This window comes from Ursus arctos, unplaced genomic scaffold (genome assembly GCF_023065955.2).
Source record: "Ursus arctos isolate Adak ecotype North America unplaced genomic scaffold, UrsArc2.0 scaffold_23, whole genome shotgun sequence".
NCBI classification, from domain to species: Eukaryota; Metazoa; Chordata; class Mammalia; order Carnivora; family Ursidae; genus Ursus; species Ursus arctos.
This window is the reverse complement of record NW_026622908.1, coordinates 38,099,421-38,376,164: the sequence shown is the minus strand read 5'-3', so window position 1 is coordinate 38,376,164 and position 276,744 is coordinate 38,099,421. Positions and strand designations below refer to the sequence as shown.

General features: G+C 54.3%; 12 protein-coding genes and 1 long non-coding RNA gene across 18 annotated transcripts in view; 4 read left to right on the top strand and 9 right to left on the bottom strand.

The window, feature by feature from the left end:
- CD5 (CD5 molecule) overlaps window positions 1-44 on the bottom strand; it is a 19,935-nt gene extending 19,891 nt beyond the window's left edge. Inside the window, exon 1 of the mRNA XM_048216422.2 lies at window positions 1-44. This exon is cut by the window's left edge and continues 70 nt beyond it. The gene's annotated coding sequence lies outside the window, so the exon portion shown is untranslated.
- A 63,946-nt stretch (window positions 45-63,990) lies between these two features.
- Window positions 63,991-102,195, bottom strand: CD6 (CD6 molecule). 2 transcript variants are annotated; one of them, XM_057317527.1, is made up of 13 exons: window positions 101,983-102,195; window positions 75,703-75,771; window positions 74,383-74,733; window positions 73,336-73,647; window positions 72,347-72,649; window positions 71,144-71,209; window positions 69,972-70,112; window positions 69,521-69,619; window positions 68,344-68,466; window positions 66,562-66,657; window positions 66,093-66,347; window positions 65,688-65,792; window positions 63,991-65,135 (listed from the first exon to the last, which is right to left on the bottom strand). In XM_057317527.1, the coding sequence occupies exons 1-13, from the start codon at window positions 102,041-102,043 to the stop codon at window positions 65,071-65,073; spliced, it is 2,046 nt and encodes a 681-aa protein (XP_057173510.1). In that variant the 5' UTR covers window positions 102,044-102,195; the 3' UTR covers window positions 63,991-65,070. The 2 variants fall into 2 exon arrangements, with proteins under 2 accessions (XP_057173510.1, XP_057173511.1); XM_057317528.1 differs by having other exon boundaries at window positions 65,688-65,789.
- Window positions 102,196-116,934: 14,739 nt separating this feature from the next.
- Window positions 116,935-129,168, top strand: SLC15A3 (solute carrier family 15 member 3). The gene is made up of 8 exons (XM_026487779.4): window positions 116,935-117,481; window positions 120,231-120,520; window positions 122,659-122,806; window positions 124,443-124,553; window positions 125,251-125,419; window positions 126,864-127,022; window positions 128,298-128,453; window positions 128,856-129,168. Exons 1-8 carry the CDS (start codon window positions 116,942-116,944, stop codon window positions 129,008-129,010), a joined length of 1,728 nt encoding a protein of 575 aa, XP_026343564.1. The 5' UTR covers window positions 116,935-116,941; the 3' UTR covers window positions 129,011-129,168.
- Window positions 129,068-141,369, bottom strand: TMEM132A (transmembrane protein 132A). Of its 2 annotated transcripts, none has more exons than XM_026487777.4 (11): window positions 141,143-141,369; window positions 138,502-138,716; window positions 138,042-138,260; window positions 136,953-137,284; window positions 135,472-135,621; window positions 134,287-134,485; window positions 134,051-134,194; window positions 132,340-132,542; window positions 131,329-131,611; window positions 130,766-130,957; window positions 129,068-130,351 (listed from the first exon to the last, which is right to left on the bottom strand). In XM_026487777.4, the coding sequence occupies exons 1-11, from the start codon at window positions 141,240-141,242 to the stop codon at window positions 129,308-129,310; spliced, it is 3,081 nt and encodes a 1,026-aa protein (XP_026343562.2). In that variant the 5' UTR covers window positions 141,243-141,369; the 3' UTR covers window positions 129,068-129,307. The 2 variants fall into 2 exon arrangements, with proteins under 2 accessions (XP_026343562.2, XP_026343563.2); XM_026487778.4 differs by having other exon boundaries at window positions 134,287-134,482.
- Window positions 141,370-142,458: 1,089 nt separating this feature from the next.
- On the bottom strand, window positions 142,459-150,497 carry TMEM109 (transmembrane protein 109). 2 transcript variants are annotated; one of them, XM_026487812.4, is made up of 4 exons: window positions 150,338-150,497; window positions 145,543-145,787; window positions 144,561-144,663; window positions 142,459-144,100 (listed from the first exon to the last, which is right to left on the bottom strand). In XM_026487812.4, the coding sequence occupies exons 2-4, from the start codon at window positions 145,777-145,779 to the stop codon at window positions 143,709-143,711; spliced, it is 732 nt and encodes a 243-aa protein (XP_026343597.1). In that variant the 5' UTR covers window positions 145,780-145,787; window positions 150,338-150,497; the 3' UTR covers window positions 142,459-143,708. The 2 variants fall into 2 exon arrangements, with proteins under 2 accessions (XP_026343597.1, XP_026343598.1); XM_026487813.4 differs by having other exon boundaries at window positions 150,272-150,463.
- A 4,149-nt stretch (window positions 150,498-154,646) lies between these two features.
- PRPF19 (pre-mRNA processing factor 19) lies at window positions 154,647-165,169 on the top strand. The gene is made up of 16 exons (XM_026487799.4): window positions 154,647-154,883; window positions 156,559-156,708; window positions 156,892-156,968; window positions 157,736-157,877; window positions 157,961-158,034; window positions 158,155-158,217; window positions 159,107-159,148; window positions 159,279-159,353; window positions 159,698-159,773; window positions 159,932-160,041; window positions 161,483-161,638; window positions 161,862-161,931; window positions 162,159-162,244; window positions 162,562-162,732; window positions 162,871-162,976; window positions 164,656-165,169. The coding sequence occupies exons 1-16, from the start codon at window positions 154,865-154,867 to the stop codon at window positions 164,751-164,753; spliced, it is 1,515 nt and encodes a 504-aa protein (XP_026343584.1). The 5' UTR covers window positions 154,647-154,864; the 3' UTR covers window positions 164,754-165,169.
- A 9,805-nt stretch (window positions 165,170-174,974) lies between these two features.
- ZP1 (zona pellucida glycoprotein 1) lies at window positions 174,975-182,499 on the bottom strand. Its single transcript, XM_026487758.4, has 12 exons — window positions 182,172-182,499; window positions 180,820-180,941; window positions 180,251-180,566; window positions 179,955-180,098; window positions 179,028-179,215; window positions 178,852-178,949; window positions 177,262-177,389; window positions 176,987-177,176; window positions 176,749-176,893; window positions 175,579-175,660; window positions 175,337-175,456; window positions 174,975-175,147 (listed from the first exon to the last, which is right to left on the bottom strand). Exons 1-12 carry the CDS (start codon window positions 182,374-182,376, stop codon window positions 174,993-174,995), a joined length of 1,893 nt encoding a protein of 630 aa, XP_026343543.3. The 5' UTR covers window positions 182,377-182,499; the 3' UTR covers window positions 174,975-174,992.
- On the top strand, window positions 179,012-183,232 carry LOC130544659 (uncharacterized). The gene is made up of 2 exons (XR_008961095.1): window positions 179,012-179,257; window positions 180,050-183,232. It is a non-coding gene; the product is annotated as an uncharacterized LOC130544659 (long non-coding RNA).
- A 6,568-nt stretch (window positions 183,233-189,800) lies between these two features.
- On the top strand, window positions 189,801-193,688 carry PTGDR2 (prostaglandin D2 receptor 2). Of its 2 annotated transcripts, none has more exons than XM_048217221.2 (2): window positions 189,801-189,933; window positions 192,047-193,688. In XM_048217221.2, the coding sequence occupies exon 2, from the start codon at window positions 192,055-192,057 to the stop codon at window positions 193,252-193,254; it is 1,200 nt and encodes a 399-aa protein (XP_048073178.2). In that variant the 5' UTR covers window positions 189,801-189,933; window positions 192,047-192,054; the 3' UTR covers window positions 193,255-193,688. The 2 variants fall into 2 exon arrangements, with proteins under 2 accessions (XP_048073178.2, XP_048073179.2); XM_048217222.2 differs by having other exon boundaries at window positions 189,801-190,770.
- Window positions 193,689-194,622: 934 nt separating this feature from the next.
- Window positions 194,623-202,766, bottom strand: CCDC86 (coiled-coil domain containing 86). Its single transcript, XM_026487763.4, has 4 exons — window positions 200,002-202,766; window positions 197,269-197,398; window positions 195,579-195,653; window positions 194,623-195,424 (listed from the first exon to the last, which is right to left on the bottom strand). The coding sequence occupies exons 1-4, from the start codon at window positions 200,757-200,759 to the stop codon at window positions 195,305-195,307; spliced, it is 1,083 nt and encodes a 360-aa protein (XP_026343548.3). The 5' UTR covers window positions 200,760-202,766; the 3' UTR covers window positions 194,623-195,304.
- A 24,728-nt stretch (window positions 202,767-227,494) lies between these two features.
- MS4A10 (membrane spanning 4-domains A10) lies at window positions 227,495-244,011 on the bottom strand. Of its 2 annotated transcripts, none has more exons than XM_026487667.4 (8): window positions 243,895-243,993; window positions 238,865-239,131; window positions 238,364-238,483; window positions 237,232-237,288; window positions 235,827-235,958; window positions 234,648-234,758; window positions 232,339-232,457; window positions 227,495-227,615 (listed from the first exon to the last, which is right to left on the bottom strand). In XM_026487667.4, the coding sequence occupies exons 1-7, from the start codon at window positions 243,928-243,930 to the stop codon at window positions 232,356-232,358; spliced, it is 825 nt and encodes a 274-aa protein (XP_026343452.2). In that variant the 5' UTR covers window positions 243,931-243,993; the 3' UTR covers window positions 227,495-227,615; window positions 232,339-232,355. The 2 variants fall into 2 exon arrangements, with proteins under 2 accessions (XP_026343452.2, XP_026343451.2); XM_026487666.4 differs by lacking the exon at window positions 227,495-227,615 and adding an exon at window positions 229,622-231,688 and having other exon boundaries at window positions 243,895-244,011.
- Window positions 244,012-249,164: 5,153 nt separating this feature from the next.
- On the bottom strand, window positions 249,165-256,869 carry MS4A15 (membrane spanning 4-domains A15). The gene is made up of 6 exons (XM_026487686.3): window positions 256,330-256,869; window positions 253,823-253,945; window positions 252,708-252,764; window positions 250,624-250,716; window positions 250,177-250,290; window positions 249,165-249,281 (listed from the first exon to the last, which is right to left on the bottom strand). Exons 1-6 carry the CDS (start codon window positions 256,615-256,617, stop codon window positions 249,165-249,167), a joined length of 792 nt encoding a protein of 263 aa, XP_026343471.1. The 5' UTR covers window positions 256,618-256,869.
- A 16,540-nt stretch (window positions 256,870-273,409) lies between these two features.
- LOC113246943 (membrane-spanning 4-domains subfamily A member 8-like) overlaps window positions 273,410-276,744 on the bottom strand; it is a 13,374-nt gene continuing 10,039 nt past the window's right edge. Inside the window, 4 exon segments of the mRNA XM_026487703.4 lie at window positions 273,410-273,514; window positions 273,699-273,812; window positions 275,031-275,150; window positions 276,188-276,247. Coding sequence (XP_026343488.2) covers window positions 273,410-273,514; window positions 273,699-273,812; window positions 275,031-275,150; window positions 276,188-276,247 — 399 coding nt within the window.

The window sequence follows — 276,744 nt, the reverse complement described above, 5'->3', positions numbered from 1 at the left end:
CCTCAGTCTTGGCAAGCTCGGCGCCCGTGGGTGAAAGGTGTCTGGTCCCGGGTCTCCCTCTCGGGGAGGAGGGGGTGGGGCGGGCGGGCGCAGGCAGGGGTAGGACAGGGGAGCAGGAGGCAGTGTGGGGCCTGCGTCACCCGTGTTTGAAGTTGAACTGTCAACTTCCTCCCGGTAAAACCATCCGCCCCAGTTCGAATGGCGGCCCTGGCCTCTGCCAGCTTCCTGCCTGAGGTGTCCGGGGCTGGGGCAGTGCCCCCGGCCACACCACACGGGGACGCGGCCACGCGCGGGGCAGCTCTGGGCCTGGCTGCTGGGAGGGAGGAGGCCTGGCCCCACGGAGGGCAGGCCTGGGGGGCGGAGGACAAGCTCCCCAGGCAGGGGTCTCACTGAAATGGCACTGAGCTGTGTCAGGAGGTGACAAGTGGGGGTGGGGTGCCACACCTGTTCTTGCCGAAGGCGCAGTGATGGCAAACCAGAAGGAAACCTCTGTCTCGCCTTCGCGAGGATGAGCTGGGAATTTGAGGTGACTCCCCACAGATGGACAGACGAGGGCTCCTCTATGAATGCTGGGCTTGCGTGTGCGTGCGTGTGTCTGTGTGCGATCTCCACGTCAGTCTGTGTGACTTCTATGCTGGTGTGTGTGATCTCCCTGCAATGTTGCTCCCACAAGGGCTGGAATCGACCTCTGGCCTGTCGAGGAAGAGGCAGGGTGGCTGGCTTTCTGCAAATTCGCTGGGGGAGGGGGGTACCTAGCATGGGGGAAGGGCTGCGGTCCCTGGGCCCGGGCCGGGTTCAGTCCCTCTGCACTCCAGGACGGGGCAGACCCAGACCTGGGCTCCTTGGGGCTTCTTAGAATCTGAGCCACGCCAGGAGGCATGAAATGGTTCAGAGACAGAGTTGACTGTGAACAGCGTGAAGCGTGAAGTGCGTGTGAAGGCCTCCCCGCCACAGCCTTCAGCGGCTCCAGCTCCTAGGCCCCTGGCTCCCCAGCATTCCACACTGCCTCGTCTCCCCTTGGGGGTTCCAGGTGCTGCATCCACCACCAGAGGCAAGAATGGAGGCCGGATCAAAGACGGAGGACCCCCATGACAGCTGTGATTGGGGGCACACTGACCACCTCGTACAGGAGTCAGAAGTGCCTCTTCCCCTCCTCAGAGCTGACGCTGCCCCTGCCCTCACATCCATGCCTCCAGTCCTGGGACTCTGGAAATCCCAGACTTCAAAAAAAAAATTTTTTTTTTTTTTTTTTTGAGAGAGAGAGCACACACACATGTGTGAACAGGGGTGGGTAGGGGCTGAAGGAGGGAGAGGGAGGGAGAGAATCTTGAGCAGGCTCCACGCCCAGCATGGAGCCCAACTCTGAGATCATGACCTGAGCCAAAATCGAGAGTTGGACGCTTAACCGACTGAGCCACCCAGGTGCCCCGAAATCCCAGACTTTTTATCAATTAATTCACTCATTCATTCTTTCAACAGAATTTTGCCCCATGCTAACCACCGGGGCTGCAGAGATGAAGGAGACAGACATGGGCCCCGCTCTGCCTACCCTCGGAGGGCTCCTCTGGATAATTTCTCTCTTAAAGCCTTGGCTTCGAGCAAGCTCGTGTTGGTCACACGAGCCCCGCGCCGTAAGTGGCCCTTCACAGGCCCCGGTGACCCTTGGTTTACAGCGCTGCGCTGTGAAAGGGAGAGGGCATTTTACTGAGTACCTCGGTGAGCCTGGGGTGGGGTCTCTTTTATTTTTCCCAAGCATCACGGGAAGGGGGTGGTTTCCCATTTCACAGACAAGGATATGGAGGCTCAGAAAGCAATGCATTTGGCCTCAGGAGGCCAAAACTAAGATTTGAGCGCAGGTTTCTCCCTCTTCAAAACCCCTGCCACTCCCCCCGCCCCCACAGACCCAAAGCAAAGAAAGCAAACAGAAAACTTGGCTTTTTATGTGATCCCGAGTCTTCCTCACAGACAAAGGCAGGGTTTCTAATCCTTTCTGTTTTTGGAAAACGGAAGGCAGCTCAGGGCCTGGGGGCTCAGTCCCTGCCCCATCCCTCCCTGGGCCTGGTGGGCTCCCTCCTCTTCAGCCCCCCCTCTGGGTGCCCATCTTGCACGAGTTACCCCTCCCACCTCTAGGTTCGCTGTCCTGTCCTCGAGCTCAGACCCCAGATCCCAGGCGGGAGTTTCCTGTTCTCATCACCACACTTTCCATGACACAAGAGGAAGTCAGCTGAGCTGAGGCTGGGTTTTCCAAGCAGCCAGGCAGGCGTGGGGCCAAAGGTGGGGGGCAGGGAGGGGGTGAGCAGCCCCCAGGGCCCCGGGCGTCAGTCCCTCTTCGGCCTCTGCCAGAGAGGCTCCTGCCTGCGCTGCCCTGGGCCCACTCCAGGTAACCCCGGGTGTGCACGCGTCTGTCAGCGGGTCAGTCAGCCCCTCTGCGCTCTGTGACTCCCCAGCGCCCCCAGAATTTGCCTTCTTGCCAGTGCAAAGGGGCCACGGGGACGCAGGGGGAAGGGGAGGAGCCGAGCACGGGGAGGCAGGGAGGAGTGTCGGGAGGAGAAGAAGGAGGCCTAGTAGGAGAGGAGGTGCCTAGTAGGACCTCAGTGTTTGTCGAATGAATGAATGAATGAATCTATGGGATGGCCTGGTGGCTAGAGGAGATGATTCTGCTCTGGGACGGGGGGCGGGGCAAAGAGCTCTGCAAGTATTTGTCAAATGACTCAGTGACCTGAATCCTTGAAAAGCTGTACTTGGCAGCTTGGAGAGGGAGGCCCACTGAGGGGAGCAGGCTTGGCAGAAGCACCCCGCCCCCGCTCCGTGTCAGGAAGTGCGTCCCTTCCCCCAGCTTGGCTCCCGCTCAGTGAGATCACTGGTGGGGGTGCGATGGGGGGAGGAGGGAGAAAGTGGGATGTTAAGATGGGATTCTGGTTCTGGATGGATGCTGAGGGGCATGCAGGTATGGGCCAGGCAGGCACCCGTGCGCGAGTCCAGCCCTGCCCGGTTGTCAGGCAGATGCCCAGGGCCTCGTGACTTGTCTGTAAAATGTGGGGCTGGGTGATCCCGAGGGCAGTTCTCTTATTCTAGGACCCTCTGGGGCTGTACCAGTTAGTTCTCTGTTCTGGGACCCGAAGGGTTTGGCTCTTTCTCTTGTGTGAGAGGGCGTCGAGTACCGGCTTTTGGCGAAGGGCAGAGGCTAGAGGATTGGAGGTTGTGCGGATAGGGGTGTGCTGGCTCTGTGAGGTGATGCGCTGTGTGCATCTCCCCCTGTCCCAGGTAGGTGGGGCTGCCCTCAAGGCCCTGTCCAGCCCGCAGGGACAGGTCAGGGTACCTTCCTCCCAGGCTTTTTTTTTTTTTAAGATTTTATTTATTTATTTGTCACAGAGAGAGAGCACGTGCGTACAAGCAGGGGGAGCAGCGGGCAGAGGGAGAAGCAGATTCCCCGCTGAGCAGGGAGCCCGGTGTGGGACTCGATCCCAGGACCCCCCCCCCCCCCCAGCATAAGGCTTACCTGACGGAGCCACACCGCCCCCCTCAGTCTTTCCCAGCCCCTCCTGGGAGCCAGGTTTTGCTCTCTGCTAATACTGGCCTCACTTCCTGGTGGTGAAACCTTGGGGATATGACTCAAGCAAGTTTCCGAGACTCCTCATGTATAGATCGTGATGTTTTGAAGATGAAGCAGAATAATCCGTGTAAGCAAAACACAGTCCTGGCTCCTAATCAGGGCTCTGGAGCCTTGATTATATTGTGATGAACATTTCAGGGTGGGGAGTAGAGGCTTTGGGGACCTTCCTGGAAGCTGGCTTTCCCTTCTGGCTAGATGGGTGAACTTGGGCAGGCTATTTTCCCTTTTGGAGTAGGGAATGATCCCTGCATTGCAGGGCTTCTGGAAGTTTCTGTCGTAATGACAGCAAGGGTTTGTAAACCTTCGTGTGCTCCCCTGAGTGTGAGGGCCGGTCAGCTGAGGCCTTGGCTACCCTGGCCAGCCCCAGGGCCTCTCCACACTTCCTCACTGGGCCTGTGTGCCTGGCAGCCCGGCAGATGCCCTTGAATGAACTGACCTGCCCTTTCACCCCGACCCCCACCCCGTACCCCCGGACCTGCTGCAGGCCTCCCCACGGGGGGTGTGGAAGAAACACGTTCCTAGCCCAGGGCCCCATGGTGGGTGTGAATCACGTATCTCAAGGACTCAGCGTTCACGGTTTCTCTTCGGTTGCTCCGTAAGTAAGACTGGACTTGTTACACCGTGGGGCACGCGTGCGGATTGAGAAAATTCGGCCACTAGTAGAGAGAGTAGGACAAGTGTTAACCAAGCCCATTTTTCAGATGAAGTAACTGAGGATCAGAGAGGCATGGCGAATTCCCCAAGGCACACAGCCAACTGGCAGCGAGGTTTGACCTGGAGCCCCAGGTCTCCTGGGCTGCGGGCCACCCTTCCCCAGCACAGCCTTCCTGGCATCTTGGGCTGGGACGTCCCCTGCCCTCTGAGGGTCCCACTGTGTTAGAGTGGAGACTGTGGGGGCATGGGGGGCCGGCAGGCCAGCTGTAGGTGTCACTGGCCCACAGCCTCTGCTCTCAGAGCCTCCCTTCTCTGAAGTGTGTGGAGCAGATCCTGCCCAGATGCTAGCCGAGGACTGGCCAAGCGCATTCATGGAAAAGGCACACAGTGGGTGGTTAGCGTAGTAGGCTTTGCCCCAGGGGGCAGCGCTCAGCCTTCTGAAGTCCCTGGCACCTGTCGGAAGCTCTCCTGTCTCTTTTATTCTCCGACCCAAGCCTTCTCTCCCCAGCATCAAGCACCCGGCACAATGCGATTTCTTGAACAGATGAAGGAATGAATGACAGGGAGACTTTCAGCAAGGGCACCTGAGACAGAGTGGCAAGCAACCCCCCAGCCCTGAGCTTCCGGTGTAGAGGGGACACGACCTGACTGGCAGCTGGGACAGAGCAGGGAGCTATATGGGAGGAGGAGATATGTCCACTCCAGCCTCTGGGAAAGTCAAGAAAGGCTTCCTGGAGGGGGTGACATCCAGGCTGACACCCGAAGGGAGAGTAGATGTTTGCCAGTTTGGCCGTAGGATCTGTTTTTCAGGCTGAGGGCAAAGGCTTCTGGGTCATGTTAGCAAAATAACCGTGTAACTACAAGTGGGAAGGGTCGAGAAGTTGGGGGACCTGGGGGTCAGTCCTGACTCAGCCCCTCGCTGGCTCTGTGTCTGGGGTGGAGTGTTTCCCCCAGGCCTCAATTTATGAAATAAAGGGGCTGCACCAGTTGGTCCCCAAGATTTCTTAATCTGTGAGTTAAGACTTGAGATCTTACTTCAAGGATGCCGTTGATCAGAATCGAAAAAATCGATACAGCCTTTTTTTTTTTTTTTTGAAAGCGTAGCAAAAGCCACAACATTAAAAAAAAAAAAAACAAAAAACCCTCATACACAGTGTTATTTTTAGAGAGCTCTTCTATGCTCCCCTGGGTGGAAGACAGTATACATAAGAGTGTTTAGGTCACTTCGGGGTGATGAAAACACGGCAAAGCAGGGCGCAGGGCAAATAAATTCCACCGAGGTCCACTCTGGAATAGGATAGAGCCTTCGAGGAAGGGCACATAGACCACAGGGAACCCACTCGGAGATACGGCCGTTCTGCTCAGTCAAAAGGCTCATTTCAGGACAGTCTGCATGCTGCGATCTTATTTTCATAAAATAAAAATACGAGTGAACTGAATGGCTGGACAAAATGTTCCTACGTTAACAGAAAACGGTTTTACAGGCTATTCATCAAAATAATGATACCAGAGATTAATGGTTGGGGACGGGATTCGGGAGAGATGGGGGAAAGGCTGGGTTGGGCTTTCGTTTTTATTTTATGCACTTCCGTACTGTTGAGATATTTTCCAAAGAATGTATATTATGATTTTATGAGAAATTAAAAAATAATGTAAAGGGATTTGCAGAAAAGTTTTTAAAGAACAAAGTCCCACGTGTGGTCATATATTACATATCACATTTTAATATCATTTTCCATTTCCCTTAAAAATAAAAATAATGCATGTTTATTGACAAAAATCAGCAAGTACAATAGAGTATAAAGAAAAAATAAAACCACCTGTAATTTTACCGTCCAATAGGACCACTGTTAATGTATTAGAGCCTATATTTATATTATTTTTTCTATTTATAATTATAATAATTATACTGTATTTCAGGATTAGTATCATATATGATAAATATTTTACATATATAAAAGATATGTATGTATGTACATATTAAGATACATACACACAAAGATATACATATATAAATATATGTACATACAAAAACACATGTATATGTTCGTAACCTGCTTTTTCTCTTATAGTATATTTTGAGTGTCTTCTCATGTCATATACTTATATAACATGATTTTTTTTTTTTAAAGATTTTATTTATTTATTTGACAGAGAGAGAGACAGCCAGCGAGAGAGGGAACACAAGCAGGGGGAGTGGGAGAGGAAGAAGCAGGCTCACAGCAGAGGAGCCTGATGTGGGGCTAGATCCCAGAACGCCAGGATCACGCCCTGAGCCGAAGGCAGACGCTTAACCGCTGTGCCACCCAGGCGCCCCCTATATAACATGATTTTTTTAAATGGTCTACAATAGCCAATGTATAAAAGTCTTGATGCTTGTTTAACTAATCTCTGTTAACTGGACATTTGTCTTGTTTACTTTTTTTTTTTTTACTATCAAAAATAATTCTGTGATGAATGTTTCTGTACAAGAATCTTTAAGAAATATCCTTATTTCCTTTAAGTAGAATTATTTGAATCAAAGATTATGGCCATTTTATTTTATTTATTTTTTATTTAATTGTTTTTAAATTCAATTAATTAGCATACAGCATATTATTAGTTTCAGAGGCAGAGGTCAGTGATTCATCAGTTGCATACAACACCCAGTGCTCATTACATCAGCTGCCCTTTTTAATGCCCATCGCCCACCCCCTCCCTTCCAGCAACCCTGTTTGTTGCCTAGAGTGAAGAGTCTCTTCTGATTTGTCTTCCTCTCTGATTTCATCTTGTTTTATTTTTCCCCTCCCTTCGATTATGGCCATTTTAAGTACCAAAAGCCTTTTAAAAAAATTAAATTAGTGACGTCCCCCCCTCCAGCTTAACTCTCGTAAATTTGGATGCTCATTGGCTGCATTTACTTAACAAGGGCCACACCCAAATAGGTAGGAGAGCCCTTGCAGGGGCAGGGTTTCCCTACTCTGCGAGCGGGCGCTCTGGGTACCTGCTGACAGTGTGAGGGAGGGGTGCGGACACATCCCAGAGGGTGAACGTCAAATAATATTGGCACATTTTGAATGATTTACTGAGTGTCCAGAGCTCTCCCATGATGACTTCTGTGTGTCTAGTGATCTGGGCCCATTGGTGGCCGGTTCGGAGGAGCTGGCTGTGTTGTAGAGGTGAGGAGAGTGAGCTGAAGGATGAGGGGTCAGGCCCAGGTGCCGTCAGCCTTGGCCTGCAGGAAGAGATAGGTCGATACAGGCCTCTGGGGAGAGACTGGCTCTGGCCTGGCCCGGAGGGTGGGAGGGTACGGCCCAGTGTCCTCCATCCAGTCTGTACCCACATGGAGTCCTTACCTGGATGTGCATCCCAGCAGATCCCAACACTTCAGAATGGGTCTGTGTCCTGAGTTCTTCAAGCTCTGCTGAGGCCAGGGCCATGTTGAGCTGGCCCCATGAGATGGTCTGGAAGCAAGTATTTACTGATTCCGTGCGTGGTGATAATGACGATGGTGATGGTGATGACGATGGTGGCGATGGTGTCAGTAATGCTGCTGCTGCTGCTGCTGATGGTCATGATGCTGGTGATGATGCTGGTGATGCTGGTGATGATGTTGGTCATGATGGTGATGGTGTTAGTAGTGATGGTGATGCTGGTGATGATGTTGGTGATGCTGATGGTGATGATGGTGAAGATGATGGTGATGATGGCGATGGTGTTGGTAATGATGGTGATGGTGTTGGTGTTGTTGGTCATGATGGTGGTGATGATGGTGAAGATGTTGGTGATGATGGCGATGGTGTTGGTAATGATGGTGATGGTGTTGGTGTTGTTGGTCATGATGCTGGTGATGATGTTGGTGATGCTGGTGATGGTGTTAGTGGTGATGGTGATGCTGGTGATGATGGTGATGATGTTGGTGATGCTGATGATGGTGAAGATGATGGTGATGATGGTGATGGTGTTGGTGATGTTGGTCATGATGGTGGTGGTGATGGTGAAGATGTTGGTGAAGATGTTGGTGATGATGGCGATGGTGCTGGTGATGATGGTGATGGTGTTGGTGATGTTGGTCATGATGGTGGTGATGATGGTTACCACTTGCTAAGGGCCCGCACAGTGCTAGGAGCTCTGAGTAACCCATTATCTTGGTTCTTCCCAGTGTGAGTATGCAACCATCACTGATATGGAGGATAAATTGAGGTGACTCACAGATGACCATTTTTACTTAATAGTTGTGTGTTTAACATATATCAACTGAATAAAGTAGGAAGTGGATAGTTAGCATACCAAATCCATGATTTATGAGAGCGATATAAAATTTCATTTTTAGGTTATTTAGCAAACACTGCTGAGTTGATTTAAAGAGAAAATATTAGTACATGGTGCTGGGATAAGGTCAATACGAAGGCGGAACTTAAATAGTCGACATTTGGGACCACTAGAGGCAGAAACCATTATTATCCCTATTTTGCCGAGGTCAGAGTGGAGAGAGTTTAACTGGCTGAAGGTCATGCAATATGCAAATGGTAGAGCTGGGTCTTGGCCCCAGATGCCAAATTTGGAAAATACTTTATTTAAATAAAGGTACACACAGAAAAGCGTGTGTATCATACAGGGATAGCTTCAATGACTGCACAAATTGGACACCCAGAAGCCCCCCTCCGGTGCGTGCCCCCAGCCCCTCACCACCTGCTCCCCAGGTAACCAACACCCGGACCTCCAGCATCACAGATTGCTTATGTCTGCCCTTGAACTTTATCTAACCGGTATCACACGGTTTGTACTTTTTTGTGTCTGGCATTATTTTAGCCAACACTATGCTCGGAAGTGTCATCCGTGCTATGACGTGGCAGCAGCTGGGTCTTCTTCCTCGCCATCTAGTATTCCACAGCGTGCTGCTACCACAGTTTATTTACCCATTCTCCCGCGATGGCCACTGAGGTTGTGCAAAGTCTGAAGATCTGCTGCCCCCCACAGATACCCGCGCGCCGCACGGTAAACAGGACTTTCTCTGAGGGTGTGAAACACACAAACCCACAGTTACAGAACAGGTGCTTTCCTCAGCGCTGAGTGGCCTTGAGGTGGCCGGCGTGGTGAGTGGTTTGGACGATCTCACTGCTTGTCTTGTGGCATTGTACTTTATAAAGCACTTTTCCCAGCAGCACCTCACAGCCCTGTCCGGTGGCGGGTGCCTTGTCCCCCTGCTGTAAATGAGGAAGGGGAGGCCAACAGAAGTGATTCCACCACCACGTGGGGAAAAGGAAACAGAGCCCGGATCTGAGCTCAGATCTCCTGCCACTAGATCCTTGGTTATTTGCACCTCCTCCCAGCTGCCTGGTACATCTTGGGCGGGGTTGGGGGACCTTGCGAGGCCAGGGAGACCCCCGTGGCCAGGGCATTCCAGCTGCTTTCTGAGAGGGACCTAAAGCCAAACCGGGTCCCTGGCTCTTTGGAGTGAGAAGCTGCCTTCCTTCCTTTGAACCCGACTTTATTTCATTTGCAAAACAGGGGGAGGGTCCCTGCCCCCTCCCTGGGGAGGGTTGTGGTCACCAGGACTGACAACGCCTACCTGTGCCCCTTACTGAGCAGAGCGGTGAACTTTCACATTCATTGTTGTAGTGGATCTCACCACCCTGGGAGGAAGGTGGCGCACATCGCGTCTGCCCCTTGTTTCTGAGAGATGAAGTGACTCGCCCATAGGCACAGGGCCCAGTAGGGAGACAACAGGGACCCAGGGCCCAGGGGGATACTCCCTTCTCTGCTATACTGGGCCATGTCCTCTAGGGGAGCCCTGCTTTTAGGACATAGCCCACACTGGGGTCATGGGGCCTGCAACACAGGACGTGGGGGCCCAACGAGGTGGGGAACGCACTATAAGAAGGGTCAGGCCAGCTGAGAGCCCAAGACTCCTGCATCCCACCGCCTGCAGGATGGGGCATGAGCGTCAGCAGAGAACCCCAAGACAGATTGGGTCTAGGGCAGCCTCCTGGTGAGGATAAGGGTTAAACGAGCTTCTAGAGCCCCTTTGTTATTACCTGGAAAGCTCTGCTGGCTGAGTAAGGTCTGTAAGATGAGAATACTACAAGTATTTTCTGGGTGGTCGTGAGGATTAAAGGAGGCAAAGCCCAGACTCGGCTGCGCACGGAGCGCCCCCCATCCATCCTCCCCCACCCCGCCGCTGATGAGGGCAGCTCAGGATGAACATGGCTTTGGGGAAAGGCGAACCAGCACAAACCATCCCCAAGGTTCCAAAAGGGAAGGGGTTTGTGACTGTCATGAACGGATGTACCCAGAGCCTAAACGGTGACCATCAAGTGTCCCTTGATTCTGTGACAAGGCCACTCTGCTAGGTTTCCAAGAGGCTGGAAAGGAAAATGTGCTCTCATGGCATGTAAACCACACCCCGCCTGGGGGTTGGACCAGGGGAGGCCGTGTCAGGGAAGCCCCTCTTCTGGGCTGCCTGTGTCTCTGGGGCCTGGGGCCCGCCCTTGAGGGGGCCACTCTCAAGGCCTGCCCTCTGTGCCCCTGTGAGGTTGGGCTGATCGATGTGCAGGGCTGGCCTAGGCCCTTGATGAGACAGGCACCGGGGAGGAAGGGCCGGGCTCCGCGCTGGGGCAATGCACCCGGGGGTGAGGTCTGGGCGGGGCGTGGGAAGGAGTGTGGGGGGCGGAAGGAAGCTGGAGCTGGGCCTGCCCCCACTTTCCCCTCTGAAAGTCCCCACTTGCAGCCAGGCCTGGGCCCAAGGCTTCACCCCCAGGAAGCCCTCCTTGGTTCCCCCTCTGCAGGGAGGCGTGGCCTGCCTCATCACCCTCCATCTTCTTTTCTCCTCTCAGCTCCCTTCCGACTTCCCTCTCTAATAAAGGGGTTGGAGAGAAGAGCTAAATGTCTAAAATTCTGTGACTGTGCGAGCTCACTTCTTCCCAGGCTCTGCTAAAGGCGCGGCCAGTGTGGCCACAGGACGGACCGCGAAGTTCTGGGTCAACTCCGGATCGTAGTTGGTGGAGAGAATGGCACATTTAAAACACGAATGAGGATTTTTCTCAAGGGCTCCACTGTCAACTGGGTGTCCTCCCGTGCCTGGTGCCTGGGTCTCTGAAGAGGGAGGCTGCGGGCGGGAGGGGTGGGGCCGGGGAGGCACATTAGGGAGCAGAGGGGCTTCCCACCGTGTCGAGGTCCAGAATGGTGCAGGACCCAGAGCTGATACGTCTGGAGGTGGGGTCTTTCAGCCCAAGATTTTGGGGATCCGGTTACCCACTGATTTCTAGCTGTAAGTGGATCTAAAGGGGGGCTTTGGGGGCCAGCTGAGGAACTCCCCTCTTCTGCCCCAGGGTTTGGGGGCCCTGGGAGAGGGGATGAACCAGTGTGGGCGGTCAGGGCCCAGAGGTAGGGTTGAAGCTCTCGGCCCAGGCACATCGCGGACAGCTGCTGGGCCTCCAGCCTGGTGTCTGCCTCCTGAGGGGGGGGGCACCCCAGGCTGGGGAGATTGTCTAGGGTGCCCCTAAGCCCAGGGTGGGCGGGGGTCCTGACCAGGGGGCCCAGGTTTGCGCTTCAAGTTTCTACAAGCCACCCAGTGTCATGGGTGTGCATTCGCACATTTTGTTCTGGGGTAAGGGCCGTACCTTGAGCCTTTGTGCCTCCCTCGCACCTTAAAAGGTCCCAGAGCCTCTGGTCAGGACCAGCCGTGCACCATGGAAGTGTGGTTTCGTGTTCTGTTGGTTTGCTGGCTTTTGCTGCAGACAATGTACCTTCCCCACTTGGCAAACCACTGCTTGGGGACACAGGCTTTGAGCTTTTCGTCTCTACTGCCGCTCTCTGGGTACAATTGTTCCGCCCGAGATGACAGCTCAGCTCTGCGTGCAGTTCTTCACCTCCCTGAGGCCGGCCCCGAGGAGCCTTTGGCAATGGTTCTGGCTGCTGGGGCCTGGAGGTGAAATGAACCCCGCTGCACAGAGAAGGAAACTGAGGCCCCCACGGTCAGGTGGCAGGCACCGATGCACCCAGCCAGTCTGGAATGGCAGCTAGGACTTCCTCTTCTGAGTCCTGGGTCCTGTCATCCCATTATTTCCCAACCTCACTGCCTTCCACGTTGCCATGGCAACAAGAGACCAGGGGCCGAGGGAGTTAATATTTACTAGTACTTTCCACGCATCCGCCGCTCCCCACAAGCCTGCAAGCAGCCCGGGATCTTGTCTCCACTTTGTAGTCACTGCCCGGCCTGGATGGCTTGATGACCAGGGTTCAGTCCTGTTGTCCGGCCCCAGAACCACTGTGAGTCCCACAAAACCGAGCTGCTGCTTTGCACTTTGGTGACCTCCTCTTGCACCAGCACGGGTCGCTCACGCTCCCATTGGCGGCCCACTCGTTTCAAGCAAAATTCTACGTTCAGTGCCTCGGCAGCGTGCGGGCTGAGCAGATCCGACACCAAGCCCAGCACTCCCAGCTCCCGGTTGATAAAAAGCCTTCCCCCACTTTGTCGCAGGCCCTGTGGGATTTTGGGGAGCTGGGGGGTCAGGAGCTGGAATCACACACCAGAACTCTGCCTGGTAGAGATGGAGTGGCCAAACCCTACGTGGGGAGAAGGGGGTCATCCCCGTTCCCATCATGGCCCTTTTGGAAGTTAAAAGGGCTTTTTTCCTTGTTTTGGTTTTTTTTTTTTTTCCTCTTTACGTGTGTGGCCTGCAACCTGTGGGTTTGGCGCTTGGAATGACTGGGCCCAGCTCTTGGGGGGTCACGGGGGGGCAGGGTGGGGATGGCCACTCCCAGGAGCTCAGGGGAAAAACGCTAAGGGAGAGAAACGGGGTAGATCTGTTGTCAGCTACGTAGACCGTGATATAGACATTGCTTTTTCACTCGCTCCTGCAGGGAAAAACCTCACAGATGTCTCGTGGGGAGCTGAGGAGATAAAAAGGGATCCCTTCCAGTCCCCAGTACCTGGCCTCACCACCTGGGTGTGTTTGCACTGTGCTGTGTTCCAGTGTAGACGGGAGGACGGGGTCCAGCCCCCAGCCTCAGGCCCAGCCGTCCCTGTGAACCGTCCTCCCAACACTCAGTCCCACCCCCTCAGTACCTGTCTCTGTCTGACTCAGTTTCCTTCCCTAATCGGGGTCAGGGAGCCTGGTTTTCTTTTTAACTACCTTTTTGTGTGTGTGTGATTAGAAAAATTACGACTTATTCAACAGGCACATGAAATACACAGAAAACAAATTTAAATCACCTCCCAGAATCCCGTCACCCAGAACGCGGCTTAAACCTGACCGCCTGAGCGCAGTCGGTTAAACTTACGTATTTCAGTGTCGGCTTTTTGTTTTTAAAGCATTTTTATTATGTAAAGTTTGCACCCTCACTGAGGAGAATTTGGGAAACGCAGAAAAAGGAGTTTTTTTTTTTTTTTTTTTTTTTGCTTCTTTAGCAAAGAAAGGAAACTCATAATCCCACGGCCCCGACGTGACCACTTTTCACTTAGAATAGATCCTTCTCATCTTCTTGGACGTTTTGTAGAGTGTATGTCCAAAGCGTATGTTTCCGCACTTGCGAGAGTGTTATATAGAGGATTCTGGGTCCTGGTCTGTCCTGCGATAGTGTGAACAACCATTTCCCATGTTAATAAAAATAGTGGCTTGTACGCTCTGTTGTGTGCTGACTTCGCCCAGCACTTTGCAGGCAACAGCTCGCTTAATTTTCTCATGACCTTTTGAGGCGGGGGCTGTTGTTAATTTCGGAGGAGGAAACTAAGGTGACCTTGTCTGAGGCTGGAGAGCTAGCCCTCCTGCCCCGAGGTCTGTGTTCTCAATCACTCCATTATGTCGTCTCTTCTGAATTTTTTTTTTTTAAAGATTTTATTCATTTATTTGACAGAGAGAGACAGCCAGTGAGAGAGGGAACACAGGCAGGGGGAGTGGGAGAGGAAGAAGCAGGTTCATAGCGGAGGAGCCAGATGTGGGGCTCGATCCCAGGACCCTGGGATCAGGCCCTGAGCGGAAGGCAGGTGCTTAACGACTGAGCCACCCAGGCACCCCATCCTCTTCTGAATTTTTAATAATGTTTCTAGTTCCATAGAAAAGCAGCACATGATCATCGTTAACCATTCAGAAATCTCTGAACAGCATAAAAACCCTGCAGAACCCCATTGCACTGTCATGTTCTTCTGACCTCTGAGAGCATTTTGTGCGTATATCATCCCCGTATTTTTATAGTGGATATTATCCTAGCTGGCTAGTTTTGAATGATTTTTTTAAAAAAATCTTATATCTTAGGCATTTCCCAAGTCATCAGACCCTCTCAGAAAAAGCAGATTTTTATTGATGATCGATTGGTTCATCAAGTGGGGGGTCTGTCGTAGGTGTAATCACTTCCTTCTCTTTCTGTATTTATAGAGAGACCAGAGATAACTAACTTTCTGCATGAAACTGTTTCTGTATATCTATTTTTTTTTAGGATATATTCCCAGGAACTGAATTAGCGGGCCGAGGGTTTTAATTGCTCTTAATTTCTATGCCAAATTATTTTGCAGATGGCTGGTAACTCTGGTCTTCAATTAGCAACATCCACTTTACTCCTGGATAGATGAATATAAAATATTACCTTGGTTTAATTTGCATTCCTTTTATTCCTAATGAAGTTGAATTTTTTAATGTGCTTGTATATCTTCTTTTGTGAATTGTCTAAGTGCTTTGCAATCAAAGTTTTAATGAGGATAGAAATGGTCTGTAGCTACAGTGCCCAACAGCTTAACCACCAGCCAAACGTGGCTATTCAGCCCTTGAGATGTGGCTAGCTTGACCGAGAAACTGAATTTTCAATTTAATTGAATCTAAATATAGATTTAATATAGTTTAAGGATTTCATTTAAATCTAAATTAATTTAAATCTAAATTTAAATAACCACTTGTGGCTGTTGGCTCCCATATCGGACAGCACAGGTCTAAGCCTTTCCCCCATTTTATACTGGAGTCTCAGTGGATGATTTGTATTGATTTGTGCGAGCTCTTTATATATTACAGCCATTAATTGTACATTAGAGCTATTAATCTTTCGTTGTATCTGTTGCAGATAATTTCCCCAGGTTGCTACTTGACCTTTACTTTTTTGTTCACGTTGTTTACAGAGTATCAAAATTAGGTAGCCAAATCTCGTGCTCTTTTCTTTTGTGGTTTCTACCATCGCTTTAGGCTTAGAAAGTCCTCCCCTTCACCAAGGTTTGATAAATTCTCTCATCAACTTTATTCGAGTCTTTCTGTGATTTTTTTTCCCCTTTAGCTCTTTAATCCACCCAGAATAATTTTGCCGTGTGTTATGTGGTATGGTATGTCTTAGTCATCTCTGTGCCTGATACAGAATATATAGTTAATACGGTTTATCTCAGATGGGACGCTTGGATGCCTGTGGGTTAGGTTGGGTGGGGGGTAGGTAAGCAGAGTGAAATTAAGTAGTGAATAAAATACCATTACTTAAAGCACGGATATGTTTTAAAATTGTGATGCTTATGAAGGTGTTAATGATATAAGAAAAGGCCTCTGATACAATGTTATTTTCAAGGAAAGATATAAAATCAGACCTATAATGTACTATCAACTCTGTTTTAAAAAGGCAGTGAACATCTTGGAAGAAATATTCCAAACTATTAATAGTAATTACTGGTAGTTGGTATTTCCCCCCTGCTACTTAGCAGTTCTATACCAAGTACTGACTCCAATACTTGAATGATCAGAAATGTTAAATACAGCGCTTGGAGAAGCAGCGGGCCCCACTTGCTCTGACAGCCGCGGTCCGCCAAGACAAAATTGACACGGCCTCGCTGTGGTCCAGGACGGGCGGGCTGTGGTGGGGAAGGGTCCTCCCTGGCTTTCCGTTCAGGCAAGCTGAGACGGAGCTCCTTCTTAGCTTTCACAGCATGTGAGTGTCTCCTGCAAGTGACATAACCCGGGGCTGTTGTCTCATCTCCAAAATAAAAGTAATAGCGATTTTGTGTGGGGGGCTGTGAGGATACACTGTTTCGTTGTTAATTTCTCTCTCTCTCTCGCTCTCTTTCACACACACACACACACACACACACACACACGGTATACATATGTGCAAAGTCACACGTATCACTGCAACATTCAAAGAACCCCAGCATAAGTTTTTTAAAAGCAACATTCTCTCATCTCTCACCTGTCTCATTCTCCACCAAGCCCGCTGCCCACGTGTAACCGGGGCTAAAAGTTTGGTCTGAGTCTTGATTCATTTGTTTATTCTAAAAATGGGATCATAATCTACTTATTACTATAAAATTGCTTTCCCCTTTCCTCCCGGTGAATTGTGCGTGACTTTCCACAGCAGGATATGTGGATTATGTCATTCTTTGTAACACTTCCCCATCATCCACGATATGAATGTGCCCTGATTTCTCTTATCCTTCTCTTCGTCAACACGTATCTGGTCCCCTGTTACAAAGAGAGCACAGCAAACATGTCTTTGAGCAGATGTGTTCAGTTATCTTTAGGATGTATTTCCAGAGGTGGTGTTGCTTCGTACAGGAGTATTTGCAATTTTGAAAGATGATGCCAAATGGTTCTTTTAAGACAGCTGAACAGGTGGACATGACCACTGTCCAGGTAGGAACTCTCCTTGTCCCCGATGTCCTCAATTGTGGGTGCTGTTGGTAATTTTAATTTTTATCACTGTGATAAGTATAAAATATCTTACTGTGTTTTAAATGTTAATTTCTTTATCAGGGAAGGTGAATCCTTTTTCATATGTTTTGTGGACATTTATATTTCTTCATTGGTTACCTCCTTATTCATATTCTTCGCCTGATTTTCTTTGGGGTCGTCTGTCTCTTACTTGTTGATTCATAGACGCTCTTTAATAGAATGGATATGAATTTTTTTTCTATTACGCGTGTTGCGAATATTTTGTTCCAGCCTGCTCTTTTGTTTGCCACAATTTATTTTTATGGTGTCTTTCACTATTCATAGGTTTTAAATTTGTATGTGGTCAGAATTCTTTTTCTTTCTCTTTATGGTGTCTGGTTTTTCTATCATGCTTAGAAAGAGCTTTTCCACACTGAAATTATAAAAATTTTCCTATTTCCTTCCAGTATTTTTGTTGTTTTGTTTTCTTATCAGACATCTTTAACCACCTACATGGTTTTTGAGTATGCTGTGAGATGTGACCCGTTTTAACTATTTAAAATTGTCTTTAAAGATTTTACTTTTTAATTTTTTTCTCCCAAAAGGAGAGCATTTGCTTCAACACGACTGTTTGAGAACTGCACTCCCCCCGCCCCCGATTAGAAACACTACCACGCTATTGAATTTTCTTATAAGTTTGGGCCTTTTAATTTTTTTGGATTCTTTCTTATTTCCCATGAAATGATACATATAGTTTAAGTTCCTATAAATCTGTAGACTTAACTATTCTCTTGATAGGTGGAAGGACATTTTTCTTCTTCTCAAACATTTCTTTATTCTCGCTCATTTTCAAATAAATTTGCCAAATCTCCCACCCCTGAAAGATCCCACTAGGTTTAAATCTCAGTGAATGTGCGGATTGATTTGAAGTAGAATTAGCGTGATTATAATATGGAACCTGCCCAGTCGGGGTTCTGGTGTTAGATTAAATAAGAGTTATGTGCTGGGCCTCAGTTTCCCCATTTGTAGAGAGAAGACTGGATTAGATGGGAAGTGTCCTTCAGGTTCTAGAATTGAAAACAACAGCAATACTAGCATTATAGAGCCGAATGCACCATGCTGGGCACTAGGGCACAGAGATGGAGGGACAAAATCCTGATTCTCCAGGGGCTTTTCATCTAAGGGGAGAAGCAGCACGTGCAAGAAATTATGGCCAGAAGGCCCAATTGATGTGTTCTAGATTCATGGACAAAAGTCAATAAAGGAATAAAAAATAAATACACAGATGGAGGGAGCTGTCCTCGTCCACTGGCCAACAGCATCTTTGGCAATGTTTTGCCCGTGGCACAAATGTTCACTATCTTTAGTGAAATTTCAGGTGAAAACATTAACAATGGTGCCTGTATCTGAATTTCCGGACCACTGCCCACCTTCTGGGGGCACCTTTCTGCTTTTGGTAACCAGCTGGTTTGTGAGTGGTGGTTTTTCTCTGACTTAGTCAGAGTGGGTCCAGGCTTGGCCACTCAGGGCTGCTCAGGGTCAGATGGAACCCCGAGAGCCCAAAATCTTGATCGCATTGAACAGGAAAATGAGTCCCAGAGAGGGAAAGGGACCTGCCCGCGGTCACACAGCGAGTTGGAGCCAGGAGAATTCGGGGTGCAGTTGATCCTCTTTCCCTCGGGGCCCTGGGGCTTGAGGGCACAACCCCCCTCAGTGCAAGGCAGCTGCAGCCCTGCACCCCCACTCCAGGCTGGTAGTCGGAGAAGCCGTGAGCTGATGGCTGTGTGAGCAGGGAGGGGTGCCGAGTGGGGGTTGCTCCCCATGCTACTGACTCAGGCCTCTTGGGAAGCCCTGACTTTTATCTAGAAAACTCCCCAGGGCCTCTGGGGTGCTGGCTTCTGATCCCAGATGGGATTCTGACTTCAAGTCTCTCTGGGGGCGGCAGAATGAGCAGCCAGAGCTGAGGGTTCTGGAAGCCCCACCGCCAGGGCTGTCTCTCTGTGTCCTTTAGCTTCTCCACCACAGGTCGGGTCTGCGGCTCTGGGTATCCCTTCTGCTGCTCTGAGGGCGATCACAGCCCGACTGTGTGTGCTGGGGGATGACGGTGGGCAGCGGACGAAGTAGGTGCCGGTGTGTTGGGGGTGGGGCAGGTTGTGACCGCCTCACGCCCACACTCACAGAGAAGCCATCTTGATGTGCCAAGTGACCCATCTCCCCGTGTGCACCAAGCTCTCTGGAATCTGCTTCTCTGGTTCCCAGCGCAGGGAAAGACCACCTGTGCTCAATCCCTGTCCCCTTCCGCCCCAGGCAAGGGCCCACGGAAAGCTTGAAAGCCCCCACCCCCAAGCCTGGGCAGAAGAGCCCAGAACCTTCATCAGGTGGGTGGACGCCTACAGAGAATGAGGCTTGGGCCTCATTATCCTGAGCCCATGTGGACTGGCCCTCACCCACTAAAGGCAGGAAGCTGAGGCCCAGCTCTGTCATTGTCACCTCCCTCCTCTGGGACTGCCCCAGGTGAGGCCCCACTTCTTCCCAGAAGCTGACTCCCCCTCCCCTTCCACAGGGGGGGGGGGTAGGTGCCGTCCTCTGGCCCCGTTTCTGCAACAGGGCCCCATGACTCCAGGTTTGGGCTCTTAACTTTCCTCTGTCTTTCAAAAGAGCTTTTTTTCCTCAGGACATAGAGGCACTTCCAGCCCTGAGAAGCTCATGAACTGAGATGCTTATTTTCAAAGCAGTGTTGTGGCTCGTCTTTGTGAATGGCTCATTCGGTTCATTCATACCTTCATTGAACACGTGTGCACTAAGCCCCGCATGCACGAAGCCCCGGGCCTGTGTTGGGCACCCGCCTCCAGAGATGGATAGAACACAGTCAAATTCACCAATTCTGATCCCCCTGGGATGAATACCTTTCCCTGGGTGGTGGCCGTAGGGGGTGGGGTCAGTTTCCCCCAGGCTGCTGGGCACAAGCCCAAGCGTTCCTTGGAGTTGGACAGGACCCCACTGGGGGCTCTGATGCAGGAGTGGCTTGGGGGACCCGCGGAGCTTCCATTCTTGTGGCCGTGTGCTCGCTCTGGCTTCAGACCCTATTCCCTACCACAGGACCAGGCTCAGGGTCCCCGCGGGGCCCGCAGGGCTGCTGGGCCCACCTCGCCTGTGACCTGGTCGGCCTGTGGTCGACCCTGGCTTCAGACCCTATTCCCTACCACAGGACCAGGCTCAGGGTCCCCGCGGGGCCCGCAGGGCTGGTGGGCCCACCTCGCCTGTGACCTGGTCGGCCTGTGGTCGACCCTGGCCCCAGCGAGGGCCACGCTGTCCCGTGAGTCACGGTGGCCCCCAGAGTTGGAGTCCCCACTGGCTAAGCGAGCCTCTGGTTTTCACCTAAGGTGGGCAACTCTCCTCCCCCCGGAGCTGCCTTGCTCCCCAGCTCTGCAGGAAGTGGTTCTTTTCTCTCTGCTTCCCCCTCTTCAGTCACACACAGGGGCTTGACGCCACGGGGAGGAGAGGCTGTGCGGGCCAGGGGCTGTGCCTCGATTGCTCTGCAGGGTGGGTGCCGAGGTCTGGCAGCAGAAGTGACCCTGGGCCCTTGGGAAAGCCTTCGGGGTGTTTAGTGTTTTTTCCCTAAAAAAGACACTTCTGTCTTATCTACTACGAACAGTGGTATGTGCTCGTTGTAAATTAGTCATGACATGCAGAAAAGAATTTAAAAAAGAGTAGGTCCCCCCCGGCTCACTAACTACAGACCACCACTGTGGTCTGATACACGTCTTTCTAGACACTTTCCTGTGCCACGTTCATGCCTTTTTTAGAAAACAAGGATGGGCTCACCCAGCACGTGGCTTCATGTCACGGCCGTCTCCCTGAGTTAGGAGATGGTCTCCGGGAAGTCAAGATTTATGGCTCCAGTACCCCTGCTGTGGACCCTTGGACGGTTCCCATTGTTCTGTCTTTCCAGCACTGCTCGGACGGACACCCCTGCCCAGCCCCCGGGCGACAGCCTTGCAGCAAATCTCTAGCTGTGGGATGACAGGCCCACAGAGACGCACAATTAAAAGGCCGGGGTATGGCTCCCGGCGTCTGGACCAGCATCTGCTTTAGGTTGGGGGAAAACCAGTTCCCTGGCATCCTCCAGGCCTGCCTGAGCCCCCTACTCCCTTCTGCATCCCCCTTGCAGGTGCCGGTCTCCTGGCTTCTGGCTGACTCATTCTTCCCCTGTGGCCAGAGCTGGTTTGCCTGTCCTCTGCCCAGCACGGCCTCTGTCCTCCCCGGCTGTCGCCCTGGCTGCTCAGGAGGAAGCAGGGGGCAGACAGGGCAACCAAGGGAGGGCCAACCTGGGTGTCGGGATGAGGGGTCCTCCTACCTTCTCCGATGTGTGTTGTTGGACCTGGGCCTCCTGGCCCGTGCGACAGGGATGCTCGGGGTTTTTGTGTGGGTTCAGCTGACACCATGAGGACGAAGTTCTTTGTAAGTTGCAAAAGGCAGGACAGATGAGAGGGGACAAGGAGGCAAGGGGTATCTTGGAGGTTGAATGAGGGCAGTGGGGAGAGCCATGGGAACTGAGGGGACATGGGAACCTGCTGGAGACGCACTATATACCAGGGCGTGCCCTGAGTATGGGTAGTGAGGGGCCAAGGGGAAGGGAAGGCTTCGCAGCAGAGGCTGTGGCCCCAGAGGGAGGTCGCTGAGCCTGGACTCATTCATTTATCCAACAAATTTTTGAGTGTCCTCTGTGGGCTAGACACTGTTGTTGGGGTTGGGGTTACTGCCATGAACAAATGGAACAAAAGCATCCCTGCCCTCGTGCTTCCAACATTCTCATTTGGGGAGACAGACAACACACAAAATAAATAAAACTTGTGTGTCAGATGGTGATTAATGCAGTGGAGGGGAATTGGGAGGGTGGCAGTTTTAAGTAGGGTTGCCAGGGATGGCCACACCTAAGATGAGAGGGGGAGCCCTGCGGATATCGGGGAGAAGAACTTTTCCAGCCAGAGGGATCGGGCAGTGCAAAGGCCCTGAGACAGGGGTTGTCTTGGATTTGATGGCAGGAAGGCCATGTGGTGGAAACAGTGCGAGCAGGGTAGAGAAGTAGGATTGAGATTGGAGAGGTGATGGGGCCTCGTTATAGGATCACTCGGGATGCCGTGTGGAGCATGCACTGAAGGGGGAAAGGGCAGGAAGTGGGGACCCAGTGAGGAGGTGAGACATGATGGCAGCTCGGACCAGCCTTGTCGCCATGGGGGTGATGAAAGTGGTCAGAGTTTGGCTACTTGTTGAACTTGGAAGTGGCAGGATGTCTGGGTGGCTCGTGTGTGGGAGGTGAGAGGAAGAGGAGCCAGGGATGACACCGTGGTTTTTGGCCAGGGTTCCTGGAAGGCTGGAGGAGCCCTGTCCTGAGACGGGGACTCTTTGGGGTTTGCTTTCTGTCCTATGCCTCTTGAGATGCCATGGGGCCTCCAAACAGCGTTGCTGCGTGGGCAGTGGGAAATGGGGGTATGAGTCTGGGCCCTAAGAGAGGTCCATGCGGTGGACGTACTGGTGTCATTGCTGTGGACGTGGGAGGGGGAAGGGCAGCGGTCATGCGAAGTCATGGCCCGGGCTTTTTCCTGCCCCTCCTTTGCGCCTCGGAGAACAGAGCCCGAAGTTCCACCTGGAGCCTGCCTGGCTTTGCCCATCAGCCACTCCCCACCCACACTTCTTCTTCTGCGGGCACCTGCTGTCTCTGTGTGGGTGGTGGAAGGGTTGCTATTTTGGGCTCCCTCCACCTCCACTGAACAGAGGAAAGAGCTTTGGAGGACATCCAGACCAGACCCAGCTTGCTTCAAAACTAGGTCACTCTGGAGCCCAGGGCCTCCACGCCATGTCTGTCACTGATCCGAGACTCGTGTGGCCCTGCTCCCAGCAGGTGCATCTGGGCCGAACACGGCTCTGGTCACCTGGCTGGAGCTCAGAAAGCAGGTTCCAAGCATCAGCCAGGGAAAGGGGCCTTGTGTTCATTGCATTTCTGCGGCCACGTGGCCAGACTTGCTCCCTGCAGAAGAGCTGTACGTGGCTATCGCCGGGGACACACAAATGGGGTGGCAGAGTCCCTGGTCTCATATTTCACAGGAAGGATCCAGACTCAGCAAAACTGTCTCTGGCTGAGGCTTTTCATCTTTCGATCAAGCATATAGCAGACACAGGGTTAGCTCTGAAACAGAGGGGTCAGCAGACACTGTTAACGATTTTAAAGAAAGCTTACAGTGGGCACCACACAGACACACAACTCACACGCACACGCACCCACGGTGCCACGGCCCCGCTGGGGAGAGAGAGCGTTTCTGACCCTCCTTGGAAGGCTGCTCAGTGCCTCTGGCCCACAGTGGCTCCCTCCCACCAGGAACGCAGCCCTGTCCCGACTTCCGTCACTAACACCGAGTTTTGCTTCCCCTGGAGCTTCGTGGAAATGGAACCAGAGAATGCGGTCTCCTGTCTGGTTTCCTTCCCTCATCATCCCGCCTGTGGAATCCATCCATGGCTTCCAGGGCAGTGGCGGCTGCGCTCGCGCGTGGCTGTGTGGTCGGCCAGTGGACGACACCGGTTTTGTTTAGTGTTAGTGACTGTGCGCTAAGCACCGTGGAGCCCTAGACGCTGTGTCGCTTTCAGCGCTGTGGCCACAGAGCCCGGCACGAGCCCGGCACAAAGTGTGTCCGATAAACGAATGAATCATCCTTCTCCAGTGGACGTTAGCCAGGTCTGGACTCAAGGTGCGTGGTCACCTCCTCTGTGGACGGCCTCACAGCCACGCTGGCTTATCTACCAAGGACCAGGCAGTTGCTCAGGAAAACCTTGGGGGAGGACCCAGTGTCCACAGTCCTTGTCCCTCCCCCCTACTCTGCTGAGGGCATGTCCTCTCGTCCATCAAGGCCATAGCAGACCACCACCTTGTTACAATCCTGGTTCTGGGGTTGTGGGAGCCCCTGAGGTGACCCCTTGGTCCCCGCCTTGGGGACAGGGGTGGGGACATCCCTATATCAAGGGGTGACATGCCCGAGCCAGGGTGTAGAGACTGGCAGCTAGAGCCTTGCTGTGTGACTGGGGCCACACGACTACCCTCTCTGGGCCTTGCTTCCCTCATCCGTACAGGTAGCCTGGTTTTGTCCCATTCCGGGCTTTCTCGGGGCTTCTGTCCCCTGTTGCCACACTTGGCTGTGGGAGCAATCAACGTTTCAGAGTGTTCCTTTTCTGTTGGCTGCTGGGGTCCAAAGCTGCCCTCCCAGAACCCCTCTCCAGGTGGAAAGCTGTTTCTCAGCCGGGCATGCTGCCGATAAGACCGCTCCCCCAGCCCTGCCCTGGCCCTCGTCTTTGATGGTGAAATGTGAAATCAGGAAGCGGCGAGCTCTTGAGTGAAGTTGTATCGAAATGAATCCATCAAGGGAAATGGGATCTTGGTTTTTTTCTGTTCCGTGGTCGCCGTTTCCTGAGTGGAAACATAAAAGATGACAGGGTGCTTTCATTAGAAAACAAAGTGAGATGGATGATGGAGTCAATATTGGGTGGTACGCGAGGACCAGGCTCTCTGGGGAGGAGGGCTCCTCCAGCAGGCCCGGCATCCTCTACCTTCCTGCACGAGCCTGGGGCTGCACATCGGGGGAGCCCGCGTGAAGAGGCTGGATATTCTGAGCACAGGGTAGCAAAAGCACGACCCATGTGCGACCGCTGCAGAAATGGGGGACCTAGGGTCTGGGGACATCAGAGGTGGGAACCTCGAGAAGGGAGAGGAGGAAAGATGGAGGGTTTGGCCCTCTTGCCTCACTTCTTTTGAGCTGGAGCCAGCCAGGGTTCACAAACAGACGAGAACTGACGGCGACAACAACACGACAGCACCACGCGTCTCCGGTCTGTCGTTGCTTTACAGTTTACGAAGGGCTCTCCTGGAGACTTCCAACGCGCTCCTCCCGCCCTGAAAACTGTCACTGTCCTCGTTTTATTTTATTTTAATTTTTTAAAGATTTTATTTATTTATCTGAGCGAGAGCGAGACAGAAAGAGAGCGAGCACAAGCAAGGGGAAGGGCCCAGACAGAGGGAGGAGCAGACTCCCTGCTGAGCAAGGAGCCTGATGCCGGACTCGATCCCAGGACCCCGGGATCATGACCTGATGTTTAATCAACTGAACCACCCAGGCACCCCTCGTTGTCCTCATTTTAAAGGTGAGGAAACAGACACAGAGTTCAGTGATGTACACAGGGCCACACAGCTAAGAATGGCCCAGATGGTCCCGTATGACCCCCACGACCCTCCCACTGCCAAGGCAAATGTCCTCATCCATCCCCCAGGTCTCGAATTCCTTTTCACCTGACCACACTGTCAGCATGTCTGCCTGCTGCCCGGCTGCTGACTGTGTCCTGAATTGAGCTCCTTCATGGCATGTGTAAAATGGAGATATATTTTGGATATCAGCCCTTTATCTGATAAGACATTTGCAAACATAGGAAACAAACTGAGGGTTGCTGGAGGGAGGGGGGATGGGGTGACGGGCATTAAGGAGGGCACTTGTGATGAGAACTGCTTGTTACATGCAACCGATGAATCACTGAACTCTACCCCTGAAACTAATAATACACTATATGTTAATTAATTGGATTTAAGTTAAAAAAAAAAGGAAAAGAAGAGAAAATGGAGGTATCGTCTGTCTTTCTCACTGGCCCCTCTGTGGGGCTCGGCACCATCCCCTCTCCTTGGGGGAAATGGCTTTGGCTTTGGGTCTTCCCCCCCCCCCCCCCGGCCTTCCTGACGTTGCTCCCTTGGTTACACGCTGCTTCACCTTGAGAACAGCAGGCAGGAGAGGTTTGCGGGCTTGGGAGTGAAGTTAGGCCCGGGTTGACCTGGCCTCTGCAGTTGGTTTGCTTTAGCCCCGAGTGGAGTCGCCTTCCTTAATGCTGCAGGGCCTTCGAGTTAACTCCTGAGAGCACCTTCCTTATCTTCCCCTTGACAGCAAGTTATTTTGGTAGGTGCTCTGCGGATCAGGCTTCCATCGGGGAATATATTGCTTTCAAAGTGAGACTTACATCCTGAGCCCCCAGGGAGAAAAGAGAGAAAAGATTCTCTGCAAATCCAATCCCCAGAGAAGTTCAGTAGAGGGGCAGGGCCCCTCTTTACGCCTCTCCCAATCGGGATCCCTCATGGGGTACCAGGCTCCAAATCGGCTGCCCACTCTCCATCACGTGCCCCGTCCTCCCTCTTCCCCACAGCCGCCGAGTGCTTTCTGAGCAAAGAAATCTGGTCAGGCCAGCTTTGCCCTCCCCCCACTTAAAACCCTTTATTCTAGGCATTCGGCCCCTCCCCCAGCTTGCAGGTAATGCCAGGCAGGGGAGACCCCAGGGAGCAGGGAGCACTGCAGTGAACTGGGACAAGGAGGGTGCACCCCGTCTAAGGAGAACCATCCCAGCCCTCTTGCCATAGAAGAATATAGGCTCCAAGTTCTCAGGCCCTGATTTTTCAACACAACCTGGGAAATCTGGATTTTTATATGATCTCCCCCTGGCTTTTTTTTAAAAGTAGGCTCCCTGCCCAGCATGGAGCCCAACCCGGAACTTGAACTCATGACCCTGAGATCAAGACCTAAGCTGAGATCAAAAGTCAGACACCTAACCAACTCAGCCACCGGGCACCCCTGAAGTCTAATTTTCAAATGTTGGTTTATACTTTTTAAAAGGTGCCACATGGGCCACCAACAAAGCATTTCTGTGGGCCAGATATCCACATGTTGTGACCTTTGCCCTATGCCGTATGTTCACAAGATGTTGGCGGCTCTCCCTAAACGCCATGTTCTTTCATCTCTGTGACTTCCCAAGTCCTGCTGGGTATGCTGTCGTGGTAGGTCAACTTGTCCTCTTGTTGTCCGCGTGCCAGCTGGGTGACTTCGGGCCACTTCCTTAACATCTTGGTGCCTCTGTTTCCTCTTCCATAAAGTGAAAGTATCATGGAAGTTATCTCAGAGGTTGACGGGGAAGACTGCATGAGTCAATGAACATGAGGGTGTATCATAGGTGCGAAGCCAGTGTCAGCTAACGTTCTCACTGTCGTTAACCTATGATCCTTCTTCTCTTGGTTGTCACCTCCTCTGAGGCGTCTTCATAGACTCCTTGAGATCAGACATTCCCGCTGCCCTGGATCCTGCAGCACCCATACCCCCCATCCCCGCCCCCATCTCTGCATTGACTGTCTGTTGGCTTGTCCGTCTTCTCCAGACTGTGAGCCCCTTGAGCGGACGAACTGTCTTTCTTTCCAACTCCTGGCAACTCTCGGCCCAGCCGGAAGAGGCCTCGGGAGAGACTGACTGAATGGATGGTCCTGGAATGAGTAGCGGGCTGGACTCCTGAAACCACTTGATATTTCAAGCCTGACTAGGGCTGCGTTTCTTCTAGAGCAGGTGGGCTGGCCCGGCCCCGCCGGGGTGTGACATCCATCCCTCCCAGCAGCTCCTCTCCCTGGTGGGAGGAAGCCAGGAGGCAGGAAGTGAAATTGACAGACACTGACCAACTTGGTTTCACTTTGGTGTGAATGAGAGGAACTGAGCCCCCGGTGGTGGGGGTCAGGGGGTTGGGACGGGGAGTCATGGTGTGTCATCGAGATTCTTTGGATGCGTCTTTCAGTTTCAAGAACGTGAAGCACTCTTACCATGGGTTGAGAACTTGGAGAGCCAGATGACTGTGTCCCAAACAGGACGTTGCTATCTGTGTCTGGTAAAGTACCTGGGAGTTTTCACTGCTCCGTGGGGCCTTACCGTGATGTTATGGTCCCATACAGTGGCGTTCCTGAACCTCTGAGCCCTGACTAATTCTTCTGCCCTTGAGCTGGTTTTTTTTTAAAAAAAAAAACAACAAAAGCCCTCTGTGGTCGCAACCAAGATGTGATGATAGACTTTGAGCCCCGAGAGTCTCGCCCAGCCCACTCTGGCACGTTTCGGGGATGCTGTGAAACTCAGCCGAGCTGCCTGTCATCACGAGAGAAGCAAGCGAGTGGGGGTAAGACATTCAGATCAGCACGAGTTCTGTTTCTCTCTGCTCGAACAAACAGGCACTTGCCGGAAGCTGCCTCAGTGGGAACGAGGTGGAGCTCTGGGAGGGCGCGGTCAAGTCTTTGCTGGGAATGATGGAGGTTTTTCCATTTTCTCATTTTCCGTTACTCTAATACAGTTATGACCTGGGACTTTTTGTGTGTGGGGTCCTGGCTGAATGTTTGTGATAGTCAGGAGTTCTGGGAGGAGTCGGCTGAGGTGTGGACTGGGTGAACCTGAAACTTGCCCCAAATTTGTGTTCCATTCATCACTGCCAATTACCCACATCATGTGGGAAGCGTGTGTTCAACGACGTGTGGCGCGGCTGAAAGAATGTGGGATGCGGAGTCTGGTTTTTCAGGAACAACTTGGTGGGACAAGTTCCTCTCCCTCTCAGAGCCCGAGTCTGTGTCTTTAATAATGCATTTGTGATATAGGACCGGTGGGAAGAAATTCGAGGGCCAACGTGCAGACAGGTCCTGGGGCAGAGACGGTGCCCTTCCGCCCCTCCCCACGCTTCAGATGGGTCATCCTGGAAGCTTGAGGTCAGCCTTAGGGCTGCTCACTTGCCAGGATTCTTCCACGGCCCTTTATCTAATTTTATTTGTGTCCTATTGGATCCTTTTCAAAGAAGACCCCCCCTCAATGCCTCGACTCTATAAGCTACAGGCTCACAAGGCCCAGGTCCATCCCTGATAGTGCATCAAGAATAATGAACTAGATCCGTTGACTGCATGTTAGAGTCTCGGCTTCGTCTGTAGATAAGATCCATCTACTGACGTATTTGTTCATCGTATTTGTTGTCATTGTGAAAAGCATTTACTGAATACCCCAAATGAGAATCAGACCTCTGAGACTAGTCAGCCTGTGTAGATAAGAACTATGGATAGCCCTTGCTGGAAATGAAAGATGGGACGTGATACTCCTTTGAATTAGCTCGGTGGTAGGGAGGGAAGTAAGTGTGAAGGGCTTGGTTCTCCTTGAGGACTTTCTCAGCTGACACGGACTATTAACACGGACGTGGTCCCTGCAAGATCTCACAGGTAGGGTTCCGGTGGGCTGTGAGGTGGGCAGGACAGGGGTCATTATCCCCTTTGAGCAGGTGCACAGACACGAAGGGGTCAAGGAGCTCAGCCAAGGTCACACTGCCCCTGAGAGGCACAGCCGGGATTCAAATTCGTTATGGAAACTCCAAGTTCCGTGCTTTCAACGGCTGCCATGTTGCTTTGGCAAAAGGCTTCACACAGGAATGACCAGGGTGGATTTGCTCTTTGTAGAGAGTGGCCCCACTTTAACTCTACCTACTGTGGGTGGGTGAGGGTGGAAGTGACCGGAGGGGCTGGCGGGCTGAGTTCTGTGCCCAGTGAAGTCATCAAGGCCTCTCCGTCCAGCCACGTGCATGTCACTCTATGGAGTTTTCGAAACAGGAGACCGAAGGTAAAAGATTTCCTCTCCCCACCTCCTGTCCCCAGTTGTCAGGTTCAAGGTTAACCTGAAGAGGTTGGCCGTGGTTTAAGTGGTGGAAAACCAACACGCCCACTTGAGACATGATGACCCTTTGATTTTGTGACTCTACTTTTCCCAGCTGACAGTTGACTTAACCACTTGGTATGGTGTGAAGGGTGATTTTCTTGTGTCTGGATTAATGCTGCACATGACCCCTCTAACAGGTCAATGGTGGACATTCACTGCACCTCCCCTGCCCACAGAGCTTCCACTGGAATATATATCAGTGCTAGAGACCCAGGTGGGGATGGGCCCTAGAGTGTCAGGACTGGAAGGGGCTTCTGGATACATCTAGTCTAGGGGTTGCAAACTCAGATGCCCACCGGGGCTGGGCAGGTGACCATGCCATGTGAACCAGGCCAGGCATAAGCCAACGGGGAGCAGCAGGGCTGTGGCTCTCACATGCAAACATGTCAACACTCTGTGCTGACCAAACAAAACTGTCAGACCGAGCAAACATCGCCCATGTGCCGTCGGTGTGCAACTCGAATGGTCAGGCCTCCTCACTGCACCACAGAGGAACGGAGGTCCTGAGTGGCAGTGATTTCCCAACGCCCAACCACGAATACGTCCACGAGCCTCAGCGTTGTCACTGAAAATTAAAAAACCCAGCACCTTCCTGCACATAAGGTTTTAGAGTTTATGAAGTGTGGTCACACGTGATTTCAGTGGGTCCTTATAATAACCTCACTCTAACTATGAGGAGACGGAGGTCCCATGTCCGTTAAGTCCTGCTTGCCCGGGACAGTCCTGATTTTTACCAACTGTCCCACTGTCGTTATTAATGGCCCCTTTAAGTCCCCAAGGTGCCCTGACTTGGGGGCTAAATCACACATTAGCTAGAAGGTCCCAGAGGGTTCTGGACTCGGCTCTCTTTCCTGACCTTCCGAGGCAGTGTGGCCAGCAGCTGGCCGAGTGGTTCTGCCTCCCGTCTGGAGCTCTCCCCTCCACCGTCTCCTCAGGGGAAGGACAGCCACGTGGGTGCTCGTGTGAACCCCGGGGGAGAGATGGGACCGTGCAGCTGGAAAGAAGGGCACAGGCTCTGGTGTCTATCTGATCCAGGTTCAAATCCAGACTCTGCCACTTACCTGCCCAAGTTTCCGTATCTGTAAAACTCGGCTAATAATAGCAGCGATGTCATAGCCTAGGGTTGAGGATTGATCGTCAGAATGCATGGAAACCGCGCAGCACACGGCTTGCATCGACATCGGTCATGACCACGGGGCTGTCGATGAGTGTTCGAGGCAGTTCACGGCCGATACCATCACTCCCCAGGGGTGATGAGTAACGGGCTGACCCGCTTTCAGGGCCTGAAACCCTGAGTTGACCCGCACGCTTGGGAGTGGGGGTGCCACGTGCCTCGGCCACGTGGGAGCTGGGTGCCGTGGGGGTGGGGAGGGCCCCACTTCAGATCCTTGTGACTCTGTGCCGGTCTCATGAAGGAGGTGGGTTTGGACTTGCGTTGCCAGAGCGGGAGGTGGTGAGTTGACTGGGGCGCGCCCTGGGATCCGGCTATAACGTGTTTTCCCAAGAACTGCTGTGGCTGTCAGGGTACAGACGGGACAGGGGGCAAGGAAGGTTTGAAGCAGGTGAGCTTGCCGGGGCCACAGAAAGCCGTGGGACATGTGGGTTTGAGGGCGTTCTCCAAACAGTCCAGGGAAAAGCACCCAGAACGTGGCTGAGCTGCGAAGGAGCAGGAAATCCAGCCTGGCTTCCTTTAGGGCTCCCTTGGAAATCCCCTGGGGAGCTTAAAAAAATCCCTCTGTCCAGGCTGCACCCCAGACCAGCTAAGTCAGGATTCTTGCGGTGACCAGAGACATCGGGCTCAGTTCTGAGCTCTGAGCTCAGCTCCCATTCTGCAAATTAGGGTCAAACCCATTTGTCACGGGGACTATGAATTCTTAGTGGGAGCAAATGGGGATAATGCTGGAAAAGCACTGTGTAAGCCATCAGGGGCCGTGCGGGCATAACGTCAACCCGTCAGACAGGTGCCGGGACCTTAGGGCAGCACTCTGCTGACAGACGAGTCCCACCGGCACCCTGCCTCCTTATTTACCCTTCAGAGAGCTTGTGCCCCCATGTCTGGTCACACACGGGGGTAATGGAACATTGATGAGATGAGGAAAAGCACTTTTGGGGTCTTCATGATGCTGGTCTGGGGTTTGGGGTTTGCACTGACTCGAGCTTGCAGCCAATGGGGTGATGACTGGCTTCGTGTGGTCCACAGCTCTGGGTTGGCGGGCCAGGTCTGTCAGCCGCCAGCCACGTGACTTCCCCACTCCAGGCCTCAGTTTCCTCCTTTGCGCTTGGGGATCTGTGTGCCTGCCAGCAGAGGGTTGCTGGGAGGAGCTGGGGCAAGGCTTCCGCTCTACGATGCACTTTGCAGCAACTGAGCTGCGCGTTTGAAACCCCAGCATCAGGCTGGGGCTTAGTTTTCACGACCTTGGACACAGAGAACCCGTAAGGATCTGCTGACAGCTGGACGTCGTCATTTCTCTGTTTGCATTTCTATTTGCATTTCTGTTTCCCTGTATTATGTGGGGCTGGTGGTTCTCAGACTTCTTCAGAATTACCTGGGTATACGTTTTAAAATGCGGGTTCCCCATTTCAGCTAGTTGGGGGTGGGGAGGGCCCAGGAACCTGCATGTTCACCCGTATTCTCTGAGTGATTTCTATAGCTCAGTGTAGATGGGGGAGGTGAGCAGAGCCTCCTTCCCTCCTTCCCTTCCTTTCCTAGCTGTCCCCACCCCCTTCACTTGGCCATCTCTTTGGGGCACCTGTACTTGGCCTTCGGTAGAAACAGAGCAGGTTTGACTCCTGCCCTGCTGCATACTATTGCGAGACATAGGACAGGGTGTCCCGTCCCTCTGACCCTCGGTTCTCTTGACTATAAAGCAGGGTGACCACTCAGGCACAGCTTGCACTGGCCAATGTCAATTGCTTTGTGCCTTCCTGGGCTCTGGGCCGCTCAACCTGTGGCTTCTCCCTGGTCTTGGACCAGCGTCTGCCCCCAGCCCCCTCCTAGGGCCCCCTTCCTTCTCCCCAGGGGTCTTTGAGGCTGACCTCCCATGGCCAGTGCTTGGGGAACGGGAAGCATCCCTGTGATGGGCAGAGCCTGGTTCTGGGCTGGTGCGCGGCTGTGAGGAAGCTCAGGATGAACGACCGAGTCTAATCCAAAGTCCGAGGGACTGGACAGACGGCCAGGAGCTGCAGAAGGGACACTGTGGGGAAGGGGACTGTCTCTAGCTCTGTTCTTGGGGGGCTCCTCCGAGCCGCTGGGATAGTGGCAGCTAGGATGAGGTAGCGATGAGAGGTGGGTTACTGAGCACACAGCCATTTGCGAGGCATGTACTAGGCGACTTTCATCTTCACCTCATTTCATCTCTGCATCAGCCCCGTGAAACCGTTCCTCTCCCCGTTCTAGAGATGAAGGAGCGGAGGCCCAGCCCGTGAGCACCAGTGCTGGGTCCCGGTCGGCCTGTGGTTGCACACAGTCTGCTGTGGTCTGGTTAATAATAGGACTGGCATCTCCGGAGCACATTACGCTGTTCAAAACACTTTTGTTCACGGTTTCTGACTCGAATCTTTACCATCGAATGCTATTCTCCAGGTACTTTGTAAAAACAGCTTTATTGACGTGTTATTAACATAGCATAAAATTCACTCGTGTTAATTGCACAATTGAATGATCTTCGGGGAATTTAACAAAGCTGTACCACCATCACCACGATCCACTTTCATGATGTTACCATCACCCCCAAAAGATCCCTTGTGTCCCCCTGTAGCCTCCACTCCTACCTCAGCTCCAGGCCACCACCAGTCCAATCTTGCCAGCAGGTGCTCGGGCTGTTACGGTGACGTTTCACAGCAGAAGGAACGGAGTGCCAAGAGTTGTGACTGTCCCAATCTTACAGCTGAAATCTTGCTGGTTAACCTGCTAGGAAGCGTCAGAGCGGGTCTCGAACCCACCAGCCCAATCCCAAACCCATTCCATGGTCCCCTAAAGCCCCTCCTTTCAGCAGGAGGCCTGGACAGCTTTTTTCCCATTTGATTTTCAAAGTCCTTCCTCCTCTTCCCTTCCCCCTCCCCCCTCCTCCCCTCCTCCTCTCTTCCTGCTCCTCCTCCCCTCCTCCTGCTCCAGCTTTGCCTCAAGGGACGGCATGCATGGCCAGGCCAGCCATTTCCTGAGGTTGCTGAGGCCTGGGAATCAATTTCCATTGCCTAGTGGCTCCCTCCCTCCAGAGAGACAGAGCTCATTTCCTGCGGAGGGAAGGCGGACAGTGATGTGGGGCTGGGGCCTGACCCGGCTTCCCCAGGTAGGAGACTAGAAGTGCATGGAACACTGCAGCTCTTTGGTGTTCGTTTGTAAAGCTCTTAGGTGCCAAGAAACTAAACCCAAAAGCCAGCCATTCTAGGGCATATAGACCGGCATTTTCTGGTCTCTGTTTCCCCTTCCGTGGTGTTGGGGAGATAGTGCTGGCCATGTTGGGGACTGACTGTTCATGCTAGTACCGCACCTGAAACATCTACCTACCCAGCTCTCTGGCCCCCAGGGCAGGACCCCTTTAGGCTGGGGAGATGGGGCAAGACAAGCGTCCCCATCTTTGGGTCCACCACTCAGCCCAGATCCCTGTGGTCATGGGGCACAAAGACTAGACTCACCTTAACCCTCCAGGTTTGGAAGATCTGTTCCAGGGAGGCGGGGCTGGGTGGCAAGAGGGACCTGACTGGAGCCACGCCAGGATGATACATGGTGTGATGCGGGGTTCAGGTTGGCATGTGGGAGTACTGGGTTTTCTGGCCTTGGGTGGGAGGGCCCTGGTCAGGATTGGAAGGGTGATGAGGGTCCCAACCCCTGACCTCCAGGGGCAGGCTGCACTGAGCTCCTGTCTCAGAGCTGCTCTCTTGGGAGGACATGTATCTCGTCATGGGGCAGGGAGGGCACTGGACAGGGACCTGGTCAGACCTGGTGGGATCCTGGCTCTGGCAGTGTCTGTGTGACCCTGGTCTGAGCACTTCCTCTTTCCCAACCTCAGAGTCCACACCTGTAGAATGGACACCAACAGCTGCCCTGCTTCCTGCTGAGCGTGTTTTTCAGACACCCTGCAGCTCAAGCCTGAGAGGTCCCGTGGCTGCCGCGTGGCCTGCTCAGGCCTCTCATTTTGGGGGGCTCCTTCCCAGGCCCTAGGAAAGGTGGGTGCCTGCAGGGCCTGGAGCAGGAGGAAGATAGTTCTGTCTAAGCACTTGGAGTTGAAATGTTTGCTATTTCCTCTAGGGATGACTTGTTCCTTTTAGCTGGTGATTTTAAATCAAAGGCCCAAATGTGCAGAAAGCCACTCTCCTAAAGATTTTAATGAGGCCGAAGGGAGCCTGGGTGGGCAACGGCTTTTTTTAGGGGCTGAAACAAGGGATCTCAGTGATTCTCCTACCCTGGCTGTGTCTTCATGGCATCGAGAGGAACGATGAGTTCTGTCAAAATAAAAGATCTCGTGGAGTGACGATTATGTCGCCGTTAAAAACCATGCGACAGCCCGTAACGATGGGACCCACTGCTGACACAGTGCCAAGTGACACTCTCAAGCTAGGCTTGCGGATTTACGGCGTAAACATGGCTGTGTCATATATTTTAAGTTGTAATTTATAACTGTATTTTGAATTTATAAAGTACTGAGTATATAACATATGCATAGAATTTTAATTTTTAAAATATCGACTACTCATTATTCACTAAAATGAACATTTATACTTAAGTAGTTCCCACCTACTGGGCCCTCCCTGTGTGCCAGGTGCTGTAAAAGTCTTATCTTATAGAATCTTCACAACCTTGTGAGGCAAACCTCCTCTTCTCCCCATTTCACAGATGAGATAAATGAGGTTTAAGAAGGTTGAACGATATCCCAGGTCGCATGGCTAGGAGGTGCAGGAGCCAGGGTGGGACCCGGGTCTTTGTGACTCCAACTCCCCTGATCTTTGCGTTGTTCTGTAGCTATGTGCTGACCCGGAGAGGGGAAAGGCAGGCTAGAAAATCCATGCCCGAGTGGGAGCACTGATTGTCTCAGGGATGGAGAGGTTCCTTATGGGCAAATAATTTTTGTTTTAGATGTTTGTACATTTTCTAAAATGTCAACATATTACTATGTAGGGAGGTAAAAAACAAAAAAACAAAGGCTTTACCCTCTCAAGTGCAGTGCTGGGGGCATGTGAATCAAACTGCTAAAAGAAAGTCTAATGGGAGAAAAAGTTTATTTTGCATGACTATGAGGGCTTCACAGGAAAGAAATGAAAACCCTAAGAAGTTAGACTCGGGAGCTAATACACCATTGTGGCAAAAGGTGATCAATCGTGGAGCAGTAACTAGACCAAGAAAGGGGAGCTGGACTTCTAGGGGAGGTCACTTGTGGGAAGGCAAGTATGCGAGGGAAGCTCACGGAAGTGAAGGGTTATTTGGTAAGGTCTGTGATCTGGGTCAAGTTGGTGCCCTTGCCGTCGATGAGAATCAGCGCCAGGGATTACGAGGTGTCCTCCTCTTCCCTGTCTGGGAGACGGAGACACGTTTACCGATGAGAATTTATGTTACATTTACAACAGGAAATGTGTGCCCTGCTTCCGATGGAAAAGTAGAGGGCACAGAGCGAATGGCTTTCAGTTCAAAACAATCCTTACGCCAAAGGGGCCTACTTTGGGGTGGTGCGCTCCGATTTCCCTTAACTATATATATATTTCAAATTTTTATTTAAATTCTAGTTGGCTAACGTACAATGTTGGCTTCAGGAGTGGAATTCCCTTAACTCTATATTACATTTAAATCAGGATACATGCGGTTACATTTCTTGTCTTAAATGGCCTCACTTTAAGGATTCAATCTAAGGCAGAGAGATCTGTATGTTTAAATGTCCGCTGGGGACTTGCGTGCTGGTTGGGAAACCCATGTGTCACCTCACGCGGGACTAAGGGAAGACCCAAAAAGCTGCTCAAATTGAGTGGCCGTTGAAAGGGACTGGCTGGGGGCATCTGGAGGCTCAGTCCCTGGAGCACCTGACTCTTGGTTTCAGCTCAGGTCATGGTCTCGGGGTCGTGAGATGGAGCCCCGTGTCGGGCTCCATGCTCAGCAGGGAGTCTGCTTGTCCCTCTCCCTCTGCTCCTCCCCCCACTTGTGCTCTTTCTCTTTCTCTCAAATAAATAAATAAATAAATAAATAAGATCTTAAAACAAACGGCTGGCAGGGAGGTGGTAGAGTTGCCCGGGGTGTTTCTGGGATGTGATGGGAGGTGACACAAGGCAGAACCGAGTGAGGCCGTGTGGGGAAACAGAGTCAGGCGGAGGACCAGAGGGGCCAGGCTCAGGGCCCAGCAGCCTGCTGGGGGACCCAGAACTGGCTCCGGATGGCCTCTCTCTGCTTTGGTCTCCCCACCGTGGTCGAACGTGGGGGCACCTCAGTCAGTTCATTTTGAAAAGGACAACAGAGCAAATCCAATCACATGAATGATTTTCCTTCACGGAGTCTCGTTTCGTGACCAAACGAAGAGAAGAGAAAAGCCAAGCATCATCTTCCCCCGGGGCGGGGGGAACCGGTGCGGCAAAGGGGCTGTGACAGCAGCACATGTGGAAAGCAGGTGTCAAGGGCTTTGAAGACTTAGAAGTTGAGGCAAGCCCGAAGCACCAGCAGCTCGGGCGTCCTGGGCGCATACTGTCTGCCGGCCGCTGAGCTGCGGTACCCACAGAGATGGCCGCACTGTCACACTCATTTGATGGTGACGAGGATCGGAACTGTACCGTCGTCCGTGGTGGGCGTGTGCTGTTCGAAGGCCTCTCCCGCCTTAGCTCGCTTAGCATCGCCGTCGCCCCGGGAGACGGGAAAGCCCACAGCCAAGGGCAGTCCACAGCCCGTCAGTCCTGTGGGCTGGGCGCCCTGATCCCCGGCGGTTCAGGGGAAGACGTCAGGAGCCGAAGCCGACCCGAGCTCAAGGTCAGAGGTGCCGGAACAGCAACGTCAGTGGAATGAGTCAATGACCGTGCTGCTGGGTACGCGGGGTGCACACAGGAGCCTTTCTTTAGAAACACTGTTGTGTGATGCTTGGCGGGCTAGTGGGGTCTCCCTTCCTTTGGGCCCCGGGTAGACCCTGGGGGGTGGAGAATTTACCATCTCTCTTTGCCAAGGCCCGGGTCTTCAGGACAGCGTTGAAATTTAGTTACAAAGGAAAGGCTGTAACCAGCCAACCAGGCAGCTTTCTGTGATGTCACTTCAAACCCTGCTGGCATTTTAAGATCCGGCAGTGGCTTGGGTTCCAAATAAGGGATGCCTCCCCCCACCCCCAACCTCCCCGGCCTGGAGGTGGGGGTGGGGAGCAGAGGTGCGAGGGAGGTGAAGTTCTTGCCTGTGTCTCTGCAACAAGCAAGGGAGCTTTAGAGGGTGAAAGGTTTTGTTGCTTCTGCTTTGTGTTTTTAACCTAGACTTTTTCTCAGTCACCTTAGAACCAGGTAGGGCGCTAAGGAGCTCTGGATTCCTGGGCGGGGAGGGGGGAGCGCTATCAAGGGCCATTTTAATTTCCTAACTTTGTTGCTTTACCTGGTGGGCGAGGAGAACAGGTCTGTTTTGATGGTTGACGATGTGGAAAGAGGACGGTGATGTGCTTTGCTCTGAAGTTAGGGACTAGAGGTGACTCAGACCCGCCTGTGACAGATCAAGGTGACTCCTGTTCCTGGGATGTGGGGAAGGGGCTGGAGTCCTCAGTCCCATCTCTGACTTCTGACATTCAGTTACTTCCCTTGTTGTTCCGCCAAGGATATGAGGCAGCAGTGGATAAAAGGGAAGAGGATTAAAAAATGAGAAAAATCTGCATGAGAGGAAAATAAGGATAGAATATAAGAGGAATTTGGTGGGAAGGCTGTCCACGTGATGCATCGTGCCAAAGCGTCTGTCCATTGATACGTGGTGAAACCCTGATTTGTTTCTGAGTTACCTGGTGGCCAAAGCAAAGAGGTAAACCCAGGGGACTGAGAACACTCTCTTCTGTCCTGAGAGACATTCTCGTCGTCAATATGGGCATTCAACAGCAAGTTTCATGGGGCTTTTCTTATGAAATCCCTCAATGCCTAAGTTTGCTTCAAAGCACAATTCAGTGAAAGCAGTTCTTGAGGGACCAAAGTAAATTGATTCCTGTGGAAGAGGACTTAATTATGGTCCCAGCAAAGATTTATATGTTAGATAGAGGATTGGATGTTTCTAAGCCTGGCTTCTACCGTCAGAAACGCTGTGTAAAGCTGGGATTCTTTTTTAATTTAAAGATTTATTTATTTATTTGAGAGGGTGGGCGAAGGGCAGAGGGGGAGGGAGAGAGACTCTCAAGCAGAGCATGGAGCTGAGCATGGAGCCCCGCACGGGATTCAATCTCATGACCCTGAGATCGTGACCTGAGCCAAAATCAAGCGTTGGACGCCCAACCGACTGAGCCACCCTGGCGCTTCTGAAGCTGGGATTCTTGACGAAGGTTTTCCTTAAGTGCCCCAGGAACTGCCCAGGCCTCAGCAATCAAGTGCTGCCTGAGATGTGCTTATAACAGTGTCTAGCATGTAGTAGGTGTTCAGTGGGGTTGCATTGCGGTTCCCGTTGGGTCAGTGTCATCGTGTCCCGTGAAAGGCCACTCTCATGCTGACTACACAGCATGAAAAGCTCTTTGCAAAAGCGAGGCCTGTTTCGGGCGCATCCGCTGTCGCTCGTAGGGGGATCCTTGGGAGATTTGCTGCAGAGCAAACACAGAACTCACAGCATTTTTGAGGCTCAAGGAAAGATGCGGGGAAGAAGGGCGGGACTGAGGGCTCTGTGTCGGTGGCCGGGTGGGCGGCAGGGGACTGCATCACCCCTGCACTGCTCCCAGTGATACTGGCCTGGTTGAAGACAGAGCTGCCTTCCCAAGGGTTTCTGGCCCCAGATGGCACTGGAAGTCCCTTTCCAGCCACTCTCCAGATCAGGAAGCAAGCCTGGCGGGCATCTGGGGCCTTTCACAGTATCATTTGACAGAAGAGCTCTATCTGTAGCTGTGCCATTTACTCTGAATTGCACTGAGCACTTCATGTTCTCGAAAAATCAGCTGCCTCCTCAAGAAATCAGGGATTGCTGCAGCTGGAGGCATCTCAGAGTTCACGTGACACCCTCCACGTCCTCATCTTACAAAGGAGGAGACAGAGGACATGATGGGAGTAGCGAATGAACGGTAGAAATGACAACTAGCTGGGAGGCTGACTCCCGGTCCGGCTCACTTACTGATGACGTTAATCACCGAGTGAAACATTGCAAACAAGCTCAGTGCGCATCAATAGGGGATTAGTTAAATAAATAATGGAAATATGGTAATGCAGACCATTAAAAAAGAGTGAGGTCAATTGACTTTTATTGATATGGAAGGATGTCCATGACGTATTAATGAATGAAGGAAGCCATTTGCAAAGCAGCATTTGTGTGTGTGTGTGTGTGTGTGTGTGTGTGTGTAATATCTGTCTGCCTATCTATCCAGCCATCTGTCCATCTTTTATCTGTCTCGTTATTGTACAACAAGATGTTAGAGGTGAATCTCTCCAGGTGGTAGGATCTTAGATTATTTCAATTTTCTTCTATAAGTTTTGAGCAGCATTTAGCCTTTTTTCTTGCAGAGTATGGATTTGTTATAATGAAAATGTATTAATTTTGAAAACCATTAATGGCTCATTTAAAATAGGTTTTAAGAACCATCAAAGAAATATGTACTCCTAGTAGAGAACTATATATTTTTTTTAATAGAAAAAAGAATCCCGTCCAGCCCAACCACCATTGTTTGTTTGCTGGAGCTTATAAAAAGAGTCACTTCTGAAAACGGCCTCAAATTCTCCCTGATCCACATTCCAGAATTGACTGAATGGTTTTGCTAGCTGCCGGGCACCCATTCCTAGCTTTTCCTTGTGCTGCAGATGCTAACGGACACGCTTGTGCACAGATGTTCATCCATTCTGTTCTTAGCAGGTCCCGAACCTGGGTCTCCTGATCAGAAGCACAGGCATTGCTCGCCTCAGCAAATGTTTTCCAATTGCTTTAAAAAGCAGTCTATCAATTTACATTCCAATACAGCGACTGTCTTTTCAAAATATTTGCCAAATGAATCCATCATCTTGAAGCCCTTCGAGGTGCGTCAGGTGGAAAATCGGGAGGCTGGTGCAGAGCTCTGGGGTGCCATGGGTGTCACCTACCTTGGGCTTCATGACCTCTCACATCCCTTCCAATTCAAGCCAACAGACATCCAAAGGACGTGAAGGGGGGTTGGTACAAAGGCATCCTGACATATCGGATGGAAAGACCAAATATCATAACTTAGAAGTTAAAGGCCATTCTCCCCAAACCCAAATGGTATTGATGTGTGCGTGGTGGGCGGGAGGGTGATTGTAAGTAATTTTCGGGTTCCCCTAAAGGGTAAACTGATGAGAATTACCAGGACGTTTTTGAAAAATGGGAGCGGTAAAAGAAAGCTTGCGTTTCCAGTTATTAAAATTTTAGTGTTTTATGAAAACAGAAGTAGAGGCTAATACAGGCCTGTGTTTATCTGATGGAAGGATGAAGAAAAGACTAAACACCCAATAATGAAAAAAAAATACGAAAGGAAAACGGAAGGAGATTTTAAAGTTCTGCAGGGAAATAAGCATCACAAGAATAAATGTAAGCTATTTGATACCTAAGCACATGCTCACAACATCTAATGGGAATACAGACTGGTGTAGTCCCGATGGCGGACAGCGTGGAGTTCCTCAAAAAATTAACAATAGAAATACCCTATGATCCAGCAATCCCACTTTTGGGTATATATCCGAAGAAAATGAAAACACTATATATATATATATATATAAAAGATACTTGAACCCCCATGTTCATTGCAGGATTATTTGCAGTGGCCAAGATGTGGAAACAATCGAGGTGTCATCAGTGGATGAACAGATAAAGAAATGGTGAGATATATATATATATATATATACACAGACACACACCTGCAGTGGTATATTGTATTATTCAACCGTAAAAGAGTTGAAATCTGGCCATTTGTGATAACATGGATGGACCTTGAGGGCATTACGCTAAACTGAGTCAGATAGAAAAAGACAGATACCATATGATCTCACGCGTTGGTGGAATCTAAAAAAAAAAAGAGAAGAAAAAAGAAAAAAACCCTAAAATTATAAATACAGAGAACAGATTGGCGGTTGCCAGAGGAGGGGGTGGGGCAGGGTGAGGGTGGGGGTGGGGTGAAACAGGCAAGGGGAATCAAAAAAAGAAAAAACAGTAGGAGGAGGCATTCTGTACAACAGTCTTATACTTTCATAGATGAAAAAATTTCAATTAAAATAGGATTTCTCCATACAGTCTCATCCAATCACTATTTAAAAAAATTGACGTAGAACTAATTATGTGTCAGACATTGTGCTAGAAAGAGGGGTGCAATGATAATAAAAAACCGCTATACGCTGTACTGAAGTTAATAGTAAGGACACCTGGGTGGCACTCAGTCGAGTGTCTGACTCTTGGTTTTGGCTTGGGTCATGATCTCACGGTTGTGGGATCGAGCCCCGTATCAGGCTCCACACTCAGCAGGGAGTCTGCCTGAGATTGTCTCCTTCTCCCTCTGCCCCTCCCCCTGCTCTCTCTCAAAATAAATAAATAAATCTTTTAAAAAAGTAATACTGCACCCATGTTTTTCTACTGTTTACAATGTATCCTGGTGATCCAAGAGGCTATTAATGGGGAAAGCGTATGAAGGGCCCACAGGAACTCAATTCTGAAAACTGTCTATCTCTTTCAAAATGAAAAAGGTAATGTCAACAAAGTATATGTTTAAAAAGCATCATGAGCAAAAATGTAAGCCATTTGATAACTAAGAGCACATATTTGCAACATGTAGGAAAAAGGATGAATGTCTCTAGGACTTATTCATTCCCTTAACATTTATTAAGTGCTGTGATGTTTGAGACACAGTTATAAATGCTGGGTATTCACAAATATATTAAATACTTTTATATTTCCATAAGAAAAAGATAAGGATTTTCCTTAATGGAAAAACAGGTGGACATCATAGCAATTTGCAAATGGAAGGATAGGCCTGGCCAATAAGCATATTTTAAAAATCCCACCTCTCTAATAATCATGAACATGCAAGTTAAGTCAACAATGCTGGGGGTGGGGGTCTGGGTGGCTCAGTCAGTTAAGCGTCTACTTTTGGCTCAGGTCATGATCCCAGGGTCCTGGGATCAAGCCCCACATCAGGCTCCCTGCTCAGCTGGGAGCCTGCTTCTCCCTCTCCCTTTGCCTGTCCCCCCTGGCTTGTGCTCTCTCCCTTGCTCACTCTTTCTCAAATAAAGAAATAAAATGTTTACCAAAAAAAGGGTTTTGTCTGAAGTGCTCAACATTTGATTAATGGTTGAATAAATTAAGGTACATTTATACATGGACTACTAAGTAGACATTAAAAACCTTGTTTTCCAAGGAATGTTAATGACATATTACTAGGTGAAAAAAATGTAGGATGTAAAATCCTATGAATTTTTAAATTATATGTGTTTAAAAGCACGTAGTGTCCCTACCCGTGTAAGCATGGAAAGGGCTGAACAGAAGTGGCAAATTTTCGCAAAATGCACAGCAGCTTGTTGACTTTGAGGAAGTCCTCTTATTTCTATTTTAAAACCAATATTCTATTTTTGAATTTTTGCTAGGAGGAAGTAATGCTTTTGTAAATAAGGAGCTATGTTAGGAAGTTAACAAAGTACAATTAGCATCATGAAACACACACAGTCGTCCAGCAGAACACACAGGAAGGATTCCAGCATGTTGACGATTAGAGTTTTGAACCATACTTTTATTCTTTTGTATATTTTCTGAATTTTCTACAAAATAAGGGTAGCTCTCATGGCCAGGAAGTAAACCACAGTCTAAAACGTCCAGTGACCCCCCACCCCGCCAAGTCATTTTTGCACGCTTGGGGTGTTCAAAATCTCAGGAAACAGTATAAGCTTACTGTAAACCAATGTTTACGTTGGTTACATTTCCAATCTGTTTTCTTCAACCTCTAGATACTTTTTCACATGAAAGACCTCTAAATTTGAAGCAATGCATCCAATATTTAATCTGAAAAAAGCGCAATAAATAATTGCCGTTTCACATGCATTTCTAGACTTTCTGGACACTCTGTTGCACTGGAGGATGAAGAAAAACACCGAACATGGTATTTGAAAATTTAACGTGCTGTTTAAAAATGAGTTTAGCGGGTGGAAATATAAACATGGTACAACCACTTTGGAAAATGGTTTGATCGTATCTTGTACAGTTAAACGTGCATCTACCATACAACACGATAATTCCACTTCTAGGTATTTACCCGAGAGAAATGAAAGCATATGTCCGGACACAGCCTATACACGAATGTTCAAGGCAGCAATGCTCATAATAGCTCCACACTGGAAACTTCCCAGATCCCCATCAGCAGGTAGAGGGACAGACTGTGGTATATCCATACACCATCACAACGATAAAAAAGCACAAAGAATAACACAACTGCATGACGGACCTCAGAACAGGGCACTGCGGGAAGAAGCCAGAGCAGGAGGGCATACTGCACAATTCTGGTTTTGTAGAAGTCTGGAAAGGACCAAGTCAGCTATAGTGCCAGAAAGCCCATCTGTGGTTGCCTGGGGCTGGGATGGGAGGAGCGTGACTGGGAGGAGCAGGAGGGAACATTCTGGGGTGATGGGGATGCTCTCTGTCGTGATTGTGGTGGTGGTGACACGGATAGAACGTTTGTGAAAATTTGCTCAACTGGCCACTTAAAATGGATGCACTTTGTTGTATGTAAATTATGCCTTGATGAAGTTGACTTTTTAAAAAAGATTTTATTTATTTATTTTAGAGAGAGAGAGAAAGAGCAGGGAGAGGGAGAGGGGGAAGGAGAGGAAGAAAAAATCCGAAGCAGACTCCACACTGAGCTTGGAGCCCGATGCAGGGCTCGATCCCACAACCATGAGATCATGACCAGAACCAAAACCGAGAGTCGGACACGTAACCGACTGAGCCACCCAGGTACCCCTGATTTTTTTTTAAGCCCCAACACAAGGCTTGAACTCACCACCCTGAGAGCAACACCTGAGCTGAGATTGACAGTTGGACGCTTCACTAACTGAGCCACCCAGGTGCCCCCGTTGACTTTTTTTTAAGTGAGTTTATTCTGTGCAGAGCCAACTACATAATTAAGAATCACGAAGCCGGTGGCAGAGTATTAAAGCACGCACAGCGCCCTTCTGAGTGTGGGGCTCTGCACAGGTCCTGCACCCATGAACTTGACCTTGCTTCTGTTTCCTGACTATTCAGATACCTTCAGATACTCTCGTGTGTGTGTGTGTGTGTGTGTGTGTGTGTGTGTGTGTGTGATACTACTTTACATAAGTGGGATCTCACTACAAAATCCTGTTTTTAAATTCATTTTTTTCCTTCAAAAATATGCTGAGGTCTTCTCTCTAAACCAGTAAATCCAGCTGTACATCATTCTCCAGAGAACATTCCACAGTGGGCTGTGTGCTTTAAATGAGTAAGCAGTCTCCTTTTGATAGCGTTTAGGATGTTTTCTGTTTTTCACCGGTACCAGCACCCACCCCCACTGTATGGGGCTCTGTGCACAGAAATTTCTAGGCCCTTTCCCAGCAGCCTGGGCCCCTCCCCGCCAAGGCACCATCTCTGATGTGCCTAAAGATTGTTTCCCTTTCACATTTCCCTTCCCGCTTTCTTTTTCTCTTAAGCTTTAAATAGAGTGGGTAGGTCTCTATAATCAACTTTAGCTCAGAGGCTCCTGCCAATACTCTCCCTCCAGGGGACCGTGGCACCTGAACCCTCGAACCCGGATTATGTCTGTCGCTCCAGAGGCCACCAAGGAGGGCCACAAGGCTAGACGTTGTGCAACTGGGGCCCCTCAGGGTCAAGCAGTCCATGGCCCTGTGCACAGGGTCCTCAGTAACCGTCCCCTCGGAAATGCACTGAGCCTCAGGATTTCCAGAGTCTACCATGAGAGGATAGCCTTGTATCCTCACAGGGGAGGGACCCTGCCACATTTCAAAAGAAGGGAAGTGTCAACTTACATTTTTACCATATACAGCTCGATGTTGGCTTTCCACGCCCAGAACAGTCTCTCGGGCCTCCCGCTGCTGGCTCAGAGTGGGCCGAGGTTCACCGCGGTGCGCAGGGTGAGGGACTCGGAGCCGCCCTCCGACAGTTAGGCAAACATTTATTTGGCACATGTCATGTGTCAGGCCACGTAGCACCATTTACAACCGTCAGGGTTGTTCGAAATGGAAAAGCGTGGCGGCCTCTGACTAGCTCTGTGGCCTCGGGAACGTCGCCTGGTCCCCTCCGCTTCCACTTTCGCTTGACAATGTGACCTTGGCCCTAGACGATCGTTCATAGGTCTTTAGGGTTTCTTCCAGGCCCCAAATGTGAGGGTCCTGTCTCTCCCCCTCCAGACAGAAGTCACTTTTCTCGGCCTGGAAGGACTGCGCTGTGTTCTCTCTGAAGGACTCCCCAGAGGACCAGCAAATCACTCCTCTGCTAACAGAGGACAGGCCCGGGGAGGAGGCGGGCCTCCAGGGGGTGAGGGCAGCCACCCGGCAAAGCCTGCTGCTTTCTCTGGGCTGGACGGGCTGATCCGTGTCCTGCGTCAGTGAGGGCCCTGAGCGCGCCTGACAAGGGCTCCCAGGCCCCATCTGGCCTCGGCTCCCCCCGGGGAAGAACACTGTAGCCCGTCAGTAGTTTTGCTGCAGGGAGGGGATATGCTAACTCCTGGACCCGGGAGGAGAGTGTAGTGTCCCCTGAGCTCAACTGCCATTCACACAGGGCGACCGGGTCATCTGAAGAGGGGATGAGGGTGTCGTGAGAGCCAGCAAGGGGTGGGGGGGCTGGAGCAGAGCCAGGAAGTGAAAAATGACAAAGAGCAGGTGAGAGGTTTGGTGACTGTCAACGTGATCAGGTCACCCAGTGTCTGCTGAGTGACATTCATCAAAGTTAGGGTTCTACCTTGAGACAGGGAGCCAGAGGCCCCGTCCCTGCCGACAATTACATTCAAAGGAATGGCTCTCAGGTCCTTGAGAGAGACACCCCTGGCTGGAAGGAGATATGTGTACAGCTCAGAGACAGAGAAAAGGGTTACACTTTTAAGTTTTTTTTTTTCAATAAATGCTCCGTGGAAAAGGAGCCAGCCTCGAGTGTTTTCTGGAACAAACGGTAAATTCTTTTGGCCACTCCGAGCTTTTGCAGATGGGAGCTCAAGGGGGCTGGGTCACCCCAGGGATGTGGCCTTAGGCTGCTAGGAGCCGTGAGCTTGGTCAATCCCCTAGTGCAGGGGCCTGGACTGGAAAGTTCATGCCGAGGGTTTCTGCCGCTCTCGGCACAGGGGATCTGCCCTTCTTCGTCTTTGCACCACGCTGCTGGTCTTCAGATGGGAAGGGGCCCTGGGAGCCTTCGGGGGTTCTATTTCCAGTGACCTCTGTACTCCTCCCAGACCACGTCCTTTCGTGCTGTTTCATAATTTTCTCTCTTCCCCTTACTAAAACCGTGCAGACCTAACCCGCCCCCTAACAAACTGCTGGGACACCCACGAAGGGACGATTTGAAGTGTCGGCCCTGGTGACAAGGAGTTAAATGTCTCCAAGAGAACAAATCCTTTTACAAGTGGGATGGGTTCTGGTTTTTATCTTCAACGGAATCTTGAAAATCAAGAAGTAATTTGATGCTAGATTACTTTGTGGGGTTTGGCGTCTAAATGGGACACAGTTGAAAAAATGAAGTGCCATCACTATAGAAAACAGTCCCTTCCAGTGTCCCTGGCCAGCCTGCGCATTTATAAAATGAAAAACAGGATGCTAGTACCTATCTTGTTTTAGCAACAAATAATATCCATCCACAGATACATTAACGAAATGGGGGGGGGGGGAAGATCTTAACGCCTGATTAAGGGAGAGACACATTGCCAATAAAATGTGACCTTTTGTAGCTAATAATCACTTATCAAAATTATAACACCCATGTTATTTTTATTCGTGGGCTAAGAATAATTGTAATGACAATTGTGGTCGAGGGGGGAAGTTTTACCAGAGCCTTCTGACCACAGGAAATGGTAAAGTTTTAATGTTTTATTGTATATATATATTTTTGTTTCAAAACACGATAGGATGATTATTATGAGATGTGAAAGCATGAAAATACAGGAGAATAACATTATATGGAAGGAGTAGAACAAGTGTCCAAGGAGGAAAAGGAATGACGTGGAAATACTAACTGGTAAAGAAGAGCTTCTTAGAAACAATTGACTCTTGCACATGCGGGTTTGGACTGAGTGTATCCACTTACACACGGATTTTTTCCTATCAAGATATGTACAGTACTGTAAACGTATTTTCTCTTTCTTATGGTTTTCTTAGAAATATTTTCTTTGTTCTAGCTTACTTTATTGCAAGAATACGGTATATAATACATATAACATAGAAAATATGGGTTGATTGTATGTTACTGGCAAACCTTCTGGTCCACAGGAGGCTACTGGTCATTAAATGTGGGGGGAGTCCAAAGCCAAATGTGGATTTTTGACTGTGAGAGGGCGAGGAGGGGAGGTGGGCACCCCTAGCCCCCGGGTTGTGCAAAGGTCAACTGTATTTTTAAAACAGATGATGGTTGTACGCTGGGCGGGAGGCAGTTTTTTGTTGTTGTTGTTTTGAGATTTTATTTTTAAGTAATCCCTACACCCACCGTGGGGCTTGAACCCACAACCCCAAAATCAAGACTGAGCCAGGAGAGGCAAATTTTTACCTCTACTCTCTTAGGGTTCTGGGTGGGCCTGACAAGCGGACATAAAATGGATTCATTAGAGGGAGAGAAGCCCCACATTTACAAAAGTGATACGTGCCCGGCAGCCCTCGGGAAGCCCCAAGGACACGGTGAAACTTGCCCGGTTCTACAGCGGGTCGAACAAAGAGGAGCGATTGTGGGGAAGAAACTAAACCGTAGGAGAGGCTGCAGGAAGACGAGAATGATTTTAACAAAGTCTCTTCGTACAGAATTTTCTCAGTCTCAACTTCTGGTCCTTGATGATAAGAATGCCACTTTGCTTCTGGGTGTTAGGGAAGACATCTTTCCTATGGGGATTTCCTCTCCTGCTTTCAAGAAAAAGAACGAAGGTCAGAGTGTGTTTCTTGTCTTTGCTGTTTTCCAAGTGTCTTTCACTCAACATAATCCTTAGGCCAGAGCGGCGCGTCCTGCCACCCCTCCCTGGTCCTGGCAGCACTATTCGCCACAGCGAAAATGAGGAAGCAACCCTTTGACCGATGTGAATGGATAAGCAAAATGTGGCGTGTACTTCCTTGCGATTCAGCCTCAAAGGCTGAGTACAAAGGAAGGATTTCTGACACCTGCGACGTGGACGGACCTGAAGGACATTGCGCAAAGTGCAATGAGCCAGTCACAAGAAATTAAATCCTGCATCTTCCACTCGTGTGAGGTACTTAGAGGGGTCGAAATCATAGAGACAGAGAGTAGAATGGGGGCTGCTGGGGGCGGGGGGAAGTGCGTGTTTAGCACGGGGGCAGAGTTTCAGTTTTACAAGAAGGGACAGGCTATGGGGATGGACGGTGGGGAGGGCTGCAGGTGACGAATGTGTTTAATGCACTGACCTGTGTACTTAAACATGGCTAAGATGGTCAGTTTGTGTTGTATGTATTTTATCACAGCAAAAATATTTGGAAGGAGAAAAGGGTGATGGTGGGTATCAAAGTTCTATTCCACTAGTTCCTTTAAAAGGACGATGGTAACAGCGTTCTTTCAAAATGTCGGTATTTAAAATAGGACAGTGAGTAAGAAATGCGAATCACATCCTGCTTTATCAGACTCTTCATGCAACATTGTAGAAAACAAGCAAAGAAGGTACGAGGGCGTGTGATGCAGCTTTCTTGAAACCCTTCCCTAGACCAGGAGCAAGCCAACTCTTGCCCTTGGGCCGTCCGTCAGGTCTGGGGCTTGGTTGCGGATGGCCAGCCAAGTAAGAATGGTTTTTACATTCTTAAATAAAATAAGGACAAGGAAGAGTATTTTGTGACACATAAAAATTGCATGAAATTCAAATTTCCCTGCCCAGAAATAGAGTTTGGTTGGAACACCACCAACCTCATTCATTCACGTCTTGTCTCTGGCTGCTTTCCCAGCCCTCTGGAAGAACTGAGTGGTTGTGACATGGACCATATGGCCAGCAAAGCCTGGAGTATTCACTATCGGGCCCTTCGCAGAAGATGTTTGCCTACCACAGACTGAGGCAAACCGCCTCGTGGCTCTGGCTCTGCTCCTTACCGTGGACCAAGCCGTTGCACCTTTCTGGAACTCAGGCTTCTCGTCCGAAAAAATGTGCTGCTTGGACAAAGTGGTGTTTGAGATCTCCACCATCTCCAAAAATCTGGCAAGTCTGGGAAAGCAGTTCATACTCGGGTACTAATAGCCAATACCTCCCAGGAGTACTCACCTTTAAAAATGACCCCCGTGGGGATGCCCCGTGGCTCCGTTGGTTGACTGTCCGACTCTTGATTTTGGCTCAGGTCCTGATCTCAGGGTCCTGGGATCAAGTCCCGCGTCGGGCTCCCACGCTCAGCACGGAGTCTGCTTGTCCCTCTCCCTCTGCTCCTCCCCATCCCTCCCCAGTTCTCTCTCTCTCTCAAATAAATAAAATCCAAAATAAATAAATAAATAAAAATAAATAAGTAAATACATAAAAGTGAAAATGACCTCTGAAGAGGTAACCCCTTAACCCAAAGGGGTGGAGTGCTGATGACAGGGTTCCGGGCACTGGCCTGGGTTGGTGGCCGCAGTTTTGGTGAAGGGGCTCTTCCCAGCGTCATTCAATCTCAGCGTTTGGGGTGAGCAAAGGTTTGAACAAACTGTCCAGTGGCCAACCTCCACCAGCTTCCCTAGAGGCCACAGACTTCCCGTGGCCGCCTCAGGGAAGGCCAGGCACAGAACAGCCCTGACACAGCTCTGAGCTCGAGCAGGACGGGGCCGGGGGTTTTCTCCCCCACTGTCTCCGTCTGTGGAGAGCCCCCCTTTCGTGACAGGCTCGCAGGGAGTGCAGTCGCACCCTGTGAGTTACAGGGACCAGGGACAGGCTCTGCTGCCCCAGGTCCCCTGGAAGGATTCTGTGCAATGCCCCGCTCACTCCGGGGGGCTGTGCCCTGAGGGCCCGGAGGGAAGCACAAGAAAGAGAAAGAAGGGAGGGCTGGGCCTTCAGGGTCCCTTCGGACTTGCCCCGGCTTCCCCAGCCAGGGTACCTGCACGCTCTGCTTCCCCATGGGTCCAACGTGGCCCAGCTGGCTTTCGTGGAGGGGCAGTCTGAGGAGTGGGGTGGGGGTGACAAACCCACTGCCAACAGGGTCCTGGCCTGGGTGACAAGGAGCCCTGTCCCATCTCAAAAGGTCTCCTCTCTGGCCTCAATAAGCACGTCGATAGGTCACATTCGGGCTCCAGGCTGTAGGATTGAGGTGTTGGAGGGGGGAGGGCCTGAAGCCTGGACTCGGGAGCCAGGACGTGCCTCCGCGCTGGCGCTGCCCGTGTGGCCAGGGGCCCTGTCATTTGAGGTCCCCAGAATATCAATTTCCTCATCTCCCAGGTGGGATCCTTGCCCCCCACCTCGCAGGCGTCCTCACGAATGTCCCGCCTTTCGGGACTCAGAAACTGGCAGCGTCTCCTGATGACCAGAGAAATGAAGTTGGGGCTGGTTATCTGGTGGGGTGGAGCTGCTGCCCACCGCTGCATTTCTGGATGCTTCTGGAAGGGCGGGCGGGACTTACCCGGGTAACTGCTTCACCCTGCTCCTTCAGGCACTGCCTTGCGGCCCCTCCACCCACCCGAGGAAGCCTCTCAGACAGGAGATGCTTAGGTCCCACTGATCGCGACCCTGGGGAGGGGGCGGCGCTCAGATGGCTCTGATAATATTGTTGCCTCGTGCCACTGTTTTCCGGTTTTCGTGTGGGCGTTTTCCCCTTACAGGAAGATTAGAGATGGGTCCACCATGTCTTCCCCGCCACGGGCACCGTGACGGTGGCCGTGATCGTGGCCGTGATCGTGACCGGCATGAGGCCGTCCTCACAGGGTGCAGCCCCTGGTGCGGCCGTTCATGGAGGGGGCAGCCCGTCGGCCCTCCGCCCCACGGATCTGGGTTTGAATGCCGCCCGCTGCCAGTCCTGTGTGGTTCCATCCGTACAAAGGAGAGATGGGAACCGTGGCTGTGGACAGAGGGCTGTCAGGGTCGCTCAGGCCCCCCAGGCGCCCGGTGCAGAGCAAACACACGAGCCTCTGGAGGAAGAGCAGCTGCGGCTGGAATGAAACCAAATGGAATGAGCGAGGAGGAACGTTTGTTCTAAACCCCAGCTACGCAAGAATTCTTTCTCTCTGCTTTTGGTGCATTCTGATGGCCACCACCGTGGCCCACGGGCGTGTTCTCTAATTCTGTTTCATCTTTCCGTCTTGCTTAATTAAGGAGTAATATACCCAGGGACTTTGGTGTTCAGAGGCGGTGCTCACGGTTCATGCCGGCTCCATGCCTGCGTGAGGGGGTCTTCTAGCCTCCCTCCGAGGTGGGGCCTGGGCTCCTACAGCATGGGGCTCAGTGGCAGCGAAGAACAACCCTGGGGTGGGTCAGCGTGTCCCACGGAGGGTGGCATGATGGGGGGGTGGCAAGGGAGCAGGAGAGGAGTAAGGCTGAGCCCCTTCATTGTTTTAAATTGAGGCAGAAATGAGGCATGACAGTGACAACCATTGACAACTTAAAAAAAAACCCTTTTGGGGACACAGATGTTCAGCTTGCAGCTCTATCTATTTATAGAAACACATGTAAAAGGAACCAGCAAGCTTACTTCTCAGATGGAGAGACCATGAACCAGAGACCTTCCGATGCTGGGTAAAGCTATAGAATCTCTTTCTCGGAGGGCTTGTGTACCCATTGGGCCTGACTCACGGTCCAGTCAGGACATCTTCGTCCCGTCCTTTCCCAGGCACAGGGAGAAATCGCGACATGGGCTGGCAACGGGGACCTCAGGGCCAATTGTAAGGGTTTTCCTGAGAGCTTCTCAGAGCCAGCGGGCAGAGGGTTCTTCCTTGGCCTAACTGTACTGGATTTCTGACACGGGCGCTGCTTCTCGCTGCGTCCAAGCCCTTTCCGGGTCCCATTCATTTGATGGAATGATGCTTATAACATATCAAAATAAGGGCACAAGCAAACCACTGGGAGGGGGGGGCAGGCAGTAAGAGCTCCAACGCTCATTCATCCGCTGATAGGAGTGACATCAGGTACAAAACGAAGGAGATGTTTAGACGTGTCTGTGTGTGAGCAGCCCACGTGCAAGGGTCTGAAAGGTAGTCAGACAATCGTTGAGGACTGCCCCCCCTTTTCTCCTTCCATCATTCCCTCCCTCCTATTCTCCTCCCCCCCTTCTCTCCCTCCCTCTCTCCCTCCTTCCCTTCCTCAAACATTTATTTTGCATCTGCTATCTGCCAGAGTCCGCGCTGGGTGCTGCGGATACAGCAGTAAACACAGGAGGCAAAAATCCCCGCCTGCACGAGCTGAGGGTCCATCCATCTCTCCTTTTCCCATGATCCTCTACTTGGGATCTGGAAGTCTCGCCGTGCCGGGCAGGAGCCAAGATCTTTCGTTTAATGTTCAATGAGTATTTATTGGCAATAGGAGCAAGTGGAGTCAGCACCACGTCCTACTCATCCTTGCATCCCTGGAGAGGAGCAGAGAAAATGGCTCATCGTAGACACTCGCAAACATACTCGTGATATTGTTTTTGCTTGAGGACATTCAGCTAGACATTGGTGTAGGGGGGAGGGGACAGAAAACAAACAACAACATAATGCTCAGCCTTTGCCCTTGAGGAATGTATAGTCTTCATGGAGAAAATGTGAAAAATCTAAGAAGGGAAAATAACATATAGACTCAAATAATAACGGAAATGGCTTCACGGGTGCGGGAGCCAGCATCCCACTGCTGGCGGGAGGAAAGGGTTTGAATGACCTGATGGTGCTGGACTAAAGTTGGGGGCATCTGTAGGAGCTCATGTTTATGTTCACGCACAGACAGGTGACTGTGTTGGAGGCATTCACGGACTTGCGGACGCACACAGGTGAGCGCACGTACCATGTATTTTTTGCTCTGTCCCCTGAGAGGACATAGAAACAGCCATGCCGTATTTCTGACGTGGGGGCTGTACACGGAGACTCCCTTCCAGAGAGTATGGCGTAGAAAGAGGGAAAGAAGGACTGTAGGGTGGGGAAAAGTGCCAGGCACTGCCTCGGCCAGCTCCCCATGGTCAATGGTGAGTCGTGTTCATAGACGTATCATTCATTGATGGCATCGGGTGAGAAGGACATGTCACCTCTGGTCTTCTTCCCGCAGACCTGTAACCCCAGTCTAAGGTCAAGACAAGCAACAAATTGTAAACAGGGGTCATTTTACAACATACCTAACCGGTACTTATCAAAACTATCATTCTTATCAAAAATAAAGTCTGAGAAACTGTGATAGCCAAGAGGGATCTAAGGGGACTCGTAATGTAATGTGGCATCCTGGGTGGGACGCTGGGACAGAAAAGGACATTAGGGAGAGATTAAAGAAATCCAAAGAGCATGTGGACGTTAGTTCATATTAACGTATAAACACCGGCTCTTTAATTGTGATCAATACGCCATCGTAAGGTAAGGTGTTAGTAACAGGGGGATTTGGTATGGGGTGTAGAACTCTATGCTGTGTATGCAATTTTTTTCTGTAAATCTAAAAAACAGAAAGCTACTTCTTAAAAGTAAGATATGTCCTAAGAAAAGTGGGGGGAAAGCCTCCCTTGCCCTCTGAGCGGGGAGCAGCATGGGTGCGGGGTAACGGGGGATCAAAACAAGACACCAAACACTGAGTCGACTTAGACTGCTCTGTCTTCCTGGGTGTGATGGGCTGCGGGGGTGGGTCCCGCCACCTTGTTTCTCACATGCTGGTGATCTCTTTTCTTCCCCAGCTCCCAGTGGCTGCTGCTGGGTGCCCGCTCCCTGGGCACCTGCTAGCCCCCCGGGGTTGCCATCTTTGGATTCTGGGGACTTCAGGATGCTGGATTCGGAAAAGTGAGCTCTACCGGGACCCCTTTCCATCCTAGTACTGCCTCTAATTGTCTCTGCTCGGGACCCTGTCCTCTCTCTGTGCCAGGGCTCCCCAACGAGCTGGCATGGAGGGTGCCCATTAAACTGTCATGAAATGAATGTCCCTGAGCTCACAGCCATAGGACAGGACTCTATCATCAGATCACAGAGTGAGAAAGCGACACCCTTGTCAGCCCTCTGCCAGCCTTTCTCTGAAAGCAAGAACGCCTCAGGCCAGAGTGGTGAGGATGTGAGAATACCCTCCCTCCCATCCCCACATGTAACCAAGAACGGGCGGGCCGATCTTAGGGTCACACTCAGCCCACTACTGTATTTATAGCAAGAGCGTTGCTTTGAAAGAATTACCTTCAATTTGTAACAAGTGATACTGGTTTTCCCCTTAGAACGACAACATCATGTTTCCTTTGAACGTGTGCCCGCTCCCTGGGCTCCCTTTATCTGTGTTTTAAATTTTAACAACCTCAGACTTAGAGAAAAGTTTCAAGAATAATATAAAGAATCCCTGGATACCACTCATTTCTGGATATCCCCCAGGGTTACTATTTTATGAGGCCCCTACCCAACCCCCTCCCCCAAGCAGAGATTATTTTTTTTCTGAACCATTTATTTTATTTTTTTTTAAAGATTTATTTATTTATTTATTTATTTATTTATTTATTTATTTAACAGAGAGATAGAGGCAGCCAGTGAGAGAGGGAACACAGCAGGGGGAGTGGGAGAGGAAGAAGCAGGCTCCCAGCAGTGGAGCCCGATGTGGGGCTCGATCCCGGAACTCTGGGATCATGCCCTGAGCCGAAGGCAGACGCTCAACGACTGAGCCACCCAGGCGCCCCTTTTCTGAACCATTTAAAAGTAGGTTGTCCCTTTACTCCTAAATCCTTCAATACTTTCATGTGCATTTCCTAAAAGCTAGAATATTTTCCTATATAATAGAGTTCACGTATCAACATCAGGGAGTTAACACTGATACAACCCTACTATCTAATCTGCAGACCTCATTCGCATTTCACCATTGGCCCCAGGAATGTCCTTTATAGCAAAAGGAAATCCCAGGTCACACCTCGTGTTCAGTTGCCAGATCTCCTTAGCTCCTTTGGTCTGAAATAGTTCCTGGGTCTTTACAGTTTGTGATACTAGCATTTTTGAAAAGCACATGCTAGATATTTTGTAAAGTGGCTAAATATTTCTTTTGCAATATACTTAGGTTAAAAAAATATGAATCCATCCATAGAAAAGCTACAGGTGTACCTAGGCTTTATCGTAGGTTTATTCCAGACCACCGCCATGAAGTGAATATTGAAATAAAGTGAGTCAAATGAGGTTTTTGGTTTCCTGTATATGTAAAAGTTATGTCTCTGCTATGTAGTCAGTTAAGGGAGCCACAGCATGATGTTTAAAAAAAAATGTGTACATACCTTAAGTCATATGCTAACCTCCATCTGAGCTTTCGGTGAGTTATCATTTCTCCTGCTGGGGGGTCTTGCCTCGATGTTGGTGGCTGCTGACTGGTCAGAATGGTGGGCTCTGAAAGTTGGGGTCACTCTGGCAAATTGTTAAAATGAGACAATGATAAAGTTTGCTGCATTGATTGACCCTGCCTCTCTAGAACACTTCCGGGCCACTGGGGGCTTGTTAATTGCCCTCATTTCAATATTGTCATGTGTCTCAGGGAACAGGGAGGCCCGAGGAGAGGGAGAAAGATGGAAAGGGGCTGGTCGGTGAAGCGGTCAGAGCACACACAACACGAATGAATAAGGTCCGCCGTCTTAGGTGGGAGCAGGTCTTGGCGCCCCAAACCATTCCCATGGTCACGTCAAAGGTCACTGATCATAGATCACCATAGCAACGATCACAATAATGAAATATTGTGAGCATTCCCAACACGCGACGCAGAGATACAAAGGGAGCAAATGCTGTTTTCCACGTGGCACCGAGGGACTTTGTCGATGCAGGGTGGCCACGAGGCTTCGATTTGTAAGAAACGCGGGATCTACACAGCACGATAAGCAAAGCGCAATAAAATGAGGTAAGCCCGGATTCAGTAACCCAGGAAGAAATGCTCCGCTGATAGAGCGAAACCACGAAGACACACGGAAAACTGAGGTTTGAGAAATGTTGGTTTAAATCAACTTCATTCTGCCCCTGGCTCTTCATCCCACTGGGTTAGAGACTGTGGATCAAGTGGTGGAGTAGAGGCTGTTCTAGATCGCTGGGTGGAAATCAGCCTGGGGGGGGGCGGGGCATGGGGCGCGGGGCTCCCTCCTGGGGGCTGGTCAGCGGCTGGGAGGAAGGCGTGCTTTGATGTGGGCAGATCTCAGCTGCACGGGTCACTGAAGGAACAGCCTGTAACATTGAGAATGGAGGAAAAAAGCCCAACAAAGCAGCCAGAAGATCTGAGTATGGATAGGAGAGATGAGTTTTCTGGAACCAGAGGGAAGGTGGCTCGGGATTTTTACCGGGCAGCTTCAGAGTCAAAGCTGCTACATCAGCCCACACTCTGGAGTGTTCCCCAGCAGCCAGGGGAGCAGGGTCTGGCTCCCTGGGCCTGGCTACCTTGGTCCCACACTAATCCCTGGGGACAGAAGGTCATGATGGCCTTGCATGGTCCGAGACCCCACAGGGGCCTTCTCCAGGGATGGGCGGTTCTGCCAGAGAGGGAGTGTGGGTGCGAGCCCGGCTGGTCCTGCAGATTCCCAGAAAGGGGGAGGCTTGACGGTGAGGGCAAGAAATGGAGCAAGCCGCGGGAAGTTGGGGTGCTGGTGCGGAAGGGGCCACGGGCTTGAGGGAGAAGAAGGAGGCTGTCATAGACGTGTGACAAAGGTATCACTGTGTCTCGGTCACTCAGAAGGGTTGGGGGTGCTGACCCTAGTTACGTTTGCAGCTCTTCCTCAGAGAAGAGCAGCCCCCACCCACCTTCACGCCAGGCCCGGGTGTCTGGGCGAGGCCCACGGGCGGGGTGGCCGCACCTCGAAGGGGAGGCTTTGGAGGGAAGTAGGACCCCTGCTCATGTATTCCAGAGGGACAGTGGAGTGCGGCTCACAGACCCATGGGGCGAATGTGTTAGTGAGTGCAGATATGGACCATTTTCCTCTCCCTGCTGTGAGAGACTGGAGGGGGACGAGGTGAGCCCTGCTCAGCGGTGGGGGAGGACCGGCAGGAGACCCCCATAGGTAGAAGGGGTTGCTCAGAAGGCAATGAAGGCCCTGGAGGATGACTCCTCCTCTCTCCTTCTGCATTTGAGGGACGGATGGGTGGGAGGAGCCAGGAAGGGGCACCTGCCTTCAGCCAGGATAGGCCTGGGGTCCCGTTAGTGGGGGGCAATCCCACAGTAAGAAGGGATGCTTGCTGATCCTCCCTGGGCCTCTATCCCGTCCCGTCTCAGTCTCCAGCCTTCACCTTGCCCATCTTCTTCCCTTTTCTCCTTCCTGCCTGTGTGCGGCAGCCCCTACTGATGGGCCCCTCCATCCGGGTCCTAGTTGGGTGGCCTTGAACAAGTTCCATGATTTCTCTGGGCTTCACCTTTCTTCGCTGGAGGACAACGGAGGTAGGAATATCTTGCTGCCCTGAGAGCCTTGAGGCTTAAGTGACGCCGCATAGGTAAGGGACTCAGGGCAGTGGTCAGCTCGGGGTGGGGGGTGGATAGAGGGGGTTTTGTCTGGCCTTGCCGTCTCTCCCACTGTCTGTGCAACACCACACTGCCTCCCGCTTACCTTCCTCCCTGTCTCATCACGCACCCCCTCTCTCCTCCCTGCCTCTGTCTCCCTCCTCTTTGTCTTCCTCTGCTGCTATATCGGTCCTTCCTCGATGATGCTGGTGAGGGGTGAGCCTCTTTTCATGTCAGGATGCCAGAGCCGCGTCAAACTGGTAAACAGCTGAAGGATGTGGTGGGAGATGAACTTTCCACTGAGGCTACTTTGAACTCATCCCTTCTTCGACGGGTCTCCCCTGTTCCTCCCCATTTTGGAGACTCCATCCCATCTTTACAAAGCCAGAACCAGGGTCTGGGGCCATGGCCAAGGGCGGCCCACTCCGAGCAGTCACGCGGGGCTCTGGCCACCTCTGGCCACCTCTGGGACCCTGGGGAGGGTCTCAGGGAAGAGTGGAAGTGGAAACCGCAGATGGGGCGGCAGCCGGGGATGGGAACCTGAGCAGGGCTTGGCACGTGTGCCTTGCAGGTGAGGTTTCCAGTGGAAAAGGTCGGGTACCCACAGGCGATGCCCGGCCAGGGCAGGGGAGCCCGAGCCCGTGACCCTGGGAGGGCCTCAGAGCCCCCAGCAGCAGCCCAGGGAGCAGACCGGAGATGGGCCCCTGGGAGGAGAATCGTGCCCAAGCCTCCTCCTGGCCTCCTACCTCGGGCTCTCCCAGATGTCTGGAGGATGCCAATGAGCTGTGAGGCCTGAAGCGTAAAGGGTATGGCGCTCCCGGCTGGGCACTGAGATCAGTAAGCACAGACAGCAGCCGCATCGCGACCAGTTGCCAGCCCTGGCAAAAATTCTGAATCTGGGGCGCCTGGGTGGCACAGCGGTTAAGCGCCTGCCTTCGGCTCAGGGCGTGATCCCGGTGTTATGGGATCGAGCCCCATGTCAGGCTCCTCTGCTATGAGCCTGCTTCTTCCTCTCCCACTCCCCCTGCTTGTGTTCCCTCTCTCGCTGGCTGTCTCTCTCTCTGTCAAATAAATAAATAAAATCTTTAAAAAAAAACAAATTCTGAATCTTCCCGAAGCCTTGGTATCCTTAGCTGTGAGATGGAGATAATGCTCACGGGGCCACTGTGAGCATAAATGTGTCCGTACCTGGAATATTCCCAGAACAGCACCTGACCCATAGTAAGTACTAGGGAATGGGAGCTGTTTTAATGTTACTGTCATATTATCACTGTGGCTGGAGGCTGCCCTGTTAGAAAGTCATCTCCCGTGTATGTGGTCACCCTCCACCTCCTGGGATCCTTCTCCACCCCCCACCCCAGTCCTGGCCATCAACGCTCGGTGACCACCCCCAACTGGTCTCCCTCCAACCCACCTCCACCTCACAGCAGTGATCTTTCTAGAACATCCGTCTCACCCAATCACTTCCCTGCCTTAGAAATTCCTCAGGACTCTAGTGCCTGGAGAAGGATGACCTAACCCTTGGCTGAGGTTTTAGACCCTCTGAGATGCTCCCCAGTGTTTTTTCCCATGTGTGGACTCCCTGCCCCCCACCCCCAGGCTTTGGCCAACAAGCACCATGCTTGCCCATGTTGTCTCTGGGAACGCCCTTCACTCTTTCCTGTCCAGCGAACTCCTACTCATCCTTCAAAGGCCGACTCCTTTGTTCTCTCTTCTGTCCTGCTCTCCCCAGCACACTCCGTCAGAGCCAGTGGCTTCTTCCGCTCTGTCCACAGAGCCCTCTGGGGCACAGTGTCAGAGCTGCACGCGAAGGAAAGGTTGTGAGCTCGGCTAGCTTGTGGGACAAAACTCGAACATGGGCAGCAGTACTTTCTAAAATCCCTCAGGAGAATTCTCTGGCATGCCTTGAGAAGTGAGAAGAAGCAAGGAGCCGAGGAGTGTGGGTAGAATGCCCCTCCCTTTTTTTTTTTTTTTTAGCAAGCAGGGGCTGGGGAAGCTAGAGATACTGGTATCTGCTGGTGTTTGCATCAGAGAAACAATACTGTTGACCCGGGGAGGGGAGGAGCGGGGGGAGGGGGCAGATGGGTGGGTAACAAGATTTTGACGCTCTGCTGCTCTGCGTTGGGGTTTGGAGTTTTGAACCACATGACTGTTGACTGCTGGAAAGAAAGAAGAGGAAAGGAGGACAAAAAGAAAGAGGAATGAAGGAAGGAGAGGGTCGAGGGAGGGTGGGAAAGAAAAAGCCAGCTCCTTAGGAAGGCTCCCACATCTGAGCCCGTCCCGCGGGCCTCCAACCGAGGCGTTTCTCCCTCCAAGGCCGGCTCGTCCAGGTGAAGCGGCGGGTTTGTGCTCAGGCCCACCACGTATGAAAAAGTTTAGCTGTTAGAGACTGAAGTGGCTCGATGCCCAGGCGGTGCAGTTCTCAGGGGCTAAGTGAACAGAGGGCCCCCCAGCTCCCACTTCCCTCCTCCCTCCGGGGTTTGTTCACTAAGGGGGACTGTGGGCTCCATTGTTCCTTTTCTTTCTCTTTTGCTGCCGAGCAGATACACTGAAGTGCATGTGGGTTAAATGTGCCTGTGATGCGCCCCCCTGCCCCGCCCCCGTGCAGCGCAGCGGTTTCACACGGGGCTTCGGAGTTACGTAGAAAACTTGGTACTACCTGCCCAGCTGTGTGGCCTTGGGTTTGTCACTTAACCTCTCCGGGCCTCATGTCCTTATTTATAGATGAGGGAGGACAGTAGCTTCTCCAAGAGCTCTTAGGAGGATTATGGGAAATGACGTCTGCCTGGCACACAGTGAGGGCCGCTCACCGCTATCGTCACTGCCACCACTGTGCCCACATGTACTGCACTTGCCGGAGTCTGTGTCTCCCCAAGGGAAGGGCTCGGTTTCCCTCCTCTCATGCTCCAGGGCCAGATAGAGCATGGCTCCTTACAGGTGCCCGGATAGTGAGTGAGTCTCCATCCCTGAGCCCCGAATCCCCGTGGCCAGCAGGTGCCTGTGCTGTCGGTGGACAGACAGGCTGGTGTCTCCGGATCGCAGAGCTAGGCTGGGGCCCTGGCTGTGCCCAGCAGTATGGCTCCGGTCGGCACAGGGACAGGAACAGGTTTCCACTGGAAGCGCCATGGTTAATGCTCAGACACTGAGGCTAGACAGCACGAAAAAGCTGCCGCTTTTTAGCTGTGTGACTTGGGCATTGTACTTAACCTCTCTGGGCCTCCATTTTCTTACCTACAAAACAGAGCTGGTATGAGAACCGACTGCCCTCAGCCTCTTCTCTAATCAGGCTGGACCCTGCTTTACCCTATGAGCTACTTGGTTGCTTGTGCTGTCTTTGCTTGTGCCCCCCCCCCCCCATTGACTTGGAATGCCCTTTCCTCTCTGCTCCTAGAGAGCAAACTCCTATTCATCCTTTACAACCCAGCTCAGGCATCATGCCCCCCCCCCCCCCCCCCCCCCCGCCAAAAGGTCTTTCCAGATGGCCTCCCTCTAGCTGGGTCAGGGGCTCTCCTGGGCTCCATTCCCTGTGCTCATTCTCTCATCGGCTTGCAGAGCCATGAAGTTCCTACATGGCCACCCTGCTCAGAGGTAGCCCCTCCCCCCATATCGATGTTTCTGAAATCGATTCAGCTGCCACATCCATTTAACATCTTGGGTGTTTCTCTCCCAGGTCCTGGAGGCTAATTGTAATGCCTGGTCTTGTAAGAGTGCAGGGTGAGCATACCTGCTCACGTCTGGGATTTCCCTGCCACGCTCCTCCCGTTCCCTCCCTCCTTCGAATCAAAGCCGGATGTCCTTGATCTCTGCCTCTCCACCTCCAGCAGAGTCTGGCTCCATCAGCAATGGTCTGAGAGCCCTGACGGTGTAGAGATGGTCTGGAAAGGCCCTGCCTGTGAGCGGCCCCCATCACCCAGCGTGGGAAACTGGCTCTGGCAGCAGGCCTTAGGGCTCTGGACGGCAGTCGTCAGAAAGCCCCCCTGACTTGTGTGACCCTGGTGCTGCCAGGCTGCAAAGAGGCAAGGGAGACATCATCTCAGAGGTTCCCAATTTCTCAAAGACTGGTGTGTGCAGGTGGAGAGGGGGCCAGGGATGGGGAGGTGGCTCGAGGGAGAGATGAGAGAGGGCTCAGAGGGTGTCACCATCTCCCTGGGGGATGAGGGCGGGGAGAGGACGGGGAGGAGGGGGAGGGCTGAATTGTGACTAGGCTATTAACTCTGAGTGACCTTGGACAAGTCCTTTGCCTCCTGGGACCTCACGTCCTCATCTGGAAAGTGGGAGTGGGACAAGATGCTCCCCGTGCCTTTGCCAGCCCCACTGCACAGAGACCCCGGGGATCGTTGGCTGTCCTTTCGCCTCCTCTCCTTTCTCCCTTCAAGGAGCTCTCTCCCCTCTGTTTATTGCTAAGCCTCTACCCCTTGCTACCAGCTATGTGGTGTCTGCTACCCCCATGCCCGCCTCACAGACAAACCTCACAGCCAAGCCTCAGAGACGTTGAGTGGCTTGCTACTGGCCGCACCGGGAGGAGATGGGATTTGAACCCAGGCTGTCTGACAGACAAAGCTTGCACAAACCACCCTGGGACCCTGTCCCTCCCCACCCCAGCACTGGCTCCTCCCCTAGGAATCCCCCGCTGGCTGGGGAGGGCGCAGAGGGCCAGGAGGGGGCCATCACGGGCAACCACATCCTGTGACAGTTGCCCTGGGGAGGGGAGGTCTAGCTCAGTCTCCGCCTCTGGGACAGGTGAACGGAAAATGGGCCTTGCTCAGCCCCGCAGGCGTGATCCAGAGCCCAGCCTCCTCCAACACCTGCCTGCTCTGCGAGCCCCAGAGGAATCCGACCCCCGGCCCGCACCCATAAGGCAGAGCTGGGCATCGGCCCTTGGACCGGGCTACAGTCCCGCCTCCGAGCAGATGGAACACACAACCGCAGCCCATCCCCAGCGAATACACGCCCGCCTCACCTCCAGCTCCTCCCTCCCCGCCCGGCCGGGCCGTTCTCGGCCAGGGGCCTCTGAGCATAACATGCCCTGGCATCACCCTGTCTCTGAAACTCTCGGAGCCACTGAGCCAGGGCCTGAGTGGGGCAGAGAAGAGAGGGAAGCGGCCCGCTGAACCCAAAGTCGTGTCTGTGGCCTCCTCCTCCGGGAAGGCAGGGCACGTGTCCCCAGCATTTTTCATGGTGCTGGGCCAGGGGAGGTTTCCAGGTCCCTGGCATTTTCACCGTGATGGATAGAGCTGCCCCCACCCGACACACACAGACACACACACAGAGACGCACACACACACAGACACACAGACACACAGAGACAGACACACACAGACACACACACACACAGACACACAGAGACAGACACACAGACACACACAGACACACACAGACACACACAGGCACACAGACACATAGACACACACACAGACACACAGAGACAGACACACACACACACACACACAGATACACACACAGGCACACAGACACATAGACACACACACACAGACGCACACAGAGACACACAAGCACAGACACACACAGACACACACACAGAGATACACAGACATACACAGATACACAGAGGCACACACACAGAGGCACACACACACAGGCACACACACACAGGCACAGACACACACACACAGATACACACACACAAGCACACAGACACACACATAGAGGCACAAACACACAGACACACACGCACACAGACACACACGCACAGAGGCTGGGCACTGTAACAGCTCAAGGACTTGTCACTCTACGCCCCGGTCTTATTCAGCAATGACTTTAATCTCAGGATACTCAGAACAGGACCCCAGCAGCTGGCGCTGAGCGCGCAGGCCTCTCTCTGGAGGCTGCCTGGACGGATCGTATCCCTGGCTCGGGTGAGGCTGCCTGGACGGATCGTATCCGTGGCTCGGGTGAGGCTGCCTGGACGGATCGTATCCGTGGCTCGGGTGAGGCTGTATATTCATGCACTCCCTGGGGAAGCTCCCAGCAATCCAAGAAGACAGATGGGCACGCAGGGCTTCGTGCAGCTTCTGGGCCCCTCCTGGCAGAGAGCTCTGTGCTTCTGCTCCCACGGGGCCCGGGGCCCAACTCTGAGTCTTTGGGGGAGCTGAGCCAGGGCCACCTTTGTCCAGGGTCTTCTGCCCAGGGACAGTCCCTGCAGAACAGGGCTGTGCCCTGGTGGGCTCCCAGGATCTCTAGAGGCAGGGCTAGCCGAGGCCCCAGCCCCTTGGTCGCGGGGGAAGGGCAGTCCTCCTGCTTGTGGTCAGCTGGCTGCTCCCAGGAACGCTGGACTCCGTGCCCAGTTGGCCACCAGCCTGGTTTGGCGGGTGTGTCACCCCCAGCCCCAGAATCCACCTGTCAAAGCAACAGCAACCCAGCCGCCCCCACAAGTGGGAGGCACTGGGATGGGGCCCCTCTCTGCTCTCTCAGTACCTCCGGGACCTGAGCCATCTGAGATTCAGGGAACCAAAGCAGAGACACCCGAGGATCTTCTGGGGCCTCAGAAGTCATTCAGCTCAACACCCCCACCCCCGCAGCCTGCTGAAAGGTGGCCCAGGCTGCTTGCTCACGCCTGAGACAGAGCGCTCACTACCTCTCAGAGGCAGCACCCCCCACCTTGGGGCTGTCTGGGGCTGAGGGGGTCTGTGCCAGTAGCTTCTATCTGATGGACGGAGACTGAGCGGTGAGTGCAGGGTGAGGGCTTTCCCTGCGTCTCTCCGGGGAAGGCCTGTCAGCCCCCTGGGGGACCGTGTGGGAGGGCGGGGTGTGGGAGGGCGGGCAGGGACAGCAGGAGTCCAGCAGAAGGGAGCCAGCCACCTGGGGCCTCAGCCAGGCCCAGCCTAGGCAGCTCCGATGTCATCGTACTCCTCGCTGTCCATGGAATCAGGCTGCGGGGTGGGGGCTCCTGTGTGGTGGGAGACTTGGGTCAGTGGGAGGCTGGTCACCACCCTTCCTGCCCCATGAGACAGAGCTGAAGGGGTCTGAGACCACACCCCTCCCTGGTGATGCCGAGTGGGGTGCAGTGACCAGACTCCTATCACGTCGTCTTGCTCACTACCATCTTCCTTGCTAGAATGTCAGCCCAGAAAGCAGAGCCTCGTCTGTGCAGTTTAGGGCCGTAGTCCCCAGGCTTGCACAGGAAATGATGGGTGACTTGACTGTTGGCACACCCCCTGCTACCACAGTCTCCCCTAAGGGGCCACTGGCTACCGCTGCTTGAATGCGTCCACTAATGGGGAGCTCACTTCCTCTCAAGGCATTCTTTGGATCTTTCTCTGTCCCATCTGCAGTCATTTTCCCCACCTCCTCATATTCTTGTTTGCTTAAAAGAATCCCTTTCCTTCTCTTCTTTTCCTCTTGGGCTCATGAATCCAATGAATCCAGAGTTCCCCCACTTATCCATCCCCTGCTTCCTGTCAGCCCCCCCTTCCAGGACCACCTCCCTTCCCACTGGCACCTGGACATTCCAGCTGCTCCGTCGAGGGCGGCTGGGGCGGCGGCTGGAAGTTCTGGTACCACTCCCCGGACGAGGTGCTGGAGCTGTCATCGGCCGATGGCCCTGCTGGAACCCCCCAGAGCCGATCACTGTCTGCCTGGAGACAGCCAGCTCGCAAGCTGCCGGAGCTAGGACGCCCTCAGGACTCCCAAGAGTCAAGTTCCTGACTTGACCATGAATGAAGAAATGAAGGCCCAGAGAGGGGTGGAGCCTTGTCCCAGGTCACCCAGCAAGTGGCCCCAGAGCTGGGGCTAGAATCCCGAACTCAGCCTGGCTGGGGGCTTCCGGCTTTATGCTTCCTCCAGCCAGGTCGGCTGTGGGATGGGAGGCCGGGGCACGCACGGAATCCTCCTGGGCCCAGCTTACCTGAAAAGGTACCTTGGGAGCCAGCCAGCTCCAAGTTCGGGGGCTGCTCCAAGAGGGGGCTCCTCTCTGTAGAAAACACCGGAGGGGCCCACGGAGCTGGCCCGCTGCTGGGCCTATTGCAGTAATCTTCCCCAGACGAGGTGCTGGACCCACTGCTGCTCCTTGGGTGGTGCTGGGAGCCCAGGAGGGGGGTGTCTGCCGTGTAGTGTCCAGCGCCGACGGGTGGGATCTGGGAAGGACGCGTCTCTTCAAGTCCTGGCCCAGGAAAGGGAGGACGGTGAGGAAAGAAGCAGCAGTGCACCAAGAGGGCGTTAAATGAGACTCAAGAAAGAACTAACTGCCAAGAGAAACTGTTGCAATCAGGAAGGACCTGCGGAGGGGGGTCCTCAGGCTGAGCTGAGGCGCTCAGTCGGGAGTCAGGGCTGACATCGCTGTCACTGCCCCCATGCACCTGCCCAGCCCGACTCACCTTCCTCCAGGGGAGGCATCGGACCTTCCTCCAGGGGAGGCATCTGGAACCTGTTCTGCCGGATCTCCTCCTCCGTGAGGCGGTGCCGCTGAGAATCTGCAGGCAGAGGGGTGGTGACGAGGGGGGCAGGTCCATCTGCTCGGCCCGGAGCCTGGAGGAGGGGTCGCTGTGCCTTGGGACTCGGGAGGGTGCCCTGAGGCTGAACAGCGTGGGAGGACCACCCCAGGGGTACAGAGGGGCTTCGCATTTCCCATCAGATCCCAGGCTCTTGTCCTAGTCCAGCTGGACCCTGAACCACAGTCTCTAACCAGCACGGGATCAGGCTGCTTCCGCCAGAAACCCTAGTGCCTTGGCCCTTGCTGCTCCCCAGCCGCCCCTTCTTCTGCGTAAGGAAGCAGGGTGAGTCCTGGGCTCTCTCCTTGCGCCCTGGAGCCTCTGGGCAGAAGGTGTCCCATCGAGACTTCCCGGAGCAGAAGCTGGAAGGCCTGGAATCCTTGCCTCCCGGGCTTTGGGGCACCTTCGCTTCGGAACCGGAGAGGGGACGAGGATTTGTGGAGTCTTAAGACTTGAGGGTCTGGGATCTTGGAGTCTGCTCTCTCGAACCCGGTACCACTGAATCGAGTCACGATGTTGTAGGACTTTGCACTCTCGGTCCTGCATCTTACACGCCTGGGCGCAGAATCTCAGGTTCTAGGGACGCCCCCTCCCCCCGGTGGGTCCCCAAAGTGGCTTTGCGGCATGACCGCAGTGGAAGCACCCGCCTCCCACCCCAGAGGCCCTGGCTCAGCAGCTGGGGCACAGACGGCTAGCTGTCCCTCACTGTCCCTCATATCCATGCTCCCCTCCTGCAGGAGGAGACCCTCTGGCCTTTATCTGGACACACAGCTGCTCAGGACAGAGACTTCGTCTGCCGGCCTCTCTTGCAGCTGGTGGCCTTAAGCTCGGGCCGGGGTGTGTGTGTGTGTGTGTGGCTGTGAGTGGGAGTGATGTGGGCGTCTCTGGCATCCTGCCTTTCAGGGTAGGGCCTGCCCCACCTTCCCTTCCCCTCCTGCTGCCCGGGATGTGGGCACGGTCGTGAGCCATTCTGGACCATGTGGATGAGGGCAAGATCTTAGGGACTGCACAGCAGCAAGAAAGCAGAAGCCTGGGCCCCTGCCAACGGCTCAGGGCACTGTCGTTTGGGGGCCTCGGTCACAGACAGTCAAACTCCCATCCTAACCTATATGGTGGGTCCCGGCGGGAGCTGAGGAGTGTTTGACGAGCTCCCAAGGGAGTCCACCACAGGCACGGGATTCTCTGCTCTAACGTCCAGCGCCGCCCAGGGCCTGCCTTAAGCACTGTCTTCCCCCCTCCTATCCCCAGCAGGCAGGGAGCGGAGCTGGAAAAACCGGCTAAGAGGTTCAAGCTGGGCTCCTCATGAAGGGAGGGGACGGGGTGAGGAGGATGGGCAGGGTGGGACACAGACGGGGTGCGAGCGTGTGAGAAGCCATCTGAGTGTGTCTCCCGCCTGGACTTCCTTGCCTAACACAGACACGGCCACCTTTCGGTGAAGGTCAAGGGGCGGGTCTTAAGACCCTGTGCGGCCAGAGACAAAGGTGGGAAAGAAGGAGGCTGGGGACACGGAGCTGTCTCTGAGGTCACAAAGCGCTTTGAAAGCTTCGGTCAGTCCGGGGGGTGTGCAGGGGTGATTAGGTGGAGCCCACTGACGGTCCCCAGCCAACTGGGCCCTCTCCCTGGTTGGGGCAGGTGGGCCCCCCGGGGAGCCCAGGCCCAGGCACTCACTGTAGAAGGTGGTCAGGGCCACGGGAGGCTGGGCGCTGAAGTCATAGTGCTCGTAGTCTGAGTCCGAGCTGGAGTCCGAGTCCTTGGGGGCTGGGGTCTGGACCTGGATGGGCAGCTTGGGAACTGGGGAGAGAGCAGAGTTGGGGGCGTGGCCAAGGCGGGGCAGAAAGGCGCAGGGAGAGGCAGCGGAGAGCGTGGATGGTGGGGACCAGAGACAGAGGGGCAGGGAGAGCGCCGGGTAGCCCGTCTTGTATAAGACCCTCCAGCCTGGGTTTTCCAAGCCCCCCCATTTCAAACACGGGGAACTAATAACATCTGTTTATTTCACAAACGGGGAGCAGTCACCGCATGCCTGGCTCTGTTCAGACATGTAAGAAATGATCTCATTGGGAATCTCGTAACGACTCTGTGGGGTAGGTACCTCCGTGTTCCCATTTTACAGCTGAAGGAACTAAGGCACAGCGAGGGAACTCGCCCAGAGAAGCAGGCAGTGTGGCTCTTGGCCTCTAGCCCACAATAGTCAGTGAGCAAATGCTCCGAGCTTAACTTGGGGGCTAGGTTGTGTATTCATATTCTTTCCTTGAATGCGTGGATACCGTGTACGGAGAATATTTATATTATTTGGCTGAGTTTTGTACTGGTTTTCCTGTCATCGAATGCTTTCAAATAAAGGTGATTTAATATAGTCACAATGCAATGCGATTAAGCTTGAGTTCCTTTACAAGACTTTCAAGAAGTATAAACCCATATGTTGTAAAAGATGGATGACCGATTCAATTTTTCTTTCATTCAGAAAATATTAAATAAATGATGTTCCAGAAAAATCTTGATGGGGCTCTGCAGGAAGACTGATGGAGCAGGCCACTGGAAGAGGCCATAATATCCCAAACCTACCGGCCAAGTAGCAGGGCTGAACTGTCCTCTGAGAAATTCCCTAAGCCGGTATTGTTCCAGAACTCCAAAGCCTAGCCTAGAATGACTACCCTGGAAGGCCATCTGCCCATCAGGGCCCAGATTGAGACATGCCATGCTCAAGGTCCCACAGGCCCCAGTGGGCTGGCTGAGGTCTCCTCTCCATCCAGGGCACTGCTTTGACCTAAACAGACTGACCTTCCAGAAAGGACACCCTTCCTGTCCTCCCCAGCCCTCCCCACCCCCACGGTGGGTGACATTCTACCTTCTTCTTTGGGAATGGTGATGGGAACATCTTGATAGCTATTGATCCCTTCTGGGGTGGTGGTGTGCAGGTGCTGGTCGTTCACCGTCGCAGGGAGGGCTGAGGGAGGGGAGGCAGAGATTCTACGAGTCATTTTTTGCTCTCTCCCAGTCGGCTTGGTCCTATTCTCATTGAGGCACCTTCCTCCTCACCCCCTGCCCCAAACACACATGCATGTACACATAGGGTCTGGTCGGTCCTTCCTTGCATGGACCACTTCTGCTGGGCATGCTGGGAAAATCCTTCCCATCGGGAGGTGGCCCCCGGGGCCAGGGCTGGGTGGCCATTGCTGGATCACTGCCACTCCTGCTGGAGTCCCGCAAGGCCCACGTCCCCCTGAGAGGGTCACACCTCAGGCCTGCTTCTTTCCCTCTCTGGGCCTTTCCCGTGGCTCCCAGAACTCTGTACGTACCGTATTTTCCTTTAACTTTCAAGAGGATGACGGCTACGAAGATGAGTAAGCCAAGGACGAGAATCCCCAGAATGACGCAGAGGATGAGGAACACCAGTTCCCGTGATTTCCAGTCCTCCGTTTCCACGGTCACAGAAGATTCTGGAAGCAAGAACCCCAAATCAGGGAGAAAAAGGGATGGACATAGACTTCTCCTTGCCCTTCTTGCCTCTCCAGCCTCCCTGCAGCTCTCCCACTTCCCTTTTGGCCTATCCTCCTCCCCTCTTATTTTTTTTAAATTTACCCATTTGCTTTCAAGTGCCTTGTATTTAGTAGGTAGGTGCTCAAGAGATGCATATTGAATGGATAATTGACTGAAGGAAACTTTCCCCTGGACACCAGCCCACAGGGATCTCTCTCTCTCCGCTCAACAATTATTGAGTGCCCACTGTGTGCCCGCTAAGCCCTAAGGATACAAATATGACATCAGCATCACAGGCCTTGAGGGAGCTGCCTAGTGGAGGGATCGATACGTTGGCTCAATCCAATATGGTGTCATGCTTGCTGGGATGGAGGTGTGGGCAGGTATGAGGCCCTACAAGGGACACCAAGGCTGGCTTCCCAGAGAAGGTGTCTTGGGCCATCAGGAGAGCAAGATCTCCACTTTCCTCCGGTAGGAAGCAGGGGACGGCGTAGAGCCCGTGAAGCTGGACCAGCCCCTGTGGCTCTCCTGGGGCTGCCAAGGGGCTCCATGCCTGTCCTCAATAATCGCGAGAATAACTCGTGCTCAAACACTGCTTACTGTGGGCTCTGCCCTGTTCCAAGTGCTTTAGAAAAATTAATTCCCTGGAGACTCACAGCAGCGCCAGGAGAAACCTGCCATGAGTATCACCCCCATTTGACAGTCAAGGGATCTGAGGCTCAGAGAGGAGCTGACAGGAGAGTGGGCTCCTGTCCCTGACGTACCAGGATTCGGGGAGCCGGGGAGCTGACATGGCAGGGAGGGAAGGCGAGAGGAGCAAAAGCACCCACAGAACAGAGCGGTGGGACAGGGTGGGGGTGGAGGGAGAGGCCAGTCCATTGTCTGGAGGTGGGGGAAGGGGATCAGCCCTCCGGCCCCTCCCAGGGGCGCATGCGCGTTCACGCACTTACCACTTACGTCTCTGAGAAACCGTGAACCGAGTGACACTCACCTACAGTGACTGGCTGAACACTTGCAGGGACTTCAGGAGTGGACAGATTGAGCAGACTCCGGGAGCCTGTCGGAAAGCACCGTGCATGGCCTCAACACATATAACTGAGCACCTACTGTGTGCCAGTCCTCGTGTTAGACACTGACCGAGACAGACACGGGGGCTGGAGTGAGGGGCGTAGTCATGGGAAGCGGGGCGGGGGGCAGATGGTTAAGGACACCTGCTTTTTCCACCCCCCCACAATAAGGAAGATCTCATGGAGTCAATGCTGGGAACCTTCTCTGGTTAGAATAAGAGGCTAATAAAAAGAAAGTATCTCTTCTTTCGGTAAAAATCTGCTACGACCACAGATCCCTTTCTCTGTTAAGTCCTGGGTTCACTTAACATTGGCCTTGGGAGTGGGGAAGTTGACCCGATGATCATTATCCTAATCATTCGACAGGTAAGGGATGGAGCTGACAAAGTCCCTTGGTGGATAGTTCCTGATTTCCCAGCGACCCTGCGAAGTGGCTAGGGTCAGCATGCACATATCCGCGGACCTGCAGCCTCCCAGTGCGTGAGCGGCCGAGCTGGAGTTCATAGTCAGGTGCCTGAACTCCATAGGGACGTTAATACCACGTGTCCTTGGGTCTAATGCTCTGGCTTTTTCGCATTTTAGCCCCTCTGAAATTGCTACAATCGATGACATGTCGTGAGTTTATTCTGGCCGCATTTATGTCCTTTATGGCACGTAAACTAATAATAGTGTGACATATCGAATGCCACCTTAGATTCGGTGAAATATGGTAGAACCCAATTCATTGCGTGGACATGAGGCTTAGCTGAAAGAAGAGGTATCAAGTGCTCCCCAAGGTCTGCCCCATGATCGGGCACAGAGCCTGTCTCCCAATATTATTTTCCTATGACCACCTATGATCACAAGCCCTGGGGTGGCAGCTGGTTTCACCTCCTGAGCCAATTCCAGTCAACAGGGACCACTGCTTAGCATACAGTAAGGCCTTCATAACTATCTGGGGGCTGAGTCGAGGCTCCCTGGGCAAGAATGCCCTGATTCATCAGCCCTGTCTGCCTGGACATGGTGAGTAAGGGCGATGGTCCCTCTAATGCCAGCGGTTGTCATTCCTGACCTAGTCCGAGGTCTTAGGCTTCGGAGTCAGGCGGAATTCCTGGTGCAGATCTGGGGGAGGGGGCCGGGGAGGGTACCTGAGCAGAGGACTCTGGCTGCACTGGACTGGCTGCAAAGGTTGGAGTTGTTGAACCGCCAGGAGCAGTCGGCGAGTGTGGGCTCGTCTCCCGTGCACGAGTAGTACATTCTGCCCGGCAGGGAGTGGGGCAGCCCGCTGGGTGTTCCGACCATGGTCCCACAGCCCAAGGCCCGGCAGAGCACATGGGCCTCCGGTGCGTACCACTCGCTGTTACACACTGTGCTCCAGACCCCACGGAACTGCACCTCCACCTGCCCCTCGCAGGAGTCACGGCCCCCAGTCAGCCGCCAGGACTGGTGCTCTGCAGGGGAGAGGTGGGGCGGGGGCAGAATCAGGTCGGGATCCTTCGAGCTGAAACCCCCACCAGACCAGACTCAGGAATGCGAACACCCTACAGGCAATCAGTCTCCAGATCCTGTGTGCTTTCCCTCCTACATCGGCACCCCACCTCATCTCGGCCACCAGCTCTGGCTGGCACTGCATGCCTGCTACGCAGACTGTGGTCCGCGGACTTGCGGCATCAGCATGGCATGGAATCTTGTTAGAAATGCAGCATCTCAAGTTCTGCCCAGACCTACTGAATCAGAATCTATCTTCACCGAGACCCCCACCCCCCATTCCTGTGCACAGTAAGGAGAAGGCCTGGCTGGACCAGGACTTCATGGGCTCCTCCTCCGGACTGCTGACGGCCTCCTCAGGGGCCTCCCTGCCTCCGTCTCCCCTTGCTGCTCTGAACCAGGTGACCAACTCCCTACTGGGAAAAACTCTCCTTTCTGATGTGGTTTCCTCCAGGAGGTGGGCAGGCTTGTCCCTCCAACTCTGGGTGGCTGGCTCCCCCTAATCGCCCCCTGGCTTCCTTTCCTAGGGCTTTTATCGCTTGCCTGGGTCTTACCTTCCCTAGTGCACCTGACCTCGCACCGGCAGGGGCCACCCTTCCCTGCACCCTGGCCGCCGGTAAGGGCTGGGGCTCAGCTGCCGCCTGCTGACCTGAACACACGACGCCGGCGTCCTCCTTGTGGCCGCAGTAGCCGTCTCCTGGCAGCCCCGGGCAGTCCCACAGGTAGCTCTCGGCCCCGGAGCAGTTCACCTGGTCCCGGTAGATGGGTCCTCGGCCAGGGGCGAAGTGCAAGCCGGGCAGGGCCTGAACCGCCCAGCCGCAGTTCAGTTGCCGGCACACCACGTGGGAATCCTCCAGGTCCCACGTGTCGTCGCACACCGAGCCCCACTGGCCGTACTCTAACACTTCCACGCGGCCAGCGCACCGACTGCTACCACCCACCAACCGCACAGCGCGGTTCTCTGTGGAAGGAAGGAAGGGAAAGGGTTTGTGGGTGGTCGAGGAAGAGAGGGCTAGGAGGGTAGTGGCGGCTGTGGATCCAATGAGAGAAGCTGGTAATTCAGTGGGCAGGACTGGGGAACCCTGTTTGGACTGGGGCCTAGTGGGCAGAGGTAGGGGACTCAGGACTTGGGACATGGGGGCGGGGCTGGATACTTGTGGGTGGGCTATGGAGCCGGTGGGAGGGGCTAGTAACCTGGTGGGCGGGACAGAGGAAGCCTCAAGGCTGAAGGCTTTGGGGCAGGCTGGTGGGCGGGGCTAGAGACCTGGTGGGCGGGGCCTCAAGAGCAGGTTGGGGGCTGGAAAGTGACAATGCTAAGGGACACTGGGGAACCTGGCATATTTATGTACAGGGAGGTAGGGGCAGAGATAGAGGTCCTAAGTGAGAGAAGGCACAGGACCAGTAAGTAAGGGCCAGAGACCCAGTTAGGATTGGGGACCCAAGTGGTCAAACTGGAGATCTAGTAGGGAGAGAGGTTTGGGGTCCAAATCAGAGGCTTTGCTCAGAGCTGGAAATGAGGCAGTGCTGCTGTCCTCCAGTGTGGAAACCAGCTGTGTTTGCGATGGGGGCGGGGCGGGGGGTTGGGAAGTCCAGAGGGTAAGGCTTGGGTCCAGCGTCGAGGACTGGGGAGGGGAGTGAGCAGCAATGGCTGAAGGCCGGAGGGTAGGGCAGGCCAGGCACGGGTGGTGGGCCGTACCTGCACAGGTGACCTTGGCCGGCGTCTCGTTCCTGTCGCACGCGTGCTCCACCACTTTGCAGAGCTGCCACTCGGCACTTGTGCATCGGACGGCGGGCGCCAGGGTCAGTGTGGCATTCGTGGCCTCGCTGGTGTTCCCCGCGCCTGGCCCAGGCGGCGGCTCCAGGGACGGCAAGGCGGGCGGGGTGGCTTCCCAGGCCCCGCCACAGCCCAGCGCGCGGCACACGGCCTCAGAGGCCCAGCTGTCCCAGAAGGCCCCGCAGGCCGGCTCCCAGGACAGCCCGAGCCAGACCTCCACCGTCCCGCCGCAGTGGCTGCTCCCATTCACTAGGCGGACCCCGAGCTGCTGTCCTGGAATTGCCAGACGCCAGCTGAGGCCTCCACCCCGCAGGAGGACAGGTCTCAGGGGTGGGAGTGGGGACCGCCGGCTGCCAGGGACTCCACTGCCTTATCGTGGACAGTATCCCACTGGGCTCTGGGTCTCAGCCTTACAGTCTGCAAAATGGGGCTGGGCTGGTTCGTCCCTGAGCCCTCTCTGAGGCCTGACCTGGTTCTCCTTAGAGTCAGGAGAAGGGGGCTGAGGGCGACTAGAGAGGTTAGGATGCCTTCATTAAGTCTGGAGAGAACCAGGGGTCCAGTCTCCACAAACCTCCCTCTCTTGCCGCTGTCTCCAGGGCACCCTTGTGTGAAAGAAGGGCAGAATTCTGGGTTCAGGGGCTCTCCTTGGTACTGTGGGTGCCACGCTTCCCCCTCCCAGGCCCCTCTGCCTAGGTGCCACCGCAACCTGGAAGCCCTGGAGGATGGAGACAGGGTCGGCGATGGGGTTGAAGGCAGGCTGCTTGGGATGGTGGTTCTCCCTTCCCCAGACGCCCTCCTTGGGGAGCCACCCCCCCCCCCATTTTTGCCCAGGACTACAGCCCCAGGGTGGCACAGAGCTCTGCACAGAGGAGGTGTTTAATAACTATCTGCTGAGTTAATCAAGGACCCACTTGATGGAACCCTGCCACCCCCACCAAGCTCGTTCTCAACAAATCCCCTTACAATGCTCACTGAACATTCTGCCCATGCATATGTGACATTTGATCAGTGGCCTTTCGAAGATGCTAGTTCTGAGCTCTCAGAATGAAGGGAATGCTGGCACTTCGGGCATTGAGCCAGGAAGAAGGGTTGTCTGACGTGTTGTCTGAAGTTAGGGAATGTCAGGAGGGAGGAAGGGAAAAGAAAAAGGAAAACGTCCATTTCCCTTCCCCATCACCCGGGACACCACCGGCTTGGTCTGAGAAAGCTGGCTGTGGGCCCCCAGAAGGAGTCTTCCCTCACCTGGCTCCAAGGGCGGGCTCTCTGCATAGCTGGTGTTGGACTGGTCAGATGGAGCTGGAGACGGGTGACCTGGAACCAACCAACAGCAGCCGCGGTGGGTGAGTGAGCTCAGGAGGAGACGGCACAGAGGTGCCTTGAAGGTCGGGGGCCACTTTCGGGAGCCGGGGCCTCATGGGGATTTTGAAACTCCACGGTCCTGGGCCTTGGATGCCTCCGTTCAGGTTGGGGAAATTCTCCAGCTCTGCTCCTGCCACAGCGACTTCATCTTTGAATTGTACGAACGCGCTCAGAAATCAGAGGAGAGCAGGAAGGAACGACTGTGGGCTTTGGGGCCAGACCTGCTTCCTGGCCGAGTGACCAGGGATGAGTTACCAACCTCTCTCGGCCAGAGTCCCAGTTTGTGGGCCACAGCCCCTAGGGAAGCAGTGTTGGGCCAGAAGGAGTCACTGTCTGTAACGTACTTGACATACAGAAGAAGCTCAAACGTGGGAGTTACTGTTAGGAAAAACATTTTCTTGTGGAAAATCTGTTTGAGAAATTCATAGCAGACTTCAGGGCACCGGTGCACCCTGGGGTGAGACCATCCAACTGTAAACGCTTTCTGCAAAACTCACATTTGCCAGGGGCCGAACATATGCCGGCATATATTATTCGCATATTTTATTCCATTTCCCTTCAAGCACACTGGGAGGGAGATATTAACATTCACTTTTTACGAATTCAGAAAGCGAGGCCCGAAGATAGAAATCCGTCTCCTGTTCCCCTCGTCCCCTTCGTCCCTCCAGAGCCGCTGTCCACTGGGCCCTGGTGGGCCGATTAGTTTGGACTACATCAGCCTCTTCCTGGGCCCTTGAGCTTCTGTTTGGCTCAGCCAGTAGGGAGCCACAGCAGACAGAGGAGGGAGGGGGGAGAGTGGTGTGGAGTAGCTTATTCCCCTCACTCCTCCTCTGCGAGCTCCCCCACCTGGAGGGGATGGCTCCTCTCCTTGACTCTCTCCTTCTGGTCTCCTGACCGCTCCCTGCTCTTGCCTCCTTGGGCCCTGGGTACAAACAGCTCTGCCTCCATCTCTTGCTTACCTTACTCTTTGTAAATAAGCCCCTTCAAACGCTCCTATTCTGAGAGTGCCACCCATTTCCTGTTGGGTCCCTGACTGATCCACGGCCTGAGGCCACCCAGCTCAGCGAGAAGCAGAACCTGGACTCAGCTGTCTGCAAGGACTTGGCTCTATGCCGGGCGGGGGTATTGCAGCTTGCGGAAGCACAGAGGGAGGACTGTGGCAGAGACCCCCGTGCTCCCATAAGAGCTCGGCTGCACTCAGGTCTCCTACTTAGGCTGGGCCATTGCTGCCCAGGAAGAAAGACGAGCCAACATAGGTAAGAGGCAGTGAGCGTTCTCGTGTCTTTTTTCTCTGTTGTGCCAGTATCTGAGGCCCTGATGCCACCGCAAGATAGAAGGGGATGCTGACCCCATTAGAATTTTGTGTAAGAAGTAAACCTGCATTCCCGTTAAGATCCGGGTGACCCCTCAAAACAAAAACAAAAACAAAAAAAAACCCCACACAAACAAAAAACCCCAAAAAATAAAAAACAAAAACAAAAAAAACTCAAAAAAAACCCCAAACCAGAAGCAAACCTTTATTGGGTTAAGCCATGACAATTTCAGCCTGTGTTTGTTACCCGAGCCCAGCCCGGCCTGGCCTGACTGATAGGAGCCGCAGACTCCCACGGCGGCTACACAGTCTCACCCTCCCCTGAGCAGATTCTGGGGACTTGCACCCAGACGTGCACGCACGCGCCCCCACACCCGCGCCTGCAGACACAGCTCTCCTACAAGCATCCAACTGGGCCACTCCATCACTCAGACAGAAAGTAATCAGGCCTAGAATTGCCTGTCCTCACCAACTCCCTGGTTGGCTGCCCAGCCTGACCCCCCTGGAGCAGACTCGGAATTCAGAGCACAGACTCCATGGCTAATGTAATATTCAGAACAAGAATTCAGAGGCCCACGAATTAGGATGGCAAAATCCCGGTTCCCATAGCAACGGCCCCAGTGCCCCAGAGTAGTTTTCAATATGTGGGCTGGGGCCCGGGGGAGACTGGGGTGCTGGCCGCGTGTGTTTGTGTATGTGTGTGGGATTGTGGTGGGCGTGTGAGTGTGTGGCTGTGACCATTTGTGTGTGTGTCTTCGTGTGTCTGTGTGCGTGTGACCGGGCGTGTGTATGTGGAAGCCTCTCTGGGTCTGGGAAACCACTTTCTCATGTGTGAGAACACGCACGCTTTCTGCTAGACCAGAAAACCCCGGAGAGCAGGGCCCAAGGCTGAACCAGTCCTGCGTCCCCCAGGGTGTGCACCTCAGTGGTTGTTGACTGACTGACTGACGGAAGAGTGCACAGGAACTGCGGGGTGCAAGGCCAGAGATCGCCAAGGCAGTTTGTTTCCTGTGTCACAGGCATTTCCCTGTCCTCTACCCCAAGAAGGGATCCTGGCGTTTGCGTGCTCTGAGCCCTGTGCCTATAAGAACAAAAGCAGAATTTACCTCCCCCTCCTTCCATCCAGGCTTCTGTTCACGGAGGGCCCAATGTAGGAGGGGTGCTCCCCTGGCACACTTTTGCCTGCTCGCCTGCTTCACAATTTTCTTTAAATTGATTTACTTTTTGCTGCAGTAAATTTATTTGAAAAAGAACCTTTAACTTTTCCTGGGAATTTGCTTTACAGCATTAAGATACTCAAATATAAAAGCATTCATTGCAGGGGCGCCTGGGGGGTCGGTTAAGTGTCTGATGCTTGATTTTGGCTCAGGTCATGATCTCAGGGTCGTGAGATCGAGCCCCGTGTCGGGGGCTCCATGCTCAGCCCAGAGTCTACTTGAGATTCTCTCTCCTTCTCCCTTCGCCCCTCCCCATCCTAAATAAATACAATCCTTTTTTTTAAAAGTGTTCATTGCAGTTTCTTGGATAATTAATCATTGGAAACAGAGTGAACGCTCGTTCATTGGGGAAACGGAATGAATTATGGTCCATTTACGGCGTGTCCTCTCAGGCAGCCTTTATAAAGAGTGAACTGGACTCACACCAGTTGGAGGGATTTCCATGCTGTGTTGAGGAATGAAGCAAGATACAGAGAAGAAAATGTAATATGTTACAACTCTTATAAAGCAATGGCCAAAAAACGGAACCAACTAAGCCACCAGGCGTCCCTAAATGTTTTTCTTCCCACGCGGCTCCGTGTTATTAGGTACCAAGTTCATCTACTAAGCTCAGTTATGCTGTGTGCCCCAGAAAATCATCTTGAGTTGTGCTCCCCATTCTGCAAAGGATAAGGGATGGAGGGGAGGGTGTCCAAGTGGGAGAAGAAAAAGCTCCCCCCCACCCAGCCCAGGGAGACGGCCGCTTTTCAGGGCAGCCCCAAGCAGAACAGGACAGGACCTCAGGTGGGGTAGCCTGGGGAAGATGCCAAGGGGACATGAAATGAAGGGGACTGAGGACAGGAAAAATGAAGAGTCACCTTGCCTGGAGCCTGAGAAAATGGGACATTCGTTCTCTTTTGTCACTCAGGACTGTGGGATTCCTGGAGGCTTTGAGAGCTGGGGGACATGGAAAGGGAGGAGGCCTTGACATTGAAGGAGAGGCCAGGCCCCCTCTGGCCGCCCGGTGTCAGAGCAAGCTGGGGGGGGGAGCTCTCAGGTCCCGTCAAGGGCTCAGCAGAACACTGCCCTGGGCACCCAGCACGGCCATCAGGGGTGAGAGTAGCACCTGCCGCGCCCTGGCTCGGACAGACATGCTCAGGAAAGCATAGTAAATGCTTGCCGAGTGGCTGATGGGGGAGAGATGCTGCCGGGTTGCGGTTGGGGGGCAAGGCAGGGAGGACAGGACAGGCTTAGAGCCATGGGGAGGGAGGACCCCGCAGAGGGAACCAGCGTGTGGAGCATGGCAGGCATCCCTGGCCACAGAGCGCATTGATTTCTTTTTAACACCCTTGTGAAGTGTCGTGAGCCCATATGGCAACAGCCAAAGAACAGCAGCAACAAACCAAGCCCGTCCGACCCAGTATTTTCACTTCTGGGAGCCTACCCTGGATTACTATTCAGAGATTCGAGTCCACGTGTCAGAGCTGGAAAGTTCTAGATTCCTTTCTCCAGCTGGGCCCCTTTCAAACTGTGTGACTCAGGCAGATCCTTTAACTTCTGCCTCGGGCACTCGCTCTGCACCGGGAACAATAGGACGCCCCCTTGCAGCTCATTATGAACACGAAATGAGAAGACCCCCGGGACCCTTCTTGCACCAGGTCTTAGAGATGCTGCGTGGTTGACAGTCTTTCCCTGTGTCATTTCTAGTAGGAAAAACATTAAATATTCCCCAAGCTGGAGACAAGGGAATTGTCTGAAAGCAACTGGGGGATTGGTTAGGAAGATCCACGTTAAAAATATTTTCAAAAATATTCACAAAGAGGGACGTCTGAGTGGCTCAGTCCGTTAAGCAATCTGCCGTCAGCTCAGGTCAATCCCACGACCCTGGGGTCAAGTACAGCGTTGGGCTCCTTGCTCAGCGGGGAGCCTGCTTCTCCCTCTGCCTGCAGCTCCCCCTGATTGTGTTCTCTCTCCTGACAAATAAATAAATAAAAATTTTAAAAAATATATTCAAAAAGAGTTTTTAATGATGTGGGGAAAGCTATAAATTTGGTTGTGTTCTCTCATCCAGCCTCCCCCCACCGCCCCAGTCTGCTTTCAAGCTTCTGAAGGTCTTCTAGGACCCAGAGGGAGCCCAAGTTCGGTCCCGCATTCTGTCCTCTCCCTGAATCCTGGGACCCCTTTCCCCTGTGGCCCCGCCACATACAATTACAGTGCTTATGGGGATGAGCTGTTGACTGCCATCAGTCCCGCTGGATTCTCAGGGTCAAGGGAACAGGGACTGTTTCTATTTGGTTCACTCCCATATCCCTGGCACCTGGCACAGTACCTTGCCCAGAAGAGCTGCTAAAAGGATACAAATAAGTGAAATTCAATCTCCACTACAGAAAAAAAAATAGGAAAAATACAAACACTAGCAAGAAATATACCCATACAGCGAGCTTTGTTGTTTTCTCTTTCCTTTTGTTGCTCTAAATTTTAAAAAATCTTCTACGACAAAATAAAAAAGGTCTCCAAAGAAACAAACAGGCCTTTTTTTCCTGGGGGAACATGTGGCTAGCTCACAGTATTAATACAGTGAGTTTTAAGCCAACTGTCCTCTCCTTCTGCCCCCTGAGCCTGCGGAGAGGGCCTGGCTGATGGTGTGGCCGTGTCAGCCAGAGCCACGGGTGAAATGAAGAGCCCGTGTGCTCAGTGGGTCTAGGAGTTTCCTCTCCTGTAAATGTCAACGTCATCACTGATGTGATGAGCACAGTGGAGGGGTCACTGGGCTGAGCTTTAAGGAAACGGGTCCCTGCTGATTTCTATCATTAGCTTTCTGTGGGATCCTGGTTGGGTCTTTTATACTCCCCGGACCTGTTTTCTCACTTGCAAGACAATTGGTTGATAGCTTTCTGGTCTCTTCTAGTCCTTCCATCCTTCTATTATAATTAGATAAAATATAAAATGAAAGACAATATTGAGCACTCACTGTATGCCCCAGATGATAACATTGTGCTTTATCCTCGCGTAGTAGCTATTTGAATCCTCATAACTACTCAATGAGGTGGGTACTATTAGCATCCTTGGGTCATCACAGAGAAAACTGCAACACAGAGAGGTTAAGTAAGTCACCCAAGGTCACCTAGCTGGTCAGTATTAGAGGCAAAACTAGAACCTGGGCAGTCTGGCTCTAGAAGCCATTCTTTTAAACCAGTACATTGTACAACTTTCAACACCCTATCAAGATAGATCGGAAATCTGTCCTATCGTCTCAGTCTATCGTTTCAGGGCTGGGTTCATCATATGCAAAGAGTTCTTATGTACAAATACAGCAGAGGAGTAGAAATCTGGACATGTTAGAGATAATTTTGTCCGAAATGGAGAATTGTGTAGTGCTATGCTGTCCAATATGGTTAAAATTTTCATTTTATTCAGTTTAATTCATTTAAATCTAATTTTAAAAACTGATATTCGATCCAGTCATTGGAAAACTCCAAAGAAATGTTCGAGCAACATAGACCTGCAAATCTACCTTTTCCATAGTAAATTTTATGAAATCGAGATACAGATTAAATCCTGCTGATGAAACCTTACTGTCTGGATTGAGGTGGGCTTTAAGCGCCAAGCACAAACCGTGTGTCAAAGACTTGGTAAGAAAAAAGAACAACACGGGGGTGCCTGGGTGGCTCAGTTGTTAAGCCTCTGTGCCTTTGGCTCAGGTCATGATCCCAGGGTCTTGGGACCGAGCCCCTCATCGAGCTCCCTGCTCGGTGGGAAGCCTGCTTCTTCCTCCCCCACTCACCCTGCTTGTGTTCCCTCTCTCGCTGTCTCTCTCTCTCTGTCAAATAAATAAATAAAATCTTTAAAAAAGAAAAAAGAACAGCACAAAGACTATAAAACAACTCATTGATAACTTTCTATATTGTCAGCATGTTGAAATGATATTTTGGACAACTGGGTTAAATAAAATATATCATTATGTTAACTTCATCTGTTCGTTTTTACTTTTAGAAATGTGGCTCCTGGAAAATTTAAAAGGACAAACGCAGCTCTCATCATATTTGCATCAGACAGCATGGTGCGGGTGAGGACGTGGGCCTTGCACCCATGGGCTTGGGCAGGAGTCCCAGCCCGGCCCTCATTAACTACCCAGGAGTCATTTAGACATGTAAGCCTTACTCTCCCTGCCATACACTGGAGTTCACAATGCTTCTCTCAGAAGGCTTTTAGTGAGTGAGTGTTTTGTAAGCTGTTGAGACCACGCAGACGTAATTATTATTACTGCCCAAGCCTATGATTTCATTGAATTGATACAAAATCTGTGGCCCCAGGGTGGGGAGGTGTACCCCAAAGCCCACGGTGAGTCAGACTCTCAGGACAGTGGTCTTTTTCTAATCCTTGAGATGGCCTAATTTAGTTTAATTCTCACAGCCAGCCCACAAATGGGGAAACTGAGGCACAAAGCCATTTAGTAATTTGCCCAAGGTGACACAGTGAGAAAAACTCAGAGCTGGGATTTGAGCCCGGGCTATCTGGCTCCAGAGACTACACTCTTAACCGCTCTACTCCACAAGTTGGAATCCAGCGTCCTGGCTTTTGCTTCAGTGACCATGCCGGGGGTGGGGGGCGGGAGCTCTGACAAGCCGGGGGGAGTCTTCCAAACTCCTTCCAACTCTATACTGCTCAGCAAGCCCTGAACATAGAAATGATAGCCCAGCCCCCAGTAGCGATAGGGCTCAGCACTCAAGCCCCAGGGACTAATTTCCGAAAGGGGTCCTGACTCCAAGGATGAGCCTCAATGAGGAGAACTTTCTCCCCCGGGCAGGGGCCCCTGGGAGTTTGTCCCACTGCCCTCGGCACTTGGAGAAGATGAGCCTGCCAGCTTAGCCTCGAGCTGCCCCCGCCCCTTCCGCACCCGTTCTCCAACACAGGCTGGCTCTGGCACCTTCGGAAGCCCGTTTCAACTCTGAGGATAAAGGGACAATTAGAAGAGAACCAACCATCAACAGAACCAGAGGGTTTCAGGGAAGGAGCCCTGACGGGGAGGGGGCCGGGACTGTGTGAATGTCTTTGTTTCAAGAACATTCCTTGATGGGGTGCCTGGGTGGCTCAGTTGTTAAGCGTCTGCCTTCGGCTCAGGGCATGATCCCAGAGTCCCGGGATCGAGCCCCGCATCGGGCTCCCTGCTCCGCTGGGAGCCTGCTTCTTCCTCTCCTGCTCCCCCTGCTTGTGTTCCCTCTCTCACTGGCTGTCTCTCTCTCTGTCAAATAAATAAATAAAATCTTAAAAAAAAAAAAAAAAAAGAACTTTCCTTGAGGTTGTTTGTGGGGAGCGATCCATAGTACTGGAAAGAAAAAGGAACAACCTGTAATTCCATTAAAATTGGAAAGAAGCATGGCGCTGGCTCGCATGAGTAACTCTGAACTTGACTCAGAGCAGCTCGGGGTGTTCTGTCTTTGAAGGAACTTGGAGGGGTTGTGACACCCAGTTGGGCTGAGTTTACTCTGTCACAGAGACTGAGGCTGGCCGGGAGGCTTGGTTGGACAGCGTGGCCCTCACTCACAGAGGTGACCGGTGTCGGGCGGCTGTGGGGAATAGACCGGGCTGCACCTGCTGGGAATCTCCGAGCCCGGGAAGGTTGGGGTGGCCTCTCTCCCCTTGGAATCTAAAGGCAAGTCAGTGACTTGGTGTTTTACCCCTAGTTTACTTGGACAGTTTTTGTTTTCTCCTCTCTATCTAGGAAAAGCTTGGGGACATAAAGGAAACTCAATGGGCACGCTCTGAACTGGATATTTGTGCCCCCCCCAATCCATATATCGAAACCCTACTCTCCAGTGTGATGGGACTGGGGGTGGGGGCTTTGGGAGGGAAGCAGGGCTAGATGTCACAAAAATCCTGCCTTTTTACCTTTCTTGGGTCACCCTGTCACATGACAGAGGCTGTTTGCCGCACGGCATCCTCCCTGCACGCTTGGGTGGAATTCCCACCCCCTCCACCACCAAATCCCAGGGGAGGTCAAGAACAACAACAACAACAACTCATAACCTTCACTGAAAGAGAAGCTCCACCATAGGAATAATGCAACATAACCGCTCTGGGGTCTGTGAGATTCTGGAACTCCCCCATTCTCTCTCTTGCTCAAGAAAGTGAGGGGGTGTGAGTGACATTATGCTGGGAGCCAAGAAATGAGTGTCTGGCTGGCCTGCGTTCAATTCCATTAACACCCGCTGACCGCTCAGCATGGGCGTGACAGGAGCAGGTGCCGAGGAGATGAGCGAGGCTGGGAAGAGCCTGGGAGGGGGAGGGTCCCACGCACCAATGCGTCTCTCCGGAAACCCTTTTTTTCATAATTCAGAATGCATATTTTGGGGACAGGCAGAATAGTGACCCAAACCCTCTCTGCTGATCACTGGCTGTGTGACCTTGGGAGGGTCTTCAGTTTGAAGCTGGCACCGTACATGATGCTGGGACCGCAGCGCGTTGCTTTGAGGGCTGCGTGAAGAGCGTATGTGAGATGAATAGCGCGCACGTGGTGTATGGCCGCTGTCATTATTATCCCTCATCCTGAGGCTTTGGCCTACTTTCTCTTGTCCGGTCCTGAGTGGACAGGGGAGGGCATCTGGCCATTGATTACATATTCCGTCCCAGGCATAAAGATGACTCTGAGGGCCCTTCAGCCTTCTCCTCTGCAAAGGGACTACTCCAGTTCCCCAAAGACTGCCTTCTTCCCTCCTTCCTCCCCATCTTTCTTATGAAGCCTAGGAGAGCTGCCCCACACTCACATCTTGCTGCCCCCTTCCCTGGCTCTACAAGCATCTACAGCGTTCCTGGAGAGGAGAAGTGGCCTGCGGTTGCCATGGTAACAAGAGTGCCTCCAAAAAGCAAAGCCTTCTGTGGTTCTGACCCCAAGGCTTGCTCAGGCTCCTGTGCCAAACTATACCTTCTTTGCACGTCCCAGGTGATAAGACAAGACACCCCTGAGCATAGAGACTCATGAGCACCTCAATTTAAATCCCAAGAGATAACAGGAAGAACGGGGTTCCCAGAGAGCCCAGCGGGCCGGAGACACTGGCCTTTCACGGGTGGGTCTGCTTCATCCCCCGTAGATTTCAGACCACTGAGTGCAGGAGGGGGATGTCAGGTCCCTCCTCTAGAACTCTGACTCAGTGGGTCTTGCGTGGGATGCTTGAATCAAACTTGCCTGGGTTCGAAACCCAGCTCACTCCACGCTATGGGATGTTGCACAAATCTCACTATATGCCGGGCTTGCTTCCCCCACTTCACAGGTGTAAAACCCTCCCAGGACTGAAGTCCCATCACAAGAAAGACCCAGCAGCTGGCCCACAGTGAGGACCCAAGATCTTGCCGAGTCAATGAGTACAAAAGCGTGTATGTGACGGATGCGTGGGCGCACATACACGTAGTAGGTGGATAAAGCAGATTATTAGATAAAATCTTTAAAAAAAATAAAAGGGACACCTGGCTGGCTCAGTCGGTTAAGCGTCTGTCTTCAGCTCAGGTCATGATCCCAGGGTCCTGGGATCGAGTCCCGCATCGGCTGCTTGCTCAGTGGGGAGGCTGCTTCTCTCTCTCCCTCTGCCTGCTGCTCCCCCTGCTTGTGCTCCCTCTCTCTCTGACAAATAAATAAATAAAATCGTTCATAAATGTAAACATTTCTTGTTTTTTTTTTTTTTAATGTAAACGTTTCTTAAATGAGGGTTGTGGGGAGGCCTAGGGATTCTTAAAACACTCTCAATGCATCTCTATATGTGTGTAACATTTCTCTCTAACAAAGTATCTGGAAGATTCTATAATAGGGTAGTAACAACAGTTACCAGTAACATGACTGGTGTGTTTTTTCTCTTTATTTTCTATATTATTTTCTAAATTCTGTAGCTTTTGTTTTATATATAACTTCAGTGATGAAAATAAAAACAACAGTTTGTTTTTTAATGACAAGATAGGGTGAAAAACTCTTTATAAATTGCTCGAGTCTTATCAATGCCACTTGCGAATGATTCCTGAGTGCTTACATGGTTTTTAATAGTGGTCAATTCTGTCTTCTCCTTCATAATGCTCAGACAAAGGTATTCTTACTGTCCCCATTTTACAGACAGGAAAATTTAGGGTCTAAGAGGTTAAGGAAATTTCCAGAACGACAGGGCCCATAAGAGGCAAAGCAGGATTTGAACCCAGAGGGTTTCTGGGCTGCCTTAATTGTCAGGACATATAGTAAATACTCAACAAATCTTAGTTACCATTATTTTTAAAAGAAGTCTCTATAGCTCACCTCACCTCTACCAACATTACCGGGATGGTGCCATGGCTAGACCCTCCCTGGGCTCTGCTGCAGGAAGGTGGAGGTAAGGGAGCCCCCAGGTGGCCTGCAGCCCAGAGCCTGAAGCCCAGAGCTCAACTCCTATCTCTCTGGAGGCATGAAGGGCGTCCTCAAGGAACACAGAGGAGAGAGAGTCCGGGAAGTGACTGCAGGGGAGGGGACCTTGGGGCCAGGCCTTGATGGTCAAGGAGTGTTCCACAGAGGCAGGAGGAGCTGACCCCAACTACCAAGGATTTCCTCTGTGCCAAGTGTTTTATCGACATTGTGTACAGAACCCTGACAGCCCTGTGAGAGGGTATTACCGTGAAACCCATTTTCCTGACAAAGAGGCTCTGAGAAATGAAGTTACCAGCCCAAGGTCGCAAAGCTGGGGCTTGACAGACCCAGAATTCAAATCCAAGTTTGTTCCCCATACTCACACTTTCCCCCACTGCAGGCAGCCTCAGGGAGAGGAGGCAGAAGGGCATTCTGGGTAGGGACTGCAGCACGAGCAGAGGCCTGGAGGCAGGACAGGAACTCGTGTGCTAAGCTGGAGCGAAATTCAAGAATAAAATCCCCCCAGAGCTTGGCACCCCCTGTGCAGGGGGCAGGGCTGGGTTTCTGGGTTTCAGTGGAAGCTGAAACCCTGCTGGGTCACACAGGGTTTTCCAGGGGGCCTGTCCCCACCCACTGGCTCTCAGGAGGGACTCTGGTTCGAGTCTCCAAGACCTGCTGTAGCAGCAGTTTCTGGGTGAACGAAGCTCGAGTGTGGGCACGGAATGAAAATCCCCCCAACTCCTAGGGGTGGGGCTAACACCTTTCAGAGGTGGCCTAAAGCCCCCCTTAAGACAAGGGCCCCCTGACGTCAGGCACTCAGAGCTGCTGGAAGTCATCAGCTTCCCTATGAGGAAGGAACCAGGGCCCTTCCCAAGCAGTTGACCTCAGGCTGGGACCAGAACATCTTGGGGGGTGGGGGGTAGAGTATGATTTCAGGTCCAAGTCCAAGCCCACATTCTTAGCTGCCAGGCCTCAGGTTGCCCCATGCTCCCCTTCACAAGCCACACACAGGGTGCTTTTGAGGTGGCTCGAAAGTCCTTCCACATTTCTGCCTATCTTAACCTTAGCCAAGAAGGTGCATTCATTCATTCCTTCATTCATTCTTCACTCTTGGCCAGGCTCCGTACCAGGCCCCACGCCATGGAGGAGGACACAGATATACTAATGGCTGATTATAGTCGGGTCTCATGGCTATCCCTGGGCAGAGCAAAGGGCTCTGGGAAAAGTAGAGGTGAGAGGGAATAACTTTGAGTCCAAAGAGCAAGGGACAATTGGAAGGGGTCTTAGAGGATGAGTAGGAATTCTCAGGGATGAGAAAGTGATGGAGAGAAAGAGCTAGCCAAGCCTTAGACAACCTGGGAGACCTAACCTGCATCTTTCCAGAGGTGAGCGGACCAGGAGGAGAGATCGCCAAGGGCAGCAGTGACCCACCACTCTCTGTATACCCCTCGTTCTCCCTGCCAGGGGCCTAGCATCACAGGGCTTCCCCATCATTCTCTGCAAAGGTGCTCGAGCCCTGATTTAAATACTGGAAGACTTGTTGCTTTCTCAGCCCCTACCCCAGTGATGGCTAAGATCTCTGGTCACTGCCTCTCCCCATGGTGTCCAGCCTTTAGGCTTCAATCTGGGGTGAGTAGAGGCCTGGCTCAATGTTTGATCAGTACCAAAGTATGATGGGCACTTGGGAAGTTTTGCAGAGGTTGGAGGTGAGTTCCCAGGCTCTGGCCACCAGCACCCACTGCTTGGGGCTGAGGGTCTGGCTTGGCCAACTGACCTCCCACCTACTCACTCCCAGCTGCAATCTGCCCTCCCAGTCCATTCCTCTGGCTTGTGACTCTGTTTCCAAACTCCAGAGTCCTGGGGAACAGAGAAGCCAAGAAGTCACCCCCATAGTGTTGGGGGCAGCACGGCAACGCTGGAAGTGTGTGAGCTTTGGAGTCGGACTGATGTGGGTCCCGTCTCTTCCTCTTCATACCAGGATCTGGATTTCTTAACCTCTCCGAGCTTCCATGATCCTTCTCTATGTAAATGGTGATGGTAATATCACCTTCATGGAGCAATGAAGGGATTAGCAGAGAAAGGGGCCACAAGTTTGCATGCATAATCCCTTACTGCAATTCGAAAGCCCCAGAGACCCCCAAACGAAAAGTGTTTTCAGAACTCTGTTGGTGGCAACACCTGACCTGAACTAATGCAAGGTGTTCATAGTCTTTGTTTATTCCACATGGTGTGGAAAATCATACATTTTGCTGCAGAAACATTAACGTATTTGATTCCAACAGCTGACCAGGCCCCGGCTGTGACGTTACAAAGTATACAAAAGGGCACCATGTCCCCTTTCTGAAATCCAAACATTGTCGATTCTGAATTGTCCCTGGCCCCATGGGTTCCAGAAAGAGACGGAGGACCCGATGTGGCTTTCTGTTTCTCCCCTGACAGAGTAACTGTGCGGACCAGTCCTCCAAATTGAAGGCCAGAAAAGTTGCCCTAACTTCCCCAGCCTCTTCCCCTCTCCTCACCTTTCTTAACGGAAACCCTCCTCCAAAAAGAAGCTTCTGTATAAATCAATAAGGAAAAGGCAAACAATAGAAAAATGGGCAAAGAGCAAGAATGGGCATTTCAGGGAAGAGGAAACACACGAGACCCATAAACTTATAGAAAGTATCCAACCTCACAGTCATCGGCAAATGCAAAGCAAGGCCCCAGGGAGATACTATCTTACACCCACTACATTGTCTACAGTTAGGAAGTGGGGCAATACTGACTGTTGAGAATAGAGGTCAACAGGGATTCTGCACATTGCTGGGGGGGGAGCAAAGTCGGGACAAGAACTTTAGAAAACATTTCCATAGTCATGCATGACCCAGAAATTCCACCCCCAAGCCACAGACACACACACAGACACACACACAGACACACACACACACACACTGCTAGGGGTTGAATTGGGTCTCACAAAAAAAGATATGTTGGAGTCTTAACCTCAGTTCCTAAGACTGTGACTTTATTTGGAGACAGGGTCTTCACAGAGGTAATCCACTTAAAATAAGGTCATTAGGGTGGGCTCTAGCCCAATAGGACTGGTATCCTCATGAAAAGGGGGAATGTGGACACAGGTGTGGGCACAGAGGAAGAATGCCGTGTTAAGATGAAGGCAGAGACTGGAATGGAGCTTCTACAAGCCAAGGAGTGGCCAAGAACGCTAGCAAATCACCAGGAGCTAGCAGAGAGGCCCGGAACAGACGCTCCCTTACAGCCTGAGAAGGAACCAACCCTGCTGACACCCTGGTCTTCGACTTCCAGCCTCCAGAGCTCGAGACAATACATTTCTGTTGCTCACACACCAATCTGTGGTACTGAGTTAGGGTAGCTCTAGGAAACGAAGTCATGCATACTTGTAACAAAGGTTGCCTGCAAGAAGCAGGGGCTGGGGAGAGCCCATGGAAGCTTCTAGGGAATTCTGGAAGGGAGAAGAGGGGAACTCGCAAGATGCATACATGAGCCCCTCCTTCACTTCCAGAACCCCCAGGTGCTGCCTGGGACCATTTCACGGCTTATGCTGACATGGCTGGACCCGAGGCCGTCCGCACACGGGCTGGTGGCTGGAAAGGGTCTGTAAGGAACCTCAGGGAGGGCGTAAAGTCCATCTAGAGGATAAGAATGGAGGAGCTGGTATTCGGGTGTACCTGGTTTCCCTTAGGAGGGTTCAGGAACTTGCCCAGGGCCACACAGGAGGTGCGGGAGCCTGGAATCAAACCCTCGCCTCCCAGACCCCAGAGTCCACATGCTCACAGCCACCCTGACAAATACGGATCGTAGCCAGTGCGATGCCCATCCGCACACCCACCCCCATGCTGACGAGACTAAACACTTGCATCGGTCCGGGGACTTGCAAACTCCCTCCTTCCAGAATGAAAGGCCGAGTTGTCTGAGGGTGCTGGGTGAGATTTCTTTTCATGTGGTTGTGAGAATGTTTTTACAACGAGGATGACGAATGTGTACGGCGGGTGTGAATTTTCAGCTGGAATCAGGTGGGAGTGACAAGGAAAATGGTAGAATTGACATCAGCCATTATTAGGACCTTGGGTACGGCCCTGCCCCTTTTGGGGGCCTCAGTTTCTCTGTGCTAACATGGGCCGGCTGGGCCGGCTGGGGTCTGACTGCGGAGTGGGAGGCAGCTGTCCGGCCTCTGACTGCTCCTGGTTTGGGGGTGCTCCGCAGACTGCCCTTCCCTCCTTCACAGCACAGCCCCCTCCTGCCCCCGCTGCCCCCACCCACCTGACCCTGCCACCGGCGCATTGTTTCCCAAACCAGACAATTTAAGATCGGTTATCAAATAATGCTGAATCCCACAGCCAGCGGATTCGTCCTTTGGCAGCCCGTCGGGGCTGGGGATTACAGGTCTGGGTGGTGCTGCTCAGCCTTGAACACTCCACACTCTGCACGAGGGGAGGGGGGCCCAGGCGTGTGTAGCAGGCTCTTTAATGTGTTTTCAGTGTTTTGTTTATACGGACATTCTATTTACTGAAGTAATATTTGTTGGAGATGTACGATGTTGATGGAAGATTTCTAGGTTTAAATAAACTGACTTAGGTTTAAATATGGAGTTGATCATAGACAAGGTTGTTAAATAATTGTATATGCATAAAGGCGAACCAGATCACGTCCTTTGATACCCGAAACTCTCCGATGATTTCCCATTTCCCTTGGGTTCATTCCAAGCCCCTATGCGATCGGTGTTTGCCGACACCTGCAGCCTGTCCACCTCCATCTCCTCCGCTCTCTCTCCCCCTCGGCTTTCTCCTCCAGCACGTCCATCAACCGTTCCACCTCAGAGCCTTCACGTCTGTGTTCTCTCCACCCGGAAGGTCCTCCTCCCTGCTCTCAATCTCTCGGGATTCCAGGCTAATCTCACCATTCACATCTCTGCTCAAATGCCTCCAGAGGCCTTACCGGGACCCCCATCCCACTCACTCTCGGTCTGCCTTGCTTGGCTTTATTTCCCTTGCTGCATGTACTCCTCTCTGATATGATACTCTTCTAAAACATGCTTGCTCATTTCTCTATGTTCCCCACTAGAATAGAAGCTCCTTGAAGTCTAGGGCTTTGTCCCCTATCCGCAGTGGCTGAGAGTGCTGGCCAGCCTGGAGCTGGAGCTCAACAAATGAATGACAGAAATTGTAGGTGGGGACAGAGGGGGCCCTGAGAGCAGAGACGAGCGAACCAAGCTCCAACATCTAGGCCGGGCAAGATGGCGGCCGCCAGAGGCTCGACCTGAGGGGCTCACGAACACCTTTTGCCTCATCAGCTCCAGCCTTCCAGGCACTGAGCCACCGGGCTCCTACCCTCCGAACCAGCAAAGAAAGCCAAGTCAGCGACTAAGCTTGTCGAAGGAGTGATGGAGTCATAACGTCACCATCCAGAAGCGGTGGTGATAATAACCAGCTCAGGCCAGAACCCTGAATCATGTTACAACTGGTGGGCAAAGGTTTGAGGGGGACTAACATTTTTACACAGCCTCAAAGAATCTGCCCACAAGACACATATTAGTTACAAAGGAGAAAAGAGTCACTTTACCTAGCAGACATCACCTTAGCCAAGCAATCAGAATGAGAACACCAAGATGGGACAAGCTGACTCCAGTGCCTCTTGATACGATGCACTGAGAAGAAGAGCAAACATTTCTATGCTGTTCCTGCCACAGGAGGCACGACTAACCATGAGGAATCGTCAAACCAACCATGACTAGAGACATTACACAGAATAACTGGACTGTCGGGGCGCCTGGGTGGCTCCGTCGGTGAAGCGTCTACCTTTGGCTCAGGTCAGGATCCCAGTGTCCTGGGATCAAGCCCCGCATCGGGCTCCTTGCTCAGTGGGGAGCCCGCTTCTCCCTCTGCTTCCCCACCCCTCACTCCCACTTATACTCTCTCTCTCAAATAAATAAATTCTTAAAAAAAAATAATAGCTGGACTAGACTCTTCAAAGGATCAATGTCATGAAAAAGAAAGAAAATCTGAGAAAATGTTCTAGATCAAAGGAAAATTAAGCACGGCACACCAACTAGAATTTTCTTTTGTCTTAAAGGACATTATTGGAACAATTGGCAAAATCTGAAAAAGGTCTGTGGATTATTTATTAATGTGTCTTGACGTCAACTACCCCAGTTTGACATGTGTATTGTGGCTGGATGAGAGAATGTCCTTTAAAAAAAAAAAAAAAAAGACAGACTGAAGTATTTAGGAGAAAGGGACCTTATGTCTGCAACCTACTCTCAAACGATTTAGGCCAAAAGGAAGAGATAGACCAAAAAATGGGTAGGCTGAGAAAATGTAAAGCAATTGTGGTAAAATGTTAACAGTTGGGGAATCTGAGTGAAGAGCATATGGAACTTGCAACTACTCAGCCAGCCTGAAATTCTGTTGAAATAAAATGTTGGGGAGAAAAGAAAAACCTGAGAGAAAAAGAAGGCTGAGGCTGAGGACAGGGCAACCATTGAGGTGTGCAGGCAGAGTGGGTGCAGGAAGCCAGCTCCTCACCTCGCCAAGCTGACATCTCAGAGCCCGGGTCACCTGTGCTCACCTCAGACCACGGCGGACTACAGCCGCGTGTGCGAGAGCACAGGACCCCCACTACTGCCCCTGCCCAGCGGGCTGCCCACCCCGGCACCGGCTCCATGACCTTGGGCACGTCACCCCCCACACTGCACCTTGGTTTTCTCCTCTAACAAACAGGAGCAGATGACTGGCAGCCCTCTGGGGTTTCTTCCAGCCCAGATGCTGTCATGATATTTCTAGAATCCTATCTGGAAAGCATGGCACATTTCTCCAAGGAGCTTAATTCATTTGGAGAGGGCCTTTACTTCAGTTTAGCTGATGAAAGGAAGGGAAAGTGAATCTCCCTGAGCAGAGTGGGGGATGGACCGCCCCCCTGTCCAGGGCATGGTTTCCCACCTCTGTCCCCCGCCCAGCCCAGCTCCCACGCACTCCTCCCAGGCAAGGTGAACACCCTACCAAAATTTATACTAAAGCACAGATAAAATAGATAAAATCCTTCCCCTAAGTCCAGCTCGGCCATGATGGAGTGGTTGGGGAGGCCTGGAAATATAGGGTGGACCTTCTAGTACCCCACCACCTCCTAACACAGGTGGAGGCCCAGGAGAAAGCAAGGGGATCACTTTCCCATTATGGGAGCCCAGTCTGTGTCTCCCCAGGGCCCTGCAGCTTCTCCCTCAGCCCCTCCGTGCTGCCTCTCTACTGAGGCTAGCCTCTCGGAGGCTCCCTTGGCGGCCATTTTCTGGCAGAAGGCAGTCAGGCCACAGGAATCTACAAAATGGTGGGCGGAAATTGGGGCTTCCCTCTCTTCTTTCTCTGCTGCCCCTGTGAGCTCCCATGGCCCCAGGCCCAGCAGCAGTTATGGCCGTGGGGCTCTTCAGCACCCCCAGGGAGCCCCAGATTTCTCTAAGTACTTCATAGCCAACATCTCATGGAGACTCATCCCAGACCTGGGTTCTGGAGGTTACCATCAACCCTGCTTTACAGCCGGGGAAACTGAGGCTCAGAGTGGATATTCATGCAGGAAGTGACTTCTGACTCACAAGTAGCTTCAAGGTTTGGGGTTTTTTTTACCCAGTTTCCACGACAGCCTAGCCGACAGTGGGTAAGATGAAGTCTCCAGGGAATCAGGAAACCTTTCCTGAGAAATCTCGAGATGAATGGGGTCTGTGGCCCAAACCCTGCCTATTTTCCAGGGCTGGGAAAGAACATGGATTAGGAGTCATAAGCTTAAGTTAACGATCTACCAGCTGTGCACCTATTAGCTGTGTGATCTAGAAGTCCCTTCACCTCTCTGAGCCTCAGCGACTTCACCGCTAAAATGGAGGTAATAACTCACACGTAGTAGGGCTGCAGTGAGAAGACAGACTTACGAATTTACAGTGTGGCCCGGGAGGCCGTTACCCCTTTGATTGCCCAGCTATCCTTGGCCAGCTAACCTCTTGAAATACACGGTTTATGTGTGTAATTTCTGTGTGCCAGTCACTGAGCTCGTCGTCGCATCCTCCTCTCACAGCAGAACAGGTGAGTCAGGAGGAAGAAAACAGGACCTACAGGTCCAGCAGGGCCGGCCGTCAGCCCCTCCCTGCCGCTAGCCCCTTTGCATTTTCGCCTTGCCGGTCTGACCTCCAGGCTTCTGCTCAAATCAGTCCTTCCACGTGGAATGCTCCCCCCCCCCCCCCCCCCGCCTTTAACTTTTTATCTTGAAATCACAGACTCACAAGAAGTTGCAAAACAGCACAGAGAAGGCCCATGCAGCTATCGCCCAGCTTCCCCGATAGTGACATATTCGGTAACTAACTAGAGTAAATTACCAAAACCAGGAAGTTGATATTGATGTAACACAACTAACCTATATACACTTTACTCAGACCGCAGCAGTTTTTGCATGCACTCATTTTTAAAAATGTCTTTGTGCCATCCTTCTCTGTCTGTCTAGCCCCCTGAGACATCCGTGCTCCCCTGTCAGGGAAGCCGCCCTGTCTCCAGGAGGCCGGAGCTCTCCCTCCTTGGACTCCCAGCTCCTGGAGGCAGTGTAGCCCGGTGATGGAGAATGCGGGTTTTGAAGACCGATAGACCTGGATTTAAACTCCGCATCAGCCACCAGCCTGGGACAAAATACATAATTTTCTGAGCCTTAGTTGACCCACCTGTAAAATGGGGAGATTGCTCCAATGTCAGGGCGGGGCGGGAGCAGCTTAGCTGCTGCTCAGAGAACGGTAAGTCCCCTGCAGTGGGTGGTGGTTATGGCTGTCATCGGAATGCACCTGTCATCACACCTATCCCAGGTTGACTCTTGTGTGTTTTTATCATCTGCCCCACAACACTTCAAGTGTTCAAGGGCAAACCTTCATATCTCACATCACGCTGTCCTACAGGGCCTGGCACACAGCAGGTGCTCAATAAATGGAACTAGATGGAGCTTCCTGCCAAGCAGACTTTCCCTAGGCTCATGGCACCTCTCTAGCTTCACCCTCATTCATTTCTGGCCCAGGTAGGCAGGTAAGTGCACTGTAGACCCCGCGAGGGCTGGGCCTTGGTGAGAGCAGCCCCATTTGACCCCATTTGTCCCTGAGAAGGCTTCCAGGGGACCCCGGACCTTCAGAGGTCCCTCTGGCTGCAAGGGGGGGTGTCGTAGCCAGGGAAGATGCCTCGTATTTGCGTGAAGCCCCAAGGGCAGCCAGCTGGGAGACAAGCCAGGCCACTCCTCCCTAGGGAAGAGTCAGAGCGACTAGTCGGGACACCTAAGCTGAAGTCCTGGCACTTACTAGCTACAGACTTCGGGCCAATCTCTCAGCCTCGATAACCCCTGCTTTCCTCATCTATACATGGGGTTGTCATGTGGGTAAATGAGCTTGCTGTGCAAACTGCGTGTTAACCACCAAATCCTGTATTCACATATACAAGATCTTTCTCCTCGCTCTGTAACATTTATAAGCTAGCATTTTAAAGCACTGCTATGTTCAGGCACTTTCCTTTCCAATGCATTATCTAAATTAACTTCCATCCTGTGGTGAGGGGCAGAGGGAGAGGGAGAAGCAGACTCCGTGTTGAACAGGGAGCCCCACACGGGGCTCGATCCCAGGATCCTGAGATCATGACCTGAGCTGAAGGCAGACACTTAACCGACTGAGCCGCCCAGGGGCCCCCCGGGCTGGTTTCTAACAACTGGACCTCAGATGTGTGGCTGCCCCACTCTACAAACAGTAAAAGCCTTGAGGCACAGACATAGAGTACAAAGATGTTTCGGCTGGGTCTTTAGTGTTCAATTTGCTCATTTTTCCAGTGAAGGAACTTGGGACAGAGAAAGGAATGAGCCTGCCCAAGATGACCCAGCAATCGAGAGCCAGCGTGAGTTCTAAGAATCCACCCCCACTTCGCCCCTCCTCCAGGTCCCTTCTCCCGGTGGCTCAATTCCCAGCTAAATTGTGCGGCGTGAATCTGGGCACCGTCCCCGATTTCAAGGCTCACCAGGAATCCAGGGACTGTCCAGGGGGCCCCTGGGAAGGTGAGCAGAAGGCTTCCCCAGGCTGTGTCCGGTAAGGGGAACAGATTATCTGTCCTCATTGTCCTTTCTCTGGATCAGTGCTTCCAAAGAGTGAGACGCATACCCAAAGGTTTGAAAATTGGTTTAGGTGGTCACTGACATGGTCTTACATTAGCTAAGTGAAGGAAATTTCCCTTTCTGCCTTTCTGAGGACTTGGAGGAGAAAATCTCCCAGGGCGCTTGTCCTTACTGCCTGACATCTAGAAACCCTCCCTTTGAGCAAAGAGAAAGCAGCCACACATCTGAATTTAGTAACATTGTTTTGTTTCCATGATGGTTATTTTCACCATTACTGCGATTAAGGTGATTTACAATGGCTCTATCTTTAAGGAAGCAACATAAAGGTTTTTGTAAAAATGAAAGTATTTATACTTTAAAACATCATTTGAGAGTATTAAGTAGATTGTCAGATAGATGGCAGCTTTCTCAAACACTGGGAAGGGGCAGGAACGAGGGCCCCCAGGAAGTGCTGCCTGAGTAACTCTGGTCGCCCTGGCCCCAGTGGCCAAGGGGTGGGGGGTGGGGTGGGAGCAGTGCCGAGGGTGGGCTGGAGGGTCTTGAGGACACAGTGAGTAGAGAGGAGGTGGGCCTGGGGATTCTAGGCCCACCAGGGTCTGCTCAGGGCAGAGCTGGGCATCAGTACGGGTGGTGGTTGGTGGTTTCATGGCTGTCGAGCCGGCGTGGTCTTTTCCTCCAAGGCCCTGTCCCAAAGCCTCAGTTGGGACCACCTGCTTAATCCCTCCCTGCCCTCAGGAAGAGAGCTGATTCTTCAGCCTTGGAATCAACAGCTGGGGGCCCAATTTAATTCCTGAATCTTCCTATCAGAAAGTGAGGCTAGCTCAGAACGGGCCTCGATAAATACAGACCGAAAGAGGGAGTCTGTGGACAGTGTTTCTTACTCATTCTAGAACTGTCTGTAATAACCCACGTTATCCTGGGAGCTGCCTGGTGCCACATCACCACTGTGGTGACCGCCACGCTAAAGCCCCCACCAGTCATTGACCTGTGATCAGAGAGCCAGACGGAGCCGGGAGAAATATACAAATGCCGGTCATACATTATTTATACATCTGTCGGTTGCAGTCTTGCCAGCAGGGAAAGAAGAAGAGAATCGGAAACACATTTGTTTCATTTGATCCAATCAAGTGCTGAAGCCCCCTGGGCTGAGACAGGGGTGACCTTGAGAATTGTTTGTAGACCTTGGGTCTTGAAGTCATTTATGGGTCGAGGGACCCGCGGGAGCAGAGGGCAGAGGCTATGCAAAAGCACACGGCGTACCCATCAGCAACACAGGACAATCATATCTTACATTTCGGCAAAACAATAAAAGAGCTGACCTCATTTCAGTCCCTAAGACAGAGACACTCCCCTCTACGGGGTATCATCCAGGTTACCTGCTATGGGACAATCCTCTTCTCCTCGGTAAGTGGCTTTGAAGCCCCAGAAGATTCGAATTTTAAAAAGGAAGATGGTGGAAGTACATGAAAACCCATAGCAACGATACAGTTATGCTAAGTGTCAGTTGGGTCAATTGCTGTGTGTTGATGCATAAAGGCCTGGATCTGTGATGTTCTAAGAACACTTGGCTGCTAGCATTGCTCACGTGTGTGACCGAGTCATCGACTTTAGTTGAAATTTTAAGTGAAAAATTTCAGAGAATTTGGCAATGTCTGTAAACATTATTAGAATATTTAAGAGAACTTAATTTTCACCCTGTTTAAACGTTTGTTTTTTAGAGTGGAGAGTATTCTCTGAAATCCTTGGAAAAGGCTTGTTTCTTGGAGGTATTTGGAGCATTTATAAGAGAACCAGATTCATTAAATTTGTAGAAGCCGTTTAGATCATCTCAGGCAGTGCTACCCGGTAGAAACAACACAAGCCACAGAGGTCATTTACGATTTTCTAGTGGCCACATTTTTTTACAAGTTGAAAAGGAATAGACAAGCTTTATTGTTACAATAAAATGTATTTAACTCAACCTATGCAAAATATCGTTTCAACATGTAATTCACAAATTATTAATGAGATACTTTATGTTCTTTTTCTGAACCCATCTTCAAAATCTGCTCTGTATGTTACCTTTCCAACACTTGTCCACTCAAACTACCAGGTTTCAAATGCATATTTCGGTGGTCGCTGTCTGGGCTATCACAGATCCAAGGGCACTTAATTAAAAGCTGCATTTGTGAGTGGTATTTATTATTTAAGAAAGCTGACTGCGTTCGACCTGATCTGATGAAATATTAATCAAAGGATCCCCGAGAGTCACAGTTAAAAATTCCTGGACTTATAAAAAAAATGAGTTCTGGATATTGAATTTACAAGAGAAGCAAAAAAACCCAGATTTTTAGAAATTGGCTCATTTAAGAAACTTTTTTTTTAGAGCAGCCACAAATGGCCTTTCTGGTGCCCAATGGCAGCCCCCGGACCTCACCGACCGCGGTCCAGATGGAATTCGAGTCACCGACCTCGGCAAAGCCCTTGGGGGAAAGGTCTGGTTATTTGTTACTATTTTGTACACAGAATGTCAGATCTGACCGAGCCCTTAGGGGTTTTCTGCCCAAAGCGCCCCATTTCACTGGTGCAAAACCAGATCAGAGAAGCATGCATGGTGAATTAGAGGCCGGGCCCAGGCAATACCCCGGTCTCCTGACCCCACCTTGTCCTCCCCAACCAAGGGCTTCAAGTTCATTCTCTCTACCTCTTTGTCCCCAGTTGGCTGATCAGGAAACTGAGGCACAAAACTGGAGGGTAAGGGGACGAACTGGTCCCGGACCCAGGCCTCCAGGGAGCACAAGCAGAATTGGAAAGTGTGGTCCCCGCTCTGGTCATTCAACAGCACACACCCAGGCCTGAGGAGAGAACAGCCCAGAATCAAGGCTGGGCTGGCCAGAGAAATAGCTGGGTGAGGCCCAGGATGGAGCCTGGTGCTAGGACTGCAAAGGAGAGCAGGCGAGGGGAGGCCGTGGCCGGGCCTGCCAGGGCCCAGGAGGGCCAGCCTCCACCCGCCTGTGACCCCAGGGCACAGCCTGATGACCCTCGCAGCTCTCGGGGAACTCCCTCATGGGCTTCAGTCTCCTAGCTCCCTTTCCTCCCTCTTTGTTGTTTTTCTTTCTTTCCTTTTCTTTCTCTCCTGGGAGGCCCTCACTTCCTTTCCCCAACCCGCTCTGCCCAACACACCAATTTCGCCAAGGAGAACCCCACAAGCAGATCTGGGTCCATTTTGCCTGCCTCGGGCTGGGTTCTGCCCGGGTCGGGGCCTGCCGGACCTGGGTGGAGGGGAAGGACCGCTCTGCAGGCCGGGGGAACAGCCGCCCCACATCGGCTCACTCTGGTCTTCCCCTCCCACTCCCGGGGCTTTTGAGCAGTTTCCTCTGCGATGCCCTCGCTGCCAGGCCGTACTTCTCAGCAGGAGGACACGCACCGCCAGGAACCTTCGAGGCTTTAAGGAAGCAGCATTTAGTGCTATGAAATCTCATGGCAGGGAAGCTAGTCCCTGCTCCGGGGGCTCTCAGTCCCCCTGGAAAGTCAAGAAGAGAATGCCAGTTTGGGGGCAGGGTGTCTGTATCACCATCCCACCTCTCCCCTTCAACAGAGAGCGCAGCTGTGGGCTTCAGGCTCCAAGGTCTTCGCCTCCTTTTAACTTTTTGCTAGCATGTGATAGAAATTGGTTTATTTTTATGTTTACCTTCACCTTTCATGTATGACACATGCTGTCAGTTTTCCACTTACAATAGTGACATAAAGTTTCCTTTCAAAACTAAACTAGTATTAGTAACAAGTGGGGCCCTTGCCTATAAACGCAGTTTCAGGAACATGAAGTAAATATCTGTACTGGGAGTGGAGTGGGCCAGACGGGAGCGTCAGGAGGGGACGAAAAGGACTCGGGTGGAGGGACTTTGGCTCCAGGAGCCCCTTCATCTCACCCTCCTGAGCTCTGCTGGGGCCCTGGGTTCCCACCTGCTGTCAGGCACCACTCGAGCCCAGGTCCCCGGGGCCCCGGGGCCGGCCAGCAGACCTCTCTGTCCCACACTTCATTCCAAGCTGAGGCTGGCGGCTGGGCCTCATGGAAAAGGACAGAGGGTGGCGGTGATGGAGATGGGGAAGGAGGGACGCCCCTCCAACCATCTGTCTGTCTTAGCTCAGGGGCAGAAGGTGGCCAAGCTCCAGGTGCTCTTGGCAGAGCGGGAGAAGCCAGGCCGCTCCACGCGGAGCCGAAGGCACACCTGTTCCCGCTCCCAGAGCCACATGGCTTTCCCTGAACCAGGGTGGGGTCAGGAGCACGTGCCTCTAGATAGAGGCAGAGAGAAGAGCTGCCGCCACCCCAAAACACTCCCCAGTTCTCCTAGTCGGCTTGGATGCCCCTCCCGATGGGACCTCTCTGGTCTCTTTCTGAAAGCAAAGTGAAAGAAAGCACTTGATATCGCCACTGCCAGGGGGGCCTAGACTCCCTGGCCCAGAATTCTGTTTCCATGCATCTCCCCATCCCCAAAATGTGAGGTCCCAACAGTTCCTGCCGGCTTGCACCCCACGTGCAGCAGAGGCCAACAGCATCCGAAGGGCACAGCCAGGCCCCAAGCTTTCTGGCTACCTGATGCCCCAGCCCAGGTCTCGAAGGGCCTTGGCACCCAGGGGGAGCTCAGGATGGGGGGAAGAGCTTGCCCATTCATTTGTGCCCCAAACTACCCCTACTGGCTGCACCGGAGCCAACGGCTATCCTCAACGCCCATTGGCTTCCCCAAGTTCTGTTTCTGGACAGTTCTACCGTGAACGGTAGAAGCCTAGTGAGTCCAGAGCCTCAGCTTCGGGGTTGAGAATACAATCACCAGTGGTCCTACCTTTCTGAAAGGCAGTCCGCTCCCTACTGAGAGTTGCCAAGAAATAGGGCTGGGGAGTTCCCGAACCTATGGTGGGAGGCGTCTCCCTCCTCAGACCCTGGGAGCCTGCTGAGGAGACACCACGCCTGCTGCCCACATCATCTCATGCCCAGGAGTCTTCTAGCAACATCCAAGTATACCCCGGCCCTTCCAGGGAGTTCCTGGACCCTTTCCAGGTCCCGGTCGCCATTACCAGAGCTGGGGCCTCCCAGGACAGTCTTGCCTAGAAGGCTTTAGAAAGGTGAGTGAGAAAATGACCAGCAAGGGGGCCAAGAGGCCAGGACCCAGCACGAGTGGCAGGAGGTGGGAAAGGGGTCCTACCTGAGAGGGCTGCTGTCAGCAATCCGACGATCGCAGAGAAGAGCCACATGTTTGGCGTCATCTCTGACCATTATGAGTGTCCGCCAGCGGGAAGGGCCATCCTGGGGCCAGGAGGGGATGTGGCTGCTATGTGCTCCTCGCACCCACTCGGACCTTTGCTGCTCCTGCTTATAACTTTCTCTCTGCAAGAAAGAGAGCACTCCTTTGCACGCATGCGACCAAACCCAGCCTGTGAGTGTCTCTCACGCCTCTGTGCTCTACTTGTGGTTTTGGTCTCCAGGAAGCCAGGCTGGTATCACAGGGGCTGAGACAGAGAGCCCAGCTGCCTCTGCTGGGAGCCCACCCAGCCTGGCTGAACCCCAAAAGTCACAGAGTAGGACATACACACACACACATACACACTTCCTCCAAGTGTCTCCTAAGGAAGAGGGAAGTGAGGGTCTGCTTCCTTTCTGGAGACCTGAGACATAGGAGATGCCGTCAGTACATGCAGGAAGAGTGGACGCATGACCCAGTTCACGGAGATCCAGCTCTTCTGGGATAAAATCCCAAGACTTGCTTTGTTCTCGGGTGTGTTGATGGCTGGGAAGGAGAGTGTGGTCTTGCACTTTTGAGAGAAGAAAGGCTCAGATTCCCTTCAGAGAATTATAAGTGGAGAAAGGCCTGAGAGATGGTTTGTCCCCCATCTCCTTACAGGCTAGGGATGTCCCCTGAGATGGCACAGGAAGCTACAGGACCCCCACGTTCAGGCACTGGGCTGGGTGTTCATTCCTCAGGGAGAGTCAGGCATGGGAGCTGGTCCAGCAAGAATAAGCAGGATTTCAACAGGCAGAGATGGTGGAAGACCTCTGGAAGGGCCAGAAAGAACAGCAGGAGCAAAAGGCCAGGGCTCCTTGGGAAACGCTGAGTTGTTCAGCTGGTCTGCAGTGGACCCTGTGTGGGTTTTTACTTTTTAAAGGAGGCAGGGACCTAGTGTGGGTTTTTATTTTTTAAAGATTTTGTTTATTTATTGTAGAGGGGAGTGGGGAAAAGCATGAGTGGGGGGAGGGGCAGAAGGAGAGGAAGAGAATCCCAAGCAGACTCTGCACTGAGCCCAGAGCCCGAGTCAGAGCGCCATCTCACAACCCTGAGATCATGACCTGAGCCGAAACCAAGAGTCGGACGTTCAACAGACTGAGCCAACCAGGCGCCCGTGTGTTTAACTCACCACTGCACTCCCTGTGGGGCACACCGTAGGTGCCGAATGAATGTTGTTGGGTGAATGAAGGAACAGAAAACTTAATTTGGTTGTGTAAGCAGAATCCTCGAAGACACTGAGTCCAGAGGAGACTGGTTCCGTCCTGGCCCTTCCCCACATGACCTCATCTCAGATTTATCTGTCCTGGCCTGACACTTCCTTCCTTCCTGTTTGACTTCATTTCCCCATATGTGGAATGGGGAGGATTTCTCCACTATGTCCAGCCCAAGGGGGCATCTGACGTTGCCCCTTTGGGAGCCACAGAGAGCCAGGCCCCTCCACGGTAAACCCTGCCCAGACCCGTGGGGTAGATCTGACTCCGGCACCGGCGGAGGCTGCCCTCTTGTGGAAGGTCCCTGGTAGCACAGGCAGCAGATGGGGGCTTCCATCCCCTGGGTTCACTTCTGTTGAACTGACACTTAGGAAGGCTTTGGTGTGGGGAGCTCTGGAATGGGCTCTGTGGAAGGCAAAGACAGGAAACCATATTCCTGCCCTCAAGGAGCACGGAGTTCCCAAACTACAGGCCAGGGTAGGATGAACACAAGGAGAGCCTCATCCTAAGAGAAACGCGGCTGAATGGGCTGGCGAGGTTGGCTAGATCTCCATTTCTGACAACATGATAAACGGCAGAGACTGTAAATTCTCCTGATACAAAACACACACAAAAGGGGGGGATAAAAATATTTGGAAAAATCTTTAGAAATGCCAAGTTGAGGTGGCAAGAAAGTAAGGATAATTATCAGAGCCCAAAATGACAAGAAAGGGCAAATTCAAAGAGATCATTGAGAGCGGAAGCAGGGGTTGCCCTGAGGGACCTGCTGATCCCAGGAGGCCAAGAACTTCAGTTTAATAGGACAAAACCTAGAGCCTGAGCAAATGAGAAATAAAATCAGAAACCACCCCCCCACAGCAAAACAAGGAAAAAACGACACCCACAGTGAATGAACTAAGAAAGAAAAAAACCTCTCAAAGGGACCTGACAGACAGTGTGCTTGGCTCAGCACTGACTCTGAGTGGAAGAAAAAGAAATGCTAACCCAAAATGCTCTTAACCACAAGTCCACCTGCAAGTGGGTCCGAGAGGGAATTCCCACTACCTGTGAGGCAAAAACACCACCACTGCAAACAAGTAAAGAACAACAGGAGAATTTAAAGCAGATAGTTGTTCCCGGGGCACTTTGTGGAAGCAAATCCAAAAATCCTCTCTGAAGTAAAGTAACTCATCTTAAACTGAAGCCTCAAAGAATTCCCACAGAAAAGCTCCTGGGAAAGTCAGCTCACATGCACAAAAAGAAAGAAAGAAACAAAGAAACGAAGAAAGAATAAAACACAGGACCCAAGTGTACTCATCAGGGTTTTCCAGAGAAACAGAATTAATGGAATTTATATAAGATTTTTTAAAAAGATTTATTTATTTGAGAGAGAGAGAGAGAGAAAGTAGGGGAGGGATAGGGGGAGAGAATCTTCAAGAAGACCCCCCACTGTGCATGGAGTCCGATGTGGGGCTTGATCCCACGACGCATGAGATCATGACCTGAGCCAAAACCAAGAGCTGGGTGCTCAACCAAATGGGCAACCCAGGAGCCCTTATATGAAAAAAATAAAGTAAGGAATTGTCTCAAGTGATTTTGGAAACAAAGTCCTAAGATCTCAGTCGGCAAGCTGGAAACTCAGGAGAGCTGGGAGTATCATTTCAGTACAGGTCCAAAGGCCCGAGAACCAGGAAAGCCAATGATGTAAGTTTCAGTCAGAGGCTGAGTCAAAAGGTAGGGGGGAGACTGGTGTCCTAACCTGAACACAGGCAGAGAGAGACAATTCTTTCTTACTGCTTTTTATTCTATCCAGGCCTTCAATGCACAAAACCCATCCACAGTGGGGAGGGCAATCTGCTTTACCCAGCCGATTGACCCAAGGCTAATCTCATCTAGAAACACCCTCACTAACACACCCAGAATAATGTTTAACCAGATATCTGGGACCCCTATGGATCAATCAAGCGGACACATAAAAGTAACCATCACAAGGCACTGTAAGTGAGAACTGCACACAAAGCAGTAAGCAACAGACCCAGGCCTTCAAACACTTTAGCTATGGGCCTTACGGTACACATAATATAAAACCAGGATGTCTCATATGCTTAAAAAAGTAGAGTTGGTAATGGAGGCTGTAGATAAGGAATAAGAGACTATAGATAAGGAACTAAGTGACCAGGAAGATTTGAAAAAAAAAAAAAACAGTACTTCTATAAATGAAAAATATAATCTTCTAAACTAGCAATCTAATGGACAGATTAAGCAGCAGATTAACATAGCAAAAGAGAACACTAGTGAGCTGGACAGCAGGTCTGGAGAGCTTACCCAGAATGCTGCACAAAGAAGTCTCCAAGAGAAGACTATGAAACAGAAGTTAAGAGACAGAGGATGGAACGAGGTGAATAGGTCAAATCCAGAATTGATGAAATACATAGCCCTCCAGATTCCAGAAGCTTCCTCAACCCCCTCCTGTTAAATAAAAAGAAATCTCTCTTGATAAAACTGGGGGGGGTGTAGAAATAACAATAAAGAGAATAAAAATGTTTTCATACACACATCAGTCAATAGATCTACACCAATCAGTTGTGGTAACAAAATTGCTACTTCCTGGAAAGACCAACTACAAAGTAGACTTACGGCTAACTTTTTCATGTTAGCAATAGAAGCTGGAAGACAATGGAATACCATCTCAAAGTGCTAAGAAAATAACAGTCGACCTTGAACATGTTCCAAGAATGAGATTGAACAATATACAGAAAGGGAGAATAGATTTGCAAATCATATGTCTGATGAGGGGTTAATAGCCATAATATGTAAAGAACTCATACAATTCAATAGCAAAAAAATTTTTTGATTAAAAAATGGGCAGAGGATTTGAAAAGACGGTTTTCCAAAGAAGACATATAGATGGCCAACAGGCATAGGAAAAGATGCCCAACATCACTAATCATCAGGAAGATGCAAATTAAAACCACGACGGGGTATTACCTCGCACCTGTCAGAATGGCTATTATCAAAAGGACAAAATATAACAAATGCTGGCGAGGACGTAGAGAAAAGGGAATCCTTGTACACTGTTGCTGGGAATGGAAATTGGTGCAGCCGCTACAGAAAACAGTATGGAGTTTCTTCAAATAATTACAAAGAGAAATACCATATGATCTGGCAATTCCATTTTGGAGTATTAATCTGAAGAAAAGGAAAACACTAACTCAAAAAGACATATGTGGCTCCATATTCTTTGCAGCCTTATTTACCAAAGCCAAGATACGGAAACACCTGAATGTCCATCTATGGAGGAACAGTTAAAGAAATTGTGGTGGACGTGTGCAATGGGTTATTACTCATCCATAAAAAAGAATGAGATCTTGCCATTTGCAACAACATGGATGGACCTAGAGGGTGTTATGCTAAGTGAGATAAGTCAGACAGAGAAAGACAAATACCATGTGATCTCACTGATATGTGGAATCGAACAGCCAAAACAAACAAAACAAAACTCGTGGATACGGAGAACAGAGCGGTGGCTGCTGGGGGAGGCAGGGGTGGGCAAACTGCATGAAGGGGGTCGGGCGGTATAGACTCCAGCTGAGAAATGCACAGGTCATAGGGATGTGGTGTGCAGCAGGGTGACCCGAGTCAGGGTAACGTGGCGCAGACATGAAGGTTGCCAGGAGGGTGGAGCTTGGACATTCTCATCACAAGGAAAATAAAAAACATTTTGTAGCTTGTTACGGTGTGAATGGTGGCTCGCTTCCCGTGGTGATCCCTTTGCACAGCGTCTGAGTGTCAGATCCTTAGCGTGTGTGCCTGAAACGAACAGGATGTATCAATTATGCCTCAATCAAAACACACGCACACACCAGAATGGCTTTGTTATAGACTCGGAAAAAAAAAAAAAAAAAGAAGAATGAGGTTGTAGAGAATGATTTGCAGATAAAAATGGAGAGCATTTACAACCAGCAGACCCTCACCTAAGGAAATTTTAAAGGATATTCTTCAGGAACAAGGAAAATAATCCCAGAAGGGAAGTATAAGATTCAAGTAGGAACGGTGAGCAAAGAAATATGTCATCATGGAGGTGAATTACATAAGCGATGATGACAATAATGTAATTTGTGGGGCTAGAAAAAAACAAGATAAAAATAAGGAACCAGAAGACGATGACATGAATTACTAAGGAGTGAGCAGAGTTGGAAAGGTCTATTATTTGTCAGAAGCGTAAAACGTTGACTAGCTTCTGACTTTGTTCAATTAAATGTGTATGATAAACCAGCAGAACGATCAAACGGAATGGGTTGAAGAGCCACAAGAAGGGACACCTGGGTGGCTCAGTCCGTTAAGCATCTGCTTTCAGCTCAGGTCATGATCTCAGGGTCCTGGGATCGAGCCTCGCATCGGGCTCCTTGCTCATTGGGGAGCCTGCTTCTCCCTCTACCTCTCTCTCTCTGGCAAATAAATAAAATCTTAAAAAAAAAAAAAAGCCACAAGAAGTCAGGACAGGAAAGGAAAAGAAATGAAGGACAAAGAGAACGATGCTAGGTTTCCTGGCAGAGGGCACAGGGTAACTCGAGGCAGGACAGCATGGGGGAGTGTCCCTGGGAACTGATGTGACACACCTCAGTCACCCATGTTTCATGGATTTGAAGCTCTGAACAGGAAGCTGGAAGATCCCCCCGGGTGGGTACCCAACTCAATGAGAAGAGGGGGCGGGGGGGAGACAGAGGGAGAGGGAGAGAGAGACTCTTAAGTCTTAAGCAGGCTCCACGCCCATCATGGAGTCCAATGAGGGGCTCAATCTCACAACCCTGAGATCATGACCTGAGCCGAAATCAAGAGTCGGGTGCTCAACTGACTGAGCCACCCAGGCGCCCCTTAATGAGCTCATTTTTATTTATAACTCTTTGGAGCCAAGACCTTTTTTTTTTTTTTAAGATTTTTTTTTAAGTGAACTCTATGCCCAACGTGGGGCTTGAACTTACAACCCCAAGATCAAGAGTCCCATGCTCTACCCACTGAGCCAGCCAGGCGTTCCAGAGCCAAGCCCTTCTGAACTCAATTTGCAAGGACACTTGGTTCTCCCCCAAGCTGTGGGGAGCCCAGGCATCTTTCATCCAGACTGTGTCTCTCTCCTGACATCGGCCCAGCAAAGTGGAGTGATGTAAGTCTACCTCTATGGCCAGAGGGAAGGGGAGCCCCAGGACTGCCTCCCCCAACGTGCGGCACAGGGGAAAGCCTCGTGCTGACAGTGAGCGCACCCTACTGTGCCCCACGCTTTGTGTGGGGTCCGCCCCGATTCTCGGAGCAGCGCAAGGAAACAGGTGCTGTCCCTAACACGCCCATGCAGATCAGGAAACTGAAGTTAGGTGGTTTGCTCAAGGTCCCACCGCCAAGACGTGGAGTAGAGCAAGGCTCCGAACTCAGGTGTGTCCACCCAAAGGCCCCGAGCTCTTAACCATAGCATGTTCGGCCTTTGGCACGAATGCTTTGTCTGAACCACGGCCTCTCTGGCAGGAAGGTTCTGGCTCTATGGGGCTCTGAATCTTGGACCAGCCCTGCCCCAGCTCGAGTCAAGCCCAACTCCTGTCTCCAGAGTCCTGAAACAGTCCCCAGCAGCCACAGCCAGCTCCCTGTCTTCCTTGAGGTCCAGAGCCTCAATGTACATCCATTAACCGTTGTCACTTGGTCACTCATTCAACACAGATGTCATGTGTTCTAGGTGCCGGGGACACAGCACTGAACAAAACAGACAGTGTTGCTGTCCTTGGCGGGAGAGTCACATCACAAACAATAGACACAACAAATATTTAAATTATATAAGTAAAGAAGTAGAGTTGGGTCCCAGGTACTAGGAGAGCCAAGGAGACGTCACACTGGTAAACAGGGGCTCCGCCTGCCCCTCTCAGAAGAGCCTTGCTTGCAGATGGGTCACCAGGGAATGCCATCCCAGGGAACAGAGAGGAACACGGAGGGGTGACAAAGGAGGAGAAGGACAGTCAGTAAAAGGGCACATCCCTGTGTTGGCCCCACTCTAGCGAGTAGTACTCGATGTCAGACTTACGAGATAGTTCTCAGTACGGTCCTCCCCAGGGACAGCCCCCGTTCCTGCCTCCCGCTGCCCTGACACCCACAGGAAAGGCAGCCCGCCCACTCCTGGCTGGAGCCTCCCGTGGGCAGAGCTTCTCTGCCGGGCATCAACATAAGACAGAGAGTTGGGTGCGTGGTGCCCAGGCCTTGCCCAGGGGCTCGTGCACAACCATGCCTTCAGCCCCTCTTCCTTCCCCAGGCAGCAGGTGACCTAAGGTACTTTCACACCTCTGCCCCCCGCCCCGGGAGGACTTCCGTCTCCAGTGAGGAATTGCCTACTGAGCTGTCCCATTTGAGAACCAGGCCTCACGTTTTCCTCCTCCATCAATGACGGCTCCATGGAAGCCAGAGGTATGTGTTCGAAGAGAAACATGAACGCAACAGAGGTCAAGACCCTCTGTTCTTATCATTTCTTTGCACCTTCTGGGCCTGTCGGGGCCTGACGCTGTGGTGTCCAGTGAGTCCCTTACAACCCAGCGTGGGGGATAATACCCAGCTTATGAACAGCCCTCAGGTGGCTAGTCCTGGGTGACTGGCCATCAGGCACCAGTCTCTCTCAGGGCCTGGTGGCGCGCAGCAGGAGATGGTTTCCGAATGACAAGTGGTTCTTTGCTGCAGGAATTATAGATTTGCTCCAGGGCTCTAGAGGCTTGTGCTGCAAATTCTCCCCCTTTAGAACCTTCCAGAGACTCCACACAGCGTCCTTATCCATCTTGGCATCTCTGGCATGATGGGACTGTCCACGTCTCACGGCCACGTTGGGAGAGCGGCCTGCACCACTGCCCGGAATGGCCACAGACCCTTCCACTCTGGGCCCCACTCAGAACTGGCAGCCCCTCGATCACAGGATCAATGGGTCAGAACAGAATTGCTAAGGATTGTCCATGCTCCGAATTTGAAACAGGCCCACTGCGTACTGTGTCCTGTTCTTGGTGGGAGAGGATGCAAGGTGCAAAGTCTTGCTCTTTGCCACTGAGGCCGTGTCCTGGCATGCCCCAGACCTTTGGATACTGAAAATCTTCTCCAATATCACAGCCACTGAAATCTCTGCGGGGCGTGTCTCCCCACTTCCAGCACACAGAGAGAGCAACAGTTCTCAGCCTCGTTAGTCTTTTTTTTTTTTTTTTTTAAAGATTTTATTTATTTATTTGACAGAGATAGAGACAGCCAGCGAGAGAGGGAACACAAGCAGGGGGAGTGGGAGAGGAAGAAGCAGGCTCATAGCGGAGGAGCCTGATGTGGGGCTCGATCCCGTAACGCCGGGATCACGCCCTGAGCCGAAGGCAGACGCTTTAACCGCTGTGCCACCCAGGCGCCCCTCAGCCTCGTTAGTCTTAAGCCTCCCTTATATTCTTAAACATTATCAAGGGCCCAAAAAACTTTTCTTTATGTGGGTTGTATCTATTGGTACTAACCATATTAGAAATTAAACCAATGAATTTTAAACATCTATTTAGTTCATTTGAAAATAGCAACAGTCGGGGCATCTGGGTGGCTCAGTCGGTTAAGTATCTGCCTTCGGCTCAGATACGTATGAGGATCCCAGGAGCCTGGGATCGAGCCCTGAGTCAGGCTCCCTGCTCAGCTGGGAATCTGCTTCTCCTTCTCCCCATCCGCCCCACCGCCCCGCCCGTGCTTTCTATCACTCTCTCACAAATAATCTCACAAATAAAAAATCTTTAAGAAATAAAAATAAAAATAGCAACAATGAACTCATCACATGTCAATGTAAATAACACTTTTAATGAAAAACTACTATATATTCCAAACCAAAAAATATTACTGGGAAGAGTAGCGTGGCTTTACAGGTTTTCAAATCTCCTTAATGTTTGGTTTTATAGAAGACGCTTGGATTCTCACATCAGCCTCTTCATTCAATCTGTCGCGATGTGTTGTTTTGGTCAAAGTATATGGAAAAAAATCTGGCCTCATAATATGAAGTTGGAAAAGGAGGAGTATTTTTTTTAAAGATTTTATTTATTTATTAGAGAGACAGAGCATGAGGGGGGAGGGAGAGGAGCTGAGGGAGAAGCAGGCTCCCTGCTGAGCAAGGAGCCCGATGCGGGACTCGATCCCAGGACCCTGAGACCATGACCTGAGCCAAAGACAGATGCCCAACTGACTAAGCAACCCAGGAGCCCAAGGAGGAGTATTTTTATACCCTTTTTAGATAATTTCAGATATTCTTCTTTGATACTGCAACAAAATTTGACAAGGGATGTTTTCTAAAGGTTAGCTGCCGTATGAGATCTGAAACTGTATCAATAAACTTTAATCCACCATTAAATTAAAATCCATTGGCCTTTCTTGCATTTTGAATGGATCTTTTACCCACGCATGGTTCTGTAATAACATGTGTCAGTCGTTCTGGAACATACTGGCTCACAAAAGTTATGCAGATCTTCCAAATGTTGACCTATTTCATTACATGATATCAAAAAAAATCATATTCTGGGGCGCCTGGGTGGCACAGCGGTTAAGCGTCTGCCTTCGGCTCAGGGCGTGATCTCGGCGTCATGGGATCGAGCCCCACATCAGGCTCCTCCGCTATGAGCCTGCTTCTTCCTCTCCCACTCCCCCTGCTTGTGATCCCTCTCTCGCTGGCTGTCTCTATCTCTGTCGAATAAATAAATAAAATCTTTAAAAAAAAAAATCATATTCATTAATATCATTTGTGAGCTCATCAGAAAACTTTAAGTCCTGGGAAGCTGTCAAGAGCATGGTGGCAGAGAAGAGTTTTTCTAAAATTCGAATTTTCACTTAAAAGCTCCAATTTCATCACTGGCAGCAAATACTGTCATGTGTTTCCTTTGAAATGACAGGTTTCCTTTGCTCGGTTTCAAAAAATTATCTGCCAAATTCTCCAGTCTGAATAACCATAGTTTTCAAGTAAAGATGGTGTTCCATGAAAAAAAAAAAAAAGAAAAGAAAACCAATGGCCCAGCTAGCTCGCCGGCAAATCAGAGAGCAGCATAGGAATTCTGCCCGGTGGTGACGGCTGCACTTCGGAACTCAGCCGAAGATCTATGCGTATTCTCATCCTGTCACATCGGATACTAAAAAATTGTGCACGCAAAGGTTGCGACCATAATGTTAACGACTGGAACTGCTTCGTGGAGGACATCCTTAAGTAAAACTAGCCATTTCTTTCCTGCGTGCGCTCTGAGCAGAGGGTTGAAGAATTCAGTGGACAATTTTATGCTACTGCAGTTTTACCCATCATGGCTTTTGTACCCGCACATATGTCAGTGAAAATGCAAACGATGTCTTCAGTACGAAAGCAGTTTTGACCTCCTAGATTCCAGAAATGGTCTCGGGGACCCATCGGGTGCCCATGGACCCGACTTTGAAAGGGCTGTGGGGCTCAGAGCTGAAACCTCGAGCACCCTGAAATCCTAGTTCTTCTCAGAAGCATTGCCTGAGACACAGAATCCCTCTTCAAGGGGCACCTGGGTGGCACAGTCGGTCGAGCGTCTGGCTCTTGGTGTCTGCTCAGGTCTAGGTCTCAGGGTGGCAGGATTGAGCCCTGCGTCGGGCTCTGTGCTCAGTGCAGAGTCTGCTGGAGATTCTCTCCCTCTCCCTCTGCCCCTCCCCCCTGCTCGCTCTCTCTCAAATAAATAAATCTTTAAAAAAAAAAAAAACCCTCTTCGACCTTTGTGTAACAAAGCCTTAGAACTACATCAGAGCAACTCTGGAAATTTAGGAACAGAAACAAATCATTATAATCTCATCACGTTGACAACCACTGTTCTGTTGTGGCCTCAGGTGGCCCAAACAATGTTGAGTCATCCTGAATCTGTTGATGAAATCCCCAACGTTTTTTTGTTTTTTTTTTTTTTTGTCTTGCTACCACTAAGCCACGTCATCCTGGCCCTTTCCGTGTGGGACTGAGTGTGCCATCAAGAGAGCCTGACGTTCGCTTCTGTCCACTGCCCTACGGACATCTTCTGGGGTCTGGAGTCCACTGGCCAAAGTTGTTCTTGTTTTGTTTTTTGCTAACTTTGCCAGCTTCGTGTGATCTGCAAATGAGATCACTGTCTTCCAACATCAGCGACCACTTCCATAAATTCTCCTACGGCAACGTGACCCTTGCGTTAGAACGCTGGATGTTGAAACCCACTCACTGATGACATGTGTCTTCCCGAGTAGTTTCCCGTGGCTGGGGTTAACAAGTGCCACAAATCTGGGGACGGACGGCAGAAATGGATCCTTTCACAGTTCAGGAGGCCAGAAGCCTGACGTTAAGATGTCAGTAGGGACACACTCCCTGCAGAAGCCCTCACAAAATCTGTCCCTTGCCCTCCCCCCCCCATGTGTCATGGCGACCTGAGTTCCTTGGCATTCCTGGAATTGTAGCTGCAACATCTGCTCTCAGCCTCTGCCCTCCCAGCGCCTTCTCTTCTGGGCTGCTCTGTCTCTTCTCCCTCTGCCTCGCTGGTATGAGATCGCTTGTTGATGGCATTTAGAGCCCACCGGAATAATCCAGAAAAAGCACCTCCTTTCAAGATCCTTAATTTAGGGGCGCCTGGGTGGCTCAGTTGGTTAAGCATCTGTCTTCAGCTCAGGTCACGATCCCAGGGTCCTAGGATCAGGTCCCACATCAGGGTCCCTGCTCAGTGGGGACCCTGCTCAGCTCCCTCTGCCTGCTGCTCTCCCTGCTTGTGTGCTTTCTCTCCCACTGTCAAATAAATAAATCAATCTATCTTTAAATAATAAAAAAATTAATTTAATGGCATCTTTCATCATATCAGATAATAGTCATAGGTTCCTGGGATTAGGATGTGGACGTATCTTTTTGGGGCCACCATTCAGCTCACTGCACCCTTCCCCAGAGGACATGTATGTATAAGCAGTTTTCTGCCCCCAGGAGACGTGTGGCCATGTCCGACACATTTCGATTGTTACAACGGAGGGAGAGGAGTTCAGCTAGCGTCTTGTTCACAGAGGCCAGGGATGCCACTAGCTAGCTACCCTACGATGACAGGGCAGCCCCTGCACCAGAGAAGCATCTGGTCCAAAGTGTCCATAGCGCCAAGCTTGAGAATGTCTGATTTATAATAGATTATGATTACATGATACCCTATCTAAAAGGCCAGCAAGAATATGGAGCAACAGGAACTCTCATTCATTGCCAAGGAGAATGCAAATGCTACAGCCACTTTGGAAGACAGTTTGCTGGTTTCTCGCAAGACGAAACATACTCTTACCGTATGACCCAGCAATCATGCTCTTTGGTATTTAACCAAAGGAGTTGAAAGATTACACGCACGCAAAAACCTGCACAAGGAAGCTGATAGCAGCTTTATTTGTAATTGGCAAAACTTGAAACCGTCCAAGATGTGCTTCAATGGGTGAATGGATCCCTTGTGGTCCGTCCAGACAATTGTTCAAAAGAAAAGAGGTACAGAGCCGTGGAAAGACATGGAGGAATCTTGTGTATTACTAAATGAAAGAAGACAAGCTGTAAAGCCTACCCACTGCACGATTCCAGCTATATGACATTCTGGAAAACACAAAAATGGAGACAGTAAACTCAGTGGTAGCCTGCGGTTGGCAGTGGCGGGGGAGTGGGGAGCGGGCATGTAAGTAGGCAGTGAAAATACTCTATATGATATTATAATGCACGTGTCATACAGTTGTCCATAGCATGTACGAGAGTGAACCCTAAGGTAAACTAGAGACTTTGGGTGATTCTCCTATGTCAGTGTCCGTTCATCCTTGGAAACAATGTATCATTCTGGCGAGGGATGGTAATAATGCGGAAGACTCCATGTGTGGGGCAGGGGCTGTATGACAATCTCTGTACCTCCCTCTCAATTTGGTTGTAAACCTAAAACTGCTCTAAAAAAGATTAATTCTTATTTTTTAAGGACTTTATTTCTTTATTTCAGGGAGAACAAGAGCAAGAGAGATCACAGAGGGAGAGGGAGAAGCAGACAGGCCACTGAGCAGAGAGCCTGATGTGGGGCTCGAGTCCAGGACCCCGGGATTATACCCTGAGCCAAAGGCAGACGCTTAACCCACTGGGCCAGCCAGGCGCCCCTAAAAAAGATTAATTCTTAAAAAAAAAAAAAGTGGAACTTCTGTTCTGTTGGGGAAGACAATAAACCGGTAATCGGATGAGTATTATATGCTCTGAAGACATGAAGACAAGATCGAGTGGCAGAGGGAGGGTGCTGGAAACCAGCGCTCAACTACTTAGGACCACCGGGAAGGGCTCTATGAAGAGGAGATATTTTGGCTGAAATCTGAATAAAGAGAAGAGACCAGCCATGCAGAGCTCCGGAGGAACTGCGATTCTGGTAGAGGGCAGAGCTCACAGTCAGGGGAACAGAAAGAAGGTTCCCAGGGCTGGACTTGAGTAGCTATGGGGCTGTTGTGAGGTTGGAGAAGGGCAGGGGTCAGAGGCGCACTGCAGGGCTCTGAGGAGGGGGTGCTGACGCCCAGTTTGGATGAAGTCTGTGATCCGGGCGGCTCCCAATCTCGACTCACTTGTGGGCCCTCTATGGTGCCACATGCTTCCTGAAGGTGACCCTGCTTCCTTCCTCCCACAGCAGTTACACAATCTGAATTGCATTCGGAGAGCTTCCCCTGTCACCCAAAAGCCCCAGCGGTGCTGCACCCCCAGCTGAGTTATCATGAACAGTCATCCCCACTCTCCCTTTCTACAGGTCCTCTGGGCCTCAGTCCCTGCATCTGTAAAGCCGGCGGGACGGGGAGGGGGAAACAAAAGATGCAAATGGCATTTCCAGTTCTGTTGCTGTCGCTTCGGACTGTGATTGGAAGAGGATGCAGCCAAAATGGGATCCAGGGAAGAAATGAAAGTGAAAGATGGAAACTATTCTTCCAGGCTCGGGGGCGGGCGGGGGGGGGGGGGTCAGAAGAGTGGGGCGGGGGGAGAAGGGGGGTTTTTAGGAAGCTGGGCGGGCAGAGACCCTGTGACCCACCAGGCTTTCATTTCTCCTAAGCACCCCACAGCACCATGTGACACAGCCCCGCCAGAGAAAGGGGAAGCCAGGAGAGCCCAGACTTTCTCAAGAAGCAGAAAGCTGGACAGAGGCTGAACCCAACGGAGAGCCAGACGGGCCGGGGAGGAGGGGAGGCCGGAGAGGCAGAGGAGGCAGTGGGGGGGGGGGGGAGGCGGACAAGGAGGCGGTGGAGCAGACAGCCAGGCGGGTGGGGGCAGAGCGAACCCTGTGGGAGGGCCCCCTCCCCAGGGCGTATGCCAGGTGTCACAGGGGGAAGGGAAGACACTAGCTGGGGCGACCAACCGGGGAGAGCAACAGGAAAGGAGGGGGAGGGGCGGAGAAGCGGGACGGAGAAGGGTCGGCAGCGGGGGCGGTGGGGTTGAGAGGAGGGGGAGAAAGAGTGGGGGTCGACAGAGTCAGGGGTGGGTGGAGGAGACAGGGCAGAGTTGAAGGTTAGGGACAGGGAGGTAGAGACTGCGTAGCCACTGAGGCCAGAGGGGGGAGAGAAAGACAGGCAGAGGGGACGGGAAGGCAGAGGGGGAGAACGGGAGAGCCACCCGCGGTGAGAAAGGAGGGCGGCCCGTTTGGGGGCGCGGGGAGGGGCGCGGGGCCGCAGGGCAAGGCCGCAGGCGGAGGATGCCCGCGCCGGGCGCCGGGGAGGAGCGCCGGCCGCTGCTGGCGCGCAGGCCGCGGGCGCCCCGACGGTGGCGGCGGACGGCGGCGGCCGCCGTGCTGCTGGTGGAGACGCTGGAGCGCGCCGCCTTCTTCGGCGTCTCGGCCAACCTGGTGCTCTACCTCAACAGCGCCAGCTTCCAGTGGGACGGCCAGCAGGCGTCCCGCGCCGCGCTCGTCTTCCTGGGCGCCTCCTACCTGCTGGCGCCCGTGGGCGGCTGGCTGGCCGACGCGTACCTGGGCCGCTACCGCGCCGTGGCCGTCAGCCTGCTGCTCTACCTGCTCGCCTCCAGCCTGCTGCCCGCCACCGCCTTCGCGGACGGCCGCCGCTCCTTCTGCGGCGAGGTGCCCACGTCGACGCTGGGGCCCGCCTGCCCGACGGCCGACTGCACGCGCCTCTCGCCCACCCCGTACTGCGCGCCCACCATCTACTGCGGGCTGCTGCTGCTCGCCCTGGCCGCCAGCTCCATCAGGAGCAACCTCACCTCCTTCGGGGCGGACCAGGTGAGTGGCCGGGGCCGCCCCCGCGCCCAGCGAGGCCCAGGGAGGGTGCGGGGCCCGCAAGCCTCGTGGGGCTGAGACGGAGGAGAGCCGGCAGCGACCTGAGACAAACCACTTCCCCTCTCTGCTCCCGGTTTCCTTACTGGAAAGAAGAGGGGGCGCTAACTCTAGCAACAGTAGCGATGGCCACGATGGTAATAACCGCAGTGGGTTTTCTTGGACCATGTGCTGCTTGCAAAGTTTTAACTCCCTTAATCCTGGTAACCACCCAGGAGGTAGGTGGTATTATTATGTCCACGTCACAGACACTGAGGTTTCAGGCTATGAATCAACCTGTCCAAGGTCCCATAGAGAGCAGGTCAACAAGAGGGAAGGGTAGCTGGACTTCAGGCCCCACCACGAGCCCCATCTTTATGTGTGGTAGGGATCTGGGGGCTAGGGAAGGAGTAAGCCCCTTCCTAACCAGGAGTGCCAGAGGTAGGGTCTCGCAGACTTTTTCGGATCCCAGCTCTGCCACTCACACGCTAGGAGCTCTTGGGCAAATATCTCAACTTCGGAGCCTTTCTCTGTGTGCTTTTGGACAGCACGTGGCACACAGGAGAAATTCAATAAATATTTACCAAAGGAATGAGTGAATGCCTAAGGATATGGCTACATTTTGACGCTTTACTCAGTGGGATATTAGACAGTGATTTTAAGTGATTTATAATATGATTTAAACAAGCACACGTGGTGTTAGCAAAAGCGAGGCGGAACTGAGTACAGAGTGTGATTACAGCCCCCTGAAGAGGCTAGGAGTCAGCTAAAAGGAGAAACCGGAAAAGACTGTAGCAACAGTCACAGGACTGACTGTACTTCTCCCTTATTGCCTCTGTTTTTCAAATGTTCTTTAATTGTATGTATTCACCACCATGAAGCAGGCGTTTTAAAAGAATCATTGCATCTGGGTGGCCCCCGCAGTTCAGCAGCCTACACAGTTTCCAGTGTCCTTGCCAAGGACTTACTCATCCAGCCTGTTTGGGTTCCTTTGATGATGGGGGACTTGGTGCCCCCAGGGTGGCCTGTCCATTCCTTGGCTACTGTTGACCTTCCTTCAGACTAGGAGACCCCTAACATCTGCCAACAAGAATCTTTCTTCTTCCCTTCATTCTACTATTTCCTTGGCATCCACTACACCCCCAGGTGCCCTAGGCTGCCCGAGGGGGTCTGAACCTGACCCATGGAACAGGTTGGAAACACTGAAATGATTTCAGGCGGGGGTGGACATCCCTGGATTTGAGTTCTTTAAAAGTGTCTCTGGCTACAGTGGAGAGTGGGTGGGGGTAACGGGAGTGGGAACACCAAAGCAGTGAGGGGCCCCTGCAGAATTCAGGGGAGCAGTCAGATGGAGGGGTGTGTGGGTGGGAAGGGTTGGCACCAACTGGCAGACAGCCATACCCAGAAGCCATGTTTTTAACACACTTGCTCATTTCAGAAGGGGCCATCCATCATTCCTGACAAAGTGCTCATTTGGGGAGAGCTCACGTGTAGCCTGAACAGGTTGCCTGGTCTTCCCCTTAGAGTTGCGATTGTCATACTCATTTACATCCAATTAATAAATGGAAGGACCTGCACATAATGGGACTTATTCAATTTTCTGCTTGAAAGTCTACAGCAAAAATTCTCATTGCGTGGATATGGTCCTCCCCCTCTAATGCCTAGAGGACCCCTCAGAATCTCTAAGGGCATGCGTTGGTATAGACTATAATTTTACTTTTTGAAAAGGAAAACAAAAAAAAGAATCCTTTTCCCCCAATGCAATCACAGAAAGTGAAGCCTGACAAAAAGGAGAACAGTGGATTTTGAAATGCATTGGTTTGTTGAAAGGGTGATGGGTATAACAGCATACAGAATCACCTTGAAAACTGACCTCTAGTCTTCACTGCTTTTTAGAAATGCAGATGCCTGGGCCCTGCCCCAGACCTGCTGGGTCAGAATCTGGGACCAGGGTCTGGGAGGTGGGATCAGCCAGTGCAACTGACCCGAGCCAGCAGACCGGAAGGGGGCCTGGGGCCTGACTGTTGCAGATTGATCCAAATCCTGGGTAAAGATTTTCAGTCTTTCTGCCCTTGCTGGGGGCCTGATTTTTTTTTTTTTTTCATCAGGCCAAAACCCGCTCTTAGAGCTGTGTCCGAGACCACCTCTGTTTTCCCTGATATGCCAACCTTGTTTGACTGGGCATATATCAGAGGGAGCAAGTGGAGGGGAAGGGATGGGCCACAGTAGAAAACTCTGCATCTCCAAATTGCAGGAAATTCTCATTTAGGCTTTTAACTGTTCTCTCAGTAATACACATACATCATACTTAATAATGTGAAAAAGACTTGATCTTTATTGGCTTTCTTCTGATTAGAAAGGTGATGCATAGGTTTTCAGTCAATGACAAAGAAATAAATCAACGAGAAATGAACAAAATGGCATGAGAGACATCTGTTGTGTGCACTCCTTGGTGAAAATAAAAAAGCACTGTGTGCCATGGGCATGAGCCAACAGCTGTGCCCAACTGTCTTGATCATTAACAAGTGATTCCCAGGGGAAAGGTTTATTCATTCAATCAACCGATATTTATTGAGTGTCTATTTAGTGATCAGGGATCAGGAAAGTGCTGGAATGTCTGCCCGTTGACCCAGGAAGTGCCTCTGTGGGAAGGGGGTGCAGGTCCATCGTGGCAGGGTGCCCCTGGGCCTCCCTTACTGTCACCCTTCCCCCGCAGGTGATGGATCTTGGCCGCCATGCCAGCCGCCGCTTCTTCAACTGGCTTTACTGGAGTATCAACGTGGGTGCCGTGCTGTCGCTGCTGGTGGTGGCCTTTATCCAACAGAACATCAACTTCCTGCTGGGCTACAGCATCACCGTGGGCTGCGTGGGCCTGGCCTTCTTCATCTTCCTCTTTGCCACCCCCATCTTCGTCACCAAGCCCCCCACAGGCAGCCAGGTGTCCTCCATGCTTAAACTTGCTCTCCAAAACTGCTGTCCCCGGCTGTGGCACCGACACCCTGCCAGGTAAGAAAGGGGCTCTTGGTGAAGGGGGCCACGGAGCCTGGAAACGTGCCATCTCCTCCTGGGGAGGCACGGTCCAGTTGGAAGAACGTTCTGGGTCAGCTCCCGTGGAAGCCCTTTATGACAACCTGCTGTGCCGGGGCCAGAGCTGCCCGCTGTGACTGAGGATGGTGATGGAGGTCCAGGTGGTGGTGCCAGTGTTGTTGCTGATGGACTAACTGTAGAAAGTGGGAGGCCACTCATGGGCTTGACAGTGACGATCGAGGTAGTGGTGGGGTGTTGGTTAGCAGCTGCAGTGAAGATAAGTTGGTGGTGACTGACAAAGACAGCAGGGCTGGTTGATGGTGGAGATGATGGTACCAGCAAAGGCTGTTGGGATAGAATATAAATAATCCAACGCCACGTTGGTATGAAGTATAAGAAAGTCTAAGAGGGCGCCTGGGTGGCTCAGTCAGTTAAGCGTCTGCCTTCGTGCGGCTCAGGTCATGATCTCAGGATCCTGGGATCAAGCCCTGCATCGGGTTCCCTGCTCAGCGGGGAGTCTGCTTTTCCCTCTCCCTTTGCCTCTCCCCCCACAGCCCCGTGCTCTGTCTTGTTCACTCTCTCTCTCAAAAAAATAAATAAAATCTTAAAAAAAAAAAAGAAAAAGAAAAGAAAGAAAGTCTAAGAAACCAGTCAAACTTGCCCCCCCTCCATCAGACGGCATCCCAGGGCGGAAGGTTCTGAACAGCCTTGCTCACGCACACCGGCTTCCTTTGGCCTCTGTCCTTCCTAAAGTTAGTTGACTACTTATGCTAAGCAAACCTGTGTCTGGACTTGGAGCCGGTTACAGATCTTGTCAGTAGGATGTAGATGGAAAAGGGGCAGGACATGTTTGTCCAAGCTGGTGCATTGCTGTGGGGTTTGGTTTTAATGATCCAGCACAGCCCAATAAACTGTCCTGGAACTCTGTGGCTTAAGCAACCACGTTTTCTTACCTGTCACGATTCTGTGGGTGACTGGGCTCAGCCGGACAGTTCTTCTCCTTCTTGCGATGTCACTTAGGGTGGGGGGAGCTGCAGTCATCTGGAGACCCGAAGGGGTTAGAACGTCCAAGATGGCTCACTTACGTGGCTGGCAGTCCACATCAGGTCCCCCATCATGTGGCCTCACGCCTGTGGGTGGAACTCCTCACGGCAAGGTGTGTGGGTTGCAAGAGGAGGGAGCTCTCCCAGAGTGAACGTTCTGAAGGGAAGGAGGCAGAAGCCGTGGGGCCTTTACGGGGCTTGAAGTCCCAGAGCCACCACTTCTGCTCACTCCGTGGGTCAGCCACAAGGCCGGCCCACATTCCAGGGCAGGGGAGCGAATCGCCCATGGGCGGAGCAGTGACATCACTGCTGGAGAAGCTGGTAGCGGCCATCTTTGGAAATGACCATGCTGGTGTTATCCGTTTCAGCATCTCAAAGAATGAAGCAAGGCTCTAGAGCAAGAAGGGATTAGAAACCTGTCAGGACAAAGGGCAAAGGGGGAAGGTCACAGCAGTGGTTGATCTATCCTGTTTCCTGATCATTTCCCTGGCACCCTTATCTCTCCGCTGCCTCCTTCCTCTTCAGGTAGGGAGAGGGCTGTACTGTTGTCTGTGGAGGAAGATGGACTTGGAGACAACAAGTGGGGGTGCTGTGGGGTACATCAGACCCGGGCCGACCCCTGTCTCTGAGTCAGGCCTGGACTGGGACTTCCCTGCTTCCCACGGCACGTTGATGCTGTGAGGCCAAAAATCCCCCAACACTCCGCTCGCCACAGTCCCTGGTCTACTTCCCCCAGGACCGCTGGGCCTCAGCTCCGGGGTGGGAGGGGTCTTGATCAGCCACCTGTGCGAGAAAGGAGGGGACAGTGAGGACAGTGACAAGGAGTGTAATGAACAGTTGGTGGGAGGCTGGCTTTGGGGAGTGATCGCCTCACTAACAATGATGACGGTGAGGATGGTGATGATGGTGATGATGGAGAAGGTGATGCCCATGGTGGAGGGAGGAGATGGGTGATTTCGGAGGTGACGGTTGTGGTCATTGGCGATAGGGGAGCAAGATTAAATTAGGGGATAATGGTGGCCGTGGGGGTGGCGATGGCTGCTATTTTATCTGCTGCCCCCCATGGCCCCACAGAGACCCTCCAGGCACCCAAACTCTGCCCGACCAGAGGTCTCCCCAGCCTGGCCCTTCCCCGCAAGAGGACATCGCCAACTTCCAGGTGCTGGTGAAGATCTTGCCCGTCATGGTGACCCTGGTGCCCTACTGGGTGGTGTATTTCCAGGTGAGCACACAGCCCTTTCGCTCTGGGGACACGGGCTCCCCGGTCCCCTGCTGGGCCTCAGCTCTCACCGTAGAAGCCCAGAGCACGTGGAAAGGGAGGCAGGGGTTCACAGCGTGACCTGGAGCTATGTGGGGCCTGGCACAAAGCCATCCCGATAATGAATAGCATGAGGAACTCTGGAGATGCGTATGAGGCCCAGTGCCTCGAATGTCACCCCGTCTGTCTGGACCTCATGTGTAAAACGGGTGGCTTGGAGGCTCTCACGACTCTAGAGCATTCAGATTCTCTGACGCGGCAACTGAGGCCCAGAGTCGCCCAGTGCCCCACGGCCAGTTAGGGGCCAGCTCAGCACGTTGAATACTTCGCAGCAGTGATTCCCCACCTGGGCTGTGTCTCAGAACCACCTGGGTGGTGGGGGGAAGTCTCTAGAGTGATAAACTTCTCAGGTGATGGGGCGCCTGGGTGGCACAGCGGTTAAGCGTCTGCCTTCGGCTCAGGGCGTGATCCCGGCGTTGTGGGATCGAGCCCCACGTCAGGCTCCTCTGCTATGAGCCTGCTTCTTCCTCTCCCACTCCCCCTGCTTGTGTTCCCTCTCTCGCTGGCTGTCTCTATCTCTGTCTAATAAATAAATAAATAAAATCTTTAAAAAAAAACACAAAACTTCTCAGGTGAGACTGGTACTCAGCCAGGTCTGAGAGCTGCTGCTTCCCACCATTTCCTGAAGGGAAGGTTAGTCGGGTGTGTGTGTGTGTGTGTAGGGTGGGCAGTCGCCTAACCCCAACTTCTAACCCCCAGACGACAAGGTCTTTGCCTTCCACACCCCCTTCCCAGGAAACTTGTTTTGTGTTACAGAAGATGGGGGTCATTTGGGCCAGCCTGCCACTTACGGTGCACAGAGGCGAGGGGACAGGGACACAGGGGGGGTGTGTGTGTGTCCGTGGCTGATTCTCAGTCACACTGACTGTCAGAATACTGACATCCTCACACACCAGGTGGTCAGTAGCTGCTGTCCTGAGCAACCTGAGTGCCCTCCCCTGCCCCGGATCCCCCTGCATTGTAGGGCAGCGAAAGGGGTGACACCTGGTGTGGCAGTGGGCCCCCTGGACCTTGCCCCTGCAGCTCTGCCCAGAGCCATTCTGGTGGGCTGGAGTCTATGCAGGGCCTCTGCTGTGTCAGCCCGTGGGGCGCAGCTTGGCCTCGGTGTCAAATGAGAGCTCCCTGTGGGGACGGCCATGTCATTATCGTCCTCATGTCAACAAACGTTTATCCACGCCTCCTCTGTGCCAGGCCCTGGAGACACCAAATCTGAGTCAGACCAGCCGTGCCCAGGCTCCGGGCTAAGGCTGCACACACAGCTCACGGGCCTAGGAGCCGAGCGAAGGAAGCTTCCTGACCCAGCCTGGCTCCTGAGGAGGGAGCACAGTAGGGAGGTCACATCCCCTGAGGCTGGGCGAGGGGACAGCTGCCCAGTGGCCCCGTGCTCCTTCTGAAGAATGCTCATCTAGGAGCTGGCGGTCTCCTGGGCTGGAGGTGCGGCGGCCAGCTCTGTTCCAGCCCATCTGGGAGCTGGCGGTCTCCTGGGCTGGAGGCGCGGCCGCCAGCTCTGTTCCAGCCACGGCTCCGTCTCTCTTGGCAGATGCAGTCCACGTATGTCCTGCAGGGTCTTCACCTCCGCATCCCGAACATTTTCCCAGACTACCCTGCCAACAGCTCCGTGGCTCTGAGAGCCCAGCCGAGGGGCTACAAGGTAAGAGGCCAGGTGGGCGTTCAGCCCCCACTGCAGGCGATGCTGGGTGCCTCCTCTGCAAACAGGAGGAAGTGAAGCTGTTTCCTCACCCAGGCGCAGGGGGTCCTCAGGGAGCAGGAGGATGGGTAAACTTGTGCCCCAACCCAGGCATCCTGCTAAGACACTCAACCACCCCGAAGGATTCAGGCCAGCTTTGCTCACACCCACTGTTGCTCTGAGGCCTAGCCGCCTGCTAGGTGCACCTGGGTCCCTCAATTCTACCTTGACTTCCCTCATTCTCTGGGAGCCCTGATGCCCAGATGTCTGTCTTTCCCCAGAACTTTCCAAATCAGGTCCTTGGCATTTCAAAGTCTTAAAACATCAAAGACCCTCAGAGCTGGCAGAGAAACGACATTTGCCACTACACCTTCATTCCTTGCCCAGGGCAGACCTCACTGATCCATCTTGACATGTTTTCATGCTGAGCCCGAGAATGTTCCAGGCAGCCACTACCAACTGATAGAGGCCAGAGGAACCGATCTGCCAGCTCTGATTTATTCCCATCCCTGACTTACCCTGCTGAGGAAGGTGCATTCCAGAGAGGGGAAAGGGCTGACCCTGGGTCACCCAGGGACAGTCTGGAGGCCAGTGCTCCCAACTCCTGCCCAGAGCTCCTTCCGCTCTCCCAGCCTGCCTTGCTTGGCCCCCTCTTGCCCAGATCCCAGAAGCCTGGCTCCTCCTGGCCAACGTCGTGGTGGTACTGATCCTGGTGCCCGTGAAGGACCACCTGCTCGACCCTTTACTGCTGCGCTGCAGGCTGCTCCCCTCGGCCCTGCAGAAGATGGCCCTGGGGATGTTCTTCGGCTTTGCCTCCGTCCTTGTGGCAGGTGTGTGGGCCCGAGTGGAGGGACCAGGGGGCGGAGGCTGGGTCCACTTCCGGCTGATGCCGGAACCTTGTGCCTGGACCACGTACACCCTCCTGCCCTGGGCGTCAGCCTTGGCTTCCCAGAGGGTGTGAGCTGAAGGGGACCCTCCTCCTCTAGTCCGGCCTCCCCTCGTCTTGACTGATGGGGCAACTCAGGCCAAGAGAAGGAAAAAGATTTTCCCCAGTGGGTTGTAAGCTCCCTGAAGACAGGATTTTTTTTTCTTTTTCATTCACTGCTATGAATAATGCATGTGGGCAGTCAGTGTGTTGAAGAATTTTTCAGACACTCGGCCACTTAAAAAAAAAAAAAAGAATTTATCATTTATTCTCTTCCTTCTAGTTCAAAAGGATTTGAAGCCATTTGTTACAAAGGGGCTCGGGAAAGAAGCCTTTCATGCTACTGCACAAACCTCCATCCCTTTCACTTGGTAACTTAATGATTTTGAAGTTACTTAGCGTTTTTGAGCCCTGTCTTTGCCATGGGGATAGTAATTCATTCAGCCCCGGTGCAGGACCCGGGTTCTGCCCTCATGGAATGTAGCCTAGCAGGAGCGTTGTAAGGATTAAAAAAGGCGAAGTCTGCAAGACACTCAGCTCCGTGCCTGGATCACGATGAGCCAGCGGAATGAAAGCCCAGAAACCAGCATTGTGCTGCAAGGACAAAAACCAAACTAGGTCCTTTTTCAGCTCTGCGTTAATGCACTTTGTCCTAGTTCATCCTCACAACAATCCTGGGATCTTTATTCCTCCTTCTTGCGTAAGAGCACTGGGTCTCAGAGAGGTTAAGTGATTTGCCCAAGGTCACACAGCGAACCAGTGGCAGGGCTCAGGGTTGGAACCTACGTCACCTCCCACCACATCCAGTGTTCGGGCAACAACAGCACAGCCGTCTCCAAAGCAACGAAGGGCAAGGAGATAAAAGTAAGCTTGAAAGCCAGGTTAGAAACCCTTCTGGATGCTGCAGTAGAGAAATCACATGATATCTCTGTCTCTATCCCTGGAAATGGGGCCAGCTGTGAAATCAGACACATGGGGGCTCTAACCCAGCCCCAACTACTCATCAGCTTGGGTGACCCTGGGCTGGTTGCTTAACCTCAATTTGTCTTTCTCCATTTGCAAGAAGGCATATTAAATGCCCGGGTCATAACAGGCTCTCAACGAATGCAAACTGTTCCTATTCATGAGTGCAAAACCTCATTCTGAGCTTCCTAGCAGCCAAGGCAAAAATCAAAGAGTTGAAACTCACATCTTGGGCCTCCACCCGGCCCCGGGCCCATGTTCATCTCCTTTCCCGCTGCTTGGTCACTGGCAACCTAGTGAATACCCACCACGTGCCAAGCTCTGCCCTGGGCTAAGCTGCGGATGGTGGGCCTGGCCATTTATCGTCCCCCTCTCCCCCCCACCAGGAGGCCTGGAGATGGAGCGCTTGCAGTACATCCACAGCAACCAGACGGTGTCCCAGCAGATCGGGAAGGACATGTACTATGCAGCCCCGCTGTCCATCTGGTGGCAGATCCCTCAGTACCTGCTCATCGGGATCAGTGAGATTTTCGCCAGTATCCCAGGTAGCCTGGACCCCGCCTCTGCTCTCGCACCAGAGATGGGCTCTGCCTCGTGCTACCTCGAAGTCAGAGCTCCACGGCACAGCTTCTGGAGTCTGTGGGTGTGGAGGAAGGCCAGGTTGTCTGAGCGGGGCCGCGTTTCCCCGGTGGAGACTTACTGGCACCTGCTTCGTGCCAGGCACCGGGATAGGCACTGGCAATGTGCGGGTGGTTAAGACACTCCCTACGGACTTCCCCCATCATCCCTGGTGTCATGTTCGTCATTCCCCGGGTCTCAGATTCAAAGTGAACTCCTCTTTCCCCTTCACTGCCGAGCCTAATGCCAACGCCTCCGTAAAGCCCTGTCCGAGGCCCCTGGGCAGAGGGAGTCCTTCTATCCTCCTCTTGTTCATCTCGGAATGATGCAGTATGACTCTCTCCCCCGCCGCAGGGCTGTAAGCCAGAGCTGTGGGGTGGAGGTGGGCTCCTCATGCAGCTGAGGCTAGGCTCTGGTGGGACTCACTCAACACTGGGGGACCGTCACGCAGTCACGCAGACAGTAAACCCAGGGGAGGGCTGCAGTGGTGACTCTAGGGTGTAGGGAAAGCCCCTGGGAAGAGGCGGGGAGGAGGCGGGTGGGCAGGGAAGGCTGAACTCAGCGGGCAGCAGGCAGGGGGAGCTGCAGATGCACAGAGCTAAGCCTTGTGGTGAGTGTGCAGAAGGCTGGGGAGGTTCGGGCCACACCTGGATGGATGTTGAAGTCTCTCCTGAGGGCAGTAGCGCCCCCCACCCACCCCCACCATGGGGATTCTGGCAGGGAAAGGATCCCATTAGAGATTTTTTTAGACAGACCCATCTGGCTGTGTGAGGAGGAAGACAGGAAGCAGGGGGATGGTCTAAGACGCGTTTGCAGGCGCTGGGCAGTAAATGACCAGGGCCGTGCTTTGGGCCAGGGCAGAGAGAACAGAGAGGAGGGCACATGAGAGTTCTGAGGTTAAATCAAAAAGATTTGGGGATGATGTTGAAGGCAGGCAGAGAGGGTAGGGGAGAGAGAGATGCAGTCCCTGAAACGGGAGACCCAGGAGGACGAGGAGGAGGAGGGGAGACAGAGCAATGTGGGGGCATCCAGGTGGAGGTGTTCAGCCAGGGGAACAGACGAGCAGGGCAGAGGCAAGGGGTCACAGCGGTGTCGTCCTAGCCACAGGGTGGGTAGTCATGCAGGGGAGGCCAGGATGGAGGCTGGGTGGGCCTCATTCCTGCTCCTCCACCGGCCGCTTGGGTCTCCCCCTCCCCCTGCAGGCCTGGAGTTTGCGTACTCCGAGGCTCCGCGCTCCATGCAGGGTGCCATCATGGGCATCTTCTTCTGCCTGTCGGGAGTGGGCTCGCTGTTGGGCTCCAGCCTCGTGGCCCTACTGTCCCTGCCCGGGGGCTGGCTGTACTGCCCCAAGGACTTTGGTGAGTGTGGGGCCCTCCGTGGGAGTGGGACATGGGTGGTGGGAGGCTTGGCAAGGAGGTGGCAGCTCCTGAGTGCTGTGACCCCAGGCAGAGTGAAACAGCAGGCTGGACTCAGGAGACCCGGGTTCCAGCCCGAACCTGGCCAGTCGCCCACAACGTGGCCTCCCTGCCTGGGGCCTCAGTTTCCCTAACTGGCGAAAAGGAATCTGTGAACTTGGCAGATCTCCAAGCCAGTCTGTCATTCTGGCTGAAGGGCCACCTTTCTCTGGGGTCTTCTGGAGTAGCCAACAGGGACTTGCAGGCAGCACAGGAAACCCTGGGGACCGCCCGTGCCCACACTGCTGCAGCCGCCAGTCCCGGGGAGCCCTGCCCGACCCAAACGCCAAGCCCTTCTCTCCCCAGGGAACATCAACAATTGCCGGTTGGACCTCTACTTCTTCCTGCTGGCCAGCATTCAGGCCGCCACGGCCCTCCTGTTCATCTGGATCGCCGGCCGCTATGAGAGGGTAGCCCGGGGCCCAACCCCCCAGAGCTGTCCCAGCAGGGATAGGGGCTGAACACCCCCCACCCCGCGCTTCTCTCCCCAGGACACAGACAGCGGCAGCCCCGGTGGGGGTTCCTTGAGTTTATTCTGTACCCAACGTTAGGATGAAATGGTTCTCATAAATAAGGGGCATAAGCCCTTCCTCACGAGCATGGTCCATGATGGGGGAGGGGGCGAGGCAGAGGGGGGCCTGGGTGGGCGTCCGTTTGAGAGCCCAGGCAGGGGACTTGGATCGGCAAGCACCAGAGGGTGAGCAGGCGGCTGCCCGGGGTGGAGGCCGACAGCGCCGGGCCAGGCAGGCCGGGGAGGGTCAGGAGCTGCCCCGGATCCTCTCCATGTAGCTGCGCAGCTCCTCGGGGTCCTTCAGTCCCATGTCCTCACACACCCAGCGGATGTCCTCCTCGCCCGCCACCAGGATGGACTGCACGGCAGGGGCCCCTACAGGTTCCTCAGACAGCTGGGCCGGGGGGGCTGGCGCAAACGTCACGAACTCCACACGCTTTCGCCGCCCCCCGGCCTCCTTCCGGGCCAGGGTGCTCGAGGAGCTGGTGGTGCCCCCCGCGGGTGCCTGGGCCACGGTCAAGGCCTCCCCTCTGCCCCCAGTCTCGCAGGGGCAGCCCCCCTCCCCCTTGGGCAGGCCAGGGGACTGCCGGTCCAGCTGGCGGCTCAGTTCCTCCTGGTCAGTGCCCAGCCAGACCCAGTTGTGCGGCTGGGGGGAGGCGGGGTCGGTGGCACTGTCGGGGGGCTCCTTGCGCTGGTAGCGCAGCACGAAGACCACACCATTGACCAGGAAGATGAGGATGGCCAGACAGAAGATGCCCAGCAGAGCATACATGCCCAGCTCTAGGTCGGTGACCCGCTGAGGGGCGGGGACCATCTCCTCCTCTTCCTCCTCCTCCTCCTCCTCTCCAGCCTCTGCCTCCTTCCCAGCCTCCTCCTCTGCCCGCTCAAACTTGCCCCTCACACCCCCACTCCCCCCAACACCACCTGCCTCCCATCGTTTACCACCCATGCTGGCCTCCGTGGCCGGTGAGCTCCGGGCAGGGGTGGATGGGAGGGCAGGGGCCAGGGTGGGAGCAGGGGGCAGCCCTAGCCAGGCAGTGCCAGAGGCCAGGGGCACACGGTGGCGGCCCCGGCGGCAGGGCTCAGGCGGGTGCAGAGCCACGTGCAGGGGCAGCCCCTCGGCACCCGCCCCACTCACCACCACCCCGAGCCGGGCACCCCGCTCCTCGGCTGGCAGGACGGCACCGGGCTCCTCAGCTGAGACAGACAGTCCCAGGTCATGGTGGTCGTAGAGCTCAGCAGGGGCCAGGGTGTGGTCAGAGAAGGACAGCCAAAGGGAGAGGGCCACCTCCTGTGGGGTACACGGACACAGGCAGAGACATGCGAGGGCACGCACGCATGCACACAGAGACCACTCCCACAGAGACAGGCCACACGGAGGAGGAGAGATCAGAGAGAAAACAGACACGGGCAGATGGACAAAACACAGGGAGAGAGGGGACGTGCGTCAATCACCTGTCTGCCACTCAGCCCTGGGGTCTGAATCATCGGGAGGGTCCTCAGAGCCATCTAACCAACCTCCCACTGCCACACTCCAGCCAGCCAGTGCTTGATCACCTCCAGCCGCAGAGAGCTCACTACCTCACAGGGCAGTCAGTCCTCATTCTGAAAACCCTACGGTGAGGGGTCCAGGTGCTTCCCATCCCCCTGTCATTAGCCCCCACCTGGAGATGTTGACCTCATCCCCCTGACCCCCGGCTGTCACCTGCTTTGGGGCGGGAAAGGCTGACTGTGCCCAGCATGTGGCTGTGACCTCCCCGGGGTGGGCAGTGCCCCGGCTCAGGGCCAGTGAGATGCCCATCACCGGCTGCACCCGCAGCTCCAGCACCGAGACCTTGTCATCCGTCACGGCCAATGCCTGCTCCCCCAGAATGGAGTCAGACAGTGGGGAACGCACCTGAGGGTGAGAGGGAGCTGCAAGTTATGGGGGGGCAGGTACACAGACAGCCTCTCCCCTCTGAGCCCCATCATCGCACGTGCCGCTTTTCCCCACCCTTTGCACTCCATACGACCTATACACACAAGGACCCCAATCCCATGCCTAGGGAACAGTTCCCCTTCTCTCTCAAGACCTGGGTCCCACATACCCAACCCCAGCCCTTCATGCTTTGAGGGTGTCCCCATTACACGGGCCATCCTAGTCTCACCCAATCTCCAATTCCACTGGGCTCGTACCTGCCCTAGTACACCCTGGGCCCGTTCTGACACTCTTCACACCTGCCCATGAACATTCTGAGGGCCACCTACGCCCTTAGGAGGTCTACCCACCTCGATAGAGGTGACGCCAGGCTCCCGGCCCACCAGGACGCGGCCGCCCTCCAGCGAGGCGACGCGTGGGTCCTGCACGCGTGCGTGCGGCGCCACGAGGTGGGACACGTCCAGCAGCCAGTCGGGGCCGAGCAGGTGGGTGAGGCGGCGGCCGCCGTCCAGCGGGTGGGCCGCGAAGGGGACAAGGAAGCGCACGCCGGCTCGCTGGTACTGCAGGCGGCAGCCTCGGGCTCGCCGCTCCGCTGCCTCCTCCGCCAGCGCCGCAGCCTCGGGTTCTGGCACCCTGGGGGGGGCCGGGACGGACAGGCCAGGGGGCGGGGCGTCAGCTCGGGCTCCGCCCCCAGTCGCTGAAGGCCCCGCCCCCTGGAGACTCAGCTTCCCGAGGGGCACGCATTCTTCAAACTTCTGCCCCTCTGCGTGTTGGCATGGCACCACTGCTCCGTTCCTAATTCGTGCCTATGCCAGTCTATCAAGCTGCTCTGGCCCTCCTCTATCGCTTCACCTGAATTCTTGGCTCTTGGGGAAGCAGGGAGACCCTCTCCAACAGGGAGACCTTGGCGAGCTCACTGTCTGGAGGGCCTCGCTCAGATTCCTGAGGCCACCTCACCCTTGGGCTCTGGTGGGACTTTCTCGATATTTACTGAGCTAGGTGCCACCTTAGGCTTTGAGGACGCAGCAGTGAACAGAACAGACAAAACCCCTCGCCTTCAAGGTCTTACTTTCTCAGGGAGGAGAGTGAAGGCGGTGGGCAGAAACAAGCAAGAAGAATCAGGCTATCCAGGAATTAGGAAGTGATCTGCACTTGGGAGAAGCGCGGCATGCAAGGGGGAGAGGGAGTGTGCAGGTCAGCGTTTACAAATAAAGTGGCCAGAGGCTGGGTGGTGACAAGCAGGTGGGTAGGAGGAACCGGAAGCAATGGGGCAGTTTTTTAGACCCCAGCCTGAGCCCACGGCCGTGTTCCCCGCACCACCTCTTGGGTCCCAGAGCGACTTTGCTAAGGCCTCCACTCACCCTTCAGCTGGGCCAGGGACCCTCCAGCCTCGGACCTGCTCCAGGGTGGCGTCGGTCAGCTCGATGCGCAGGGGCAGCAGCGGGGCCCACACCGTCAGCCGCAGCGCGGCCCTCAGCCGGCGCCACCAGAAGTCCACCCGCACCCCGCGGGCCCCCCGGCTCTCCTTGCCAGACACAAACACAGCATCACAGGTCTCGGACACCTGTGGGAGGGCAGGAGCTGGGCTAAGCCTTGGAAGACAGGTATGGAACACAGGGGGCTGCCCTGAGCCCTCACCATTAGGGGCAGGGCTGAAATTCGTTCTGCATTTTACTGGCAGGTCTTAAGAGTAAGAAGATTTCACCAAGGGGCACCTGGGTGGCTCAGTCTGCCTTTGGCTCAGGTCATGGTCTCAGGTCCTGAGATCGAGCACGGCATGGCTCCCTTCTCCCTCTCCCTTTGCCCGTCTATCCCGCTCGTGCTCCCTCTCTCTCAAATAAATAAAATCTTTAAAAAAAAAGTTTCACCATGCATCCAAGATCCATTCTGGAGGAACCAGCCATTCCAAGTTCACCTGGGGCTCAGGTGGGGAAACTGGCTATTTACGTCCAACAACATCGCTCTCCTGGTAGTGGAGAGTTCAAACCCACACATTTGGCTCCTCGTTATCTGACTTTTGTGCTGGACACCTCGCAACCGACTACAGGGAGGTGGGCAGAGGCCAGACAGATCTACCCACTCGAGAGCCCTCAGGAGGGAACCACTCACACAGGGACAGAGCGCCATCATAAGTGGCAAGACACCTTTTCCAGTCAGGCAGCCAGGATTTAGGAAATGCAGGCTCTGGGCTTCCCCTCTTAGAACTTCAAATGGAGAAAGTTGACCTGCTCCCCCCCTTTTAATCTCATGGATCATGACAATGCTCTAATAATTATCATTTCAGCACCCCATAAGTATTACATTGTATTAAAAGCTGCCGTTGCTTCGGCTCCTGCTCTCTGCTGGTCGAATGTCTTACGATGCTTTTAATTCATTTTTTTTCTTTTAAGAGAGGAAGGGAGTAGGGGAGGGAGAGAAGGAAAAGGAGAATCTTAAGCAGGCTCCATGCCCAGCATGGAGCCAGACGGGGGGCTCAATCTCCTAACCCTGAGATCATGACATGAGCCAAAATCAAGAGGTGGATGCTTCGCCGACTAAACCACGCAGGCACCCCTGGGTGCTTTTAAATCTTACAACAGTCTATGATATTCCCATATTAAAGCTTAGAAAACCAAGGCTCAGAGAGGTGAAGAGACTCGTCCATGATCACACAGCTAAATAAAGTTGGGTTTCAAACTAAAATTTGTGGGTCCCAACATACATGCTTTTTTTTTTTTTAGTAGGCTCTAGCTCTATGTCCAATGTGTGGCTTGAACTCGTGACCCTGAGAGCAAGAGTCACATGCCCTATTCACTGAGCCCGTCACGTGCCCCAGAGTATATGCTCTTGACTCTCCCACGTCAGTTCATTTGTCAACACAGTAAAGGACGGGGATGTGCCTAAGCTGGCACAGCTCCCACCCGACTGTGGAGAGAGGTGGTGGCGATAAGCGAAGTTGAACCTGTGGGTCCCCCCACGAGGTTTCTGGTGTCAAGAAGAAGCTGTTCTCTCGGGGACCTGAGCGGGGAAGGGGTCCGTGCATCCCTGTGCGCACGTGCACATACTCACGCGGGGCTGGCACGTGCCACTCACCTGCAGGACCTGTGTGTTGGCCGACTCACAGCCGATCTGCTCTGTCACCTCCACCAGAGCCCCCCCGCTGTCCACGGTGACCAGGCGCACGGGCACACGCCGCGGCTCTCCAGTCAATGGAGCCGTGTTCACCAGCTCCTCAGCCTGGGGGGTGGGGGGTGCAGGAGGAGCTCAGCCCCCAGCTCTTCGCCTCGCTCGGCCGCATGCCTGGCCAGGCACAGGTGAAGACTCCTTACCTTGGCCAGTGGAACAAGGGCTCTTATGTCCCGCTCCGACACCAGGATCTCCCACACCATTTTGTCCTTCTCTGCCTCGGGGGCCTGGCCTGCGTACTCCAGCTGCCACGTGACAGGGCGAGTGACCGCCACGCCCCCACTCGTGCCATTCTCCACCAAAAAGTCCACCCATAGGAACTCAGATAGTTCGAGGGGGCTGCTGGTCAGAAGAGAGAGAGGGACTGAGTGCTTACTAGTGGCCAGGCGCTATTGTCAGCATTTCCTAGATTCGTGAGCTGGGTCTTATGATAACCCCCAATTTGCAGGGGAGAAAACGGAGGAACAGAAGTCACATAACCTGCCCAAAGTTACAGAGTGAAAGGTGGCAGGGCTGGGATTAAACTCGAGCGCCCCGGCTCCAGAGCCCCAGCCCTTACACACCCTTGGCCTCTAGAAGATCCATGTAGCCACTTCACCACCCCCCTGGAAAGCCTGCTTGCCCTTCTGCCTTCCTAGTCCCCCTCCACTCAGACTTCCACCCTCCACAGCCATGGGGGGCGGGCAAAAATACCTGGGGTCAATTTCTACCCAGGAGCAAGAGTCACTTCAAAGCCCCAGGACTGGCCCTCAACCCCCTGAATCATAACTCTCGCGGGCTCCTTTGATCAAGCCCTGGCTGGGTGCTTGCTATATAGTATTTTATTTTCACAAACCCTAGGGGGTGTATTATTATCCCCACTTTACGGGTGAGGAAACTGAGTCTCTGGTTGGGGGCGGGGGGGTATTGGGGGAAGTTAACCAGCTTGCCCATGGTTATTCATCCACAAGTGTCAGAACCAGAACTCCAACTGGAGCTGCGACACTCGTGGCCTTGGCCCAGGCTCAGAGCATAAATAAGAGTTCATAAAGGTTAACTGCAGCTGAGCTGTTTCTGAAATATGAATGGCTCAGAAAAAGGGACCCATCTGGTGCCCGCGGGAGGCAGGGTGGTGGCTGTGAGGGCTGTCCCTGAGTAGCCAGGATAGGCTGGCCTCACCTGGAGCGAGACTCACAGACACTCGCTGTACCTGCCATGCACCTGGGGATGGATAAATGGTAACCGAATGAATCAATGTCTGCTTTGTGCTATTTCCTTGAAGGAGTTTTCTGTGCCTGCTCACGTCTGCTCACTCCTTTCTCTGCCCCCCGGGGAAAGGAGTTACCTACCTAGAGTCTGGCCCTGGGGGTCCCACGCGGTGGCACGTGATGACGGTTGTGTGGTGCTTGGAGCCCTTGAAGCGGTCCAGCTTGGCCGTCCAGAGGCTGGGCTGGGCTGGGCGGGCAGCCGTCACGTGCAGCCCCTTCTTCACCTTGATCCTGGGGAGAGGACATAGGCCCTGTGTGTCAAGGTGGGTGCTGAACTAGGGACTGAATGAGGAGGGACACAGGGGCGAAAGGCATCGGCCTGCTGTCTGGCCTCCCCACCTCCAGGCTGACTCTTCTGCTTCAGCACCCTCCGATCCAGAAGGACCCCATCTCAGTGCAGGTCAGGTCACACAGCCCTCCCCAACTCAAAGACCCACCGCCCACAGGGTCAGGTCTAATCCTGGCATCGAGGCCCTGCAGGATCTGGTCTAGTTCGTCTTTAGCTGAGACACCCCTCCATCACTCTGCTTCAGCTACAAAGAACATTCTTCCCGCACACACAGCTCATTGACGCCTCTGAGTCTTGGCTCGGGCTGTGCCTTCAGCCCGGCCTGCCCTTCCTTTTATCATCTGCTCATTCTTCAAGCCTCCAGCAACTCAAATACCGCTTCCTTTAGAAGGCTTTTCCTGTGCAGAATGAATTTCCCCTCTCCTCCAGCCCTCACCCAGGCCCCCACCACACCCCGTACCTCCCCGAGCATATAATCCAGTGCCTGCTGTACAGGTCCTTTCCCTAGCACTGGGGCCCCTTAGCACCAGATGGGGACCCGGCCTTGCTCCTCTCTGTAACCCTAGAGTGGAGACACAGGGCTGGGCATGCTTCAAGTGTCTGGGAAAGATCTAATGAGTGTGCGAGTAGGCATAGGGGGGTGTGAGAGACAGGGGGACAGGACAGGCGCCTGAGACACACAGGGACAGGACACACACACAAACCCAAAGGTGGGAGAGGCGAGTCATACTCTACAAATCCTTGTCAGTGGAATTGGGTTGGGGGCCTACTTTGGGAGAACTTCCTGAAGGGTGGGACACAAAAAGGAGGGCCTTCCTGTGGGGAGGAGCGGGCTCTGTCCAGAGGTGAGGGACCTGCAGCCAGGGACCAGGCAGGAGAACATGCAGATGAACTTGACTGGAGCAAACACCGGTCCTGGGGCATTAGAGCATTAAGCACCCCCAGGCACTGCACTTGGCAATTTCTAAGCCCTCTCCTGTTTTCCCTCCCTGGAGCCTCACAGCTGCCCTGTGCAGCAGGCAATGTTAGCCCCACTGGGCAGGGAGTCTCAGGGAGGTGCCAGGGGAAGGGGAGCTTCCCGCTTCTGATTCCAAGTTCAGGGCTATGCCCGTGGCCAGGACTTGCCTGACCTGGAGGGAGTGTGGTGGGCCCGTGTTTGCAGAGATCAAGGATTCCAGTAAGGACCCCAAAAGGAAAAGGCACCCGCCCAGTCTTCCCGCAGAGGTTCCTGCCTCCAACCCCACCCCCCCACCCCCAGGAGCCCAGGACTCACCGCAGGGTCAGGACACTGGCTGTGAAGTTGTGCCGAAGCAGAAGGGTGGCACTGAAGACCTGGCCGGGCCGCACGGGCACATCAGGCACCCTCAGAGTCACCGCCTCGTCCAGGGGCACCTCCTGGTACTGCGGGGGGTCTGCTGGGCGCAGCTCCACGCCACCCACCGGAAGGGCCTGTTCCTTGGGGTCCTCCTCTCCGCCGGGGCCGCAGCCCCCAGGGCCCTCGGCTGCGGGCTCCAGCGTGTAGGCCAGCTCGGCCCGCGTGGTGGAGCCCTGGGAGAACCAGTGGGAGGGAAACTCCAGCTCCACCACGCAGGCGCCTAGGGAGGGCTGCAAACACACAACGGGCATCGTTGGTGCAGCAGGAGATGGGGTTCCAGCACCCACGGCAGGAAACGCAGAGCAGGAGGGGTCCATGAAAGGCAGGACCAGCACGGGCCAGAGACATGTCCCAGGTGACACAATGAGTGACATGACCGGGGCTGGGTCTCCGAACTTGTCCAAAAGCCACACTTCGACTTTGGGGAACAGTCTCATTCCAAAGCGAGCCAATCCCCATGCCTCCCCCTAACGATGCCCCAGGACCACCCTGACTACACCTCAGCCTTCAAAGAATCCCAAAGCCTGCAAAATACCGCTCACTGGTGGATTCCTGTGCTCGATTTCAAAACAGTGCCACTTGAGATTATAAAAGTAATACTAACAATAACGCTGACACTTGCTGAGGGATTACTCCACGCCAGGCATTGGCATCATGCTAAAAGCTACTGCATTCATTTCATTTATTCCTTATTCCAGCTCCATATGCGGTAGGAATTATTATTACCCCATTTTATAGATGGGGAAGCTGAGTCCCACAAAAATTAAGCTACTTGCCCAAAGTCATATACAATGGACTGACTTCCTAAGGGGCCCTAAATAACCCTTTCAAAGGGTCCCCATGAAAGCTGGCAGAGCAGGAACGGAGTCAGCTTGTCTGGGACTCCCGAACCACCCAGAAGCGGTAAGCCCTTTCTTCCCTGCCCCGGGACTACCCTCGGGCTGGCACAGCAGGTAGGGCCGGCCTAGGTAGGGCCTGCCCACTCACCTGGAAGTGGCAGGCTCGGTGAGCAGTGCCTGCAGGGTGTGTGGCGTGGAGCCGGGCGCAGGGCAGGCTGCCAGGCCCTGGCGGCCAATCCTGCCCTTTGAGGTGGAAGAGGACTCGGGCATGGGGCTCCGCCGGGGTCACGGCGGCTTCCACCGACACAGCCCGCACATCCCACGGCACTGGCCGTTGGTGGGGCTCAGTGACTCGTGGCGGGACCACCTGGAGGGAGAATGGGGGTGCTCAACAAAGCAGGAGGTTGGGGGGAAGCAAGATCTGGAAAGATGGGACACCAGGCTTCCAGGCCCCGTGTGGCAGGAGAGAACATTTACAGGCCTCAGTTTCCCCTCTGGAAAACGTGGAGCACAGCTGGGGCTGGGGGAGACCTCTGAGCCAGGCACAAGCAGACCTCGGCTCTGAGTCCTGTTAGCCTGGGAGTCAGTCGCTGGTGCTCTCTCCTTACCTGCTGAGTGGCAAAGGGTGGGTAGGAGGCCCGGAGAAGTGGCTGGGCCCTGGGCCACGGCTGCAGGAGCAGAAAGGTCTCAGATCGGGAGCCCAGAGAGGAGTTGGCGGGTGGATAGCGGCCCACTTGCTGCACACGGAAGTATTCAGGGGCATCAAGGAGCTCCAGGGCTGCGGGCAGGTAGACGGGGTCCAGGGGGTCCTGGTCACAGCCCACTGAAGGAGAAGGGGTAGAGATGATGACAGCTCCAGAGCTGGCCAGGGCTGAACTGAGCTCCAGCCTGGGGCACAGTGGGGGTGGGCAGTGGAGGAAGAAAAGGTTAGAAATGTCCCATCCCCCCAGGACGAAGAGAAAGGCGTTCCATTTCACAGATGGGGAGGCGGGAGGTGGCACATGGCAGGACCAGGATTTGAATGTACATCCTGGGCTGGATGCCAGCTTCCAAACCTTTCCTTCTTCTACCTTCCATAGACTCGGGCCTTCCTCCCCTGAAGAGAACCTTCTCAACGTCTCTCCCCATTCCTGCCCTCTACCCACTCGCCTCTCGTATCGAGGCATCTGTGGGGCACAGTTTTCTCCAGACAGGGTCTGTGCAGATAGATGGTGATGAAGTGAGCTTTGTAGAAGCAGAGAACCTTTCTCTGTCGCCGGGTCCTTGGCCAGACTTGCCGGGAGACCCACCCTTTCTCCCACTATTATCACCATGGCAAGCCCACATTGGTTTCCTAAACTTGCTCCCTTTTTCCCTGTCCCAACTGGGTACCAAAAGTGGGATTGGGGTTGGGGGGGGGACCATAAGCCTGGGGAGAGAGCCAAAATATTCAATGAGTAGAACAGCAAAGGACCTCTAAGACCATACTTGGTTTGCACCAACTATTAGCTAGCCCTAGTAATAATAAACACTTTCGAACACTAACTATATGCAGACTACTGTGTAAGACGTTTTACATGTATTAACTCTTTAACTTATGTAATAACTCTGAGAACTAGCTTCTCTTGCTATTAATTCCATCTTGGGGACGTAGAAGTTGAGGCTGAGGTTAAGGGACTTGCCTGGGGTCCCGCAGCAGGAGAGAGGTGAAGCTGGAGTCAGAGCTCAGGCATTATACCCAGGGGGATACCCTGCCTCACCTCCCGACGCTGTTGGCAAGGGTAAGCATGTCCAGCTTCACTCCCTGGACTCTGGGTCTCTCCCACAGCCCTTAAAGTCATGTTGCCTCCTTAAGGAAGCCCTTCTTGATTGCTGGCCTTCCCACCAGTCCCCTAGTTGCCTCATCTGAATTGATTGTCTTCCTGTCTATCGACAGGGGAGCTTGTTCTACTCATTCCTGAATTCCCCAAACGGGGCAGCTCTCCCTGGAGAGGATGTTCTGTGAGCCTGGAGGATTGCGTTTACGTCTTAATTCTCCCTCAACAAAGCTGGGGCCAGTCATTCAACATCTCGTGGAGCCTGAGTCCTCACCTGTAGAGTGAGCGTTTAGTGACAACTGTGAACAGGGGAGGGCTTTGGTCAAGTGTGGCGGGCAGTCTGGAGGAGGGGTTATTGCTACTGAATAATGGATGTGACAAGGCTTCCCTCATCTCTCTGTATAAGAGGTTATCAGGGCTCCTGCTGGGTCCCATGGGGAGGGGAGCAGGTGGCTGAAAGCAGCCCTAGAGCCAGCTCTCTCTCTGCCCCATCCTGGGCTGGGGGACGTGAAGGTTTCAACCTCCTTCAAGGCCCTCCCCACCAATGAGCTTGTGTCTGAGAGGCTCCACACATCCTGCTCCCAAGTGTAACAGGTGAGTGACTATGGCTTCCTGGGGGCAGCCCCTGACCTCCCGTCCTCCTCCGGTTCTACTGCTTGGATAATTACCAGATGCCCTAAAGCCTGACTCCCACGGACTCCCAGCACCCAGAGCTCAGCTCTCGCCCTAAAGGTGAGGGGGCTAGAGAATGCCTCATTATCCCCCACCCTTCCCCAACACCCCCCTCCCCGTTCTGTGGTGTCATCCACCTAGCAGCCACAGCCCTGCCAAGGGCAGTCGGACCCCCACCCTGGGCACAGAGGAATCGCTGCCCCTTCCTCCAATGACGGGGATCCCCACAGAATTCAGGAAGGCACGGATGGGGCAATCCCCCGGAGACTCCAAGGTCAGATTTCTCCTTGGGGCAGAGGGAGGGCGACTGCGCACCTCTAAGGTTCCAGGCAAAAGGGCTGCCTCCCATGCCCGTGGGGGCTGGGTCGATGGTGGGTGAGTGGGGGGGGGGGGCAGGCTAGGAGCCACTTGGGTGCTGCTCTGTGGATCGCAGATTAGGGAGCTGGTGCGCCTGGGCCAGGGGCAGCCGGGTTAAATGCCCGGGCGGGAGGGGGAGCTCGCGGAAGGCGTGGGGGCTAGCGGTGAGAGCCCGGGACCTGGCTGGTCCTGGATCGGGAAGAGTTGCCGGGTTCTGGAAGTGAGGGAAGCAACAGAGGAGCGCGGCTGGAGGGAAGATCTGGGGGGTGAGACCTCCGGTCCTCAGGGCACGCTGCGGAGCGACCCGGCTCCGGGCTCAATCCGAGAACCCGCAGCTCCCGGCTCGCCGCATCCCTTCAGCCCGGCCCCCGCCGGGCCCCAGCCGCCCCTCGCCCCGCCCACCGCCCCCCCCCCCCCCGCTGACCTCTCACGAAGTCCAGGGCCAGGGCCACCAGGAGGCAGAGCCAGGGGCCGCAGGGCCCCCGGGGAACCGCTGCCGCGCGCCCCGCCATCCCGGCGCACATCCTTCCCGCGGAGGGCGGGGACTAGGCGGGCGGCTCAGGTGGCCCCCGCGCGCCCGGCATCTCCCGCGCCCGCTCCGCGCCGCCCCGACCCGGCCGGCTGGATCCCCGCCGCCGCCCGCCCGGCCGCCTGCCCGCGGCCGCAGCTCCCAGACAATGGAGCGGGAGCCGGAGCAGGAGGGTGGGAGGGAGCGAGCGCGGCACATGGGCAGCCCCTCCGCCCCGCCGGGTCCTAGTGCCCTACGGATCGCAAGCCCCGAGCGCCCCCGTGCTTGAGGTCTGGAAGAAGGCCGCTTCCCCGGGGACTGACCCGCCTAAGAGAGCCTCCAGGCGTTCTGCTGGCTCCCTCTCGGAAGCTACTGCCCAGGGAGGACACAGCCACTTCCTCTGCCTCACGCCCGCCCCACAAGCAACTCACCTGTAAAGGCATCTGACGCCTGAATCGGAACTGGAATTCGGGGATATGGGGAAACGAACCGCAGGGGCGGAAAGGCGAAGAAAGGGGCCAGAAAGGGCCAGGTGACAATCACCTGGGCCTGCCCTGACAGAGCTCTGGGCCACTCCTGTGGAGGAAGGTCTCAGGTGCAGACAGCTCGAGTTTCATGCCCAGCCCCGTCCCTGGGACAGACCCATGGGCCTAGGAAAGGTGACGGCCCCTCTGCTCCTGAGGGAAGTCCTGCCACCCAGGTCCTGGCCTCCTGGCCCAGCCTTGCCTACCACGCAGTTCCAGAGGTCAAAACTGGGGCACCTGGCTGCGAATTAGCATCTCGGTGGCAATTCAAAAAGAAAACAAAACCTACACCTGGGCCCCTCTACGAAACAATTGATATAACCTATTGGCCGGATTGAGAACCATAGTGCAGGAAACTCCCATCTGTTGAGGGAAGGAGGGAGGGCAGGCAAACCTCCTGGCTGACCACGGGCCAGCCTTTCATACTTTCGCACACAATGGGGGAAGGGGTACCTTCCTTGCTCCCCTCCACAGACACACTACTCCAACAGTGCGGGTCAGTTCTGGGAGTTTTGTAAAGGGGGCATGATTTCCTCATTCCTCACGCTCCAGGAGGGAAGGGTACCTGGTGCCAGCCTTCTGTTTTGCTTCCCCCTCCTCCCTCCCTTTCTACCAGCTTCACATTGCCCCTGCAGGGAGAAGTCAAGAAAACTGAGCCGCTCCGCAGAAATGGATTTAGCTGCGGGGAGAAATGAAAGCCATCCAGACTTTGAGTAAATACATTTTATATGGAACGAGATAATAAAATAGCGTGCATTTTATTTAAAACCAACCAAGCGCTGATAAAAATATATATCACTGCAGCTGTGATTCCACATCAAACCTTAACAGTAAGAACTGGGCATTAAATTCATTCTTCACATCGTGAGCTGGGCCTGGCAGAGGGCGCCCACCTGCACCAGAGCCTCAGAGGAAGAATGAGACCCCTGGTGGAGAGGGCTCAGGTGGCAGGCACCCCGCCCCGCCCCTCTCAGAACTTGGGAGGGGCAGGGGCCCCAGTGCGCAGCTCCCGCTTGTCTGCACTCCCCCTGGGCCACTGGGGTGGACCCTGATCAGCAAGTCCTTAGTGGCGGTGAGTGGAGGGAGAGGGCTGGAGAACCGTCCGGAGCGCAGCGTCCTTTCTCCTTCAGTGTCCCTGAAATCCCCACAGGGGATCTGATGGCCACTGCAGGGTCCTACCTGCAGGCACAAGCCTATGAAGCAGGCACCTTTTGCTTTGGCTGAAGGGGAATCAAGATTCCGAGAGGGAAAACTCTCTTCTTGACACAAAGCAGCCACAGTGCACTTTCCTACATACAGTACAGCGGCGGGCAAGCAGATGGCCCTGCTGGCTCGGATTAAGGCACTTGTAACAGACTCAATGTACATCCTCATTCCCAGCGCCCTGTGGGAACCCCTCCCCCGCAGCCCTGCCCCTCAGGTCCCATATGCCCTGCCTCTTCCCCACAGCTAGGCAATGAGGAGGACAGGAACATGCCTTGAGGGACTGCGGCTGGGGTGGAGTGCAGGGCTAGAAGGAGACAAACAGGAAGGAAGCTGGGGATCTGGCAGAGGAGGAACTCCAGGACAGGAGAGCAAGAGCATCAGGAGGAGGACAAGGCAGCAGCAGAGGGGAGCCGGCTGAGTCACGGGAGACCAAGGGCAGTGATGTCCACAGAGAGCAGATGCACAAGCCACAGGGGTGGCCCTTCCAGCCTGGCCTGACGGAGGCAGGCTGGGAGCAGAGAGAGGGTCAAGACGACCAATCCCAGACAGAGAACGTCCGAAGACAGGGCCCCTGGGGACCAGCATGGGGCATGGTCTTCCTCTTTCTCAGCTAGGGGGTCTGGTGCAGGGACACAGGCTGTGACAGTTCAGAGGCAGGGCAAGAAAGGGGCGGGGGCTGGAAGGAGGGCTGTGCGATCAGGAAGCAGTGCAGCTCTTTGGTATGACGAAGGTGGCCTTGTCCGGCGGCCTTCTCACTCCTCCTCCACGCTCCGGGGCCCCTTGGCCGCCCGCCTCTGCCGCCAGCGCAGCTCTTCCACCTGGCGCTCCAGCCCCCGAACCTTGGCCTCCAGTTGGGCCCCCGAGGCCCGGGTGCCAGTGAGCCGGCTCAGCAAGGCGTAGAGGGTCAGCAGGGCCAGAAGGAGCAAGGCTCGGGTGGAGGGGTCGGGCACGGACCTCACCAGGGCCACAAAGCCGGCCAGGAAGAGGACAAGCTTCAGGCCCCACAGGATCCGCCCCAGCAAGGCCAAGACCAAGCCAAGGAGCAGGGACAGAAGCCAATAGACGACAAGGGCCCCTGCTCCCCACAGCAGGAACGTCTGAACCTGGCTGGGGCTGAGCTTCAGGCCCTGGGTGAGGTGGTCTCCTGGAAGAGGGAGAGTCAGAATCAGCCAACCTGGAGTGGTCAGGGCACAGGGGGCAAGAACCAATGGGGAGGGTGGGGAGGGAGAGCTAAACCCCCTTGCAAAGGAAAAATCCTTTCCTACAGGGTCACAAAAATAGGAGCCTGAATCTGAGCTGCCGCTCTTGCTGGCCGGCGGAGAGATTACTTCCCTTGGTTGAACCGGTTCCTCTGCAAAACGGGAGAGATTCTCTGGGCTGTGGGTAACAGTTAAACGAGATACTATGGCTTCAATGCTCTGCCTGATGTGCAGCGAACGCCTGGTAGGCGGTGGCAGTCATTAGTCTGCTCTTAGGCCTGCCTCTGGGGAAACCTGGCAGGTGTCAAGCAGCTGGGGAAAAGTCTGGGCCCTGAAAAGATGAAGTCCCACCAACAGATAGTGACAGGCTAAGCTCCAGGAGACCCGACCAGTACTCGCGCTCACCATCTAGTCCCAAGGCATTCAGCAGCTGTGTGGCGATCCCAGACAGCGCGAAGAAGGCCACCGAGATGGCTGAAGAGATGGCCCACAGCACCTGAGACAAGGTCTGTGGAGAGAGCAGGCCAGCAGATGAGTCCACAATCAATCATGCTCTTTCTCCTTTAGGCCTCTAACCCCTTCCCTGGGCAAGGCCCAGAATGAACGTGTCCCACCTCCTTCTCAGCAGAGGTTTGCCCACCAAGCCTGGACAGCAGGCCATGTGTCCTTCCTGAACTGGAACTCGGGACATCTGAACCCTCATTCAACTGATTTGCTAGAATACTTTGGTGATGGTAGTAGGCGAATATGTGGGGAAATCATCAAATCTCTACAGTAGTCACCCTGTGAAACTGGGGTCCTCCCAGGGAATCATGAAGTTGTGTGAAGCAACATCTATGAAGGGCTAGAATGTTCCAATGAAAAAGGAGTCAATCAGCTCTACTAGATGATGGATTTTATAAAGGATCATCTCGACTATATAGAATGACCTATGGAAAGTATGGGATGCCATGGCTGGGATGCCCTTATGTGGAAGAGACAGCCGTGCCTTAAGCCCCCGAGTCGGACCTACATCTGCCTCTACCGGGGAAGGAATGGATTCGGGTCTTGATATTTTGCCAATTTAAGACTTTAGGTCAGATTTAGACCAAAGTCAGACTCTATCATCATCCAGTGACATGGGTTTACAAAGACTGGCTCATTTCCCAGTCTTTCTGACAAGAAAGGGCAGGAGTAAGGGAAAGAGCTAAAGGCCCCAGGGCAGGAATCAAACAATGGGATTGCAAAAAGCAGGGACTGTCTGGCTTTATCTTGTGGAATGTGGGGCTCTCGGCACCAGAGATTATGACACACAGCATGTGGAGCCAAGATGGGGTGACCATGAACAACATCTCCTCCTTTATCTCTTTTCAGTGTGTGTGGTCACAGGAGGGACCAATGTCCTTACCTCGGAAACCAGGCGCATGGTCTCTGGCCCAAGCCAGGCATCCAGTGTTCCCCGTGCAGAGCGACCTATCTGGCTCAAGAGATCAACTGGGGCCTCCTTCTTCTGCTGGCCTGGTGGCACAAAGTCTGCGTGGGACTGGGATGATGCTGAGTGGAGGAGGACGAGGGCCACTAGGACCATCAGGATGACTTTGAACACATGCTTGCCCCATGGTGAACTGCTGCCTGGGCCTGCCATGGCTGGGTCTGCCAGGAGAGAAGCACAGGGTGAGCACGGAGCCAGAACTGGCATGGACACCCACTGTCCCAGCTATGACCTGCCCCCACACCCTCCTCCACCTCTACCCTGTTAGCTGAGAAAGGCAGAACTGGGCCTTCAACTGAAGCTGGGCAAGACCGTCTGATTCAGGGGTTCATCCTTCACATTCTTTACCACTTATATATTAATTAACCAGCAAGTATTCTTCAGAGCCTCCGGGTGGATGAGAAGATCTAGGATTATTCCAGTTCTAAAAATCCAAAGGCCCATCTCTGGGTCTTAGTGGTGCTACGAGCATTAAAAAAGTGTAAGACTGTAAGGCTTTGTCCCCAGGGAGGTTATAATCTACTTAAGATAAAGCTGATATAAAAAAAAAAAACAACTTAAAAAATAGCACACAAATACGATTACTGCTGTGTAATGATGTAAAGGGAAGCCCTCAGGTACAAGCAAGAAGAACGGCTCCGCAGGGCCAGCGTACGAGGTGGCTATTAGCCTCCTCGCCCTCCCGGTAACAAATGAGAAGAAACTGAGACTTAGGAGTTAGGCATTTGCCCAAGGTCACTGGGCTAAGTAGAAAGGTCAGGATTTGAACCTGAGCTTCTGCTTCCAAGCTGCACACTCACTGGGAGTGAAGGTAACACAGTGGATCTCACCTGCGGCTGCTCATTGGAATCACCCGGGAGCTTCCAAACTACTGATGCCTCTGTCCGGAGCCCAGAGGTCCTGGTGTCACTGGGGGTGACTTAGGCTTAGACCTGCAAACGCTCCCCGGGTGATTCCACTGCGCCAAGCTGAGATGCGCTGACAGGCAATGATCTCGACTCCCCAGCCTCCAAGGTAGGCAAAGGGTTAAAGCACAACCTTTAGGGAAAGATATTATTAATAAAAAGCGAACCATGAGCCACCTGTCTCGTACCATCGCCGCCATCAGGTAGGCCTTGTTACTTTCCTACATTTTTACTGATGAAGAAACCGAGCTGGGAGAAGCAGTAAGTGGGGAAACCAGGATTTGAACCCAGGTGCATGGGATACCAGACCCCTCACACATGCTGCCCAGCCATGTCATCTCCAAAGTCAGTCTCAAAAGTGATTTAGAAAGTCACACGATAGATTATTCATGAGCTAAAATAAACTTGGCATCTACCAGGCATCTCCGAGAATTACGGATGACAACTCAGTTAACCACTTTGTGCTTTGCGCTCGGAGCTTGCCTAACGTGATGCTACAGGCAAGTTAAGACCCAGCGAGTACCGACTCACTGAAGCAGGTGTGGATCAGCCAAAAAAAATGTCGGCCAAGTCTACCTTCCATTTGCCACCATGCTTGAGAAACGTCAAACAGCACCAGCGAATCCCCTGTTCTCTTCCAGGCTCAGAAACGAACCTATAGCTCCAGGGAGTTTCCATGCTTCAGACCCGACGATCCGAGGCTAAGCCATGCCCCTGACGCAGGAGCAGCCAGGTATCTGACGTGTTTGCAGTTACCAGATCACTCAGGGAGTTGGCCAGAAATGGGAGCCACCAGGATGAAGGAGAGGGAAAGTGTTCCCATTCTTACTTAGCGGAAAGGAGAAGAGTCCAAGAAAGAGTTATAAAAATATCATATCCGAGCACTTTCTGGCCCAGAAACAGCTGCTCTAAGTTCCTCTTGAGGTCTGTGGAATCAAGCAGGGCTGCAAAACACGCATGCATGGGGAGCGACTTCAGGCCGGGAAGCCTTTTATTCTACTCTCTTTGGCATAAATCAAGAACCAGATGGTTCCTGCCTGCCAGTGGTCAGACATGAGGGAAGCACAGGTCAGTTCCGGAGCTATCTGGGTCATAACCACCCTGTGAACTGAAAGAGCAGGGTTGCTATCTTGGGTTGGGTCCTATATCCAAGGACCTCCACCAGGAGGGATCAGATGTCGTCTCCTCTGTTCTAGAAGGTCAGGGTGACGTGAGCTGCTCCCCCCATGGCAGCCTCCTGCATTCTGTGCTAGCCTCAACTTTCAGGCAGCCATCTGCCTCAGTCAACAGGAGCTAGGGGACCTTGGAATAAACCCTCCCCCGTGAGGCCAACATTGCCATGCCAGCTGACCTTTTGGAAGTGCACCAGAAACCAAATCTAGCAGGATTCTAGTGTGTGCCCTTTGCAGATAAGGGTGCAGATCACTGGCCAGTCTGTTTCTTCCAATTGTGTTATTTAACAGGATTCCTTCTCGTTTCTTCTAGGTCATTTCTAGGCAGCAAGAATCGGACTCACTGTCATTACAGCTCCTCACTGCAGCCCAATCAAATACTTTTAATAAAGAGAAGCCGTGTCAGTCAAGAGTCAATGCAGTCTTGAGCTCTGAGAGGAACTTAGGTCTTAAACATCATCTCCTGTAACACCTGGCCCAAATGGTAGGCATTCAACAACAACAAGTTGTATGTGTGTGTATTTATATTTATATACACTAGCGGCCATCTGCCCCAGTTGAGTGTGTCTGTATATTGTTAAGCGTGTGTTTATGTGTGTGAGTGTGGTGCTTTATAATTTACAAAGTGCTGGTCTCTTCACCATTTAACTCTTGCACCAATCTGATAAGGTTCTGCAATTTTACATTTTACTCAGAAAACTATGGCTTAGGGAGGTCAAGTGACTTGTTCAAGCTCACACAAAAGAACGGGCCTTGCCTCTAGAACCCAGGATCTAAATCTTCCCTCTTTGCTTGTTCCACACCCCTACGCTGCCTCAGAAAGACACGGCTCCTGCCCTCAAGGCACTGAAAGTTCCACCAAATAGCAACAAGCTCAAAGTGAGAGGGCATCCAGATTCCCACTGGGAGATGACCCACCTGCTGGATTTATAGGTCATGGTTTTGTACCAAGAGGTATGAGGATGGCAAAAGATTGGGGTGAGACCTGCCACTTCTGTCCAGGTATCTGTAAGATGGCTCAGGCAGGGTCAGGAGAACCCGGCTCAGCTGGGAAACTGCTTCACTTAACTATGGTAGCGAGGAGGCACTATTATGTTTAGCTGTGGTTTGCCAAGAGGGCAGGGTGGGGCAGTCCACACACCCCCTGCCAAGGCTCCTTCCTCCGGTTAGCTTCCTTTCACACCATGAGTCACTACGTGGCAGGAGGGGCAGCTGATGTAGTGCCCTCTGCTGGCCCTGATTTTCCCCATCATTGCTCAGAGCGGCCCTGGTGGAGCAGTGGTTCTCAGCTCTGGTGGCCCATCAGACAGGTCTGTGGAGCCTGTTCAAGCAAGGACGTCTACCCCACGAGGCTCCACCTTAGACTCTCCCAAAGAAGGGCTCAGGATTTCGTTTTTAGAGCCCCTCGAGGATTTCTGATGCATAACCAGACAGCTGCCACAAGCGATCAGCAGCGCCGGAAGTCTATTCTAGGCAAAGCCTCCAAAGCGTGGCAGTAGACAAAGGAACCGAGACTTGCATCCCAGACTCAGTTCTGCCACAAACTAGAAGCCACTACCTTATGCCTAGTTCTTAATCTGAGTTTCAATCTCCTCAGTGCAAAATGGGGTTAAGCAGGGTTAAGAACTACTACATGTTTCTGCAAGAGCTTTGTAGACCTTAAGGGTCAACAGAAATGTTGCAGTACACAGACTGCCAATACACCACTCATTACACTGTAGCATAATTTAGCAGTTTATAGGCCAGCCTCCCCCATTAGACTTTGAGCGCCTCCGGTTAGATTTGACAACTTTTTTTTTTTTGGAATCCTCAGTGCCTAGCACAGAACAATGACTAATAGACACTTGTGAAATGAATATTAGAAGCCCGCCAAGAAGCTGTGAGAGTAGCAAGGGAGAGGTGGGGAGAGAAGGCTTATTTTAAGTTGATCCAAACAGGCAGCGGCCACCGGAGAAGCACAGCTGCGTTGAAAGGAAGCTCCTTGACGGGGTGGGGGGGGGGGTGAAGCTGCCACTGAGGAAAGTGAAGTCAGCGTCCCGGCAGGTGGGGGCAGCCCCCGCTAAACCTCTGACAGCTGCTGCCCAGCAACTGTTTGGGGGCAGGGCCACGCGCAAAGGGGCAGCTTCCTCCCCAGGGCCCAGCCTCCCCCAGGCAGGGTGTCAGTGGCATGTGCTATTTCGAACAGCAAGTCCCCTGCCAAGCCGGTCTGGGTGGCGTCGCTGGCAAGGGACGCAGCGCGGCCCATGGGCTCGGGGTACCCCAAGGGGCTCGCGGTACCCCGAGGGGCTCAAAGCAAGGCCGCGGGAAGCTAGGCCTTGGGGCGGGGTCGAGGGGCTCAGCGCTAGCCTCCTACCCCAGCCTAGCAGCCGCCCCGCCTCAGCCGGACCTCTCAGCAGCGGTCCGAACCCTCTTCACCCCGGAAACGCGTGCCTCCCTGTTACCTAGTAACGACGCCCCCTGTTGCATAGCAACCAGGATCCGGGTCCCCAGTTTGTTTCCCCCGCCGGGCGCCGTCGGACCCCTCCCCACGCGTGTCCGCCAGGCCTCGAGGCCCCGCCTTGCTCCCACCTGCAGCGGCTGCCGCCTGCCCGACCCGCGTTCTGCCCCTGAGCCTCGGTCTCCGCTGGCACTCACCCGGCTCCGGCCACCACTGGCCTTCACGTGCGACTTCGCTAAAACGCGCCACCAAACCCGCGCCTCAACTCCGGGGCGTTGGTTTATCGTCTGCGCACGCGCAAGGCGGGATGAGCCCGAGGACCGACCGGTCCCCCTCCCAGCCCAAACCCTGTGCCGTGGGCGCATGCGCCCTACCCTCTTGATCATGTTTGCCGCACCGCGCCCCCCCCCCAAGCATTCCCACCGAAAAAGAGTAGGATCGGAAATTCGAGCTGGAACGGAAGTTTCTGGCAGGAAAGGGGGAAGAAGTGACTATATCTGGGTTGTGGAGTAAATAAACTGGATCTTTGAAATTCGGAGTCGAAGCCTATCCGCCTCTTCAATACCTCAGCATTCCGGGCAATGTGGTTTCGGGCGAGGCAGTGCCTCCTGGGGCATTGTGGGAAATGTAGTTCTAGTCAAGAGGCACCTGGTCTTTTGAGGCAATTTCGCGCTAAAAAGGCACAAAGGGAAAAGGTGTTAGAGGAGCAGCAAGAGGCACTAGCGCTGGGAAGTTGCATCCGCCCCTCTGAGAGCAGTTACACACCCGAACCCTAGAGGTGGCTCCCAAATGTTCACTCAATTTTAGAGAAGGAAAAGGACCAACTCCCAGACCCCATTTCCACAAAAAAAGTCAAGATTGTGAGGGCAAACAACCGGGGGTTTGCGATGAGGTGACCCCTTGCCTGCTTTGTGATTCTAGGCACGTTGCTTCATCCCTCTTGACCTCAGCTTTTCAACTTTCCTATACAGTCCTAAAAATACCACTTCGCTTCCCAGAAGGGTGTGGAGATTCAATCAAGTAAGGAGAGTGAATATTAAAAAAAAAACTCCAAGTTGCTGTCTGAATACCTCTCTCACATTGGCTGCCTTAGGAAAGCTCCCCTTAGATGTTAAAACAGTTCCTGAGCTCAACACTCTAAAACAGAACTCTTTTTTCCTAGCCTCCCTGGATCAGCCTTGTAATTGTGCCTTCTTCCCAGACTACACAATTCAGCAGCATCGAGCCCATCACCTCCTCCAGTTGTTTCTTTCCTTCAGATGTTTCTCAGCTGCATCCATCCTCCTGCCTAAGCTAAGGGTCTCCTTCTTCCAGAACAGGCTCTGGTAGCATCCTGGGCCTCACCTTCTAGTTTTTCTAAGAGTTTCAAATTTACATTTGTTTGTGAGATGTTTCTAATTTGTAGAACTACCAATCTCGGGTCACAGACTCCTGTTGAAGAAATGTAACTCTCCACCCCGCACCCCCCACTCTCCCCCCCCCCCCCATGACAAGTGACTTTCTTTTCAGCTCTTTTCCATGTGAGTAGTAGAAACAATCTCAGACAGTTTGGGGTTCTTTCCACCTTGGATTTCAGAGAGTACACAGTGATTAGAAAATTAACATGGGGCCAAAGTGTCACTAATCCTGTCAGTTGAGCTGCATTGTCTTGCCTACTCTGCTGTCACTTGTCCACACAGGTTGCCACTAAATCTACCTGGGAAATGGAGCTTCCTCTGGGTTACGGGCCAACATGTCCCATTAGTTTCCGAGTAGCAGCAGCCTTGGCTGGGGTGAGCAAGGCAGAGCTCCTTCCTCAGGGTGCTACCTACAACTATGCATAAATCCCTTTTTCATTATGTCTTCCTTCCCTGCCTCGGGGATCTTTAGCTCCTCTATGGGAGTTTGAGACTGGGGGGGGGGAGGGTGAGTGGGGAGGACTCTGAGATCAAGTTCTTATCTGTAATATTTACTCCAAAATTGATTTCCCTATATCCTTTCTATCCCTGAGGGGCTGGCTTTTGAAATTCACAAGCCTTGAAAGGACTCCCTGTTTTCTCCATTCTTCAGTCACGACCCTAAGCTCCCCAATATAGGGACACCTCTGCTTTCGCTCACAGTATTATCCCTAATGCCCAGGACAGTACCTGACTGGCACACAGTGGGTACTCAATAAGAATTTGTCCAACAGATGAATTCCTGTCTCTCCTCCTCTAGTCTGTCCTCCTCCAAGCCATCCAGGAAGTGTCTTCCAGAGGAATCTTTTGGAAGTGTAGCTATCACTCCACAGCTCAGCTGCTGTTCTGCGGCCAGCCCCATCAAGTCTAATTAGCCTCTGGTTCCAGGCTCTGACTAAATGGATTCATTTTATTTCCTATCACATCCAAATATTCAAGATGCTTGGCCTGTTGGGCAGCCTCAACCAACAACCGCTATGAAGTTCCTGCTGTGGGTCAGGTGCTGTGTTAGGCTCTGAGGAGCAACAGTGACCAGAACGACGGTGGTTCCTGTTATCAGAGAGTTTACAGTCTAGTGGAGAACACAGGTATCAAACAGACGCTTGTAAGCAATTAAATAATTAAATGATTATAGCTACCAGAATGGCTTGAAGGAGAATTACGGGGTGTTGTGGGGTCTAGACTTCAGTCAGGGGTCAAGAAAAAGGCCCCAGAGGAAGTGCCATTTAAGATGAGATTGAAGTTTACTTTGGAGGGAATAAGAGGGGAGGAGAGAGGAGGCTTGCCAGGCACAAGTAGTGGAACCAGCCAGAGGGGCTAAGTTTGAGAACTTGAAAGGCCAGTGTGGCCGGAGGGAAGATGAGATGTGGTGGTGGAGGTCAGTAAGGGCTAGATGGTGCAGGACTTGGGGGCAAGTTTTCTCTGCCAGAAACACTATCCCTCATTCAGGTCTCAGCAAAAATGTCACCTCCTCAGAGCTACCCTCCCTGAATACCCTGCTTCAAGCAGCCCATCTCTCCCATCCATACCACCTCCCATCCATCTTTCTCTGATTTGTTTTATTCTTAGCACTTACCACTCTCTGGAATTTTCTTCTGATGTGTTGATTGTCTCTGCCACCCCGCTGCCTCACCCGCCCCCCCAAAAAGAATGTAAGCTCCAAGAGAGCAGAACCCTTGTTCACCATTCATATCTCCAGTTATCAGAGCAGAGTCTGGCACTGAGGAGGAACCCAATCAATTTGTTGGATGAATGGAAAGCCTAGAGAGTAGCAGGAATAGATTTTTCAGGGAAAGTGGATCACAGGCTGTTCTGTAAAAAGTGGATTAGAAGGCTAGGCTGGAAGCAAGACCAATTAGGATGCTATTTTACTGCTGCAGGGGAGACATAATAGTAGTTTGGACAATCTTGCTTGGATTCAAGGATAATGATAAACACAAATATGGATATCTTACTATTTGCCAGGCAACTTCCAAAGCACTTTTTATTTTATTTTATCTTATTTCATTTCATTTTATTTTATTTTATTTTATTTATTTTAACTAGGCTAGAAGCGGGGCTTGAACTCACAATCCTGAGATCAAGACCTCAGCTGAGATCAAGAGGATGCTTAACTGACTGAGCCACCCCAGCACCCCCCAAAGCACTTTTTAAGTATTAACTCCTCACAACAACCCTATGAGCTAGTTTAACCTTTGTTATCATTCCCCCTATTTTACAGATAAAGAAATTAAGGCAGAGAAGTTCACACAGTTTACTAGCTGGGTGGGCTGGGATTAGAGCACACACAATCTGACTTTAGACTGCTTTTGGCTACTATGCTATACTATCCTTCATACGTGCAACTTTTATTCTTCTCTCCAAGACTTTGCTCACACTCTTCCTCATCTTGGGATGCCTTCTGTTCTCCCCTTCTATCTGAATATTGCCTACCTGTAAAAATCCAGCTCACTCACCCCTCTTCAGCCAAGACTTTACTGATCACACCTGTCTGTCCTGATTTGCCTACATCCTTTATAGCCCACACCACGTGTTCTGTACATGATTCCTTAGAGCCTCTTATAGATAGCCACTTAGAACCCGACAGATCTGAGCTGGAAGGGGCCTGGCAGTCATGTCGGAAGGGCAGAGAAGGCGATGACTTGCTCACGATCACAGCGCAAATTGGTAGTAGAGGCAGGTCTACCCATCTGCCTCTGCGCTTTCTTCACGGCTCACCTAGCAGTGTCTCTCAAAGGGTAGTCGGAGATACACCTGCCTCAGAATCACGTGGGGGCACACACTGAAAATGCAGACTTTCTAAGGCAGACCCCAGGAAGATGCATTTTAGAAAGTTGGTTAGGAAATTCTCATACGCTCCAAAGTTTTCAAGGCGACGGTCCCATGGACCAGCGCAGCACAGGTCTCAAGAAAGTGTTGCTCAATGCATTGGCTTTAAATTCCCACTGCATCGTGGGAAATGTAGTTTGGAACCTCCTCGGTCCCGGCCCCGGGAGCGCTTTACGGACGGCGCCGAGTCGGTCCGGAAATGGCCGAAGGTTCCCTGGCGGGCCCTTTCCTGCCCGGTTGCATTCTGGGAAAGGGCAGTTTCCGTTAGGTGGTGGAGGCTGAGGCGCGCGACCGGCCGCAGCCCCACGTGAAGCGCTACGCGAGCATCGCTCGGCGGGGTCGCTCCCCGCTGGCCGCGGAGCGTCCCGGAAGCAGCGGGTTACCGGAAGCGGCCCGCGGCGGCGCAGAAGCGAATCCCGGAGCCAGGTGTGAGGTGCTTCGGAGCGCAGCGACGGCGCCATGTCCCTGATCTGCTCGAGTGAGTGTCGGCTGCGGCCGATCGCGGGTCGCAGGGGGCCGGAGCGCGGAGCGGGAGGAGCTGCGGTCCGCTGCGGCGCCGGGGTCGGGGCGGAGGCGAAAACAGGGCTCCCTGGGGGCAGGGCGGCGGCCTGTCAGCGCGGCGGTCCTCCTCCTCCTCGGCGTGGGGTGCATTTGCGCAGCGCTTCACAGTTTACATAACGCCTCAAGTTTATTGTCGCAGACGTCACTGACGCCAAGCACCTCGTTTACGCAGTGAACTGAGGCCTGGATGGAGTGAGCTGGTGCAGGGAAACAACTGTGGTGTAGGAATCGGGCTTGTGCAGGATCTCCCCTCGGATTGGCTTTGTGATCTGGCGCAGGCTCTGGGCCTCAGTTTCCACATCTGCAAAAAGAGGGCATTGCACTGCATGACGTCTGAGGTCCCGCTCGGGTAGTCAGAGATTCTGCAGTTTGCGAAGGTCACACAGCGAGTTAGAGGCAGTGACAGGGCTGGAATCCAGGCCCCTGGCTCCCAGCCTCACCCTGTATGACTACCAGACACAGCGCACATTTATAAAGCCTTTGACGCGGCGCTTCCAAGTCCGTGATCTCATTTTATCCTCACAAGAATTCTCCAAAGCAGAAACGAAGATGGGGGTTTTACAGATGAGGATGTAAGGCTCCAGGAGACTGTGGCGGGGCTGGGTGGTGGAGGTAGTTTCTCCCACCCCAGATCCAGGCTTTTTCCCCCCTGCCTTGTACGGTCTTTCCTTTTGGTATTTTAATGCGGCACTCAGATGTTTTCCATTCTCACTGTGTCATCAGGTTACTAGAACATCCCTTTCTCGGTTTGCTTCCAGCTCGTAAGCCCTGTGCTCTTCTCAGAACCTCTCCATGCATCCAAAAGAAGGGAGGAAGGAAGGAAGGGAAATGAGGGCCAGAAAAAGGAATCTTTCATAGTGAAGAAATTACAGTTTGCAAAATATTTTCACATTCATTGTTTTCTTTCAGTCTTGAGGAAGATTTTTTTTCTATATTTCTAGCACATCCTTTCATTTGGTCGTGTTTAGGTGTTTTTGTTAGATGTTTACTGGATGCCTGCTGGGCATCTGCACTGTGCTTGGAAGTCAGACCAGCTATAATCCCTATCCTCAAGGGTGCGTGGTCTACTGAGGCAGGAGTGTCAATGTTACCTCTGTTGGGGGTTGTTGTGAGGATGAGTCATCTGTGGAAAATGTTTACAATCATGCTTGGCACCTGATGAACGCCATGTAAGTGTTTCTTCTTAATGTAACACTTGTCACGATGCTTTGTAATTTCTTTGTCTGATAATCCGTCTGGGCTGTAGACTGAGATTTGAGTGGCCGTGTGTATCTCCGTGTCCTAGAGTATAATGGGTGCCTGAGCATCTTTGTTCCCAAAGGAGGTGGGCGGGGATTATTGACTGCTCCGTAGGTATGGGGCATGTGGTAGTCATGCAGTAATTGTTGGTTGACTACCTGTCAGGAGAGTGATGGAGAAGCTAGTTACGTAGCTGAAAAGATGCTGGGGACATTACAAAACTAGTGTCATGTCCTGCTTTCTGTTGAATGTGGGGATGTGAGGCTTTGTTGGGGCCAGTTGCCTGTGAGGCATCCCGTTGTCCCAGGGTCCCTTTCAGCATCCCAAGCTCACTGCCTGCCTTTTCTCCACAGTCTCCAATGAAGTGCCCGAGCACCCGTGCGTGTCCCCTGTCTCTAATCATGTTTACGAGCGGCGGCTCATTGAGAAGTATATTGCAGAGAATGGCACAGACCCCATCAACAACCAGCCTCTATCCGAGGAGCAGCTCATCGACATCAAAGGTGCCTGGAGGCTGGCCTCGGTCCAGGGCTGTTTTAGCTCAGAGCTTCAGAGGTTGGAGGTGGTGCCAGCGCACTGGAGGAGGAGATGGTGTTCTGTTAATGCAGGCTAAAGGGGAAGGAGGTAGGGGGGAGGAAGAGTCCCCGGGTTATGGTTCTTCATACCCACTCTCCCTCTCTTGGCAGTTGCTCACCCAATTCGGCCCAAGCCCCCCTCCGCTACCAGCATCCCAGCCATTCTGAAAGCCTTGCAGGATGAGTGGGTGAGTCCCTGGAAGAGAACCGATGTCTCTCTACTTGAAGAGAGTGTGTCACTGCACTAGGACTTGGGGTGGGAAGGATAGAGCTTTTGTTTTTTTTTTTAATGAGGGGCAGCATGATAGCGGAGGAAGAGCCTGGTTGTTGAGGTCATACAGATCTGGGTTCCACACTTAACTCGCTTGCTCACTTGCCATATGACCTTGGGCAAATTGCTCACATGTGAGTCCCGGTTTTCCTGACTCTAGGACAGGGATTTGTGCCGATCTGTCAGGGTTCGGGGGAGAATTAGAATAAGGTTAGAATATAAACCTCGTGACATCAGAGATTTGTTTTATTCGTCAGTATATCCCTAGCACCAAGAGCCGCACCGTATGTAGTAGGCTCTCTAAAAGATGAATGAGTAAATACATCTTGAGCGACTGTCTTGCACAGTACCTGACACGATGAGGGCAGTCGATAAATGGCAGCGGCAGCATTATTCTTCCTTTGTGGGGAGGTGACGGCATGACATCGAGATTTGCCAGTAAATTGGAGACGGGGGTGGGGAAGAGCGTGCTCCCACTCCTCGCTGTGCCCAGTGTCTGGTGTGGGGCAGCAGCTCCAGGGTGGCTGCCAGCGCATTCCTGGTCCCTTGTGTATCGCTTAGGTTACTGATACTGGTCCGGGCTGTGGGAATACGGGGCAGCGTCCTCTTGATCAAGGCCTGACCCTTCTATTGGGTGCTCCCTTCCCCCCTCCACCCCCTCACGGTGGCGTTTCCCTTCCCCAGGATGCAGTCATGCTGCACAGCTTCACTCTGCGCCAGCAGCTGCAGACAACCCGCCAAGAGCTGTCTCACGCTCTGTACCAGCACGATGCCGCCTGCCGTGTCATTGCCCGTCTGACCAAGGAAGTTACAGCTGCCCGAGAAGGTGCAGCCTCTGCCCCGCCATCCCCCACCCTGGGCTGGTCCTGCTTTGTAATACCCTATTGCTAATCTCTTCTTCTGTCTCAGCTCTGGCCACCCTGAAGCCACAGGCTGGTCTCATCGTGCCGCAGGCCGTGCCAAGCTCACAGCCGAGTGTTGCGGTGAGTGTGCCGCCCCCTCACCCCCCATCAGCAGCCCCTTTGTGCGGTGTCGCACATGACTGTCCTGCAAGTGTCTTTGGCTTTCTGTGCCTCCCTCACCTTTAACTTTCTTGTCTTCAGGGTGCAGGCGAGCCGATGGATTTGGGCGAACTGGTGGGAATGACCCCTGAGATTATCCAGAAGGTAAGTTGTGGGAAGTCACTGGGTGGGAATGCTGGTGGGCCCTCACTTCTCACCCTCTGCCTTGAGCCCAGTACTGACTAGAAATCCCATCCATGTGGGACTCAAGCAGAGAGGTGCAGAGCACAGACTGAGGCCCGTATTCATGCTTTGTTATCACTTCTTAGAAGCTTTATGACCTTGGGCTGACTTAACCAACTTTGTATCTCATTTTCCTTGTTTCTAAACTGTTCTAAACTTGTTTCTACCAGTGTCTACTTTGTAGACTTGTGAGAATTTAAAAGATTGTAATTACTGATAAGTGCAACTTGTAGCTTTTACTGTCATTGGGGGTTCTTTGCAGATTGTAAAACACTTTGTTACACGTTCTTATATGTTTTCTCTGAGGGAGATAGAATGGGAATTACCATTTTTAGTTTACAGATAAAGAACCGGAGACTAAGATTCAAAGGCACAGCTCACAAGAGGCAGAGCGGGCCAGATTCCAGGGCCAGTGCCCTGTCGTATTCACAGAACTCGCCTGTAGGAGTTGATTGTTTGTGTCTTGTGTGTGCTCACCTTGCATCTTCACTCTCTTGGTGGTGTAGACTTGGTCTGGGAGCTCTGCAGAGCTGGTTCAGGTGCTCGCTCTGCCATTTGTCACCTCTGAGGCCTTGGGGACGTGACCTCACTCCTCTGAGGCTCAGTGTCCTCCTCTGTGAAGTAAGGTCAACAGCACCCCCTCATTAGGTTGGGGTGAGAGTAAGAAGAGGGAATGCACATAAGCCCTTAGCACAGAACCCGGCAGATCACGAGTGCAGGTGACACTTGGGGATGTGACCAGTGTCCAGCATGCCTCTGTCCTGGCAAGATAACTTGTCTCACGTTGCACCTGTTCCTCCCTCTCACCCAGCTTCAAGACAAGGCCACTGTGCTCACCACGGAGCGTAAGAAGGTGAGTCCTCCCGGAGCCGGGGAGCCAGGGGAGAGCTGGCCAGTGGAGGCGGCTGCCGCCCTCGGGGGAAGGGCGATCGCTGCATCCTCCACTCACTGATGCTCTTGTTGGGGGTTTTGCTTTTTCTCAGAGAGGGAAGACGGTGCCGGAGGAGCTGGTGAAGCCAGAGGAGCTGAGCAAATACCGGCAGGTGGCATCCCATGTGGTGAGTGGCCAGGTCCCTGCTACCTGGGAGGCGGGGTGTCCCCGTGGCATCTTGGGCCGGGCATCCAGCGTAGGGAGCAGTGGCCTAGAGCTGTGCTCGGGCCTGGCTCCGGCTTTTCCCCCAGCTGTGGAGTTCTTAGGGCTTCTCTCCTTGCCTGGTGGTGGCTTTCCCAGTAATGCCGTGATGGCGGTGCTGTGTCCGGGCAGGAGGCCAAGCGCAGGGAATGAGGAGCAGAAGTCACTCTTGTTCCCCGGGGTTGGGGAATGGAATTGGGGGAGTCGTGTGGCTTTATGGCCGGCCTGGATTCGGCCATGACTGGGTTTGATGTCGTGCCCTCTGCTTAGGGCTTGCACAGTGCCAGCATTCCTGGGATCCTCGCACTGGACCTCTGCCCTGCCGACACCAACAAGATCCTTACTGGTGAGAGCCGGCCAGGCCCGGCAGGCCAAGGCAGGGAGGGTGGTGGAGAGGGTGCATGCTTCTGTCCTCTGCACGTTCCGGGCACAAAAGTACCTTCTTCAGCAGAGGGACCCTGGTGGGCGTGACTCATTTTTGGATCTTATCTGGGTCCTTTCTAGGTGGGGCGGATAAAAATGTTGTCGTCTTCGACAAGAGTTCTGAGCAAATCTTGGCCACCCTCAAAGGCCATACCAAGAAAGTCACCAGTGTGGTGTTTCATCCTTCCCAGGTAAAGGGTTCTGCCAGTCACCCGGGGTTCCTCATTCCTGAGCCCTGTGTGCAGTGGTTTCGGGTTGCGGCCCAGTTACCCAGTGCCCTGCTGTGTCCTTGTTGAAGTGAATCGGGCCTGAGGAAGAGCGCTGAGCCTTCCGAGTGGGCCCTAGGCCTTTGTTTGCAGTCACAGGGTTGCCCTGTACTCTGTAGGACTTAAAACAGTGGCCTTCAGACCAGAGGAAGAGAGGAAGTGGAGAGCTCGAATAAGCATATTCACAGACCTATGTTACGTTAGGAAAAGGAAAAACCCTACACCATCTATAATACAAACATGGAAAACAAAGCTCAGGAAAATCTTGATTCAGCATATCTGGGAAGGACAGGTTTGTCCACATTCCCATGGTCCTTCAGGGTTTAGGGGGGACTTGATGTTGACGATTGAAAGTGACGTGGGCTGAAGTAGATGGAGAGGTGCTGGTGTAGAGGGCAGAGACAGCTCCTTAGACGAGATTACTTACCTACAGGATTTGAGTCTTGAGGTCGGGGACAGTTTGGGTCTGAGGCTAGGAGAGTGGCTAAGTCTGTGCTTCCCAGATGATCAATCTTTTCCCTGTCCCTTAATGAAATTAGAAATAGATGAATGATGTGAATTTTTCATGGAACTAAATGTATTTACCTATATTCATTTATTCATTTTAAGTTTTATTTATTTAAGTAATCTCTATGCCCAACGTGGGGCTCGAACTCCTGACCCCGAGATCAAGGGTCACATGTTCCCCAGACTGAGCTAGCCAGGCACCCCAAAACTAAATGTATTTCAGATGGAAAGCACTCCTTTCTTGTTGACTGGGTGTTAATATGTTATTTTTCTTATGAAATTGTGTTGACGAAATAGGGTAGTTGGTTCTACTTTACAATTTTTAATGTCCTAACCCAAATAATCGGTAGCTGACACTGTGTAAGTTGGCTCTGCCCCAAATTTTTCTGAGGATGAACTTGCGCCTGCAGAGCTGAAGTGTGGGAGGCACTGGAACGCGGAACTCGCCCTTGCAGCCCCTCCCAGACCCAGTGCTGCTCGGACCCGCGCTATCCCTGCCAGTCGCCATTAGCTACATGTGTCTATTTAAACAAAGTAAAAAAAACTAAAACAAAAAAATTCATTTCTTCAATTGCACTAGCCACATTGCTCTTTCTGGTCCTAGAAAGAGGGCATGGGAAATTGCTCTCTGGTACAGCTGTCCTTCTTACTGCTGGATAGATAGGCTTCCTCACGTAGGCCATGCTGTTTGATTTGCCGTTTTAAATAGCATTTACCGTTGGCTCTCTTAGGCATCATTGCGTGGATGGATGTCTGTAGGCAGGACAGGGCTGAAAGAGTAGCAGTTGTTGGGGTTATGGCCGTCCCCAGCCCCCTTTTGTAAGATTGTTATGGTCCTTCTCTTCTGCTCTCCTTTCAGGAGCTGGTGTTTTCTGCCTCTCCAGATGCTACTATCAGGATTTGGTCGGTCCCGAATGCCTCTTGTGTGCAGGTTGTTCGGGCCCACGAGAGCGCCGTGACAGGCCTCAGCCTGCATGCCACTGGGGACTATCTCCTGAGCTCCTCTGATGACCAGGTGTGGGCCCAGCCTGGACGCTGCAGAGGCCTGTTGGTCTCTGAGCTTGAAAATCCTGGGAGGAGGGAACATCTTACCAACACCAGCTGCTTCCCCAGAACCCCAGAGGAGAATGTTCCTCTGCTCAGAGGGGCTGGCTTTGCCAGGGCTTGCTGAATGAGGGTCCCTGCCTTCCTGAAGGGCACCCACTTTCTTACTGGTTCCATTGTTTCTGTTTTTTCAGTACTGGGCCTTCTCTGACATCCAGACAGGGCGTGTGCTCACCAAGGTGACGGATGAGACCTCTGGCTGCTGTAAGTTGCTTCAGAGGCGCTGGGCTCTGTCTTTTGTTGCCTACCACTTATTTTTATGTTTTATTTAGTCACCTGCTCACTTGTTCTTAAAATACATTTGCTGCCAGCACCTGCCGGGTGCCAGGCATTGTCCTGGGCACAGTGAGCAGCTTGAAGAACGAGGAACCTTTCGCTGTGCTTGTCTCTCCTGTGGGCTCTGAGCACAGCTCTGTCTTCCTCTCTTGCAGCTCTTACCTGTGCACAGTTCCACCCTGATGGACTCATTTTTGGGACAGGCACCATGGACTCGCAGATCAAGATCTGGGACTTGAAGGTAGGACATAGCAGCCTCCATCCGAGGCCGAGGTTCTGAGCTCTTGACTATGCAGCGTTGATTAAATGCTTATGGCTCCTGGTCCTTGGGGTGTCCCTAGGATGGAGAGACTGTGGCCGCCCATGCGTGTGCGTGTGTGTGGTGTGGTAGGTGTGGTCCGGGGTTCCTGGACTGGGCCATCTGCTTCTGCCGTTCCTGCTAGTGGTCCTTCCCTGAAGGATGGAGGAGGACGGCTCAGAGGTCGGCATTTGGTGAACTCCATCTTCTCCCTCTTGTGACCAGTGGGTGATGTTGTGCTCCTCATCCCCAAACCATAGGAGCGCACCAACGTGGCCAACTTCCCCGGCCACTCGGGCCCCATCACCAGCATTGCCTTCTCGGAGAACGGTTACTACTTGGCTACAGCGGCTGACGACTCCTCTGTCAAGCTCTGGGATCTGCGCAAGCTTAAAAACTTCAAGACGCTGCAGCTGGATAACAACTTTGAGGTGTGCCCCCTCTCTCCCCTGCTCTGTCGGTTGCGGCTCCTCAGTTGTCAGTTATTCACTGAATTAATCTAACTTCTGTTTATCCCTCACTGCCCCATAGTTTCTGTTCTCCTGTGACCTCTCTCCTGATTCTGGCAGGTGAAGTCACTGATCTTTGACCAGAGCGGTACCTACCTGGCCCTCGGGGGCACGGATGTCCAGATCTACATCTGCAAGCAGTGGACAGAGATTCTTCACTTCACAGGTAGGGTCTGACTCTGGGACCCCAAGGGTGCCCTGGCCCAGAATGAAGAGGGCTGATACCACTGGCCTAGGAGTTTCTAGGGGCAGGCGTGAGTTTGCCTAGGCAGCTTTTCATCACTACCTAAGACGAGTTGAGTGGCTAAGAAAATGAACTCGAGTCAGACTGCTGGGCTTTAAATGCCAGCTCTACCACTTCAAGTCCGCTTCAAGCTGTGTGACATTGGACAAGTCGCCTAGTGTCTCAGGGGAATGCTAACAGTGCATACTCCACGGGGTGGTGGTGAGGCTTAGATGAGTTTGTATCTGTATGAAGTTATTTGTTTCTGTGCGTACACAGACGTACAAACAGGAGAAGTAGCTGTGTACATGACGTGCATACGTGTGTCGCACACGTACATACATAGAACAGTGTCTGGCACGTGGTAGGATTTGCCGCTGTTCAGCATTGCGTCTTTGTCTGATGTGGGATGGAGCCGTAACTGAGATCTAGGCCTCGCACTGATGGAATTCCAGTCGGCTTAGGAAGGCACACGTGGAACGAGTTCACAAATAATCACTTGATTGCGGTCGTGAAAGGTGGAGAAGGAAAGTAGCAAGTGAGGGGACAGTGGCTAATGGGGCTGCAAGCCTCCTCTAGTAGTTGTGCGGGCCCTGGGTCCGGGACTTACCTCTCAGAGCCGCAGCTTCTTAAAATGGTCAGACTGGCCCTGCTTTGCGTATTGTACCAGCCGGGGATACAGAAGTGGCACGCACAGTGACAGAGTGCCTGCTGCACGCTGGGGTGCTAGCGAATGGCAGTTGTTTGCTGTCTTTGTCGATGAAATTCTCCTCCTTGTCAGCAGGGCGTGGGTGGGCCCCAGGGTGCTTCTCCTGCCCCGTCACGTTCCGCTGAGCCCTGCTCAGTGCGTGTGCTGCAGGGGTGTGCAGGCCTGACCGTGACCCTTCACTGGGCTCTGGGCTTTGGAGTTGAGTGGGGTAGAGTAGTGGGCTGGAAGCACAGCCTGGGCTCTGTGGTCATGGCTCCAGGTGTTACTCTAAACCTAGAAGGAATTTGCTTTGCTGCTCATGAACTGCCTGAATCCGGGGCAGTGTGTCACCCAGCCTCTTCTGCCCATGGCCCAGCCCTGCTCTGGGTTGGGGCTCCGGGGTCCCTACGTCAGAACTCCCTGAGCTGGAACATGCTAACGGACTGTCCGGTGATAAGCAAGGAGTTAGAACTAACTACATACTATAAACGTATATCAGCCAACTGAGCAGTGAGGTTTTAAACCGAAGTGAAAACTCAGTAAATTTGTAAAACTAAGGTTGTGATGAGGGGAAGCATGTCTGCTTGGTCTGTCGCGCCCTCTTGCCAGTTCCCAGTCAATTCTAACAAACTTGGACTGAGCAGAATTGCAGTTGCCCCAAAAGCTCAGGTAGGGGCGCTGATGTTCCTCTGTTCACTCAGCCCACAACAAGAACTCAGTGCCTGCTGTGTGCCAGGTGTCACGTAAGGCCCTGGGGACGGGTGGTGTGCAGGTCGGACTGGCACCCTGCCCTTGGGGGTGTAGAGGTAACTGGGGAAAGAGTACGTGAGCCCTGACCCGGGAAGCACTGGATGAATTGGGAGCGCATCCTCAGGGTCAGCGCTCAGCCCTGAGGGGGAGAAGCCTCACCACTGTCTCCTGTTTCTCTCCTCAGAGCATAGTGGCCTGACCACAGGGGTGGCCTTTGGGCACCACGCCAAGTTCATCGCTTCAACGGGCATGGACAGGAGCCTCAAATTCTACAGCCTGTAGGCCCTGGCCCTTCGGATCTGGGAGCTGGGCCTCATCTCAGTAGAGGGGTAGAATTAGGGTGGGGGGTGGGGGGAGGAAGGGGAGAGACTACTGGGGGGGCGGGGGGGTCTCTGGGGCGGGGCAGTCACATCATTTCACTCTGGTCCGGGTGGTGACCTGAGAGCCATGGCGGCGGGGACCACCCTCATCCATGCCACCTCCAGCCTGACAGGAAGGATCATGGGAGGTAGAACTGTCACCCTGTGAAGGCTCAGGTCGGAGCCCAGGGCCTCTCCCCTCATGGCGTTCACTGAGTTTCACTTCCTGGGAGATGGGGAGAGGCTGAGCCAAGGGAAGTGTGAAGGGGATGGGCGTGAGGGCTCTTGCAGGTTTTTGTAAGCAGTGATTTAGTTTCATTAAAAAAAGAAAACAATAAACATAGCACCTCCCTGTGTGTGTCTGTAAAAGGAAGCCCAAGCTGGGAAGGTCGGGGAGGGAGCACATTTGCCAGAAAGACTCTTTCACGGCCCTTCACGGCCCCGCAGCCCCCGACCTTGTGTTTCAGAGGGTCTCGTGTCACTCTCGTGCCGCCACCTTGTGGGGTTACCTTCCACAGCAACCGAGAAAGGAGGGGGCGTGAGGGAAGAACAGCCTTTTCTTGCTGGTGAGGAGGTGTGAACGAATCAGGAAGGAGTCTTCTGCTGTGGGTGCTGCAAAACAGGTCCCGGCCGGCTTAAATCCAAAAGATTTTCTAGACTCTGGCTTTTGCACATTGAAAGTGGAGCAGGTTGCACGCCAGTAGAGTAAATAAGCATAGAAGATCAGGTTGCAAGTGGAACGCCTCTTCTGGGAGTGAAAGTAGGGCTCCTTGGCTACTGAAGGTGGGGTGGCCTCTTTCCCGTGATAATGAAGCTGAAGTCTTGGTGCGTATTTGCTAAAAGGGAGGAGGGGTGTTGCTGGCAGGGGAAGTTTCTAAGGGGGAATGATCAAGGTGTGTGGAGGGGAAGGAAGGAGGCCAGAGTGTTTGTGCGTGTCCGGGGTGGCCCCGGGAGGTCTCAGGACCCTGGACAAGAGCAGTCTAGGTGCGAGTTGGGCTGGAAGCTTGATGGGAGCAGGTAAGGGGGTAAGAGAATGTGAGGTGAGACTGGAGGGGGGGGAGCCCTGACTGTTGGGGAGGTGGTGTGCTGGGGCTGGGGGCAGTGCGGCAAAGCACAGGAGTCCCCGTTGGTGCCACAGAAGAGCTCCACGTGTGTGCTGCTGGGTCAGCGTTCCACGGTCAAGAAAGCTCGGGCGCGCTGTTCTCTCGGTCGGAGGCTCACAACGCTCACTAGTTAGTAAGGCCTTTGAAAACTGCAAAAAAGAAACCTTTTCACTTTCTGACCCAGTTTTCACAGATGTTTGACTAGGACAGCCTTTGTGTGTGTCTGTGATCGTCCGTGGAACTCGCCTTTGCGACACACACCGGAGTTGTCGCTGCTGGCAGACAGCACTGCAGTGCGCGTCTCCGAGCTCCAGCCCCGTGTCAGTTCGGGTCAGTTCTCGCTGGAGACTCCCAGGACGGGAGTGACCGGGCGGCGTTTGAACACCTAGAGGTTTTCCAGCGTATGCCAATCAGAGGCCGGTTTTGGGTATTCTGGTTTGAAAAGTGTGGGGTTGTCCCCTTTTAAGAAAAGAGCCGTCATGCAGATCTTCTGATGCTGGACACATTTCAAAAGGGGGAAGGGATGGAGCCAAGGTTTGCAGGTGGTAGAGCCCCAGGTCAAGGTGGGTAAGGGCGGAGCTGGGCCTCCGCTAGCCCAGCACTAAGCCATTGGTCAGGTCCTGGCTAGGTGGGAGTAGGCTTTGTTAAGGTTAGCTTCGTTTCCAGGAAAGCCGTTTAAGAGAGAAAGGAAGGTTCTCGGGGGATTCTGGGCTCAGGAGGGGCGCTGTGGTGTGAAGCACGTGTTGTGTCCATGCTCATGTTCGTTTTTTTGGTGGGGGAGGGGCTTCTGATACATCTCAGAGGATCTCAGAGGGACTGTAGCCCCACCCCCACCCTGCTCCAGACCGCTGCCCTAGAACTGGGGCCTGGCCCTGCTCTCCTGGCTTTGGGAGCTGCATGTTTGGATTAGAAGTCCCGAAATGCTTTCATCTCCATCCGCCGTCTGTCCCCTCCTATCAGCCGTGTGCTGGACACAATACATACGTTCTCTCATTTTATTCTTGAAACAACCTGGCTTTTAGCTGTCCAGCCGAGCAGCTTCCCTGCACCCCCATGGAGCCTCAGGCCTCCTTTGCAGTCCAGGGTACGAGGTTGCAGCTCAGAATCCCAGCTGTGGCACTTAGGAGGGTGGGACCCTTGGCCAGATGATTTGACTTCTCTCTGTTGCAGTTGCTCAGAAGTTGGGGATGTTGTATTTATTTAGGGACTTCGTAAAGCTTAAGTGAATTAGAATGTAGAGAAGTTTGTAGAATGGTGGGTGCATGGGACACATGCTGTGTATATTGTGCCTGCTGCTGTCACTCCAGTTGCTGCCTGCCCCCACTGCCGCCCCTCCCCCTACTGCTGCTCCCCCACTGCCGCCCCTCCCCCTGTTGCCACCCCACCTGCTCCTGCTGCTCCTGCTGCTGCTCCTGCCATTGCTGTGCTAGTCCTAGCACTCCCGCTCTGACCACCTCCTACCCCCACTCCTGCTACTGCCATGGAGGCTGCCGCCACGTCTGCTGGCTCTCCTCCCACGGCTACTCGTCCCGCTGCTACCGCGACGACTTTCACTACCACTGCAGCTGACCCTTGAACAACTCAGGTTGGAACTGTGCGGGTCCGCTTACACACAGGTGTTTTTCAGTAAACACGGTACAGTACTGTGAGTGTATTTTCTGCTCTGATTTTCTGAATGACGCTTTCTTTTCCGGAGGTGGCTGGATTGTTGAAATATAATAGACAGGACATATCCACATACGTCTTGATCACCTGTTGATGTTATCGGTGAGGCTTCTGGTCAATGGGCTATTGGTAGTTAAATTTGGGGGAAGTCAGAAGTTGTACACAGATTTGCAACTGCTGGGGGTGGTACCCGTACCCTCTGCGTCATTCGAGGCCAGCGGTACCGTGCCCACCACTCCTGCCAGCACCGCCGTCAGCACCGTGACTGTTTCTGCCAGCACTTCTGCTGCTGCACTGCCGCCTTGCCTTTACCCTGACGGCTATTTCCGTCCTCCACCGTCTGCTCTCCCCGGAGGCTCCCTCCGCACAGTCGGGCTCCCTCCAGGAAGCCTCTGCTGCCCAGCCCTGGCCCCGCAGGTGAGTGACCTCGCTTGGCCATGCTTCCCGGCTCTGGCACAGCTCTGTGATCGTGGAGATGTTTATGCATTTGTCTCTCTCGGCTAGATTTTCATTTCGAGGGGGGGGCCCTGTACTCAGTGTTGTTGTTCCCCCTTTTACCTTATGTCAGGTGCTGCTAAGGGGCAGACTGAGAGGTTCAACCCTGGGGCTCAGTCCAGAGCCTGGTCTCTGATTGTCCTCGGAAGACAAAAGCAGGGGGATGACAGACTTGGTTATTTTGGACAAAATGGAATGGAGAGCTGCCACCCCTGCCGCATCTCTCAGACGGGGCTCAGCTGCCTTGTAGGCAAACCTTTTGGCAGTAGGTCTCAGCTGGGGGATTCTCGGAGGGCTCACCTTTTCTGGACCCGTATTGTCAGGCTCATGCGTTTTGTATTTAGGGTCCAGGAGCAGTTGGTTCTAGGTATGTGAAGGGAAATCGTTTGGTGGTGTCATCAGTGCCTCTTGCATCCTACATGAACTTGAGCCCTTTGACGGTCCACGCATGGGCTTGTGTCTGGGGTCAAGGGTCCAGACTCCTTGTCCCTTCTGCTGTTGAAGGTTGCTTGGCCTTAGAGCGCTGACCAGGGCAGCCGCCTGGGGGCACTGTGGCTACATTAGTCTCTCCAGGAACACTGGCGCCAGGACAGCTCGCCACCAGGGGACAGCAGGCAGGTTCTGTTATCCCCGTTCTAGTTCTGCAGACGGCAAGCAAGCTCAGAGTGCCTTGGCTTCAGGCCACCCAGTAAGTAATGGAGCTGGGACTTTAAGCCATCCAATTTCAGAGACCAAGCTGACAGCCCTGTCTTCTATGGAGACAACAGGCAGCTGACAACCTGCTCCACAGTTTTCTGGGAGTGTAGAGTTGTGACTAAGTGTGGGCTCTGGAGTCAGAAGCTGAGTTTGGATCCCAAGTCAACAGATCTCTTTGACCGTGTCAGTGTCTCGGTTTCCGAAACCCTGACCATCCGGTGCCTCTTCACAGGGTTGCTGGGGGTTAAGTGAGCGAACACAGGCAGAGAGCACACAGCGTTGGCTGCGGCTTCCCTGCTTCTGTCGGCACTGGCATCTAGTGACACTCTAGGGGTCACGGTGGCCCCTGATGCTCGACACCTACCTGTGTTATGAAGATGAAGGCTCTGGAACCTGGGTCAGTGAGGGGGGTGGCAGCGTATGGACGGCTAGGACCACAGGATGACTTCCGAGAGGTGCAGCTGGGCAGGAGGGGGCGTGCAGCTGTCCCGCACATCAGGGAGGTCTGGGGAGGGGTGACAATTCACTAGGTGGACCAAGAGCAGAGAGCAGAGTAGGGGTGGCTGGTGAAGGAGGGGACGTTGCAGCCCGCCTGCCCTGGCTGCAGGAGGAGGGCCGGGAAGGGAGAACGGACCATGGGGACGGTGGGGGGCAAGAAGGCTGGAGAACTGCCCAGCAGACTGTATGTAGGGGAGGAAGTTTACAGTCTCAACCAGCAGCGTGAAGTCGAAGATCTCACCCGAAGACTTTCAGCAGTGGGAACAGGTCTTTAACAAAATTTTTAAAATTTCTTATTGTGAAACATTGGTTCAAAAGTGTCTCAAACATACCTTTGCCATTTAAAGAATAATAAACACCCTATATCCAGCACCCAGCTTAAGAAGAACAGTATGGGGGCTCTCTGTGTTCTTCCATGAATGCAGAGGAAGCCACTACCCTGGGAGAGGGGTGGGTCATTCCTTTGCTTTTCTTTTGAATTTTACCGCTGTATTATGTGTGTGTGTGGGGGGGTGGTTGCTTATTTTTGAACTTTATGTACATGAAATCATTCAGCTTGCTTTCTTTGATTTCATTTCCTCAGTATTGTTCTTGAGATGTACCTGTGTTGACACATGTGGTTATGGTTCATTCCCTGTCGTGCAAAGGCAGCGGCCGCACGACATTCCCACCAGGCTGCTGGAACAGCGCTCCTTGGAGATGGAAGCCGTCCCCTCCCATGCGGGTCCCGCGTGGCCCACTCCTTGCAGGGCAGGGGTGCCCGCCATGGCGCTGCGGTGCATCAAGCTGCAGAAGCATGAGGCACAGCTCCGCCATCGTCACCCGGGGAAGGGACACAGTAAATATGTGGCTGAACCTTGGTTCCAGCCCTAATCTGCCAGATCGTTCACTTGGGAATGCTGCCCCCCGATACAGTCCTGGGTCCATGGTCCAGACTGTGCTCTCGTAGCTGTTGGACACAGCCAGCCAGCGGCAGGACTTACTGCATTGCGTCCTTGCTCGGAGAAGCAGCAGCCCCTTCTGACCTCATTAGGGGGCTGGGGTCCGAGCTTTGTAATTGATTGGTGCCTTAGGCACTTGGCAATGGCTGGACTCCATGGAGCCTTGGAAGAGGCCAGCTCCGTGTTCGGGGAGGCCAGCCTGCAAGTGACAAACCCAAACAGGTTACCCCTTCCCTGTGGTTCATTGTGGAATTCCATCATCGGAGTACAGCCCAATGCACGGGTAGGTCCTGCTGATGACAGACACACGGGGTGTTGCTAATTTTTCCATTATAAACAATGTTTCTGGGAATATTCCGGAGCAAGGGTTTTTCCTAGGATATTAACTGAGGAGGGGGTTTATTAGATAATACTATAGCTAATGACAAGCTCTTTATCAACATGGTTGTATCAGTTTGCGCTGTGATTTACCACGTGGATGAGCGTTCCTGGCCTCATACTCTTCACCAACCCTTAGTATTTGCTCAACTCTTAAATTTTTGCTAGTCTGGTGGGTGTATAATGCCGCCTTGAAGTTCAGTTTTCACATCCATGATGACTAGTGAGGTTAAGCATCTCCACCCACATCCAGGCCATCTAGCTTTTACAAAGTGCCTGTTCTGCGATTTAGCTTGTCGTCGTCTGATTTATAGCTTTATTCGTACAGATATGTGCACTTCTTCAATACTAACCCTTTGCCCAGGTGTTGCAGCCGTCTTCCCAGTGTGTGCCTTTGCCTTCTCACTCTATAGCATCTTGTGATTTTGGTTTGCAAAATGCTCATTTTATTGTGACCATGAGAATTCCTTGAGACTGGCTGGAATCACATTTTTTTTCCAGACAGGATGTGCATTTGCTCCTGTCCGAAGCTCAGGGATCACTTTAAACGCAGCCATGGAGCTTTTTCCGATTAAAACTTTGAGCATTCCCACCCCTGCCCCAGTCTACGAATTTGGACCGCACACACTAGAGAAGAGGGAATCGTAATTCTCAGGGGAGTACTTTTTTTTTTTTTTTTTAAGATTTTATTTATTTGACAGAGACAGAGACAGCCAGCGAGAGAGGGAACACAAGCAGGGGGAGTGGGAGAGGAAGAAGCAGGCTCACAGCGGAGGAGCCTGATGTGGGGCTCGATCTCATAACACTGGGATCACGCCCTGAGCTGAAGGCAGACGCCCAACCGCTGTGCCACCCAGGCGCCCCACTTTTTTTTTTCTCTCAATCTATCCAGCATGGAGATCATGATAGGCAAGACCCCCTGCTGCACTTCTCTGTGCAGTGGGCTTGTTTCTCCTTCGCTCCCGTCCTGAGGATGAAGCCCTGTGAAGCCCCAGTTTCTGTCGGAGGCCTGGAGAGGGACTCCCCATCTTTGGCAGGCTCTGAGCTTGACCTGTAGTCCCCAGTACTCATTCAAGCAGAACGTCGAGGTCACCAGGGTTCCACAGAAGCCCCAGAATAGAAGCTGGTTTTACTTCTCAGACTTTTTGCTTTTATTTTTGGCCCACGTGCATGTTTTTACCCCTCTCGTGTTGCTCAGCAATGATTTAAACATGTTTTTAAAGTGTGTATACAATCTGGCATTTTAGTTGTTTACTTCCAAAGGTTGATCCGGGCACGTAGTCTCCCTGCTGCTGGGACAGAAGTGGCACTTTTATAGAAAATGCCCTGACAGAGATGCCCGGGCCTGTGGCCACACTTTGTGACTTCAGCTCTAGTAAAATGTGACACCCCAGACTGTGGAGTATTCTCCCCACTCCTTGCAGGCAAAGCACGTGGACTTGATCCCGTCATAGTGGAAGTGTCGCGGAGCCCGGGGGAGGTGGAGAGGTGGAGAGATGGGCGAGTCCCCCGGGCCTTACCTCGCTGCAGCCACAGCCCTTACCCCCCTCCCCAGAAGGGCAGGAAGACAGCAAACCTGAGAGGCCCCCGAGCGGCTCTGCTTCCGGCTCCAGGTCAGCACAAGCGGTTTGTTATCAGCCCCATTGGGCCTGACCCAACTGCCCAGGTTCCTGCTCGCGCTAGAAGGCGGCTGAGGGGAGGGAAGAAGTTTTGCATTGGGCAAAGTTCGGACTAGATTTTGAGATCCAGGAAAGTCAAAGCTGAGATTGCCCCTCTCCAGGGAGAGCAAGGGAACCTGGTGCAGCAGTGACCCTCGCCGTTCATACATTTTGGCCGTTTGTTTCGGTCAACAGAACCCTGGGACATAGAAGTATTGACAAAATCTGTATGAGGACTGATGGCCAAAGTTATCAAAATTCTTGTACCTGTGTACCCTTGACAGGAAGGAAACACCTGAATTGCCTCGTCAGTTATCACAAAAAAGCCAACGGATACTTTTATGATTACGTAGGGTAAGGCAGTGTTTGCCCTAGTCACAGAGAAAGAGGGGAGGGAAAAATTGTAGTTACCCAATCCTCTGGAAGCACCAGCTGGAAGAGCTCCACCGAGGAAGAGGGCAGAGGCCGACTCGGTGGGGAAGCTGCCCCTGACTTGGGAGAGCTTTCCCCAGAGAAGCCGTTCAGGAGAGCGGATAAGAGACACAAAGAGGCAGTTTATAAGACACAAGTGGCTCTAAAGATGCTTGGCTGCTCATCAAAGAGATACGTCTAAAAAATTTTGAGAAAGATTATTTTAAGACTTTAAGTAGTGGGGCTCGAACGCCTACTCCTGCGATCGAGTCACACGCTCCAGAGACCGAGCCGGCCAGGCGCCCCCGAGAGGCCAGTTTACATCAGCAGGGCTGCTTGGCTGAGGGTGCTCGGGTGGCAAAGCTCCACCCCGATCCTGATCTGTGGCGGCAAGGTTGTGGGGGGACCGGCCCCCCGTGTTCCCACAGAGCCAGACAGAACTGCCCGAGCCAGAGCTGTGCCCTTCTGACTTCTGAGAAAATAATATACGAAGAATGATGTGCTTCAGGGAGGATAGCCAGCGTGCAGCACTGGTGATAGATCTGGTTTCCATCAAAAGGAGAAGAAACTGTGATGCATTTCACCACAACATGGAAGACAAGGCGCGTATTAAAAGTGATAGGAAGTAATAGAAGATGTCTACCTTTGTGGTAAAAAATACCCTGGAAAGATAAGTCAGTTACATAATGGGATTCCATTCGGTATCTAGAGAGTCAGGCTTCTTTAAACCCAGCATCGGTGCGATTCACAGCACGCCCTTCCGTGTAGTTTGAAATGCTTCCTTGAGCTTCGATGCTGATGGCAGCGGTGAGGAGGAAGAGTTGGCGGCGGGTAGAGGAACCCGCTCCCCGACCCCTGAAGAGCCAGCCAGCCTGGCTCCTCCAACCAAAACCAAGCCAAGAATCCTCACACGTCCACACTGGCCCCGAGTACGTGCTGTAGCCCCTGGCCAGGCCAGGAAGGTGGGCAGGACCGGCCATCCCCAGTCAAGGATGGGAAGACGGGCCCAGAGAAGGGAAGCTACGCAGCTAACTTCCACAGCGAGTGTCTGGACCCTCTGGCCTGCGTGTTCTAGTCCTCCGCCTCCAGCTAGAGAAGCCTGAGGGGCAGCATTTCCCCATAGCCCCCCCTCATCTGGACTATAAACTCACCTTCATATAAAACAAAAACAAAACCATGAAGTTTGGGGCAGGGGAAAGAATTCTAGTAACAGCAACACTGACTGAACACTAGGTACCATTTTAAGGATTCTTATCTGTTAGTTTATTTAACACCCCTGTGGGGATGGGTATTCTCCCCATTTTACAGATGAGGAAACAGGCCTAGAAAAGTTCAGTAACTCAACAGCACACAGCTAGTAAGAGCCAGAACCAGGGTTGTAATGAAGCAGCCCGGCTTGGGAGTCTCTGTAGAGATGGAAAAGAGGGAGTAGGCCAGAACGGAGGGGCGCCCGCACAGTGTCAAGGCCGCTGGCCTGACTCGAGCACCCCAGCTTCCTCTCACAGCTCATGCCCACCGAAGCCCTTCAGAAAAAGTCAAAGGCCAGATTTTGACCCCCTACCAGATTATTCTCTTTTCACCAGAGGCTGAACCCTACTCCTACCCCTCACCCCTTCCCACTGCTACCCCTTCCCAGCCTAGATGTACAGGTCGGTCTGGAAAGGTCTTTGCACCAAGTCCGAGGTGAAGGCCCAGGTCCTACACGGGCAGACGAAGGGCGGCAGCACCGCCAGTGCCAGGACTGACCCTCTGGTGGCCGTGCCCACTGTGCCAGCCAGCCTGGGCGGGGCCTAGTCCCGGGGGACCAGGGGAGGGGGAGGCTGGCGCTGAGAGCAGCAGCCCCGCATCCTTTAGTGGGAAGCTGGGAGGCTCAGAGCAAGACTGAGGAGCTCTTTGAAGTTGGGCTCAGCTCTTTTGGCCCCAGGAAATCCGGGCTCCCCTGAGCCCCAAGGGCAGCTGAGCAGCGTGCCTGGAGGGCGCCCAGTCAGAAGCCCCGTGTCCGGGGCTGGGGCCCCACCCTCTCAGTTCCCCTTTCCTAACCCGTGCCGCTCGGACTAGGCCAGGGTTTTACCGTGCGCAACCTTCACTTGTCTGGTCTCTGTCTGGAACGCCAGCTGGCCTCGCTGAGGGGCAAAGTCTCCCAAATTCAGTCTTGGGAGACACCGGACTCTACCCCGGGTGCAGCCCATGTTACCCATAGAAGAGGCCACACTTCTGAAAGGACAGAAGGATGCTAAGGATCACCCTTCTAGGAAGAAATCATCCTAGTCGCCGCAAACAGCTTTCCACACGCGCTTGGTAGGCCTGAGACGGCGGTTTATTGAGCCCCTTCACCCTCTGTTGTCTTCCTGGAGCTTCTGCGCTTGGCTTGGGTAAGGCCCGCGAAAACACCGACCCCGAGGACCAGGGCCACAGCCACCAGCAGAAGGACCACCCAGAGCAGAGGCCTCTGGTCAGTGCTCCTGGGGGACCCTGCCGGAGAGAAGGGGTTTGAAGCCTTGCAGGGCTGAGCGAGGCCCCTCCAAGCGGTCTCCGCCCCCCGGACCTTTGTGATCACACCGGGCAGAGCTGAAGCTGCCCGTCTCCTGCCTGCACGGTGGCCGAGCGTCCCCTGGCAGCACAGGGGGCCAAGGCCCGAGGGTCAGTCCACAGCCCTGGTACCTGTGGTCCTCGGCAGAGGCTCCTGCCTGTAAAAGCCCTCGAAGCCCACGGGCCCTGGAGAGCTCACGAGGTTCTGGCGCTCGGCAGCTTTGCTATGGGGGGTGTAGGCTCGTCGCTGTCCTGGGCAGGGGGGGAGGGGCGTACAGCCTGGTCTCCAGCCCCTGGTTGCTCAGGAGCCAGAACAGGCCTGCGGACGTGAGAATGAAGCCCCCAGCCCCCACGGTGTCCCAGCCCAGACTCACTCGCAGGCCCAGAGCTGCATGTCGTGGAGCACGTCTCCAACCCCGAAGGGGAGCAGGCGGAGGCGCTGCAGAAGAAGTAAACCTGGTGGGAAAAGAGAAGGTCAGGGCGCGGGGCCGGCTCAGACCCACAGTAGCAAGCACGAGGGCGGGGACGCAGGGACCCAGGGCCCAGGACCCAGGCCACATTTGCTGCCAGGCAGGCAGGCAGAGGGAGGTCTGGCCGGGTGGACCAGGACCAAGCCTGCAGCCTCTCCTGCTGAGGCTCGGAGCCATAGGTGTGGCTTCCCCATTCGAAGCTGTGCCTTCCTCCTTCACCATGGCCAAGCCCGCAGGGGAGTTCCTTGCAGGCCGGCAACACCGCACGTGACCGAGCCCCAGCCCTTGGCTGCTCACCAGTGCTCCCCTGACTACAGAGTCCCCCCCCCCCCCCGCCCCACCGGGACTGCTGGATTCTGAGGAGGGGCCGCTTCACCAGACCGCAGGGCCCATGCCCCAGTGACTGGGGACCAAGTGGGGGACAGGTTACCCCTGCTTCCAGAAACAAGGCCAGGGGCAGCTCCCAGAGGGAGTAGAAACAAGAGGAGCGGGTGGAGCTGCACCAGCCCCTGGAGGCCCAACCAACGGATGCGCCTTCGTCCCGCAGGTGAGGGTCACGGCCCCAGGAGAGGCTCACGGTAGAGACAGAATTAAGGCACCCTACACAGGGCTAACCAGTGGAGCCTGTCCACGTCTGGTGTAATAACTTGCAGCTACTTACAGAGTGAGAGGTAGGGATTGTTCAGAACAAGTCATAGGGTAGCTTGTGGCCTATGGGGGCCACTTGTGTGTTCTGTAGAAAACACAAGTATATACCCAAAGTTTATTAATTTACCCACCAGAGAAGCTGCTTGGTTATCAACTTTCAAAGCAGATTTACGTGGAACACACGGCTTCCAGAGTCAGAAGCAAAGGCACTCTAGAACATCGTGACCAGGTTCAGATTCAGGGTTGCTGCCATCCACTTTCCTTCCTCCCTCTTGAAGGCTTCGTGGGTCGCCTCTGACTGCCCCCCTCCACGCAGCCCCGAGCGGGACGTCTGCTATAGCTCGCAGGGTGCTGGAGGGCTCCGGGGACCGGCTTACATGGAACAGACGGGGAAGCAGGCAGGAAGAGGCGTGGGACGCTTCTTACCCATCCCCCGAGGGCCCTCCGGGAGCCAGGGTCCAGGAGGGCGAAGGTGGCAACGGTGAAACGCCGGTAGTGGGATGGGAAGGACAGCTCTGCCCCGTCCAAGGCTACCAATTGGGTCCTGTAGTTGTCTCCATCGAAAGGACACCTGGGAAGGAAAGAAGTCGAGGAGGCCACAGAGGGACGGGGTGTCAGGGGGAGGAGGAGCCCCGGGACCAGCGGAGTACCCTCTACCACTCACCCGTCGGACAGGATGGGCCACTGAGGCTGCTGGAAGGGGCTGGCACCGGGAGTGGCCCAGCACTGGTGCAGCAGCAGGACCAGACCGGGGTCTGCCCTCTGCAGGAGCCGGACCTCCACCGGGACAGGCTCGCGGAGCAGCCTCACGATGGGGTAGTCCCCGGCCTCATAGTAGGAGCGGAAAGTCTCATCTGCGGGGCGAGGGGCTCGTGAGCCTCAGTGGGCTGTGGGGGGGGGGGGGGGCGGGCAGGAAGAGGAGGCCCAGGGACCCCATACCCTGGGCAATCCGCAGCTGGAGCCGCAGGGGCCCGGACTGGGTCACGGGCGCTGGCGAGGGCCATGGGGAGATGGATGCGCGGAGTGGCAGGAAGTCACTGGCGTTGAAGACGCAGCGCACGTGAAGCCTGAGGCCGGGGGCAAGAGCATGCAGGGGAGGGGACACGGCGTCAGGGAGGCCAGCGCGCGTGGCAAGCCAGCCTCCAGCCACGTGGGTGCAACGAGCAGGGCGAGGTCCAGCAGGGCAGCTGGATGCCACCTAGCATGCGCCGGGGGACCGGAGCCCTGCCTGCCTCATCAGCCCCGCACAGCTCAAGCAGGTCCCAGACAGCCCCCAGTGTTGTCACGGGCCTCACAGCGTTAGGCGTTGTGCCACTGGGACTGGGGTCTCTCACCAGCCTAAGCGACACCATACTCTTAGTGGGGGGCCCATGCCCGGCACCCCATGTTCTGCAAGGAAAGCTGACCCCATCCACCTTTACCTCCAGCTCCTAAGGGCTCTCCCTTTACCTCTGGGAGGGAGCTTTCCAGCCTGGGCCGGGTGCCCCAGGAAGACGTGCTGCAGCCGGAGACCGGGCCTGGCACAAGCCAGGTGCTAACAGGCATCAGGGATTCCCGCCCGAGCTCAAGGCCTTGTCTGAGGAGCCGCCCACTTGCTCCTAGGGGCTCCAGCTGGTTCCCCTCCCAGCTCCCTTCCTCTGGGAATCCCTGGAGCCCTGCTGAATTCTGGCTAGCTCCCCCAGCTCCTAAATCCCAGGGCCTAAAGCACAGCGGACCTAGCTTCCACCCCCTGGCCTGCAGGTACTTAGGATTTTAAAGCAAAAGATGTTTGGACCCCCACATGAGCAGCCGGCTCAGCCCTCTTGGCAGGTAAGGTGGGGGGGCGGGGGGGAGACGCCTGGGCATCCAGTCGGTGCCAAGCACAGGATCTTAAATACAAGCATGTCAGCTCTGACAGGGTGACCAGGCGGAGGCTGGTACGAGGGCCCCTGCCCTTCAAAGGCAGGTGAGACAAGCACAGGTGCCCTCGGGGGGGCCCCCCCACTGGCACCCTAGGCACCTAGGGCGGTTCAGCCACTGCAGCCCCCGGGCCCAGAGGCCCCTCTCCACCGGAGGTCCTCCCTCAGCTCCTGCCTCCAGCACACCCTCAGAGAGCTTCCGCCCCCAGGTATCTTCTGCCTCATCTGTGGCTTCGTGACCTCTGAAAGGAAGAGGCAGCAACAGCCACACTCACGGCCTCTGCTTTTTCCAGGGGCCTCGGCGGGGATGCTTGTGGCTTCGTTTCTGAGTTTAGTTCTTGGAGGGATAAGGGCCCGTGCTCCTGAGGACCCCGGCCTGCTCACGCACTGCCGTGGCCTCTACCTGTCAGGTTTGGGCAGACCCCACGTCATGCTCCCATCACCACTGACTGAGGGCCATCCCCCCTGCCTGGCAGGGGGGGCCGGGAAGAGCCCAGAGGCTCTGCGATCACACAGCAGGTAACAGTCTGGACATGAGCCCTGATGGCTCCAAAGCCTGTCCTAAGCTCACCTGTGCTCCCTTCACACCCAAGCCCACAGCCCGGCCTGTTCCAGAAAGGCTCCCCCTCACCGGAAGGTGCCGTCCCGCGTGATGGAGCCCTGTGGCCCCGTTCGGGCCTCGATTTCAGACACCAGCTGATTCTCATAGATGAGCTGGTTGCCAGCCACCTGTGTGGGGGGGTGGACAGCTGGGTGAGGACCTCCCAGGGGGCGGTCCTGGGTGCCTGTCCGCGGCCCTGCGCTTACCTGAACTGTGGTCCCACAGTGGGAGAAAGGGAAGCGGAAGACCACGAAGGACCTGGTCTCCTGGGTCGGGGAGCAGCTGGTGGGGGCATAGGCCAAGTGGATGTTGGCCAGCGTGATCCCGTGCGCCAAGGCTGTTTCCCGGGACACCACCAGGACAAAGTGGCCATTTCTGAAGCACTGGACAGTTGCTGGGACAAAGGTGGATTAAAGAGGCCAGTCAGGCCCCTGAGGTTAGTGTCCATGCAGCATGGACATGGTGGGGGGTGCTGGGTGACAGTATTTAAGTGTTGCCCTGGGACTCAGGAGACCTGGATTCTCTCTGTGTCAGTGTTAGCTCGAGTAACCCCTGGACAGACCCAGATTTTCTCCTGCATGGGAACTAGAGAATAGGAGCACCACTGAGTTTATCTCTAAGCTGGGCTGTTCCAGGGTGCTGGGCTGGCTCAGTCGGAAGAACATGGAACTCTTGATCTTGGGGTCGTGAGTTCAAGCCCCACATTGGGTGTAAAGATTACTAAGAAAAAATAAACTTAAACTGGGATGTTCTCGATCAAAAGGTAGGGGGACATGTAAAGATAGACCTATTAAGGGGCAGCTGGGTGGCTCAAGTCGGTTTAATGTCTGCCTTCGGCTCAGGTCATGATCTCAGGGTCCTGGGATGGAGCTCAGCAGGGAGTCTGCTTCTCCCTCTCCCCCCCCTTCTTGTGCTCTCTCTCAAATAAATAAAATCTTGAGCACTATTACTAGTTCCCTGGGACGACGGTTATCAGCAAGCTGGGATGTACGGGCACCCCATCTAAAGGTCCCTTCAGCAGTCATTCTGGGGCTCAGGCTCTCCTAGGAACAGGGTGGGATGCAGCATGGGGGTGGGGGGGCAGGGGAAGAAGCCCTCCTAGCACTTCAGGGTTCAGGTGTGGACAGCTGTACCTGTGTTGCCATAGTAACAGGGGACCTCTCTGCTGTTGTCATAGCAGCAGCCAGCCCGCTGACAGGCCTCCTTCGAACCTCTTCTCACTCCACAGGGGATGGGCCCGGAGGGCACCTGGCACTGCTCCCGAGGCAGATGTGCACCTGGGGACAGACAGAGTGGGGAAGGCATGAGAAAGGGCCATGCCGGGCAGCAGACTTCCAGGGCAGTGGAGGGAGTTGGCTTCCTGAGCCTAGTCAAGGGCCATCAGGCCACTCGCTGCTCCAGAAGGCCCAGCCACAGAAGTCCTACATACCTGGGTAAGGTGGCTCAGAACCCCCCCAGTGTTCCAGGGTGCCCCACTGGGGTGGAGCCTGGGTGGGATGGGTGGTGGGTCCAGGTCTGAGGGACGGCAAGGTAGGGGTTGCGCGGACAAGGCCATGCTCTGGGGTGGGGTGGAGGGGCCGGGCCTGCGGGGTGGGAAGGGAGAAGCCCGTGTGTGAAGCCAGGTGGGCGTCCGGAGTCCAGGTGTGGCCAGGTTTAGGACAGATCAGAGTGACGTCTCGTGTTGCATCAACTCGACCGTCGGGCAGCACGGCTTCGATGAACACCCTCAGGTGGGAGCGCCCATCCTGCACGTGAGAGGGAGACAGGGGAGCAGGGAGGGGGGCGCCCAGCATCCCAGGCAGAGGAGGGGGGTCAGGCAGGGAGCTGGATTTGTGGGTTGGTCCCGGGACAGTCCCCTCACCTACCACCCGCCAGCACAAGGGCAGGTGTGACAAGCCCAGCGATGGATTGCGAGCTCCCCCTCCATCCTGAGGCTGTGCGAGGTCCAGCTGGCTCCCAGCTGTGGGGCTTGCCCCCCAGAGCATGAGCGGTCCCTACCTTCTCCAGCACGTGGCAGCCTTTGTAACCAGCAGAGAAGACAGCAGGTCCCAGGGGCTTGGTGGTGACCCAGTGGTAGCAAGCAGAGCAGTTGTTTACCTCAAATTGGTTCCCAAATTCATCTGGGGCAGGGGAGGGAAAGATGGAAGGGAAGCGTCAGAAAGATCTCAAGGTGAGGGGCACCTGGGTGGCTCATCGGTTAAGCGTCTGCCTTTGGCTCAGGTCATGATCCCAGGGTCCTGGGATCGAGTCCTGCATCGGGCTCTCTACTCAGCTGGGAGTCTGCTTCTCCCTCTGCCTGCCTCCTCCCCCTGCTTGTGTTCTCTGTGTCAAATAAATAAAATCTTAAAAAAAAAAATATGTTCAGGGGTGAAGCCAGAAGCTGTTGGCATCTGCCGAGAAAACCGCACTCGGGAGCGGGAGGCTGCAGCTTCAGCCCTGGCTTTGCTACCAGCGTGCTGTGTGTTCTCGGACGAGCCCCTTCCTCTCTGGTCTCTTTCCATCTGTAAGGGGGTGGCTTTACTGGTCTGATCTTTCACAGCCACGGCTCCCGGTTAACAGCACACAACAGCAAGCAGGAATGAAGATATGGGGAGCAAAGGTCAGTACGGTCTCAGGCACGAGCTGGGTGTCATACGCCCGTTCTTGTAAGCTCGGCTCTCTGCGTTCCGCAGATGGGCTGCTGAGGCTCGGAGTGGGAGCTTTCCCAGGTGCACACGGTGAGCGGCGGAATGATGGGGACCTGGGATTTCACGGCCGGCCGGTCTGCCGGGTTAACTGGCTGCGGCAGTCATCGGGGGACACGGGCTAGGTGTGTGCCCGGCCTTGTCAGCCCCATGCACCAGGGCGTTCTCTGGGTGCAGGCATGCCCCCTGAACTCCTGCTCAGTGCACGTGGCAAGGTGGGGGTCAGCTTTCCCATCTTACAGATAAGGAAATGGGTTCAGAGAGGTCAGGTCAGTTGTTCAAGAACACAGAGCTTAGAAGCTGAGGATTCAAATACTCCTTTGAAACCCACCCCTCTTTCCTCCGCACCCGGCCAGGCCCAGCAAGGCCCTGCCAGTCAGAGCACTCTGGGGGCCAGTAGCCTGGGCGTCAGCTGAGAGCGGTCACCGATGCAGAGCCCGGGCCCCCCTGACTCAAGACCCGCAGCTCAGCACGATAGCCCGTGCACACTTCCCTGGGCGACCGGGAAAACTGAGGCTGGCAACTCCCCTTCCTCCCTCCCCCTCCCCAGCGTGGGAGGGAGTGGGGGCCGAGAGACCTCTCCTCTTCTTGTTCCTGCTGCAGGAGAAGGGTCCCAGCCCCCCACTGCAGCCCAGGAAGTGGGGACCACGGTTCAGCCACACTCACCTACCACCTTGAAGCGGATCGTCTGGCCTGGCTGGGGGAACACCCGTAGCTGCATGCCCTTGACCCCACAGTCATAGTGGTGCCACAGGCCTGTGAGACCAGGCTCGGGGTGTGGCCGCTGCCCCAGCCCCAGAGCAGCCAGCAGCAGCAACGCCATGCAGCGACCCCAGACCCCGGCTGAAGCTCCTGCCATCAGACACACCATGGCAACCACAGCAGCCCCCACATGAGGCCCAGGACTTATATGGGGGAGGTGGCAAGTGGGAACTTCGAGGGCCAAAGGGCGCCCACCTGGAAGAGCCCTGCCTGGCCGCCGGGGGCTCTGGTGAAATTCCGGCCCTGAAGGCCAGGGAAGGCGTCCTCCAGTCAGGAGCCCTGACGGGCTGCCCCGAAAGCTGCCCCCCACCCTGACTTCCTGCCTTGCAGCTGGGGCTTGAGGCTGGCTCGGGGCAGCTCAGCCAGGTGATCCTGGCTGGGAGGCGGGGAGGAGGGAAGCTTCTGGTACAAGGGAGGCTGCAGGTGGGCGGAAGGGCTGGTTCCAAGTCCCTCGTCATCTGCTCCCTGCGCAGGCGGCTCTCTAGGGCCTCCTGCAGGTATAGGGGCTTCTGGGCCACGAGAAGCTGCAGGGGCCGTGGGGGTGGGCAGCGGGCCCCTGGTTAGGTTACGAACAGGGCTTTTGGGGCAGCTGGGCAGGCCCCCTGAGAACGGGCAGACGGATGGGGGTGACAGGCCAGTAGACAGGCCGGTAGCCCCTCACTGGGCCCTCCTGACAATCAGGACGTTTAACGGGGCCATGGCTCTTACTAGTGAAAAATCACAAGAACGGACAAGAAATGTACCGTGGCCTCCCAGATGGAATCCTGGAGCAGAACAGGGACCATAGGTAAAAGCTAAGAATCGGACTTAGGTTTGTAACAGTGGATCAAGAGTGGTTCATTAACTGTAATCCACGTCCTGCCCGAATGTGAGCCGGTCCTCCTGCGGGACACTGGGTGCGGGACGCGTGGGACCTCTGTGCTAATGGACCGGTTCTGAGAAATAAAGTCTATTAACCACCACAAGAAGGCTGGCTCATAGGTAGCAGCGCTTCCCGTGGGCCAGGCAGCCCCAAGGCCTCACCCAAGGTCTCGTCACCGCCCTCCTCATTTGAGGGGGGGCACCGTGCCCGGGGGCCCAGCAGAGTCCGGCTCCGCCAGTGACCACTGAGTGTGAGTAAGCAGCAGCAGCTGGGCGGCCTGTGGCTTGGTTGGCAAGGGTCTGGCTCCAACCCGGCCCCTCGCTGTGGCCGGGACACATAACTTTCTGGGATTCACTTTCCTGCTTGTGAACTGGGGAGGAGAAGGCTTACCTCGCAGCGTGGACAGAAAGAAGGACAGTGAAGAATGGGGGAGGGGGCAAGTTCTCGTGGTAATGCTTTAGCACTTGGGGCCGGGAGGGGTGGCAGAAGCGTGAGGGGCACAGGGAGTGGAGGTGGGGGTGTCGTGTTGAGGCAGACGGAATTTGGGGTGATAAGGGCCTAGGGCTGCAAACGGTGGATTTCAGGCTGACAGGGGTCCCTGGAGGGGGAAAGGCGTGTGAGGTGGGCTTTTCCTAAAAGAAAGGGAAGGCTTTAAACTTTTTCTTTTGAAATAATTTCAGACTTACTGAAAAGAATTTCCATATACCCTTCAGCCAGATCCCTCGAATATTAACTGTTGTGAAAAACAAGACAACAGGCCCCAAAATAGCATCACTTACACTAAGCCCCACGTCAGTAAGCCAAGACTTAATTACAGTTTTGGCTCTCCCAGGAACGGAATCTTAAACCAGCCAAAAAAAAAAAAAAAAAAGGAACGGCCTTATTAGCCTTAGCTAGTAATCTGACCAACAGACCCCTGCCATCGTCTAAAGGAAAATGACCTTGCAATGAACCAACCTCCATTTTTGCTAGTATCAGTTCCTTGTTCCCCCTCTCTTCTGCCTATAAAAGTCTTTCTGGATCGCTCCTCCGAGCACCTTTCTATCCCCTAGACCCGATGCTGCTGATTCATGAATGGTTGTGTAAAGCCAGTAGGATGTTTAAAATGTACTCAATTGAATTTTGTTTTCTAAGTGTCTTTTTACATGTGTTTTCGCTCTTTCGCTCTCGTATGCACACAGACGCCCACAGCCACCCTTTCTCCCATAACGTTTGAGAGCTGTTCGCAGATGGCTCTCCTTTTCCCCCTGAATACTCCAGTGTGCACTTCCTAAAATACAAGTAAAAGGATCAAAACCAGGAAATCAGCGTTGGTATAACACAGATGCCCAATTTACAAACCTTATTCAATTTGCCAACGGTCCAAGGAGAAAAGTGTTTTTTTTCCTAGACCAGAATCCGATGTGAGACCAAGATCAGGCTTCCGCAGCTCCTCCCGCCTGGGGCCGTCTCTCTCTCAGTCTTCGTTCCTCGTGCCCTTGATGTTTTGAGGAGTGGAGGCCTGTTGACAGAACGGCCCTCACTCGGGTTTACCTGGTGTTTCTTCCTGATTAGATCCAGGTCATGCCCTTTGGGCAGGTGCATTCATTCGCGAGGGCCGCCCAACCAAAATGGCGTAGCCCACAGGGGCTTCCACAACAGAAATTGATGTTCTCGCCGCTCTGGAGGCTGCAGTCCAAGGTCAAGGGGTCAGCAGGTTTGGTCTCTTCTGCGGCCGCTCTCCTTGGCTTGAGATGGCCACCTTCTCCCTGTGTCCTCACGTGGCCTGTACGCACGCCTCCCTCGTGGCTCTGTGGGTCCATATTTTCTCTTGTCAGGACATCGACCAGCTTGGATTAGAGCCCATCCTTGTAGGCTCGTTGAACTTGATCACCCCTTCAAGCCCCTGCCTCCAGATACAGCCACATTCTGGGGTGCTGGGGGTTCGGGCTTTCGGGTAGGAATGGGGGGCACAATTCAGCCCAGAAGTGACACTGCGTCCTTCTCAGGGCTTCTCTCAGGAGGTGGCTCCTATTAGTTTGTCCTATGACTGCAGATATGAATGTGAACACTTGGGTGAGACGGGCTCTGCTGGGTGCCTCCGATGCTAAGCTCCTGTTTCTCTTCGGGCACGGGAAGGACTTGACGGGGCGACTCTTGGAGACGCCTGTGTGCGACGGTCCTGCTCCTCGGCAAGCCTTCACCCAGGTGTGGTGGTTTCCCTCTCCATCATTCCCTCCGCGTGTGTTTGCTTCCTGCTGTAACAGAGCGCTCTCCCTGGGCGGAGGGGGGGACGGCTCAGGGGGCAGACAGAGCCCCAGCCAGAGGAGCTGAGAGCCTGGATTCTATCCTGCACCTGCTGCTCGGGAGTGAAGGGACCGCCCCCCTCTGTAAAGTAGGAATGGAAGGATGATGGTGGGGATGGAATTAGCTACACAGAAAGGTCCATAGGCATGAGGGCAGGGTGTCTCCCAAGGCCCTGGACAGGCAGGAAAAGAGTAAGGGAACTTCCTCATGGCTAAGGGCAGAAGGATGCCTTTGAGAAAAGTTGTGTTAAACTGTCCTGGGGATGGGGAGCTCCAGACCCTTGGCTATGATTCCAATTCTTGCAAAAGCCCATGGGCACCAGAGCTCACCAGCCTGGGCAGCCTGGGAAGGACACCAGCTCTTCTGTTCCACCACCAGAGACCTTAGAAAAATCACTTACTCACTCACTGACTCGATTTTCTCCTCTGTATAATGGGGCCAGTAACAGTGCCTCACCTGTAGGCTTGCTGGGAAGATGAAATAGGAGGACCCGCGGACCACACAGAGAGCACAGTCTGCATTGCTTGGACGCAAGAGCAATAATTAAAGCCACCATTGTTTTTACCGCTGAGGGAAGAAGGTCAGATCAGAGCGACCTGTTGGGGTCTTGGCTTCCCACGTGGCCTCTTTCTAAACCTGTTCGTTCATCTCTTACCTTTTGAGTTTCATTTTTATCTTTTTAAAATGGGGCTTCAATTTCTTAATCTATAGAATGGAATTAAGAACAAGACCAGCCTAGCTGGGGTGCCGTGAGCCTGAAGGCCTGGGGTACCGTGAGTTCTCCGCCCTGCCTCGCCTGCTCATGAGAGCCAAACAGCAGAAGGAGGGTGCCACGGCGGGACAGGGCCTCACCCGGCTGGAAAGACAAGGGCGTCACATTGCTTCTCTGATGCTTGTGGGCATCATCGGGGCTTCCTGAGGGCTGGCGGATTCTAGGGCACGTCCTACCTGCTTCCTGCTGTGCGTCTCGCTTCCTCTTTGATTAACTTCTGCAAAGAGGTCAGAAAGGAAAATGGAAACCTACTTCCTAAGGCAGGAGCAGAGGGAGAAAGCTGGGGAGAAACTGGAGAAAAGCTGGGGGATACATTCCCTTGGGGCCCAGTGCTTGGACCGCTGTTTAAACACACGTGACGTCCTAAGCATCCTCTTAGGAGCCCATGACACTCAGGGCCTGCAGGATGGGCAGGTGAGGGGGAAAGGGCATTCCAGGCAGCGGCCATGCAAAGGCACTGGGGTAGGTGGAGAGGATGGGGAAGCTGGGGACCAGGGGGAAGGTGCAGGCACTCATGGGCGGTGTGCTGGATCCGAGTGTGGGTCTGCACGGCTTCCACAGGCCTCAGAGACCTAGCGGTGGTCGGCTAGGCTGAGATTTGTCTCCCTGCCTGTGGTAGCTGAGGTTGACACGGAGAGGGACCTGACTTCTGCTCTTGCTGGCGGGGACAGCGAGTTCCTGCTCACAGAGCAGCTTGGGCTTCAGGGACCGGCCCGAGCCAGGTGTGGGGGGCGGGGCACCAGCCATTTACCCCAGTGCTCAGAGCAGCCCGGCTGGTGTCCCTGTGGGCCACTCTTCAGGTGGGGACACGAGCCTCTCTGGGCCTGAGGCTCCTTAATGTCTAAACCCCGCAGGTGGGCCCCCGAGGCGCCGCCCTATGACGAAGCCTCTCCCCTCCCTGGGCTCCCGCACCTCCAGTCCAGCAAGGCGCAGCCCCACTAAGGTCTGCATCAGCATCATGGTGGACCGCGACGAGTCATAAACCCACTTGAACCCTGCAGAGCAGGGGGCTCGACATTTCTTTCACAGGCGATCTGTGCTTCACCTCTTACGGGAGGCCTTCGTGGGCTTCCAAAATAAGGGTTCCGGCAAATACGTGAGTGGAAAAGGCAAATGTAACATCTGGAGTCAGGAAAAGGTTGACATGGAAACACAGGGCACTAAAAATAGCTAAATAAGAGGCAGCTGGCTTTTGCGTCATCCCTCAGTGGCCGGCTCTGAGCGGAGCGCTGGGCTCACCATCGCCTCGGACCCCCACGGCGGGGATGGGGACAGGAGGCATTCGGGGAAGCCCCTCGGCTAAGCGCTCCCTCCCAGGTAGAGCTGCTCTTCCCTGCTCCCAGCACCCCAGGCCCAAGGACCCCGACTCTCCTTTCCAGGGGGTCAGCGTTCTCTGGTGCCCCCAGAACCAGCAGCCCCGGGATCTGCCGGGGAAACTGATGGAAATGCAAACGCCCAGGCTGTACCCCAGACCCACTGGGGGAGAGACCCAGCCCCTTGGGAGGTCCCGCTGTGCACTCGGCTGAGAATCGCTGCTCTGTATGGTTGTAAGCCCTTCCCAAAGGCCCCCGGTCACCCTCCCCCCGACTCTACCCTCCGTGAAGGCCCATCGGCAGTCGTGGCATCCTCCTGGCGACACCAGCCTGACACTGTGGAGGGCTCCACAAGGGTTCTCTGATTGGGTTCTCTCCTTTCTAAACTCGGCCTGAGCTCCTGACGCCTGATCACTGGAGGCACCTGTCCTCTGCTTCCGGCCATCGAGCCCCACCTCAGGCTCCTTCTGCTCCTGTCTACCCCCAAGGCTCTCTCTGAGGGGCAGATGCTGGCTCCTGGTTCCTGACACTCTTGCCTCCCGCCCCATCGTCCTACGCTGCGGGGCCTAGGGACGGTGGCACTGGGGAATACGTGCGGAGAGGTCCGTCTCCACCGTGGGAGTGCAGTCGAGCCCCCCCCCCCCCCCCCCGCAAGAACAAACGTCACTGCCTTCTTCTTTAGAAAATGTCTTAGGGCCCTGCCCATCTGGACTACTTTTTTGTTTGTTTTAGCAACTTTTCATAAATTGTCCTCAGGGAGGGCTGGGTGGAGCCACCACAGTGACTACAGGACTGGAAACAGGGGTTGGAGGAAAGGTCTGAGGAGTGAGGGTTTCAGGTAAGAAGCCCCTTAGCAGGGCTGCCATGAGAGGTTGTGCAGGATGTTCACTGCACAAGCGTACCTGCTACAGAAGGCACAGGAGGGCTGAGGTCCCGAGGGAGGGGGCTCAAGCCCGATGCTCCCCTGCCAACATATGTCTACAGGAAGGAAGTGGGGGGGATTCTTTCTTCGCCCCAGGAGCAGTCTGTGTACCAATCCTTGCACTTTGAGGCAGGGGCTGTGCAGGAGTCCCTGTTAAAAATCCTGTTTCCTGCTGTGAAGTTACTTGCCCAAGGTCACGGAGCTAGGGAGTGGCAGTGCCGGGTCAAAATGCAGGCAGCCTGGCTGCAGAGTCCCTGAGCTCACCCACCATACTACCCTGCCCGCATGCCCTCGGAGGATGGCCATGGGCCAGCAAGTTGGGGTTGGGGGGCGGGTGGGGATGGGGGACTTTCCCCAAAGCAGACGGAAACATCTGTCTGTTTTCTAGGGAGGGCTGCAGACACTAGTCTTTGGAAGACCATGCCCTCCATGACCTACAGGGACGGTGACTACCCCGCGCTAATATTTTGGATAATCGAGTCACTTGCTGATCTCTCGTCTTGGGCTGCAGTGAAAAATATCCCATCACAAGGTCACTTAGACATTCTTCACTCGGGATCGCAGGCCCCACAAGTTTCTGAAGCGCCTGTGTCTGAATGGAAGATTCCTGTAGAGTCAATCCTGTGGGAGGGCGTGCCCCTGCCTTGATATGGGAGTTTTTACACATGTTCCACTGGGCACTTCCTAGGTGCTGGGACACTGAGTTTGCAGGAATGGTACCCGGCCTTGGGAGGCTCGGTCAGCAAAGACTTGGGGAACCATTAAATAAAAACTCATATAGTTCGTTGGCTCATCTTAGGACTCTGTGTCCATTTTAAATAAAAGCTGTATTGCCCTTGCCCTACAGTCTCTACCCATGTCCCCCCGGAAGAGAAAAGGACTGATTTCTACAAGCGCCTACTGTGTGCCTGGCACTCTGTGAAGGAAGGCACGGTGCTGCCAAGCCTCTGGGGCTCCATTCGCAGATGGCAAAACCAGGGGGCGTGGCTTACCTCCCTGCTAGGGCTGCAGGGCTGGTGGGGGGGGGGGGCTCTGCTCTTCCCACTGCTGGTGCCCTGCCTTCCTGGGGATTATGGGGTCAGGAGAGGGCAGCCCAGGACAGTGGAACCATGCACGAGATGTCCTCTCCCTCAGGGACTTCTCCACAGTCCCGGAGGCATGCTCCCATTCCCTCACCTGCCATTGCAGGGCCCCGGGGCTCCTGCAAAATCTCTGGGAGAAGGAGAGGGGGGCAGGCAGGGGCTGCCAGCAGTTTTGTCCCTTTCTCATTGATGGAGACGAATGTTACTGGAATACTCACCCTCCAGCTGCCCCGCCTCCCCGAACCCCACCCCTAAACACACACACACACACACACACACTCTGGGGTGGATAGCCATTTCCTCCCTCAGCCTCATTCCCCTGCCTCCGCCTGCCGGGTGCTGTGCCGTGCCGCAGTGTCTCCTCGGCGGGCTGCCCCCCGGGAGCTGACTGTCTCCAGGCCAGGAAACCTGTGCTCCTTCTGTGCCCAGGTAAGGAGCAATAGCCCAGGGGCTGGGCAGCCTCAGTGCCCTCTCCGGACCCACAAAGGAAGGCGCACTTTTACCAGGGGAGAGGCTCCAAACAACTAGGCAGAGGGGTGGGTTTACCAAGACTGGAGGGGACGAGCTGCTCGCAGAAGGGAAGGCACTAGAAGCCAGGCACAGTGGTAAACCACAGAAGCCTCTCTCCATACGCATAAGCAGTCTGGGGGGGAGGGAGGATTGCAGGAGCAGTTTTAGGGTAACTGACCCTAAAAGCTTGCGCCCTCTATCCCTAACCCCCACCAGAGTGGGACCTAGCTGCTGGGCTCCCTGGGAATCCTGGGAGGCTGGGCGCCGGCACCATGCAGCCAGGAAGACCAAACCGGACGGGCTCCCAGGGTGCAGCAGGATCGCGCTCTCTGAGCATCCCCACGGGACCTGGCCAAGGGGCTGCCGGACTGATGGCAACATCTCAGGGCAGAGCGGGGATGGCACTCATCTACCTGCTGGGTGGAGTCCCAGCGGCAGCACTGCAGCTGAGCGACGCTGGGCACGTAGTTATGCTTCTCTGAGCCTCAGTTTCCTCTTCTGAAAAATGGGGTCTCATGGGGTCACAGTGAGTGCAATTACTCTGCAAACTCTAAAGTTTAGGAAGCATGAGCATTCTCGGGGAGCACAGGCCCCACTGCTCCCCACCCACCTACCTGCGATCCCCAGCTCTAGGGGATCGTGTGCCTGGAAAAGTCTAGTCTTTGATGTCCTGGGGCTTCACCTCACAAAGGACTGGGGTACCTGGAGGAGAGTGTGGATTTTCTCAGCCTGGCCAACAGTGTTTCCCCTGGAAATGTGAGTGCTGAAGACCACCCCCCACTTCCCGGGCTTCGTCATCCATCAACCCTTGCTTACAGCAGAGAATGGGCCGAGCGCTAAACTCCTGGCAGCTCCGCTTGTCGGTGTTACGTGGGTGGCTTGGGCCTCAGTTTCCTCCCCTGTAAAAAGGGATGGAGTGAAGTTCTAGTGCCTTTCTTCTTGAGTCCTGAGCAAGAGAGCACCTATGTAAAGGGCTATCGGGGTCTCGGGCACATAGTGGGGCCCCAGGACAATCTGAGTACCCCAGCCTTGCTCCCCATCCCCTACCCCCTGCCGCAGTCTCCCACCCCTCCCCCGCAGCGCTCGGATCTCAACCAGCTTCACATCAGGTGGTCTCGGGTTTTCGATGAAGCTGTGGGTGTGCACATCTGGGGCGACTGCACATCTGCCCCAGGCTGGCTTCTCACCGGAGAAGTTGCTCAGTAACTACCTGCCGAATGAGTGTGTCACTGAGCAAATAAGTGAGCAGGCTGGGTGTCCCTGGGTGGGCAGGTGGGCTTGGCTGCCCCCCGGGCAGGGGAACAGTCCTCCAACCCCCTTGGGCCTCCAGGGCCCCAGCCGGGTAGTTCCTCATGCCCAGCTCTCTCCTTGCTCTTATCATATTTCCTCTCCAACTACCAGAGGAGGGGCCGGCTCCACAGTTCAAGGTCAACACACCCAACCTGTCACTGCTGTGGGAGCAAAGGGCCACCTAAAGAGATGCAGAGGCAGGATCTGAAGGAGCTGTGGGTGCGGAGGGCACATCCCTTAAAGGCAAACTTCTCCCACTCCCCAGGCCAGCTGACCCCTCCTGCCCTTTAGGGGGGAACCTCGTTCCTGCCCCAGGGCTCCGGGCATGGGGAAAAGGAGTCCTGCGTGGCCTCGCCTTGTTTCTGTTTCTCCACGTGACCTCTGGGGACCTGCAGGATGATAATCACACCACCGCGTGGTCTTCCTGCACAGCCCGGGCTCTGCTCTAAATGTTTCTATCTGTAAACTCACTGAACACTCCCAGCAGCCCCAGGAGCCAGTCCTGTGACGACTGACATCCATGTCACAGGGGAGGAAACGGGTTCAGGAAGGCTAAATGGCTCGCCGAAGGCGGCAGCGAGCAGGGGTGCAGCCGGGATGTGAATCCCCCCACCTCACTGTCTCTGCTCAGCTCATGCCCCGGGGCCTCATCCCTACACTGGTGATTCAGATTCCGATGTCCTGGGGAGGCTCCCCTGCTGCCCCTGCCCGGGCCCACCTCAGCGCCCCCCCTTCCCCGCAGAGCTCACCATGTCGGCCAACGTCAGCCTGAAGCCGCTCTGCCCGGTCCTGGAGCAGATGAGCCGCATCCAAAGCCACAGCAACTCCAGCATCCGCTACATGGACCACGCGTCCGTGCTGCTGCACGGGCTGGCCTCGCTGCTGGGCCTGCTGGAGAACGGACTCATCCTCTTCGTGGTGGGCTGCCGCATGCGCCAGACCGTGGTCACCACCTGGGTGCTGCACCTGGCGCTGTCAGACCTGCTGGCCGCCGCCACCCTGCCCTTCTTCACTTACTTCCTGGCCGTGGGCCACTCGTGGGAGCTGGGCACGGCCTTCTGCAAGCTGCACTCCTCCATCTTCTTCCTCAACATGTTCGCCAGCGGCTTCCTGCTCAGCGCCATCAGCCTGGACCGCTGCCTGCAGGTGGCGCGGCCTGTGTGGGCGCAGAACCACCGCACGGTGGCCGCGGCGCACAGGGTCTGCCTGGCGCTCTGGGCCCTGGCTGTGCTCAACACCGTGCCCTACTTCGTGTTCCGGGACACCATCCCGCGGCGGGACGGCCGCATCATGTGCTACTACAACGTGCTGCTCCTGAACCCCGGGCCTGACCGCGACGCCACGTGCAACTCGCGCCAGGCGGCCCTGGCCGTCAGCAAGTTCCTGCTGGCTTTCGTCGTGCCGCTGGCCGTCATCGCCTCGAGCCACGCGGTCGTGAGCGTGCAGCTGCGCCACCGCGGCCGCCGGCGGCCCAGCCGCTTTGTGCGCCTGGTGGCGGCCGTGGTGGCGGCCTTCGCGCTCTGCTGGGGGCCCTACCACGTGTTCAGTCTGCTGGAGGCGCGCGCGCACGCCGACCCCGCGCTGCGGCCGCTCGTGTGGCGCGGCCTGCCCTTCGTCACCAGCCTGGCCTTCATCAACAGCGTGGTCAACCCGCTGCTCTACGTGTTCACCTGCCCCGACGTGCTGCACAAGCTGCGGCGCTCGCTGCGCAGTGTGCTGGAGAGCGTGCTGCTGGACGACAGCGAGCTGGGCGGCCTGAGCAGCGGCCGCCGCCGGCGCGCCTCCGGCCCCCGCCCGGTGCCCGCCGCCCGCCCGCCGCCCGCGTCCGGGCCCGCACGCCTGCTCGCCTGGCTGCGGGGCGGCCGCCCGGCGTCCGCGCAGAGGGCCCGCGCCCGGTCCCAGGACGAGAGGGGCCCCCTGAACCGGGCGCTGAGCTCCACGTCAGGCTAGAGGGCGTCCCGGGCCTTCTCCCCCGGGGGGGTCAAGGCCGGTGGCGATCAGGCGCGAGAGCGTCCCGGGGCGGAGTCAGGCTGGGACCCAGGGATCTGCATTTTAAAGCGTCTCCCGTGGCTCAGTTCCCTTCAGAACTGTCAGCGGGCGGGGCGGGCGCCCAGAAGCTGCATTTCCATCAAACTTCCAGGAGGCGAAGTCAGGACTGCTGGTCAGCGGACCCCGTGTGGACCAAGGCGGGGTTAAAACCACAAGATTTCTCAAACTAGGGTACAGGGGATGCACCTTCCTGGAGCTCAGCTTTACCAGATGGTAGGACGGGGAAGGGAGGGAAGTATTTTTACATGAAACCAGTGGTGTGGTCTGGAGTAGGAAACAGAGAGAGGAAACGTTTGGGAAGCATTGGTCTGGTCTAACTCTTCATGTAGTCACCTAGCCAACGTTTATTGAGCTAGATGCTTGATCCCGCAATCTTGAGGGACAGGTCCTATGAGCCCCAACTTCCACCCATGATCCGACCGAGGTACATGGAGATGAATCCACCCGCCCCAAGTATAGCGTCTGCACACTCACCGTTAAGCACCATGCGGTTCCATGACCACTTAGTAAGTGAAAGGACACCCCCTCCCCAGCCCCAACATACCCGACGCTGAAGGTCTTGGCTGCAAGAGGCCCCATCGCTACCCTACTGACCCAGCACCAACCAAGGGGTTTATAAGGTGGAAAGAGCAAGGGGCTCCATGGCCAGTCTGGGCTAATCCAAGTGCAGTGGGGATCTCTGCTGAAGGTCGTCTTAGTGCTTCAATGTGCACAGCAGCCTCTGAGACCATAGCACGTGACATTTCCTCACGAATCTGACATCTATGCAGGACTGGTATTTCATGGGGCACCCCGTGGGCCATGCTGGTAATCCCCAGATCTTTCCAACGCCCATCTCCCAACCACATGGCGGTGGCGGCTGTCCCACTTTGCAGCAGTGAGGGCTAACTCGGACCTCCTTAGAGCACATCCAAAACCACCACGTGCTAGAGGACAAAGACCACTGCACTTGGGTCTGTCCCAGGGCCAGGCGCACAGCGGTGGCCAGTAACTGTTTGGTGGGTGAAACATGAGTGGAAGGGTGGAGAGAGAAACTCTCTTGGGATCTTGGTCCACTGCTGCGGGTGCCGCTCCTGGCTGGGGTCCCGAAGGCTGGGCTGGCCGGCTCACTGCTTACCACTGTGCTGGGCCTTGCCCACAGCAGAGGCTCAGTAGACGGACGGACCATAGATGGGCAGCTGACCGAACCGACGTCCACCTTCACACCTCCCCATGTTCCCTGCTACCCTCCCCTGCTTCATTCGTAGCACCTCCCACTGTCTAACACAATACTGTTTCCCTGTTTATTACGTTTTTTTCCATCAGAACAAAAGCTCCTTGTGGGCAGGCCTCTGTCTGTATTCTGATACCTAGAATTATGCCTGTACACAACGGGTGTTCAATAAATATCTGTTACAGACTGGATAGTGTGAGTGAATCAGATCTGTGGGGCTTCTGCAGAGCCAGGCGAGAGGGAGTTGGGGGGTGGGGGGTACTCACTCCCTGCCACCTCCTTAATCTTTCAGTGTTGAAAAGTTGGGGAAGCCGGGTTCTGTTGGCCCGGCGACAGGGCCAGCGGGCTGCAGAGACACCCCAAGCAGCCTTTCGGATGGTGAGGGGAGCTGGTTCCTGACTGCAGCGGCCTGGCCTGGGTCGGACCCACGACCTTGAGACAGAGATTCACCGTCCAGTTGTCAGCTCCCAAGGAACCAGAGAATTTACCCTTCTTGGTTGCAAGGCACTTGATGGAGGAGGAGAGATGAAGAAGGAGGCGGGGGTGGGGCTGAACCTCTTCCCTCCTCCAGGATCCCTCTGGGCCTGCGAGCCCTCGAAGGCTCGAGCCCCTCTGGGGTGGGCTGGGGTGGCGCGAGCGCTGAAGTGCCGCGTCCCGCAGAGGCATGTGACCAGCGGCCCGACAAGTGCGAGTGTGACACAGCGGCTGGCCGCAGAAGGCCTCTGGGCTGTCCTGAGCTCAGATCTTGGCTGCTGGCCACTGGGGCGGCTGATTCTGCAGCAACGCCAGCGTGTCTCGCTTCTCAATGGAGCGAAGCTGCTTCTTCTTTGCCCGCTTGAGCTTGGCGGGGTTTCGGATCTGGGGGTGGTGTGAGGAGAGGGCATTAGCGTGGCTGTCGTCTCTGCCCTGTGCCCCGGGGAAAGGGAGGCTACCCCGCAGGGGGGCCGACGCACTTCGAGCACAGCGCCCAGCCCGGCCGTGGTTCAGATCCCCTGAGCGAGACAACACTCACCACTTGGACAACCTCTGCCCTCCGCTCATTCTCTAGGCGACGTTTCAGGTTCTCAGCCCGGCGCTGTTTCTTCTCCTAGAACACAGAGGGGATGGGGATTTGACGCTGGGAGCTGGGGTAGCCCTGGTCTCTTAGGCCTCAGAGGAGCGAGAGCTGGCTGAGTTCCCAAAGAGAGGAAAGACCCTCTCACCCCGGCTCGATTGTTGGTGGTGGTGTGTGTGGGGGGCGGGCCAGCAAGGAGCTATGCCCGTGCCCGTGGGACCAGAGGCCCACCGTGGCGGGAAGCTCCTGACTGCAGCTGAGAAGGTGGGCACCTGGCTGTGCAGCTCAGATAGGGGGAGAGGTAAGACACAGGTGGCTCCCCACATGCACAATGGCCCCTACACCATCCCCCCCATCAACTACCAGGGGGGAGGGGATGGGCTGGCCCTTTCGCTCATTCCCACTCTCTCAGGGTCTCCTAAGGTTCATCCAGGCGTGGGGCTGGGAAGGGTGGAGGCCAAGGGGAAGAGGCTCCCAAGCTATCTGGCCCCGGTTCAAATCCTGACTCTGCTGCTTCCAAATGGGTGACCTCGGTCAAGTGGCTTGACCTCTCTGTGCCTCCAGGCCCCACCTTGACAGTGAAGAGGCTTACACAGGATTGTCCCGAGGAATAAATGAATGTGTGCATGCATGCACCGGCTTCAGAGGGGTACCCCGCCCGGTGGGAACACTTCAAAGGTGGATCTAGTTGGAGTCTGTCTCAGGGATGGGGAGTCTAGTGCCTTCTGGCTATGCTGACTGCTGTCCCAGGTGGGGACCGAGGGCATGTCAGCTCTGAGGCCACTGCATGGTCAGGGGCCTCTCCTGGCTTTGATGACTCAGGGGAGCAGGCGTGGCCTGGGCCCCCAGGGAGGAGAAAGGAGAAGTGAGATTTGGGCTCCTGTCAGGGGAAGGGCTGGGCTGGGGGCACTCCCGGGGGGGGGGGCGGTGACCAGAAGTCTGTCTTGCCCAAGAAGTAGTCAGGGCCACACAGGAAGTAAGATAAGGACTCAGCACATAGCAGCAGAAACGCAGTCTGCAGGGCCTCGGCCACAGCTGCACTGCGGTGACTCAAAGCAGGGGCGAGATGACTGAGGTGACTGGCCCAGCCTTGGGGGGAGGTGTTTGACTCCTCCTGTGCCCCTGGGATCACGAGGCAAGTGACAGCCTTCTGATAATCCCAGTCCTGGAGCGGTGGTTGCGGACCTCATAGTCTCTGTGTGCTGCCTGCTGGCGCTTCCTGGAGCCCGAGGGGGGCCTCTAAGGGGGCATTTCCGGCCTGGGGATGAGCGGCAAGGAGAGAGCGGGAGGAGAGTGTGGGATAGCCACTTTACTGATGCGTGGTAGCTGTCTCTTGGAGAATGACGGCAACAGTCCCAGGGATAAGGCTCCTACCTGAGCGAGGACCCTGAAGCCCATCTCACCAAATGCTTCTATCAGCAGTGAGAGCCACTGCGGGGAGGTTCGTCCCGGGCTCCTCCCCATCCTTGAGTCTCTTGCAGAGTCCTGGGCTAACCTGGGCGCTGCCCTGGGCTTCCCCACCCTGTGGTCCCAGACCACACTTCTGCTCCTGGCCAGGCTCCCCCTGCCCTGCCCCCCAGGGCTATTCCAGCAGTCACCGGCTCAGCCCCCAGAGCTCCAGCCTCCGCCTGGCTGGCCAGCCCCTCACCTGCCGGCGTTTCTCCTTCTCCTCCTCTAGATGCCGGGCGAAGTCCTTGGCCAGCTTCCTCTCCTGCCGTTCCTTCATCTTCCGCTGCCACGATGTGCGCAGGGGCTTGTCCTGCACCATTTGGGAGAACCTGGATGGGAGACAATGGGCGCTCGTGTCGTCTGTGGGGGGCGCCCAGGCCCACACTCCCCTCAGCTCCCAGCTCCGGGCCATCCTCCCCAGAGCCCAGGCAGAATTACATCCCCCCCCCACCTGTTTGCCAGGCAGTCACCCCTCCGGGTCTGCAGAAACGGGCCCCCCATCGTGCCAGCTGCCATTTCTTAAGCCCTAGTTACGCGTCCCTGAGATGGGTACTCTTGTTCTTCCCATTTTAAAGACGAGGAAACCAAGGCTCAAAGAGGTTAAATAACTGCCCCAGATCACCTTGTACCCAAACGGCTGTCAAGACTGAAACCCGTCTGTGACCAGAGTCCAGACCGCAGAGCCTTTCCATAAGGTTCTGCTGCTCCCACGAAGCAAACTCAGCTTGGTGCTCAAGCTTCTGGAGGGAAGGCTCGTTCCAACAGTGCGGGTGTGTGTGTGTGTGTGTGTGTGTGTGTGTGTGTGTGTGTGTGAAAATGTAGTGGGCATGAGAGGATATCGGGGACGTCCTGATTTTCCTGTGTGATAGTGGCATTACGGTCCCAAGAGAAATGGGACTATCTCGGGAAGAAAGCACACTGCAAGCACGTATGGGTGGAATGATCTATCTACGACGTGCTGGAAAATATTCCAGGAAAAAAAAGGAAAGAAAGGGATGTCAAGGGGCAAGATGAAGCTGGACCAGTAAGACTGTGAGTGCTGCTGAGCACACGAGGAGAACAGGGGGTCACAAACCACGCTCTCCCCTTTTCTGTAGGTCTTTCTCCTTGAGCCATCTGAAGCCTCTCTGGCTGTCCCGTGGGCCTTTTCCCCTTAGCAGATCTTCTCATAGTGGCCTTTTTGCCTCCTCCACCGATTTCTTGACTTCTGAAAGAGCTCTTCATCCACTTCCATTATACGGTGCCCCAAATGGTCACAGCAGGTCAGCGGGCTTGCCCCAGTTCCTGAAGCCTGTGGGGCACACAGGGCAGAGCCCACTCCCCTCCACGGGAAAGGGTCAATACTGCTCTTCCGGGTCTTCCTCTCCCCTTCCTGTTCCACAGGAGTCTGGTACACACAGCCTGGACCTTGACCCCAGGCCTGTCCATCTTCAGCCTGGTTCTGATCCCAGAACAGCCCTCGACTGCTCCCTCCCTCTGCCCAAGGACTTCCTGCTGAAGACCGGGCATCCTAAGCCCAGAAGGATGGGGCTGCAGCACAGACTTTCTCCCACCCCAGTGACGAGAAACCCAAAGGGACAAGGCCGTGGGGACCTGGACACACACAGAGCCACAGGACACAATGCTGGATCCTTCTAGAGCAGCACTGCCAAGCACAACTTCCTGTAATGGTGGAAAGGCTCGATATTTCCGTTGTCTGGTAAGGCAGCCACTGGTCACACTGGCAGCCGAGCACTGGAGATGTGGTTGGTGTGATGGAGGAATTGAATTTTTAAGTTTTTAAATTTTCATCAGCCTAAACTGAAATTGCCACATGTGCCCGCGGCTACGCTTCTGGGACAACGCAGTTCTGGGGCACCGGTTTTACCTGGAGGTTGAAGACAGACAGGCCTGGGTCTCAAGGCCGGGATCTGCCTCCTACTACTTGGACGACCTTGGGCAAGGTAGCCAGAGTCCCAGCGACTTCCCACGTTAGAGACCAGAATGGTTTCTGTTCCAAAGGGTGGTGGGAGGATTGAGACAAGGCTGGAGAAGCCCTTAGCACAATGCCCTGCACACGGCAGGTGCTCAGTAAACACTGTCCTTCAGAGAAGGGAGACTGGCACACCCAAGGAGCGCTGTGCACGTGGCATCTGGCCTGAGCACGGAAGGGGGGCTGCAGCCGGGCCTTCCCAGCCCACCGCCGCCCTCCACATCCCTCGTTTTGCTGGGACGCCTCCTGCTGCAGGCGCTGCGTCCACTGTCTCCGGGCTCTGCTCACCGCCCGCCGAAGCTGCTTCCTCGAAGACCCTGAACATCAATTCACTGGCCCTTCGGCCCTTATCCACAAGACCACCTACAGCTTCCGAACGTGTTTTAGTTCTACGACAACCGCGTCCTCACTGGTCTCCCTGCTTTCACCCTGACGTCCTGTGGTCTGATAACCCCCCGATGTCTCCGCACAGCCTCGAGTTTCCCATATGTAAAATGAGAATCATAACACCAGCGGCTTCATAGTGCTGCGTGCAGATTAAAGACCGTGAGGCATGCTGGTCCCTCGGCTTAGCAGTGTTCTACAGGCTCACGGCTCCATAATACTTTTTAACACAAGGGCAAATAACTGTAACAGATACTAGCTGGTGAAGACCTCACAGCTTTTTATCAACTAACGGCTGGCTTACTTGCTTCTGCTTCCCTCACTGGAAAACGGGCAGACAGAGGTAATGCTTGTTGAATGAATACACAAATGAGGTGTTCTCCGAGAGGTACACAGGTACTCTGAGGAGGAAAGCATCACAGAAATAACCTTTGAGGGTATGGTCTCACCCTCCCTGGGATCCCAGAGCATTTTACCACATTCTGATTATAATTATCTGTTTGTGAGACCCCCAAAATGTGAGCTCTCTCCATCCCTGGGCCTGTCTCCAGGCTTGCACGGGTCCCCCAACTTCACCTTTTCTTGGAGCGGTCCTTCCACACCCGCCCCGATTTGGGCTTTCCTTTAGGGATTACAGGAACTTCCTCCCCCTCCTTCAACTTCTTGGACGCTGGGGCGTGGGCTGAAGAACTTTTCCGCTTCTTCGCCCCGGGGCAGCTTCTCACCGTCTCCACGGCCGGAGGAGGCTTGCTCGGCTCGTGCAGACCCCGGGTGGAGCCGGGTGACTGGGCTGTCGGCTCCTGCAGTGGCCGCGAGGGCTCCGGACCCGGCGCCTGCTGACCCGGGTAAGGCTCAGGGGATCCTGGGCCCAGCGGCACTTGATGTCTGGGAGATCCTGGGGCCAGCTCCTTCTTACTTAGAGCCAACTCCGAGTCCGGTTCTTCTTGGGCCTGGGAGAACTTTGCTGATTCCCCACTTGGCTTTGGCTGAAATCCGGGGGATTCTGGACCCGACTCCGGAAGTGTCTGGGGCGACTCCAGACCTGGATCCTGCTGGCGCTCGAGGGACCCTAGGTCCGGCTCCAGCTCCCTTCCGGGGGACCCCAAACCTGCACCCTGCCGTAGAATAGGTGATCCCGGGCTTGGCTCCGGCTGATGTCGGGGGGACTCCAGGCCGGGCTGCCGCGCACTTGGCGACCCGGGCTCCCTCGTTTCTTCTGGGTCCGACTTGACCTCCACAAGGGCCCGTCTCGCCCGCAAAACTGAGCTGGGGGTCTCGGGGGATTCAGGGTTTAGGCCTTCCAGCCGCCGGCTGCGCCTCAGCGGCGTATCCATGGTTGGGCCTGAAAGTTTCAAATTTCAGCCCACGTGCAGCCTCCACTGTGTCTGGGACCAACGGCGCGGTCCTATGACGTCAGCAGCCGCCATATCTGCGCCAGGCAGGAGGGGCTGTTGCCGGGGAGACCATGCTGGTGACGGGCGGAGAGGCGGGGCCCATGGCCCGGGCGGCTGGGCTTATAAGGCGCGTGCGCAAAGCGCTTTGGCTCGTTTACTCCCTAGGGAGATCTAGCTTTAGGTCTGTGTTTGGCTTTGGGCAAACTTTCTCCCTGGTGAAAAGAGTGTGCAGGAGGAGAAGGGAAGGGACTGGGGGACCCATTTCCGGAGAGAAGAAGATTGGCACAAGGTCCAGGGTGCCCGTAGGCAAGCCTTGATGGAAACTTTGCCGCTAACTCCCTCCTGTGGAACAGGGGTCCCACTCTCTTCCGGCCATGTAGGTGATTTTGCCCGAGCTTAGTGTATCGAAAATGATCCTGTGGGAGTACTCAGAACTGGAATCCTGGAAGCGGGAAATCTCTTAAGTCTTGAGTTACATGTTAAATATAACCCTTTCCTGCCTTTCTCCCATTCTGTGGTTAAGTATAAAAACTATAGCTCTTCCTTTTCAACATTTTCACATTCATGCGTGAAGTTGAGGTGCTTGCCCCTTGGTTAGATGCACTACCTGTGTGTCCTGGACCTTCAGCCCCAGTTCTGGAAACAGCGATCAGATCATCACTGACCTTTTCAGCCAAGACAGAGTTCCTTGCCCCAGCGTGTGAGCCTGTCTTCTCTACTTCTCTGCATGAGACTCAAGAGGAAGTTTTGATTTACTCACAGCGTGTATCTGATGATAGAATGTCTTGGAAGCTGCCCAACTGTATCCCCCCTCTTTTCAGTGTTTCCTTAGAACTGCCTGGGGATGGCCCTCAGGGATCCCAGGACCCCTGTCCAGCTCTCCCAGTGGCTTCTTTTACAAAGCAGTTTCTCCAGCTGAGGGGTTATGAGAGGGCCTGGGAAGCTTTCCAAGGGTGTTCAGGGGACAGAAAGAAGGCGGGGCAGACATCAGGGCCCTCAGCTTGGAGCACTGGCCCCACCTGCTGAGTCATTCTACGGACACTGGAGCAGGAGTGAGCATCAGATTGGGCCCAGGGTGTCTTGAGTGCTGATCGAGGAGGAGGTGAGGAGAAGGAAAACCCAGGCAAAGCTTCCAGGAGGATGGAAAAGGGAACTGAAAACCCTTAATACCTCCCGCCCCTTGGCTGGTGCCACAGCATCCAAAATGCCTCCTGATGAGTTCAGCCTGTTGAAATCACCTGCCTGAGGGTAAGGCGATGGCACGGCTTCCCCTCTGTCCCTTCATGTGGTCAGAAAGAGTTGCACCCTTGTGTAGTAATCACGTGTCAGCCTCTAACATCCTGGCTCTTCTCCGAGGCTCCGTCTTTAGGCTCAGTGCCCTCCTGTTCCTTAGCGGTGGAAGACCCGGCAGTGCCCCTGTCCAGCAGCTGAGCTCCCCACTGCAGAAGCAGCTAGATCCCTCCTCCCTCAGCCCCCAACTCTGGGTTCCTTAAATTCTCTGCTCCAGCCTGGAGGCCTGAATGGCTTGCCACTCAGAGCCAAGCCCCGTGTGCATTACCGGGGTGTCTGGAGGAGACTATGCACCCCGCACTGTGGCTGCGCTGCTCCAGGCTAGTGTCCACTCCCTGCTTCCTGACCTCCCGTCCTCAGCGGGAGGGGTTGCTCACAAAGGCCAGTTGGATTGCATCCCAGCTTAAAATACTTCAGAGGGTGGTCTCAGATCCCTGCCGGGGTGGTGTGAGGAAGGGAGGTGTTTTATAGGCATTTTAAAAAAAGATTTTATTTATTCATCTGAAAGGGAGAGAGACAGAGCACAAGCAGGGGCAGAGGCAGAGGGAGAAGCAGACTCCATGCTGAGCTGGGAGCCCGGCGTGGGGCTCGAGATCCAGGACCCGGAGATCATAACCTGAGCCGAAGGCAGATCCTTAACCATCTGAGCCACCCAGGAGCCCCTATAGACATTTTTTGAATCTGTGTGGAGACATCAAGTGAATTCTGGCCTCGAACCCTCTACTCCCTCCTGAGCTCCGTTTGTCAGTATCATTATCAGGGGTGCTTAAGGGCCCAGGGGAGATGCCTGAATTTTTCAGAAAAGCCCAATGTGACAGTCACTGCTGGGACTCCTTTGCTTTCTACTGCAACCGTCCCTGCCTCCTTGCCCTTGGGGGTGGGGAAAGGTTGCTGAAGGGTTCTCTACCCTCCGAAGAGGCTCCCAGTAGGACCAAGCCCCAGTTGTCTGCGAAGGCAACCTGGTCATTCATGCACCCTTTTTTGGCTTCTTCCCCGTCCCTGCCTCACTTTCCCGCTCTTGCTGGTGCTTGCTGGAGTCATTTTCTGAACAGACTATGTGCATGTAAGCCCTTTCTTGCAGTCGGCTGTGGAGGAACCTCGCCTAAAACACTGGGATGAGCAATTTTAGGCCAAGCATTCTTTCAAGGGCTCTCTCTCTCTCCAAACCCATTCAATCCTCATCACAACCCTGTGAGGCAGATGCTGTTGATATTACTCCCATTTCACAGATAAAGATACTGAGGAATAGAGAGGCTGGGACGCTTGCAAAGGTCACACAGCAAATAAGTGGGGGAGGGGCGATCCACACCAGCTGTCTGACCGCAGAGCCACAACTCTTAAGAGTAAGTCTCCCTATTATCTGGCTGAGGAAATCGAGGCACAGAAAGGCTAAGGTGCTTGCCTAAAGTCACATAGCTGCACGTTGAGGTGCTAGGATTACAGTAACAGAGTTGGGACCCTTAGCTGCCTTGCCCGCCTGTTCCTCACGCTGATCCTGGTCTGGGCCCTCACTGGGAGGTGCTGGGTGCCGCGTTGCCCCGTGGGCCGCCTGTTTACCACACACAGCGGTTCTGTGTAGCAAGCACAGCGGGCAGAGCCTGCCAAATCAGTGCTACCCAGCTCACTTATGTAACGTGAGATCTGCTGACTGGAGAAAACCACGCACCCACGAAGATATGCCTCAGGTGTTCTTCTCTGAGCCATTGGTCCTCCATCCTGCCAGCGGTTCTGCAGCTGGAGGGGGTGGCCGTCTCTGGATGTTGGGGGCCTGTATCTGTATGGTCCTCCGCTCAGCGTGGAGATCGGAGACGGCCAGGGAACGGGTCCTTGGGTGGCCAGGGGCACTAACCGGCAGTCACTAAGTGCCAGGCCCTCTCCTGGGGTTTTGGGGGCAGGGGATATCACTGGCTGCTGCTCTTGGCTTGTCACCACTTGCTGAACGAGGGAGCGAGGGAAGGGATGCCTCCTTGCAGGGTGTGGGCTGGAGAATGAACACCTGTGCCAGGTGAGAGGCAAACATCCCCGTTTTCCTAACAGGGAAATCGGAGGCTGGGAGAGGTTGTGATCTGGCGCAGGGTGACACAAGGGGAGAGTGACACGGGTGCAAGGACAGGACTGGGATTTGGGGCTTCCTGACGCCACACCCACACTCTTGCTCTCCCATCACTAAGCCAGTATTGGAAGCAGGGGGAGCTGAGGGGTGTGGAAGGACGGGGGGGTGGGTAGCTGGCAACGGGATGTCGCTGGGTGTGGCTAAGTGAGGACAGGGCCCCCATGAGACGGAGGTGTTGCCCGGCTGGGCTGCCCTCCGCTGGGCCCCACAAGTCCAGGCTGCCCTCTCTTCCACTCGGAGGTCTCTTACGTATTTGAAGACAGATTTCCTGTAGCTTCCCCAGAACTGTCTTGTATCCAGGCTGAACATCTCCCTCCTCCCGCTGTCCCTCTCACGACAACACAGCAAACCTTGAAAGACAGCAGTAGTTCTCTACAACCCTTCCAGAATGTGCTGTCCAGAGCTCCTCAGGCACCCAGGGCTGACTGCCCCACAGAGAGCTGAGGGCATTTGTCACCTGCCTACTCCATGATTCCTATCAGTGTGGCCAGGTCCCCGTCCTCTTCCCAAGGGCCAGCCATCAGTCGAAGTCCTCAGTCTGCTTCCCCCTGCCATCCCCTGGATCCTGGACACGGGCTCTTGGTTTTCCTGGACAGGTGCAGGCTTTGTCACTTGGCCTGGTTGCATTTGGCTTTGACCTCCTGGAGATCCAGCTCTCCTCCTTCAATACCTGCTCCCCTCCCCCTTTGCGTGTGTGAACTGCTGCTTCTAAGAACCTCGGACCAGACCCTACTGAGAACGTGCAACAGGACAAGGGTTATCGCGTCAGTTCTTATCATGAGCACTTATCTCAGAGGTTCATCTCTTCTCTGTGTTCCCAACAGCTCGCACAACTTGCAGGTCCTCAGGAGGAGGGGGGGCAGAAGGGGGCAGAGGGGTGTGGGGGGAGGGGGGAGGTGGCACTTGGGACCCTTGGTGTGAGCCCTCCCAGCTGTCCCATGGGGCATTGCCAGGGGGCAGAGAAGCTGGCTGGATTGGGAAGGGGCCTCTTAGCAGAGTTCTCACGAACCTGCAAAGCTTATCTCCTGATCCCTCACGGCATCTGCAGGTTTTGATAAAACAGGAAGGGGCAGACCAGCTCCCCACTAAAAAAACAAGCCCTCCTCCCTCAGCCAGCCTCCGCAGCATGTTCTCCTGGCCCAGGCAGGTCAAGGAAGGGGTGGGGGGTGGGTTGGGGGGATGAACATCTGTGCCAGGTGGGAGGGAGAGGCCCAGGGGAGGGGGCCATGGCAGCTCATACCCCATCTCTCACTCTCCCCCCTGGGTGAACTTTGGGGAGCATCGGAATCATACGGAGAGCGTGTTGAAACACGGTCTGGGCCCTGACCCCAGAAATTACAACTTGGTAGCCTGGGGTAGGCCTGCATTTCTGTAAGCTCCCAGGGGCTGCTGCCGCTGGTCCTTGGGCCGAGGTTTGAGGAGCACGGTCCTGCAGGGGGGAATCAGTGTTGCAGGAAGAGCTTTCCTGCTTCACTTTCCCAGAAAGGGCAGGGCCAAGGTCACCATCACCCCGTCATTTATTTACCCACCAAATATTTATTGAACGTTTACTCTGTGGCTGGAGCTCGGAGTAGTATCGCAGGGAACTGGGCCATTGCGGTCCCTGCCCGAGGGCGCATGCGCTGTCCTGGGGCACAGATAGTAAACGCTTGAATCTCAAAACTTCCCTTCGAGGAAGGCTGAGCAGAAGTCATTTTCCCTATTTTTCGGGTGAGGAAATAGTATTGCGGAGAGGTCACATGACTTGCAGAATGGATGTGGCAGACCGGGGGCTTCATCCTCATGTGTGGAAGGAGAGCTTGACAGATAGACAGACACTCCCATGCCCACACCCACGACTCTCAGTTCCCAAGACCTGCATAACTGCAGAGTTTCACAGTGAGTCACTTCCCCTCCCTTCCTCTCTGTTCACGAATTCCTCTCCTCCCATTTCCCCTGAAGTGTGTTCTTTCTAGGCTCTGGCCCTTCCTTAGTGTGGAAGGGATCTGCTCCAGTGAGGGATGGTTCCCCCAACCAAGATGGCAGCCTCATCTCCATGGCAACCCTGGAGACTCTGCCTTGGAGACCAAGTTGCAAATTATGAGGCCCCTTTCCTGAAGCATGGGCCAGCAAGGTCCCTGCTTGAGGGTGGGATCTGTGGGCCCCACGGCCGGGAAATCTCGGCTGGCCCCACGGCTGCACACTGTAGCCGGGCACCACAGCCGTCCCCGATCCGAGTGAGCTGGCTCGCCGAATGCCAGCTTGGTGACAGGGGGTTTCCCCTGAGTCAACAGTCTTGCGTCCCTGTTCTTCTCATGCACCTTCCAGAAGAACCTCAAGCTCTCTAGGGGCAAGACGGAGCGGCTGGCCCTGACCCCCACGGGATCAGCCAGGCTCCTTTCCTTGGATCTCACGTCCCAGGCTTGCTCTACCCAAGGACCGTTGTAGAAACAAACAGATCTGCTCCCCCTAAAAGACCCTTTATATGTTTACAGGTTTAAACGCATATCATTTATGGTAAATTTTAAGGACACAAAAATTCTGGCGATGTTGGGGCAACTGGGTGGCACAGTTGTTAAGCGTCTGCCTTCGGCTCAGGGTGTGATCCCAGCGTTCAGGGATCGAGCCCCACATCAGGCTTCTCCGCTGGGAGCCTGCTTCTTCCTCTTCCACTCCCCCTGCTTGTGTTCCCTCTCTCGCTGGCTGTCTCTATGTCAAATAAATAAATAAAAATCTTAAAAAAAAAAAAAAAGAGAGAGAAGACCAGGGGGTGCCTGGGTGGCTCAGTTGGCTAAGCATCTATCTTTGGCTTAGGTCATGATCCCAGGTACCTGGGATTGAGCCCCATATCTGCTCAGCAGGGAGTCTGCTTCTCCTTCTCCCTCTGCCTCCCACTACCCCTGCTTGTGCTCTCTCTCTGTGTCATATAAATAAATAAAATCTTTTAAAAAAAAATTCTGGCGATGTTGATGGCAAGTTACTTTATTGCAGTGGATGGTAAATACACAAAACCATAGCAATTTCCTGGGAAGTTCGGATGGTAGACACTCTGTCCAAAGTGGTGACCAAGCACGAGGGTGTGGCTGGGATTATCTCGTGGAATTCTCACAGCTGCTCCCTGGGGACGTTGCTCCTGCCGCCCTGGTTTTCAGAGAAGGAAACTGTCCAGGAACAGGCAGCTGGCAACAAAAGGCAGAGACAGGATTTGAACGCAGGACTCTGCCCCCGAAGTGTGTGTGCCTTCACCCACACCTCCCTGCCTCTGTTCTCGCCATTTGACCTACATCAAGAATAAGCCCCGAAGCAGAAATTTCAGGTCATTAATAAAGTGTGTGCCTTCCATACAGTGCAGGAGCCGATCCATCAGAGTTACTCCCCTGCTCTTTTACTTTCTGCTCAAAATAAAATGCTACACAGCACTCAGATATTATCACTCTTTGCCCGAGTGGTTTTTGCCTTCTACCTGCAAGGTGACTCTGGGCAGACCTAGGTATCCTGCCTTTTTTTTTTTTTTCTGAGATGAGACACAGAAAGAGGTAGAAGATTGCATTTTCTAAAGTTGCCTGCAACAGTCTCTACCATCCACATCGTCTTCTTCCAATGTGACCTTGACACCCCTTCCCTTGAGGAGTGGGGTCTATGTCTCTCCCACGTCCAAACCTGGAAAGGCCTTTGTGATTGCCTTGGCCAAAAGAGAATGGCGGAACTGTCGCTCTAGGACTTCTGAGGCCCGATGACAAGACTGTCACGCGCTCCCTCCAGGCTCTCATGGCACGCTCACTCTTGGAACTCGGCTGCCGTCCCGTGAGGAAGCCTACATCGCCGTGTGCGGAAACCGCAGGGAGAGGCCAGCGAAGGTGTTCCAGCTGACCACTGCACCATCTGCCAAGCACGAGCCAGGATGCCTCCGATGCTTCTCGCCCCCACCTGTCAGGTAACTCTCAACTGTGCAGCTTCCCAGCAGAGGTCCCCGAGATCATGGAGCAGAGACAACGTTCCCTGCTTTGCCCTGTTCAGGTTCTGCACGGCAGGACCTGTGAGCATCATAAAGTGGGTGTTTTATGTCCCTGGGCTTTGGGGTTCTTTGTTATGCAGCAGTGGTAACTGGAACAGAAGGTATTGGCTTGCACTCAGAGGCTTATCTCAAGGAGGAAAGTCTTATGGCCTTTACTGTGCCCTCTCTTGGAGCAGGTGTGATTGGCAGGGATGGCGCCCGGTCAGCCCCATTCATTGGAGGCAGGTTGGGGGGACAAGCCCTTCCTTGTCCTTTAGTTACAATAAATTAACATATTTTACTTGCTTACTTGTTTATTATTTCCCATTGGTTAGAATGTTGGTGTCCTGTGGATGGGACTTTTTCCCTGTTGTGTTAGTTTCTGCATTCCCAGAGTCCAGACCCAAACTTGGTACTTCGTAGTTGCCCAATAAATAATTATCGAATGAATGGGTTAATGAAGATGAAGCAACAAGTGGGCACAATTTTTGATCATGATTCCTCAGGAGGGTTTTGTTCACTTTCCACAGGCTAGTTGTTATGATAATGTGACATTATTTTTCTGGGCACTATCTAGCTTACGCTGTGGCGGGAATTTCTTGAGAATCGTAGTAGAGAATAGACTAGAGATGAGAACAGAGAATAGTTAACAGAATTCAGGGTTAATAGTGAAGAATAGGTAAGAGTCCCAACATTTTCTCAAAGTTAAAAAAAAATCGTTAAATGTCTATGAGTGGTAGGGGGGCTATAGGTGTAGACTAAGGAGTTTGTTGAAGATGTTTCAGGACATTCTCTAAAGGGTTGTAGATTCAGTCAATGAGTAAGAATTGATTCAAGCAAACTTTGTTGCCTGGCATGTTCTGGGTGTCAGGGGTCCACAAGCAAGTGTAAGGTGGGGACACTGTCCTCGAGACAGCATCGAGTGCTGTGTTGAGTCCTGCTGAAGCCTGTGAGGCAGCCAACCCAGGTAGGCAAGTGAGGTCCAGGGGTAAAACCGATCGGGTTTCAGGAGCTGAGTTTCCTGAGGATGAGAGAAATATCAAGGAGGACTTCTTGGAGGAGGCAGGTCCAGGCAGGGAGCTCCCCCAGGCACTGACTCAGAAGAACACTGAAACCCCATAGGGATTTATCAGAAATCTGCCTCTTAATTCGAGTTTCCACCTGTAGATTCTCACAGAGCTGGTGGAAAGGAAATCAGTGTCCCTTTTGTCAAAATACTCGTAAACAGATAATTAAGTACTTAGGTAATACCCTTAAATAGAAAGCCTTCTCCTCCCTAGCATCGGCACATGTCCTGGGGGGGGGGGGGGGCGGTGAGCGATGGGGAGTAATTTTGGGATGTGCATTGCAAGTTGCTGCGTCCACTGGCCCGTCTGGCCGTGCGACCAGCTGACTGGCAGTGCCTGGACTGGGCGTTGCCGGTCATTCCAGATTCTATAACCAACTAATGCACAGCGAAGGGCTGTTCACCAAGATTGGAGCTGCAAGCCTTTAAATGTCTCCTAAAAAGTCGTTTGGTTGCAAAAGAACCTACAGAGAGAACAACAATACAGAGTAAAGCATGACCACCTGAACACAAGGGGTAACTCTATTTCGAGAGAGACTTGTTTGCTCCCCCAGCAAGGCACTCCGCCGTTGGCGACTGAGTGATGCTCGCTGGTTCTGTATTACATGCCCTAGAGAAGAACCAGGAGAGGAAAGACCATTCCAAAGAAACTAGAGTTCTGTTTGCTGCATGAAATACGACTCCATTTTTATTTATGGGAAAAGGATTTCTTCCCATCCTAAGTTAACATTAAACAAATACTGGAAGATAATCAGTTTGAAGCATGCCAAGAGCTTCTCGTCCGCACTCCGGGCAGGACGATCTCTGCCAGGTTGTTGTCCTGTTGGTAAGCCTAATAAAACATGGGGGATAACTTTAGAACCTCCCAGAGGCAGTGATTAGTGCTGTGGTCAGGGGGAAGAGTGGGTGTCAGTGTGTGTCCTGGAAGAGCCCAGGAAGTCACCAGCCTGGTGTCTCTGTCCTGTGGTTTTCCTGGCTGTTCCTTCTTTGACTAATCCTGTTCCATTGTGCACATAAGTATCTTTGTGAGTGCAGCCTGGAGCAGAGCTGATCCACTGGGACCAGCCACCTCAGGGGCTGCCCAAGCTCCGTGCTTGGTGCCACACCACCTCCTGGTGGCCGATCGTCGTATGTCTCTGGGGCTTTCCATATGTCGAGCGCAACTTTCCCAGGGGCTACTGTGAACTGATAATTTATCATCCAAATGGGAGCCTTTGTCCAGGTGGGACACCAGGAAGACAGGTGCAAGCTACACCTGTCCCAAGGACACGTGGTCCCTCTACCTTGGCACCTTCCAGGTACGGGGCTGTGCGTTGTGTAACCTGCTGTCACATGACAGAGGTAGGAGCCCAGAAGCGATACTCTTCTGAATGTCAACAGTACCTTCTCCGCCAGGGTGAGGCATCTGGTTCATGCCAGTTCGCCACCAGTCTTAGATCCTTTGGCATCAGAGATACACTGAGTGTTCGTGTTGCCAGCTGTGGAGTCTGGAGGTCTCAGCTCTCTGCTCCCAGGCTGTGTGGTTGGGGGGGCAGTTACTTCACCTCCCCAAGCCTTAGTTTCCTCTAGTGTGAAATGGGGTGCAGATTGACACCTCTGTCACAAGTGTGTTGGGAGGAGGGACTGAGATTTGCTGGTAGAGACTTGGGACGGAGCCTGGCGCCCCGTCATTGCTGGGGCAGGATGCTGCTAACCTTATGGATGACGTCACTGGGTCCATCAGAAGCCCTGACATCAGACACACCCCCTTTACTCACACTGTTTTCAGAGGCAAACCAGGGAGAGGAACAAACTTGGGCTCTGTTTTTTGGAAGGATTTGGGGAGTGAATATTTAGGGCAAGAGCTAGCCTCCACCTCTCTCACTTATCCTCTGATTTGACTACGTGATCTCCCACGAGCCCTCAGCACAGGTTTCTCTCCCTCTGAAGGACCCCCGTTTCCCTTTGCCTGGGGGGCTTCTAGTCCTTCCCCAGACGCCAGCTTCAGGGTCACTTCCTCTGTGCTTCTGTTCCATTCTGGAATCCCCCGAGTGCTGGGAGTGGCTAAGTTCCTGGTGGTCTCAGCTAGATGCCGAGCTCTGTTGGGGGAGACCACCCTGCCTGGCCCTCTCCTGTCTCCCCACCACCTGCATGGGGCTCTGGCACAGAGTGGGTGTGCCTACATTTTGTCCATGAGAATTTGCTCCACAAGGATTCTTCTCGAGCAAATCTGTCAGAGAACGTGGATTTTACCTCCCGAGACTTCTCCTGGCTTCTTCTGTGGAGAGTGGGATATAGGATCACAGGAAGCGGGATGCCTTGGCTGGGGGTCAGTGGGTATTGTGATGATTAATGTTATGTGTCAACTTGGCCCAGATATTTGGTCAAATGTTTTTCTGGATATTTCTTCAGAGGTGTTTTTGGGGAAGTGATTAACATTTAATCAATAGATTGCCCTCCATAATGTGGGTGGGCCTCATCCAATCAGGCGAAGGCCTGAACAGAACAAAGACTGACTTTCCTCCAGCGAGTGGGCAATCTGCTGGCAGATTGGACCGGAACGGCAACTCCTCCTGAGTCTCCAGCCTGCTGGCCCTATCCTCTCAGATTTTAGACTCACCAAGCTTCCATAATCACATGAAATCAGTAAAGATGTTGAAGAAGAAATCTCAAGAGGGACTACCTTTCTCCTTCTCCACCCACCATCCATCTGAAACTCTTTCCTTCCTTGGGAAGTATAATGAAACAATTATACTTTTTTAAATATTTATATTCAGGGCTTGCTATCTATACGCTTGTCTTCACTGGGCGTTTTTTTGAGAGTTGCCTAGTGTCCTCGGCAGCAGATGGGTGGAATGTATCGTACATTTCCCACTCATGTTCGTGAAAATATTTTACTTAATGGCTCTTCATGTAGCAGCAGGGGCTTAAGAAACAAATCGGTCGCCAAGTGAGGAATGGGCAGATAATTGCACCCGCGTGTCTGTCTGTGCATGTGGACGCGCTATGCCCAGGGTCCCCAGACACACACACACGGACAAGAGACGCAACTTTAGTCACTACAGCCACACAGATGTGACCCCAGCTGAATGTCAACCTTTTATTGGTAACAAAGCAGCGATGCTGGGGGATGTTTCCAAGACACCGAGGGTGGGCCTGTCTCCATGCCAGTGTGTGTGCACGTGTGTGTATAGCTGGCGGAGTGATCTGTGGAGCTGGGAGGTCCGATCCCACAGAGACAGGAATGGAGAGACAGCAGAGCCTCGGAGAGCCTGGGCTCTGGAGGAGTCCTCTCGGGCCACGTGGAGCTCAGCTCCCAGGAAGAGCAGGTGCTTTGGGCTCAGGGAGCGGCTGGGGGTGCTGCACCTGCTGTGCTGGGCTTTCGGGAAGGGCTGCTGTAGCCACAGGCACGTCCTCAGCTGGGTCCACGTACTGAAGTTGGGAGAGGAAGGGAGAGCCAGGCTACTCGTCTTCAGTTTGCCCTGAAGCCCCTGCGATCCCATATTCCTTTCAGATCCTTCCAAGCCTGCTGCCCTTTGACCCAGGCTTCCCCCTTGGCAGGCCAGGCAGCGGTTGCCTGATCCCCAGACCATGGGCTTTGGGCTGAGTTCTGCTTATAGCCATGGCATCCCCTGGAAAGAAGGCTGCCCAGCAGTCCCATCTGGATTCTGGAGCTGGCTGTGACCTCAGACTCTCTGAGCCTCACTCTCATCTGTCACATGGGCATCACAATCCCTTTCCTGCCCCTGGAGGCCTGTCGGGGGGCCAGAGGAGTGGGCTGTTGTAGCCATCCTCCACAGCACGGACGGCTTCCCAGAAGCAACACCCTGGCAGAGCAGCACCCCCAGCAGAGATCCAGAGGGACTCTCCCTGGCCACTGAGCAGAGCCCCCCAGTGTAGACCAGTGGGGCCCAATCTGGCCTTGCACAAAGCCCCCCAGTATAGATCCAGAGGGGCTCACCCTGGCCCCTGTACACTGGGTACAGGGGAGAAGCTTCTGTACCCTCCTCCCACCCCAATGTTCTTGTTGTCCCTCCTCCCTTTGCTCACCCCATCCAGGCTCTGGGGACAGGGTGAAGGTGCTCCTGTCCTGTCCCGCGGGGATCTCACTGACCATAGGTAGCAGAGGGTGGCTCGGAAGCCCAGGAAGGTGGTCAAGGAAGTGATGCCCAGCCCCAGGACAGAGGAGAGCAGCAGCAGCACCAGGAGACTCTTCTGGGGCGCCTGGGAAACCAGCAGCAGGAAGTCTGTACCCCTGGGAGTTAGTCAGCAGATCTGACCACAAAAACACGTACTAGGTACTGGGCTGAATACTGGTACGGGGGTGGGTAAAGGAAGAGATGCTTCCAAGGAGGGGGCAGTCATCGGCCACCGAGTGAGCACATGCTACGTGCTCATTTAAACCACAGTCACTTTCTTAGGTAGGTGCTATTATTAGCCCCATTCCACCGAGGGTGAAAGAGAGGTTCAGAACAACAGCCACACACTTGCTAGGAAGAGCTTCAGGTATAGTACGTAAGTGATGCATCACTGAATTCTACTCCTGAAGCCAATATTACACTACATGTTAACTAACTAGAATTTAAATACAAATTTGAAGAAAAAAGTAATCAAAAAGACAAAAAAAAAAAAAGATGGAAAGAAAGAAGGAAGGAAGGAAAGAAGGAAGGAAAGAAAAAACCACACAAGTGAAAGCTGTTCCAAATCCCACGTGATCAGCCACTCAGACTTCCCACAGTAAAAAGTACAGAGAGGTCAAGTAAGGAAACACACAGAAGAGTGTCCCCAGAGTAACTAGCATTAGATCGCTGGTGACCTCCACCCCAGAGCTGGGGAGCGGACGGGAGGTGAGGAGTGTAGACAGATTCTTTTTTTTTTTTTTTAAAGATTTTATTTATTTATGTGACAGAGAGACAGCCAGCGAGAGAGGGAACACAGCAGGGGGAGTGGGAGAGGAAGAAGCAGGCTCACAGCAGAAGAGCCTGATGTGGGACTCGATCAGAAGAGCCTGATGTGGGACTCGATCCCGGATCGCCAGGATCACGCCCTGAGCCCAAGGCAGACGCTTTAACGACTGCGCCACCCAGGCGCCCCATGGAGTGTAGACAGATTCTTGGCTGTGAAAGGGGAGAGAGGGACGAGCACAGTCAGAGCTGAGGGGTCTCGGAGCTTAGGAAGACGGGAAGGATGAGGGAGAGAGGGGAAGGTGGACGCAATGCACGAGGGTCTGGGGCAGGGCGTAGGAGGAACAATTTGTACTCTTCTGGCAAGGAAAGCATGGATGGGGCCATGTGAAGATTCAGGTATACTTGAGGTCACAGGCAGGAAGGGGAGTCCTGGGGCTGTGGGGGAGGGTCTGGGGTTGTGGGCAGTAGGGTCAGGACAGGACAGCAGCCGATGGCGTGTCTCCGCCCTCCCGTGCCCGTGTGGTGTGTTGGACACCACTGTGAAGAGTGGCCTGGTCCTCCTGGTCCTTCCCTAGGACATAAGCAGACAGGACTCCAACCAGTGTTCCCACCCCGTTCTTGCCACATGGGGGGGCCACGGTGGTGACTGCACGATGTATTTGTGGGTCATCCTGCAGATCTGCCCTGGACCCCAGTCAGGAGAAGGCGACACTCACTGGTGAAGCCCAGTTACCTGGGTAAAGCCTGGAGCGAACAGATCTGGGTCGAGTTCTGCCTCACGCACTCCGTAGGTATGTGACCTTGAGCTTATGGGTAAAGCAATCAATCCCATTCCCTAGGTCTGGCTCGGTAAGTGGGGAGGGGTAAGACATCTCTGGGGACTTGTTTCCAGGATTTGGTGGTGCACAAAAAGCCAGGTGCCCGTTCTCCTGCCCCTCTGCTGGCTCTGCCTTTTGGGGTGGGGACACTCACCGGGCTGTCCCTGCTGCTGGCCGTCAGCTCCACCGTGAAGGCGCATATCCCAAGGCTGGCGCATAGCAAGCTGACCAGGTTTGTCCCTGTGCTGACCTTCATCTGCCCAGGAGAGCAGAGCATCATTGGTCACCCCCCAGCCAGCCGGGGAGGGTGCTGGCCTCACGTGCCGTATATCGCAGGCTGCCTTCACGGCCTCTTGATCTGGGGAGAACTGTGGACCTGCCCCTGGGGGACTAGGAGCTGATTACTAGAGGCGAGAAGGACATCTCTGCTCTGACTGTGGAACCCCATGGGCCACAGACACCAAGAGCTGCTGGTGGCCCTGGAGGCTAAGCCAGCCTGAACAGCCAAGGGCCGCTCAGTGCCCATGGCTCACACACGGCCCCTCTTTCCTGTGCCACGGCAGACAACACTAACCCGTCCTTGTGACCCACCAGAGCTGGCGGGGCTGTAAAAGCTACCTGCCCCCTGTTGCGGGTCTGTGTCCTCCAAAAAGAGAGGTTGAATGCGTATGAACGTGATGGGGACCTATTTGGAAATAGGGTCTCTGCAGATGTAATCAGGTTAAAATGAGGTCAGACTGGATGAGGGTGAGCCCTTAATCCAGTACAGACTATTGTCTTTATGGGAGAGGAGGAGACAGCCCAGAACTTCCTATGATGAAGGAGGCAGAGGGGAAGTACGGCTACCACAAACCAAGGAATGTCAGGGAGAGCCAGCCACCCCTGGAAGGATTCTCCCCCAGAGCCTCAGAGAGAACGTGAGCCTGCCACCACCTTGATTTGGGGTGTCTGGCCTCTGGATTTGCAGGCTATGAATTTCTGTCGTGTTTCAAGCCCCCTAGTCGGTGCTAGACTGTTCCAGTGGCCCCTAGACTCAAAATCACAGCTCTGGGGCTGCTCAGCAGACAGCGTTCCTCCAAAGCTCCGACCCAGCAGGCCCAGCGGGGTTGATGTCCTACGGGTCTGCATTCCACCGGTCCCGTCAGGGGCACCTTGTGGCCGTGGTGAGAGCAGGGCTGTTCCGGGGGGGCGTGGAGGACTGGCACGTGTCCCCAACAGGCACAGGGAGGTCATCGGGTGTTCACAGAAGGCAGGCAGCTTTGGGGGCCACCCTTCCCACCATCCACAAAGGTTCCCACGAGGATCCACCTTCCTAGGAGGGTTTCCAGGACGAGTCACGCCCGGAGGTAGAGACAGGGGCTGAGACACTCACCCGAGGAACCGTGCAGTTTGCCGTGGCGATCAGTGTGGCCGCTCCTGTAATGAGGAACTGCAGAGAGGTGGGAGGACTTGTGGCCCCCGAGGAGCTGGGGCGGCTCCGCCTCCCAGTAAGACCCTTGTGCTAGAAGTTTCCCTGGGGAGTTTGCCAACTGTGAAGGACCTACCCCGAGGGTGGACATCCATGGCTCATGACAATGTGGCCAATTTAACAGGGAGGGACAGGGTTATGGCAACAGAGAAGGGCACGTGGTCTCCCACCGGGCTCTGCAGATGGTTGGACAGAATTCTAGAAGGTGACCACTAAAGACTCCCAGGTACCCCGCCCACTACTTCTCAAATGATCTGAGCATACAAGTAGCCTAGGCACTTGTTAAAACGCAGACTGATTCAGTCCGTCTGGGGTGGGGCTGAGACTCTGCTTTTCTTTTCTTTTTCTTAAGATTTTAATTATTTATTTGACGGAGAGGGAAAGAGAGAGAGCACAAGCAGGAGGAGCAGCAGGCAGAGGGAGAGGGAGAAGCAGGCTTCCTGCTGAGCAAGGAGCCTGACACGGGGCTTGATCTCGGGACCCCAGGATCATGACCTGAGCTGAAGGCAGCCGCTTAACCGACTGAGCCACCCAGGCGCCCTGACACTCTGCATGTCTAACAGGCTGCCAGGGGAGGCCTGGTCCGGGGACCACACTTTCAGGAAGGACCAGTCTCTTAGTATGACGATGGAGAGACTAGGGCAGCTTCTTCCCTTGTCTCAGCCTACGTCATGGGGCTGAGAGGGATAGATCTGGGTCTAGAAAGCAGGTGTCTGACTTGAAGTCACGGGGTGGGGAGCTTTTCCACAGCAGGGGCTTTATTTCTTGACTTGTGTGCCAAATGTGGGACCCCCAACCCCCGCCCCATGAATCTTGCCTTACTTCCTTGGGCTAAACCTAATGAGTAGGGGCCCTTTTCCACAGTTTGCTTCCTCCCTCACCCACGTGCAGAGAAGCACTGCAGCCCCTGGCCGACCACCCCATAGCCCAGCTACCGGCCTTGAGTCACCCAGCCCTGCATGGGTGTGTGAGGCGGGGTGAATGAGAGCTTCCCCTGGAGCCCAGGACAATTCCATGTCCTGCCTCCTCACCCCCATTTCAGACTCAAACTCTTCCCCAAGGGCCCAGGGAGGGAGCAGAGCTCCCAGGTCCCCGTAGCCCTCCCTGGCTCCACAGAAAGCCTGCCTCTGGCCATCCCCGGGCGGGGTCTCTGGGGTACTCTCACCAGTGCTCCACCGGCCAGCAGGTACTAGTAAGGGGTGGGAAAATCCACGAACTTCGGGGCAGCAGCCAGGATTCCCCCACCGCTGATATGAAGCAAGCCAATAAGGATCTGCAGGGCCTGTGAGGTGGGGGCGGGGATAAACTAAAGCCCTGGTGGTCCCTGGAAGAGCTCTTTCCAGGACTCAAATGGTGGAGCTGAGCAAATCTTGGTTCCGATGTCACTGCCCAAAGTGACATCCTTCTTCATCCACCTCCTGACTTGGCACTGGAGAGAACGAGTGCCTTGCCAAGATCACCCCCCCACTTAGGGGCAGACCCAGGGTCCCCTAACCCAGCTGGGCACCACCGGTTTGCAGAATTCTTGAAGCCTTGGCTTAAGACCATCTTGGGCATCCAGCCTGGTCCTCCATCGTGAGATTCTATCAATTAGTATGTTGGTTGCCTCCAAGGTGCCAGGCTCCGAGTGTGCTAAGCTCTCTCTATGCATCCGACCATGTAGCTATCAGAACCTGCGAGGCAGGCACCCTTGTCCCTGTGATTCAGATGGAAGGGAGTCCCTTGCCTGAGGTCTCCAAGCTGGCATCCAAGCCCAAGCACGAAGTTGTGCTCCTTGCTCGCTATGTATGGCATCTATGTAAGCTTCCTGGGTTGTTTCAACCTCGCCTTCCAGAATGCTGGGTTGACTCAGCCTAGGCTGATTGCCCCAAATTTGTGGTCATTTGTTCCAAGCTGTGACCAGCCCCTCCTAGGCTTCTTCGACCCTGAGAGCAGCACTGTGACTTTGCCTTGGGGCATGCTGCGTCTCTGAGTGTCACCCGAGAGGGGTAGCTTCTCCGGGGTTCCCTCTGCTCTTTCTATCCTCCACTTTGGAAACAGGCTCAGAGCCCCAACTGGTGACCGCATGATTTGGGATTCACTACTCTGACATCCGAGCCAGACAGACATCCTCGGCTCACACTTGCTGACCCCTGAACAAGACCCAGTCACCTGTGGCAGGGAGAGCCACAGGCAGGTGTGGGACATCAGAAAAAGGAAAGTCAGGGAGAACCAGAGGGAAGCTGACTTCTTACCCCAGAGTGGCCCGAGGAGGATGTCACCCTGCTCACTCTGGGTTCAAGCAGCCACCCTGCAGGACAGGGTGGCAGCTCCAGCCTTTCCTAGTTTTCTGAGCTGGAGGTCATGCAGGGACAGCCCTGCAGATCTGTCTTGTTTTCCTGTTGCTTTAACTTTCCCACTGGGATAGGACTTTGGTCCCATAAATCCTGCCCACTACATAGCTGCTGGGGTTGGTGGTGGCTGTTTCGGGTCTACCTCGGAGGGAGGAGGGTCTGTAGGGACTGAGTGGTCCACTTACTCCCAAGGTGGTTGGCTGTCCCTGGAAGAAGAGGTCCTCCCTGCTTGGCTGGGCAGTCTCCGGGGTCTGGGGCAGCAGGGAGGGCTCCTCTGGGCTCCGCCACAGCACCCCTGGGGTCCCGGGGGCAGGGGAGATCACTGGCTGCTGCTCCCGGCTTGTCACCACTTCCGAGGGCAGCTGGGCTTGGGGCTGGGCTGCCCCCAGCTTGCCGGAGGGAGCTGGAGCTGGGGTCCTGGAGCCTGCCGTCTCGGACATCCTCTCCACGGAGCCCCTGGGCACACACAGGTCATCTGAGGATGAGGCAAAACATGCCCGAGCAGCTCCCCATTCCTGGGTCCCAGTTTCCCCAGCTGAAAAATAAAGCATTGGTCACACATGGGTGAATGTGTCATTTGTAGCAATTAAAAGCAAAGGACCACATGTCTGCAGAGAGCAATAGGTATGCGTCTTAAACAGGGCTGAGTAGGAACTAAAAGTCAGAAACAGAATGAGACGTCACAGTGCCATCTGTGTAAATCAAACATTGGACGCGGAACAGTACACACACTAAAACATGCCGAAGTCCCTGCCCGGGGCTGGGGGATGAGGGCCGGGGCGCAGGAACAGGTGGGAACAGGGTGTGGCCTGGGTGACCGCCCGCGCTGGGCTCCCGCTTACCAGTGAGCATTTACGGTTTGACAAGCCCAATCCCCATTTCAGGAGATGGAACCAGCTTGCCTGGAGCACACGGTTACTAAAGACGGCGGGAGCTGGCCTCCGAATCAGGCCAGCTGGTTACCGACCCTGAGCTCTTCCGCTTTGGGGCAGGGCTCCCATGACCTTCCACGCCGGCCCTCACCTTCCTGCTCGGCGGGCTAGTTAATAACACCCCAGCTCCACCGCGCACAGCTGTGTCCACAGCTCGTTGAGCGCTTACGCCGCGCCTTCAGGTGGGTTCCCTGCTTAATTACTAAGCATCCCTCGAGTTGTGTGGGGCTGGGGGTATCACATCCACTCTGCTCAGGTCAGCGGACATAAATAGGGGGGTCTACACTTGCACCCGTGCCTTCTGACCCCCCACATCCTGTGTTCAGCCCACTGCCTCATGCTGCCTCCCTTAGCAAAAACGGGGAACGTTATAAAAAAATAGCAGAAACCCAGAACACCTTGAATTACAGGTGAGCTCAGGAAAGAGAGCTGGGAGGCCCCTGGAGTCCCAAGTCCTGCAGCTCTGAGCCTATACCCGACCGTGGGACCCTCCATCAGCAGCCGGGGTGCCTCCTCACTGCACCTCCCCCCAACTTGGCCCCTTCTCTGCCCCAGCCTGCAGCCTCCCAGTGCCTGGATCCGGCTCAAGCCGCATCGACAGCCCGCTCCCACGCACTGCAGCCTAGTCTTGCTCGATCACAGCGATCAGCTTGGTGCTTGCTAAAAATCACTGGCACTTGGGCCTCCCTGCTGGCCAGGCCTCCTGAATCAGCCTCTCCTGGGGAGGCTCCTGGGAATCTCAGCCTTGAGTAACCACCCCCCTCCACCCCTGCAGGTGATCCCTCCACTCAGGCCAGTTTGCAGAACGCTGGCCCATCCAACCCTGCCGTCCTCTGGCCCCTGCTGCGTTGCTGAGGACCAATGGAGTCCCCTGGCTGTGAGCCTCGGCACTGATGTCTCAACTTCCACATCTGAGCCGGTCAGTTGGCCCCTCTGCTTGCTCATCTCAAAAATGGAGGGAAATATCTGTCCCTGAGGATCCTGTGGGATGACACGTCATGCTAAATGCACAGCGCCTAGCAGTTTCCAGCTGCAAGCGTGTGCTCCTTCTTCCTGCCAGATGCAGCCTTCTAAGCCTTCGTGAGGCTTGGAAGTGTAGTCAGCCCCTGGGTCCCATAGACCTGCCTCAGGTGGCCTCCCCAGATGCCCATCTGTCCTGTGGAAATGGCTGCATCCCCTATAAAAGCCTGTTTCCTTTTATAAACATATAAAAGTTTCCTTTTATAAACAGATCGTCTGCCAGCCTCATATCTGCTCAAGGCCATGTCTGGACCTCGCAGGTGATGGTCAGGCCGGCATCCCCTCACCCCTCCGCCTCCAGAGCCCCAGGTTCACGGTCTCACCAAGTGCATTGAAAGCACCATGGTGGCCCCCCCACCAAAGGTCAACCCGGGTTCCACTTCCTTCTCTCGCTGCCACCTTCACTCTTTCTGGGTCTTTTTTGGGGGGAGGGGGAGGGATTATTTTCCTAGACTTTCTTCACCACCTCTGTGGGCCATGACCATGGAGGAGCTGTGTGGGGTGGAGGGCAGGGGTTGGAGCGGGCGGAAGGGAACATACCACGACTTCAGTGGGAGTTGGCAGGTGACGTCGAAGGAGCACTGTTGGGAGAAGGGGGGAACTGGCTTCCTCTTCGACTAAAGGTACCGACTTGCTGTTTGAGGGCAAGACCCTTCCCCTCGTGGGCCTCAGTTTCCCCATCTGGCAAATGGAGATGTTGGATGGGATAATGAGCTCCAAGGCCACTTCCAACTCTGACATTCTTAGTCCGAAGTATACATTCCTAGCGTAATAGTTATTGACACAGGAAAAAATGTGTCCATTGTCCAGGTGTGTGTGACTTCCGTGTCGAATGTTCCCTTTTTTTTTTTTAAAGATTTATTTATTTATTTTAGAGAAAGCGTGCAAGCAGGGGGAGGGGGAGAGGGAGAGAGAGAGAGAGAAGCCGCCTCCCCGCTGAGCGCGGAGTCGACTCGGGGCTTGATCTCATGACCCCAAGATCACGACCTGAGCCGAAATCAAGAGTCCAGCTACTCAAACGACTGCGCCATCCAAGCGCCCCATGTCTGAGGTCCTGCCTGCATTCTGCCAATAATTCCACAGAATCTAAGTGCCATAAACCGAATGTTCGTGTCTCCCCAAAATTCATGTGTTGAAACCTGACCCCCAATGTGATGGTATTTGGAAGTGGGGCCTTTGGGAAGTGCTCTGCCCTCACGAATGGGATTAGTGCCCTTATGAGAGAGTCCCCAGCAAGCTCCCTCTCTCCTTTTGCTGAGGACACAGCAGAAGACAGTCTACGAACCATATAGAGGGCTCTTACCAGACACGGAACTGTCCAGCCCCTTGATCTTGGACTTCCAGCCTCCAGAACGGGGAGAAATAAATGTCAGTGGTTTAAGCCACTCAATCTATGGTATTTCTGTCATCGCAGACATAAACTTTCAGCAGGACTGAGGGGCTCACCTGAGTGAGCCAGTGAGCATTCTAAAAGCCACACAGGGGTTCCAATAAATATGCTCCCTGGTGACCGGGAATGTCACCCCTCTCATGCTTGGCTTCCTCATTTGTGTGCCTGGAGGGTATCGTCATGCCCGGCCCCCGTGGGTGCTGAATCAGATCCGGCCGTCTCCCCTCTGCCCATCCAACTTGGGGAGGGGGTCCAAGCCAAACTCCAGCCACGTGGCTGTTCCCTCCATCTGGCCTCCCCAGACATCTGCCGAGAGGAGGACAAAGTCAGCAGATGTCACTTGAATTCCAACATATTTATCAAGTGCCAGGGATACAAAGTTGGAAAAATCCCAATAGGTCCCAGTCCAGCAGAGTTAGCACCGACAAAACAGCAACTGCCCTGGTTCAGTTTAAAATCGAAGAGATTGGCCAATCTTCTTAGAAAAGGATTGGCCCCCAAAGGTGATTAATAAATGGCATAGAGGATCCAGGAGGATCTCAGGGCAGGAGGAGGTACCATGTGAGCACCAAGTGTCTGTCGTAAGGAAAGGGACAAAGACGGAGTGTTTCGGGAACCCGAGGGATGCTGACAAAGGTTCACAGAGAGGAGGAGTTTGCTGGGATTTCCTTCCTGTGCTATCTCGGGAAGAACCACGGAGACATAAGCCCCCGTGTCTGGTCCCCAGGAGCTTGGTGGAGGAAAATAATGAGTTCAAGTTCGATAATGAATTCAAGTCGGCTCTGCTGCTAACACTTACTTGGCTCCTGAAGGGCTGTGAGTTTGAGACCCTTAAAAACGAAGGGCCACTGTGAGAGTCAGTGTGCGGTCGGGGACGAGGAGCGTGTGTAGGTTGGGTGGGGGGTAGGCTCGTGGACGAGTATGTGGGCCTGGGAGCTTTCCAGGCAGAAGAACCAGACAGCACAGTGGAGACACAGGACATTTTGGAGGGATGCCAGATGTGGCTGGAGCGAGACAGTTCTGGAAAGGAGAGGAGGCGGGTGGGATTCTCTAACAGCCATGGCTGCAAAGAACACCCCTGGAGGGCTGATGGGTATCAGACACGCTCCCCCAGTCTTTTGCCCTCTCCTCCAGAAAGCAGCCACTCCTCTGGGGCTGTTCAGCTGTCCTCTGGAATCAGAGGTGAGAGGGCCCTGGGTCAATGTGGCCGCTGGGGAACCCTCTGTTCCCTTCCTCCTCCCTTCCCTCTCCTCAGAGCCCCCTCAGCCATGTCCGCCTGGATGAGACAGAGGGTCTGGCCCTGGGAACTTCTCTGAAGGAGTCTTTCCAGGGTTTGGAATGGAAGCGAGAACGTGGTACAGGAAGCAAGTGGGAGCGGCCACAGGACGCAGACAGGGGACAGGCCTGACCACAGGGAGGGCAGTAGGAGGGAGGAGTCAGCGGGGTTGGGGCTGGAGGGTGTCGCTCTGCCCACGGCTGCCAGACAGGGACCTGACACAGCCCCGTCACACTCGTGGGCCTCAGTTTCTCCTCTGTGGCACTGGAACAAAGGGGATACTGAACTTAGGGCTCGCAGCCCTGACCCTGCACCTTGCTGTCTGAAGGCCACGGGCAGGGGCCAGGGCTTCCCCACGGACAACATGGAGAGGGAGAGGCAGAGTGGACTGCTTCTAATGCCAGGTGGACGGGGCAGGATGACCTGAGGGAGAGACGGACTGTCCCCTCTATCCTCCAGACAGCATCCTCATTCCTTCCTCCTCCCGGAAAGGACAGACACATCTTCCGAGAGGTCCAGAGAGAGGTCCAGGCTCTTCTCTCTGAGGGAGTGAAGAGAGAACAGGGGCCGTAACAGCATCTTTGAGTTTCAAGCGCTGCCCTGAACGTGCTTCCATGCGGATCTGGGGGCAGGTCTGACCCATCAGAAATGAAGATTGGAACTGTCCAAAGGGGCCTGGAGGGGAGAGGGAGAGGTGGGTGCCTGGCTCGGAAATTCCAGTGGCCCTTCCTGGGGGAGGGGGCAGGTCTGGGGATAAGGGAGGTGGTGTAAGGGTTCAAGGACGGTGGTTACCCAGGAACAGATCCCCAGCACCCCAGCATGCAGGGCGGTGGGGGGAGAGGCTCGTGGGTCAAGCCTGCCCCATGCCGAGGGTGTAAGGGGCATCTCAGGGGTCTGTAGCAGCCTTAGACACTTGGGCAGCTGCCACTATTCCAAGGATGAATTCCAGAACTTTTTACAGGACCCAGTGAAGCTGAGCAGAACCCCAGTCCTGACTGATAGACAGTGTCCGATCTTTCACTACCAGCTAGATTTCACACAAGACAAGTTGAAAAAAAAAAAAAAAAGAATACTAACTGCGCGTTCACAGCCCTCTTGGGAGCTTTCCCACGTGCAAGAGCAGCAGGAGACCCAAGAAAGAGGCAGCCTGCTCCAGGCTGGTGGGTGACAGTTTTAACACCGGCACAGGGAACTTACAGAGGAGGCTTGCCCTGGGCGGCACACCGACCCTCCAAATCTTGGAGGTTTATCAGGAGGCCCTAACTGAACTCGGTCACGTACACCGTGCAGGTGTTCTCATCACTTCGCATCTCAAGGCTGTGGCCTTGGAGCAGCCTCTGGGTCAGGAAGGTCAAATGGAACCCGCATTCCAAGGACAGGGGCGGGCTGAGGAGCTTCCTCGTGCCGGCATCCAGCTCCCGGGTCATTGGTGGTCATGTCTGTTTAGATCACGTTCCCTAACGCTTGCCCACGGTGCCCCTTTAAGTCCGCGGGGGAGGGTCACGTGGGTCAGCGCAGGTGCTTTCCCTGGAATCGTTCAGAGGAAGTTACTGTATTTGCGTAGGCGCACGCCAACCCGGCTTGGCACGGAGAGGGGCGGCGACAGGGCAAGGCACCCCCCCCCCCACACACACACCAGACACTCAGACACACTCTTCTTGGGCCTTTTTGCCCTCCTGCTGTTGGAGTCTTCAGCCCACAGCTGCTCTTGCTCCCCGCAGGTGCCCCTCCTCCTCTGCGCACCCAGTGGCCCCCCTGCCTTGTTCTTCTCCCGGCTCTCTGCCCTGTGTGTCACCTTCCCGCCTTCCCATGGAGCTGCACGCTCCCACCTGTGCAGGCGGGCTGGCCCCGGCTTTGCCGGCCCGTGAGGCTCCGGCTCAGCGTCTGAGGTCTCACCCTCCTCAGTCCGACCCTGCTCTGCCTCATACCTGCTGTGCCACCTTGGGCAAGTCGCTTAACCTCTCTGAGCAAGGCTGTAGGCTGTGGGGAGGGTCCTGACGCACCCTTCGGCAGGATTGAACAGGCAAGCAGCTCCCAATTAGCAAGCCTCAAGGGACAGGCACCGGGGCCCACAACTGAGGGCATGAGCCAGAGGCATGGTTGCTGGCTCCCACTGAGGCGGGAAATCCTCCAGACGTTGCCTACGATGGCCTCAGAGAGATCTTTCCAGAACATAAACCCATGGCTTCCTATGGCCTCCAGCACACTCTCGAAGCCCACGCCTCATTCTAGCATGGTTTCCCAACCTTGGCAATACTGGCCTCATGGGCTGGATAATTGCTTGTTGGGGGTTGTGGGGCTGTCCTGGGCATTGTGGGTGTCTAGCAGCACCCCCAGCCTCCACTCGCAAATGCCAGTAGCAGCCTCCACAACCAAAAATGTCTGCAGACATTGCTGATGAGAGCACCTGCTGTCCGGCAGCTCAGTGCGAGTCACTGGAGGTAGGGCATAGGGGGAGGTCTGCGGATTTTAAAGGCTCCACGTGGTTCCCATCCAAGTCAGACCTCTGAGCTGCACCCCCCGCGTGTCCCCTCCCTACCAGTCACACCCAAGGTGACATTTAACCTCAGGGTCGACTGTTCACCCCTGCCCTGCTCCAAGAGTTGGGGGAGAGGAAAGTTAGGATTTCAATAGCTAAGGGGTCCCATCACCTTCCTCCCCGTGAGCGGATGCCCCAGAGCGAGCCTCCCTGGGATGGAATGTGCTGGTCTGTTTTGTATTATTGAACTTGTTGACCCCTTGACTAAGACCGTCTTAGTCTGCTCAGTGCTGGGTGGTCCCACAGCAAACATTTATCTCTCGTGGCTCTGGAGGCTGGCCGTCCGAGGGCAGGGTGCTGGCGTGGTTGGATTCTGGGGAGGGCCCCCTTCCTGGCCTGCCCGTGGCTGCTTCTCATAGAATCTTCACGTGGCAGGGAGTCGGGACAGGAGCGAGCTCTCCCCTGCCTCTTCCAAGGGCACCAATCCCAGTGGCGAGGACCTGACCCTTGGGGCCCAATTTCCTCCCAAAGGCCCCACCTCCCAACACCCCCACAGCGAGGATCAACACAGAGAGGGTTTCAACATAGGAATCTGGGGGTGCGTGGGGGGGGGGCACAGACATTCAGTCCGTAGCAATGATTTTTATCTTACCTGCTGACAGTGGATGCTGACCCCTGTGTGCAGGGGGTTCCTGTATTTGGAAATTCCCTTTGTAATTGCACAACTGCTTGCTGCTTCCCTCACCCCATGCCATCTTGCCCGGGCTGTTCCCGCCACCAGGAGCACTGTTCCTCCCTCTGAGGCCCAGCGCGACAGACAGCCCGTCCTCCTACAGCACCTCCTGACTGCCCTGTCCGGCTGATCCCACGACACCGGCCCTATTGTCCCGAGGTCACTGTGTAGTCCCGTATTTACTTTCGCTGCCAGAGCCACCCCACAGGGGGCGCCTCTTCACCTCTGCTTCAAGGTCGCATATCCAGACTGCAGTCTAGATGCTGCTGGGGAGGTGTTTCCTAGATGTGACTGAACCCATAACCGATGGACTGTAAGTAAGGGAGAGGGTCCTAGCCGGTCTGGGTGGGCCCGACTCAGTCAGTGCAAGGCTGGACGCGCAGAAGTGAAGCTTCCCTCGTGGGGAGGAAACTCCCGCCGTGGACGGCAGCTGTAGACAGCACCCCGGAGCCCCAGCGTGGCCCACCGACCACCGGCTCTGTGCTTGCCTGCCCAGCCCCCATAACCGTGGAAGCCAGTTCCTCGCGGTCAGTCTCCATGTGTGTCTCGCACCAGTCCTGACTGTCTGGCCGAGTGCTGACAGGTAACAGTGTCCAGCTCCAGCTCATAGTAGGCAATTTGCTGCTGAATGTGTGCGAGGCAGCAGGAGTGCTGGGAAGGCAGTGGGGAGGCAGGGAGGAAGGGGTGGCTGCTGGGGTTGGGGGGGAGAGCTGAGCGGTGGCTAAAGGCCATGGCCTGGGGAGAGCCCTGGTCAGCTGGGACCCCGGTGCCTCAGGCCTCAGCATGCCCTTCCCCGGGTCCGCGCTGGGCAGCCTTCAGGCCTCCGCTAAGACAACCTCCAAAGGAGAGGACCGATGCCCCGTATTCCCGATCGGGTCCCCATCAGTCCTCACAGCACTTCCACCAGTGACACGTTTATTGGTGTGATCCTTAGTGCCTGTGGGACCCGCTGGAGCCCAGCGACAGAGAGCCTGGGGGCTGGGCTCTGGCTGCTTGAATCTCTGTGGATTCATCTCCACCTGCAGCAGGAAAGAAGGAAGGAAGGGAGGGAGGAAGGAAGGAAGGGAGGGAGGGAGGGAGGGAGGGAGGGAGGGAGGGAGGGAGGAAGGAAGGAAAGAAGGGAGGGAGGGAGGGAGGAAGGAAGGAAGGAAGGGAGGGAGGGAGGGAGGAAGGAAGGAAGGGTGAGCACAATGCTTTCATGCCTCCATGACCTGCCTTGAGCACAGGGTGTGGCAGGGGTGGGGTGGGGGGAGGAAGGACGGGGCTTTGAGGCTTCTCCTGATGCTCCCAGGGTAGGGATGGGGTAAGAGTTCGAGGGATTGTCCTCTAGATGGGAGGACACTGTAGGTTGGGGGAACTTGGGGTGGTGGCGTCCAGTTGGATGCAGACAGCTGCTGGCCTCATCCCCCAGCCTCCCAGGGAAGGAGGGGGAGCATGTCATGGCAGTGGGGCAATGGCTCCAGACCTGGGCTCCAGCCTGACCTCAGTCTAGGCCCTGCTGAATGACCTTTCATACACCTGGGCCTCAGTTTCTCCATCTGTCGCATGAGGGGTTAGGGAGATCATCCATAAAGATTCTTCTGGTATGAAAGTTCTATGAGACCCAGAGGTAGAATCCCAGGTTCCAGGGCCCAGGTGAACTTTCAGCTCAACCACACAGTGGAAACCTGCTTCTTCCTTGTCACTGCGGTGGGGTGAGGGTTTCCAGTTGCCTTGCTTCCCAGACTTCAATCATTCAAGCCTCACCCTCACAATTTGTATATATCTACCTGTCTTGTACCATTATTTATTTATTGGGTTCCTTTAAATGGACCTTCTTTTTAAAACATTTTTTTTCAATTCAATGATTTTTATATATGCACAGAGTTGTGCAATGATCACTACAATTTCAGAGCATTTTCGTCTCCGCTTGCAAAAAACCCAGGCCCATCATTTCTTTGTTTTAACTCGCGCATGTCTTCTAACAGCGCACGTGTCACGATCTTAATTGGGAAGCCAGCGTCACTTGCTGTAAGTAGAAGACAGCCATAACACTGGACCCAGGACAAGGAGCAGCGTGGTTAAGTTCTGGCCTGATGCCGTGCCCGCTGCTCTCGGTGGAGAGACAGCAGCTGGCATGAGAGAGGTGTTAAAGATATGACAGTCCCAAATGGAGACTTTCTCCCTAAAGAAATCCAAGAGATTGACGGGAATTGAAGAGGAGTTACCCCCCCACATACGTACTGATATCACTTGTTACCATGTTCTCACATCCTATATCGTTCACCGCATGTCTACGCTTCAGGGAACACGGAGTCAATACTTTCACATCCGTGGTCTTCTCTGACCCTCACAACCACTCCGTGAGTCAGGAACGACCACTCCCATTCTGCAGATGGGAAATGGAGGCTCATTTCTACAATGAGTCAAAGGTACAGGAAGTTTTTAGCCCAACGACCTTCCAGTCCCCTGAGCATTGCCCTCTCCCCCACCCTGACCAGGACCCTCTGGGTGTGCTCATTTCTCGGGAGGCCACCGCCCACAAAGCTGGTCCCTCCCCAGGCTTGGGGGTAGTCAGTGGTGTCCTCACCGGGGACAGAAAGGCCTATCTATGGGGACCCGGGGGACTGAACACTCTGGTTTATTTGCCCCAAGGCCACCTGGGCACCAGCATCTTGAGGCCAGATGTGGGCTGTGACCCCTCGCTCCTGTTGGCTCATTGTCGCAGAAACCTAGCCCGCTGGACCGCACTGGGAACCTGAGAGGGATTGAGGCAGCGTCCCCCAGTCCCTGAGCCCATGGATCCCTTTACGGGCTTGGTGACCCTATGACCCCTGGCAACGTTTCCAGTTATTCTTCACTTATGCGTGCATACGACAAAGAAGAAACTTCAAGTAAAAAAAAAAACTGAGTTTACATCATTGTCTTCAACATAGCACATCAAATTCGTGTTCACTGTACTTGGGATTTACATCTCCGCGTTCAGCTCTTGCAGAAACACCAATTTTGACATTTTCCTATTTAATAAGTGATGTGAACTGTTCTGTTTTCGTTTTTAAAAAAAAGGTTTCATTTATTTATTTGAGAGAGAGAGAGTGAGAGAGAGCGAGCAGGACAAGCAGACTCCCTGGGGCTCGATCCCACGACCCTGAGATCATGACCTGAGCCAAAATCAAGAGTCGATGCTTACACCAACTGAGCCACCCGGGGGCCCCTGTTTTTTTTTCTTTTTCTTAAAACAACAACAACAACATTTGTAAGAAAAGGCAGGTATAAAGACTGACAGAAACAGTGATAAGCCGTGACAGTGACCCCCATGTCTGGAATTACTACTGAGGGACAAGCGGGGCCCGGGGTCCGAGACGTGACGCGGTGAGAAGGCCCCAGCACCGCCGTTGGGCAGTTCTCCCCAGCGTTCACCCTGTGTTGAACCAAGCCTCAGGGTCACTGCCAGGTGACAGGAAAGAGGAGGAAGGGGGGCAAGTGAAGGGTACCGAGAGGAAACAAGCAGACATTCCACAGACAACTGTTCTTTTCACAAGAAAAAGGTGGGAGGATTGTTCTAGATTAAAAGAAAGCAAAGTGATGTGACAATCAAAGGTAATGCATGAAACTGGATTGGATCTGGGTTAAACCGAAAATACAGTAAAGGACATTTTTGGTCCCATGGGAGAAATTTGAATATGGACAGCATATTAGTATTACAGAATTATTTTTAATTTTCTTGGTGCCATGATACTTTTGTGACTATGTAGAATGCCCATGTTCTTAGAAAAAATGCAGGTGGGAGAATATGGGGATGAAGGGTCATGGTATCTGCAACTTACCTTTACCCGGTTCAACAAACTAGCGTATATACGGATGTACGTGTGTGTATGCGCGTGCACGTGACAGGTACGGATGGAGAAAGGAAGCAAGTGTGCAAACTTGACACCTGTCTCATCACTGTACTATCCTTTTCATTGATTGATTATCCAAGCAAATCACCACCCTAGTACAACGTCCTATTTTACAAATGAGGAAACTGAGACCCAGTGAGGCATGGGGCTGAGCCAAGGTCACCGAGTAACTGACGACCAAGCTGGAATTTGCACCCAGGTCTCCAGACAGCCAAGCTGAAGTTCTTTCCTTCATGTCCCTTGTCCTAAACATTGGTCCTAAACATTGGTGTGGCTTTTGGCTCCCCGAGGCTCCCTCCGAGCCTAGCGGCTTCTACTCTGTGTTCTGCTCCAAGGCCAGCTGCAGCCTGCAGGACTAATAGACCAGAAGCAGAGAGAAGGGGCTACGGACAAGCCAGTGATCGAAACCAGAGGTGACAGCCAGGAGTGGCGACAAGGGAGGAGACAATAGGAGAATTCAGACCACCTCGAACCCTGGGGATATTCAGAGTGCCCTTGATCGGGAGGGCATCTCTACACACAGGGATTGTCGAGGGCTGCCAGCCCGTACAACCGTGAACCCAGGCTACCACATGGCAAACAGCCTGTCTGGGAGGACGGGGTGCCCATGAGCTTGAGGGCTGACTCTGCCATGCAGACCGTGTGTAGTGCTCGGACGGGGGCAGGTCTCATCTGACCAGTGACAGCCCAGCCCCCGCAGAGCAGGCCTATCCTATAACCATATCGGGTGCTGTCCGGAGGCAAGAACTTCAGTTTGGAGCCAGAGTGCTCAGGTCCAAATTCTGGCTCTGCCACTAACCAGCTGGGTGCCTTGAGGCAACTTGCTTAACTTCTCTGAGCCTGCGTGAAATGGGGAGTAACAGAACCTATATCACAGACGGATGGGAGGGCCAATGACGCCAGCATTGGGCCAGAGCCAGTAGCCCAATAAAGATTCACAGAGCGAGGGCTGCTATGCCCCAGGGAAGAGAGTCCGGGCAGAGGAAGAGCAAGGGGATGGCTCAGCGGCAGGGGTGGGCCTACAGGGTCTGTAGAACCTCAGGGAAGCCAGGGCGTCTGGAGCAGATAAGCGAGAGGCTGACGTCACAGCAGCAGGTGGCAAGTGGGTGTTGTTTTCACCGTGTTTACACTGGTTTTGTGCGTAGCTTCTTTTTATGGAAAGTTATTGGCTTCCTGTTTATTGCAGATACAAAGTACCCCTCCAAAGTGATACACTGTGAAAAAAAAATCCATTTATGGAAACACAAGAGGAATGGAGCACAGTGCACAAATAACAGAGACGGCAGACTGTCCTGGGAGCAGTGCCTGCAGGAAGGAGAAAGGCAACCTTCCGCTCTTGACTTATCGGCAGGAGCCGCCGTGGACTGGAGCCTGCAGGTTCACAACAGCGAATCCTGAACTTGACTCTATCTCAGAGGAGGGCAGATGGCTTCATCCACATGCCCCCTCATGGTACAGATGGAAACACTGAGGCCCAGGGAGGCAGGGAGATGCGTTCACAGTTTGCTGGGAAGAACTGGTCCCAGTTTTTGTCTGACTCAATGCCCCAGCCGCTCCCCCACCCGGAATCCAGGGATTCGGACCCAGACTCCCCTCTGAGTCCACACGCTCCCCGTGTGCCCACCACTGACTGGAGAAAGCAGACCGGGAGGGGAGAGGGTGTGGAGTGGGGGCCTGGGGTCCTTCCTGTGCCTGAGGGGGTGGGGACCATCCCCACCTGGGCCACCAGCATGGGGCAGACCATTCTAGCAACAGCACCGTCTGCCCCTTTCTGGCAGCTGCCCCCTCGGACCTGGTCCATGTCTGCGCAAGAAGGGGCCAGGGGGTGAACTCTGACAGTCTGGGGAGCCCAGGGCTTCCATACCTCTGCTTTTGCTCGTCTCACATGCCACCTCGAGTCACGTCCTCATAAGATGGGGGAGGACTCGTCGACCACAGCCTGAATCCCCCTGGAGCCTCAGCAACAAGGGACAATTCGTCCTTCTGCAAAAAAGGAGCCCCCGCCCCTGCTGGTCACATTTGTGGAGCAAGTGGCCACTTACAAAGCACTGACCCATTGGCTCCCTTGTCGGCTCTCAAGGTTCCCATGGAGATGGGGAACCGGAGGCTCAGGGAGGGACTTTCAGAAGGCCGCCGTGGGCCTCTCCACCTCCTGTCCCTGAGGAGGGAGCGGGGGAGAGGCTGCCCGGGGGACGGTGGACCCGCCCTCGTTCTGGGGCTGCCACCAGTATGCAGGGCACACTGCCCCCCCAACCCCCCATTGGATTCCTTGACGGGGTTGGGCCAGGGGCTTGGCCGGGGTCCCTCCTAGCCAGAGCACACTCTAGGGGCTTGCTCCCCATGTCCCCAGGGACTGCTACCCTGTCCTTATCCTGGTTTGTGATGAGGCGGCTGCAAGGCCCATCACCGGCACTGTTCTCTCAGACAGAGGAGGCCACAGAGGCCTTCGGGGGAGGCCCGGCTTGGCCCCTCCCTGCTCTTGTGACCGTGGGATGTCACGCAACCCTGCTGAGCCTCCTTCTTCCTGCTCAAAATGGGAAAGCAGAACCTGCCTCCCTGCCTCCCAGAGTGGCCGCGAGGTTCCGGGAGGTCCGAGCCAGGGTGGTAGGGCCCCCAGGGATGTCTGTGTCCTCGTCCCCCACCCCGTGAATACGGCAGGCCATGGCAGAGCAGACTTAAGGCTGCTAATCAGTGAAGGTTGAGATGGGAGATTATCCTGGATTCTCTGGGTGGGCACGCGGACCCTCCTGTGGAGCCTCCGGCTGGAGAGCAGCCCCGGCCAGCAAGGCTGGACGATGTTAGCCCCGCAAGACCCAGTCAAAGTGCCGGCGTCCAGAACCGTAAGACCACACAGCTGTGTCTTTTTAAGCTGCCAAACTTGTGATCATTTGTTACCACGGCAACAGGAAGCCTCGACAGCCTCCCCGCAGCGTTCAGCGCAGTGCCTGGAGGACAGCAGATGCTAGGAAGTGAGAGCAGCTCTTGCTAATTCCTGCAGCGGGTGGGGGGCCTCGGTCTCCCCATCCTGAGCAGTGGGAATGGCCATGGGGACTCAAGGCCTCTTCCAGCTCTCTGACGTCTTAACGAGAAGATGTCCTGCCAGACAGCCAGGCCCTGACAAGGACACCCAGCTCGGGGCCACCGCTCCTATGTGTGCCGTGCAATCTTGTGGACGGACGGCACCGACTCGAAACCAACAGGAGCGTCGAACTCGCAGGATCATGGGGAGTTCGGAGCCCGTGTTTTTATAGTGCTCTCAAGGTCAGATTCTAATAGGAACTTTTCTCTTTTACAGAAATGAGCTGAGAAAATCACATCTGGTCAGGGTCACTGGTGTGGGGAGAGGCTAGTCTATTCCAGAACACATCTGGCCCCCGCCTGCCGTTCTGCCAACCCCACGGGCGGACGGGCCTGGCCGTGGGTTAGACACACCTTGGACTGAGTCCTGGATTTCCTTACGGGCTGACTGGCCTTGGGAAGGGATGGGACCTGTCTAAGCCTCAGTGTACTTATCTGTAGGATGCGGAAGTAAGTACCCACCTTGAAGGCCTGTTGAGACAATTAAGCTAAATCAAGTTATGGGGTGGGTGGGTTGGTTGTTATTGTTGTTGTTTTTCAAGTTATATTTTTCAAAAGTGCTCCTCAGCAGGAATGCCCCATAAGCCTGAAATGCTCTGTCCCTTATGACCCCCTTCACTTGCTTCCATCACAGCCAAACCCCACAACACACCATAGCTCTCCGGGCCTTCCCTGTCCCGTCCCCAAGCCATTGTCCATGACCTTGCGTCTGCTGGAAGTCACTTCTCCCATCCTGTCTGCAGGTCGGAATCCTGCCTGGGGCATCCACCCGTCTCCCCGCGAGAGCTCTGGGGGCCTCAGGGCCAGAGAGCGGGCGGGGGGGGAGGGGCTGCTGTTCCGAGCGCCTGGGGCGTTTTCTCTTGAGTGGCTCTGCAATTTCCACCTTGAATCGGCTTTCCCTCCCCTGGGCCTTGTCTCCCTTACCCCCCCCCCCCCCCCCCCCCGCCTCGGTCTGTGGCCCCACTGAGTAAATGCTCACCACACGACAAAGGAGTGAGGGACTCGCTCCTCACGTGCCCCCACCTGCCATCTCCCTTCCCGAGCCCCGTGTCCCCACCCATCTCTCGAGGGCTGGTGGCTCCAGTAGGGCCTCACCTCTGCAGATGCGCAGTCATTCCGGCACACTGCGACAGTCGTGGAGCCCAGCAGGAAGAACTCCAGGACCGTAAAGCAGAGCAGGGCCACCTCCAGCCTCTGGATGTGGACCTGGAGGGGGTGGGGGAGACGGAGACAGGGCGAGGCCTCACTGGGTATCTGCACCCTTCAGGTGGGCACAGCAGGAGTCCGACCCAGCCAGCAGGGGGTGGTGGGGGCTTCAGCTGCAGGTGTGCACTGGGGAGGGCAGGGTGGGACTCTGTGGGTCTGGGACCAGGTCTTTCTCAGTCGCTGCTCTACACCCCCTGCCTGGCACCCCTGGTTCCTCAGTGAGTATTTGGAGGGCTGGAGAACCTCGTGGGTCTCTGGTAAAATTGCAGGTGGCCTTCAGTGTCGTCTCAGCCAGCCCCACTTAGATGGGGACACTGAGGCTCAGAGAGAAGGAGCATCTTTTGTAGCTGGGGAGGAGCTGGGCTTAGGACCACCCTGCAGTGGGGCCATCTCACACGGCCACACATGTGTGCGTGTGCGTGGTGGAGGCTGAGAAGGAATAACCACCCATCATGGTCAGGAACCTGGCCCAGGGACCCGCAGCCGCCCGCAGAGTGTCTGGCTCCACCTCTGCTGAAAAGGCACTGGGCTCGGAGTCGCAGGCCCGGCTTTGCGTCTTCACTGCACCCTTGACTTGCTGTGTGGCCTTGGTCTATTAATGTAGCCTCTCTGGACCTCAGTGCTCACCCTTAACATGGTGGTAACAGAGTAGACTTGGCCCAGTCTGCAAGGCTGCTGTGAGGCTCGCCCGTGATGGGGTCACTGGGGCTACGATGTTTAAAGAGACTCGAACAGTTCTAGATTGTGGTGCTGAATTTGCTGCCATCTTGCCGCTCAACCCCAAACAGGCCCTTCTTCCTCTCTGGTCCTCAGTTTCCCATCTATAAAAGTGGGACTGGGCTCACTGACTCTAGGCCTCGCCCAGCGCCCTAACGCTGACCAGCGAGACGCCAGCACCCCCTCTGCACTGTGCCTCAGGAGAGACGGGGTGGGAACAGACTGCCTGGGGGTCCTGGCATCTGTGCCTGGGCTCTGGAAGGTTTCCCGAGAGCCAGAAATGTCCTCTTGGCCAAGCCCCAGGCAACACCTTCCTGAGAGCGAGAGGACCCTCGGGGCGGGGGCACTCACCGTGCTGCTGGGGTACGGTGTCCAGATCGGGAAGTCAAAGGGACTCTCCAGAAAGAGATCTTTGGCAACGACAAAGAGGCCAGCTAGCACGCAGAAGCAGCTGAGGGCATGTGCTATCAGGCAAAGCGTCTTCTACAAGCAAAAGTAACAGTCACAACCATTGTCCAAAAGTTAGAGACCCAGACCCAGGTCCTGTGTCTAGGCCTGCCAGGTGCTTGCTCTGTGACCTCAGGAAAGACTCTGCCTGTCTCTGGGCCTGAGGCTCCTCATTCAAACATGACTTAATCATCCTGGCATCAACTATGTCACCTGGTCAGGGACCGGACCCCCAAATGGCGCCTCACCCCTTCCCTTCCCTACAGCCCTGAAGGTGCCCCATCCTCACACACTCGGCTTCCTTCCCCACCCACCACGTCCCTGAAATGCCTCCCTTCATCACCATCTTGGGTTAAGCATTAGTCCGAGGGCCTCTCACCAAGAGCGAACCCTTGTAACGGGGAAAGGCTCTGACATACGGAACCTCTACCAGAGCGGACCTCTCGGCTGCGAGGACGTCCCATGATCAGGCACAGGGAGGGAGAGGCTTCTGGCTGTGAACGGGGCCCAGCCCAGGAGGAATGGGCAGGTCTTGGCACCCCCTGCCTCTGCTGGGCAAATGGCACAATGCCGTCCTGCTCTCTACTCCTCCCTAGAAGGCCGGGGACAGCCAGAGCCCAGCCCAGCCTGAGGGGCACAACTGTGGGCCAGGCCAGGCCTTCTGGGGCAGAGGGCGGGCCGAGGCCTTGAGGTAGGAGGGGTAAGGATGTTCCGTCTGGCCAGTCTTGTGTTGGTGTCCACTTGGGCCTACCCGGGCCGCCCGGGGCCGCTCCAGCCCGCCTGAGCTAGAAATGCTCTGACACCAGAGTGTATGGGAGAGACGAGGAGATGGGTAAGCCGTGGGGACAATCCTGGGGACGCAGAGGCCAGCCGTGGCAGGTCAGGAAAGACTGCCAGGAGGACGGGCGTGTCTGCCGAGTTTTGAAGAATGATCAGGTGTAAATCAAAGCCGGGAGAGAAAGTGCATCCAGGAGTGGGCAGGGTGCTTGGGCCGGGGACAGCACAGAGCAGGGTTGTGTCCTTCAGAGATAAGAAGCACATGGAAACCCAGCTGCGGGCCATGCCGACCTGCTGATGCTGAACATGAGGACAGAACGGGGGCCCAGGAAGGGCAGGGGGTGAGGGGCAGACCTCGAGGACCTGGGGACCCTTCTGCTTGAATGCCCTCTGCTGTCCAGAAGACTCGTGCCTGCTTCCAGCCAATCCTGGAGAAGTGCCTTCCAAATCCCCACCCCACAGGCACAGATGCCTGTCACAAAGCTGACCCGGGCTTGGGATGGAAGGGAGTGACCTCAGTGCCCCAACTTACCAGATAAGTCTTCGAAAACAGCTCTACCACGATCACCAAGATCCCCGAAATGAGGAACTGCAGGCCAGATTTGAAACAGTCGTAAGAGAGGGCGGGGTTCCTTGAAACCCACAAGTTTGCTTTCTTCTGCCTACTCTCTAAGAAAACCAAACCCCCGGTGGCTGGCTGGTGGCAGGGCACCACTCCTCCAACGAAGGAGCTCCCCCTGACTGCCCCAGGCCCCACCCCGGCTCGCTCTGGCCATGCTGGTCTTCCCCGCGCGCACAAACCCCACACTTGGGATTCTGCTGCGCCCTGTACTGGATGCCCTCCCGGCCCCTCCCCCAGCCCCAGTTTGCTGGAAACAATCCCTCTGGGATCAGCTACCCTATCTTCTCCACTCCCACCCTTTCTCCAGTCCCGAAGCCTGCAGTTTGGACCTTCATTCTGAGGTCCCTGGTGTATTTCTGCTATGATTCCTTCAGCTGTTAGAGGAGTGGCCGCTGGGTGCCAGTCCCTGGGGACCACAGGAGGAGCCGACACTGCATGTGGAGACAGGCCCATCACTGCGCACCGAAAGCTCGGAGCTGGGGACCGTGGACTGAAGTGACAGCGGGGGGTCAGGACAACTGCCCGAGAGGGCGCCGTGGGAGCTGGGACTCGGTGTGCGTGCAGGACTCCGGGGGACCCAGGGTTGGGAGCCTTCAGGAAACCATGTGCTCTGCTCTCCTGGCATCTCCCATCCTGGCAATGGCCTGGAGAGGAGCCACACCTCACACGCCTGTGTTCCCGCAGACCCAGCCTGACAGTCTTAGGCACCAGCGTCGGGTGGCTGGATCCACAGGCAGCCTGGCTGCCCGGATGCCCGAGCAAGATGGAGTCGGCCCGGCTCCTGCTGGCCCTCCACCTGCTGGGTGCCCCTGCTGGATTAGGGGAGTGTGCAGAGAGCCCGGGAGTGCTCCCCTGGGATGCAGACCCCAAGGGGCCTCCTGGGAAGGACTGAGGACACAGAAGCAGAGGCGGGGGGACTGGAGAATGGGGCTTCCCTCCTAGTAGCTCATTCTGACCCACCTGCGTCTGGCACCAAATGGCAGGGTGCCCCAGGCCTGCCTGCTGACTCCCACATCCGGCCCACGTTTTGGCCCCTACTCACAGAGGCAGCCCCCCAGAATGGATACCAAGACTTCAGCACCACCAGGTGAAGACTCTTGACGGTGGAGACGAGGCAACCCCCAAAGAGCGAGCACAGCAGAGCAATGACGACATGGAAGGCCTGGGGCGGGAAGGGAACAGGGAGCCAGTGCTGGGGGCTGGGTGTCAGGGAGGAGCCCGGTCTGCTTCCCCGCTTCCAAGGGATCCTGGTGGGTCTGCAAGGAAGGACTGGCTCCTTGGAAAGGGGGATCAAGTGATTGCCCCTTCCCCTGGGGTCCTGCCCGGGCCTCCTGGGGTTGGTGGGGGGGGGGTGGCGGAGGGAAGAGGAGGAAAGGGGAGGGACTTGTGTTGAGGACTTCCTATGAGTGACATGGAGCCAGGTCTGGTGCAGGTGTAGACAGCCTCTCCCACCCCTCACGGCTTTTTCAATCTAGCAGGAGCGGTAACCCCAGCCCTCCCTCTCCAGGCTCCACCCCTGGGGTCCCAGGAAATGGGTACTCACGCCCAGCAACTTGAGAAGGCTCTGTCTCTTCCTGGGCCGCTTCTGGTACCAGGCCGGAGGCGGGAAGGCAGGCAGGCTCAGCTGCGGGGGCAGGCTTATCTGGCCAGGCTGGGTGGGGTCCTGGGCCTGCCATGGTGGGAGCTCCTGGGCCTGCCATGGTGGGAGCTCCTGGGCCTGCCATGGAGGGAGCTCCCTCACTTCCGGTCTGGGAATCACGCCGGCTGCTCCATAGGCTTCTGCTGTCAGGAAGTGGGCCAGGGACCTTGGCTGTAGGAGAAAGAGAGAGGCTGGGTCAGAGCCCATCCCATTTCTGGGGCTCGTGCCTGGGTGAGACTCAGTGACTGTCGCCTCTTCTCCCTGAGCCACGGCCTTCCAGGACAGGCTGCCCTGTCCAGTAACCCCTGAACCTGATTTGACGTAGAATAACCTGGCTTCTGGGCATGGGGTGAATTGGCTACTCGAGGCCTCTGTGGCATTGCAGGGACCTCATTCTGTCTGGGGAAGAAAAAACGGTCAAACTTCCCAGCCACTGCGAGACAGAAGACATCCAAACTGGCGAATATGGTGCCTCCTGGGTTTGGGCTGTTGGGGAAGAGGAAGGAGGGAAACTTCTGTGGAGGACCCGCCATGAGCCAACGCTGAGCCCAGAAGTCCATATTTACCAGTGAGTCAACATTTACATGCATTCTCTCTCTTCTTGGCAGTGGGATAAGCATTTTACATTATCTGATGTTACCCACCTCCCAAACCTCTGAGGTAACTACTGTGCTTGCTTCCATTTTGCAGATGAGGCCCAGAGAGGTTAAGCCACTTGCCCAAGGTCACACAGCCAGGAAATGACTGGGCTGGGACTCAAGCCTGGCAGACTGGCTCTGGGGTGTGTGGGCTTACGTCCTCCAGGCACTGCTGCCTCAGTGAATGAAAGGAAATGTTCTGGATGTTTTAACAGGCATGAGAAAGAGGTTGAGGGAAAACTTTGCAGGGGACAGAAAGCCCCACTTGCTGAGGGGCCTGGTCACTATGTTGTACACTGAACTGGGGCACATAGAGCTTGGGGGCTGCCTGGTGACTTCTAGTGAGAAAAGCTGACCTTTCCCAGGGGAATCGAGGTGGGATGGGTTGGGAGAATAGGGGAGCCCGTTTATGGAAATCGAGGTAGGAGACAGTTCTCCATGGGGATGGGGTTCATGAGCAAAGTGAGTGGGCTGTCCTTACCTTTCCTGGTAAAAAGAAAGGGGGAGCATATTCCCCTTGGTTTTAATTCCAACTGTATGAATTCAGGAGGTCCCATGTGAACACCCTCATTTTGCAGTTTTCCTGCATGGAGGAGGTAACAGTAGCAGGCGAAAGAGCTTCGGGAGCCTGGGAGGGACAGGCGGCGTGCATAGTTAAAACCCAGACAAGGAGGAAAGGAGGGGACAGGGTCCGAGGGCCAAAGGGCCAGACAGGGCCTCACATCTTGTGAGCACTGGCTCTGAGCTAGGCTGACCTCCCTCAATCCCCGGGAAGTTGGCTCCATTCTTTAGAAGAGGAAGTGGAGGTCCAGTGAGGTCCAGGGCCTTGACCAAAGTCACACGGCCAGAAGGGGCCTGGGATTTGGGACTGTGTGTGGTCTGACAAGCTGCTGGGCCCTCTGCTAAATGTCTCCACTGGCCGTAGTGACAGTCCCGATCTAGTGGGGAGGGAGGCAGAGGGGCTCCAGCAGCTGAGCCCAGAGACACATTGGTGCACGACTCTCTTTTCTGTGACATGACCCGGCTGTGCTTGGAAGTCCGTCCTCTTAATTCCCAGCATTTCAGGGCCCCTCTGACATAGCCGCTGGACCCACGGATGCAGTTAGAGGCAGAGGCCTAACCAGGTAGCCACCGGCTGCAGCTAGACTTCTCTGGTGCCCCTGGGAGGACAGAGCCCGCCCCTGAGCCTCGACACCACCGGAAAGCACGACAGAAGGAAGACTTGTGAGCAGAGGGGTCTTAGACGGACTAGGTTATCCAGGGAGATAGTGAGCACTTGGTCACTGGAGGTGTGCCATGGGCCTGGGCTTTCACTTTCAGAATGTGACAGCGGGAAGCATTTAAATATCCACTCGGGAGCTGTAGTCAAGAATGCAGAGTAACCTTTCTCAAAGTGTGTTCCACGGAACACGGGTCCCAACAGATCAGCCGCAGAAGGGTTCCGTAGTCAAATAAGTTTGGGAAAACCTGGATATCAACCCCCCCCACCACCACTCTTTAGCATAGTAAAGGTCCTGAGAATTCCTGCAGAGGAGTACTCTATTTTAATATTAAGGGCATTTCCCAAACTTAATAGGCTGTGGAAGCTTTTTTCTGTTGCTTCTACAGTTGTTCTGTGGGGAACACTTTTGGGCACAGTGGCCTTAAAGGAACAAACTTCTGGTTCTAGGGGTTTTTTGGCCTTCTTTGCCCTCCCTTTGGCCTTCTTTGCATATGGTGGTGGGGGTAGGGATTGGACTGTGATCTCCAGAGGCCACGTCCAACTTTAAACAACTCTCTCAGGGGACAGGGAGCTGCTGCAGAGCTGTCCTGCCACCAGGAGGGAGGGGTGCTGAGGGCGGGGCTTGGAGAACCAGAGGGACAGCCTGTCTGCCGTGAGGTTCCCATCTTCCGAGGAGGGGAGGAGGGCGTGAGCTCCAAGTCCTTAGAAGACATACCCTGTTGCCCCCGCCCTCTGTTCCTCCAGAGCCCCGGGCAGGGCTGTGTGGGGTGGAGGTACGCTGACCCCCGGGGCGGGTGGCCAGAGACCAAGGACAGTGGGAGGACTGCTCTTAGCCTTGGCCCCTCCCCCATCCCTCAGCCAGCCTGGTATCCCCAGGGAAACCAGCCAGGGCCCAGATTCCCTTTGGTCCATCAGCTCCTGGAAGGCAGGGCCAACAGGGACTGAGCTGGGGGCCCCCTCCAGCCCCCAGCAGAGTGGACACGTCATGAGCGTTGGACACGGGCAAGGCTGGCTCAGATCCTGGCTGTGTTCCTGGGAGCTTGGACCTTGGGCAGGTTGATGATATCTCACTATCTCCTTGTCACATGGGGGGTGGGGTACTAGTGTCGCTCCTGGGCACAGGGGAGAGGGTGGGGTGTTATAAGGATTGAGTGGGATAAGGTCTGCAATGTGCAGGACCTGGCAGGTAGCAAACACCCAGCAGACATCAGCCTGCCACAGGCCTGCAATCCCCCACCCAGCCGCCATTTGGTCCTCACCCATTCCTCCCTTAAGACTTGACCCATCCTGGGCGCCTGGGTGGCTCAGTCGGTTAAGCCTTTGGCTCAGGTCAAGATTCAAGATCCTAGAGTCTTGGGATCGAGTCCCACATTGGGCTCCCTGCACAGTGGGGAGTCTGCTTCTCTGCCCCTCCCCTGGCTCAGGCTCTCTCTCTCTTTCCTCTCGCTCACTCTCTCTCCAATAAATTAATAAAATCTTTTTTTTTTTTTTTAAATACTTGACCCATCCTGTCCTCATTGCCCTCAGGGGTGATCATGGGGGAGAAGGGGTGTGAGAGTTCGGGGCTCCTGGGGAAGGAGGGAAGGTGTGGCAAGGGAGGGAGAGGACCGGGTGTACTGAGCGTACTGGCTGGTCTGAGATTCATCCGTGGAGTCTCAGCTGAACGCCACAGGGACCCCAGCAACAGTGAGATCTGACAATGGAGGTTTGTGGTCGAGCAGATAGAGGAAACGTGAGGCCCTGATCAGTCTGTGCTGGGGAAGCCTAGAGGACAGGGCAGCTTCTGAGGGTGTGTGTGCATGCATGTGTGCGTATGTGTGTATGTGTGCATGTATATATGCGCGCACATGTGTACATGTGCATATGTGTACACGCACGCGTGTACTGTATGTACATGTGAATGTGTGCATGCGTACATATGTGTACATACGTGCATGTGCGCATACATGTGCATGTGTGCAGATGTGTACATGCGTGCACATGTGCACATGTGTGCATATGTGTAGACGTGTATTCATGTGCATACACCAGTGTGCATGTGTGTATATGCACGCATATGTATATATTCGTGTGCACACACTGGTGTGCTTGTGTATATGCACGCACACGTATGTACATGTATGTACACGTGTATGTGTATTCGTGTGCATGCACCGCTGTGCATGTGTGTATATGCACCCATGTGTGTATGTGTGCATGTGTGTGTGCATGTGTGTATTCATGTGCACGCACTGGTGTGCATGTGTGTATATGCATGCATGTGTGTGTGCATGTGTGTCAAACAGAGACAGGCAGGAATTGAGAGATACTGAGTCACACAATGTGACAAGGGGCTGGTGGGAGGCTGGGGGTCATCCCTAGAGGATCGGGTTTTAGTGGCTGCCAGTTAGAAAATAGGGGAGTGTGCCCCCCCCCCTCCAGGGGCCAGCAGGAAACAGAGGCCGCGCTCTGGGGTGGAGTCAGGAGGCCTGGACCCTGCGTGGTCCTGGGCAAGTCCTTTCCCCTCTTTGGGGCCTTGCTCCCGTGTGCGTGTGTGTGTGTGTGTGTGTGTGTGTGTGTCTGAGTTTCTGGGATTGGAGATTGCAATGGAAATCGCTGTGACCCCCTCCCAGCTCGCAGCAGATGGGCTCTAGGTAGTGTGTTCCTCCCTGAGGTAGATGCTCCTGCTGCCCCCCACTTCCCATTTACTGGGGGGTGGGGTGCCCATTGCCAGCTGCTGTAATCCTTGGTGCTAAGGGCTCCTAACTGCTCCCTCCTGGGGGTTTAGTTACAGCCCCTCCCCCCCAGCCTGCAGCCAATCACCGACTGGCACAGGGCACGAAAGGACAGCCCCCTGGCTGCCAGATGGGACCCAGCCTGTGCTACTGAGCACCGGCTGTGGCTGCCGGTGGGATCAGCGAAAGCTGGCGTCAGCTGAAACCATCTCTGTCCTTCCTGTCCTGCTTCGCGCTGTTTTTCTCTTGAGAGCACTCCCTCGCAAGCCAGTTGCCCACCACCCTCCTCTCAGGCTCTGCTCTGATAGAATCTGACCGAAGACACGCGCCTCCTGGTTCCTGCTGTGGGGGACCACTCACCTGGCCCTGGGACCTCCACTCGGAGCTTGCAGCCATGCTCTGGCCCCGGGTCCCGCCTCAGCCCCACAGACGCGCACCGAAGATCACAACATCCTTTGACGCTCGACTTTGGATCTTTTCCCTCCTGGCCCCGCCTTCTGCTTCAGGCCCAGCAGCCTGTGAGCTGAGCGGTCAGCATCTTCCCCACCCCCCAAGCCAGGCAGGTGGAAATCTTTGCACCCACTTTACAGCAGCAAATTTCCTTGGACAAACCACACCTGTCGACAATTCCATCTGTTTACAGCGCGGGACAGATGATGTGAAGATGATTGCAAATCTTTCGTAGACTCCCAGGTTGAGTCTTTTAAAGTATCTTTCTAATTTTGCGTCATTTCTGACATCTCCAAAAGTAGAGAGAATGGTCCAGTGAATGCCCGTGTACTTCCCCCAGGGGCTGCAGTGGTCAGGGGCTCGCAGGGGACGTTGCCCGTCAGCTCCCACCCCTCCCCCATCGGGAGCGATACTCTGGCATCCCATGGTTTGTAAACATTGTGGTATTTATCTCTAAAAGATAAGGACTCTTTAAAAAGACCATGATCAGGGGCACCAGGGTGGGTCAGTTGGTTAAGCGTCTGCCTTCGGCTCAGGTCATGATCCCAGGGTCCTGAGAATTGAGCCCAGCATTGGGCTCCCTGCTCAGTGGGGATTCTGCTTCTCCCTCTGTCTCTGCTTGTGCTCTCTCTCTCTCTGTCAAATAAATAAAATCTTAAAAAAAGAAAAAAGACTGATCACGTCACAACTGCACGAAGCGCGTGGAGTTCTGGTGGCCCCCAGGGGCACTGACGCTCAGCAGGGTGCCCTGCGTGCTTACGTAACTGCTCCTCTGTGGGTAGAAATGTCTCCTGCCCGCGGCTGCCACCTGCGAGGCTTCAGATACCTGGTCAGTGATCAGGTTTCTCCGATGGTCTCAGGAGCACCTTGTTACGGTTGATGTGTGGGACTCAGGATCCAGGCCCACAAATTGTGTCAGCCGATCAGATGCAACCTGGGTACCCTGCCCCCGCTCTGCCCCAGCACGGCGCTGCACTCTTGGGGTGTTCGGATCCTGAGGAGGTGGCTCTGGTGGCTCCCGCCTGGGGCTCCTTGCCCATCTGGCTATGCCGAGGGCGGGCTGAGACGCGGCCGAGCCCGGCGGCCGCTCCCGATGACCACCCTGCCCACACCATCACTTGCTGAGCACAGCCGTGCACTTCGGGGCCGATGCTGGCTCCGGGCTGTGTGAGTGCACACCTCGATTCTACCGCTTTGTGGCTGTGAGACTTGGGGTGCATTATTGGACCTCTCAGCCTCAGTTTTCCCCTCTGCAAAGTGGGGCTAACAATACATCTGCGGGGAGTTGCTAGAGGGTTCCATGAGTTAGAATATTAAAATGCTTACAGCAGTGCCTGGCCTGTGTCAGCTGCTGTGTGTAAGTATTATTGTCACCGTGCACTCACGGGGGTCCCTCATGCCCAGCAGTCATGCCTGTCCCAGGTCACACACACAGCCACGTGCACAGCAACTGCCCTACACTCACTCAGCTGTCACGCTCACTGCAAGGTCACTCACCTTCTCTCAGGCCTGCCGGGCTGGGCAGCCCTTCTGTGAATGGTGCGGCCAGGCCCTCAGCCGCTCTGGAAGGCCCCCTTCTACTGGTAGCCCCCCGCCCCCCACTGCAGTCTCCAGGCTGGCTCGTGCCCGGTGACCTCCCGTGGGGTGTGCACTTGTCAGCAGGTGCTTTGCCCTATTCATCATGCACACCTTTAGCTCTTTAATGGTGGGATGACCATTTTTCTAGAAGCTGTGGCTTTTCACTGGGTTAGAGGCTTCTGCTTCGCCACTCAGTCGCATACAACATATAACACACACGCACACACACACGCACTCACGCACGCACCACCCTGCACCCTCGTTCGTTAACGGGCTCCCTCGTTCACAGAAGCTTTCCTGAGCACTTAGGACAGGCCAGGCATGCTGCTATGTGGGGAGGTCCAGGAGTGGGGGAGAGACTGCTCTGCCATTGAGGAGCTCGGACACTGTGACAGGCAGAATAATGGTCCCCAGTGATGGGTACCGTCCTAGTCCTGGAAACTGCGACTTGTTACCTTCCATAGTCAAAGGACTGGCAGGCGTGATTCAGTGAAGGATCCCGAGACGGGGAGATTATCCTGGCCTACTCAGTGGCCCCCCTGTAATCACAGGGTCCCCTCCGCGCCCAGGGAGGCAGGGGAAGCAGAGTCAGTGAGAGTGACCGGAAGGGGCAGGGCTGCTGGCTTGGAGGAGGGAGGACAGGGTCACACGGCAACGGATGCTGAGGTCCCTGCAGGCTGGAAAAGCAAGGAAACAGCTTCTCCCCTAGAGCTTCCAACAGGAACGCCGCCCTGCCAATACCTTGATTTTAGGACTTTCGACCTCCAGAACTGTAAGCTGATAAACGCGTTGTTGAAAACACGAAATTTGTAGTCATAACAGGAAATGGAGAGAGTCCAGCGGGGAAGATGGTCAGGGAGGCAGGCAACTGTGTGGTGGAGAAGTGACATGACCCTGGATAGGGGGGTGTGGGAACAGCCCAGCAGAGGCCACCTCACCTAGACAGTGGGGAGAAGGATGAGGATAGGGAAGGCTTCCTGGAGGAAGTGACATCTACACTGAGGTCTGAAGGCGGCTGGGAGTTCAGTGGGACAGACAGGAGAAGGGGGGCCAGGGAGGGGACTGCGCTCCAGGGAGAAGGATTTCCCAGGTTCAGCATGGCTGCAGGTCAAGCGCAGGAGGAGGCTGGGAAGAGACAAGAGAGGTCAGCGGGCGCTGTCTCTGGGGCTTTGTAAACCTTGCGGAACCTGTGGACTTTAGCCCCAGGGCAAAGGAGAGCCGGGAGGGGCCGTGTTGGAGCAGTAGCGCTAGGGCTTTTGTGCCTGAGATAATTCCTTCTGGCTGTTATCTAGCCTAGAGCTGGGCAGGGCCAGCTGACAGCTGGGGACACAGGCTAGGTCAGCAGGCTGATGTCACGACACAGGGGAGAAGTGACAGTGGTTCAAAGGTGCTGGGAGGAGGTTGGAGAGAGTGGATCGAGTTGAGAAGAGCGAGGAGAACCAGTGGGGCTGATTACTTGGGAGGTCGAGGGTGGGGGACCAGGATTGGCCCTCGGATTCTGTTTTGGGCACTGACGGATGTAGGGAGGGAAAATGGTTTGAGTTGGAACACAGGCTCTGAATTTCTTTTCAGTGGGACATGAGAACAGATGCTGAAGCAGGAGAGGTCCAGGTGGGGGCAGATTCGGGAGCTGTCAGGGTGGTGACAGATGACCGCCGTGAGCTCCAGGAGAGCAGGGACTTTGGCTCATGCCCAGTGTCCGCAGAGCCTAGACAGCCAGCGGACGCTCCATCAGCACCTGCTACAGAGCGTGGAGCGCACGGACGAGGCCAGGGTAGGTGAACTCGAGGGACAGATGGAGCTGTTAGGATTCATACAAAGCTTTTTAAAAGCCCATTGATCTTGGTGACGATGAGGTCAAGGGCAGCAGCCCTGGAGAGAAAGATTTTGGCAGAGTGAGCTGGAGGGGAGGAAGCGGCCTCCATCACGAGGAGAAAAGTAAGCCCTGGTGGAAGGGCTTTCTGGGGTCAAGACAGACCTTGGAAGCTGGGAGGGAGTGGAACACACTGCATTTTCACACTCACAAAATTTAATGGGACAGAACTGTCAGCTCCAAGTCCTCCAATCTCGTCTATTGCTGCCGAGAGCTGAGGCTGGCTTGTGACCCCACTCCAGCTCCGTGCCTGCACCACCTGGGAACCAGGCCTTCCTTAAAGGGGGCAGGTGGCTGAATGGCGCCAGCCAACCACCTACCCTTGGGAAGACCTCACAGAAAGGACAACATCAAAATAGGGTTTTGAAGGAGGAGCAGGAGTTTGTTAGATGAAGAAGTGGGGGTGCTGAGAAATGCAGCCCCATCCCAGTCTTTGGGATGAAGAAGCAGGAGGAAGGAGGGGAACGGGTTGGTGGAAAGTGTTTGGTTTTGGACCTGGGGAGCCGTGTGGTGAGACACGGACTCTGACGTTAGCTGGAGCTGAGTTCAAATCCCAGCATGGCCTGTTACTAGCTCAGTGGCCTTGGGTACTTGATTTGACCTCTTCAAGCTCCCGTGTCCTCAGTTGTAGAATGGGGTTATGGATGCCTGCTTGTTTGGGCTCAGGTGGGGACCGACCAAGTGCCAGATCACACCACACAGACCCCAGCTCCCAGAGAAGCCCCCTTTTGGTGACAGTGGGGCCCAGGTCTTCTGATCCATACTGGGCAAGCCTTCAAAACCCCTGAGGTTAAAAAGAAAGAGTCATTGCAACGAGACCAGCTCAAACTGTAGGCCACACTGTTTATTTCCCTCTGTGGAGTGGAGGAGACGACCATCCACCAGGACCTCTGACATCAGGTAGAAGTGTCCCCTTTGCCCCAGACCCAGCCCGGCTGATGGTGACCTGCAGGGGCAGCTCTGCTCCCCAGGCTGGGGGGAGGGGCCGCCACGGCTGTGCCTCTGTGGATGCTGACTGGGGTGCCCCGGACTGGCTTCAGCCGTCCTTGAAACCTCCCGAATCCTGGGAGATGGGCAGCGCTGGAGCCAATACTGACTCTATTTTATAGATAAGGAAAACGAGCTTTTCCAGGGCATGGGGGGATATCACCTGACTTAGAACAGGACTTCGGGGAGCCCTGGGGAGCTGGAAGGTCTTAAATGCCATCTAGTTAATGCTTCAGTTTCCAGGGAAACTGAGGCCCATGGCATGGCAGCAGATGACAAAGCACAGAGCTGGTCCTGGGACCTGGAGACCCGAGGTCAGGCCATGGCAGGCCGTGTGGCCTCAGCACTTGGACTCAGTACCCTTTTTCTGGAGGATTCTGGGCTCCTGAGCTTAATGATCTTCCCAAGGCCTGAGGGCAGCCATTGAACCTATAAGCCAATGAGGCCACAGCTGCCCCCGAATGAGCAGAGAGAAATGCAGAACAGCACGTGGGGACATTCCCAGAAGGGCGACAGGGCCCAGGAAGCTGAGGGACACACACCCTTGACATCAACTAGTTCTCTTAGGGAAGAAGCCACCGAGGGAGATGTGTGGGACAGACGTCCCCGGGAAACTTCACTTGGGTGCCACAATGTGCGAGGCTGGGGTGGGGGGAGGGGCTGCCCCCAGATTAACGCGGTGGGGGCAGGGAGAGGCTGGGCCCACACGGGAAAGGCTGGCTTCCAACCCGCGGAGTGACCTCTACTCGGATGACTCCTTGGGCATATATGCCACATTGTCATAGGCGGGGGGCGGAGAGGCTGCGGGGCTGGGGATGTTGAAGTCAGTGCTGAAGGCGCTGGGCAGGAAAATCACAGGCTGCAAAGAGAAGAGAATCCCGGACCATCGTGGAGGGCGCCGGCGCCTCCGGGCGGTGTTGCAACAGTGCCCCCCTGTGGGCATTCTGAGAACAGCGCCCTAGTAATGAATCCCGTAAGTGAATTGGCCGACTCACCGGTTCGACTAATATTTCAAAAATATTTACGGGGGGCCAACTATGACCCAGGCGTTGCGAGTACAGCAGTGAACAAAACGGAGAGAAGTCGCATTTCTCTAGGAGCTAAAGGTCTGCAGTTCTTTCTCGCTGGGCTGCCTCAGCCCTTAAGGCGACCCCTCTGGATTGGTTTCGCTCCCTGTGAGCACGCAGGGCTCCGCACAAAGCCTTTCAGTGGCCTCACCTCCAGTTTGCAGAAAGTCACCTCCCGCGCAGCACCCATACCTTATGGCCTGCATTTCCTGCCTGAGGCCGCCTTTATTCCCCAATGCCCTCCTCCGCCTTTCTGTCTTCACCGTTCTCCAGATTTGGGGAAACTAAGCTAATTCCCCCCTGAGTTGCGCTGCCCTTTGTGCTGCCCCTGTCTGCTTCAAGGCCTGCGAACTCCTGGAGGGTCCCGCTCCTCTGTGTACAGCACTGCGCCTGGTCCCTTGCGCCCCCGCCTCCCGGCCTCCCGAGGCTCTGCATCCAGGCTCTCAGAGCGGCTGCCCTCTTGGTGCTGGCGCCCCCCTGTGGCCGCGAGGAGAATAGTTCCATCTTCCCCAAAGACCTCAGGAGGTCTCCCGATGTATGAGTGTGGGGAGCGCGTCGCAGCGCAGTCCCTCCCAACTGCTGGCCCTAGGGAAGAAGCAAGAGGCTGGAAGAAGAGCCCTCCAGCCAACAGCCTTTCTCAGGGGTCCTGGTTGGGGCGGACGTGGGGAGGGGGCGGGCGGTACTCACCGTGCTGGCTTGAGCGCGGGTGGCTTGGCACCCAAAGTGGGTGGCAATGACCGCGATGAAGAACTCGAGGATGGTGAAGATGGTAAGCACGGCCAGATAGCCCCTGCCCACATCCTGGGGACACACCCAGAGTCAAGGCAAGCCCAGCGCTCTAGCGCGCGGGAGGGAAGAGCCCCAGAGGGGCAGTAACTTGCCCGAGGTCACTCAGCCACCTGTTGCCCGCCCGTGCCCTTCCCTCTTCTGGGCTGCCGCTCCGGTCCCCCGGGCCCGTTCTTGGGGTAGGTCAGGGGGTCCATATCCGCACCGGGTCTATCAGGACTGACAAGCCCCGCCCACACCCAGGCCCCGCGGCTCCCCGCGCTGCACGCCCCCGCCTCCCCCCACCTCCTGGATGTGGCTCTAACATGCTCTGGGTGTTCCCACTCCTGGGGGCGTCTGACAACACACCCAGTTAGTGACACCAAAATCCATGAGCAGAATGGCTGTCCCCGCGAAGGCCGCTATGGCACTGAGAATGTTTGTCCCCAGGCTGGTCCTTACCTGCAGGAGGGAGACAGGCAGGAGGGAAAGGAGCAGACGGAAGAGGCCAGGAGGAGACAGGAGAGAGGAAGGAGGCAGCAGCCCTCCCTGCCATGGCGACCCGTGGCCAGGGTTCAGGGCCCACTGCGGTGTGTGTGGTGTGCTTCCTGACCCTTCTCCCTTCTCCCCTGGTGTCTGGGGGGGAGGGGGCGGCCCTGCAGTGGCCCTTGCCTCTGTCATCTGGGAAGCTGCTGAGAGAGGGCAGATCTCCGTGGCCTCTCCGGAGGGACGCGGTTTGCCCCAGGCTCCTGGCCCTTGCTTACCTCGCACACCCCCTGGTCGAGTGCCCTGCAGGTGCAGCTGCTCTGGGCAGGAATGGGGGGGGGGGCTCTGTTGTGGACACTGAGGCCCAGCTGGGAGAGGGGACAGGGTCATTTCCATGAGGTGTCAGGTGGGGGTGGGCAGAACAAGGTGCCGCAGACCCTGAGGGGCCCGGGGCAGGGGACAGACCGGAGGCAGGTGCAGGGGGCCCTGAGGCCAAGGCGGGACAGACCCTCACGGGGAGGCCTAGGGCCTCAGGGCAAGGGGATCTCTGGGTGGTCCAGGCGACCACTCAGGGCTCACTCTCCCTTCGCAGCCAGAACCTAGTGCACTTTTGATCCAGTAGCAGGAACCTGTGGCCAGGGGACCACTCGTTGGGGCTGGGACTGCAGAGCCCGCTCAAGTTCAAAGATCCCTGACACCTCTTTTCTTTTCTTTTCTTTTCTTTTCTTTTCTTTTCTTTTCTTTTCTTTTCTCTTCTTTTCTTTTCTTTTCTTTCTTTTCTTTTTTTTTTCTTTCTTTCCTCTTTCCTTTCCTTTCTTTCTTTAAAATGACATCGAGGAAGTCATGGAGACCAGAGCCAGCAAAGTGGTATTGAGTCGCTGCTGCAGCCAGGCATTGTCCCAGGTGCTGTGAGCATGGGGACAAGTCGGGTCCCTGCACTCCTGGACTTCACAGCCTGGGGGTCCCGAGTCCAGTCCTGCCCAGTTATGATCCATTCTCCACCCGGTGCCCAGCACCGGACAGCTCCCAAGAATGCAAGTAGGACAAGGAAACTCTGCTTCTGTTCTCAGTGGTCTCCCTTAAATATCCCTTAAAAGAAATTCTGAAGTCCCCTCTAGGCCCTGACTCCTCTTCCTCCCTTCTCCCTCTCAGCTGTGTCCTCCCTGTCTGCCTCCTTCTGTCTCCATGCCCAGGCTCTTCCCTATGTTGTCTTCCTGCCTGGGATGCTGGTCCCCAGGCTCTTCTGTGACTGTCCCCTCTGAACAGCGAGCTTGGTGGCACCCGTCCCGGGAACTCAAACTGATCTTGCTGAGCTGAAGGACTCTCACATTACCCTGCATGCTTCCCTTGGGGCACGTTTCACGCTCCGTAACTAGTTTGTTAGTTGGTTCTGGGCGTCTTACCAGACCCCAGAGTGCAAGCTCCAGGAGGGCAGGAACTTGACCGTCACATCTGTGTTCTCTGAGCCTGGAGCGTGCTGAATGCGCTCCCATTCAAAGCCCCCATGGCCTCCCATTGCCCACAGAGGGGTCCGAGCCTCCACCACACGGACCCCATGCATTTCTCCACTTGCCTCCCCAGACCCCTGCCCTGGTCACATGGAGCTGCACGTGGTTTCCGCAGCAACCCTGCCCTTGACCCCTACTTGCCTTCTCGTGCTTGTCCCTCTGTATTTATAAATCCTACCCACCCACCCAGGCCCAGCTTAGCCATCTTCTCTCCCAAGAGAAATTTTTGATCTTTCCTTTCTCTGAATGACCATGAGTGCTCGGTCTGTGGACCCTCCCTTTCTGCCCTGTATTGCAAAGTGCGTTTTGGTTCCTCCTGTCCCATGTCAGGGCTGTCTGGGTGTCCTTTGGCACCTGTCATTCAGCAGGCCCCCAGGAAAGTTTGTTGAATGAGTGAATACAGGAGGGGTAGAGTAGAGGGGAATCAGTTGTGGCCCCGGGCCCCTCATTCAGACTTACCAGGCAGCTGGTGTGGCTCTTCTCAGCTGCCACTGAGAGTGACCCAGAGATGACAAACTGTGTGAGGAAGAGGGGACCCTGGTGAGGCTTTGGCAGGGACACTGGGCAGGCCACGCCATGCCATGCCTGGCCTCTGTCGAGACCAGGGAGAGGGCAGCAGCCTTTTGGCTGTCACCTCTCCTGCCTTCTGGGGTCTCTCTGTAAGGGTGTCCCCTGCTTACAAGGGGCCTGTCCAGGGAACTAGGGCCATAGCCGGCAAGGTGCATGTTCTCAGTGACACCATTCATATGTCACGCGTAACAGTTCCCCTAGAGAGGGAAAGTGATCGTCACCTTTTGCTGCAGAATCAAGGGTTGGTAACTAGCGCCCACATGCATTAGCTTTTGATTTCCTCAAACTCTGGAGTAGGTAGGGCCAGGACAATGCCTTTTAGATGAGGAAGCCGAGGCTGGACACTGCCTAACTTTCCCAAGGGACTCCATGGTGACACGCAGTGGCAGTGAAGCTGGGATTCAAACACCACTGGCCTCACTCCCAAACCTGTGCTCTCCTGGGGCAGCTGGGAGACGCAGGTGCAGACGGGGCTGTGTGAACGCCCGAAGCGCTCTCTCTCGATGTAGGAGATTTACCACTAACCATGTGCTCCCTGATTCTGCTGCAGGGGTCGGCGGTGGGGGGGGGAGGGCTGGCCAGGCTGGCCAGGGTATGGGCAGAGGAATGGACTGGGGGGCTTCAGAGCTGGTCAGACTCCCAGAGGACAGAGCTCTTGTGGGGCTGGGACCCACGAGTGGGAGTTGAGGGGTTTCTGCAGGCTGGGGTTTGGATGAGGGGTGAGTTTAGTATCCAGGTAATACAGGTGGTTAGTGTCCCCTGCCCTCCTCCCCAGCATCCCATCCTTTTTGGAGACTTCTCTGTGCCAGGCTCTTTGCTGGGAGACTTTCCCAGGCAGGAGTGGTGCCTGGCTTAGGTTTATGATTAGGGTTTGCAGTTAGGAGTTAGATTTAGACTCAGGTCCCTGCCTGGGCAGTGGGGGGGGGGGGGTGTCTGTGCCCAAAAGAATGTAGGGGGGCCGGCGCAGAGGGGAGAGGTGAGCCTTAGATGGCCCCGGCACTCACGCAGGCTCCTCCCCAGAAGGGGACGCCGCCTTCGATGAAGAGCATCCCCACGTGGCCGCGGCGGACCATGAGCAGCACGCTGCCGAAACCCAGGTGGATGAGGCCGATGAGGATCTGGACGGTCTGCGGGAGCGCGGCACCGCTCAGCCAGGCTGGCGGGCCGGCGCCACACCGCCCCCTGCCGGCCGCGGGGGAAACTCCCCGCCCCTCGGAAATAAACTCGATTCTGCTCTTTTGAGGAGACATCCTCACAGCAACCCTGAAAGACTGTTTTAAGAAGGAAAGCGGCTCCCACATCCGCGAGACACCCCCACCCCCCCGCCTATTTCCACGTCTCTAAGAGTCTGCATGTACTTTGTGCTCTGACTCAAGGATCCCAAGCCTCGCTCTGAGTTGCTACCAGGTTTTCTTAGCTCTCGTTTCAGTGACACAGCAGTCCCTGCACTGAATGCCTCACCTCCCCGCCCCCCCCCCCCCCCCCCCAGCTCCCTGCAGCCTGCAGCGAATGTCCCGTTGAGCAGGTTGCTTACTTGAGCGTCTGTCTATCGCTGATGCATGCCAGCCAGCCGTGCGCTGGAGCTGTCTCCTACCGAGCTGACATCTGGGCTGCATTTCCTTTTAGACGTGGTTTACCAGCACCCCACCGATCCATTCTAGAAGTAGGAGGGTTTTCCCAAGGAAGGAGACATGTGTGCTTCTGGTAAGTTCTGCCACGTGTTTTTCATGTGTTTTTGGTAATGGTTGAATTCTAGAACTGAGTGGCACATTGAAGGCCCCCACATTCATCCTCTGCCTACCCCAAGAGCCCTTTCCAGCTCCTGACTTCTTAGCAGGCCCCCTAGGCGGGGAGGTGCTCACCACCACTCAAGCCATCGTGGCCCATCTCTGGGCAGTTGTGACGGTAAACGGCTGGAATGGTTTTCTTGGGGTCACATGGAAGATGCATGTCTTTCCAGCACAAGTGCCGATATTTATGGCCATGACCACCCTGAATCTTCTCTCCCATTCTCTCTTGACCTGCTCGTCTTTCATCTTTCCGGCTTGCTCATGTGGCGTGGCGTCCCAGACGCCAGCACCGCTCCCCTCTGCAGGCTTGTCTCCTGCTCCTGAACACCTCCACCGCAGCGAGCTCGGCTCACGGCTGCCTCCGCCTGCACGCCTGTCTACACCGAGCAACGTGTACCTCCTTTAATCCTAACATGATGAAGTAGGTATTATCATTCTGATTTGGAGACAAGGAAACCCAGACTCAGAGATGTTCAGTAACTTGCCCATGGTCTCCCAGCGATGGAGTGGCAGGCCAGCCAACTCTAGAGATGCTGTTCCTTTACTGGGTGACACCCCCAAACACCTGTTTATAGTTCCCACTTTCTGTGTTTTCCAGCAGTTTATACGTGTCTTGTCAAACCCTTTGGAGATCATGGGTTCCGTGGTCTGCTCTGATGGGGACCGATGACCCCATCTCTGTTTGCTGTCTCTAGTCCCTTCATGCACCAGGGACATGGTGCTGCCTTTAGTGTGGAATCTTGAATTCCAGCGAGTTCAAGCCAGAGCTCCTGGATGCTGCAGAGCAGTGGGATTGAAAGTGGAACTGCACAGTCAGGCCATCCTGGGGTGCAGGATGCCACCTGTTCCCTAATCTGTCCAGTGGGAACTGTGGTCCCTGTCTCCCAAGGTGGTGATGAGCTGTAAGGAGCCAGTGCGTGCACATTCCATGGCGCCGTGCGTGCCCCTCTTGGGGGTGCCCAACAGATGACAGCTGTTGTCACCACCGTCATCATCACCATCACCATCACCACAGCCTAAGCTATGTTTACGTCTTCCATTTAGAGAAACAGGCCAAGGGACAAACTGAAGACACTATATATGTATGTATGAGGATGAATATGTGTCTGTCTGTCTACCCGCCTATTTGATATTTTCTTTCCGCCCAGAAACCCATATCTCAGCCATCTGAGATTGGCAGAGACCTCACGCGACATCTTTCACGGACCCGCAGGAGCTGGCCCCTGCCCACCACTCCAACTTCATCTCACCTCCCTCCTTCTTTTGCTCATCACATTCCAGCCGTGTTAACCTTCCATTTCGTCCTTGAACAAGCCGCACTCATTCCCACCTCAAGGCCTTTGCACTCGCTGTTCCTCCATCTGTTGAGCCCTTCCCCCCAGCTCCCCATCTACCCTTGGCTTCCACATCCAGGTTTTAGCCTAAATGTCACCTCCCCACGGAGACCTGTCTGTCCACCCTTGCTCGCGTTGCCCTTCCCACGTCCATCGTGTTCGACCTCACTACCCTGTTTGGGGTCATCTTAGTCTCTGCCAGCCCCGCGGGGGATGGGTCTGTGTGTCTGGTACACAGCGGGATGCTCAAGTCCTCGCTAAGCATTTAGGGACCGCCTGCCCCCTCTCCAAGGTGTGCGTGAGTGCTCCCGTGCTGGGGCGCTCCCTCCCCGCCCAGCACCCCTGCACACATGCATGCCTCAGGTGGTCTGGGGAGGCTCTTCTTACCCCTAAAGCTTTGGGCTCTCCGGTCAGGAATGTCTCCATGGGCCGCAGGTCGGGCGGCTGGGCGGCCCTCGGCGTCTGCGCCCCCAGCGGCGGCTCCTCGAACTGCAGCACCCCGGGAGGCTGGCACATGGAGGTGGGCGGGATGGCTGGAGGCGGGCGGAGGCCGCTGGCGTTGCTGGGCGGCATGACGACAAACACCCCATTGCTGGCGGGAGCTGCGGACATGGTGCTCGGAGGGCCTGGGAGACAAAGGCTCAGACGATGCCGCGGCTGCTTACACATTCGCATAGGGCCTTTTAGTTTCTCAACAACATGCCTGGGTAGCCCTGCTCACTGCAGTCCAGGAGCACGGCGCCCAAATCCCTGATTGTCGTGGGGCAGCTTCACGCGGAGCAGTGAGGGATGTCCTAGATCAAGGGCCTCTATTGGAACTCACCTGCCATCTCCTGTCCCTCAGCCCTTCTGAGGAGCTGGTGTCGTAATGCCCTGGGGTCATTTCTGGCTGTGGAGGCTTTCTCTTTGGTCACTCAAACAATTCTATTAACGTAGCCGAGAAATGCATGGATTATGGGAGCGCCGTGTGTGGCTGGCGCGAGCAAACACCTTGGGGAAAGGCACCCAGTTAGCAGAAGATGAGCTGACTAGGACAGAGAAGAAGGACGAATGAATCTGCCAGATCAGACAGTTAATGGGTTCAGTGCAGGCTGTGGAGATGGAAGTCAGCATTTGAATGCTGGCCCCTCTTGCTACTGTGAGATACGGGACAAGACGCCCACCTCCCCTTGCCTCAGTTTCCTTACTTATGAACTGGGGATAATGACACTGCTACCAATCTCATAGGGCCTGGCGTGAATTAGATCAAGAGAAGACACACGAACTTGATAAAAGCCAGTCTTCAGAGTGTGATTTGTTCTAATGCTACTTGCCTAAAAAGTTTCCTTAAAAGTAATGTGTATAAACCAGTCACGACGAGCAGTTCATTTTTTAACTGTTTAACAGTGCATGTCCCCCTGAGCTCCGACAGCTGTCATACCTGCTTCTCGGGGGAGAGTCAGCTCGCAGACCACGCAGCAAATTCTCCGTGGGTCTGCAGAGCCTCTCAGCCGACCAGGGCTCGAGCCCCCCTGTTCTGGGGAGACGATGCTCACAACACGCATGTCTTCCGGGGAGCCCCCGAGCCATTTATTTGTGTTGTGTCTGACCTACATCGGAGGATAGAGTGTTGGACTTGCTGCAAAGAAACAGAGCCAAGAGCACCCACAGGCTGTTACGCAAGTTTTCTACACCCAGGACTCAGCTGCGGGAACACAGGGTAAAAATGGGATGGTGTTTAGGGGGTGATAGACAGCATCTGTCATTTTGAAGGGCTTCCTAACATGGCTCCCCACAGCCTGGGAGGAGTGACAACGTGCAGGGCGGAGGACGGATCTGCACACGGATTATGCTAGGACTTCCCCATAAAGCGCCCACTCTGTTGGGGCTCTCATTTCTAGAAACTCACACAAAATGATTATTCCTAGACGTGAAAACAGCTTGGAACAGGAGCGGCAAACTTTGTCTGGAGGAGTCAGGTAGTAGGTATTGGGTTCTTCTGTGGCAACTACGAGCCCTCGATAGCAGCTCGAGGCAGACACAGGTAACACCCCCAGGGCGTACCACTGTGCCTGTCCGGCTGCGGTTACAGAGACAACACGCGGGCTGGATCGGATCCTCGGGCTGTCGTTCGCTGACCCTGTTCTTAGAACACTGCCTGGCATGGAGCTCGGCATAGGAAATGCTCAGTAAATCTTGCCTTAGAGCCTCAGATATTGTTTATACTGATTGTTGGCTGCAGTTTCAGGCAGAGTGTGAAACGGCACTGAGCCAGTCTACGTTCCCATAAAACAAGGATGATGATGGCTGTGCACTTGCCTCAGTTTTAGGGCGAGGTTGAAATGGGAACATGGATGAGAAAGTCCTGGAAGCTGGCCAAGTGCTGTGGGAGTGTTGGGGGTCCCTTTAGGGTTCCAGTTTCAAAGCAATGTTGGTATGATCCCATCTCATCATGAACTTCTCTGGAACTTTCTAAACAAGTTCACAGTGACTGAGCCCCACCCTGCTTCATGCTGCCAGGTACCAGGTTAACAAGGGCTTATAATAGACTTTTTCTTTTCTTTCTTTTTTTTTTTTTTGAGGACTTTCTCTTTTCCAGGCACTTCAAATATGTTATTTCTTATCCTCACAAGAATGCTTTAATAATTGCTGAAGGTTTATTTTATGGATGAGACAAACGAGGCTCTGAGCAGCAGAGGGATTGCTTGGGGTGACATGGCTGCTAGTTGGTGGAGCCAGGGTTCAAGTCCAGGTTAGCCCATCTCCAAAGCCTGCCTGGGTCCCCCTGTTGCCGCCCCAGGGGTTGCTATTTGCCCATTGTTCCAGCTCTTACATTCTGGGTGCCTTAACATTTGCGATGGACACGTGACTTGTTTTTGCTAAATAAATGTGATTGGAAGGAAATACACAGCTTCTGGGTGGAGGTAGTTAGTTGTCAGAGAACCCAGACAACACAATGATCTTTTTCTCTTTGTCCCAGTGACTCGCAATGTCCTAGACGGAGGCTGCTCCGTCCGCCTGGGTCCCTGAGTGAGGACGATGCGGAGAAGAGCTCCCAGGGCGCATGAACACGAGGAGGAGATTAACCTTCACCGTGTTAAGTCACAGAGCTGTTTGTGACGGCAGCATAACCTAGCTGCTCCTGACTGTGACACTCCCCAAAAACGATGTAAATAGGGGTCGGACACAAGAGTCCGTGTCCTCAAGGAGCCTAGAGGCTAACGGGGGAGCAAGAGAAGTTTGCCATTCAGTCCGACAGACGACTACTGAGCATCTCTGAGGAGCACCAAGTGTAGGGGCTGAGAATACAGAAGCGAATTAAGACCCACGTCGCGCCCTCCCCGCCCCTCGCCAGGGGGAGCAGGGCCAGTGCTGGGAGAGGTCTGCAGAGCGAGGGGGAGGGATCTGACCCCGACTGGGGATCTCAGGGATGTCCCCAAGGAGGACATGGACCTAAGACAGGGGTCCTCGGAGGCGCTGCTTCTCTACTGTCACCTCCCTCACCCCAGGCCAATTGCTGTTCTCTTTCTCTGCTTCAGTCTCCTCGTCCCCACGCCTTGGCCTCCCCCGCCCTGCCAGGCATGTTTGGGAAGCAGACAGAGTTGCTGAGGACACTGCCAATGACGTCGTGGCCCGAAAGCCCAAGGCGATGGGAGAGGGAGTGAGATAGCAGGAAGACGGGGAGTTTGGGCAGAGGAGGACCCCCTGCCCCACAGGTCCTTGCCGAGTGGGCTGTGAACCCCGGATACTGAAGCCCTCTTCTTGCTCTAAGGGAGAGACAGGACAGGGCTATTAGCTGTACTTACAGATGAGGAAACAGTTTCAGAAAGGGTGAGGGTGTCTCCCACGGTATCACAGCACCTCAGTGGAAGAACTGGGCTGCGTCCTGGACTCCTGCCTCCCGGGAGGAGGAGGGGGAGTGCTGACTTTAAGGACCTCACTCACTCTTGGGTTTGAACCCTGCCTTTGTCAGAGGGAGCGGGCCAGCGCTTGTGCCCCACTCCTGGGAGTAAGGGTTCTAAAACACTCGGAGTCAGCAGAACAGCACTGAATGTGTCTGCCGACTTTCCGCCTCCTCCGGGAAGTTCATTTAAAGAGATCACTGGTGCCCTCACCGGCATCCAGAAAGGATATGTAACACCCGAGAGGGAAGAGGGACAGAATTTTAGAGTAAAAGGACAAAGGATTTCAACGGAACAAGTGTAACATGGAGAAAACCTCACTGCCTTGCCTGTAGAGCTGTCACTTCGCGGGGGCGGGTGGAAACTGCCCGACACCCAGGGCAGGTTGTGGCGAGTTGCTGAGCCTTCCCTGGGGTCCGTCCTGGATGTGGAGCAGCCCTGGAGGGGAGCGGTTGGAATTCGCAACATCTCTCCGGGGCAGGAGGTGAGAACGCGCTGAAACCGAGACCTCGCCCTCCTCCCGAGAAGAGAAAACACCTATAAAAATAGGCTCTCTGCTGCTAAGGCGGGCTGGGCGGCAGCCCTGAGCACGACAGTGTGACATAGCTCCTGAGACCCACAGTCTCCCCTCTCCACCCACCCCAGCAGCCAAGACAGCACCTTGGCACCCTCGAGCCGGGACCACCCCTCTGTCGCATTCTGGGGGCCATTTGGCCCATGCCGCTGGCTCTGTGACACTCGGAAAGCAAACTCTTTTTTTCCTTACCAACCAATCAGCTAAACACTAAGGCATGTGAGCCAGAGTCAGGCAGGTGGGAAAGGTGGGAAGTCATGGTCCCCTGCCTCCAGGAGTTTATAGGGCACCCACCGGCAGACTAGCTGTGACAGACGCAGAAGGCACCCAGACACCAAGATAGGCATGGCCGAATGAGCAAGGGTGGTGCTGGCTCCTCATATGCACAGCGCTTTACAGTTTGTAAAGAACTGTCATCTGTATGGGAACCATGGACCTTACAACAGCCCTGTGAAGCAGGTGTTATTCAGCCCATTTTGCAGACCAGTAAAGTGAGGGTTAGAAATAGCAGTGTGGATCCTAAAACTTGTATGGAACCACAAAAGACCCCCAATAGCCAAAGCCATTCAGAAAAAGTAAAACAAAGCCAGAGGCATCACAATTCTGGATTTCAAGCTGTATTACAAAGCTGTAATAAAACAGTATGGTACTGGCACAAAAACAGACACCTAGATCAATGGAACAGAATAGAAGACCCAGAAATGGACCCTCAATTAAATGGTCAACTAATCTTCGACAAAGCAGGAAAGAACATCCAATGGAAAAAAGACAGTCTCTTCGACACATGATGTTGGGACAACCAGACGGTGACATGCAGAAGAATGAAACTGAACCACTTTCTTACACCATACACAAAAATAAATGCGAAACGGATGAACGACCTAAATGTGAGATAGGAAACCATCAAAATCCTAGGGGAGAACACAGAAACCTCTTTGACTTTGGCGGCAGCAACTTCTTATTAGATATGTTGCTGGAAGCAATGGAAGCAAAAGCAAAAATGAACTATTGGGACTTCATCAAGATAAAAATCTTCTGACAGCAAAGGAAACAATCAACAAAACTAAAAGGCGGCCTATGGCATGGAGAAGATATTTGCAAACAACATATCTGATAAAGGGTTAGTATCCAAAATCTATAAAGAACTTACCAAACTCAACACCTGAAAAAGAAATAATCCAGTTAAGAAATGGGCAGAAGCCATGAACAGATACTTCTCCGAAGAAGACATAGAGATGCCAACAGTCACAGGAAGAGGTGCTCAACATCACAGGCATCAGGGAAACGCAAATCAAAACTGTGATGAGACAGCACCTCACACCTGTCAGAAAGGCTCAAATTAACAACACAAGAAACAACAGGTGTTGGCGAGGATGTGGAGAAAGGGGAACCCTCTTACGCTGTTGGTGGGAATGCAAACTGGTGCAGCCCCTCTGGAGAACAGTTTGGAATTTCCTCAAAAAGTTAAAAATAGAGCTACCCTAAGATCCAGCAATTGCAGCACTAGGTATTTACCCAAAGGATACACAAATACAGATTCAAAGGGGTACTATGGAGAGAGCCCAAATGTCCATTGACTGATGATAAAGAAGATGTGGGGTGTGTGTGTGTGTGTGTGTGTGTGTATACACATCCTGCGTCAGGCTTCTTGCTCAGCAGGGAGTCTGCTTGCGGATTCTCTCCCTCTGACCCTCCCCCCTCTCTAAAACAAATAAATCTTAAAAAAACCCAACAAAACAGAGGTCTCTGCTGAGATGATGCTAGGGTGAGCTATGCCACCAATGGGCTGGGGTGAGGGGGGACTTGCAAAGCAGGGGGCTGAGGACCTACTACGTAATTTGACACCCTCATCTGCAGGGTGGGGCGTGGAGATTGAGAGAGGGTTTGGGAGGGAACATTTAGAGGGATCTGGGCACTGTGCGGTAAGGGAGGGGACACATCGCTATTTGTGAGTCAAGACAGAGAGCTGGCTTCAGGGAGGCTTGGAGAGACTGACAGGCATCCCCTGCATTTTGGACCCGAGGGTGGAGCTGTGGGGTTTCCCAGGAGATGGGGGTGTCTCCATAGATCCCGTAGGAGCCCTCTGCAGAGAGTGGGTCTGAGCACTGGCGACCTCAAGGAGGGTGAAAGCAGCTTCCTGGGGCAGGGGTCAGGTGCCTGTCTCCCTGCCCCCGCACCTCCTTCCCATTAACCAGAAACCGCAGTTACACAGCTGGGGGGAGGCTGGAGGAGGGGAAACTGGCGGGCCAACCAGGGGAGGCCCACCAAATCCCTTGTTCCCTGCCCTGTGCTGGGCTGAGCACCAGTGTCCCCTAAATCTCGCCGTGACTTGACACAGGATTGGCCGCTCGGGTGAGTGAACTGGGGCTGCTCCTCTTGCCTGAGAGCCTCCGGGAAAGCCCTGATCCCCCCGCCCCACCCCGCCATAGTCGCTGTGAGTTTAAAAGAGAGAGTGCCCACCTAGCGCCTGGCACGGTGCCGGGCACACAGGCCATGCCGTCCAGCTTCCGCTGCTGTTAACAACCTTTCGAGGTGGGTACTATCATTCTTCCCATCTTGCTGGTCGGGAAACTGAGCTCAGAGACATTAAGTGAGGTCAAGTCACTTGGGGCAAGTCACTTATTCTTCAAGAGTCTCAGCTTCCCTGCCTGTAAAATGGGGCAGAGGGGTGGTCCCAGTGGGTCCCTAAATCCCCTGCCAGCTCTTGGACTCTGCTGCTCTGGAGCTTGAGGTGAGGTGAACTGTGTGCCCTTCCTGGGGGCTGTTTCCCAGGACCCTCCTGGACACGCAGGGGCACAGTGGCTCAGCACACTCCCTGTCAGCAGGGGACTTGCCCAGGGTCGCACGGTCAGGATGAGGCACAGAGCTGGGACACAAACCCAGGTCCTCTGACTCCACCCTTTGCTCTTCCCTTAACTTCCCACAGCCCCTCTGATCTGGGGTCACACTGTTGGGACAAAGGGGCTGCCCTGGATGGCTTCAGTGAGCTCCAGGGCACTGACTGCACTGGCTTCCCTGGGCTGACCGAGGTCCCCCAGTCTTTGACTGCGCTAACTCATGGACCTCATGCTGGGCTGAGCCCCCAGCAGCCAGGACTTGTCTTGTGAGCATCTCAGGGCATCATCTTTATTCACAAGGAGCCAGAAGCAGGTTTGCTCATTCACAGTTGGAACAGTGTGGGGAGGTGTTACCAGCTGGAGGAGAGAGGCTCTAAGGAGGAGGTCTTGGATAAAGTGTGCAGGATCACATCGGGGGTGGGGGTGGGGGTGGGGGGCTGCACAACCAGGAGGAGGCAGCTTTGCTTCGTGGTTAAGATCATGGGTCCCAGGGTTAGCCTGGGAAGAATGCACCTGATCACTCTATGAGCTTAATCAGCGGCATGACCTTGGGCAAGTTGCTTAACCTTTCTGGGTCTCAGTTTCCCCATCTGTCAAATGGGTGGCTCTGATGTTGGTGGCACGTGAGGTGCTATAGGCCTTCAGGGATGCCCCGTCCACTTGCCCTGTCTACCAGCCATGCTTCCTGACCCCGACACTATGGACCAGGCAGGAATGTGCTCCTTCTAAGTCTCACCCTGTGACACTGAGCTGCCAGGAACCTGTCCCGGATCCTCCAATCCCAGCCCTCCAGGGCGGCTCAGACCTGCCCCACTGGTCTGCAAAGGATGCCAACAGACGCACAACACACGATGGAGGGGGGCAGGCCTCCCTCCCCGCTCGTCATACCCTCCAGCCTGGCCTATGCCCACTGCTTGGTCCCTCAGCAGGGTTCCACTCTGCTCTGCTGCCCACACCTCCCTGAGGTCCTGCGGGCCAGGGCAGCCCCTTCCCCTTGCTGGGCCTCCCTTTCCCCATCTATGAATGGGGGTCCAGACAATATTTTCCCCTCAACCCCTTTCCGGCTCAGTATCCCTGCACACCTGTCTCTTTCCCTTGGAGAAGCAAAAGGGCAAGGTGCCTACATCTGGGACGGAATCACCTTTCTGCCCCTACTTGGGGTCGGGGTCTGGGCAGAAAGGAAGACTCCGTTTCCCTGGGAGGATGATTAGGGTCCCAGGATCTCTAGAGGATACCGAGTCATCCCAGACTAGCTTTGCGGAGAGAAGACAGACGCCCCTCCTTCTCCCACCACTGGTGGGTTCTGAGCCGGCAGGTGCCTCTCAGTGGGTGGCCCTGGGAGCTGTCCTCCCCGCTCTTAGTGCCAGGTGGGGCGAGACCCCCAAGCCCCAGCATTCTTGGCCCAGTGGCCTCGTCCTCCATCCCTGCCGGATCCGATGCCCCTGTCCCCTGTCCCAGCACGCCCCAGGGACTGGAAGGGCAGTGGGTACTCACCGGGCTGCCTCTGCCGCTGTGCCCGTGCCGCCTGCTCCCCGCTGCCTCTGCTCGCCCACAGCTGCCTCCCCTGAGTTCACACATATTCATGTGAAAGCCTTCCTATTCGTGTGGGGCTTGGAAATCCACTCTGCAGGAGCGGCTGCCTCTGGGAAGTTCGCGAGCCCCTCCTGGCTCTGAGGCCTCCACCCACCTGGCCCAGCCGAGGGGCTGAGGCAGACGCTGGTGGAATTGCCCAGGAGAGCACTGAGCTCCTTCCTTCAGCACACAGAAGGGGAAACCGAGGCCCAGAGAAGCAAGTGGCCTGCTGGGGTCCCACCGTTAAGCACCGGAGCTGCGAGCGGAGTCCGCACTGGCCTTTGCCTCCCTGCGGCAGAGGGACGCTCTGACGGTGACCAGGAGGCTGCCTGACTTCCTCCCACTGATCTTGCCCCACATTAGAGGAGAGGGGCCCGGTGCACAGCTTTCCAACGGCGGGCAGCACGTGTGTGAGTGTAGGAGTGAGTGTGTGTGCAGGTGTGGGCTTGGAAGTGTGAGTGTGAGGCCATGTGCGTGCGTGCGTGCGTGCCGGTGAGAGAACAGTGGATGTGTGTGAGGGTGCGTATGTGTGAGTATGTCAGAAGCATGTGTGTGAACGTGTGTGAGTGTGAGCACGCGTGGCATGCATGAGGGTATGTGTGCGAGTGTGAGCGCATGTGATGTGTGCGTGTGAACGGGCAGAAGTGACTGCATTTGAATGTGGGTGTGAGTGCGGGAATGGATGGGTGCGTGAGTGGGTGTGAGTGTCCGTGGATGTATGTGAGCACCTGTGAGTGTGTTAGAGTGTGTATGTGCACGAACGGTGGTATTCAAGTAGCATACGCACAGACCACCCGTGCCTCTGTGTCCAGATTCAGGTTTGCACCACTACCAGCTCGGAGGCCTCTGCCAGGGCAGGAGGACGACACGGGACTTGCGGGCTCAGGCGGGCGCGGGAGGTGGTTGGAGGGGCCCAGGCGGCGCCAGCTCTTGTCTAAACCAGCGACAGACCAGTGAAAAATGGCCCCAGTTATCTACCCCTTCATGCACCCACGGTGATTCTAGATCTGGAGTCTGTGTCCCCAGGCCCTTGAGTCTGGGCTGCCTGGGGACATCGTTTGCCAGCAGAATGAGGCAGAAGCACCCTGGTGCCGGGTCTGACCTGAGGCCTCAGGAGGCCTTGGCTGCTTCTGTTCTGTCCTGGAAATCCGCAGTGGACACAGAATGTGTCCAGGCTAGCCTGCTGGAGGACCAGACACGCTGTCCCCACCGAGGGCCCGTGTGCGTGAGACACAGTGTCGCCGAGGCGGGCAGGGCCATCTCGCTGACCCTCCACTGAACGCAAACGCACGCGGGAGTCCGGCCAAGCCCAGGTCTGATGAGAACTGCCCAGCCGACCCGAGTCCCGGAGCAAAGTCCGTGCTCCTTGTGATCCGCCCCTGACGTTTCAGCGCTGTTTGTAGGGCAGTCCTGTTGTGAGGGCAGCGGACTGAAGCCATCCGTGCCTGTTCCTGTCTCACATCAGCGACCAGAGGCCAGGGACCGAGCAAGCTGACCCTCTGAGAACTAGGAACAGCAGGGAAAATGGCAAGTCCAGGCTGAGCCGGCCGAAGCCGCAGCCAGTCCTTTCCCACGGCTCCCTGCTGTCACCCGGCTGCCCACCTGTTTCCCTTCCTGACTGGGCCGCTCTGGACAGACCACAGTGATTCCTGTCCTTGCCTTTCCTTTCTCAAATGCTCGATTCTGTTAGTTGCCAGTTTTTAGAACAGTGGGTGCGGCTTTTGGCAACCTCTAACAGGTGACCGGTTTTTAAAAATATCTCGATGAGGCCACGAGTTTCCGCTCAGCTGAAATTGTTTTGTGAAGCTGATTGCTTTGTCCTTATCCTTGAGGAGCAAACTGTGCCTTTCCTGGCCCGTGGGAGCCCCTTCAAACCGGCTCCAGCGTCCTTCTGAGCTGGGCCCCGTGGCCCCTGGAGGTTTCCTCTTTCCGGCACACTGTGCTCCTACACTAGGTCTGTTCTCCGAGGAGCCCGGCTTCTTTTTAGCAGGAAATACTTAGCGACTGCAACCTGGGCATCAGGCATATTCATCAAAACGAGTTCTTACTGTTTCTAGTGCATATTGAGAGGAAAGAGCTGTTTTTTCTTTTTAGAAGGAGAAAAATAAAATACGCTTTTGTATTTCTAATTCAAAATTTGTTTAATATTAGAAGACAGGCTCCTTTTGAGTATTTATGCTTTCCCAGTGTTGAACCCCATTTTGGGGGTGTATAGTTGTATGTAATGGGATCACATGTGTGCATTCCTGTCCCCGTCACCACGGTCAGGACACAGAACTGTCCCACTGCCAGGAAGAAGCTCCCGCATGTTGCCCTTTACCCCTCACAGCCTCTTTCTCACCCTAACCCCTGACAACCACTCATCTCTTCTCCATCTGCAGTCTCGTCACTTCCAGAGCGTCATAGAAAGGGACTCCTATAGGATGCACCCCTTCGGATGGGCTTTTCCCATTCATGATATGCATTCGAGACCCAAGTTGTGCGTGTCCGTGGCTTGCCCCTTTCCCTTGCTGGGAGGTATTCCATGGGACGGACATGCCACAGAACCTCCAGGGTTCCTCCGAGGGGGCACATGTGCATCGTTTCCGGTTTTTGGTTCTTCCAAACAGAGCTGCTATGAACGTGTGTGTACAGGTGTGAAAGTAAATCTCACGTTCTCTAGGATAAATACCCAGGAGAGAGATGGCCGAGACACAGAGTAAGCGTCCGTGTAACTTTGGGATAATGGAACAGACTGTTTTCTGGAGGGTCAGTGCCCTTTACATTCCCGCCAGCGAGGCGTGGCATTTCCAGGGGCTCGGCCCCGACATCCTGCACTTGGGCCTGCATCCCAGCGCTGTGTTCAGTAGCGGAGGGTGGGGCTGGTCTTTGATGGTAAAAGACTTCTGGCAGCCTTTGGACTGGCCCTGGGGGGTGTCCTTTACAGAGTTTTATTGGCCTCTTACCTGGGCAAAGTCTAATCTTGTTGCTTCTGCCTTCATTGCCCTGGCATCTGTCTATTGACTCCTGGTTGCCAATTTAAATTTATGAGACATGAAATGTATACTTGAGGGCCCCTGGGTGGCTCAGTCGGTTTAATGTCTGCCTTCGGCTTAGGTCATGATCCCAGGGTCCTGGGATGGAGCCCCGCAGTGGGCTCTCTGATCTGCAGGGAGCCTGCTTCTCCCTCTCCCTCTGCTGGTCCCTCTGCATGTTCTCTCTCTCTCTCTCTGACAAATACATACATAAAATCTTTAAAAAAAGTGTGCTTGACTGTAGCCTCACCTGGGTGGGAAGTGGGGGGAAGAGGAGGCCAAAGGGAATGTGAGGGACTTGGGCCTATGGGAGGCTTTGGCAGGAAATAGACGGGCTGGGACTGGGTCTTATCCAGCACTCTGTACTCAACTCCAAAGGGGAGGGTCACCCTTTTACCTTCCAGGTGATAACTCAGGGGAGTGTCTTACCGGAATTTCAACTTACACATAGTTCATTTTCGGGTGGAGCTTCTCAACAGAGGTGTCTGAGGATGGCATGGGCGGCCTTTGGAGACACCAGCATAACAGACACCACCATATAAAGTGCTCAAAATGAGAAGGAAAAATCATTTGAGAAGATTCTGTTGAGCATTCTCAAACTTGACTGAGTATCAGAATCACCTGGCAACCTTGCTAAAACACAGACTGCTTGGCCCTGCCCTCAGAGTGCCTAATTAAGCAGGTCTGGGGTAGGGCCAATAGGCTCCCGGGGGATGCCGATATTACACATATCGGGGCAATGATGGAGGGTATTCAAGCATCAAATGGAGGTTATCTTTAAGTTCTTGGCCACCTCTGGAATGGTATGCTCCTATAAGCTTTTGAGGACAATATTACTGAAATTTGGGTTTTCTCCTGAAGCTTTTTCTGTCTCCAGCCTTCCCATTCCAGTAAATGGCTGTTCACCCTGTTACTTAAGGAAGAAACCTTGGCATTGCCCTCAATTTCCCCATCTTCCTCACCCCACACAGTGCATGAACCCTAGAGATCTCCCTGCCAAGCCATGTCTCAAACCCGCTTCTGGTCTCCACTGTCACTACCTAGTCCGGGCATTCAGTGGATTGTTAATGGGAACCTATCTCCCCGTGCACTTCCCCTAACTGTGGTCATGTGCTTACAGCTCCCATCTTAACTGATTTCATTGGAAGAGTCTAATTACTAAGGGCAAGAGAAGGTAAGTGGGTCGTAGCCAAATCTTTCCCACCGTGAGTGAATAGCTTGGAACATCGTGATTCCGGTACACAAAGGACAATAACTGTATCATCATCACCACCACCACCATCGTCGTCATCATCTATCTCTAGGGTCAGCACACTTCTCTGCCAAGGACCAGATGGCAAGTATTTTAGGCTTTTCAGGCTGTATGGTCTCTGTCCTGCTACTGAACCCTGCTGTTGTAGCACAGAAGCCACCAGGAAACAAATGGGCCCGGCCGTGTTTCAATAAAACTTTATTTACAAAAACAAGTGGTGGGCAAGATATGGCCGGCCCACCAGCCTTAGTTTGCCAGCCCCTGTCCTGGAGTATCACTAAATCTCCTCTGGGGCCCCCTGCTTCCTGCCTTCACCCTTCTCCTGTCCCTTCCCTACAAAGCAGACAGAATGATCTTTCAAACTGTAAACTGCATTACATCACTCTCCTGCATAAAGCCACCAAATGACTTTTAGCCCTAGAATAAAATCCAACGCCCTCTGCGGCCCCTGCCTGCTTTTCCAGCCCCTTCTTGAGACAGTCTCCATCTCCCTCACTAGATTCCAGCTGCACTGGCTTTCTTTCCAGTTCCCTGGACACTCCAAGCTCTTTCCCACATGGATGGCTTTGCACGGCTTCTTCACTCTGCCTCGTTTGGTTTTTACTGCATTTTCTGTGTGGCTAGTTATTCTTATTCTTCACATCTTCTTTTTAGAGGGGTCTTCCATTCAGAAACTCTGCCCTCTTCCCCTTCACTTTCATCACTTAACTGATCCTGTGACTCGCCTGTCACGCACTCAGGCATGAGCTCTCCAGGACGGCAGGAACTGCATCTGCTCCGATCACCACCGTGCACCCAGCACCTGGCATACAATAGGTACTTCCTATCACTGGATGATTGAGTGAGCCGGTATGTAAAGGATTCTTTTCTGGAAACAAGAGGATACTTTTCATTCTAGGAAGTGTTCAGTGACAGCTGCTATGTGCTAAGTCTTATCCTGAGCCTGGCAAGAGAGCTAGGAGCAGTTGAAGATGGGTCTGTACCCAGGAAGACCGACTCCGTATGAAGGCTGTAAACTGTGGGCAGTAGGAGTCCTGGGAAGGAAAAGTCAGGGAAGTATGGGTTATAGCATGACACTGGGGCCGGGGTCCTGGGAAACAGGTCTTTCCTCGACACGACACACCTACTGACATTGTAATGCCCCTTCCAAAGGCTGAGCATCCCTCCCGAATGGAATGTCCCAAAGTTCTTAGGGAGGTCGGAGGAGGTGTAAGTGGTGCAAGTGTGAAGTCGCTACTGGCACACATAGCCACACTTCTATTTCTTTTTCAAGTATAACACAAAAATCAGATTTTTTTTCAGTCAAGATCCCTCAAGGTGAAACCCTGAACATCATCACTGCCAGGTCACATCGTACACTTCCCTCTTGCTCCACCACAGGCCTGCTTTTCCTTGGATGCTTCTGGCCATGGGAACCGAAGACAGCTTCCCTGTGGAAGTGGCAATCGAACTTGCCCATGGAGGAGATGGGGGCAGGCGTATCAACTAGGAAATAGAATGACCTTTTTCATAAGAAATCCCCAACTGGGGAATGATGAACTGTGGGACTCAAGGCCTGACTGGAAAGCAGTATAAACACTTTATACCACTTTCATGCACTGATCGGCATATTTGAATCTCCATCTCCCTTGAGATTTGAATCTCAGGTTCCCAGGAGATGAGCTTGAGTACCTGGGCTGAGAAAAGGGGCCGAGGGCAGTGCCATATTGGAGAGCAATGCTCAAGGCCGAAGAGGAGAGAGAGGAACTCATCCAGGAGAATGAGGAGGGCATCTGGAGAAGCTGGTGCAGAACTAGCCTACTGTTGTTTTTTTTTTAAAGATTTTATTTATTCATTTGACAGAGAGAGAGAGAGAGCCAGTGAGAGAGGGAACACAAGCAGGGGGAGTGGGAGAGGAAGAAGCAGGCTTCCAGCAGAGGAGCCTGACGTGGGGCTCAATCCCATAACGCCGGGATCATGCCCTGAGCCGAAGGCAGACGCTCAACGACTGAGCCACCCAGGCGCCCCAGAACTAGCCTACTGTTTTAAGGAGACAGTGGTTTGTTGGGTTAAATCCTACAGAGGTCAAGTAAGATAAGGATGGAAACAGGAGGGTATTGGTGATTTGGGGGACAGCAAAATCGTCATTGGATAGGGGAGTTGGGGGAGAAAGCCAGGAGTGTGGTGGCAGCTCAGGAGGCAGGTACAGTGTCTCTGACTGTAATCACCCTATTTTCCTCTGATGTGTCCCTGCTTCCACAAAGAGCCTTGGACGGGCCATCTGGGTTCTGGTTCCAGTCCTGCTTGGGCTCCTGGCTGTGATGGTGCTAAACCTCCAAGGTCTTTTCCAGCGTCTATGCCCCACTGTTTCGGGGAGGCTGGGAGTGAGCGGAGTCGTGCAGATGACCAGCTTGTGCAATGGTGCAGAGCAAGGACAAACCTTGCTGCCCACAGGAGGCCGTGAGCTGTCACTTCGGGCTGGTGAAGGGGCCATCTGGAACGAGCGGTCTAGCACCCAGGACTGATAGGGCAGGTGGTGGGATAGGAAAGGAACTCTGTTCCAACAAGCCCCCGAGTGATTTCAGGTGGCAAGGCAGTGGCAGGTGCCACCTATCCAGTGAAGCACCAGGTGTGCAAGAAGATGCACTCTCCAAGATGACCTGCACTGTGGGAGGTGAGACCCATCTGGAGTGTCTGCGTTAACTCACAGGTTGGAGAAGTCGGGAAGGAGACTGTGAGAACCAAGTGGGAGATCATAGTCGAGGGTTTGAGTTCTGTGGAGTGAGAAGGTATGGAATCAGATGGAGCAGTGAGACGCAGCAGGAAGGAAGAGGGTGGAAGGAAGGTCAGACTTGCTCTGCCCATCCAGACCTTCGAGAGTGGTCCAACCAGGCCAGTTCCTTTTGCGGAGCCCAAAGGACTAACATCTCAGCTTACAGAACAGATGGGTGAAGGGCTGGTCTGAAGCCAGGATATGACATGCCCCATATTACATTTTTATTGTCCATGATTTCTTTCCTAAGACCTGTTCAGTTCTAGCAAATGAAAACCCACCCGCGGTCTTGGAGCCTCAGCCATTCCTGAGTTGTTGGTGCGCGTCCATAGGACCCCCGGTCAGAGAAGATGCAGGTGCAGGAGATGGAACTCTAAACTGCAAGCCATTTAGAAGAAACTTTCTGGATAAAGTCAGAGGCTAAAAATATTTCCAAGATGTTCCAATCATATTCTGTATTTAGCGACAACAACAGCAACAACAATCCTTGCAGGGCTTCTGTAGCAAAGGGAAATTTCATGGCAAGTGGATGCCAGAGATCACTGCTGTTATCTGCAGGGATACAACCTTTTCAAAGCCAACTGCCGTTATGTGTAACTATTTAAATTACTGTGGGTAGATCTAGAAGTTACAGATATTGTCATTTCTCTTTGAATTAGTCTCTATTCTTTTATGAATAAAGATATGTTAGCCTCATAACTCTGGGAGGTACCTTGTCTGAAGACAACGTTTATTCACAAGTACTGCTGCGTCAGTGGTAACAGCATATAAAAGGATTAATCATGGTAGTGGATGACTCACTCTTTTCCCAAGATCTCTCCAACAGTGTGGTTCCTTATTGCACTAAAAAACCCTCTTTAACGCCCCACTCAAATGTTGCTTCCTCAACCAGCCTTGTTCTCTGCTTTCCCCATCACTGCCAGAATAAATCACGGCCCTCTTTGTTCTCTCTCTGTGAGTCCCCACATTCTGCCCCGTGTGAGAGAAGATTGCTTGCGTAATTGTTCTGTGAGGCCAGAAGCTCCTTGAGGTCAGGAACTTTGTTTGTGTTCCCCAATGTTAACCTTTCTTGAACATATCAAATGTTCAGTACATATTTAATCAATGAATGAATGATTGAAAGAATGAGCACTGGGTGTTATACGCAACTAACGAATCATTGAACGCTACATCAAAAACTAAAGATGTACTATATGTTGGTTAAATGAGCTTAATAAAAGCAAAGCAAAACAAAACAAAACAAAAAAACCAGCCAAAAAAAAAAAAAAAGACAGAATGAAGGTTGGGTTGTCTAGACATTGGCTCTTCCAACCCATGAGCTCACACAGGTAAGCACACAAGGCCCCAGGCGTGAATGTCCTAGGGAGGATCTCTTTGTTAAAAACCACTTTAAATTTCTGCCTCCTTTTTAAAAGAGGAACCGCACAATTTACCATGCTGAACTGAATGAAGTCAGGATGCATGCAGTTAGAGAAACATTTCCCTTAGATTGTCAAGCAAGGGGGATCCTGGGTTTCAGAAGCCCAGAAAGGGGAGGTCTTCTTTTGGTCTCTTTGAAAGATGCTTCTAGAAGCTTTGGCTTTGCTTATCTGGAGCCCTGAACCTCGTTGGAATAAGTTGGTGGCAAGTTCACTGGTTCTGGGATGACCCCTGGGTTTGCCACACAGACATTCAGGGGGACCACGCCCACCTGGGAAACACGGGTGCACGGGAGGTGCACTAGTAAGGGTACAAGTAGGACCAGCCAGGCATGGAGGCCTTTACACCCTGCGAGACTTCTCCCGCTCCTGAGAAGGAAAGGAAGCATGGAGACCCCTCTAGTTTCCACCCTCTTTGGGGCATCTTCCCACCCACGGAGGAGCCCCTGGACTCACGTAGTTGTGTGGACAGCAGACCAGTTGACAGCCAAAGTGGGGAGATGCGCATGCCATACAGAACTCTGGGAGTCAGAAGACGAGCAGCACGCCGGAAGTAGCCAGGCCAGGGGGCTGCAACCAGAGCGGGCGGGACGGCAGGGGTGCTGGTCCAGGCGTCCGAGGTCTGGCTCCGAGTGTGGCTCTGCAGTGGACTGTCCCTATGACTTTGAGGAAGTCCCCTAACCTTGTCTCACCAGGTTTTTGTGAGGGTCAAGTAGGTTTGCAAAAGAATCGTTACTTTTTTAATGACTCTTTTTTTAAATACTAACATTTTTTTATTATATTATGTTAGTCACCATACAGTGAATTGTTACTTTAACACTTGCTGCGGGTACGCCTCCAAGGGGAAGGGTAGCCATCCTTTAGGAAAACATCTTGATCACGTGACTGGGAATGAGAGGATGGGCTGCTGGGCAGATGGAGGGACCGAGTCTACAAGGACTTGTCTGTAGCTCCACTCACTTGTCAGTGCCAGAGTCACGAGTCTCGTGTGGCTGTTGGGCGTTTGGGAGGTGGCTAGTCCCAAAGCGAGACGTGCATGATGCACGCCGGATTTCAAAGACCGAGTACCCCAGATTATCAAACTGATAATTTTTTTTACACGGATTACATGTTGAAATGAGATTTTGGATATATTGGGTTAAATAAAATATATTATTAAAATCAATTTCACTTGTTTCTTTTTCTTTTTTTTTTTTTAAAGTGGTGACTAGAAAATTTAAAATCAGACATGCAACTCACATTATATTTCTATTGGTCGGCACAGGTTGGTACATTATGGTCCATGGGCCAAATCCTGGCTGCTGCCTATTTTTGTGAATAAAGCTTTATCAGAACACAGCCATGCTCATTGCTTATGTATTTTCGATGGCTGCTTTCCCACTACAGGATAGGTTGAGTAGTTGCAACAGAAACCAGAGGGACTGCAAAGCCTTGAATATTTATTTTCTGGCCATTTACAGAAAACCTTTGCTGACCCCTTCTCCATAGTCACGGGCAGGAAGGTGAGAATGTGAGCAGGGGTGCAGCTGGAGGCAGCTGTGTGTTATAATTGCATTTAATTCTGCCAATAACGTCAAAAGGTAGGTACTGTTTTATAAAGGTAGAAACTAAGAAAAGTCACATGCTTAAAGTAACACAGCAGTAAAGCTATAGGTCAGGGACTTTACACACTGTTCTGATTCTTTCCTACAGTGCTGGGTGAAGAAGCTTGGTTTTGGGCCTTCTAACAATTTTGTAAACCTAGCTAAATCAGAACTCAGAGGAGCATTGGTTCAGAGGGGTACTCACCACACCCCGATAGATAGAATTGGCATAAGTGGGGGCAAGACTCATATCCATGATGAAGAGTATGATTCCAACCACAGAACAGATTGCACTGACGATGGTCAAGCCCAAGCTGCCATTCAGCTGAAGAAGACACAGAGGGTCAGGGTGGGAGAGGGAAATTATTGTGGCTGAGATGAACAGAGATTCAACAAGTGCTTCTTAATGTGAATCCCTAGAACCTTTGTTCTGTAGCAAGGAAAGAGGTGTTCTGTGCAAAAAAGTGTGCGGGTAAATCAACTTTGAGAAAAAGCTGGGCTGAACAAAGTTAAATAGGTCTTTGCTATACGACTTGTCAGAGCCTTTCACAAGGATTATGGATCTTCCAGAGAGAAGACTCCTAAATAGAGGTTTCCCCAAGTTTACCTACTCATCTTCACAGAGTATCTTATGGGACAAGTGTCCCTAGGACGAATCTTCAGGAAACACTCAATCAACCTGCTTATCCCATATGAGATAGGTAGGAAGCGCTGCCCCTGTGTCTTGGGGTATGACAAGCTCTGATCCTCCATGATTCTGGGCCATGTGCAGAAAGACTGTGCAGAATTTTGAGCTTCCTTTTGGAGATTTTCCAATAGATCTCATGTGATATAGGGACCTGGCCATCCTGAGGCCCTTCACCTTAGACAACCTGCTTGTGAGAGAAACAAAGGTACTTTCTTCGTCTATTGCTAGGGAATCTTGTTCATGTGATTGGCAGAGCTCACCTGGTTGGAGTCCTTAGGGAAGCAGGTGGCTTCCCTGCAGAACTGGCTGGAGGCCTGCTCTGTGTGCCACAGGCACTGTCAATAACTGCTCTGCTGGAGTGGAGCCTGGGCCCCCAGGAGCTTTGTGTCTCCTCCTGTAGGCACCTCTTAGGGACACTGTTCTGTCTCTGCCTTAACTCAGGTGGCTGCATTGCCCTTCCCTCCCCAGAATCCTCTGGACTCCTTCCTACCATGACTCTGGCCAGGTGCACGTGGTCCTGCATGTGAGTATGAGTGAGCGCGTGTGTCAGCGCCCCGCGTCTGGTTAGATGTACGTGCACGGGTGAGGGAGGGGTTGTGTGCTAACCCTCTTTTCCCCAGAGAGTGTCTCCTATAGGTCTCTGCTGGCAGAACCTGTGTCAGGAGGTGACTTACCAGGCAAGAAGACTTTGGCTGATTTTCTGCTGACACTGAGAGGGATCCTGAAACGATGAACTGGCACAGAAGAGAGGGGATTTAGAAAGAGGCCCCCGGTTAGGGTCCCATCTTCCAGCTTCCAAGATTCTGGTCACACACATTCTCTCATACACACTAGGTTCCTGTGCTTGGGCCTCCAAGTCAACATGGGAGGAAGGAAGGAAGGAAGGAAGGGAGGAAGGAAGGAAGGAAGGAAGCGAGGGAGGGAGGGAGGGAGGGAGGGAGGGAGGGAGGAAGGAAGGAAGGAAAGAAGGAAGGAAGGAAGGGAGGGAGGGAGGAAGGAAGGAAGGAAGGGAGGGAGGAAGAGAGGGTAAAAGGGAGGGAAAGAAAAGAGGAAGGAAAGGGGAGGTAGAAGCAGACTGCCTGCTGAGCAGGGAGCCCAATGTGTGGCTAGATCCCAGGATGCTGAGATCATGACCTCAGCTGAAGGCAGACTCTTAACCGACTGACCCACCCAGGCACCCCCAGACCCTATGTTCTTAATCCTTACCCCACACACCCTCCCACTCAGGGTA

What these genes read in the sequence shown, in the direction of transcription:
- CD6 (XM_057317527.1), bottom strand. Translation starts at nt 102,043, where the DNA reads ATGACGCCAAACATGTGGCTCTTCTCTGCGATCGTCGGATTGCTGACA. An exon ending in GAGCCCGCCCTTGGAGCCAG is followed by an intron (nt 74,734 to 75,702) that starts GTGAGGGAAGAC and finishes TGGCAATTCCAG; the next exon opens with GACAGCAGCTCGGGGTCCGC. An exon ending in GGCCAAGGTCACCTGTGCAG is followed by an intron (nt 73,648 to 74,382) that starts GTACGGCCCACC and finishes TTCCTTCCACAG; the next exon opens with AGAACCGCGCTGTGCGGTTG.
- SLC15A3 (XM_026487779.4), top strand. Translation starts at nt 116,942, where the DNA reads ATGCCCGCGCCGGGCGCCGGGGAGGAGCGCCGGCCGCTGCTGGCGCGC. An exon ending in CCTCCTTCGGGGCGGACCAG is followed by an intron (nt 117,482 to 120,230) that starts GTGAGTGGCCGG and finishes CTTCCCCCGCAG; the next exon opens with GTGATGGATCTTGGCCGCCA. An exon ending in TGCCTCCGTCCTTGTGGCAG is followed by an intron (nt 125,420 to 126,863) that starts GTGTGTGGGCCC and finishes CCCCCCCACCAG; the next exon opens with GAGGCCTGGAGATGGAGCGC.
- TMEM132A (XM_026487777.4), bottom strand. Translation starts at nt 141,242, where the DNA reads ATGTGCGCCGGGATGGCGGGGCGCGCGGCAGCGGTTCCCCGGGGGCCC. An exon ending in CCCCCAGGGCCAGACTCTAG is followed by an intron (nt 134,486 to 135,471) that starts GTAGGTAACTCC and finishes TCTTCTGACCAG; the next exon opens with CAGCCCCCTCGAACTATCTG. An exon ending in CCCTTGTTCCACTGGCCAAG is followed by an intron (nt 134,195 to 134,286) that starts GTAAGGAGTCTT and finishes CCCACCCCCCAG; the next exon opens with GCTGAGGAGCTGGTGAACAC.
- TMEM109 (XM_026487812.4), bottom strand. Translation starts at nt 145,779, where the DNA reads ATGGCAGGCCCAGGCAGCAGTTCACCATGGGGCAAGCATGTGTTCAAA. An exon ending in CCATGCGCCTGGTTTCCGAG is followed by an intron (nt 144,664 to 145,542) that starts GTAAGGACATTG and finishes CTCTCTCCACAG; the next exon opens with ACCTTGTCTCAGGTGCTGTG. An exon ending in GAATGCCTTGGGACTAGATG is followed by an intron (nt 144,101 to 144,560) that starts GTGAGCGCGAGT and finishes TCCCTCTTCCAG; the next exon opens with GAGACCACCTCACCCAGGGC.
- PRPF19 (XM_026487799.4), top strand. An exon ending in GCAGCTCATCGACATCAAAG is followed by an intron (nt 156,709 to 156,891) that starts GTGCCTGGAGGC and finishes CTCTCTTGGCAG; the next exon opens with TTGCTCACCCAATTCGGCCC. An exon ending in TCAAGATCTGGGACTTGAAG is followed by an intron (nt 162,245 to 162,561) that starts GTAGGACATAGC and finishes CCCAAACCATAG; the next exon opens with GAGCGCACCAACGTGGCCAA.
- ZP1 (XM_026487758.4), bottom strand. Translation starts at nt 182,376, where the DNA reads ATGGTGTGTCTGATGGCAGGAGCTTCAGCCGGGGTCTGGGGTCGCTGC. An exon ending in GATCCGCTTCAAGGTGGTAG is followed by an intron (nt 180,942 to 182,171) that starts GTGAGTGTGGCT and finishes CCCCTGCCCCAG; the next exon opens with ATGAATTTGGGAACCAATTT. An exon ending in ATGCAGCTCTGGGCCTGCGA is followed by an intron (nt 175,457 to 175,578) that starts GTGAGTCTGGGC and finishes CCCCCTGCCCAG; the next exon opens with GACAGCGACGAGCCTACACC.
- PTGDR2 (XM_048217221.2), top strand. Translation starts at nt 192,055, where the DNA reads ATGTCGGCCAACGTCAGCCTGAAGCCGCTCTGCCCGGTCCTGGAGCAG.
- CCDC86 (XM_026487763.4), bottom strand. Translation starts at nt 200,759, where the DNA reads ATGGATACGCCGCTGAGGCGCAGCCGGCGGCTGGAAGGCCTAAACCCT. An exon ending in AAGGACCGCTCCAAGAAAAG is followed by an intron (nt 197,399 to 200,001) that starts GTGAAGTTGGGG and finishes TCTCCCATCCAG; the next exon opens with GTTCTCCCAAATGGTGCAGG. An exon ending in GGGCAGAGGTTGTCCAAGTG is followed by an intron (nt 195,425 to 195,578) that starts GTGAGTGTTGTC and finishes CACCACCCCCAG; the next exon opens with ATCCGAAACCCCGCCAAGCT.
- MS4A10 (XM_026487666.4), bottom strand. Translation starts at nt 243,930, where the DNA reads ATGGCTGCAAGCTCCGAGTGGAGGTCCCAGGGCCAG. An exon ending in CACCGTACCCCAGCAGCACG is followed by an intron (nt 234,759 to 235,826) that starts GTGAGTGCCCCC and finishes CACCCCCTCCAG; the next exon opens with GTCCACATCCAGAGGCTGGA. An exon ending in ATGACTGCGCATCTGCAGAG is followed by an intron (nt 232,458 to 234,647) that starts GTGAGGCCCTAC and finishes CCTTTTTTGCAG; the next exon opens with AAGGACGAATTGTCCCTTGT.
- MS4A15 (XM_026487686.3), bottom strand. Translation starts at nt 256,617, where the DNA reads ATGCGAATGTGTAAGCAGCCGCGGCATCGTCTGAGCCTTTGTCTCCCA. An exon ending in CCTTCTGGGGAGGAGCCTGC is followed by an intron (nt 252,765 to 253,822) that starts GTGAGTGCCGGG and finishes TTCCTCACACAG; the next exon opens with TTTGTCATCTCTGGGTCACT. An exon ending in CCCGCGCTCAAGCCAGCACG is followed by an intron (nt 249,282 to 250,176) that starts GTGAGTACCGCC and finishes TTCTCTTTGCAG; the next exon opens with CCTGTGATTTTCCTGCCCAG.